This window comes from Ambystoma mexicanum, chromosome 2p (assembly GCF_040938575.1).
Source record: "Ambystoma mexicanum isolate Mex_15411 chromosome 2p, UKY_AmexF1_1, whole genome shotgun sequence".
Lineage (NCBI taxonomy): Eukaryota > Metazoa > Chordata > Amphibia > Caudata > Ambystomatidae > Ambystoma > Ambystoma mexicanum.
The window spans coordinates 1,290,723,279-1,291,011,636 of NC_090923.1; the positions used below are offsets into that span (position 1 = coordinate 1,290,723,279).

General features: G+C 46.6%; 1 protein-coding gene across 1 annotated transcript; it reads right to left on the bottom strand.

The window, feature by feature from the left end:
• Positions 1-18,913: 18,913 nt before the first annotated feature.
• CDR2 (cerebellar degeneration related protein 2) lies at positions 18,914-164,553 on the bottom strand. Its single transcript, XM_069645614.1, has 5 exons — positions 164,359-164,553; positions 87,820-87,932; positions 60,461-60,609; positions 49,727-49,891; positions 18,914-21,145 (listed from the first exon to the last, which is right to left on the bottom strand). The coding sequence occupies exons 1-5, from the start codon at positions 164,450-164,452 to the stop codon at positions 20,278-20,280; spliced, it is 1,389 nt and encodes a 462-aa protein (XP_069501715.1). The 5' UTR covers positions 164,453-164,553; the 3' UTR covers positions 18,914-20,277.
• Between the last annotated feature and the right edge of the window lie 123,805 nt (positions 164,554-288,358).

Here is a 288,358-nt window from a genome sequence, read left to right on the forward strand (position 1 = left end):
TCTCTTGTCTTGTAGCTCTGCTTCCTCTGTGATTGACTTTTTGATCTTAGTGGGTCATGCTGCTCCTGCAAAGATTGTTTTTTTACAAATAGAAAAATCAAATAAAATTTAATTTTAAACATAATAGAACTGTTTGACTTAGTGGGTCCCTGGTGGTACTGCAAAATGTAATTGGGCCATAATTCCCTTTTAGTGAAGTTATCTGTGTAATTTAGATCTATTCATCAAATAATTTTTCCTGTATTCCCATTGCATCAATGACATGCCCCTGTCAGAGTTATCGTTCATCCAAACAATATTGCATTTAGTGCTACTTGTAGCATTATGAAGATTTCAGCAGGAAAAAAGATGTCTACATCTGGCACTTTCCATTTGATGATCGAGTAGGTTTATGATGTTGGCGGTTATGGAACTAATTTGGAAAATGTAGGGTTACAAGGTTTTACCCAACCATAATGTACAAAATTCTCCTGCGTAATGGTTCACATGAAGATGTGTCATGGTTGTGCTTCAGAAAATTCACTGAACTTCTTCAAAAACGGATGTAATCATATTTACTTTGTAGTTTTATCAAAAAAAATCATTTGGTTTATTTCTTTTGTGAATTGTCATGAATAAAGTCATGTATATTCTGTGTATTGTAAAATAAATATATATTAAATCAAGTCTGAAGTAAATGTGTTCGCCCTGAAGTATGGCTTTTTTTGTTTCAGGCTTTATTAATTTATGGTTTATCTAAAAAATGTGTCTGATGCAAAATAAATTAAAATGTTTTTGCCCTCTGCATCAAAGTAATGTTTACTTCATGATATTGCGACATTTCAGCAACTCTCCTCCTTAAAAAGTAGCCTATTTTGGAGGAAACACTCTTTAAACGCTTAGACTTACTATTACATTAGTAATTGGGAACTCGTGCCAGAAGCTGTACCTTTCCAAGCGACTCACTTCTGTATGCTCACAGCCCATCCCCTTGGTTCCCTGCACCCCATAGTTGTATTGCTGCTTGTTGAAAACTAGAGGCCTTGCAGTCTTTGATTTATTTCCGGACATCAGACATTGAAATGAAGATCCTCCGCCTTTACATTTCTCATCTTCAGAAGTAGTGCGGGTGTTGGATGCAGACTAGTATCTGGCAATTCTTGGTTTCTAGGCTACTAGCCGAGAAGTCTAGGAAGGCAAGGAGATCTCATTTTTAAACAAGATACAAAGGGGGGCAGTGTTGTAAATGTGTTAATGGAGGAATTTAAAAGTACACAGCATTTTGAATTGACCCGTGTGGGAGAGAACAGGTTATGCTTATGACTTCACACAAAGTGAAGAATTCAAAAATGCCAGCCAACTGGTCTTATTATAGATAACGGTCATCGGTCTGCCAGAGCGCCTCTCTCTGTGCTACTCAAGAACGTGTCAAACGCTTTGCTGATAGACACCGTACCCAAGCTCTGCATATATTGCCTGAAGACAAGGTGTAGTTGGCATCACGATTTTTGCCAAGTCATTTGGTGCTGTCAAAACTGTCTCCAAAATACTTTGGGCCATTTTCTATACTGCAGTGTGTGGGGACTGCTGCCTTTCGTCTCAAACTCCCCCCTTCATGGTCACGGATACACCCTGTCTTTCACGTTTCCCAACTCAAGGAGGACATAGTGGACCGTTTTGGTAGACATTGGGGCAACCTTCCTCCTATCTCCACTCCTTCGGGACCAGAGTATGAAGTGGCCGGGATTTGTGACGCCCGCTTCCACAGAGGTCGCCTCCAATACCTACTGGACTGGCGCGGTTATTCATAAGCTGAGAGATCGCGGGAGCCCACATCAGCAGTTCACGCACCACTTCTGTTGCGCTGTTTCTATCGGTGCCATCCTAGGAAACCCGGTGCACCGGCCCTTAGGAGGGGGCATAATGTCATATCTCTCAGAAGGCACTGGTCCCTCTGGCATCGTTGGGCTCGGAGGAACGTTTCGTCTGCACTTTCTACCAAGATGGCAGATTGTTCTACGTGCAACGTTCTAGTCTGTCAGGCATCGGAGGAACGTGAGGTTACGCCCCCTTTGCAGAGCATTGCATTTCAGGCTCCATTCCAAACGTGCGGACGCGTTGCTACTCTGACTAGACAACGCTTTGTAAGTGCGATAGTAGGCTTACATTCTTTCTATAAACTTCCTTTAAATTTCTCCACTAACCTACCTTTTATCTCCTAACCCAGATCGTTGCTACAGTCCGATTACACATCAGGGAAACAGAGTTGCATCGGAACTATTCTTCCTCACGTCACAGGCACGCAGGGTTTTCCATGCTCCGTGTTACTTTTCCTCCCCGCATAAAATTCCCAACTCTGTGGTATGTAAGATAGGTTCCGCTTTCTGATTATCCCCCAATTCAATCTTATGACAAACCAATCTTACCCATTTTTTTTATTCAGCAAATGCTGAGACTTTTTGGCGTTCGACGGTCTTCGGAAACATTTTGTGACTCTCATTGCTGCCTCCATCCCAGCCAGGCGGTCCTGCTTTCTCTATCAGGTATATTCCAAACCTTTGTAACATTTTCTTGTTCCTTTCTTCTGTCTTTGTCTAATCTACGAATTCTTTAACAGTGATTGATTCGAACCTCCGCTTCCCGGCAATTTAGCACCTTAGCATCAACCGTCCTCTAAAAGGGTAACCTCTGTCTTGATAACATTCTTTAACTATACTGTATTCTGAGTTAATTTTCACCCTACCATATCTTCATTTCATTTGCTTTACTTTTCTGTCTAGACAGTGAGAGACCCAGCAAGACCGTACTCTAGCTCGTATTACATCCGAGGCAACCACCAATCAGAAGACGCAGGGTTTTATTCCCCAGAGGGTTTCCCTGGATTCCCAATCGCTGTCTGATTTATTTGACCACAAGGGGAGAGCGAAGGTTCTCAGGGGGATTTCTAATAGCACCTTCTTCGGATTGATCCCACATTAGAAACAACACGAGAAACACTACCCATTGGTGAGTCCTTTGTTGATATGGAATGGAATGTAATGTTATTACCTGTATAAAGTTCTAGTTTCATCAGATTATCACGGTGGAGGGGAGGAGGGAGGAAATGCTGGGATAGGAAGGCGGTACCCCATGGATACTACGGAGAGGATCCAGGGGTCCGTGAATTTCTGGCACCAGAATTGTGCATGGAGAGCAAGCCTGCCCCCTACCGGAGACACGTGGACCCGAAGGGGCGTGTCATGCCTTCTTTGGCTCGAAGGTTGAGGGGGACTGGAAAAGTCCCTTACTCCCCCCCCCCGTCTCCTCCTCTCTCCCCCTTCCCCCTCCCCTTGTTTGCGCTGGTTCTGAGATGGCGAGCGGTCCGGCTGCCTGGATCTGCGTTCCTGGAATCCGCAGAACCCTCCATATGTACGACCCTTCTCCGAGCGCTGCTGATATTGGGTGTACGATTTGGCTGTGGTCTTAGTAAGAATGGATAAAGACTTTGCCATTTGTGAGCTGTTGTTTTTTGTCCCGCTCTTCGTCCATAGAGGAGTGGAAAAGGTCTCATCGAACGGAAGATCTAGAATGCGCTCCTGGACATCCGGGTTCAACTTCGTTGCCCAGATCCAGGCTGTTCCCCTCATGTCTGTGGCAACGCAGATGGCACGGCCTGAGGTATCGGTATGAGCCACTGTGGATTCCATGAGGTCATGCGCCATGAGCTTGGCTTCCGATAGCCCCGCCTTAAAGCGCGATTGGCATTGGGTGGGGAGTTCAGGTGGAGGAAACAATTTCCCTCCATAACCGTTGGTTGGCGACAGCCAGCATGGAATCTGCGTTGGCTTGATGCAGGGAGGCGTTATGGAGGGAAATTGTCGAGTCCTAGTGAGGACTTCAGCCAGAACCCCTCTGCCGGCTGCTCGGGTTGGGGTAGGCCCAGGTACTCTGCCAGGCCAGTAGGGCATTCATGGAAGGCCCTGGCTGAGGATGTCGTGTCCGGATCATCATCCTCCTCCTCCTCCTCATCTGTATCCTGCGGATCTGTAGGATCTTGTGGAGGAGGCGGGGTAGATGGTGCCGGAGGCTGGGGTACAGGGACTGCAGCCGAAGGCTGAAGAGGCGGCAGAGGTTGCAGAGTTGACTGTGGAGCTGGAGGAGGCGGCTGCACCGGGGCCAGCGGACTTCCCTAACTGCATCTTTGATGATAACCCCCATCTGTGGAGACCGCATGAGGCCGAGAAACTTCTCGAATAGCACCTCCTCACTGGCTAGAGAAGTGGTAGGGGGTACCGACAAGGTAGCAGGGGGCTGCTGGAGCCGCTGCATACCCTGTACATATGGACGCAAAGGAAAGCTGCCCTGTGCAAATGAAGAGTAGACTGTAGGCCATGTACCTGGTTGACGCCAGTCCCACCTCGACACTTGTTCTTCGCCGAATTCATGGAATGGTGTCAGGCCGGTGCCCCTTTCTGGCGCAGCGGCCATTTTATTGAGCTGCCTTCCACATGTTTCTCGGCCTGCCGGTCCTTGCCTCGTCCAAGACTCTTGCGTGTGGATCACAAGGCCTACCTTGCTCCTCTGGCCTCGGCCTGGTAGGTGTGCCACCCTCGACCCGGGGGTCAGTAGAGCTGCGTTTAGACGCCCCATTGGCTGTACTGCTGGTAATAGGGCATAGCCCCTCAGACCTGTTGCCGGTAACAGGGTATAGACCCGGTACAAGAACCTTCCGGTCCCTCGACACTGCACCCGGGAGGATCCCTCGAGCCGAAGCCCAGTAGCTGTAGCAGCCTCGGGGCACGTGCCGGTAGAAGGATCTGGCCGATCCCTCCCACGCAGGAGAGTCCCTGGGAAGGAGTCTCCCTTGCGGGGTGCACTAAAAAATATTGGCTCTACCTTGGGCCTTGTTTCGATGCTTCACGAAGTTCTTAAGATCCTCTGGCGGTGACTTCTGCAAGTGCTCCCTCCACCTGGCTAGTCTGTTCTTCAGCACCTTCGAGGACAGCGAGTCACACGCCAAACATGATTGCCAACTGTGGTCTGAGCCAAGGGAACGTAGGCAGAGGGCATGAGTGTCTGAAGTTGGGAAGAGCCTGTTGAAGGATGGACACCTGCTGAACCCTGTAGAAGTCGACATGCGCCGGGGAGGAGCGTGACGCCTGAGGACCTAAATGATAGATAAGACAAAGAGAGGAAGTATCTACGCGTGGAATTACATAGCCGAAGCCAAACCCTGAAGCGCTGGTGAATTCGACCATCGATGCGGAAAAGGGGGACTGAGGTGTGGGGACTGAGGTGTGGTGCCAGAGGGCGGAGTCAGGGCAGCGCATGCTCCCTGGCCCACACACCTCTAAATTTAAAGGGGAAGAAGGTTTTTTTCTGGTGAAAAAGGTTCTGTCTCCCATCCCTTGGAAGGGACGCCCATACAGTATGGAGGAAAGAGGACAGGACATAAGAGTAATGGCCATATCAGGTGGCATGGGAGGGCACAGTAGGGGCAGAGGTCGAGAGGGAATGGTGGGAGGATCTATGGAGGAATATCCTGAAGTTAACCAGGTTGATGCAGTTAAGGGAAGCCTGGTACAAAATGATGCTACAATGGCATTACACACCCGATGGACCCCATAAAATGTATAAAACAACGTCCCAAGAATGTTGGAGGTGCTGTAAGGGGGTAGGGGACTGGAAACGCATATGGTGGTACTGCCCCCAAGATAAGGGAATTTTGGGAAGACGTGACCCCACAGATAAAGAACGCATTGCCAGAACTGCAAGAACTCTCCTCAAAAGGAAACCTATGCAGACTCCTAGACACAGAATCAAACAGTCTTGAAAGAGAGTTTTGATGTCCCAACTGATAACAGCATGGCTGGTAATAGCTAAGAACTGGAAACAGAAGGACCCACCGACAAAGTTAGAATGGACACGCAAAATATGGGACTTGGTAGTAATGGAGTGGATTACCTACCAGCTATAAGGGGATGCATAGACGTTTCTGACAGATTGGGGAGATTTGCTGGATTACCTCCAAAGCAACTACATGCTACAATGGTGTCCTGAAAACATGAGAACATTGGGCATACGTTGACTGCTGGGAAGTAGGGTGGCGGAACCAGGCTACGGAGCGAGAGAAGATGCAACACTTGTTTTTTCTTCAATGGAATCACTGCAAGTCTTAGGGAAGGGGGTGGTGGGGCGAAATAGGGAGATAATGTAAAAAATTTGAATACTTTTTTTTAAAATCACAGTATACATACACAAAAAACCTCAATGTGCAGGAAGGTGCTAATAGCCTCTCAACCTCTGACCTCTTCAATATATCTTTTTGCGATTCAACTGCCTGTTCAAAGGCCTCATGAGCAGAGAATGAAACTGTTGCATCATAAGCCATTTAGCCATGCCATAAAATGGCTGCAATGGTGTATGCAACAAACCTGTGTCTTGTGAGAATGGAACAGTACACCTTGGTTGTCAGTTTCACCACAAGAAGAGCTGCTGCAAAGGAAAACGCGATTCAGATATTCCATTTAAGGGATCAAGTACCTCCATGCTAATCATAAAATAAGGGCACATGAAGTACAAAAAAAAGAAAAAACATCTGCGTAGGCAAAGTATCGAATTAACCTAGAGAAAACTGATGAACAGTTGAAATTCACCATCCCACAAATCACCCATCTCCTTCTTTGAAGTTCTGAAAAGAGCCTCAAATTGTACATTAAAATAAAACAACAAAATAAAATCGGGTTCACACTCGGCATTCGGACAGTGATATTTCCAATTCAATCTGGTTAGGGTGGGATAGCCTGAGCCGTTCTGATTTTTTTCATTAAAATGATATGAGTAATTCTATTTTTGAAGAGGTCTACTATTCCGACCCCCGCCCCTTCATAATGCGCCATGCCAAAAATCATAGTGCACTCAGATGCCTTTGCTGAAACACTCTCCTGACAATGTGCAGGACTGCACGTTCAACTGTAAATATAAGCGCTGTTTGGTTATGTCATGGGGTCACAATTCTACAGCCTCAGCATTTCAATATCATCTTGTCTGATTGGTGAGCAGTGCTTTAGCCATGATGAGGATGATGCGTATCAGCTGTCTGGCCTGGATCTCTCCACAACAGCAATGTGGGCCAAGACCTTCCTCCCAGGTCACAGAAATCCTCTCGGGGAGGTTCCCTGGGAACTTGTGTGTCGAGGCATTTCTGACCTAATTCCACTCACACCAGGGTGCTGATCACTGAAGTCCTTTTGAAGTCAGCAGCCGTGGGAAGGGGGTGGAGTAGAGTAGCTAAGAGAAGAGGGTAGGCCAAGAGAGTGGTTCGACCATATTGGTTTCTGTTGGGGATCTCTACATTCCCTGCCCCCCTCTACATCCTGCAGACAAAGTACTCTGGGTATAATGCCAGAAGGCAAAGGACACTTGCTAAAGCAGCCTTGATTGGAGTCTTGCTTTGGACCAATCTGATGTATCAGTTTACCTTTATAAGGCCAGGAAATCCCTTCCTTGCTGGATTAATCATTGGACTAACAGAGAAGAACAAGTTACTTACCAACTGTAACGTTCTTTCGACTGGATGTTCCTCCCACGTATTCCTCATCTTGTGATTAAATCGTTATCTCCAGCTTCGTTGCTTCGAAAAAAAATGTTCTCGGCAGAGGGCGCTGTGCTCGTGGTCGTGGCGTCGATTGTCCCTCGACGTACTCCGTACTCTGTCGACGTCACCGATGGTATAAGTAGCTCGAGCCGCGCCCGTTGCTTCAGTTCTGTTTTTTCAATGAAATATAAATAGGAGGAACACCCAGGCGTGTCCCATGACCGATACCTTCTTCGTGAGAGGAAAGTGTAAGAAAACGTAAACTGTGCTGTGGGGTTGGATGAGAGGGTCGATGAGGAATACGTGGGAGGAACATCCAGTCGAAAGAACGTTACAGTTGGTAAGTAACTCGTTCTTCGAATGGATTGTGTCCTCCCACGTATTCCTCATCTTGTGATAGGCTCCCATAGCAGTATCAATTTTTGGAGGTGGGAGTACCATTTCAGTTTTCGTGGACAGAATGCAGAACTGCCTTTGCAAATAAACCCTCATTAGAGGAGGCAGTGTCCAAACAATAATTTTTAACAAAGGTATGTATTGTTTTCCAGGTTTCAGCTGCACAAATGTCTGCTGCCGGGACTCCCCTTTTAAGAGCCGCAGAAGTAGCCATTCCCCTTGTAGAATGGGCACGAAGCCCATCTGGTGGTTCTTTTCCCGCTAATCTGTAGCATTCAACTATGGCTAATATGATCCAGCGGGAAATGGTCTGTTTTGTTACAGATAAGCCTAATTTTTGACCAGTGTAACCCACAAACAGTTGGTCATCTTGTCTCAATTTAGCCATCCTAGAGATGTAAAAACTAAGAGCCCTCTTGGGATCTAATCTATGTAATCTCTCCTCTTCTTTGCCCAGGTGAGGAGGAGGATAAAACGTTGAAAGTACTATTTTTTGTGACAATGGAAGTCCGAGACTACTTTTGGCAAAAATGAAGGTTTAACCTTAAGGACTACCTTATCTTTGTAAAAAATAGTATATGGTGGTTTGCATGAGAGAGCCTGAAGTTCGCTAACCCTGCGGGCTGATAGGGCCACAAGGAGGACAGTTTTTAGAGTTAAAAGCCTCAATGGACATGAGTGCAGAGGCTCAAAAGTTATGCAAGTCAAGAATTTTAATACTAAATTTAAGTCCCAGGTTGGTACATGAAAAGGTACTGGAGGGTATACATTAGTGAGCCCCTTTAAGAATTGAATTATTAACGGTATATTTTGAAGTATGAAACCTCTTCCGAGGAGCGCTTGAAAATGGACAGCGCAGCAAGGTATCCTTTTATTGTTCCTATCTGGAGACCCAGATTAGCTAGATGTAGCAGAAATGAAAGCACCATTGGGGTGCCACACTGAAAAGGGTCCACATCCTTGTCTTTGCACCAGTTACTAAACCTATTCCAGCGACATCGGTACAAAGACTTTGTTGCTGGTCTTCTGGCCGAAAGCAAGATTTCCATTACGTCATCCGGAAGATCCCAATCCTTGTATCTCAACCTCTCAGAAACCATGCGTGAAGGTTGAGTGTCTTGACCTCTGGATGGAGAACCCGACCTTCCTCTTGCGAGAGAAGATCCTCTCTTTGCGGAAGACGTATTGGAGGGCAGATGGACATGTCTAGAAGGTCCGGGTACCACGTCCTCCTGGCCCAATCCGGGGCAATTAGGATCATGGTTTTCCTGAACTTTCTCAACCTTCTGATTACTTGAGGAATCACGGGGACTGGGGGAAACGCGTACAGCAGTGGAAACTGCCACTCCACTACGAATGCGTTTCCCAGAGCTCCTCTTTGAGGAAATTCCCTTGAGCAGTACTGATCGCACTTCCGGTTGATCGCGGTGGCGAACAGATCCACTAGAGGGGTTCCCCAAAGGGTGAGGATCTCCAGAAGGACTTCCTGAGCCAGCTCCCACTCGTGAGAGACCGTGCTCTGCCTGCTCAGAGCATCTGCCGCCGTGTTCTTCTCTCCGGCTAGGTGAATTGCCGACAGAGAGATTCCTTCTCGTATTGCCCAGAACCAGAGCTGCATTGCCTCTCTGCACAGTGGCAGTGACCCTACACCTCCTCTCTTGTTGAGATAGTACATGGCCACTGTGCTTTCCGTCATTATCAGAACATTCTTTCCCTGTACAGAGGGCAGAAAGGCCTTCAGAGATAGTCTGATTGCCCTCAGCTCTAATAGGTTGATGTGTAGTTTGGACTCCGATGGAGACCAACGACCGCTGATTGTCAGATCGTTGGTGTGTGCTCCCCACCCCGTGAGTGAGGCGCCCGTCACTACCATTATCTCCGGCCATGGTTGCCAAAAAGACTCTCCCTTGAGAATGGTGTTGTTGCAAGCCCACCATAGAAGATCCTGAGCAACTGCGCTTGGGACTTGCAGAAGATCCGACATATTCCCTGAGAACTGGGACCACTGAGTTCTGAGTGCCCATTGAAGGGATCTCATTCTCAACCTGGCCTCTGGTACTAGAAAAATGCAGGATGCCATGAGGCCGAGCAACCTGAGAAAATCGAAGGCTGGTAGACGTTGGGCATTCTGGAATTTTGTTACCATCTGCTGGATGTGGAGAGCTCTCACTTCGGGAGGTGAGGCTTTTCCCGACGAAGTGTCCAAGACTGCTCCGATAAACTGGAGTTTCTGGGCTGGTATCATGTGGGACTTCTTGAAATTGAGGGAGAAGCCCAGTTTGTGGAGGAAGTGGCAGGTGATCGAAAGATGTTCCTGAGCTTGTTCTGGAGAACTTGCTCTGATCAACCAGTCGTCCAGGTAGGGATATATGTGAATACCTCCTTTCCTGAGACTTGCTGCCACAACCGCCAACAGTTTGGTGAAAACCCTCGGGCGGAGGTCAACCCGAATGGCAGAACTCGAAACTGATAATGAGAATTGCCAATCGCGAACCTCAGGTACTTTCTGTGCTTTGGATGGATTGGCACATGAAAGTAAGCATCCTGCAGGTCCAATGATACCAACCAATCTTGGAGTTGGAGAGCCTGAAGGATCTGAGAAAGAGTCACCATCTTGAACTTGTCCTTCCTGAGGAACTTGTTCAAGTTTCTCAAGTCCAAGATGGGTCTCAGTCCTCCGTCCTTTTTTAGGATGAGAAAATATGGGGAGTACCAACCCCTGTTCCTCTTCGCTACAGGTACAAGTTCTATGGCACCTTTCTCTAGCAGGGTTAAAATTTCCTGCAACAGGAGCGGATCCGGAATTTTGACAGAGTTGGCTCCCGGTGGCTGATTCTGAGGCCTTTTTAGAAAGGGGAGACAGTAACCTTGGGCTACTGTTTCCAGTGTCCAAGCATCTGAGGTAATGCCCCGCCATTCCTTCAGATGTTGAGAGATCCTGCCTCCCACTGGTGTTTTGTGTAACAAGGTCTCAGAGGGATTTGGAGGTGGCTGCAGGAGTGGGTGAGGGTACAGATGCCGCTCCTGAGGCTGATTTTGCACCTCTCCCCCGTGTTCCACGAGGGAAGTTCCTTTTGCCCCTTTGAGAGGCCTGTCCTCTTCCTCTACCAAAAGAGGAGTAGTATCAAAAAGAACGACCCCTCCAGGAAGATGAGCCGGAATAGGGTTTTAGAGGCTGGCGCAAAGAGGCGCTAAGTGATTTAGCTGCCGCTTTCGAGGTCTGAAGTTTTTCAATGCTTTCATCAGCCTTTCTGCCAAAGAGCCTCGAGCCATCAAAGGGCATGTTGAGGAGTCTAGCTTGCACGTCCGGTGCAAATCCCGACTTCCTCAACCACGCAAATCTGCGTAGCACAACGCTTGCAGCCATGGATCTGCTGATACTATCAGCAGTATCCAGTCCAGACTGGAGGCATTCCCCCATTGCCTCCTTCCCGTCTTTGACTATATTCAGGAAGCCTTCCCTTTCCTCGCCTTCCGGAATATGATCAGCCGCCGCCGAAATACAGTCCCACAGGGTATGGGTAAACCTGGCTAGGGTACAGGTGACATTTGTCGACTTAAGTGCCATACTGCCTGACGTGAAAACTTTACGTGCCCAGGTGTCAATCTTTTTATCCTCTCTATCTGGAGGGATAGTTGGATAAGCAGTTTGTTTTGAAGTGGATGCTGTTTGAATGACTAAACTCTCTGGAATCGGATGTTTATTCAAATATTCAGGATCCAATCCAGCTGGTCTATATTTTCTTGGAAAAGTGCTGTCTGCAGCAGCAATGGTTTCTGGTTTCTCCCAGTTTTCCTCCAAAGTCCTTTGAAGGGCCCTGTGAAAAGGGAGAACAGGATCCTCCTGAGGTCCCTTGATGATAATATCCGTCATGTCATCTTGTTCAAAAATGGGTGAAGTATTACCCCAACCCATGTATTCAACTACCCTGGTCATAAGACCCCTGTACCCAGCATCTGCATGCTCTGCAGGATCAGGTTTGGCGAACTCTAATTCTGGGGATGTGTCAACTCCACTGGCAGAATGTAGAGTATCACTCAGGAGTAACTTCGTCTTCTTCTTCTGAAGCAGACTGTTCATAGATTTGAAAAAGTCTGATCTGGGCAAAGGACTGAATCTCCTTTCTTCCTCTTCCATCTGCTTCGAAGGAAATGGCAAATCCCTTGAAGTTTTCAAGGGTGTCTTCGAAGTCTTCGATAATGGCGTCGATGACGCATTTGGCTTTGGTGTCGAAATTATCGACGTCATCGACGAAGTTGTCTAAGTCTTCGATTTGTGTTTCTTGGCCGGCACTGGAGAGGTGCTCGACTCTCGAAGTTTCTTCGACGGTTTTATGTCGACTCAAGGTTTTTTGTATTCCTCAACGCTACTGGTCTTAGCCATAGTAGCCTTGGACTTCCCTTTGTCGTCCAATGGAGCGACCTTAGGGGTATGGCTTTTTCGAGGTTCTTTCAAGGGGGGTCGAGGCCGCATTCCCGAAAACCTCCATCTTTTTGCGGAATTCTTCCCACTTACTGGGAGAATCAGATTTAGTCAGACAACGAATTTCTTCGGTCGACTCTGAAGAAGAAGATGGAGATTTATGTCTCCTTCATTTTTTTTTTCAATGACGACGAAGAATGTCTCGATCTACTTCTAGATCGAGATCTCTTCGAGTGCCTATGGCGACCAGATCCCTTAGAATCAGTCGCTTTCTTATGTTTTTTTTTGACGAAACCTTTTTTTGAGGCCTCCCTCCCCACCGACAGTTTACCACTCCTCCCACAAAGAGCTTTTTCGGTCATCGGTTCGGTGACTGGAACCGAGACACCAGAGACAAATCCGGTGGGGATCGGTAATCGACATCTTAGACCCACAATCTGCACACTTTTTAAACCCAGTTCTGGGTGTTGAAGATGATGACATTTTCTTCACAGAAAATAGAAGCGCGCCGTTCTCGATAGCGAAGCGATCAGAAAAACGGAACTGAAGCAACGGGCGCGGCTCGAGCTACTTATACCATCGGTGACGTTGACGGAGTACGTCGAGGGACAATCGACCTCGAGCACAGCGCCCTTTGCCGAGAAATTTTTTTCCCGAAGCAGCGAAGCTGGAGATAACGATTTATCACAAGATGAGGAATACGTGGGAGGACACAATCCATTTGAAGAAGGATTGATTAGTGCTCTGTTGGGAATACAGTCTATTCCAAAGTCCTTTGCCATAGAGGTCAAGACAGAACTCCAATGCACAAAAAAGCTCTGCCCCTCACCCATCCCCAGGAAACATTGCTGTGATATACTTTTTGTATTGCGCTGGTACACAAATGTTTCAGAGCGCGACTAGGCAAGGGAGGGGAACAGGGGAAGAACACAGTACACCACCACTACAATCTTACTAGGCCCAGTGACATTGAGAACACACAAGTGCATGGGAAAGGGAAAAGTGAAAAAGTGCATGGAAGGGGGACGGGGGAAGAGTGGCAAGTGCAGAGCAGAGGAGCGCAGATAAATAATGATAAATAGAAAATGGAAGCAATAAACAGCGGTAGTGCACCCGGCAAGTGTTGTGTTTTAGGTAGCAGACTGGGTAAGTCTGATAAGTGCAGAAAAAGAAGAAAAATGGGGGGTAGGGGGCTGTATGGGTACAGATACAGTCCCCAGTGCAAGGGGTGGCCAGGAGGCGGGGCAGGGTGAGCAGGTACCTTGGCACAGGGGACAGAGGGTGGCCAGGTGCACAGTGCCAAGAGAGAGCAGATCAGCCGGGGAGAAGGCAGAAGCAAAGAGGAAGTTCTTGAGGTGCTTCTGGAACCCGAGACCGGTCTCCTCAAGTTTTAGAGTGGCAGACAGGCTGTTGCAGAGGGAGGCCCCCAGCTGAAGATGGAGATCTACCCCCAGCTCTTTCTTTGAAAAACGATTGACCCGGAGGGAGTTCGAGGTAGGGGAGCAAAGAGCTCAAGAAGGGAGGTATTTGCGGAGGGATAGCTGAAGGTATTTTGGAGCATGGATTCTCTGCTGCATGTGCACTGGGAACTAGCATCCAGCTCACTGGAGGTGAAGGGGACCCTTGTGGTGCCAGACAACTTCCTGGAATGAAAGAGCAGAACTAAGGACAATTTGCCCCTGGAGACACAGGAATGGGCCAAGCAACTGAAGGCAAGCGTCCCCAAACAGCATGATCCTCCCCGCAATGAGAGACAATGAAGGACTCTCCCAAAATGGGAATAAGGCCAAGACAGAGTGCGGGTGAGCGTAAATGGGAGTTTATCCATCAGAATAGGGCATGCAAAGAACTCTGCAAACTCCGAGAGCGCTCTGTCTGACAATAGCAAGGACAGGCGTATATATTTACAAAAAACGTCATAAGAACCTACACACTATAGGGGGCACAAGTTCAATGGGATTGGGTGGCGACGACTAACTATAGGTGCTGCTGCGATGTGGTTGGCTTTGGCTGGAAGACGTCACTGGTCAGCCTCGTGGGTTGGGCTGGGCCTGGCAGGTCGGCTGAGTTCATCCGGACGGTGTTGTTGGGCCATTGTGGCCAGTGTCAGAGATGAATGTCTTTTCCTGACTTGGTTGCCCTATGCCATGCACACCGCAGTCATTCAGTCATTTCAATATTATTCTCTTTAGTAAATCTTCCAATAGGTTATACTACAGGTTAATGCAACACAGGAGGAATGTACCTTGTGAGGGGTCGGGAGGTAATACGTCAGGACATGGTTACCAGTGTCCTGTTGACCGGGGCCATAGGTCGAGGGGCTAAGCTTCAGGGCCTGGGACTGGCGGTACAGGTCTTTCTGCCTTGTTAGAAGTTGTTATGGATGTTCCTCTGTGTGTTGTCAAAGTGTTGGGTGTCCTGATTGCACAGGGCCATAAGTCTGAGATGATCCGGTGGGTTGTGGGGTTTACGAGGGGGCGCGTGTGTTCAGGCAGAGGTTTACTGCTGAGCTGTAAATAATGCAGGTGGCGGGCCGCGGCCTTGGGTGCTACAGAGGGGATTACAAATCTTTGAAGCGGCTCCAGCCTGGTTGGGGGAGGTAAAGCAGTGCGGCGCGGTCTATGCTCTCATGCCTTGGCAGCCTTCGCAGGGTGGGAGGGGGAATGGCCTTGCACGTATTTCACAAAGGTATCTCCCTCGTGTGTTGCCGATTTTAGGTAAAGACATCACAAACATTCGAACACTCTATAATACTTATTCAAATCAATACAAAACATGCATTTAAACTTTGCTGGATGTGTCTCGATTATACCCAGTCTGAGCACCTTATTCATACATTATGTTTTAACAACTACAGTATTTAGTTATATGCATATATATTTGCAGTAAGTGAGGTAGAATTAGGATTGGTGGAGCACATAGAAAGTAACCCGCCACTGTTCGTGACGGTGGTGGCACATGTGGGGCCTAGACATGCACACATGACAAGCGCCTTCTCGTGCATCCTTCACATAAGCCCTCTGTATAGTTACATTCGTCTTCTCGTGTCCTCTAGCAGCATTAGTTCAGTTATGGCGCAAGCCCATAGAGTGTAAGTTTCCCAGTGATACACGTAACAAATAGATCCCTGGTGCGTTCCTTTATTATTAGCATCCAACTGCAATGGTGTGGGCTCGCCATCGCTTATATCATGGAAGCATGCTTTCTTACGTTTATACATTTTACAGGCTTTTGTAATGTAAGGGATTTTGTGGAAGAAAGCATACTTTGCGAGTGGTCTTGACATTAATATATAAAGACTGTCTGCCATCTGATGACCATTTTACTGTTCTTTTCCCAGGCCTGCTGGCCGGGTCGTGCTGGGAGCGATGATACACTGCGGGAGGTGAACTGATACAATTTTAGTGTATTACGCTAGCTCATGTCCGTCTTGTTAGTGGGAACGTGCTCGCAGCGGATCTGCCAGGGTGCTGCGGCGACAGGGATGACTGAGGCTCTCCAAGGGTAGGGGCCGTGCTACAGTGCGCTGAGCTCACACCATCTTTACCAGACAAAATGGTTTCTGGGCCTAGCTAAATTTTAATACGTGTGGGCAGTCAATACGTGTGGGCAGTCAATACGTGTGGGCAATGTCTCCAGCGGGTGAACCCTCCACCACCTGGGCCCGGGTGGCATGAGGGGACGCCCAATGAGCCATAGCCCTCACCTGGGGAGAAAAGCGCAGGCGAGGGGGGGTCTCCTGGACCAGTCCTCCCCTACACAACCCAGAAACAGCTTGAAACCCTGTTTACCGCCTCAAGACATCTTTGAGCCAGCTCAACTCGCTTAGAGCGTGTACAGGACCTGTGGTGCTGCTGCTTTTTTTCATAAGGGATTTTCAGCAGCTTACCCCCATCTTCGAGCTGTGTCGATGCAGATTAGATCCAGCAGAGTCCTTCGCTGCTGCAAATCAACTGCCAGCTTGCCGCAGTGGAAGCACTGGACATACTCTAAACCAAGCACTGACTCCACACACCCCAAAAAAAAACCTGGATCAGAGCGCCGACTTGAGCAGCTGCTACTCAGACTCGCACCATCTTGAGTGCCAACTCGATCGAAAGGAAGCTCTTTTTCAAAGCTAACTTTACACTGACCCGCCACTGGATCAACACGACTCCACTGTCTCAACACCACTTCATCTACAAGAAAGTGCCCAGAGCCACCGAAGACAGAGAGAAGGTAGTTGAAGAGGCTCTGGTCCACATTAAAAGGACCACAGTAACTTAAGATGCCTCCCTTCTTGTCTTTTAAAACCACATCCTTGAAAATTTCCGTTATTGCTGACATTTTGTGGCTAAGCACCCCCTGCCTATTAACGCAGAGTGCACTTTATTTTCAAAGTCTACATTCTTTGTGTTTTGTTAAATGGGCAAGTCTTTACTAAAAAACTATCAATGCACACAACCAATTAAAAATACAATAAGGTCAATTTTATAGACACTTATTTTGGTACCCCCATACTATTGTTTGTATTACGGCATTAGTTCACACCCTTAGGCTGCCTTCGCCCTGCATTACCAAAAGAGGTGAAGGAAGTATACCTGTTGAACAGTGCACATTTCACCTTTATGATTGAAATCAATGCTGGTTTGGTAATAGTGTAGGGCGGAGTATGCCACTACTCATCACCGTACTCCTGCAGAGCGGTAGTCATTTTGTGTCACTCTGTTCAAAGTGATATTGTTGATGGTGATTGTTACAGGACAATAAGAGGAGAAAGCATAAGAGGTCTAACCAGTAACTGTTTTGAATAGGGACTGTGTTCCTCCCTTTTTCTGTGGTCATAAGCACAAGAAAATGTATTTAATAAGAGTGACACCTTACATAGGCTCAGGCACTGAACCGTACACCAGACCTTAAGAAACCCTACCCTTACCTCTTGATGGGTTTTGACTGATGCACAGAGAAGAGCTTGGCAGACTGAGGGACTTGGGTAGATTGATACCAAAAAGACAGAGCCAGATTGGTATGGCAGTAATTTGTGGGTGCCAGAACTCTAGAAGGTGATGGACTCAAGTTCTGAATCAAGGGAGATAGGCGAGGTGCCCGTAGGGACCTGTTTTGTTGAGGTTCAGGTACCGCCAACACAGCTTGGTACCAACACCGGAGTACTCCTCTGCATACATTCAGAGACTTGCTCAAGGTAAACAGATTTTTCTGGTGCTACAGAATACAAAGACTTGCATCTGCGTGCTTCACGTCCAACGCCCTCATCAGACAAGAAACCATGGGGCGGGCCGGGCCTGGGGAGGGAGCCAGACTGCTTCTACATTGTGGGTATTGTAAGTCATTTTCTTTGCCATGTGTAACCTGCAAGCAGCCAGCCGAATCAATCCTGCCTGCATATGGTAATCCTTAAACAGGACCCCTGTAAAAAGTTTCCTACCGAGGGTCACTACATCCATGAATCCGAATTTGCCCCATCATTCGCAATTCCAGGTTCATGCAATTAGTAAAGGGAAGGGAAAACATTGTCACAAATGCCTCCTACCCTTAGCAACACCCCTGTCCACATTTGAACAACTTCCACTATACTCTATAACATGGTGTCCAACTCCAGGCGTCAAGGGCTGGAAACGTATTGAATTTTCAGAATAATATCTATAAATGTACATATATTGATTCTAAATCAGGATTCCGTCAGCTTTGCGGCCTTCAAAGTACTGGAGTTGGATACCCCTGCTCGAGAACAATGATTGTTAACGCTCAACATGGCCTTAAAAAATAAAAAATAAAGTATTCTACGGGAATGTGTGAGGCTTGGTTGGCGCACAATCATAGCAGAGCACTCCTACACAATCCTAATGTAAACAGAATTGTCAAATATGAGCATACCTAGGGGGTGTTCCCGCTTGTCCATAGACCTGCAGGAACGCCGCATGTGGACCCTCACCCCACCCTCATGTAAAAGGCCATGGGAACAATGAGAACACAAGAGGCATTGCATCGCTTTAAGCCACAATACAGTTCTTGTTAAAAGGCACTGGTGGGAACTGAAAGGACGGTGCAACCTTCCTACTGGTACATATTTTGACAACTTGGCGATCCCCATCCTAGCACAGAAGCCATTGCATCCAATGTGGCCTTCAATACCAGCCCCTTTGTTAGCATGATTTCATTGACCGTCTAAATTTGGGTGTAGTAATTTACTGTTTTAAAGGCCCGTCGCCAAGAACGGTCTACCACATCGCTGCACAACAACGCGTGGAAAAGGGAGGCAATGCTTGAGAATCGGAGGGGAAAAACCCCCACACATTTAGAAAGTTCTTTCAGTAAGCCCTTTCCCAAAGACCAAATCAGCAAGAAAAAAAAACAGAACTGGGAGGAGAATGTTAGTGAGGCACACTCGGTGGTGGTAACGCAGGATACTCGAGAGTCTTAAAATGATGCCATTATTTGGAAGGTTTTTCTGTTTCCATCTGCGGTGCAGGTGCTCCCAATCAGATGATACATTTTCTTATTTGTCGGTTCACTTTATACACAAAAACGAAACATTCCTGTGGGATTTAAGGCAGTCCTATACATTTATTTTGTGAAAGTAAGAAAACATTTAACACATATTGTGAGAAAGACAGCATGAACAAGTACATATATTTCACAATGCTAAAGCAGCACAATTGTTTTTACTAAACTACTCAGTTCAGAAACGTATTTTTCCATATATACACACATATATCTATATAGTTTATATAATGAATCTATTTTTAAATTGCTTTAAATGTATACACCGCATATTGTTGTGCTTGTACACGTGTCCATTGTAGAGCAGTATTGTTCCAGAGAAAGCGGAAATACGGCTATAAAACCTCCGGGTATCGCAGGTGCTGCATACAAAAGGGGGGGGGGGGGTCAGCCGAACAAGCTAAGCCAATCACCAAATGAGATGGGGCATAATCCATCACTCCTTACACCTGCTGTGCTGTAGAACTTGCTCACCGTGCTGATGATTTCCCTCATACCCATTCATCCACCATATGAAATGATGAACTTTTTAACAGTGCTTTCATAATTGTGCTCTCCATCTTTCCCTCACACGTGCTGTGCCTTAAAAACTTGTTTCGAGAAAGATCATGCTGCAACCACGTGTTCTTTCAGTATGTGTCTCCAAATGCTTTGTGTATGCCCAACCACCAGCCTGTACAGTGAAACCGCTTGTGTTCCTAAACCTAGAAACAGCAAGATAAAAACGTGGCTGGTTACCAATGTTTTCAGGGGAAAAATGACAGTAACCGAAAGGGAGTATGAATGCCACCCAAGTGAGGTAGTTTTATGGTTTCCAATACAGCAGGCATAAAACGAAAAATAACCAGACGGAAGTGTCTAACCCCTATACATTCCCTCCCCCTTAAAGGGGGGGGGGGTGATGGGGAGTTTGTGATGGTGGAAGAACGGTTTCCTTGGACTGCGTGGCAGCCCTAATTGAAGGCAATAAGACACTGTTTTTCAGTGGAGTAATGTCCATAGGAGCAAAATGTCAATTCATCCAACGACGATGCATCGGCATGTTTCGGTGCAACATAGCAAACTGCATGAAGGACGATAGTTACCACAACTGAATGTGCGACATTAGCAAGTTCATTTTCACGCCAGAGAAAACATTAACTGTACACTGAACCGGAAAACACATTCTTAAAGAATACAAAACAACATTTCATACCGGGACAGCGTTAAAGACTGGGCTCAATATTTTGGTTCTCTGCATTGCCAGTGATTTACTACTCAGGCCGCACAGATGCACATGATACCTTCCTGTGACTGCAAATCATGCCATGTACCCTCCCCTCCCCTCCCCTCCCCCAACTTGGATTGACAAAGAATACTGAACTTGAAAAGCGAAGTTCATTTGCGCGAATTTGAAATCATTTCAGGGACAGGAAGGGGGTGAAACATATTTGAATTTTGTTCTTTGTTCTCTGATCTCTTCCTTTGTTTTGTTGATGCAGTTAAAGATCTCTTGAAAAAGTGCTTTGTATTCTGGTTGAGAGTTCCAGGGTGAAGTAGCCAAGGAGGTCTTTGACACCCGACTGCTGTCTGAAACATCAGCGAGTTGGGAGGTGCCAGCGACATGGTCTTTCAAACACCATTTTGAAGTCTGGACAGCTTTGTGACTTAAGGAATCCTCATCGAGGTGACACCTATGAAGAAGTTCTTCATACTTAACTTTGAGTGCACTATACTGTGCGTCTACTTCGTTGAGCAGAGATATGCCCCTCTGCTTCACGGCCTCAGCCCTCCTAGCGCAGGTTTCTTCATGGACATTCAAAATTTCTTCTGCTGTGATGCTGCTGAGAAACTGTTCCCCTTTTTTGAACGCCTCCTTGTCCAGTTCAGGCACTGTTGCAATGAACTCCTCTGAAGAACTCATGCTCAGCTCTTTATACAAAGGCTCTCGAAAGGTGATGAAGGATTCGGGGGCTAGTTGTTCGATGGTACTCCTAAACCGGTTCTCAGATTGGCAAATTTGCCGCATTTCAGCCACTTCGGTTTCTAGCTCCTTTGCTCGAGCCCTGTAAATGTGAGAGTCGCACAGCCTTTGCTCGAGTTCAGAGTTCTCTCCTACGATTAGATTGTATTCTTCTTCCATGGTTTCTCGTCTCTTTTTTTCCAGGCCCAGTTGAGCTTTCAGCAGTGTCAACGTTTTCCTTAATCCTTCATTTTCATCCTCCAGAGGACTAGGCTGTATTGGAAGTGAAGTAATTTTCTCTGCAAACACAGGATCATAGACAAAGTACCTGCGAAAATAAGGAAATAATTGTTAATATTAGAACATAGTTTGAAGAAAAAAAATTATTGATTTCCCTTTAGAAGGGAATATCACGCAAACAACTTCATCAAAATATGGGTGTTAAGGATGTACATCTTTACTCAGGCAAAAAAAAAAAGTAGCCCATAGTGCACACCCTATTACGCTCAATCTTTATTTCCAATATACAATCTCCTAATTCAAAGATACCTTTAGAGTAGCTAGGTATTCAGTAGCTCATGACGGGGAACAGAAAGGGGAAATGTAACATAGCCAACAGCATGAACTAAAAAGTATTTTGGGGGTTTGCCCCAAGTGATTAAGGATAATCCAGATGTGGACTCCTTGCTCACTGTGCCTTACAGGGGCTCAGCTTAACTGATGAGGGCCAACAAAGCCAAAGCATGTCTTTGTGTTTGCTGATGGTATTCTTGTTCAAAGGAGAATTGGCTGGCCTCTCGGTACTGTACATATATACACAGTGGGTGGTCCTGTCCTCTAAAGTTTAGGGTACTGCACGTGTTTTAGGGCAGTAAATTCTTTAACCTTCCTGGGTTTCTTATGTCAGGCTCAGTGGATCCCTAACATAAGGTGAGAAAACAACCTTAAACAATTAATAGGTTTTTATAAAAGTAGCCTTTTTTATTTCTTAAGTGGCTTTTTTCGCAATTTTTTTAAATATCGAGAAAACAAGCATTCAATTCAACTCAGAGATTAAAGTGAATAAGCATGTCAAGGCATAGAAATGCACAATGAAGAACCAGGATTTAACATTTACATAATTCAGTCAAAATGCTGGTCTGGGACTGTTTTTTAGAACAAAAGAGGAAATATACAATTTTCTCAGTACTGTACTGCAATTCAATGTGGGACCAGACTGATCTGCAAATGCAAATTTATATTTTTCCTCTGTGAAGGTTTTAGGGTCCAGTGAGCTAAAACGGAATCCGCAGAAATGTTGGTTTAAAAAAAAAAAAGAATGGTAGATTTGTTCGAATTTCGTCTGTATGATTTTGGACAGCTGAACATTTTGAACAAACCTCCCATTCGGTGTCATAGTGAACAAGGGGAGCGGGGTTGTCCCCCGCTCCTGAGAGGATAATGTTTTAGAAAACAAAACAAAAAGGACCCCGCGGGGTACTGGTTCCCATGCACATAAGTGAAGGGAACCAGCATTGCAGAGGGAATTGAGAAGTCGGTGGCACACGACAACTCTAGCCAAGACCCCTGCATCACTCCAGTTCAGCCCCCTCCCTCCCCAAGCATTCAGTATTCTGCCAGTAAGATAGCTCAGCGGTTTGAGCGCTCACTGCTGTGATCTGTGTGTGATCTGAAGGTCGTAGGTTCGAATCCTGGCAAGGCCAACTCAGACTTTCATCCTTCCGAGATTAATAAAGGAGTACCAATTTCGGTTGGGTTGATATTGTATGTAAATATGTTCTATGTAAAGCGCTCTGGCAAAAGCGCTATATAGACAACAGATCATTTCTTCAGCTTGAGCTTAGACAGGGGATCTCCACACTGCACATTTTTTTTTACTTGAAGAATGGCTAAAGACTCATGATTCCATGATACATTGGAATCTTGACGGCTCACTACATTCACCCGCTCTTCTTGGAACTTTGACTATCACCGCATTGCAAGTGGATTTTCTTCCCCAAGAGGGTTTCCCTATCCCCTCCTCCTTGCTGTGGACTGCACTGGGGAAGGCGAGAGGATTTTCTGGCAGTTGGTATAAATGGCCTACCGAAACAGACCCCACTTGTTCAACCCGTTCTACTACAAGAGCTGCCGACCCTTGCAGGTGCTCCAGAGTATCAATAAGAGCTGGTATCTGCCGCAGAAATGGTTGAAAGTAAAATATTGAACTGAGAAATGACTATCTTTTTTACAAAATGTTGGGAATCTTTTTTTAAATATACGTGTGGGGTGGGGGAGAAGGGAGGGGGGCATGGGGTTCTCCCCCCCCCGCTTTATTAAAGAAAACTATGCAGTAATTTCTCAATTTGATATTTTCATGGACATCCGTACAAGAACGATCGACAGATCTTGACAGCGCCAGTTTGCAAAATAAGTAGATATTGAACCGATACATTCCTTAGTAGATTCAGTTCAAAGGCTGAACGCTGAAATGCAAGCTCAACACACTGGAAAAACATGCCTTACGTCAGGCAATGGCGGCCAGAGAAAATACACCCCTTGTTTATGGCAATACCGGGATGGGCTTGAGGTATGACGGTCACCCAAAAATTAAAGAGTTAATTGAATCCTGCTTTATTCAGTTTGCCTTCCGTCCCCACCAATTCTTCACGGATCGTGCTAAGGTGGTGTATTTATGGTAAAATAAAAGGGGGTGGCAACGCTCTGGCTTGGGTTAAACCTATGGTTACTACCAATAGTCCCTTTTTGAACAATCGTGATACTTTTTTATTTCAAGTGCAAAGAATGTTTTGACGGCCTGAGACTGCTTACATAGCGCAGGAAGAGTTGTTGGATCTTGCACAAGGCAACATGGACATCTTAGTTATGTGAGCAAATTTAAACAGCTTGCCGACGAAACAGGTTGGCCTGATGAAACCCAGTTTACATTTAGAAGAGGACTGACACAGGAATTAAAGGATGAATTAGTGCATGTGGTGCGACAGGCATCCTTTTCTTATCTGGTTACCCTTGTCCAACAGTTGGATTATCGCCTCCAGGAAAGAAGAGGTGGACGGAGCAGGGCTTTGTCCATTAGACCTTCCATGGAACTTCCTTTAACACTACAAAAAGAAACAGAAGCTCAATCTGAACCTATGCAAATCGGTACCGCTCGAGGGCCATTGACGGATGAGGAAAGATCCCGCTGCAGAATGCTAGGAATATTTATGTACCATGGAAGTGGCAACACTAGAGCACAAAAGAGACATGCGTTTTCAGTTAAAGTTTAAACTGCTCTGTTACTGAGGACTCCCAGCCTGACGGGGAATATTCATAGAATGTGAATTGATGAAAGATCCAATGCTGGAGAAACTCCATCTCCCAGTTTTAAGTGGAATCCTGACCGGGGAGAAGATAGAAGGTCCCATATATTCTGTTGCTCAACCTGATCCGGATGGTGATACCAGGTCAATAGTTTTGCATGCTACTATCCATCTCGACGAAAAGAACACTATAAGCTTTCCTACTCTGATTGTTCATGGATCAACAGTGGGCTAAACAATAAGGGATTCATATCTATGAAAAACCTGCATTGAAAAAGTAGATGGACAACTCCTGAGTTCGGGTTTAGTGCATCAAGAAACCACTCCTGTGTCGTTTTGGAATGGTTTGCACTTTGAGAACCTACAATTCGATTCGGGCTGTTCATTACCCAGTAATATTGGGCATCCCTTCGCTTAGAAAACAACTTATACATTGATTGGAGGTACATTTTTTTTTATTTTTTTTTTTATTTCATTTAGTTTATACAAAACTTTTTGAAAAGAGATATCCCATGCCCCTCCCACAGTGTGTCAGAGAAGTGCCATGAGGGTCCCAAGCCGCGAAGAGGAGCTAGTCTGTGGAGCTACTAGAAACCAGCTAGCAGCCACTTCTAGACTCTCAATTCTCGTTCATGCGGCAGTGTCTCAGTGTGCTGCTGTTTTATTTTCCCCTGTTTCGCTTTGCAGCTACTCCGACACACCATCATGGGCCTCACTAGTTTACATCTTTCGTATCCAACTTCAGTAGTTTCTAGATTTTGTAAAAAATTTGATAACCCAAAGATTTCTTTTTCCCTGGGGTTGTGGAGTTTGCGCCACAGGTCCTCTCCACATAAAGTGTCATACTGTAGTACCAGGCGGCCTAAATGGACAGATCTAAGATCTTTCAGGCTTTCACAGTACAATGTAAGATGTTTGAGAGTCTCATTTTGTTTCTCGCAAAAGCGGCATTTGAGCATAGCTGTTACTTTTCGTGCTCTTGTCGCTTGGCTTACTCTTGTATTGAATAGGTTTAAGCGAAATTTCATATAGATCATTCTATGTCGAGCATTAGGTGTCTTTATCAGGTATTGCAACATCTGGTTGCGGTCTTTAGCTTCAATGGGTGCGTCGTCAAAGAGCTTGTGGCGATTTCGAGCATCCACTGTTTGACACCAGTCTTGTTCCCATAGTTTTTTCTTTACGAGTGTTGGATTATTTTGCAGTGTAAGTTGGTCCGTGCCGAGTTGCTTTAGCTGATTATTGCAACCAGTTGCCCATCTACACAGCACGGTTTCAGGGTTGCCTTTAAGTGCTTCCTGTAAGATCTTAAACTGGGGAGTACAGTCTTCTGTGATTATTTTCCGGTAGATGGATAGCATGTTCCATAGCACTCGTGCCTGCAAGGAGATGAGATTTAGTTCATATCTGACGCACGCACTCGAGATTCCTTTCTGTATGTGCAGAACTCGTCTCCAGTATTGGTTTTCCAACTGTGGCCACAAGGTGGCAGAGGCGCCTAGGGCGCTTTCCGCACCGTATATGAGCGTGGGAGTGACTTTTTGGTTGTAATGAGCTAGCACTGGTAGCAAGGAGAATTTTCCGAATTTTTTATTTATGATGACCCCTTGGCATGCTAGTTGTCTGCATTTTTGTATGATGATCTCCGTCCAGGGGGCATCATTTATGTTGCTGTTGAACCAGACTCCTAGATACTTGGCCTTTTTCACACATCTCAGGTTGTCATTACACAGCCTCCAATTCGGAGCACTTTTTAAGTTCCGTTTTTTGTTTCTTGTGAGGTCTTGGAGGATGATTATTTCTGACTTTGCAGAGTTGATTTTCAATTTGTTTTCTTTTACGTAGCCCTCAAGTGCAACGAGCTTCCTGGATAGGCCAATTGGGGTTTGATCCAATATTACAATGTCGTCTGCGTATAACACCCAGTTTACAGTCATCCCATTGATTTTTGGGGGGAATGATGTGACAGCTTCAAGGTATTCTCCAATATCGGACAGAAATAGTCCGAATAATGTGGCTGCCAACGGGCAGCCTTGTTTCACACCTTGATTTGTTTTTATAGGTTTACTCAGTGTTCCACCAGAGTCCAACCTTACTTTGAGTTCTGTGTTAGAATGCAGATCTTTTATGGGTTGGAGCAGTTTCTCCGGGCAGTGCCATTTTTTCATCTTAGTCCATAGCAGCTCTCGATCGATGGTGTCGAAGGCGCTGGACAGATCAATAAATGCAACGTAGATCTTCCGGTTTTGACGAATGGCTTCCATCTTCAGGAAGTTTAAGATAGTCAGGTTCAGCCCGCAGCCGACTCCTTTTACAAATCCTGTTTGGCGGGGATCGTATCTTTTAGAGTCGTTAATCCATTTGAGTAGTTGGATTTGAAGTTGCGCCGCAAAGATTTTCCCAATTACGTCAAGCAGGGCTATCGGCCTGTAGTTCTTGGGGTCTGTTCGATCACCCTTTTTAAAGATCGGTACCACAATGGCACTCCTCCAGGACGAGGGAATCATTCGCGACTGTATTATTGATCTGAATAAGGAGTAACAAAATTCTGCCCATAAATCAGGGAATTGTTTCAAATGTTGGTTTGTTAGGCCATCTGGGCCTGGTGCTCCTGAGGTGCTCAATCGGGCGATATTCTTGTGTATATCTTCTTTCTTTATTACAATTGACCATTCTTGCTCTTGACTTGAGGCTGTTATGGTCTTTGTTGAATTGTTGTTAAAGGCCTCTGCATAGTGGCTTACCCATATGTCTTCTGGGATCATGGATTTTATGATGGCACCCTGAGGGGTTGAGATGTTATTCAGGTAGCTCCAGAAGTCGCTGGTGTTCCTATTTGCAAGTGCTTTCATCATGTGTTCGGCGTCTCTTTGCACCATTATATGTTTGTGACTGATAAGCCAGTTCTTGTAAGTCTGTTTCAACTGTTTAGCCTTATAGTGATTACTGGGGACTCCATTGTTTTTGAGCAGTCTTAAGGATTTTTGCAGGTTTTTTTTCTTTAGGTTCAGCTCTGCGTCCCAAACATGTGCCTGTTTGAAATTTGCTTTTGCCTTACCAGATCTTTTTTCTCTATAGGTCTCCAATAGAGTTGTGTATTCAGTTTGTTCTTTCACTGGTTTTTCTCCCAGTGCTTTGCACAATGAGCTCACATTGTTCGCATTGAGTCTCAGCCGATTACGACCTGGTCCAACTTCGAGAGGAAGTTTTGGCAAGACGTTTTCACGGCCACGGTTATGTGGCTTCAGATATAGTTTTAGAATACAATGGTCGCTGGACTCCATTTCGATGATGGTTAGGTGAGATATTTCACACCTCAACAAATCATCGGCAAACATATAGTCGATTGTCGATCTTGAGTGATTTCTTCGCCAAGTGTGTTGAGCGGGCATATCTCCTGTTGTTTGCCCGTTCAGCATGTGGAGATTCCACGCCTTCATTTCCGACAGCCAGCGCTTGGCGGCTAGTAGGGCATTTGTTTCATTCTTGTCGTGGGCAATGTGATTTTTGTTAATCATACAGTTTATGTTAAGATCTCCACATATAATAATATGCGTGTCTTTGTCATTTCTTTTGCTGTTACAGATGAGTTCTGAGATGGTTTCCAGGAATCGGTCAAGATCTATGGCTAGGTGTTGCCAATATATATTTTACTTTCTTCATTGGGCTCGCAGGCAGTTGAATTTTGCATACCTGTATGTACGCGGACACGTTGGTTGCAGATAGTATGCGAACTTTGCTTTCAATTTTTGCAAAGATTGCCATTCCGGACATGGGGCGTCCTTTGATTCCTTTTATGGCTGGGTTGAAGGCGATCTCAAAACCATCTGCGATCGGAGGTTGCATTAGCCATGTCTCCTGAAGACACAGTAGATCTATGTCTTTCAGGTCGTTTGGAAGTTCTTCAAACAAGTGCGTATGCCCGCGTGTATTCCATGACCCTATGCATAGATTGCCATTCGCATTTAACTTTTGGCGTTAGCTGTTTTTTGATTTGTTTATGGTTTTGGCAACCCAAATTTGGTTCGAATTACTGTTAAGAATTGTCTCAAGGACCGCTTCCTTGTTGGATAACTGAATCTGATACTAGTGAAATGCGCACTGTATACAATTTGCATACCTTACCAACAGAATATGCATTCTTTGGGGACGTTTTCACAGATGCCATCTAAACAGCCGTGCCGCCGCACAAACCAGAAGACTGTGCTATTGAATTATTTCCCAATGCTTCTATACCTTTTGGACGCATGCAAATATCTCGGACTGAGAAGGAAGTGTGACAAGTTCCTTGGGTCGTCACTTCTCCCTAGGAGAGGGACACTTCCCATGTGGCGAGGGAGGTGAGGCTGCTACCCAGTAGTCCCCCTAGCGGTGGTATTCAGCAGGAGCATTCCATGGGAGAGGTGAAGACTATCAAGGGACATGCAGTATGTTCACCACCATGCTGCCAGACATCGCTCACCCAACAACATGAATAGGGCCCAAGCACCCCAACCCTCTCCATCACCTCTTTCTTTTGCTAATAACCTCATACATAGCAGCCATGTATATCAGGTAGACAATACTGCGACAAGGAAGAGTGATTATGGATGAGTCCAAAAGTACAAACATGAAGAGCAGGGCGATGAAGAGCCCTCTGCGGATCCAATACAAGCACGGTAGCTATCCGAGGCTTGAGAGTCAATCTGCCATAAAAAATGATGAAGTACTCTCCTCTGCTCGCACGGTGCAGCGAAGCCACGCAGAGAGGGTGCACTGCAGGCCCAAACGCCTGGAACGGGAAGTTGAGGACCAAGAAGGTGGAGAAGATTCAAGACTTAACCGAAGGCAGGGGAACCCGACAGAGTGGTGAGAAAGCAGCCATCAGAGTGATCCAGGCGGGACCCGACGTGCGGAGAGAAAACAGCATGGAGGAGCTGCCGAGAGCAGAATGTGATAGCCATGGGGAAGCTTACCGGTGTTGCCATGGACCAATTCCCTTGTGGATGAAGTTGAAAGGTACACGAGGGGAACTGGGAAGCCCCCCCCCCCACCCCCCAGACTGTGGTTGGGAGGAAGTGCAGAATCATCTTCCTCATCCCAGTGGGACCAAGCAGAGATCAATTGAGGACATATTGGGTGAGAGAACACACCACAGAGACCCGAAGAGAGGCCTGGCAGGATACTGAACCGGGCCTAATTAAGAGAGACTACGAAGCTGAGAAATGGGTCTTGTACCCAAATATTGAGAAACAGAGTTGCACATGCAAGATAATGCCTGGCAGAATAGTGAATCGGGCTTAAGTAAGAGACTTCACAGAACTGAGAAAAGGGTTTGAGACCCAGATAATGAGAAGAGAAGACCGGGAGGGGGAGGGGAGTGTATCCCTTTCAGAATAAAACAAAGAAGAACAAACTAGCAGAGAAAGATGCTCTAACAAAAGTCAAGAGAAGACCTGGGGAAGAGAAAGAGATCCTTTGGCACACGTTATGAGAAGACGTGGGGAAGGAAGACCCATCCTTTGGCAGAAAGATAGACAAAATTAATGCAATTGAAAGAGCCTGAGAAAGGCAGACAATTTCCCAATCTTGTTTTGGAACTATAAACACATCGCCTAAAAAGGTCTGGGGAAGAGACGACGTCCCCACCTCTATGGAACGCTAGGGAAAAGCCAAATGACAGCTAGGGGAAGGATATTCTCCCATCATTCATGAACTATTTAAAAACATCTCGAAGAAGGGAGTCATCCTGTTGGAGTCAGGGTATAGCATACTTTATAGATTTCCTTTGAAGTGTAAGGGACAGAAATAGGTTAGGAACATATGACAGTGGGCTATTTGTTTTTGACGGACAATCTGATATCCTTACATTTGTGTGAGGCAGGGAAACCCCTCTTAGTTATAGGGACAGGTAGGATTCTTCCTTATTTTCTGTTAAAGGTTTGTGCCAACAAGCATGCCACCTTTGTGCCATGCGTCTACTTGTGCACCCGTACAGAAGCATTAAAGGATAAATATTCCTTACCCCTAATCTCAGACATCATTGAAGCCGTGCAAGGAGCCTATATCTTCACTAAGCTGGACTTGTTCAGGATAAAGAGAGGTGATGAGTGAAAGACCGCCTTCTGCACTCCCTTTGGACTTTTCAAATATAGGGTCATGCCCTTTGGTTCAATGCCCCTGTTGTGTTCTAACGTTTTGTGGACCAGTTGTTTTCAGACTTGCTTTTTGTTTCTATCATGTATTTGGATGATATTTTGATTTATTCCAAGAATACTACTCTATGTCTTGAGGTCTCAAGACATCTTCGCCTGAACAAGCTCCAAGCCAAGCTCAAAATATACATTTAAATCTTCCTATGTTGTTTATCTGGTGTACAACCTTTCTTCTTAGGGTGTTGCTATGGACCAGAGGAAGGTGGAAGCAATACTTCAATGGCCTGTGCCAGGTTTGATCAGTCAAACAGTGCTTAGGGCTTGCAAACTTTTATTGTACATCTATTCCCAATTTCTCTTAACAAATACAACCCATAACGCACTTATTTCAAAAAGGGGTTGCATTCAAATGGTCTGTGTCAGCGCATTCAGCCTTCCAGAATTTTAAAGCTGAATTTATCCGAGCTCCCATTCTTTGGAAACCAGAAACCTGTAAGCCTTTCGTGCTGGAAGCTTGTGCAACAGAAGGTGCAGTTGGAGCCATATTGCTACAAGTACCAGGTGGACCCCCTTACTTATTATTCTAAGACACTTTCTTCTAGCAAAAGGAATTATTTGGTTCTTTAAAAGGAACTTTTGGCTCTGGAAGCGGCCTGCCAGGAATGGCGACATCTGCTCGGGGCTCAGTTTCCTGTGGAGTTTCGGACTAATCATCAAAACCTACAGGCCCGCCAACAATATGACTGCAGGAATAGCAGACAGACCCGATGAACCTTCTTTTTTGCCCAATTTGATCTTTCTCACTTATTTGCCTGGCATGCAAAATATTTTGGCTGATGCTGGCTGACAAAGATAGGAACAGGTCGGGACCTGCATTTTTGCCAGAGCGTCTCTTCGATATGATATGGCATTTATAACGCGCCTATACACAAGTGTTTCAAGGTGCGACGAGGCAAGGGAGGGGGAAACAGGGAAGACAGACAACGATCTTACTAGGCCAGGGGACATTGAGATTGCGCAAGTGCAGGGGGCAAAGGGAGCAGGGCAGTACATAGGATAACAGTAAAATAAATATAAAACAATAAATAAAAGTGCAGCCAGCTGGTGGCAAGTGCCAGGGTAAGAGCAGACATCAGGTGTCAAGTGCTGGTATGGGGCTATAGGGATGCAGAGACAGCCCCAGAGTGCAAGGGTTGCCGAGGGGGGGGGGGGGATGGCGGTGGTTTGGGCCATGCAGGTGTGCAACTGGCAGGGGGGAGGTGGGACCTGGGCCCGAGCTCAGAGGATAGCCAGGTAACCAGTGCAGTTTCAGCCAGGAGATCAGCAGGGGAGAGAAAGCAGAAGCAAAGAGGAAGGTCTTGAGGTGTGTCTGGAACCGGAGCTGGCTCCCCTCAAGTTTCAGGGAGGCTGTTCCAGTGGGAGCCCCAGCCGAAGAAGGGGATCTACCACCAACTCATTGCTTGGAGAAGCGACTGACTCTGATGGAGTTGGAGGCGGATGAGCAAAGAGCTCAAGAAGGAAGATATTTAGGAAGAGTGAGAGTTGAAGGTATTGAGGCCCCAGAAAGCCTTGTGGACAATGCAGAGGGTTTTTAACTTTATCCTCACAGCCACTGGGAGCCAGTGCAGAGATTTCAGTCCTGGAGAGATATGATCCCTGGGCTTGAGGCCAAGGACAAGTCTCGCAGTCCTGTTCTGGATGAGTTGCAGAGGGCGGAGAGTAGAAGCAGGCAGATTTAGAAAGAGGATGTTGCAGTAGTCCAGCCTAGAGAGAACCAGAGCTCTGGAGACGGTGAGCTTCTGGGGAAAGGAGAGGAAAGGAGGAATACCTCTAGGAGGTGCAGCTGGTAGTGTGACTTCTTAGAGACGTCAGAGATGTGAGGAGAGAAGGAGTGTGTGGAGTTGAAGATAACCCCGAAAGATGAGGAGCATCTCAGTCTTACTGGCATTAAGGCAGAGAACATTGGTGGCACACCACTCCTGGATAGCAGACCGACAGATGAGAGAAGGAGAAGAGGTAAGGGAAGGGAAGGGAGCCTGAAAATGAGGAATGTCATCTGCTTAGCACTGAAAGTTAGGGCAGAGAGCAGCACTGCTGTGGGCAAGAAGCGCCAGGTATTGGTTGAACAGCCAGGGAGAGAGGTTAGACCCCTGTGGAACACCACAGGAAGACACAGAGGAAAGGAAGGACCCAAGTTGGACATGGGAGGGTCGATCAGAGAGGAAAGAAGTCAGCCAAGCCAGGGCCTGATCGGTGATATCCAGGTTATCACAGAGACGGTTGAGCAGGATGGCATGGTTGGCCGTGTCAAAGGCAGAAGAGAGATCAAGTAAGATGAGGACACATGGGGTGTTGGAATCAAGGTTGGAGAGCAGCTTCACAGATGTTCAGGAGAGCAGTTTCCGTGCTTCTGGCAGCTCTGAAGCCAGACTGATGGTCATGGAGACAACCAACAGATTCAGTGTGAAGATTAAGCTGGCAGATGGTCAGCTTTTCCAGGTGTTTACCCAGGAATGGAGTGATGCAAATTGGGTGATAGTTAGCCGGGCAGGATGGGTCAACAAGAAGTTTGTTTTCTTGGTTCAACCTTTTTTTACAGCAAATTTGACAGTCTACACCGGATATTGATACAATTCCTTCTTCAGGCCAAGAGGCTCTATCAGCTCATGGTGGCTTACTCTTCCAGGGTCATCGTTTATATGTTCCTGCAGACGCCATTCGAGAGCAGGTGCTTACCTTGTGCTATGATAGACCTTCTGCTGTACACAGGGTCCGCAGTGTTACCAATACCTTACTTTCCCTGACTTTTTCTTGGCCTGGTTGGAAGGCCAATGTTATAGAATTTCTGGCTACATGTCCAGTTTGTGCACAAAATAGGACCAGTAACCAAGTGTTGATTGGAAAATTCCAGCCTCTTCCCATTCCAGACCTTGAGGAGATTTCTGGTGAGCAATGCCTTCAAAAGGAGTGGCGCTCATTCCATGTTGCTGTCCTACAGGCCTCTGCAATGGGCACATGTCTCAAGAAAAAAAGAAAACAGGATGGGTTGGATAGGTTTGAATTAGAAGAATATCTTACTAGAACAGAACAGCATGGAGAACATAACACTTAAGAAGATGGCATAACCTGATGAGAAAAAGCGATCTGGATCACTAGGTAAACAGGTGAAACTTAACATGTATCATGAAGATTCAGACCTACAGAAAGAACTTGCTCTAAATAATTGTTTAAAAATCCTAGCCACATCCATATTGGTCCGAGCTGAAGTGCCTCTTCACAAACTATGATCCAGATTGAAAAACAGAAAGGTTGGCCCTCTTCAAAATGGACAAAACTGTATGGATGTAGAGCACTACCCTAAAAAGATGTAAAATGTGTACATTGCCCTTTCAACATGATGATGCTTAAAATCCACTTTCCGTCATGCGAGACCTAAATGTAATTAGGAGGCCATGTGTCAGGATAAAAGATCAGGGTCACAGAAAGAAACAGGATCAAAAATGTTTCCTCTGCTGACATTGTGGTCCTTCATTGGTCCAGTAGTGCATGAAACATATGGTTTGGGGTGCAGTGGAGTAGAGAAAATATTACTCACTGTAGTGACTACTGTTGTCAGTCTTTTCCTCCAGAGCAGCATATCGGTTTATAAAAAATAAAAAAAGATGGCCATCGCAGTCCATCCTCCTCTCACCCTCCACTGCGAGATCCTCACGTGCACATCACCCTCCACTGTGAGATCTTCACGTGCATATGTCCATGTTCCACTCGCTAGCCCTTTAATTAGCCCTAACAGAGCAGACACTTATTACACATAATGGGGAGGCAGGCCGCATGGGGGAGAGGGGGGATAGGACTAGTAGCCTGGTGCTCATTACAGTGACTAACTTGTAGATACTGCTATGTCCTCCATCCCCGTTCCGCCATACTTGTGGGAGATTAACAAGCCTCTTATTTCGAGGAAGACAAGATTGACAAAACAAGCACTAACATGAGCAGCATGGAACCTTAACCAAATATGCTACAAAGGAAAAGCCTTTCCCCAAAAAAGGCACCTGTTCTACAACTGGCGCCGAAAGAGTAAGCTCTACAGATATTGTGTGGCTTAACACTGGTGGCACCCTTAACAGATATCGTCCAGGGGAATGAGTCTCTGATATGGATCAAAGGCACCTTAGCTCCCACCAGCTAAGGTCCAGGCTTGAAATAGAATTCGGATACCACCTCAGGATGGTGTGAAGCTCTACTTCATCCTTGTGAAAGATAAAATGTGTGTTTGCAGCATAACACTGCAGTTTGCTGGCCCTGCTATCTGACACGTTTGCTAACAGGAAGGCAGTTTTCATGGAGATTGGTCTCCTTCCAAGGCTTTGTGGACTAAGGTGGGGAGAATCACACTAAAGTCCCAAGCAGAATGGTGAGGCCTCTGAATATCGTGGTTGGAATAGGATACATTACCGAGCCTGCAGTGCAATAGACACTCATAACAAAGAGGCAAGTCCTGCAAGAATCTAGCTTGATATTGACCTGATCAATCCAGGGAGCTGTCGAGAGGGTTAATCTTTTGTCCTGGCATCCGTGACAGAACCTTGTCCTCTTGCTGCCCCCCCGTCACCCCCCAGCTCAGGTCCTCGTGCAGTCATTAAGAATATCGATTGAGGGGCTGGGTGGAGGATCAGTACCCTTTTTCAGAGAAAGAAGGTCCTTCTGGGAATGTTCAGGAGCAAGATATTCAAGGTTCAACTGCCAGTACTAGTTGGGCTGCAATTCAGTCGCACAGTTCAGACAGTCTCCATTTTGGGAGGTATCTATGCAGTGAGAGGAAGGAACACAGGTTCTGATCCTCCCATTGGAGGGAGAAGGCCTCCTGAGGGAGCCCATCAGGTCTCCCCTTCAAAAAAATAATACTGGGCACAATTTGCTGTCCAGAGTCTTAGTGAAGTGTACTTTTGGCCGGTCCCACTGGAGAAAGATCTGATCCGAAAGGGAGCAGGAACATTTCCACTTGTTGGGGCTTGAATGAGCCTGCTCAGGTTATCTTCCGGATGTTCAGGACTCTAGCAGTGTCTGGCCACCGTCAACCCACTGTTCTCCAGTCTCTGCTCCAGAAAACCTGAGCAAGCCAGCATAGCTCTAAGAACCTTGTCCTAACCTGATTTTTGAGGAAGAGAATGACCTTCATATTATCCTTCACAATCAGGAATCAGCCCTAGAATTAAAATGCAGGGACACCTTGAGGGCCAGAATGATTGCCTTGCTCCTGGGGCCCCAGAGATTTCGATTTTGTATTAACCACCAAAAGACTCAGGGGCTCCTTACAAGTCAGTCATTCTGGTGATAAAGTGCTGGTAGAACCATATACCAACACTATTATCGGGCCGGCTTATCCCGAGTCATGTCGCCAGAAACACTAGCACCGGTAATACCCACACGCTGTGCTAATGGCGCCGGTAACGCAGGCAACAGTAGCAGCAGACACAGCCCCGACACTTGCCAGTAACACCAGCAGAACAGAAATACAGGCACATTGCGAGTGTGGACTTGCCAGTAATACAGGTAAATGGATGCCGGAAACATTGCCACCGCGGAGCAGCTGGTAAATGTGCCCAGGTGGGGGAATTAAGGCCACAGGTGCACACAATACACCCAGGAACAGTACTAAAGGGCCATACCTGCCACATGTACACTCCCCAGCACAACCATGCTGCCACTCGTTTCAATGAACATAGCGGTGTTGCACGCCAGAGTGCAGCTGACTGAGCCGGAGGAGATTGAGGAGGAGAGGGAGGAGAGGGAGGAGAGGGAGGAGACGAGAGAAGAGGGAAGAGGGAAGATTGGGATGCAAGTGGCGAGGCAGCGGCGTGCTGTGATTCCCCGCACAAGGGTTACACCATGGGCCCTGACAGACGGCCAGATACACACCTTGTACCACCTAAACAGGGAGACAATACTTGAACTCGTGAACCTTATCCAGGATAACATTGGGAGCAGGATCGGCATCAGAACAGCCATAACACTACAGTTGAAGCTGGTGTTGGTCCTGCACTTCCTTGCCACATGCACGTTCCAGCACTCTGTGAGCCAGCTGCATGGCATATAGCAGCGTGCTTTCTCCAGAACGCTGGTGCAGGTACTGTAGGCCCTCCTGCGCCAGGTGGGCCAGCACATCATCCTCCCAACCACAGGTAAATGTCACCAAGGCCCACTTCTATGTGATTGCGGGCATGCCCAATTTGTTGGCAGCACTGGACTGCATACATGTCGAGCTGCTTCCACCCCTCCAGCCCCCCACACACACCTCTCTGAGAAAGTCTACAGAAACCGGAAGCGGTACCACTAGCTCAATGTCCAGGTGACCTGTGAAACCGACCTGTACAACACGCACTGCTGTGCCTGCTTCCCAGGATCGACCCACAGCTCCATGGTCCTATGGAGCAGCACCCTGCTGGCATACATGGCGCGTCATGGAGGACAAAGGACCTGAAGGTTGGGTGATGTGAAGGCAACATGAAGCAAGAAACAGGCAACAGATTCAATATAAAACACATATTAACCCAAATATCAAGATGGGAAAAGGCCTAACCTGCCCTATGCTAAGGTGAAATTTCCCTACCTGAATAAAACTACGGAAGGAAGAGTTCAACTAAATGAATCTGTCTGTGTCCAAAAAGTATATTTGCCCTCACAACTAATCTATACAATGTTCAGGGATGTCGGCAACCAAAAGAAACAGTGTCCAACATAACATTCTGAGCCTGTTCCAGTTTACAGCTACTTTTCAGCTCCCTTCCCCAAGTATACATCAGTTCTAACGAAAAGTCTCAAAGTTACTTCTCTGGAGTGAAGAATAATACTGTTTTAACCAGTACTCTGGGTTCCCTTCCCCAAGATCCAAGTAACAGTTCCAAGCGCCCAGAAGAACCTTGGTCTCAAATCAATAAATGGTTCAAGTCTCAGGGTTCCCTTCTCAAAGACTTAATTTCAGCACCCAAATAACTGTTGTCTCTTTAAAGTTTGTTGTCACTCCTGTGCCTTCTTTGTATCTAGAAATTGTGACTGTGTTGAAGTAATCTCCATGCTTTGTTTCAATATTTAAAGTTCCTTTCACTTTAGGATACAACACAACTGTTTTCCCCTTGTATGTAAAGCATTGTTCATTTTTAGCATACAGCATCTAATGGTTTTACTTGACATTTTACCTCAGAACTTAGTATGTAACAGTTCTGCTCTTTTGTGAGGTTTTCACTAAGTTTGGTATTCAAGAAATAAAGATTGTACTCAGTTTGGTCTTCAATAGTCACTCTTGACAGGCTGCATGTGTGGATGTCCAATCAGCCCTGCCTGACCACAATCAACAGGACATGCCTGACCTTTACAGTTCCTAGCCAACATATTCCTCGTCCCAGTACCAGAGTGGTAAATAAGTGTGATCTTTATTGTTCCTAGTTGCCTCTTCTTCGTCCAAGTATTGTCAAGTGTGAAATGGGTAGAAATGAGGGGAATGGGCTTATAACAGCCCATGAAGATGGAAGGGTTGGGTTGATCACTAACAGGAATAGGGGATACCATGTCTCTCCCAAGGGCACCCCACTTCCATTTTCCAAGGACCCTCCACCAAGGTGATCCACCCTTGCTTCTTCAAACCCAGGATTGGGATCCAATAGCAATGGTCTTTCCTTGGCCACCTGCGTAGAGGATCTGAGGGATTTAGGAGTGAGAATACCCTCTGTTTCTCACAGTGAGTACATGTACAACCACAGATTGCTGCATGGGTCACAGGCTAAAAGTGTGGGGGGGGGGGTGATGGCACACATGCATGTCCCACAATCACCTTGCATATGGAGGACCAACCAGCAAACGCACAATTAACAGGCCACAACTTATTGGAGCATCACACGACTGGAGAAGTATCAGTCAATGACCCAGCCCTTACTAATTTATTAACACAATAGAAGACTCAGGTTGATCAATTCTATAAAAGTATTTTAATAAAAATTGTTTAATTTTTTGTTTTTAAAGTTCGCCCTCGAGTGAGGTACTTGGAATTTCTTAAAAAGCTGCTTCATAGATGAAAAAAGATGATTTTATTAGATTTCTCTATCCACAGGATGTTAAAAAAGGAGGACAATGCTAATAGATGTGTTTCTATTCTCTACTTCTATTCATTTAGTTTGAAAAAGTAGCGTCCAATTGTTTCTTCCGGTTTTGCTTCAAAAATATCCGGATTCCCATATTCTTCTTCTGTTCTGATCTTTTAACATTGTTATTTCAGAATTCAGTTTGAAAAGGTTTTTACGGAATTCCCATCTATTTGTTGGGAGATCACAAATCAGGAAGTCCAGCAGGTTGTATTACTAACCCATAAGGACAACATGAAATGCACTACAGGTACCAGAATGCAACACTGCCCTTCCACCAAATCAAGAGTATCAGTAGACTGTTCCACCTAGGGCCATGAGACGCATGTCCTGGTGAGACATGGTGCATGCATGCACAAACTGACTGTAGAATCTGCAGTCAAAGGCAACACCACTGCTGTGCACCATCACTCACACATGCCAATGTGAATGTCAATGGGTCTCATAGCACCCTGTTGCCACTTGCAGACACTGAGGCGGGTCTGGTATGTGAGTAGTGTAGGGGGCTGAAAGTCAGTGGGATTTGGGGGGAGAGAGAGAAAGATATATATATATATATATATATATATATGGGGGGGGGGTTGCAAGACGTCCATGCTGTGCCGTTGCCAGCTTCAGTGATGCCATACCGGTCATTGGTTGTCCGGGCCTTCTGTGCATGTAAGCCGGCATGTGGCGTTGATGCATGTCAAATAACGTTTAGTCCACATTGCAGGTGTCATGAAGTGTGTGTGTGGTAGAGGCACGGCAGCGTCCACACCAGACTATGAGGATACATATGCAGACTGGTGAGTACTCACTAGGCGCAGTAAGTGGCAAGTTTGTTTATTTATAGAGCGCTCCACACCCGCAGGTATCTGGACGCATTACAAGAATATGCAGTTTCTTGGTTACAAAAAAGGCCGTAAATATGTATTGCAACTGAGAAACTATTAGAACACAGTGTTAAGAATACATAATAAGAATATACAAAAAGGGAGAGGATGCAGGACATTCTGAGAAGAAAAAAAAAACAGCAACATCATGTCCCACCGCCAACAATCCATCCCAGGGCGCAGAACCCAGCACAGTATGGATGTGTCACAGAGTGGCTATTGCATGGTGCAGCAGGATGCATGAGGCATGGCAACATCATGCATCTGGTACTGTTGTATGGCCAACAGACAAAGACGGACTAAGTAAAGACAAAGTCCTACCACATGCATGACATGACTAACCTTGTGTTCCCCCTGCCCCTTGCAGGCGATTCTGGATATCTGCTGCTTCTGTGGCTGATCACCCTTCTGAGAGATCACCAGACGCAGGAGGGGAGTGGTATACAATCGTGCACATGTGAGCAACCAGGGCAACCATAGAGCGGACATTTCGGCTATTGAAAGCACATTTCAGATGCCTACACTGGTCTGGGGGTGCACTCATGTACAGCCCAGAGAAGGTGGGGCAGATAGTCCTGGCCTGTGCAATGTTGCATAACATCTGCGTCATACGCAACAAACCCCTGCCCCCAGATCTGGACATGCCACTGCCAGAGGGTGTAGATGAAGATGGCGAGGCAGCACCAGCCAGGCGCAGGCACGTGTGCCTGGATGTCAGGGATGGGCGCATTGTCCATCAAGAACTCATTGACAACTTCTTCTGAGTCCCCCCCGCCCCCCCCACCCCCAACATGCAGTACCCCTGCCCTTCACTGCATATGATAAACACATTCAATACATTCTGGCACAAAAATAAGGAATGTCCACTCATTGCTGCAAGTGTAAACCAAGTTGTATTGAATGAAATATTCCATCTACTACTAACACCCTGTGCCCGCCACCCTCTCCCCCACACACCCCGAAATACTACGTGCCACATATTCAGGGTATCCGAGTCATTTCCTCTCCTTTGTGATGGCAGTGCCCTTGCCATGGGCCGGTGAGCCCATGGTGTGAGCTTGCTGGGGTGGTTGCGCTGGGGGGTGGTGGGGCAGATTCCTGCCCCCCCCTGCACTCCAGGGTGGCCTGCAGAGGGTGTGTGTGTGACTCTGCAAAAGCAGACACCTTTTGTTGCCCTCACGGCCAGTAGCACTAGGGCAGTGGTGGTGTGGCCCAGGGCACGTGCACAGGGATGGACTGCTTGCCTGCGCACACACTCCTGCATCAGTTGCGATTCAGACAGTTGTTGCTGTACCATGTCCACCATCTCTGTATGCCTTACCTTGTTGCACAAATTTTGGCGTCTATATCCCTGATGTTGGGGCATAGGTGGTGGAGGGGCTGAAGGTAGGTGTCGGATAGGGGGTGTGCTCCTGTGACTTGTATATGTCATTCATTGCCTCTATCCGCCGCTTCATCCTCATCAGAAGTGGTGCCGGGATAGGCTGAACCCTAGGCGTGGTGTGGTGTGGTCTTGGTGCAAACACAGGATGCATTTGCAGGGCAGTTGACTATGCGGCAGGGATATGGGGGCGGGGGGGTGCTGCCGTCCTGCCTGCGCTTGTCTGGCCTGTGGAGGGTCCAGCACTGTCACTGTCAGAGGATGAGCCTGTTAGGGTGAGATGAACAAGCAGTTTGTCTGTGTTACTTTCACAGACTTGCATTACACAGATACAAAATTGTGTGCCCTGGACTGATTATGATGTCTGGTAGTCCAATTTGCTCTGATGCATGCATGCACAAGTGTGTGGTGTTAGTGCACATTGGTTGTTCTGCCATGGTGGCTTATAGTTGTGTATGTTGGGGATGTACTAATTGTCATGTTCTCCCTTTGAGCACATGTCCAGTACTCACGTGTCCATGTGTGGTGCAATGCATTTTGTGTACAATGCTTTTGCATGCCTTACTCTGACCAGGACCCCTGGCATCTGTGAGTGATTGGACCATTTTGCTGTGGTCTTCAAGTGTTGTACCCATCTCCTTGTACATACTTCCCTAATCTGGATGGGGATTTTTCATTTTCTCACCGTTGTCTCCTTGGATCCCTGCTCCGGCATCTGCTGATCAGACTTCCTCAATCCACTCCATATGCATTATGGAGCTGCAAGTTGTTAGGGGGAAATGTTCATTTCTGTGCTAATTCCCTTCAAACTTAGAGACCGCCAGCTCTTTTGCTGGACTTAAGACATTTTAATTTTAACCCTCGAATCAGTGTTTTTACCTGATTTGGATTTTATGTTTTCACTGTTTTTGGAGTTTGACAAACTCCATAGGCATCTGCTTTTTGTATGGTGACGCACAGCACCTTAATTGCAGTGTCACTGAGAAATCCTTTAGATTTCTCTTAAGGTTTAAAGACCTTTGCTTCGGTGAACTACAGTGCCCAAGAAGAGTAAACTGAAATTGACTTTACTTACCTTTTGTCTTTGTAGGTCCAGCACACACCATCTTATGTGGAGTGCTGGGGGGGGGGGGTTACTTAGTATCCTCTTATCCTACTTTCTCATGTAACATTTCCTCTTACCCTCACTACTTTAAATGGCTGGTGGCAGTGGTTGTGACCACAAAAGTAATGGGTGGAAGGTTTTGAATGAATCTGTACCACTGGCGTTGCTCTGGGCAACCTTCCACACCATCGTTTTTTAGCCCGTCTGCGCCATTGCAAAAGGGGTCCAGCCATATGCAAATCAGTCTGGTACTGCCATCAACAGTAGCAGCCCAGCTTGAACCGCTAGGCCAGGTCCCCTCTGCAGTGGTTTACCTTTCCGACCATTGTGCCTTTCTACCGCAGGCTGAACCCTCAGCTGCAGTACAGCACCCACGGTTGACCTAGTCAAAATGGCCCCCTGTCTTCTTTTTTTGCCATTTTCTGTTTGTGAGGTCTTTCTTGGGTTTGACTCTGTGCGTTGAGACAGGTTTGAGCCCTCTGTCTTGCCTTTGGCAGGCTCCCGCCCTCAAGCCCGCCCCTGGCTCCAGTGTGTCTGGAAGGACAGGATGTGAGGGAGGGTCCCGAAACTCCCCTGTCCTTTGTCTCTAGGAATGCCTGAATGCAACTAACCCCGATTGGCTGGCTGGCTGTCCTTGCAGGACAGCCACCCTGCTGTGTGATTGACAGCCTAGGCTGAGCATGAATGGGAGAAACTCTGCTTAAAAAGGCGAGTGTTTTGGGACTACAGGCAGAGTCAACGACTGGGAGAAACACCCAACGAAGAAACCGTGAACGAAGCTTGCTGCAACCTCCTGAACCTTTAAATTTCCCGGTGAAGCCCTGTTGCTGTGCTGACCACCTTTTTCACCTCGACAGAAGCTCCGGACAGAAAGACTGCTCCCCTTGGGTTAGTGGGACCAACTAACCCCAAGATGAACTCCACTGGACCACCATCCCCGACTTGCTGTGGCCTCTGTTGCTGCGGGAGCCCAATGCCAGGGGTCAAGTGTCTGTAGTGTAGTGCAATGTCTGCTGTGTAACGAATCCAGCTAGAAGCTCCAGGAGCCTCCTAAGGACCCTCCAGAAGCAGGACCTCCAGATCCAGAGTCCCCTCACCAGAGTGCAGGACTGAGGAAGCGAAGGAAATACAACCAGTGTCCAAGATCTGTATCAGTGCTGTTTGCCAAACACTGAAACCTTGAAGTGCTGCTGAACCAAAAAGAGCCCGTAGCTGCCGACGACCTCCCAAGTACTGTTGCAGGAGCCCTGCAGACGTCCTCCCTCTTGTCGCCACAACTGAGGCTCAGGAACCAGGGTCTGCACCGCGTAGCAAGACAGAATCCAGCTGGACCACTCTTCTAACCAGAGGTACTGTTTAGGCTTGGGAGACATAACTTATTGCCTTTAGCTGTGCTTTTCTCACTGGGAATTGCATTCTACCTTTTTCGAGTTGATTTCAACTCCCTTCTCACAAGTCTAATAGCTTGTGACCCTGCAAGTGATTTTTCTGAACTCTCTAACTTTGATCAAGTATTTTGTCGAGGAAGTGCATCAGATCTATATACTGTATCCAAATGACTTTGCCTGTCCTGGCTCCCTAAAGGCACTCTTCTAAATCCATTGATCCCTTTGTGCCTCACAGGTGGTATATTGTTGTATACTGGTACTGCTGGAAAAGGCTTATCTAGACTTCATTGGAGAATTCAGCTGTCCTCAAAATTGCTGAGAAATTGTTCTAACCTTTTTGCTTCCCTAACCCTTTCCTTAACTTAAGAGTCTACAAAAGTATATTAGTGCGATATATAAATGCAAATACTATCCTTGTGATTGAAGTAACCTCAGGGTGTAGGAGTAGTGTATGAAGCATACCCAAAGATTATCCACTGGCTTTATTTGACTCTGAAAAGTAATTTTAAAGTAGATTTGAATTGTTACAACAAATTGCCTTTTTAAAAGAATGCTTATTTAAAAAACGGACGTTAAATAAATAACTATTTATGAATGAAACCTTGAGTGTAAGTGTTACTTGGCTACTTGTATTTACGAATTTCAATTGTACAGCTCACATTTACCCCCTCTTGTGATAAACCTGGCTGCTAAGTCACACTACCAACTTGTGTAGTACAGACCTATACCAAAAGGTGGGTTAGCGAATACCAAGCAGATAAGTGTTGTGTAGTTTCACATAGTGTGAGTGCACCACTTCTTACCTAACACAGGCTTCTTCCCATGGCAGGAGTTTCTGGGGTGAAGCCGCCCCTCCTCCAGTGGCCTCGTTGATGTGCAGCAACATGTTGCGCACTCGCAAGCGCAGATCGTCCCACCTATTTGGCAGTCTCAGGGTGTGCGGGCGACCGAACTACTGCCGTCACCTTCTGTGCGAGCTCCTGCCATGTGGCAGACTTGCGCCTCTGGCAGGTGTGCCTATTAGCACTCTCCAAAGAGGACATCTGTATGTGCCACTATGGTGTCAGTAAGCAATTGAGTTCTGGCTCCATAAGGCGAGGCTTGCAGAGCCGGACCTCTAGCAGGCATGATTTGCTTGTTCCAGACACGTTGCCACTGTTTTTAGGAGCGGATGGCAACAGGAAGTGCCAGATTTGAAATGGATTAAGATTTCCAAAATGGCCACCAGCGAACTTCCAGTTCCGGCAATGATGCCGTTTCTGGTGCAGGTGCTACCATTGCTGGTGTTTCCAGGATCCGTAGCAACGGTGCTGGTATTTCCATCCATAGTTGTGCCGGTATTGCCGTTACCAGCACATATTTTAACAGAATTACCTGCATTTTTTACTTTTGCCAGAGTTCCCATGATATGTCATATATAACATGCCTGTACACTAGTGTTTCTATGCGCGACGATGGGGGGAGGGGGGGGTTTGGGGGGGGGGTGTGACAGAGAGGACAAGACAACGATCTTACTAGGCCTTGTGCCATTCAGATCGTGCAAGTGTGACAATGTGCAGGGTGAAGGGAAAGGGGGAAGGGTACAATCAGGTAAAAATTGCATTGTGTAAATGCAGCCAAGGCAGCGTGGCTCTGTGTAAGTGCAAAGAGGTAGGGGGCTGTAGCGGTTACAGTTACAACCCCTAAGTGCGCAGTAGACCCGGAGGCAGTGCATGGGAGCCTGATCATGGAGGAGCCTGGTACCCAGTGAGACTGTGGGTACCAAGCAAATCAGTCAACGGACCAGACAGCGGCCAGCAGGTGAGGGAGAGCGAGAAAGCAGAGAAGAATGAAGGTCTTGAGCTGCTTCTGGAATTTCAGGAGGTCTGGCTCAAGTTTGAGAGAGACAGAGAGGCCATTGCAGAGGGAGGCACATGCAAAGGAGAGGGGGACCTACACCCCCCCCACTCTGCCTGGAGAAGCATCTGACCCTCAAAATTGGAGGTAGCTGAGTGAAAGGCTCACGAAGGAAGGCATTTTAGAAGAGAGGTGATGTAGTGCAGGCCCTGGCCCCAGAAAGCCTTGTGGACAATGCAGAGGGTCTTGAACTTGATCCTTGCAGCCAACAGGAGCCAGTGAAGAGAGTTCAGAGCTGGAGAGAATTGATAAAGAGGCTGTTGCAGTAGTCCAGCCTAGAGTACACCAGGGATCTAGAGACAGTGAGCTTCTGGGGGAAGTGGGAAAATGAGGAATGCCTCAGAAGAGGCGCAGCTGGTAGCGGGCCTTCTTGGCAAGGTCTGTGATGCGAGGAGAGAAGGAGAGTGGAGATGACACCTAGGTTTTTGGCCTTGCAGGAAGGCGAAGGAAGAGGGCCCAAGCAGGGCGGTCAAAGCGAGACAGGGAAAGCAGGAGCAGGGGTCCCAATGAGAAGGATCTCTTTCTTACTGGCATTAAATCAGAGATTGTAGGAGGCGCACCAATCCTGAACCGACAGTCAGGAATGAGCGAGAGGAGGCTGAGGAGAGCCTGAAAGAGAGCCGAGTGTCATCCGCAGAACACAAAGTTAGAGAAGAAGGTAGAGGTCAGGTAGGCCAAAGGGGCCAAGTCGACACTGAAGAGCCAGGGTGAGCGGGTAGAGCCCTGGGGAACACCACATGTGAAGAGCGAGGTGGTGGAGAGAAAGGACCCAAGTTGGACCTGGGAGGGTCGGTCCAGGAGGAAGGTAGTCAACCACTCAGGGTGCCAGGTTCTCACAGAGTCGACTGATCAGGATGATGTGATTGACTGTCTCAAAAGCAGAGGAAAGGTCAAGGAGGATGAGAAGGAAGGCTAGAGTCAAGATTAGAGAGCAGTTCTTCACAGGTGTACAGGAAAGCAGTTTCCGTACCTCTGGCTGCTCTGAAGCCAGAATGGTAATGGAGACAACCAACAGATTCCGTGTTTAGTGTAAGCTGGGAGATGGCCAACTTTTCTAGGAGTTTGCCCAGTAAAGCAGTGATGGAGATCGGGCGATAGTTTGCCGGACAGGTAGGATCGGCAGAAGGCTTTTTAAGGAGGGGGCGCACAAGGGAGTTTTTTGAGGGGAAAGAGGAAAGATGCAGTGGCGAAGGAGTGATTGCAGAAATCGGCCAATCCTGGAGCGAGAATGTCAATGTGGTCCTTGATGGTTCTGGAGGAGCAGGGGAGCACATGTTTGGATGAGACTTTCATAGATAGGACTTGTCTAGAAACATCATCAGGTATCGGAGAGGGAGAGGTGGACAGAAGGGGACAGAGAGAGGTAGAAAGAGGAGAGCGAGGACAGGATTTCCTGAGTTTTAGTGGTGAAGTCAGAAGCCGGAGCCATACAGAGGGCCTGGGAGGGAACAGGAGAGGTGGAGACTGCAGAATTGGCCAGCTCCTTACAGATATTAAAGAGTTTGGCTCTGTTAGAGGCCACAGGCTTGGGTGAGGACTCTCTTCTTGGAGAGGACAGAGAGTCTGTATTGGCTTTGGAGCAGGCAGCAGGCCAGTTTATTAGAGGATGCGCCCGAAGCCCTCCAGTTCCTCTCAGCCACCCTGCACTTGCGTTTCAGCACGGCAAGGTTGGAGTCATCTAGAGTTGCACTTGGGAGGTAGGCTTCTCATGACAGGGGCAAGGATGTTCAGAGTGTTGGAGATAGAAAGGTGCAGGTTAGAGAGGGCTGTGTCAGAGTAGGAGGCAGCCGCCGGAGTAGGAGAAGGAACAGAAAGAGGCAAAGGCATCCACTGGCACACGCCAAGCATCAAAGCCAAAGGCTTCCACTTCTTCACTATCGAAATTCTGAACATTTAGGCTTTAGACAAAGCCATCGACGCCATCCTCTGACCCATCTTTGTGTTTTAAACCCATGTCGAAAAAAGACTAAGGCCCTCATTACAAGTTTCCCATCATGCCGGTAATAACGTTTGTAGCTAAGGGGGATGCGTGCACCCAAGGAGTTGGAATATGCCAGAGCCTCTGGCACTCTGGTAGTCAGAAACGGTACCCTTGGCATGATGGAATCACTGGCTTCTCTCTGGGAAACTCTTAACGAGGGCCTTAGTCTTTTTTCGCCAAGGGTTTAAACCCCAAAGATGGGTCCGAGGATGGATTTGATGTTGAAGGCCTCAACGTTGAGTCTTTCGATAGTGAAGAGGTGGAAGCCTTTGGCTTTGATGCTTCTTGTATCATCGACGCCATAGATGCCACGCAAGTCGGTATCTCAGGCTTTTGACACAGGATCTTAGGCACGTCAGTCAGGGCCTCTGAATACTCCCTTCCGGCCTTATGAAGGCCGGTGGTGTTGGTATCCTTTTTCGGCTCTTTCGAGGGCTGCTTTTAAAATAAAAAACATACATTTTAAGAAAGAACTCTCCCCAATATGCTGCTGCGGCACACTTGTATGGGAAACTTTACTTTTTTCTTTCAGGTGTGGAATCCGATGACAAAGGACGATGGCGTATCCTTGGATTTTAACTCTTGGAGCCTTTTTTAGACCTCTGACTTCACTTAAACTCTGTTCTTCATAAGAATTCTTCTTTGAAGGAGTAGAGGACAGGGATTCTGACACTGACCAACCTAAGGTGAGTTTTGACTTCCTCTGCTTTGAGGCCTTACTAGTCATGGACTGACAAGAGCCGCAGTCGTCGACCGTGTGCACTTTACCAAGACCCCATAGGCATATCCTATGCGGATCTGTGATAGACATCTGCTAGTCACAGTCCGCACACCTCTTGAAACCAGTCTTCAGAATAGACACTCAAAGAATTTAGAACTACGCAATAGAAAAGAATCGCTGAGGTGAGTCGAACCATTACGCAGCGTGCTGTGCATCTGGAAAAACTGAACCAATGGACACAGTGCATGCTATTTATACCGACGTCACGTCCGAGCTCGAGAATGGACGTCACTGAGGGACATCGACTCAATGACGCACAGCTCCTTCTGATGTCGAGATATTTCCCAAACTGCAAGCAGGATATCAGTATATCAAAGAAGAGGAATCCTTGGGAGGATACAATCCATTAGAAACTTACCTTGCATCCGCAAGCCAATTTTCAATCCTGGGTGAATCTATTTGAACCAGTTCCCAAATCCCCTCCCCCAGCCCCCATTTCACTTAGCATAATTTACTTGTTACCCAATTCTTTGCACAAAAGGCAATTTGGCCAAATGTGTAGAAATAAAATGTGACCATTCTATGTTGGGAATTTCCCACAGTCACTTCCACTGTTAGTGTAATCGAAGCATCACTGCTACCATCTCTGTGAAAGACTTTAAAGTACCTTCAAGATCCAAGGGAAATCTGTTAGCCAAGTTTTAGTCCCTTGCCTTCCTGCAGTTACAGAAGATGTCCTCCCCAATAAAAGAAAAGGTGGTCTCATTGCCTCGTCTGCTTACTGCAAACCTTACAGAGGGCTCTGGGGCAGATGCTGAAGAACACCTTTTTGCTCAGCCTCCAATAGTGAGTACCTCCTATCGTTACACCACCAAATGGAGTCTCTTTGAATGCCTGGGAATAATTCCCACAAATCAAATGTGATGAAATGGGGGACATATGACTTGCTCACTGAAGTTATTTTCAACATCTTTGGGGAGGAGCGTAGCTTCTTTCAAGCACCCCATCTGGCAAAATGATATACTGTAACAGTTTTTTTGAACTGCAGTTACAATTTAAATGGAGTGGATTGACCTTCATCTCTTTTATATGTGCCATTCACTCTACGCTCTAAGGTCAACAATTCATGGCCAGAGATAGCATTCTATAAGTCAGACATTGTTATCGCTACAGCTTTTGTTCACCAAATTAATGTTTGTCATCCAGACAGGAATGTTTTTGCAAGGTGTTTTACTGAAGGCATGAGTGCACTAGGAAGAGAAGCGACGACGGGGCAGATAGACGAGCTATACTCTAAGATTTGGAACTCTGAAAAGTACCACAATCCAAAAAACAGGTCTAGCCAGCACAGGTGTCTTATTTCCTTAAGATATACATGTTTTTATGCTATCTTCTAAAAATGAAAGGTGGAGATTTTAGCCTGTAATTACAATGAAAGACTCTGAAATGGGCAAGGCAAAAGAGGGAATGGTTCAACCCACATTGACAGCTTTTAGAGAATCAATGGCAATTAACATTCTAGTCAACAGTTAGTTAAATCGTTGCAAGCAAATGGTGAATTTCAAAACCCCTCCATAAAAACAACACTGCATGGTAGTAGCTAAAGGTTTAAAAAATAAATAAATTTGATGCAGTACAATTAAATAAACTATTTAATGTTACTTCAAAGACAAAAACATCATAATCTGCTAAGCAATGCAAGCAATTTCAGTTTCAGAAAAAGAGCTACAGAATACAGTACATTAACATAGCCGAGGAATAAAATGAACTAAGACACACATTCAGACCTCTCAAAGTTCCCTCATTCCATGCACGAGTTGACGATAGTCTTATTTTATTCCTTTTAATTGTGGAACGTTTAGCCCTGAATCTAAAGTAACAGCAAAGCTACAAGTTTGAGAATACAAAGATCATCATCATGAATGAAATGGGAAAACTTGAAAGCTCTGCACATTCTATAAATTCATAGAGAAATTAGGACCGTTGCTTACTGGCGAAGGTCGTACAACTCCTTTAAGCAAGAGATGCTGCGCATTGATCTTGACTGTTCAAATCTTTCACGGCTCCTGCATCTTCGCCCAGCTTTCTTCAGTTCTTCTACTTGTCTCTGAAGGTCATCTACCTGTGCTTGAAGGCTTTCTATGGTCTCCGTTAGACTAAAATTACAAAGGACACTGCATTGTCACTCTTTAATTACTGCTACACATATGTGTTCTTTAATAAGAGTTTCGACAAGGTGATTTTATGCCTGAAGCATACGTCGATTTTTCAATTGTGGTAATGTAGCTCCATTAAATAAACATTTCTACCAAAGTATTTCACTTGTATGGATCTCATTGCCCTTTTAAAACTCACGTGTGCAAGGGTGCAGAAGTAGACACTGGACATAAAAGGTGGCATGCTTGTTGGCATAAACATTTATTGAACTTAAAAGTAAGGACAAAAGACCCTACCCATCCCTACAACTATGAGAGGATTCCCTGCCTCAAACAAAACCAAGGAAGATGTCAGAATGTCCATCAAATTAAGTAGTCCAATGTTCTATGTCCCAAACCTGTTTCCGTCACTTACATTTAAACAAAAAACCTTTTCCCCCCTCTTTCTTTTGTCTCTTCCTTCAATTAATTTATTTGATGCATGGCTTTGATTAACTTTTATTGTCTATTATATTCTGTTTGTCAAATTGATAACCTGCACGGTTTTATTTTTAATGTAACGTACCACTTGACGAATGAAAATAAACTTAAAACAGAAAAAAAAAAAACCTACAACTAAAACTATATCCTGCTTTAAACAGGATGACTCCATTCTTTGGAATATTTCAGGCAGTGCATAAATGGATGGAAATATTCTTCCTCTCTAGGCTTTTATTGTGTTGTTCCCTGTGGTTGGGGGGGGGAGGAGGTCGGTCTCTCTCCAGACTTTCCCAGCAAAGTTCCAATGTTCAAGTTCCAAAACAACCTTGGGAAGGCGTCTCCCGTCCCCAAGCCTTTCTCAGCCTCTCCTTTCCAATAGTCTTTTCGGAACTTGTGCCAAAGGATCTCTTTTCCCATCGGGTTTCGCAAAATTCACGTCCCCCGACCTTTCTTTCAACTCTGTCACTTCACTCAACCCAGTTCACTATCCTGCCAGGCCTCTTAAGTCTCTTTGAGATGCTCCTTCGCCCCCTCCATACTCAACTAGTCTCCCTCTTCGGTCCCACTGGGACAAAAGATGCCTCTGCACTTCCTGCCCCCCCCACACAGCCACTTGTGTCTCCCTATGCCTTCCCGGCTCCCCTCTGCGTACCTTTGCTCTTGGTCTGCGAGGGTAACGGCCCTCGGCAACACCGGTAACCTCTCGCGGTTTTCATGTCTCGCCTTGACCACTCGGATGGCTTTGATTCTGCACTAGACAGCGTTTCTCTCAACAAACACGTACGTTGTGGCTCTTCTCCACCTTCTCGGACCCCGCCTGCTTGTGCCAGGCATTCAGGTCTGCAGCACACCCATCTGTGCTGCTCCACTCCCCAACATGAAGCTTCTCCGGGGCTGGAATGACCACATGGAAAATCCTTCATCAGTTTGTATGCATGATCGACTTTCTAGCTTCCAATAGCTAGCATGTTCATATCGGTTCTGCGTAGGGCTCTTTACCCTGCTCCTACTCATGACAGTACGTTTGGAGTCATCCATATTCACTCTTCCTCGTCAGAGTACTATTTGCCTGATGCACATGTATGAATAAATTAGACGAAAGAGGAGATAAGGAGGGTGGGCTTAGCTGATCCCTATTGGTATCTTTGGGTGATAGAAGTCTGGTTGCATGATGGTGTGGATACTACATTCTCCATGGCCTGTCCTCACTTCCCTCATAGAGGGGGTCCACATCCATGGGATCCACCTGCTTAGTACCATCCACATGGGGATTATCGTGTGGCAGCCTCATCTCCCTGGTCACATGGGAAGGGGCTCCCTCTAGGGAAGAAGGGACAACATCCAAAGATTCATCACACTTGTCAAAGGAAAATATCACATTGAAAGTCACTGCATTTATGTAAATGCCTCATGAACACGCAATGGGAAAGACCAAATACCATCTCCACCACCCTCACTCAGCTATGAAAAAACTTTTAGGCCCTGAATCATTTTTTTTTAATTTTCTATTATTAAGGTTCATGGAAAATGAAAAGAAAACTTTGTGTTCTGCTTTTCTTTATTATTCATCTTCACAATCCACGGAATAGTATAGAAGCCAAACAGCACCATTGTCCTCGGAGTTCAAGTGGGGTGACACCCATCATACATAATTAACATTTATAATCATGGAAGCTGTACAAAGGGCTGACAATAAAATTCCCCTGAGGGGTGTGGATGAGGCATCCCATCTCAGTATTTATTTTTACTCCTACGCTCAAGAAACAACGCAGACCCTTTGAATGTCATCACCTATTGTCAGGCTCAAGCATAGCATTTGTCTGTACCCTTCTGGAAACCCACCAAATCCAAACTTACTAAACCCTATGGCTCATTTAATTTGAGCCAATATGAATAGCAGCCTACAAGAAGGACATAAGCCACCCTTAGAACATCTGAAGATAATAAAATACAAAAGCATTGGTTAATAACCAAACTATCCTAATACTTATGGATCCATCATGTATGACACAGACCACAAAGCTCATTAGCTACCTACACATGATGGGAATTGAAGGATTTCTCTGAAAACATCAGAATGTTTCATCAAAAGGTTTAATTTGTGTTTCAAATGTTTTTCCAGCAAAGGAATGCTGATATGTTCTATCGAACTGCGGATGTTGCTCACTGCTACATTTGATAAACACATTTCTCTCCTTGTCAACAAAAGGTTGAGGACCCCTTCCCTAGTGCAATTATAACCAAGTAAAACTTGGCCATATGTCCACTGTGAGAAACCCAACGGTATTCTCCCACCTACTTCCCCTGGATCTTTCATTCAGGTGGCCATGGAAGGGCCATTGCTTTTGGATCCCGACACTAGGGGTGGACAAGCGAGGGAGGATCACCTGAGTGGAGGGGCGCAGGGGATTGAGAGGAGAATACCGAAGGGCGAGACATGGTACCTCGTCGCCTTCCTAATTGCCCACCAACCCGCAATCTTCATGGGGTATTTCCACTCTCACCCCCTCTCCCCTTTCCAATAAGTACTAGGACGGGGAAGAGGCAATCGGGAGCAATGAAGATTATCCATATACATAACATAGGGATACAAAGGGAGGCCTACCATCTAACACTATTGAATTGTCCCACTAATAGATTCGGGCAAGGTCAGGCAGATGTCCCCAATTGACTTTCACCTCCAATACAAAAAGGGTGGTTCTGCCAGAGTCCGAGCGAGCTGGGGATGCTGACAGGACCAGAGGGGCCAAGGAATAGAAGGCTGCAGGAAGGAGACCAGAAAGGACCAGTGGAGTGTGGGATGCCTAAACATTGGCCTGGTGTGTGAAAGGCACAGCAGAGTGGCAAGGGAGCCGTGTCTCCAGGAATTCGGAGCGGCACGGAAGACAATCGGTTAGCCTTGTACAAGCCAGTGCTCGCTCCCCTGGGACGTGTGCCGGTCCCAGGAGTGTCAGATGAGCAGGTGGCGAGACCCTGACCTCGACCCAAGAACCCCTTTACCCTGCACGCCAGCGCTGCGCTACAAATGGTGAGTTTCGTGAGACAGAAAGAAACTCAGTAGCGTGCGGCTGGCTTCAGCAGGAGCATTGAGAAAGCTGAACAGCCAGAGAGTGGAAGCAGGAAAAACTAAGCAAGAAAAGGAAAAAGGCAAAGCGAAGTAAGCAAAAGTAAAGTGAAGCAAGAGAAAGCTGAAAAGCAGGAAGAAAAGCAGAGTTACAGAAAAGGGCGCCAGAGGCAACAAAATAAAGATCTGATATTTTATTTGTATTGTGCTCGTACACAAGTGTTTCAGAGCGCAACGGGGCAAGGGAGAGGAAATAAGGGAGGACAAAACAATGATCTTACTAGGCCCAATGACATTGAAAACGCACAAGTGCAGGGGAAAGGGAAGTGGGAAATTGCAGGGGGGAGTGGAGAAGTGGAAAGTGCTAAGCGCGGGATAAAAAAAAAAACAATTGGTAGTGTAGCCAGCAGGGTGGCAAGTGCAGGGTTTAACACACAGACACGGGGTGTCTGATAAGTGCAGGTAAGGGGACTGTAGGGTTACAGATACAGATCCAAGTGCAGGGGTTGCCAGGAGGCAGTGCGCATGAGTGGATGGGTCAGCAGGGACCTGGGCTCAAAATCAGAGGGTGACCAGGTGAAGGGTACCCGAAGGAGACGGATTAGCAAGGGAGAGGAAGAGCGAATGGCAGAAGGAAAGAGGAAGGTCTTGAGGTGCTTCCAGAACCAGAGATGGTTCTCCTCAAGTTTTATACTGGCAGTGAGGCCCTTGCCGAGGAAAGAGATCAACTCCCAACTCATTGCTTGGAGAAGCAACTGACCCTAAGGGAGTTGGAGGAGCAAAGCGCCCGAGTGGGAAGGTATTTTGGACCCAGGCCCCAGAAAGCCTTGTGGACAATGCAAAGGGTCTTGAATTTAATCCTTGCAGCCACTGGGAGCCAATGAAGAGATTTCAGGGGTGGAGAGCTATGATCCCAGTACTTGAGGCCAAGGACAAGTCTTGCAGTCCTGTTCTGGCTGAGTTGCAAAGGGCGGAGAGTAGAAGTAGGCAGATTTAGAAAGAGGCTGTTACAATAGTCAGAGAACCAGAGCTCGAGAGACAGTAAGCTTCTGGGGGAAGGAGAGGAAAGGAAGAATACCTCTGAAGATGTGCAGTTGGTAGTTTGACTTCTTGGAAACATCAGAGCTTTGAGGGGAAAAGGAGTGTGGAGTTGAAGATGACCCTGAGTTTCTTAGACTGACAGGTGGGAGCAGGAAGAGGGCCAAGGGAGGCCAGCCAGTGAGTGACAGGAAAGGAGGGTGAAGGTGTGCCGATGAGGAGAATCTCAGTCTTGCTGGTGTTAAGGCAGAGTTCACTGGCGGCACACCATTCCCGGATAGCGGACAGGCATTCAGAGATGAGATAAGGAGAGGAGGTGGCAGAGGGAAGCCTGAAGACGAGCTGAGTGTCATCCGCATAGCACTGAAAGTTGGGGCAGAGCGCAGCAATTTGATGGACAAGGGGTGCCAGGTATTGGTTGAACAGCCAGGGAAAGAGGTTGTCCTAGGTATTTGAGATGAAATGAGAGGCAAGGACCATGCAAAGGGCCTGGGAGGCGACAGGAGAGGTAGAGAGTGCAGCAGGTTTGGCCAGCTCCTTGCAACTTTTAAAGAGTTTGGCCGAGTTGTTAGAGGCCGCAGAGATGCAGGCTTGGTTGTGGACTCTTCTTAGTTCGGACAAGGAGCCGGTAATGCCTTTGGAGCAGGCAGCAGGCCAGTTTGTCAGAGGATGTACAAGAAGCCCACCATTTCCGCTCAGCCACCCTATACACACGTTTAAGGGTTGCTAGGTCGCACCAAGACTTGCACTTGGCTTTGGGCTTCAAGCAGTTCGTCATGACGGGGCGAGAACATCCAGAGTATCAGAGATAGAAGAGTAAAGCATGGAAAGGGTTGCGTCAGGATGTGAGTCAGCCGGAAGAGGAAGAGAGAAAGAGGCGGCGAAAGCCTCAACTGACACGTTTCATGGGTCGGATGACCGAGAAGCTAGGTGGCAGTGTTGGAGTTGGCTTGGCCTGAGGGGTAGAGGGAGAGATGGGAGGAAAGGAGGGAATAGTCAGAGGGATGGAGCGGGGGGAGGTCGGAGGAGATCAGAACATCCAGCATGTGCCCTGCGGAGTGAGTCGGGCCAGAAGGGAGGGGGGAGGGGGGGGAAGAGAAAAGAGAGAAGAGAGAGAAGCATATTTCACAAAAAAGTACAGAGGAGGAACAGGGAGCATTCAGATGAATATTGAAGTCACCAAGAAGGAGGAGTTGAGTGGTTGAGGCCAGGAGGGAGGAGGAGAGGTCTGCCCACTCGGCAAGGAAGGAGGTGATCTGACCAGTTGGCCGATAGACAGTAGCCACAGTAAGAGAGTGGCCAGGGGAGAGAGCCTGCAGACAAAGCATTCGAAAGAGGAGTAGGTCTGCATGGCAGAGGCAGGAATCTACTCAGGGAAGATGAGGGCTACACCCCCTCCGGACCGGATGGATGTGGGTGTGGAGAGGATCTTTTAGCCGTCTGGGAGGAGTGTGTCAAAACCCGTGACAGAGCTGGTAGTGAACCATGTCTCATTAAGACTGAGGACACTGAGGTCAAGTTCTTCCAGCCAGATGTAAGAGGAGTGTTTGATGGCTGAGCGAGTGTTAAGATTGGCAATATGGAGAAGGTTGCCATCCTTGAAGAACTTCCGGGGAAGGGTACAGATCAGATGTACGCCCTGCAGAGGTGTGAAAGGAGTGTAGACAGAGCCTGAGGGGGCAGGAGAGGAAGAAGGGGAGCGCAAGTTAGCCAAGGAGGAGGCAGGAGGGGGGGGGGGGCAAGGACGCCAAAGAAGGGGGAAAAGGGCAGCAGGAGAAGAGAGGAAATTGATGAGGCGTGGGAAGAGTCTATCAAAGAGGAGAAGGTTGGCCTGAGGGCCTTGGACCAAGACGGTTCCATTCCAGTAGACATTAATGATTACCTTAGAGGAGTCAAAGGGGGCCAGGAGGGCCTTCCAGCAGGTGCCACCATTAATGGGAGAAGAGGAGAAAGGAGAGAGCACAGAGACCATATGAAGAGTCCATAGATCTGGCGAGGGAACGACAAAGAGGATGTTGTGAGGGTCTGTCTGGAGGAAGCATTAGTGTAACGGTCAGTGATAGGGAGACCAGGGTTAGAGACCAAGATACCCTTTTGAACCTCTTCTTGCCAGACTTAGTGAGAAGGGAAGGATAATCAATGGAGAAACAGTTGGAGTAGATAGGAGAAACAGAGTGCCATGGGTGATGTAGAGATAGAGGGGAGAGAGAGAGAAGCAGGGGGTGAGGGTCAGAATAGGACCAACGAGGCACAGTAGCAGAATGCAGTCACTGGGCCAACTAAGTACAAGAGAAAACATATGCAATACAACCACGAGGACACAACTAAATTCAAATTGGAACAGTAGGTGGGAACACAGTACAATCGCAGGCTGAAAGCGTGGAGACAGGAGAGATGGAGCGGCAGAGGGAGAAGTTAAAGGGGCTAGGAATATGTCCAGCTGGAGGGAACTAACCCATTGTTATTGAAGTGAAAAAGTTATGGTAGTCCAGGTTCCACTGACGAGTGTGGGAGCAGCATCCTGAGTATTCCAGGTTGGGGGTGCAAGCAGTCCCCAGACAGCGTACTGGCCGCAGACAGGGAGCAGATAGGGCCTTGTGTGGGGCCCGGCATTCGCCTGCCGGCAAAGGTGATTGGCCGGCTCAAGAAGGAGCAGCTGGCCAATCACTGCAGGCCAGGGAAGCAGAAGCCACTCCGGTGCTTGGAAAGAGCGGTGGCCATGATGGAAGGGCCGGCCATGCTCTGGCAGTCAGGCCAGCAATATGTAACTGGCACAAAGAAAAAGCACAAGGCAGCGCAGCCTCAAACAAAGAAAAATTAATTTTTTCTTTCTTTCAATTTGTCAGTTGTCCCCAGGATGCAGCATCAGGGAAGTGCTAACCAGCACATAATTCCGAAAATGCAAAAGGAGGCTTTTCAGATGACCCGCAAATAGAGACAGGGCAAATGCGCTGGTGGCGCAGAAGCCGCTAAGAGTTGGTGCAAGTGACCCGAAACCGAGAAAGACACAGAAATAGAGAGGAGGATGCTGGATAGACAAGAAAAGGTGCAAGCGACCTGGAAGTGACAAAGAGGGTGCAAGCGACCCAAGGTAAATGCAGAGAGTGCCAGAGGCACATAAGTAAGGTGCAAGAGAGCAGGGAGGATAGCAAAAGAGAAGTGTGCAAGTGTGCACAATGGAAAAAGAAGGTGTGCAGGATGTACAGTAAAGAGGAAAAAGGACCGAGCAGAAGAGGCACAGAAGAAGAAGCGGTGCCAGAAAATAAGGAGAGGGGTTAGAGGTCAGAGTGGTCGTGCCTGGGTGGAGCAAAGGAGGAACAAGTTATTTACCTGTAACTATTGTTCTCCAGCATGGGTCTGGCATGGATTCACATGCTTGAGGTAAGAATAACGGCTTCTGTTGAACCTTTCCGCCTCCAATGGTTGTGTAAGGTTGTACAGCTATGTATTCGTTACTCATGAGCATGTGAATCCATGCCAGACCATATGCTGGAGAAAAAACAAGTTACTTACCTGTAACTATTGTACTGCAACATGGGCCTGGCATGGAATCACATGCGAATCCTCCCTCCGACCCCTCTGCGGCTCTTGGTCATACTACCACTTTACGTGCTTACCAAATCTGAAGATGGCTGCCAGAGGAGGCGATTAGGGAGAGGACTGTCATTGGATGGGGGCAGTATGACCCAGAGGACAGTGATTAGTTTAAAGGAGAAAGACAGTTTCTAAGTGAAAGTGAAACTATTTTTTCTTTTACTGAGGATTCCCAGCCTGATGACGGTGAACATTCATGAGCATGTGAATCCATGCCAGACCCCATGCTGGGGAACCAGGCGTTCGCGAGCGTCTGATACTACCCCCATGAAAGAACTGTACAGTGAAAGGTACATCCTGACAAGAGCAACATTTTGTTTTTGTTAAACTGTATAAAGAGGAGCCTAGACTTGGGGAAGGGAACCCCGAGAGGCTTAACAGGAACCCTGTCTTTGCGTTTGAAACTGGAAGGATCAAAGATTGGGGAGGAGAACGCCAAGAGACCAAGAGACTTTGTGAACTTTATTGACTTGCTGCAAGAGGCCTGTGTGGAAGGTTCCAAGGGCAACCCTGTTGAATTCAACTACTTTGAGCTGGCAGAACTACACCGATTGATAAGACTACCCGAAACCAGTTGTAGTTCAGATTTCCTTTTGAATCACCATTTTTCCTTTAAGAAGATCCCGATCACATTTGATCTCAGAGTGAGGGCAAACATAGGTTTGGACACAGACATACTTTGGTTTTGGACCTACAGACATAGACAGCCCTTAGAAGCATAATTTGAGGGAACAATCCTCTTAGAATTAGGGCCAGGTGGGCATTACACCAACCCCACAGAGTTTGATAATAAAAGGCTTTCAAACTGTTACTTTTGAGTCTGTGTATCTCTTGATACCATGCCTGTATCACACCACACATGTGGAATACCACAAGGCCCTGCCCAGTCACCCTTGCTTTTTAATGCTTAGGTCACCACACAACAGATGTCATAATTAAGTTCACCCTTCTCCTTCGACTGCATACTGAGAACAAGCAATTCCTTTTTAACCTATCCAAAAACAACAAGGATATTAACATAAATAACAGGAAGAAAGTCTGGTATTAACACTGGATGAGCATCAACTCTTTGTCTAAATAAAAGAAAACAAATTCATGCAGGAGAACACTAATATCAGCCCATGTTTTTTCTTGGCTTGAATCACTAAATCCGCTCCCAAGCTCACTATCCAGGCCAAAAATCTGGTTTTCATTTTGGAGTCTGAATTAACTGCTAGGTAGAAGTACCCAGTATCACCCATAGATCTTGGAAAAGTCTCCCCTAGCTAAATAGCAACCACTGAACTGAAATCTTCAGGTTTCTAAAAAGCTGTGCTTCTCCCCTAACAAAAACAAATCTAAATATCAACTTCACCTACTCTTAAACAAAGAAACAAGACTCCTCCCAGGGTTCAATTATCGTGGGGCTATATCACACAGTCTTGAATTCCTTCTACTGGAGCCTGCAACTGCCTACCACCCAACCCTGTGCCACCTCATCTATCAGCACTTGTGCTGCTTTTCCCTCCACTTGTTCCTGGCAGGGCCCCTCCAGCACTCTCCTTTATCCTGAACAACCTCTTTTTCATCTCCTCCCTTTGAACTTTGTAACGCACCCCAAGACGCTCTTTGAAGGACCATCAGTGTATACACATTTAAATAATCCACAAATACTGGTTAAATGTGGAATCAAACCCCCATGTCTGACATAGCTGTGTGGAAAAAGGGCCTCAAACACCTAAACAGTTCGTCTGCCCATTATCACAGAACCAGGTGAGAATTCAAGCACCACAAGGAACTTTTTCATATCATCTCTGTGAAAGATGGTAAGATTGGCCCAAGATTTATGTCAGCTGAAGGACCTTGGCTCTGGATCATACTCAGTGGAGCTAAGAAATATGGAAGACATCACCAAATTCAAGAAATAACGTACGCTGAAACTATTGAACTAATTTCTCCCAGTAAAGAAACCACCATTGTAAGCAATCTGGTCTAGCACTAGTCTTGTAACAAGACGGCCCTTGTGAATTTAATTCCCATGTACACCTATCGTCTCCGATTGCACTTTAAGAGGCCACCCCACTTTATGTAAAGATGTCATTAGTTGTGAATGAAGAATCTGTATACCGGTTTGCCAGTTTTACAACCTTAATACCACCTCCCAACCGTCATGCCCCAGAACTTTATCCTGCTCCCCCTACTGTGCAAGAACTTTCAAAGGAGTCATTATTCATTTGCCACTTTAAAATACACCAATAAAATAAATTCAACAGATGTTTAAATACAAATGTCAAGAGTGTGTAAGCGGGTGAAGTCTCTTTGCAAATAAGTACAGTAGCCTGCACAGTAAACAAATTGTTCAACTAAAGAATTGTTTGTACAAAGGTTAAAAAAGGCTTCTCAGTTTGGATTACCCCAGAATTCTTTGCTGCCCTGTTCTGCTTTCCAAAACAAGCTTCTGGTTATTTTCTTCCAAGTCTCTTGCTGTGAGATCAAGCTGCTCATAGACCTTTGCATGCTGATCGTTAGTCTGACGTAGAAGTTCAAGCTGCTTTGTAAGGTACTGCCAGGTGAAACGAGACATAACAGGACATGTCAGGCAAACGCTTTCTCAGCAGAACCATTTGTAAGGCAAACAAAAAACATACTTCAGCATTCCAATACAAGTTACGTCACAATAGGACTGGGCGCAGCACATAGCCTGCAATTTTCAAATGAAATAAGGCACACCTAAACAATGAGTCATGGAGAAATTAACTTTGTTTTTAATTCTGCCAAGATGCTGGAAGACGTTTAATGTCTGCACCACAAGAGTATATGCAACATTAACATAGCAAATCAGCATTTGTCGATTCTGCACCAATTAGAAGTCTACAACAGGGCAGGTTGTAGGGTTTGAAATAAGAATCACAACATCTCTCCATTTTACAGCAACAAACTGGCGCCCAGAAACCAAAACAATATTGCCAAAGTCAACAGTTTTTGGCGCTTGTAAAAATGATTTTTAATTTGGCCCCACTTATAGTCAATCAATGCCAGGAACTGAATCCTGCCAATCCTAGGTACTCCCACCATGTCAGGCATTGGAAACACTTACACATGCTGTAATGTTAGGTGTAATTACTAGCAGACTAAACTGTACTCAATGTATTGACCACCAGATGTTGAAGGGCTGAGTCGTCCAAGCATGGATTGGACCGTGTGCTGCAGGTTTTGGATATCCAAAAATAGCACACTAGATACTATGACCTATACTCCATTTATTGGTATTGGAAGGATGAAGGGCTGAGTCAGGCCTTCCGAGGTAAGGACCCGAGACTGGATGTTGCACTTTAAACCTGCTGAGCTATTTCACTGATCGGCACTGCCCATCAAATGTTCAAATTCTCAGACATGTGCCATGTATTGTCATCAAAAGCCAAGGTACTCAAATCATATAGCATGTGGTCTTTGCAGAGGAATAACATGGAAGGCTGCACTTCATGTTTAAAGTGCATTAGCAGTGGTGGAAACAGCAAGCCCAATGATGGGGTATATACACATAGCCCACTCTACGGGTACAGCTTTTATCTCCTTAGTACTGGATGCTCGGGCTGGAACACACAAAATAGGGCTGACGTACTATTAAGACATTTTCGGCATAATGATTGTGCAATTTTTATATACTTCAGTGTGTGATCTTGGGTATGATTGAGCAGAACTGGTCATTATAACTCCCTGTATTCATTTTGAGCTTTGATGGAGAAAGTTGAGCGGTTGAGTTGGGAGATTCTGCCCAGAAAGGGCATGGAGCATGTGATCAATGCTGACTGACTTCTGTGCTGCAGCCCGTGATCAAGTACGGGGGCATGAGGCCAACATTCTTGAGAGACACTCAAGCAGATCATATGGTGCGTTTCCATCTGGAGGGCTGGCGATGCATGAAAAGATCAGAGTGGCAATTCTATGGTAACTCTGCTGCTGGTACCCCTCCTACCAGGTGGTTCACTGGTTGAGTCTCTGGAAGGAGTCCCGGTCCACAAAAGGTGTTCGCTGTCTCCAATTTCTGTTACTCCCCGGTCTGCCTTTAATCAGAAAGGTCAAACAAGCAGCATTCAGGCATTCATGGCAGCTTCCAAAAATGGTCAATTGTGATGGCTGGAAGACTGCAATACTCAGAAAGGCCAAAAAGGCAAGAGTAGGGTGGCATCCAGATCTTCTCATGTGATGCTGTATTCAACTAGTTGTCCTATTAAGGGGTAAATGCAGATGCTTTGTTTGATTAGATGGGTCATCATTGGTGCTAGACACTTTGTGGAGATCTTGACAGTGAATGGTGGCGGAAGGGGAGCAACATTTATTGTTAGTTTTGTTGATCAACTGAAATCGTGAAAGACCTATGGTTGGGATGGAGCATTTGAAAATATGCATCTTCTTGGTCAAGAGATGTAGAACCACAATGTGTACAGTCGAGGACAAACCTCTGGATCTTTGCCATTGAAAGGCTCTTTACAGAGCGTTTCCCTAGCCCTCGGTGTCAGCTTTTATATCCTTTAGTGTCTCGTCCACCTTTCTACCATCGAGGTAGTTACTGATGAATGTCATACCACAAAATCTCTCATAGTTCAGGTCTAAAATATGTATTCCGTAGAAATGACAATGCAGAAAAAAAAAAGTTTTGTTGATCAAATTTGGTAGGGATGTTTGTATATTTTAAATAGCTAATAGGTGGGGGTGGGGTAAGGGTATTAGTTAAGATAATGGGGTGATGGGGTGGGGGTTGTTTGAGGAATCTCCCCTCGTATTATTCCCCCCAAAAAGTTCAAAGTAATGTTTGGTTCCCGATCAAAACAATTCAGTCATTTCTCCTTTCGGTTTATTTTCGTTTATTTCATGGACAACCCTAAAATATACGTGCTTGACCCATGCTAGACATTGCAGCACAGCTCCATTGGCCTGCTTGAAGAAACAAGAATACGCTATGTTGACCGCTGCATCAGTGGTGTGGTGTTGACCCCGTCTTATACTTCCCTGATAGTTACAAGCTTCAGCCTACTTGTCTTGTGGCAAATATTGTATAGATGCAATCTTGTTCCTCATCTTATGATCATACCTTGCAGTTATTTCAGGGGGTGGTGGGAGCTGCGCAGACAGAGCAAAATGGTAAAAAAGGACTTTCTTGCTCAAAGCGTCCAGCCTTCGTAGTCAGGACAGTTACAGTGGCTGCAGGCTTGGGGAGCAGATGCTCTCCACAAACATGACTGACTTGAGACAGGTGTGTCCCTGCAAAGATAGAATGTTTGTATTCCCTCCTTGTACTGGTCTGTCCTTGCGATCAATAATGCAGAGAAAGGCATTTTATGGATGTGGATGTGGATGCCAGACCGTGATGTGATCCAGGATTTATATTTTCGCAATCATCTTCAGTTGCCATTAACCAGATCTATAAAAGAAGCATTGCTCCTCTTCTGCTTCAAAAGGTCAAGCAGAGCTGATGCTTTACACCTTGATTGGACAACAAGGTCATTGGGAGGGGTAGTCCCTGAGGTAGTGCGGCCATGCAAGGTTTATTTAAGACTAACTCTTCCCACTCATCCCCACATCAATAGGGGTTTCACCCTCAGGGTTGATAAATGCCCACGAGAGCACGATAGTCTTCAGGTTTGTCCCATGGGTAGTCTTCTTGAGTTGCAGCCTCCTCTTGCAGTACCCCTTTCTTTGACTCTTTATAGGATCTTTTTGGGTTTCTATTGATGGGCCTCAACTCTGGGTACAGATTGAAAGACAATACATTTTCCAGAATGCGAAAAACCGTAGTCTTGAAAAGGTGACCTAGTCTTTGTGGGTTGAGCCAGGACAAGCTCCTCAACATCAGGGACTTTTACCATGTGCTGCATAGTTGGCAATACCACCTGCTCCTTTCTAGGCTCATATGATACATCTCCTGGGACATTCGACATTCATACTCCTGTACTACTCTCTGGGATAAAAGCATTAGTACTGGTGGGAAAAGCTGGGTTACCTCTTCCTCATCCGAATTCAGCTGTGTAACCGGTTTTTCAACCTGAGCTTCAAGTTGTTTCTGCTAAGAGGAAGCTTTTTAATGGGTGACAAATAACAAGCAGACAGAAAAGGTTTCTTGGCTGCCTGCGTAGCCTGAAGCATAGTTGATACAGCGATCGATCGACAGGCAGATCATGGGCAAAGAGGAGAGAACTAGTGTCAAACAAGTGGACAGAGCATTGTTTTCCTCAGTTGACAGAGTGCCAACCTTATTGTCCAATGACCGAACATCATTGACTAGAGAAAAGCTTTGCAATGGATGGTGAAGCAGCTGCTTACGAGACAAACTCATCTGATGGGAGCTACCTTACAGTAGACCGGTTGTGAGTCTTGGCAGATGCTCATGTTAAGACCACAGCCTAAGGAGCCCTCATCAACCAGCAGGTTGATGGGATGGGTTTGGTACATCATGTTGCTCACTTCTGCACTGACCGTGTACTACACAATGAGGAAGAAAGCAAAGTTGATGCTTTGGAGGCCTCTGGTGTAGGCTTAATTGTGGAGATTGTAACAACTGAACAGCAGCTTGTGGAGGTGGCTTTAGTGGAAAGTGGGAAGGACTGTTGAGTTGCCAGTGTCAGATCTATGCTTTTTGCCCTTTTTCCACCTCAGCCCTGTCCCAAAAGCACTATACTCTTCAAAGAGGTGTTTAGCTTTGCACTTTCTCCTTCCAAGGCATCATGGGCTACATTGGCAGACTACTCTCCTAAGGAGGCTATAACCCCTTCTTTCAGATGTAAGGGTAGAGGTGGGTGCCATCATTAAGAATCCTATGCGAAGATGCCCAGCAATTACCACAGTACTCAGGATGATGGTATGGGTGCAGAACAAATGCAGTCATCACGAGTACAGCTGAGAAATCCATTTCTTCTGCAATCTTGAAAATTCCTTAAGTAAAGGCTGCTTAACTATGGGAAGGTCTCCGTTCCACCTTCAGCAATTATGGAAATGTGTGAGGGTTGGACTTCCACTATGAAATCTGCAGCTTGACTGCTAAGCAGGTAGAAACAGCACTGCGTGTCTGAAGTGAAGCTGTAGCATTTAAAGTTGTAGAAAACAATATTGTTGAAGGGTTGACTCTGAAATACTCAGGTGAGTAGGCAGGATTACCATGTACCAGACATGCAGTAAGAATATGAAGATGGCCTCCAACCGTGGTGTCTAATCCCCTCCTCAATGGCCAAGGAGGCAATGCATGAACAACTGGTAATTCCTGCAACCTGTAGTACACAGTAGGATAGTTAACACAAAAGTAGACCATACTCTGGGTAGTACCTATAAGCGAGTGATGGTTTTCATTCTAAACAACGCACTAAAGGGTCACCAAAAGTTAAGAGTGCTCCAGTGGTGGTATTCACAAAATCCACCCATTTCAGAGTTTACCACTAGCAAGGTGGTATTTCTGGAAAACCTATGTGGGTATTGCCTTTAATATCATCACCAGTGGTAACCATAAAAAGGTGTTTTTTCCCCTCAAACCTTTTCTACCCTTTCTTGCAAACATTGTGAATCGGGAAAGTGGTAATGAACATTAGTGGTTGAAACCACTATATTTTTTCACTACTGAACATTGCCAATATGGACCCTTTTATGCCATCTTCACCCGCTTACTATGGCCCACAGGAAAGGCCATTTGAAGGGAAGTACCTGCACTTCTCTTCTGTATAGTAAAGAGTCAGGACACTAACATTTCTACCTCCACCCCCAAGGAAAGGTATGACAGGACAGATTTACACTGCACCACGGGGTAACACAAACCGTCAGGGACCTACACAGACATGCCAACAGGAGAACAGTTTGAATGCTACACCGACAAGAAAACAGCCAGCCCAAAATCGTATGGACCTGTATGGGTGTTTTAACAGAGAAGGGAGCATTGACAATTCCAATTACAAACCTTTACCACAGGATTGCATATGCCAGATGGGACTCGCAGGAAGTCGTGATGGCAGAAGAACTGAACCAAAGAGACCAAGAGCTGCGGGAGCAAGGAGACTGCAGAGAGATACTGCCGAGCTGTATTTGAAACCATGGATTTACGGCCGATTCAAAGATGTCCTCTGAGAAAGGGACAAAGATCGGAGCAACCAACCAAAACATGGGCATTAAACAGACAGCACGTAGACTAACTCTGTGCAGCCAGGCCCCCGCCACCGCAAAGACTCAGCATCCCAGCACGAATCGGCAGGTTCCCCTGAGCGGATGGCTTACGAGGGATAGCAATAGCTACCATCTTTGAAACTGGCTGACACCATTAGAAAACTTACCTCCTCTCACGTAGAGATCAGCCCTCAAGGCATCTGGATCTCCATTACAGTGCTTGTGGACCTAGTTTAAGCCATAGCACATACATCATTTTATACAGCTTTTCGTCCTGATGAAGGCCGTACACAAGATGAGGCACATCAAGCCTACCTAAAAACGGCTGAAACACCCTGGTGTAGACGCACTACCCCTAATTTCAGTGCAGTAACTCTGCTTGCTTCAAACAGAACTCTTTGTCTTCAGTATCCCCATGTGATGTTACAATGTTGAATTGTTGAGATGTACACTACAATATGTGTTTTCTTTTGACATACCGCGATTGATTTCGAGCTTGTCTTACACACACAAATTGGCAAGTGTGCCAAGAAATGCTTTGGTTCCGTGTGTTGTAAATATATCATTTTTTGTCTGTATTCCTCGGTTTAAATACTGTATGATGTCATATCTCTTGAAATGTATTTTATGTTTATTTACACTACTTTGAATATAAAAAACAAGATTCATTAAAAAAAAAAAAGTGTATGAGAGAGTGTTTCCTCTTTTATATACATGCAGAAGGTGATCAGGTTTAGGAGTATAATCTGAGCATAAATTTGTCTTTGAACCTATGCAACTGTAATTATTGTTCCCTGCACAACCCACCTGGGTAGAATAGGTTCCCAACCAGAAGCCCAATCTTTGTTTCTACCCAGCACGTAGACCTGGCCAATAAAGGCAAAGGGTAGTGGTTTCATGGAAGCAGGTACCCGGAGCAGAGGATTCGGCCAGGACTAAACAAAACAGGTGTTTTGCCAATCCTCCAGAGTAACAGTGGGGAGGATATCTGGGACAACTATGCTGGTTGGCCTACCAGCAGGAGCTAAGGGCATTGAAAAGACGGTGGACCCTTTGAAACATTCCGGAAACTGCTATCAATGGAGTTTGGAGGTAAATCCCTGAGACAATCCTTAGAACACCGATCTTGATGGAGAAATGTATGATTAATAGATGGGAAACCTGAATGCACTATAGTTAATCTCCCTCTATCATGCCATGCTCAGATTGTTGCTGGCCGGGGTCGTCCATATCCTTTGCGATAAACCACTAGTACCCATAGGAATTTATTCCACCCCTCTTGTGTAAAGTATGCTGGGGACTAGAGCCCAGAGGCTACACTTTGGCCAGAGATGCAGAGGAACAGCTTTAGAACACAAATGCACTATAGTATGCACCCCCCCCACTTCACCTTTTTACAGAGACGATTTAAAGTCAGGAGCCCACGCTTAATTTTTCAATAAAGTTAAAACGCATTGGTGTTTATTTCATTCCGATCCTGGTGTTAAGGCCTACTGGGCCCTACGGCCTGAAGACAGTACTTTGAGGAGCGCAGTTAGCGGACTTGTCTGAGTTTGTGAAGACACAACTGGTCTAACTATTGAAGCCTTATCTTTAGAGACTGCATTACTGAGACTGTTACACCTTGATCAGCCAATCATCCAAATAGGGGAAGAACTAGATAAAGATTTTGTTATTACTTAGAAACTCTGCTACCAGTGGCCTGCACTTTTAGAACATTCAATGAGCAGTTATGATCCCCCAATGGTTGCACCTTGTATAAGAAGGACTCTCTTTGAAGCAACTGCGGATGTATGCAATCTGGAGATTGATGGCTCGCAGACAGTTTATTTTATAAGATATAGGCAATTGAGTGAAGAGCCAACATACTGAATTTCCTATTTTATCCACGAGCATGAGATCAAGAAGATTCTTTGGGTGCATTTTTTTAAGTAGTAAAAACCTCAAATGCACACTTTTTCCTTAGCTTTTGTGGTACTAGTCTATGGCATTTTTTTTAAAAAGGGATAATTGTCTCTTGCATAACCTTGACGAATGGGATGGAATTCCAGCCACGTTTGACGATGTTGAGAAACCATAGTAATGTTTGCTCCAACAGGGAGGCTCTATTCTTTTGGGGGGGGAAGCAGGGGGAGTGAGATGGGGCGAATAAGTCACTGGGAACATTAAGTGGGTGGAGCTTTTTCCTGCTGTGGCTGAGGTTTGGGTACTACCGATTCCTAAGCTTTGCATCCGATTGCATGGGAGGGCAGTCTTTAACCCTCTTTGTTTTGGGCACATAAGCCTCCACTAGAATGTCTGCGGAAGCATAGTTGTTTTGCACTTCCTCATCCACAAGTGCACCGAACAGGTAATAACCTGGAAAGAGAATATTTTTATCTCCTGGTGTGCATCTGGTCTTCAGGGTGTGAGCTAAACCATGTTAAAGCAGTCCACGTCGAAGCACCATACAACAATGAATGCTTAGATGCAGTCTTGCAACCTCAAAGTGCTGCAACTTAGTCTACATTGAAATAGTTCATGCCATTGAACCGAGGAACAGGTCACCTGCAAATTAAATCCCCTCTATGTTTGAGTAGAAAAGGCACTGCAGCAGCTCAAGGGTACGCAAGAGGACTATGTGGGTGTTTGGAGAAGGGAGCTGAGCCAGACTAGCCCGAGGGGGCCTCTTTACATCCAAAACTCTTCGAAAGGTACGTAGAGGCAAAAAAATGCAGACATGGGATTCTTCCCTTTGTCTCTGCCTCCTCTAAGGAATGGCCCAACTGACTTGGGCATTCGTTTTGGTGGTCTTCTGTTTAACAGCACACACCCATGTTGTGCTTGTCCTTTTCACTATGCTGGAGGTAGAAATGCAGATTAGAAAAAATAAAACTGGGTCTACAACAAAAGAATAAAGCTCAGTTTAATAAGGCTACCAAATAAACAAATCTATTCAGCAAGGTGGAAACCTCCTTGAGAGAAAGTAAAGCATATATATATATATATATATATATATATATATATATAAATAAACAGACCTGCGTGCTGTCACTGCAATGCATTATGGAACTCAGAGTTTTGCTCTTAAAGGAAGAAGTGATATGTACTGGTTTCCCCAAAACCTTTTCTGCACTTCATGTTTAAACATTTATTTTTTTTTAAACACTTTATTTGTAAAGTGTGAGACACCTGAAGGTGTCTCACTTGCTAGTCCCCAGGGATCCGTCATCCAGGTGGCCAGGACACGGCCATCTATATTGGATCCAATTCCTGGGGGTGAACCAGTGCAGGAGGATCACCTGGATGGGGAGGCAGGGGGGTGGAATCTTCGGGGACCCCCTTCTTATGACACATTTTCCCTCCATCCTACCCCGTAGTATACTAAAAACTCTACCCCCCCACCCTTTTCTACACACATACTTTCTCACACTGTGAAAGACAACATACTAACACCAGAGCAGTTTACCCGACATTTCCCAACACAAGGGTCAGGCAGAGTCCGGCAATTGCCAATAACTACACACACCCAACGGCCCCTTCCCTTCCCCGCAGGGATAAAAGGTGGAGCATGAGAGCACACTTTGATTAATGCCGAATGCACAACGAAGCAGCTATTCCGGGATGGCAATTCAAACAAAGGCGGTGGAAACCGATAGGTCGACAAAGTAGTAATTGCCCTTTTCAACCCAGAGCTGCAAAGCCTTCGATAAAAGAACATTAAGACCAGGAATTGGAGCTGGTGATTGGTGTAGCAGATGTCAAATGGTACACAGGGCCATCCCGCACCGATAGCCAGGGCGGGGAAAAGAGCTCGTCGCTGTGGTACTGTGCTTGACTCTAGCAGAAGAAAAGCCAACGATTTCAGCCCAGCTGGTGAGTCAGAGGAAATGTATAGAAACCCGGACTGTGTTAAGCACAAAGTTGCAGTGGCAACATTTGTGTAAACGAAAAGAAGATAATAGACAAAGGTCTTTAGTGAACAACCGAGGTATTTAGGTTAGAGTGGTCCGGCCCCGCATAACGAATACCACGCTGCTGAACAAGGAGGATATGCTGAATGGAGAAAACTACAAAAACCAGGAGGCCCTAGGGAAGGCGGGCATGAGACGTCAAAGTGGTCATACAAGGGTCAAACCCAACCCCTTGTACAGTCGAAAGTCTTTGTCACGTTGTGAAAATGAAATGAACTCCGTTATTGAAGGGAACGCCATGAAAATTGTGATAGCAGGAAAACTGCACTTGCCAAAGAATCACGGAGTGAGTCCTGGGGTAGGTAAACCAGAGGATTGCTTAAAAAGACATTAAGATTCCTGAATATTGCAAGATGATGATGTAAATTGAAAAGCTAAGTAAAATGCATTGTAATGACAAACATGAACCCGACTGAGGGATGTCCACAGTGAGTTGTTGGTCTGATCCCGATTGAGGGAGGCTGCCGCTGTAAAGGGGATCGGAGCCTGGCTGAGGGAGATCCTCGGGTGAAGAGTAATCGCCCAACGTGAAGATTAATAGAAGGAACATGTTTGTGATAACATCAGGCACTCTGAAGCAAGAGACTTTTGCATTAAAGAGACTTGGGCACAGAAGGCCCTTAGATTGTAAAAATGAACTGTAAGCTCGGGCCGTAGAAGCCCTGAAGTGTGCTGTGCTAGAGAGTCCTGCTTTGTCCCGTGGGGAAGGGAGACCGCGACCATAACATCCTGACTTATCATTTGACATCACTTCTTTCTTTCTTTGTGAATATTATCCCACACTATTTTGTAGCATAGCTGTAAGATTTGGCAATCGTTTTTATTTTAGTATAGGCTCTTTTGATTTAACTAGACTCCACTAGAACTGTATTATTTGATGGTCGTAGCTTGCTCCCATCGTAGATTTGGCGTTCATCTCACCCATGTTTTACAGTTGAATACACACTCTTGAACTGTGATCACCTGCGTCTGTCTTGCTTTGATACCATGCCTTCCTTACAAAAGATGCAGACAAGGGGGGTCCTGGAGGTCCCTCTGCCAGACATTAGTCCTGGTTCCGAGAGCCTTACCCAGTCTCTTTTCGGTGCTGGACTGCCCCAGGGCAGGACAAAGACTGATATGTTCTGTATATTATTCCTCTGTCAAAGATAGTGAGCTAAAGACTCTGGGCAAGGCTCTCATAACCAGGACCAATGTCTGGCAGAGAGACTCCCAGGACCCCCCCCCCCCTTGTCATTTGCTTACAAAATAGACAGATCGACATGATACAGGCTTCCCGAGTCACAATTTATCAGATGGCAATTCCAACATAACGTACAACCGTCCACAATTCTGACCCCTCCTATGTGCACTATATCCCATCCTGGAGCTTTCGCTTTGCTAGGGGCCTGGTGGTCCCTGGCCCCAAATGAAGATAAGGGATAGCTGCGCGGAAAGGTAATAAGAGTATATTTCTGGAACATCCAGACCCCCTGCAGTCCAGGGCTTCTCATCAACACCCTCCTACCCTTCCATAGGAACGCAAGCAGTGGAGACCATGCAGACTGTTGAGGGAAATCCAGACCGGGAGCGCCAAGAATTGGTACAACAGTTTGGGTATTATGTTCATTTTTATGGCCGCCACCCGGCCTAACCAAGAAATATCCTGGGTGTTCCACCTATTTAACAAGTCTGTTAGTTCTTTAAAAAGGGGATGAAGATTGCTTTCATAGAGGATGGAGATGGTCGACAGAATCTTGATGCCGAGATAATCGATCATGCCACTTTTCCAACTGATCAGGCATGCGGCCGATCCAGCAGCCATTTCCTTCTGGGAAATCGAGTCATCCAGGCCCTGTGATTTCATGTGGTTCACGGAAACCCTGGAATTACGCTCAAAATTATCCAACTCCTCCTTTAGTGCTATAAAAAAAAAAAATCGATAGAGCGACCTCAGTTTGATTAGAATAACATCATCAGCATATAGAGATACCTTAGATTACCTACCTTTGTGTTTGATTCCTTTGATGGTGCTATTATTTTTGGGCCATGGTGGTGAAAGGCTCCAAAGAAAGACAAATAATAGAGGGGACAGTGAGCAACCCTGTCTTAGTCCTTTGGTTATGGAGATAAAGGGTGTTGCCTTTCTATTAACACAGATTTTAGTCTTTGGGGTTCTATACTTGGCTAGTCGATATCTCTAAAAGATTGGGCCAAAGCCACAGGCCCAGAGGAGGGTCTTCAGGTATGCCAGTTCAACTGGTAAAAAGCTTTCTGGGCGTCTAGGGCAATCACCACTGCGTTTACCGCTATTTCAACCAGATTGAGGACCCTTCTGACATGGTTTCTCTGAACAATGAAGCCAGTCTGGTCCAGTTGGATCAAGGCCAGAAGCAGGCCCATCATTCGGTTAGCTAGAATATTAAAATACATTTTTGCATCATTATTCATGAGCGTTATAGGGCAAAGGGCGATAGGAATTCAGTAAACACTGATCCTTATAGTCGAGGTTTCCTGCATTAATGCGGATATGTTCCCGGTTTTGGAGAAGGAGTTAAACATCTTTGCTAGATGGGGGAATCAGCACCACTCAAAATGTTTTATAAAACTGACAAGTGAAAGAAACCATCTGGGCATGGGGTAGTGTCTTTCAGAGATTTGATAGCCGCTTCCACGTTCTCTCCTAATATTGGCTGAGCGAGTGATTCTAATACCTTGTAAGGGAGAGAAGGAAACACTGCCATTTGCAAATACCTGGTATGGGTTTCAGGGTATAGGGATTGATTGGACATTGACGCCAAGTAGTACTGATAAATGAGCTCCAACTTGCTAGTGTCGTATCGCAGCAAACCTGTCCCGTCCCTCAGTGCTGAAATATTATTACGAGTTATATACGAGATTTGAGTTTAGCTTTTATGTGACAGAATTGTATTTGCCTTATTTCCTGGTGTAATAATACAGTTTGTTTTTTTACAATTCCTTGGGAGGTTCTTTCGGCAAGGTGCGCTTCCAGTTGAGCCCTCATAATTCTTAGTTGACGTGTAGCTTTGAGAACCTGTGGTCTTATGCTTCCCCTTCCTTCTACATACCTCGGTCTCCAGGTCAATCTGAACCTTTACCTGTGCTTTAGTGTAGGCTAACTTTAGAAGTATTATTTCCCCTCTGACACCCGCCTTCATTGCATCCCATACCAGACCCAACGCCAGGTCATCCGTGAGGTTAGCTTAAAAGAAGGGGACCATGGTCTGTTTTAATTCCTGGCAAATCACTGTCCTTTAGTAATGGAGTATAGATTCTCCAAGGCTTATGAACTGGAGGGCCCAGGCCTGAGACCAGAGGGGAAGGTGGGACTGGGGCATGATCAGAGAGAGTCCTAATTTCTATGTTGGCCTCTGGGATCGCGGGAACAACTGACGAGGACACAAATACGTCAATTCTCAAGAATCCTCTATGGACATGAGATTAGTGCGTGTCATTTCTATAAGTGTCCTTCCTAAGCCTCCAAATATCTATGAGTGCCTCCTCCCCCCCCACCCCTCCCGAAGTGCTTTGGCAAGTGCTAGCGGGTTTCTGAAATCTGCACGGGTGGCCGGAAGTGTTTTATCCGCAGTGGGCCACATGCTAAATTACCCCCACCCCTCCACCCTATCACAATTGTTTCTTTTGAAACATTCTATGCTTGGGACAGGAACTCAGCCAAAAACTGGTCCGGTTTGTCACTGGGACCATATACCGAGATAAGTGCCAATTTGTGTCTCATAAAATGGCCCTTAACACATTTAGGAACTTCTTGTTTGGGTCAAGAAGGATCCCCGATTTCACAAATGAGACAGATCTTGTGAACAGTATTGCTACTTCCCTTTTCTTTACCCCACTTGACGCAAAGAATAGTTCCTGTGGGCTAATCTATTTTCATCCGGCCTCTCAAGGTAGATCTCCTGCAGGAAAACCACTCTCATGGCCATATCACATAGCTCTGTAAAGAGCAATTTCCTTTTAATCGTGGAACTTAAGTGCTGGACATTCCAGGTAAACATATGAAGGCTGGGATCCGATTGAAGAACGGTGGGATCTGTCATCCGAATTTTTTCCCCAGTTTTGCATTTTTTAAACTATAGCCACCACAAATGACCCTGTATAGAACTGCTGATTGTAGTCCATCTGTCTCCCTAATTTTCCCCACAAAAACATGCCCCACCTCCCCTAACATCACACTATTTCCCCCAAGCTGCATTGTAACAGATTCCATAGCATGGAAATAAAAGCCAAGCAATAGGGCACCTTCAGAGGAAAAAGCAGAGGGTCCCGATTGAAGCCCTCAATCTTCCCATCTGAAACCTATAACCCCCATCGGGATGTAACATTTAACCAGGCTTAAATCTAATTGTCATGATCTCTGCTTCCAAAAGATCAGGACTTGCCTGACTCCCTTGGAAGCAGACCCATAACCCCGGTTCCGAGTGCCAGCCAGTCCCAATTGGGACCTTTTGGACCCTGTCCTGGCGCCAGTGGCACCAGGCTCATAAAGATGCCCAGTCCCAGCGCTGGAAGCGCCGGGCTCATAATGCTTGGGTGGACTTACCTGCAGCAGACCATGCTGCTTACTTACCTGCCAGTTGAACCCCTGATCCTCTTCTGTTTGGGACTACTTTTCCTGTTGGGTGGGGCAGGAGCCACTCCCTAGGTTCAGAACACTGGAACTCTTCTGGAAAGCAGGAACTCTTTTCTTACCTAGGCGTGGCTGTGGAAGGAGACACCTAAGCACTACAGGAGGCTATTTAAACCACACCCGATGGATGAATCTTGCTTTGCGTTATTCTGCATTCTCTGCAGCAGAACGCTCATCGTGTCTTCTGCTTCTGATCCTGGGCCTAAGGGAACAAAGGCTTACCATCCTGGAATCCAGTCTTCAGCAGCACCTGTAAAGACAAAGAAAGAACAGGTTAGCACTATGGTCTTCAGTGGCAGCGCATCTCTTACCTGGTCCATCGGCTGTCACCAACGCCTCGCGCTGCATTCCGGCATCTGAAAGACAAAAGCTTACCAGCTCTTTGCACGCTCCGGAGGCCTTCGGCGCTGCATACCGCATCTGAAAGACAAAAGAAGGTGCGTTTAAAGACATTGGGCAACTTTATTACTCACGTGCCATTACTCCTTCCCACGCCGAATCCAGTGGGTATTCCAGCACCCTTCAGCTACTCTAAAGCTCCGAACTTGTACCTGCAAGATAAAAGGGACAGTTAGTGCGCATCGTGAAGCAGGCTACAAGCGCTTACTTACGTGCTTCCAGGCGCTTCTATTCCTCACGCGGGTTCGATCCTCAACTCTCATCAGCCCGCCATCGCCGGAACCCTGCAAAACAAGTGATATCATTACAAAAGACTTTTAAGACATTTGAAGTGCCCAGAACTTACCGTTCGTGCAGTTAACGACGGACAGCAGTCCTCTGAGGTCAAGAGGCCTGCACCCTTATCCAGTGAAGAAACTGGTTACGGCACCCTGCCCCGAGGCAGATGGAGAGCTCGGCGTTCACTTACCTAAGGTGAGGGCGTTAACCTTTGGGGTTCTACAGGAGAAGAGAAAGGGAAGAGGAGAGGCACCCAATAACCCCAGTTCATTAATCCCATATTTTCTATCTGCAGACATCTTACTCTTCGAGTCAGACATACAGTGCACAGAGGTCCAGCCCAAAGAGCCAACTGTGTGTTACACATCACCTTTGAAGATACGGCATTCACCCAGTCAAGACCGGCGCCTCTGCGGGAATCAGGTGAGCGTTACACTAATTCAGCCAACATCACCCCTAGCTTTGTTCGAGTCCTTAATACATCATTTTCATTTAGGTAGGGTCCTTCTTGCTTTGCGGTTTCTCACGACTTTCGTCCATGGACACTAGGGCAGTATCGAGCATGGCGGACGGGATTGTAGAGTCTGCCTGGGATGGAGGCTCGAAAATCTCTGGTGATATTTGCTCCACCTCCTTCATTGATTTTATCACCCAATTGCAGTCAGAAAAACCCAAATAACAGCGTTGGCATGCACCATCGGTAGCGGATCTCTCTCACTGAGCCATTCCGTCATGGGCTTCAGGGATTTACATGTGGCCAGTGTCATCGCAGCTAGATCTTGAAATAAGAGGATTGTCACCCCTCAAAAACAAATCTCATTGAGTAGTCTAGCCTTCGCTAGGATCCGTTCCATCAGAGTGTAGAAGTGGACCCTGTGAGCACATCCGGGACAAGACCCTGTTGCAGTAGTCCGAATGGGTGACCTGTTGGGTTCTATCCAGTTCCATCTCTTCATCATCTGAGATGGTGAGAATGCGATGAAAAAGGTCCTTTATATAATCCTCCAGATCAGAGTCCGCTATGTTTATGCGGACCCCCCCATCCTCATCCACATGTTATTCTGGCGCAAGCAGTTCTCTGCATCTCCCTGTCTGGATTAGTATCTGCTCTAGCTTCCAAGGCTTTGATTCGCTGAGCCCACTCACTAGTTTCATATGGCTGCTTGCATAATGTCGTCTCTGCCTCCTCCAGACACTGCTCGGACTCCTCAACCCGCTTGTCCAGGGAGGAGATTTTCTGCAATATTTCGTCAGACTTCCTTGGATTTCTATTTTAATTTGGGACAGCCAATGCTGAAGATCAGACTTTGTTTTCCATTGAGACACCTCAGCCAGGCTGCCTCCCCCATGGACCTGTGCTACTGTGATTAAGTCCTTCTTCCACTTGTCCTAAGAGTGAATCGATCTTCGTGGCTCTGGGTCCTTTCCCAGGCTTTGCCATTATACAATGCACTGGGGCAGACCGCCTCCAAGTGCTCTTGATATCTATAAGTCAACTGGTTTCATACACCTCCCAACCGTAGGCACGCTGAAATCAATAGTGGACTCTCTGATCAATCGCCGGGGAGCAGTATTTCCAACCTTGGGCTTTTTCCCCAGCTCCTTACGCCAAGAACAAGACCTGACCCAGCTCCTGTTGGGGTGGCTGCAACTATGGTAGCTGCAGGTACGGTGGCTGTAGTGGTTGCTGCTATTTTCCAGCTAGAAAATCACCAGTCGGCTTCCGGCAGGGCCAGCGCACAGCCTGGCTCCATTCACCAACCCTGCAACATGCCGGCATCAGTAGTGCGGCACAGCTCCTCTGGGATACTGGATCGCCTGTCGTGATGATTCTCTGCTCTGCTCCAGCGTGGAGTCCGATTGCGGAAGGAGACTGGTCATCAACAGCGGGTGTGGCAGCTCATGTTGCCCTCATAATTTCCTGCCGTGCTCAATTTACGACGCCATCACCATCCGACAACAGGCACCTCCCTTTTCAAGACACCGCCGGTAGTCTCTCCAGTGTGTCTGTCTGCAAGGGTTAGGTCAGAGCTGGTACACACCTGAGGGTCAAAACATTGCTTTAAATCAGCCCTCCACTCAGAGTCTCTGGAGGCACTCAGGCTACAATGTTGTTCGTTGACTCGCAGGCGACCCTCCCTCGCCCCAAACATCCTTTCTAAAGCAAACGGAAAGTTGTAACTTTCACATTTACTCTATTAATCTGACCTATGATTAAAACATTTTTTAAAAAGACAAGAAATATACTTGAAATTGACACACGATTGAGATTTAACATGTAATAAGCCAAGTGTGTTTTAGGATCCTGCTCATCTGCAGAGATTTTCTTTGTATATGGTTGATTCCGGTGTGGAGAGAAAGGAGACAATAAGATCAAGGATGGAGTCTTATGTATACAGAATCTTGTAAACATTCTGCCATCACCCCATTGACAAGAGTTAAGTCTAAGGACATATTTCTCCTGGTATGATTCTGATACATGGCTCCCTGTGAATTTTAGTATAAGTTTAAGATTGCCGATATGCAAGAGATGTCATTCTAGGCAATACAATGACCCTTCTTGGTTCCTCTGAAGGTATGAGAAAGAAACTAGGGTTTTACGTTATCATTCCCGTTTCTTTGATATGGTGGTTAGACATTGTTCTAAGGATCTAGAATTCCCAACAATGTTATCTTACTCTGAGATATACAGACAGCTGGTCCCTGAACAAGCAAACCCCTATTCTCCCCAATGAATTTCAACTATTGGTCAACTGTAACCTAACTGTGAAGCTATGTTATAATGGTCTTAATATTCTCTGTATAAATATATGTATTTTCATTTTATGTTCCTATGTTTCACACCATCATACCATTGGTAATAAAGAGCTACTATGTGTTATGAAGGCTTTTATACATAAACGAAGGTTTAGGACTACCAGAAGATGGCAATGTAAGCAAGGCATATTAACTTGTCTGAACCCCAAACCACACTTCACAATTAGATATTTGGTTGTTGTAGATCAGCTTTCAATTTCATAGTTCACCTCATGGGAATGTATACAGGAATTGGTCATTGTTTACTACCTCACAAAATCGCTTCTTTTATTTCTATTTATGGCTTTGTATCATGCAAAAGATGGATATCTAAAATCTGAACATTAAATGGAGTCTTTGTAGGCATTTCAGGCCAAAAAAAGAAAAAAAAAACAAAACAATTCTTGTTAAGTATTTGAAATCAACTGATCTACTGGCTACCCTACAGATATCACAGGCTTTCATTTCCACACAAGAGATACTTCATTTTAATAAGCCAGTAACATAGTATATTTCCTGTTGTAGCAAAAAACTGGAAATTAACCTCACTACGAATGTTCACCACTTCCTTGCCCAATCTGTGATCACAGCTAAATAATCACAATATCATTCTATTAGTTGTAAAGATATAGATCTCCCGAGAAATGTATGGTTGGGAAAACGATGTGTGGCTATTGTGATAAATCTAGGGTATTCATCTCTTCGCCACAAGGGGGAGCCCCCCTCCTTTGAGGCTAGGGAGTTGAGTTTGCTGCACAAGACCCTCCCTAGGCAATTGGGACCTCACGGGGAGTGATTCCCCCTTAGGGGACAAGGACTCCCGTTCTTGTGAGGAGATCCCGAGACCATCCACCATAGTAGCATATATGGGACTATCCGATGTGATGAACATTATAAGATCCACAGATTTGTTTGAAGACAAAACTGAAATGTACAAAGAAAAAGATTTGTCTCTTTAGAGAGGGATGTGCATATAACTGGGGGTGGAGGGAAGACAGAGAAAATGATTGGTTATTTATAACACGTTTAATACCCAGAGGTTTCTAAGCACGGATCAGGGGATCGAACCTGCGTTGCTCCGTGTCGTCTTGCTTCCAAGGCGAGCACGTTGCCCCCGAGCTATCCGAGAGAGAGAAAAAGGAAAAAAAAACCGGGAATCCCCCTGACAAAGTGGTGCCTGGAGGAGGCAGAGTCAAGGAGCACAGCGGAGCCTGCATCTCAGAAGTCCGAAACACCAGAAGGAAATGCTGGAGACCTTGCGTTTTCAGGCAGAAAGAAGCAGAGAAGTGAGTCCTAATCTGGGTGATGGCGTGACCATGATTACTTTGTTCGGGTGCACGCCTAACCCAATGCCAAAACCACCAAGCTGGGGAGTCAACGAGTCGCCCAGCTGACCGCACCAGTAGTCTGTCACAACGAGAAACCAGACCGAGGGCGAGCACCAACAACATTGAAAAGCACCAGGTCCAAAGTGGAGGAAGAGGACCTGGGTGAGCGCCAAACCTGATGGCATTCCCCTTCAGAAACAGAGATAACCATCAGAACGAGGCATACTGCCACGAGGCCGCTCAGAGAAGGCTACTCTGACACGATCCTCACGCCAAGAATCCGTAGAGCCCGTGCAGGCGGCTCCAGCTTTTCTACATTGGCCACCACTCACTGGAACTGTTCTGATCTTGATGGTCGTGCAGATTATTGTACCTCCGTCCCCAAGTACCGCACAGACAGAAAGGATACACTGTCTGTGCAATCTTTGAGGCCACAGGTGTGTTGAGCCGTCAATCAGGTAGCAGGAGCGCCGGAAGGACCCCTGACCGCTGCACGGCAATGGTTAAACGGGAGCAGTGCAATTGGTACGGGTAACGGGTAACAATCAGTATTAACAAGGCTTACCCAGGAGTGTTGTAAGTGGGGTCCTAAACGTGGTGAGAGCCACAGATTGCTGATGGTGGTGAAAGAGGCGTTCTGCACGGCTCGTAGGTGAGTCACACTTGGGTCTGATGTAGATGGACCAGTAAGGCAAGAAGTTCAAAACCAAGTTCCAAGATTCTAGGTTCAGAGAGGATAATCCAAAGTCAGTCCAAGAGAGAGTTCCAAGGTCAAGGAGCCGGGGAAACAAGGCGGAATCCAAGAGACAGAAATCCGAGGGGCAGGCAAGACAAATCCGAAGAACAGTCCGAGGTCGCAAAGTCTGTGATCATAAACAAGTAAACCAGAGCGCTAAACAATCCTCAAGAGATCAGCTGTGAAGCGCTGTACCCACGTTGCCAAGATGCTTTTAAACTGATTAAGTAGTCGCGTGATGTGTCCCATGTGAGACGTGACGTGGTCACGTGACGCCGGATTTTCGGAGTTGCCGTGGGAGTCTCCGTGGGCGTGACCAGCCGTGAGTGCGCCTCCATGGCAACTGCCAGCGAAACAAAGGATGGTAGACGCCAGGGCTACAGGTTGGTGTCCTCCTACGCGAGGCAAACTGCTGGTTCTTTCTATGTGCAGGGACTGCTCTTGTGGTTAGGTGTGGTATGGGGCGTGTGATCGAGTGATTCTTAATGGGGCGAGCAACGGGAGACGTGACAGAGCCCCCCCTCAAAGGCCCACGACCCCGTGGGCTGGACGGGTTATCCCGATGAAAGCGAGCAACCAGACGCGGGGCATGGACGTCTCGGGAGGGAACCCAGGAGCATTCTTCAGGGCCATACCCCAACCAGTCAGCCAGATACTGGAGGCGACCCCCTGCAGAGACGAGAACCCAGAATAGCACTGACCTCATACGTATCCGGGGAGGACACAGATACAGGCGCAGGAGATTGGACCATCCGGGTGGTAGAAAGACAAGGCTTGAGTAGGGAAGTGTGGAACACCGGGTGGATATGCCAGGTAGAGGGAATAGAGAGCCGTAGGGCTACCGGGTTCAGAACATGTGAAATCTTGTAGGGACCGACAAATCGGGGCAACAGTTTCCGGCAACCAGGGATCCGCAAATGGCGAGTCAACAGCCAAACACGGTCCCCAACCCGATAAACAGGAGCCGCCACCAGTTTCTTGCCGGCCTTGGTTTTCATAGAGGCCTGGGCTTCCCGCAAATGGACCAGTGTCTGGGCATGGATAGAGTGCAGATCACGAGCACAGAAATTGGCGGCGGGAGTGGAGGAGGAAGAAAAATCAGGGAGAGAACAAGGGTGCTGCCCATAGAGTGAATAGAAGGGGGGAGAACCCGGTGGAGGAATGGCAGGCATTGTTGTATGGAAATTCGGCCAAATGGAGCAGGTACAGCCATGTATCCTGATACTGAAGGGTCAGGCAGCGCAGGTACTGTTCGAGGGCCTGGTTCACCCTCTCGGTTTGGCCATCGCTCTCCGGGTGGTAGGCTGAGGAGAAGCGGGCATCAATGCCAAGGATCTTGGTAGGGGCCTGCCAAAAACGGGATGTGAACTGCGGACCGCGATCAGATACAATGACTTGTGGAAGACCAAAAGAAGATCGACTTGAAGAATAGTTGGGCCAGAGCAGGGGCTGAGGGAATTCCGTGACAAGGAATGAAACGGGCCATCTTTGTGTAGGAATCGACCACCACCCAGATGGAGTCGTACCCTTGTCTGCGAGGCAAATCTGTAATGAGGTCCATAGAGACCGTATGCCATGGTCTGGGAGGAATAGGTAGGGGCTGAAGGAGACCCACGGGACGACCCCTGCGTGTCTTGCACTGTGCACAGATGGAGCAAGTGTTTACATAATGTTGAACGTCGCGCCTCATAGATGGCCACCAACACCATCGCTTTAGTAACTCCAAGGTGCGGTGCTGTCCAGGGTGCCCATTGATGGCCGCGTCGTGGGACCAAGCAAGTGCCTGGTTACGTACATCGCTAGTGGGGAGGAATAGCTTATCTTGTATGAAGGGCAACCCTTCCTGGGGTACCAAATCCCATTCTGCTAGTACTTGTGGATGGTGTGAAACCCACTTCGGGATGAGAGTTAGCATGGAGGGAGGAGGAGTACACATGCATATGGCATGACCTTCGCTTAGAAGAGTATCTGGGTATAGGGGAAAAGAATCCCCTCCGGGCGAGCGGGATAAAGCATCGGCCTTACCATGTGAAAGCCCTGGTCTATGTTTTAGCACAAAGTCATAGGTGGCAAAAAACAGGTGCCTAAGCACTTGTCTGCTGTTCAAGCACTTAAGGGAGGCCAGGTCCTGCAGGTTTTTGTGATCTGTGTAAACCATGGTTTGATGTTTGGCCCCAATGAGATGGTGTCACCAGGTCAGTAGTGCATCCTTAATGGCCAGTAACTCCTTCTCGGTGACTGTGTAGTGGGAATCGGAAGGTGTGAATTTCCTTGAGTGGAATGCTACGGGGTGCAACTGACCCGTGGAGGGACAGGGTTGGGAGAGCACTGCGCCTAATGCAAAGGAAGAGGCATCGGCCTCTACAACAAACGGGAGTTCGGGGTCGGGATGCTGTAGTACAGGAGCTGTGGTGAATCTAGATTTGAGTGTCTCAAAAGAACGCTGATGTTCTGAGGTCCAACAAAACTGGACCCGAGGACTGGTCAAGGCAGTCCGTGGTGAAACAATGGATGAAAAACAGGCAATAAAACACTGATAAAAGTTGGCAAAGCCCAGAAAGGACTGGAGCTGTTTGAGACAGGTTGGAGCGGGCCAGTCGATGATGGCACGGACTTTGGACAAGTTCATGGATAGACCTCCAGGTGTAATAAGAAAGCCTAGGAACTCTACTTCCCTAGTATGAAACACTCATTTCTCGGGTTTGGCGTACAAGGAATGTCTTTTTAGCCGAGTTAGGACTTCTGTGACATGGCCTATGTGTTCCTCCAGTGAGGACGAAAATATCAATATATCGTCTAGGTAGGCCACAACAAAAACGTCTAAGACGTCAGAGAATACTTTGTTAACAAAGCGTTGGAACGTAGCAGGAGCATTGCAGAGACCGAAAGGCATTACAGTATACTCGAACAGCCCTTGTCGAGTACAAAATGCCGTCTTCCACTCGTCTCCGCTACGCATACGAACCAAGTTGTACGCCCCCCGAAGATCCAACTTAGTAAAGATGGATGCCTTGGTCAATCGATCTAGAAGCGTGGAGATGAGGGGTAAGGGATACCGATTCTTGATGGTAACGGCGTTCAAACGTCTGTAATCAACACAGGGATGTAAGTCACCCTCCTTCTTGGGCACGAAAAAGATCGGACTAGTAGCTGGAGAGCTAGAGGGTCGTATGTGACCTAAGCGTAGGGCTTGTTGGATGTATTCCTCGAGCACCAACTCTTCCGATGGAGATAAGGAGTATATCCTGCCCTTTGGTATAGTTGCCCCAGGAACCAAATCAATGGGGCAATCATAGGGTCGATGTGGTGGTAGGCCTTCTGCCGTGACTTTGTCAAACACCTCTCGGAATTCATGATAGACAGCAGGGATCCCAGCTGTAATGGCCCCCACAGTGTGTGGGGCGTTCGTAGATGGATCTGTCTCCTCAAGGCTGGCAGAGGCCATAGCCCCAAGGACAGTGGCCGGGGATGGAATCGTAGTGGACTCGATCGAACAGAAGTGTTGGCAAACTTCAGATTCAAATGTGACCTGCCCATTGCCCCAGTTAAATCAAGGGATTGTGCTGTTTGAGCCACGGAATGCCTAAAATGAATCCCGAACTGCGGAGTGGAAATGAGATCAAACGCTAGTGTCTCTTGGTGCGTGCCCTGAATCACCACTAACATGGGAGCGGTCTGGTACTAAATGGACCAGAGACAAGTGAGGTACCATCAACCGCTTGTACCGGCTCCGGGTACTTTTTCTTGATCAAGGGTAGATTAAGGTCGTGAGCCAGCGAGATATCAATGAAGCAGCCAGTGGCCCCGGAGTCGATCACTATCTGTACTGAGTGCCAAATCTCTGGCTGGTTTCAGCTGGGCCTGGACCGCAATCGGTCTGATGGGACCAAATACAGGTTCATTGGGGGTCAGAGAAGGACTCGCCCGTACCCCCATACTTAGGGGCGAGCCTTCTGAAAACCCGATGTTTTATTTTTAGGGCGGCGGGGACATTCTTTAACGTAGTGCCCTAAAGTACCACAGTAGAAACATTCGCTATCGGTTCTCCGACGCTCCCGTTCGGCCTGGGTGATGGGACTCTGGATCCCGCCGATTTGCATGGGTTCCAGAGCAGAGACGGACGGGGCTGGGAGTGTCTGATTGGAAAAAGCCGTCTCTGCTCTCCTCTCGGACCTGCGAGCGTCCACCTGTAGAGCCAGGTCCACTAACTCAGGGAAGACTGAGGGGAGAGCCGGCACTACAGAAAGAGCGTCTTTCATGTAGCTACAGAGACCACGGTAGAACACTATGGCTTTCTTTTCTTCCGGCCACGAGGTCTCTGCAGCCAGTTGATTGAAACGGGTGATGTAATCAATCAGAGTTTGTTTTCCCTGTGTAAGATCAAGCAATTCCAGGTCTCGGGATTGTGCCTTATACCTGGTGTCAAAAACCTTTGCCATCTGTGTCACCAGTAGGTCGAAATTGTATAGGGCAGGGTGTTCGCTCTCTAGTAATGGGTTCGCCCAAATGGCCGCTACACCTGACAGGCGAGAAAGAAGGAAAGCTGCCTTGGTAACAGAGTCAGGAAAAAGCTGGGGTCTACACAAGAAGTGAAGTTTGCACTGGTTGAGGAAGGTACGATATTTCCTGGGATCCCCCTGATAGCGTTCGGGGGCAGCAAGAGGAAAGGAGGTTGGAAGGACCACTGGAGTGGGGACTGTGGGTGTTGTGGGCGGAGCTGGGGGGGGGTGGGGTCGCCGAACTCGGCATCTTCGGGTAAAGGGGCACGTGTGCTTTGTAGGGCGTCGGGTCTATGGTGGATGGCCGTTGTGGCTGCGGCCATGTCGGTCCTAAGGGCCGCAACTGCTTGCATTAGAGCGGCCACAGGGTCCCCGGAGGAGTTATCCATAATCTGGACGACCAGGAAGGCTTCACAGTCTGTTCTGATCTTGATGGTCGTGCAGATTATTGTACCTCCGTCCCCAAGTACCGCACAGACAGAAAGGATACACTCTCTGTGCAATCTTTGAGGCCACGGGTGTGTTGAGCCGTCAATCAGGTAGCAGGAACGCCGGAAGGACCCCTGACCGCTGCAAGGCAATGGTTAATGGTTAAACAGGAGCAGTGCAATTGGTACAGGTAACAATCAGTATTAACAAGGCTTACCCAGGAGTGTTGTAAGTGGGGTCCTAACATGGCGAGAGCCACAGATGGCTGATGGTGGTGAAAGGCGTTCTGCACGGCTCGTAGGTGAGTCACACCTGGGTCTGATGTAGATGGACCAGTAAGGCAAGAAGTTCAAAACCAAGTTCCAAGATTCTAGGTTCAGAGAGGATAATCCAAAGTCAGTCCAAGAGAGAGTTCCAAGGTCAAGGAGCCGGGGAAACAAGGCGGAATCCAAGAGACAGAAATCCGAGGGGCAGGCAAGACAAATCCGAAGAACAGTCCGAGGTCGCAAAGTCTGTGATCATAAACAGGTAAACCAGAGCGCTAAACAATCCTCAATAGATCAGCTGTGAAGCGCTGTACCCACGTTGCCAAGATGCTTTTAAACTGATTAAGTAGTCATGTGATGTGTCCCATGGACGTGTGAGACGTGACATGATCACGTGGTCACGGGACGCCGGATGTTCAGGGTTGCCGTGGGAGTCTCCGTGGGCGTGACCAGCTGTGAGTGCGCCTCCATGGCAACTGCCAGCGAAACAAAGGACGGTAGACGCCGGGGCTACAGGTTGGTGTCCTCCTACGCCAGGCAAACTGCTGGTTCTTTCTATGTGCAGGGACTGCTCTTGTGGTTAGGTGTGGTGTGGGGCGTGTGATCGTGTGAGTCTTAATGGGGCGTGCAACAAGAGACGTGACAGGAACGCACTCCCTTCTCACCTAAGACAGATCGAATCCCACCAAGTTTTCCGTAAAGCCATCAAAACTAAGCTATTCAACTAAAAGCTAAAACCTAGTACCACTCCTCTGCGGTACCACCACCACACTGTTACTCTTTCTTTGATCACGTTGATCACTCTGTATTTCATGAAATGTGTTTCCTGTAATGTGTAATTAACTAAGAAGCCTTGTGCGCATGAACCTGTATGACAAACCCCTTTCATATTCTTGTAAAAGCGCCTTGATGCCTCCGGGCTGCAAGCTGCGCGATACAAATGCAAATAAATAAATAACGAGAGCAGAGGCATGACACTGCAGCAAATGTATGAAACGGGAGAAACCTCGTCCCAGTGAAATTAACAAAATACTGAATATAAAGCCATTTAAGTGGAATTGTGTTCATGTGAGAAAGAGAATAATGAATACGCCTGAAAGGGAAGTCTTGGAGAACTGGGCACAAATACCCTGGGAAGAGGGGAAAGTATCCCACGGTTTACAAAGTAAAGAGTGGAGCAAACCAGAGAGACAATTAGATGAATATGAATGTTAAGTGGAATCAAGTAAACCAGATAAGAGGAGAGCTAATCCAACTAAGCAACCCCAGGATAGGGTGAAGGTCGAGTCACAAGAAAATATATCCAACTCAAAAAGACCTGAGTTACATGAGTCAGAAAGGCATACAAGCCTAAACCAAAGTATAGGAAAGTGCTAAAACAGTGTGGAAAAACTGCCCCAAGAGAGGGGATAAAACCCAAATGTATTGTGAAAGAGTTACAGGAACTTATCAAGAAGGTGGCAAGAGACTATTCAAAGCTATCATAACCAAGAGAAGTTTGGACTAAAGAAGAGGCATTGCCATAAGAGACAACCAGGAGAGGGGATATATTCTCCTGCCTGGTCTCATTTAAGTTAGTTAAGACAGTGGTAGGGTCAATTAGAACTAATTTTGGACTGTGGACATATTCCTTTGGGACTTCTTGATGAGTGACAAGCACCTTTTGTTGTTATTTAGATAGGTAGGGATACCCCTTTAGCAATAGGGAAAGATAGGCCTTATCGTTATTTTAATAAACACCAGTAAAAATGTCCCCTGAAGGGTCTGCATCCTTCTTCCAACCCACCACACTATCAACTCAAATTTGAATCTAACTGTTCCACTTGACTTCCTACTATGTTCATCGATATCTACTCTACTTCCAGGAAGCACAGCAGCATACGTCAAACGCTGGAAAGCAATCTGGATATCAGGTATATTCTGAGGAAAGTCACTTTTTTTTTTTAAGGAATGCCCACCTCTACGTTCCATTTATAATCCCTCTTCTACTACACTGTCGGCAATGGCCAACACTAGAATTAGAAACCAAACCGAAAGTTACCCTCTAGTCTTCATCTTGCAGTTGGCCAGACTTCAAAATTGCAAAATAATCCAACAGATCCCCGTTTGTGAAGGGTATGTCTGTTAGCAAAAGGCAGATGAAGTTTTATGTACTTGTATCCCACGTTGACTGCACCATATATTACAACCAAATCACAGAACAGTTTGCTAAATATATGCAAGCAAACCAACAACTCCTGTATTCAGAAACAATATAGTGAAGGAAGCTCTTGGACAAGGGACCTTATTCCACAGTACCTCAATTTCTTGTAGCTGTTCCTGGTTTGTGTTGTACATCTGTTGAAGAGATTCCTCTAATTCAGCATTACGATCCAGCAACGTTTTCCCAAGCGTAGCAGCAAGTTGAAGATCTAAAGACAAAGTCACAGTATTGAGGACATGAAGCAAGATACTGTTGCCGCACAAATATATTTCCAACGCAAAGCCAGGAACAATTCTGCATCATACTGCAATGGGAAAAAAGGGATGGCAGCACTATCGGTTTGGTAAGGTTATTAATAATAGAATGGTTCCAATAAGTGTTAGGTTTGCGTTACCTTCAATTCGGACAAGTGTGGAAGTGGGGAGAGGGAAATAACCAGTCCTACATTCCAATGGCCTCAACCACTGGCAAACTATAGAGTAGATTGGAAAAAAATATTAGGAGACCCAGGGACTCTACTTCCCAGATTGTATGCCTTAATTCTGGAGAACCATCTACCTCTACTCTTTTCTCCTCCGACCCAAGGCCCTTTGGGCCAGGTGTAGCCATTTAACTAACATGCCCAACGCGGTGCTCTACCTATGGTACGGATAATCAGCAGTAAGTACAGAGAATACTCATTTAGGATCTTTTATTAGTAAGAAGGCGATCCTCTTGACCTAGTCTCTCAACTTGTCAAGGAGTACAGTTGCATGGGCTCACACTGTACAATGCACCCCCATGTAGTTTTTGCCCAAAAAGGACTGCACTATATTTTTTTTTTTTTTTTTTTTATTTTTGTTAGGTTGTATTACAACCCTTTAAAAACAGAGAGAAAACAAAAAACAAGCCAAAGTTTCTACATTCATCTCCAATCAATGCCAGGCGTCATCTCTACATCGGTTCCCTATGTCATGGCTTATGTTGCGGACATCGAAAGCGGCCCAACTGTTGAATCCGCCGAGGCATCGCGTAGATAGTCTTTTATAATGCGAAGGAAAGAAACCAGGGCATAGAGCACCCCTCTGTTAGACCCATCAAACAGGGCTCTCCACCAGTCTTCGCGGGTTAGGCACTGAAAATTCTTTGTTATTGGGCTGAAGATATTAGCTCTCTTAGACTCAAACTTTGGACACATTAAGATTAAATGTTTAAGAGTTTCCTTAGAGGTGGAACAGAAACGGCAAGTGAGGTCCAAGTCCGGGGATTGGGACCAGTAGCAAAGGCGTTCTTTGGTTGTCATGACATTCAACCTGAAGTGAAGATAAGAGGCCCGAACCCACTGGTCTGGAAAACAAGCCAAGTACGATGGTACACATCCATATGCTCTTGCCTCGGCTGGCACTTCACGCATAGACCTAGAATTGGCTCGTTTATCACAGGTCTGGATCCAGTCATTTCTCCATATCTTTAATTTCGCGGCATCTGGGTTTTCAAGCAGCAGTTGCATCGTGATATCATACGTGCTAAGCACGTCATGGCATAGCTTGTTCCATTGAAATGCAATTGAGGGGGCCTTGGCAGACTGTGAATTGTTTAAAATGTCCAACTGGGGCAGTGTGATGTTTGCGTTTAATTTCCTGAAAACGCTTAGGAGGTTCCAAGCGACTCTCGCTTGCATAGATATGTATCCAAGTTCATATCTAATACACACTGTGGCGGTGCCTTTTGGAAGATTAAGCACTCTAGACCAGAAGATGTTTTCCAAGGAATTCCACACCTCAAAGCCGCACCCAAAGGCGTTTTCGCCAGCGTATATCAAAGACGGTACCACCTTCTGCTGGAAAAACATTAGCGTGGGTCTTAAGCTAAATTTTCCAAATTTTTTGTTAATTAAAACTGCTTGGCATGCCAATTGACGGCATTTGTTCTTGGCTGAATCAACCCAGGGGGCGTCATTTCTGCTAGCACTTAGCTGCATTCCTAGGTATCTAGTGTTGAACACACGCCCAATGGGTTCTTTGTTCACATACCATTTAAGGTTCTGCCGAGTCGAGTTGAATCCTTGGAGTCTTTCAAGGACCATGACTTCGCATTTCCCTCTGTTGATAACCAACCCGTTATTTGATAGGTATTGTTCTACGGCATTCAGTTTGCGCTGTAAGCCTATAGGGGTTAAGTCTATTAGAATGATGTCGTCTGCATAGACTAAGTAGTCAACATGAGAGCCGTGTAGTTTTGGCGGGAAAGTGCGGAGGTCACGAAATACATCCTTGATGTCGGATATGAACAAATTGAATATGATTGCCGCAAGCGGGCACCCTTGCTTGACACCTCGAAAGGTGTCAATAGGTGAAGAAAGGTTGCCCTTTTGGTCTAGGCGAACTCTGATGGTCGTGTTCGTGTGCAGTTCATGAATGGCGGCCAGCAGGCTTGCTGGGCAGTTCCATTTGGTCAATTTAGACCAGAGTAGATCTCTATTAATACTGTCAAACGCCTGGGACAGGTCCACGAAGGCGAGATATATCTTGGCATTGGATCGTAATGCTTCCATTTTCAATAGGTTTAATGTTAAAAGGTTAATACCGCAGCCCAATCCTTTTACAAAACCAGTTTGTCTAGGGTCCATCTGATTGCAATTTGTTGACCATTCCATCAGTTTTTGTTGGAGGAGAGTAGAGTAGACCTTGCCCAATACATCAAGAAGAGCAATTGGTCTGTAATTCTTTGGATTGCGGCGGTCGCCTTTTTTGAAAATGGGTATAATCACTGCTGATTTCCAGGACACGGGAGTCTTGCAGTTCATGGCAATCCTTTTGAACAGTAACTCACAAAAGGTGGTCCATGTTTCAGGGTGAAGCTTGAGCGTGAAATTCGTTAGGCCATCAGGACCAGGGGCTCTTGAATTGTGCAAGTTCTTAATGACTCTCAATATATCCTCGTAGTCGAAGACCAGGTCCCAATGTGGTAGTACGGGAGGCCTCCAAGCAGCGACCTCGTTGTTATTGCAGAAAAGGTTTGCATAAAAGGATACCCACTCAGCCTCAGCAACCAAATTGGCCTGAAGAGCATGTTGAGGCGCAAGATTGTCATTTATCAGTCTCCAGTATTCAGCGGCGTTTGAGCTCTTCATTTTTGATAACATTAACTCCGCGTCATTCTGCAGCATGATACACTTATGAGACTTGAGCCAGTTCTTATGGTGTTGTTTAAATTTTCTCACAAGGCCATGGGCAATACTGGGTACTTGTTTACGGGCCGATCTTATCTGCCAACGTAGAAGACGTTTTCGTTGTTGCACCTCGAGGTCGAATTTGTGCTTCGGAGAGAACAGACTTTTGCCCATTGAGGTCCTGCATTCACGGTATTGAGTTAGCAAATAGTCGTAATCCGTAGAATCGGAGGTCTGGAGACCCCTCAAGATGTTACTTGTTTCAGAGGAGTCCAGATTTAAACGAATCCTACCAGTTCCTGTTCTGATATGAAAGGCCCAAAGATCTCGAGGGTTTTCAACCGTTTCCGTGAATGTCAAGACCACCATATCATGGTCACTGTGCTGCATTGATTGAACAAACAGACTAGTCGTTCTCATATGAATCCTACTGGATACAAAGATGTAGTCCAAGGTGGACTTGAGTTTGCCTCGACGCCAAGTGGGAGCAGCGGGAATATCACCCAGCGTTTGACCATTCAGCATCATAATGTCACGGACCTCCATTTCTAGGCACCATTGGGTTACCGGATGGAGTTCTAAGTTGTTTCCGGTCTTCTTGTAACCTGTTTCGTTCAAATGATTAAAGCAGTCGATGTTAAGATCTCCACAGACTATCAGCTCGTGAGGGGGGCCGGCTTCCATATACTCATCCAAGGACTTTGTAACTTCGTCTATGAAGTTTTTAGTTCCATGAACCTCATGATTCCAATAGAGGTTAAAAATACAGATGGAAGTCGAGGTTCCAGCGGGTGAGCTACCCACCCCGACCGTAGTCACCTGAATATATGGAGAAATGTCAATTGAATTCAAAATCCGGAGACCAGAGTTGATCCTAGCAGCTACAAGGAGGCCTGCCATCGGTCTCCCCCTGGTCTGTTTGAGAGCCGGTGTGAAGGCAATTTCAAACCCTTCCAAAATGGGTTTTTCACAGAGCCAAGTTTCTTGTAGGCAGATAAGATCCAGATCTTCGGCCCAGGCGGTGTTAAACAGATGACTGAAGCCTCTTGTATTCCAGGAGCCCAAAGTAAGGGCTTTTTTGTTGTTAGCGTGCCTGAGAGCCTGGCGTTAACGAGGCATGGTGTTATTTAAGGTTTCAGCAACCCACGCCCAGTCGTTCCCTTGCGCCAAGGATGAGGGGTCAGACACTGGCCGGTCTTCAGTTCGGTGCACTTGGCTGGCTCCTTGAATTGTAATCTTGATGTTGTTTTGACTAGGTGTCTCAATCATCGGCTTCCAAGTCTTCTGTACCAGGGGTAATGAGCTTAAGTGCGAGGCTGCAAGAGCCCGCTCACTTGAGCGCGTTGGTGGAATTTTATCGTCTCTGCCCGCTTCTATCGGGTTCGCAGCTTCACCCAATGTCTCTGCTGGGGCCCGTGTTGGGACTAGTGAGATGTCAAAACCTAGCGACATTAACACCGGACCGGCTTGGAGCAATGTATCAGCTATGATTTTTGATTGAACGTGTAGAATAACTGCATCGTTTTTGGTTTCCTCGAGGAATTCTACAATTTTCAAGTCACCAGATTCAATAGCCCGCAGACTTGGGACCAAATGACATAGCCACAGAACATTGTGGCGATTCATTATCAAGTCATCAGCAGAGTCAATACGTTCCAATAGTACCTGGTGGTAAGAGGACGCCTTCTTCGGATAGTTACTCGTAGGGGGTTCTTTTATTGATTGATTTTTCAATGTAGGATTTCCTTGTGGAACCCCCATGGCCCTGAATTGCGACGGGTTCATCTGAATAAGGTCTTGTACTTTAGTGCCTGAAGGAACAGACTTTAAGGCTTTGGATAGTTGCTGGCTAGTGTAAAGATTGAAAGAAGATTGAGGTTCTAGATCTTTCGATTTCGGAGGATCTTTGTTACACTGATTGCAGATCTTCCGGCGTTTCTCCTCGAGCGTCATGAATGGTTTAGAGCAGCTGTTCATGTCATCTGTTAAAGTTGAAGTTGGCCCAGTTACTTCACATAAAGATATAATTCTTGAAGCTTTCCGGGCCGGCTTTTTGGGCAGAATGGAATTGAGGCCAGGCAGATGTAAACCGATGTCAGGCTGATTGATTATTTGGGGACAAACTGCGTTCGAGGGATCTGTGGTGTTGTCAATCTGTTTAGATACCACGAGGGGGATAACCGACAACGGATTGTGCTCCGCAGTCTCGTTCGCTTTCGTGGCTACTTCATCCTCATATGTCGATATGTTTAACAACTCCTCCGAAATACCGCGTAAATCGATTATCGGTTCGATGGCCGGATCCAGATCGATGGTAGTAACATTTGACAGCGATTCACATGCGTCTTTTTTATTTTTTAGAGTTGTTTTGTTGACAGTTACATTCAAAGTTTTTAGGTTGCGCAAGAATTTCCTGGGATCATTACCTCGGTTCCTTTTTTTCATGGGCATGTTTTTTGATTTTTTAGGTTCGTTGTTTCTACAGTTTGCAGTTTTCGAGCCAGAGATAGACCGGCTTGTAGGGTGTTTAAATATGTCAAAAACTGCAGCAGCAGCGTCGGTTTCAGAGTTTAGTGCATCGACCGGTACCTCTATGTCATAAACAGAACCAAGATTTAGATTTGACGAGGCAGCCAATTGAGGATCATGAAGCGCCAAGTTCTCTACAGCTTGAGTTTCCAGGCAAATAGCCTGAAAATTGGTCGAGTCAGATGGAGCCAAGTCAGTGGTGGAGAGGTCAAGGTCGGCCGTTTGCGGGCCAGAAGCACGTGGAACAAGTAACAACAAAGAATGCTCTTGACCTTCTTCAGCTGTCGCCTTTTCAATATTAGCCAGCTTATCTGCGTTTCTCCTGCGATCAAGAGCAGTGGCTTCTGCAATCTGGGCACACGTGGCTACAGGTATCCGAGAAGATGAACAAACTACAGAATTATTTGAGGTTCGAGGGCTCTGTACATCTCGGTCTTCAAGAACTTCAATATAACCAGGATTGTCGGCTTTTTGTTGAAAAAGGTGTAGAGCCTGTTTAGCCACTTCAGCCAGTAGTTTTCTGTCTAAGAGTGCATTTTTGTTACTGTCTGTTAAAGCAACTAATGCCAGTTCCACTTGTTTGTTAGTGTGTAGGGATGAGTTCTTTAGAGTCGTTTGAGACGTTTCCAGTTCAGCAATCTTCGCATAAACACCACTGAGCGAAGCTGTTAGGTCTTTTATGTTGTCGTTTATATGTTCGTACATTTTTAGAAAAGGCGCCAAGGCAATTGTGGTTGATGACATGATGATACTTTGAAGCTCTTGCATACTTGGAGTATAGCGTGCGTTACCAGAGCAATCCATTGTACGGCCCTTGGATTGTCTTTTGCCCACTGGAAATCGTCTAATTTTGGGAAAAGGGCGCTCCATTAAGGATGAGTCCGATGAAGACAAATCTGACTTGTCTTCAGATTGCGAACTCACGCTTGAAGGTCCATGCATACATTGATGTGAGTTAGACGATGGGTCATTTTGCGATATCACCATAGCGGGCTTCTTCTGTGAGCATAGAATGCTCGGTGAACCACTCGAGCGTCTACTTCTCCTTCTTCTTTCGATCAAATTGGTCGTAAGGAGGCTCCGCGAGGGACTTTTAGCCAGCAACACTGATGGAGGCACCCCGTCCACAAGGTTATGGGACGCTCTCGTAGGGGTTGTAGCCCCTGGCAGGCAGTTTTTTATTGCCGAGTTATTCAACCTACTTTTGTTCAAGTGCTTAAGGTCCATTAAAAGTTTATTAACCACTTCTAGGGAGTTTCTGCGGTTAATTGGGTCTTTTTCTTGTGGAATCAGCACCCTCACTCCCTCAGCATTTGCAAGGGAGTCACAAGCAAAGGATTGTGAGTCCAATTTTTGAACCGGGTTGAACACTTCATTGGGTGTGAGCGCTATGTCAGGCGCACTACTTTCGTACAACGTGTTTAGTGGAAACACTGGCGAAGGTAGCAACTTCTCATGTGCACTGTAGAATCGTGTGCGTGGGGAACCATTGCTTGCTTCTATTTGTGTTCGAGCATCTACTGCATCACAATCACCGGTAATCACATGGAGCACCTGGGCTCCGGGCCTCGCACCAGTGAGTTGACAAGAAGGCGTTTGCGTGGTAGCAGGGTCGTAACGCGTTGAACTCATGTCATTTAATGCAGTACTGGCTGGAAAATCAAAAGGGCCGTGTGTTAGGGCCGATTCAAGCATAATCATCGGAATGGACTGTACTTCATGTGAACTAGCGCACTTGTCAAGGATCGCATCACTTTTACTTTGATGCGGGGAGCGGGATGTGAAAGCCTGGGGTGGGATCATTTTTGTAGAGCTGGGCTGGGCAATAACACTGTCAGTAGCCGACTGTAGAGCAGGTGCCACAGCCACTCTCTCAGCCCCCAATACCTCTGCCGCACCTCCCATTTGCCAGGACTGAGGAAGAAGATCTCGATCCACTCGTGAAGTAGTAACCACACAATCACTTACTATCTTTTCATCGTTGTCGTTGTCGTTGTCGCTAGGCGTAGATGTCGAGTTCGCGGCTGGCTGCGTCAGACGCTCATCTTGGTTCTTGGACTGTATGCAGTCAGAGACAACTGTGACAACAGAGACAACAGAGACAGGTGTGTGGAGCGCCTCCGAGGACTCCGCTGAAAGCCATGAATGTTCGGAGTCAGGGCATGCCGGTTCGCGCACACGCTTTCTTTGGGCTCGGGTCTTTACAGCGTTACTCACGATCTTTCCTTTCTCCAGAGCCATAAGAGCGCTTGTTCGCATTATGGCAGGGACTAAAGCGGAGATGAGTACGGGGATGGGTACTGTAAGCAAGAGGCCAGGGGAGTCTATAGCCGCACCCCGGTTTCCACGGACTTCCTCGGACTCCTCAGACTCTGCCAGACTCCGCGCCCGCTCCGCGGGGAGAGGCAGTTTTTAAGCTGGAGACACTCCCACAGCAGCAGTAGAAAGCGAAGAGTCACTGAACACTCCTGGTCACTCCTCAGACTCTGCCAGACTCCGCGCCCGCTCCGCGGGGAGAGGCAGTTTTTAAGCTGGAGACACTCCCACAGCAGCAGTAGAAAGCGAAGAGTCACTGAACACTCCTGGTCACTCCTCAGACTCTGCCAGACTCCGCGCCCGCTCCGCGGGGAGAGGCAGTTTTTAAGCTGGAGACACTCCCACAGCAGCAGTAGAAAGCGAAGAGTCACTGAACACTCCTGGTCACTCCTCAGACTCTGCCAGACTCCGCGCCCGCTCCGCGGGGAGAGGCAGTTTTTAAGCTGGAGACACTCCCACAGCAGCAGTAGAAAGCGAAGAGTCACTGAACACTCCTGGTCACTCCTCAGACTCTGCCAGACTCCGCACTATAAGGGGGCTGCACACACATGCTTCATCATTTGTTAGATACAATATTTACCATCCAAATGAGACATTTTCACATGCCATACAAATGTACTTAAAGTGAAGCAACTCCCCCAGGGATCACCCCAGACCTATCACTTGTTATCGTGAATCTCTCCGCAATTGAGTGGCCTGTTCTTTCAGGAAATCAGAGCACAGTTATTTAGCAAAGCACACCACTACACAATTACACTCCTTTGCAGAGTCCACATCTAGAATGCGCACCTAGACTTTCCTACTCTGTGCTGGAGCACTCCCATTGGCTTACTTCGGAGGACGAGATCTCCCTCTTACACTCCAGCTCCCAAGCCAGGGCAATTCCCACAGGAGGCGGTTTAGCCAAGCTTGGCACCTTTTCCACAGCTGGCACTGCGGCACGACCAATATCACGAATAGATGCTCCTTTAGCCACAGCTGACACCCCCTCTGGTTGACATTCCTTGCATGGATTGGTTTAGTCAGGCTGTCTAAACAAATCAATAAAACAGTCAAAGCTTCATCTTTTCACAGTTGTATGTGAATTTTCCGCATTTTAAAGAGCGAACCCAAGAAAAAGAAAAAGAAAAAAATTAAATAAATAGACTGCTTTCTTTAGGCCGGTTTTGTGTGCCCTTCAAAATTCCAAAAATGACTTTCTGAAGCTCCCCTACCCCTTTCCCCCTGGAAAGCAATTGCGCTACCACCCTCTCTCACGCTGTTGGGATTGCTGGAATTCTCCCCCTGAACCCACCTTAAATCATCAACCGCCTCCTTCCCAGCGCAACACAACCCCCTCCCACACACAGTCACGCAAACACACATTTACAAGCTGCCCCTTACACACACATACACACAAAAAGAAAACGCCTACCTCGCTCCCTCCACTTCCCTCTCCTAGCCCGCCTGTCAGCCCCTGCGCGCACTTGTGTGGCAGGAGCATGACAGTTTGATTTAGAAAGACCACTCAGAGTGGTCTTTCTGAATCAGTCTATTGTGTTACCCGTTTCGCATTCAAATGTTGAAACATGTATTGCCTCATCTCCCACACCCTTTCTATGTAACTTGATTCACTACTAACCGCAGGTTTCTCAGTGCTCATCCCACACAGCACAATCAGCATCATCCTACTAGTAACAGTTAAAACAAAAAGGTCTTCAGATCCCTTTGAAAAACTAAGATTCGCTCTCTTACGAAGGGCTATGTAGCGATTTAGGTTTCCATGTTGCCTTTGCAGAATGAGTAGAATGCTGAGTGAGTGACATGGAATCTTGCTGCTGAGAATGTTATTGTATGGTTGAGAGTTCGGAGTGAGAGAGTTGGTGAGATGTAGCCTACCTGGGAGGATGCCGGTGCATGTTTGCCTGGAGCTGTGAGGAACTTGACATATGAAACATAAAAGATGTACTGGAAATTCAAAGGAACAACTGGAACATCAAGAGATGTCAGAGTCATCATTGGGAACCCAGAGCTTTACAGGCTACTGAGAGAAAATGCGACAGTTTGGCAGTCATTAGAGCACTGGATGTGCCATAGGCTCCAACCGGTTTGGAAGGATGTATGAACAAAAGATTACAGTAAGAGCAACGTTGAGGGCTGGAAGAGGACAGCCACAAATTGTTTTTTGATGGCCAGTGGAGGATCCATAAAGAGATTTGTGAGCAAAGGTGAGCAATTTTAAAGAAATTCTACTTCCGACCTATAGCCAGTGTACACTCCGAAGAACAGGAGTGACATAAGCGGACCTGGCCGGGTAGGTAATAATTCTGGCCATAGAATTCTGCAGAACTTGAGGTTTATGAATAGAAGAGAGAGGACCCTGTGTATAAAGAATTGCAATAATCTAATCTGGATCCAACTAGAGCTCTAGCCAAAATAGAGCAATGATGCATAGAATGACCATGCGGCTGTGGTCAGCGCATTCATTAATTCACTGCTGATTACGCTAATGTAGGACTACATACATGCTAGATCACCTTAAATATATTAAACATGTGTCAGTGCAGATTAAAGCTTCCCTGGTTTTCTTCCATTTCTATAGTCAGACGTTCTTTACACTGGTTACAGATATGCCACTGAGTCACTTTTAAAATACTTGTTTGGTTTTTAAAGGATTACACGCCAAGTATCTCCTTATCTTTCTCATAAAATACAAATTCATCAGCCCGCATGAAGGCTTAATTTCTAAAACACCTTACATTTTGGACATCCCGGCCTCTCAATGAGTCACCAGAGGTGATCGAAATGTCTGTTTTGGGTCCATGTCTTTGGAATGATCTCCCTGCCCACATCGCCTTCGCAATGCTTTGAATGCCTACCTTTTTCCTGAAATGATGCTCTACAATGGGGTCATGATCATGTTACATAGTTCTATGGCCTCACAATGAATGTGCAGAAAACGCAGTCAATGGTGTTTAGTAGAAGCAGGGCAAAGGGAAAAACGCGCCTTGTACTCAGGTTGAGGGATGGCCCGATTGAGCAGGTCACTCAATATGATTATTTGGGGGCCAGAATGAATTGTGTGTGGAGTTATCAGGTTAACCAGGAGGCTCTTAAGCTCATTAGGTAATTTGGGGCAGTGTCTAGATTTACTCAGGACCATGGGGCAGGCCCGGGGAATGCCATCTTGCAGATTTACAAGCGTCAAGCCATTCAAGGGGCCTCTGTTAAGGGCAGAGCTTTGGGGCATGTGTAATAGCCAGGTTCCAAGTAGGGGAACAAACATTTTTTTAAACTCTTCTGGGCTTGCCTGTAACTCCTAATGTCCCGGTTTTCCAGGACATGGATCTACAGAGCATTGGCTTATCTGCGGCGCTCGGCCAGTGTTTCTCTGGGCTCGCCTCTGGTCCAATTGTAATCTGGAAAACTATAGAAAAGCGGTAAAATCTTCTATCCGAGCCAAGAGGCTCAAATCTACTTTGGTTGGTGGCTATTAGAGATGAGCGGACTATCATGGGGTGGGAAGCTATTGGTTTTATCCCGAATCAGAAGGAAATAGCTGATACACTTATACATAATTGCATGAAAAGCAGTAAGCAAGGCTCTCTATCTATGGCTGGGGGGGGGGGAAAGAGAGAGAGAGAATGAAGTAGTGACCCATTGCATGGGGGAAATATGTATATCAGGCCTGGAGGAAGAGATCCAAGCACGTTACCGGTTTGATGAAGCATGTGTTAGTATTGGACGGTAAATTGACTTTTATTCTCATATATTGTATCAGTGTATGTGGCATTGCTTTCATCTGTATCATCATTATTGTTATTTATCAATAGATCCTTTTAAGTGTTGAATTTTGTATGGGACTTTTATGATCTGCCGGATCGAAATAAAGTTATATGAAATTAAATGAAATAGTTTTAGGTTTCTTTTTTTGTTCAAACTGCACGTAAATGCCCCCGCCTACCCCCCGAGGACATTGCAAAGCCTACTCCTTGTAAACCAAAGCAATCTCACCCTTCATCCACTGGCTGATGCTGCTTGGGGAGGCTACATAAACCCTTTCTGTGGCTCCAATCTGGGCACTGCAAACTTCTATGGGTTATTCCACTCTAAGAAATGTTTTCTTAATGTCCAGAATGAGTGCCAACTCCTTTGTGTCATCGCAACAAATTGCTGCACCGTTGATCCTCCTTTAGCTGACCGGTTAACCTTTATATGCTCTGACATGTGAGCCAATACCTTGCCCACCGCCTCTTGATCCAGGTACTTAACCCACTGTTCCCTCTCCATGAGAAGAGGGAGAAGATTAACTTGAAGGGGACGATGAGGAAGGGCTACAGAAGCATGTTAGCCCTTTTGGATCTCTTCCTTTTCTCCTTCTCTCTGGAAAGGTCTACTTGATGACCTCAATTAATTTGTCTGTTCTGGAGTTCCTCTGCACTTTTCCTGTTGGGACTTCAGAAAGTCTGAAGAGGAACAGGAAGGCTCCCTGTCCGTTTCCTTCCTCATAATGCTCACATACTTAGCCAATCGCTTGAAAAGTGCAGGCTGCCTGCTAGGGCTTGCCACTGAAAATACAATCGTCCTAGAAAAGAACACTAAAAAGGGGTTAGTCACCCCTTCCCTGGAGTGGACTGGCCTACAGTACACTATGGAGATTTCCCGGTAGGCCTCTGCACCCTGGGCCTCTTTTGTGTTGGTATTTCCAAATGTTCTCATAAAAAGGGTTGTGCTTGCTCAAAATGTGTAATGTGGGGCCACTTTGAACATTATTTCCAGGGCCTCCTTTGGTTCCCAGTTCATCCCTGCGCCTTGTGCATCAGAATCAGATCACGCAGCCTCACCAGTTTCACCTTGAGCATGTGTCCTGCCGCCTTGAACCGGCAAGTGCTCACGCCGGTCTAGACAATTCAGATACTAGCAGCAGGGAACCCGGCGCTATGCCGTCTCTCCCCACAGCAATTCTGATGCCACTTCATCCGGCGGCACAGCGAGACCCAGCTACCAGGTGAAGTGCCCCCAATTTCAGAGCCCTGACCCACCCAAGAAAATCTGGCCATGCTCATACCATCCTACGCGACTGTACTTACCTGGGTTCCACTACCTTCCACATACCATTCAATATTTTAAAACCAAAATGAGGGTGATCGGGGCCGAAGGACCCAGTCGTAGTGGCCCATCGCAGTGTGTTCTGGGAGATTTCCTCTTGTAGATGTTTGAGGCATTATAAATGACAAATGGTGTGTAACTCACTGGGCCATTAACAAGGGCCAAAGACTTTAAGAAAGTTACTCACCGTAGTGACCATCTTACTCCCACAGTCCATAGTCCCCTTTCCTCCACACTTGTGGGACATTCCGTCCTTCGGGACGGAACCGGAGCACTTTTTAGACTGTTTGTCCTTCTTACGCGTGGCCACCACATGTGGCCGTAACCCCGCCCTCCTGAGCTCCGCCCTGCGCATCGCCCTTCAGTCCTTTTCTATCACCAGGTCTGAGACCATTTAAGAAATAATAGAGGATACTTATTAGGGGGGGGGCGGCAGGCGGGCATATGGAGGAAAGGGGACTATGGAATAGGAGTAGGATAGTCACTATGGTGTGTGAATTTGTTATACTCCTACGTCCTGTCCCCGTTCCTCCACACTTGTGGGAGATTCCCAAGCAAACACCATAGGTAGTACGGGTGGATGGAAAACCCCTTTACTGGAATAAATTCTGAAAAACAGCATGGCCAAATTGGGCATCAGCCCTGGAGCTCAGGTAAAGCCGATGTGGAGGCCCACGAAGCCGCCTTGGCGATGGACTCCCAAGGACATACTTTTGGAAGGCAACAGCAGTTGCTTTGCCACAGACCTTAGTGGTTGAAGGCCTTGAATGCTATAGGCTTTTGAAAACCTGAGGCAATCCAGCAGGGAATAATTGCTTTGGAAGCTGGTTTGCCCTCCAGGTCTACGAATGTGAGAGTTGTGAGGAGCTGCTGAGTTCCCTCGTTCCGGAGAGGAGAGGAGCTAACTCACCTCGCCGATGTTATTGCGATCAGAAAAGTAACCTTCCAAGAAAGGCACCTAAGATCAGTAGTGGCCATGGGTTCTAATGGCTTACGGCATGACGTCCCGGCAGGTGAACCTCGGAACATCTTCCGGTGTTGGCAGGTCCGTCGTAGGAACCCTCAGTGAAAACTCTGATATGCCTATTAGGACTGCGAGGCACCTCAGGAGAAATACTAGTGGTAGAGCTACTGGAGCCCCTCCCGGACCGAGAAGACACCGGCAAGGAGTCCCCCCCACCCTAAAAAGTAAGGAACTTACCAGACATCTTTTCTTCAATGAAAAGCTGACGATGAGGCAGAGGAATGCGCTGAAAGACGTCCTCCCACCGAAGAAGACAGCACAGGAGTGCCCGGACAGAGAGGGAATCGCAGTAGAAGCACGAATCCCAGTAGTGGTCCGTCCCGAGACACTCCAGCAGAGAGAATGGGAATCCGCCCTAGCAAAGCGATGTTCGCATGAAGAACAGGACACAAATCCCAGACTCTCCGGCAGAACCGGAGCAGGAGAGAAGGACAACGGGATCAAAATACTGCTGAAGATGCAAGGGCATACAGTTCTGACCGCGAGGAGAAAACGACTTAAGGGCGATGCATGGGCAGAGCTCAGGAGAGCGGGGTTCCGGCCGCGTGTGGTACCCCGTGTAAAAAGAGAAGGACCAAAAAAAAAAAAAAAAAATCCTTTTGATGCTTTTTATCAAAAGTGCTCCGGTCCCGTCCCGAAGGACGGAATGTCCCACAAGTATGGAGGAAATGGGACAGAACATAAGAGTATAACCCCCGTCCATATACCCACATCGAGAGGGGCCTCAAGCCAAGACTCAGCACAGTTAGCTGCAGATCCGAAGTCTCGGGGCGAACCCTGGCATCAAGAGCCAAAGAAGAACTGGGCTCACCCTTAGCCCCAAAAAGGGGAACCTTGGAAGAAGTTCCAGTTTTGGCAGACCCGCTGCGGGGCCCACGGAGGAGTCTCCGGTGCGCCTCACCGAGAAGAGACCAAAAGGGAATACTCGAACCAGAAAGTGTTGAACCGGAGATATTTCCCATGCGGTCTCCATATCAGAAACTGCATGTATGCATCCTGAAGGTCCACTATGCTGAGCCAGTCGCCCTTCCGAAGAGAGGACTTTATTTGGCAAGGCGTGATCATCTTTAATTTCTCTTGGGGAAGAGAAAGATTGAACTGGGAAAGATCGAGGATAGTGCGCAGGCCAGCCTGGTTGGTTTTGGGCACTGAACAGGCAGGAGTAGTAGCCCTCCGCTTGCTCCTCGAGGGGGAACAGGCTCCACCGCTCTGAGGGCCAGAAGTTTCTGTACCTCGGCTCTGAGGGAGGACGGCCCGATCTATAGGAAGGGAGGGTTGAAGGGTGGGGCAAGCAAAAGCCCGCCCAAGCGATGGACAAAACCCACCGGTCTTCGGTGATGGTCTGCCACGCGTCCAAATGAGACAAGATTCGTGCTCCCACCAGAATCTTGTGCGACCGACAAAAAGTATAATTTGGATGATTTGTCAGCAGGGAGACTACCTGTCCCTTGAGAAGAGGCTGATGGCAGAGAGAAAAACTGACCACCTTGCTGCTGTTGCTTTCAGCGAGTGCTGCCAACCGGAGCTTCAGTTCGGCGCGCACATCGATCCTGAAACCCCCCCCCCGAACTCAGAAGAACCGAGTCTGGGACCCTGGCCTCTCTGTATAAGGGGCCTTAGCTGGAGCTTTCTTCAGGACCAATAAAGATTTGGCAGTGTTGGTACTCGCTTTTGTATTGGAGTTCCTCGTCTGTAGAAGAAGGAAAACAATTCCTTGCCATCAAAAGGAAGGTCCAGTACTTTGTCTTGCACTTCCTTTGAGAACTTCGTCACATGGAGCCACGCCTGGCAGGAGGTGTCAACCTCGAGCCAATATATCTACATGGTGTGCCGCAGCTTCCAGTAGATCCTGTGCCAACACTCTGGCATCCGACAAACCGGCTTTAAAGTCATCTAGCCTACCCGCAGGAATACACTCCTGGAAGTCGGCTAACCCTTTCCACAGCCTCAGATTAGCTGCTGCCACGATGAGCTCTATGTTCGCTTGACGAAGTTGGACCGCTGAATCGGCAAAGACTTTCTTGCCCAAGGAGTCCAAAAGTTTATCCTCTTTGGATAGGATTTGGGCTGCTACTGTTGAAGATGCAGAGGCCGGCTTGAACTGGAGGGTGGCCGCTGCCACCACCGTTGAGGAAGGGAGCGGACAAGCCGATAAGGCTACCTCCTCAGAGGCATGAAGCTTATATAGAGCATCAATTCTCTTGTTGAGGTGTAGCCCGGGGTGGGGTTTATCGCAGACCTTACGGGCCTCAGCCAAGACGTCCTTCTGAAGGAACAGGCCAGTGCGCTCCTGAGGCGACAGGGTAAAGGCTCCGAAAAGCACCCCCTCCTGAGGAGTGGGGGCATCAGGTGCTGGAATATCAAGGAGGGCCAGCATATCCAGGACCAGGTCATGGAATGGTCTCACTGAGTGGGGCTGCTCATTGCTATCCTGATCCGCTTGAGGCTCACCCAACGAGGCAGGAACAGAAGACTGGTCCACCACGCATACCGCCTCAGGTTTTAAAGTGATGTCCCTGTCCGCCGGTGCCTTCTCTATAGGAGAAAACGGAGGCAGAGGAGGAAGAGATGGAGGGGGTCCAGAAGGAAGCGGTGGAGGGAGTGGCACCACCGAAACCTGCAATGTAGAAGGTGGGACAGGTGGCTCAGGATACATTTCCCTGAAAAGACGTTTGAAATACACCTTCATAGGGTCATAGTGCAAGAGCATCTGAAACTTCCCCCAAAAAAAAAAAAAAATAAAAAAAAAAAAAAAACAACTCATCCTCGCCGAAAGCTTTGGCGCTGGTGCGGAAGAGGCCGCTCGTGTGGGGCATACCCCCATGATTGCAAGGAGGATGGTTGCCAGGAGGGCCCATCACCGGCCGGATTCACATAAAACAGTGGAGCGGAAGCAGGAGGGAGCAAGACTGTATGAGGCAGCGGTATCCGAGCACGCCAGTCGAATGAAGGGCGGAACAGATTTCTGTTGTCCACATAGCGTGGAAAAGGCTGCTAAGCCCCAAAAGGAATGCTCCCAGCACCAGACGGCGTGGACGTCGGTGTAAGAGAGGTATCCATAATGGCCACCGTAGACCACAGGGGTTGGGCTGCCCTTATGTCGACACGAGGAGAACTGCGTCACATGTGGAGATGAGGCAATTGTCTCCTCAGGGGAGTCAGGGGACTTAAGTAACACCTTAGCCTTGATACAAGGATCCTCTGCAGAACCAGAACTGGATGGTCTTGTATGTTACTGGACATCTTGGAACTGGTCCCAAAAGTAGCCTCCAGTGGAGGGGCCTCGGCAGAGCAGGTAGTGAAGGGGTAATGGTCCGTGAACGCCCTCTTTGCCCCCTCAACAGAACCGGTACCACCCCGACCCCGAGCGTGGGACAGTTGAGGGATATACCTCACCGACAAGACCTTCAAAGAGGGTCTCTCGGATCTGTCAGTGCTGACTTTAGCCTCAACAAGAGGAACCTCGGGTTTTCACCCGGTACGTAAAGCTCCCCCAAGAGGAGCCTCGAGCCATGACTCGGTATGGAAAGCTCCAGAAACGGAGACCTCAGGACGTACCCATGTATGCAGAGCCACAGACAAACTGGGCTTACCCTTAGCACCCAAATGGTGAACCTCAGAACGATGTCCGGTACTGGCAGGTCCGCTGCAGGAACTCTCTGCAAACACTGTGGTACGCCTATTGGGCCACTGGGGCACCTCAGGAGAACCCCTGGTGACAGAGCTCACGAGCCCCTCTCTGACCTGCAAGACCCCGGGAAAGAGTCTCCTGGCTGGGGTGCCCTAAAAAGGTAAAGGACTTACCATGCGTTTCTCTTTTCGTCGATGAAAAGCTGGAAATGAGGTGGAGGAACGCGCTGAAACACTTCCTCCCACCGAAGAAGACAACGACGTTGGAGTGCCCGGACGGAGAGTGAGTCGCAGTAAAAGCACGAATCCCAACAATGTTCCGGGCCTTGGCACTCCAAGCAAAGAGTGGGGATCCACCCTAGCGAAGCGACGTTCGCATGAAGAACAAGGACACGAATCCCAGACGCTCTGGCATGGACGGAGGGCTAGATGATTGAGGAACTGGAGCAGGAAGGAAGAACAAAGGGAAAAAAAAAATCCCAGTGATGCTAGTGCGTCCAGCCCTGACCGTGCAGAAAAAAAAAGTACTGAAGGGCGATGCGTGGGGCAGAGCTCGGGGGGGGGGGGGTTGGGTTACAGCTACGTGCAGAGGCCCCACGTAAAAATAGATCAAAAATTCTATCTTTTTGATGCTTTTTGACATAAGTGCTCTGGTCCCATCCCAAGGACGGAATGTCCCACAAATATGGAGGAAAGGACGGGACAAAGGATTTTAAAACAACTTTACAGGGGAGGGGTTTGGGGGGGGGGTACCCCTTCCCCCACCCCCTCCGAAAGACATTTAGGGAAAATCTACTGATAAACGGTGCATTTGACCATATTTTTTTTTAAATTAAGTATATTAAATGTCATTGGTCAGAGACTTATAGGGTGGGTTTTTCTAGAAAGAAAACTTTAGAATGCACTGTTTGTGTTGCTTTAGAAAATGTAGTGTCAAACACCCCCACACACCCACCCCCCTGTACCCCATCCCCACTTTGTGCAATTCATTACTCTGGCCCTGCAGTGCAGAAAGCTGTGGTGTGAGAAAGTGCATGCAGTCCGTTGCACTGTTTTTATTCTGCAAATTAACGAACTGACTGACTGACCAGATCATCAACCATCTCGTGCGTAGTTGGCTTGTAACCTGCCGCCTCAGAGAAGCAGCTATTTAAGGCGAATCCCTCAGACAGGTCCCCCAGCCGAGTCCTGTTCACAGACTACTTAAGCACGTGGCAGATTTGTGCGCGGGCTTGAAGTCCTCAGTCACTGCCATTTGTCCGCATTGGCTTACCCAAGCAAGATGTTTTATTGCCCTAATGTGCACATGTGCAATACAAATAGTGCTGAAATGCGGGTGTAATCACAAAGTGCTGGTGCTACGGTTAATTTGAAAGTGACACCTGCCAAATGCAGGTGACTTGACAGGTCTGCTTCCACTGCCCAGTCAGCCAGCACGAAAGTCGTAAAGACTGCTCCCCCACCATCCCCCCCATTCAACCAGACTACTGCCCCTCCAGCTAGCATGAGAGGTAGAAGGAGATCGATTCTTCCCCCCCCCCCCCCCCTTCTGCAACCCAGCAAAGAGGGGAGGCAACTACAAAAAAGGATGTCAAGTCCAGCAGTACATCATCTGGAAGGCCGTTCCATAAGGACAAAAAGCTAGGCAGGTTAAGTAAGTGGTTTCCTTATATAGAGAGGCTGGGGAGGAGCTATAAGAATCAAGGTTATTTGGAATGGCTGGGAGGAAGGTTGATGGTCTTCATGTGTAAGTAAAGGGGCAAGGAACAGGGAAAGGGAGGTAATGCAGAGTCCTACTTCTATTCTTCGTTGCTAGCTTTTAGCTGCCCCAGAGTCCTAGCACCTCCTTCCAGCCATGGGTCAGATACTGATCAAGGGCAACCAAGTAAAGTAAGGCTACCTGGCCTAATTGATGGCAGACCAAATGTCAACACATCACAGGTGGGCGAGTGGGGGTTGCAGAGGGAGGCGCCTAGCCAGCTGTAAAGGCCAAGCTTAGATCGCTGACCCACATTGACACGGGTAGCATTCAGAAATAATGCCTCGTCAAATCTATCATTTTTGTTACGCTCTGCTTTGTGGGCCTCAATGTTCATGTGAAGGTTGCCGGTCGCACAGTAAACATAGCAATTCAGATTGAGGTTTTACTAAACCTGAATGCGTTTCGTACTGGCCAACGAGTTTTGCAACAAAAAAAAAATTCTAAAGGACCGTGATTTACAGTTATCCATTTACAAAAAATGCTAAGCAAAGCGTTCTTCCTTCAAGGACTTTAATAAATGTCCCCAGTTCCATTTGGAACGGTCCATGCTCTACAACAACATGTATTCGTTTTTGCCCACATAGCCCTTAGGCAACCCACATCTGCCACAGTTACCGTTATTTTCAACCTGACTGAGGTCTTAAATGTGAACAGTTAGAAAAACTACATAGAAATCGAAACGGTGGTACTTAAAGTCATCTTAATGGCCGGTTGACTTTTCACCTTAATCTCTCACAAATCTATAAAATGCACTCTATAGTGGTAAATAAGCAAAGGAAATTGTGTGTTCTTTAAGATATGTTAAATTAAAGGCTATTGAAGCCAGGAGGAAGTCACAAAGTCAAACCGAAAGACGAAACATACATCAACTCACAAATACTTAATGGATCGTGTAGTGATGTAAGAAACAGAACGTGCAGATTTAGAACATTATAGTGTTCCAGAAGTTGAGATTTGAAGGGAGAACGATTAAAGGGAGTGGAGAAATAAGAGGCCCACTACTACAGGTCCGTAAGGAGGAACTTAAAATAAACGTGCCTCTACCTCTGCCTCCATACTTCAAATTAGCGAAGAGGTACAAGACGCTGCAGGATCACGTGAGAGGCTGCTGCCTGCCAGCACAACAGACTGAGTTGAACCTTGTAGTGCGCACCAAAAAACAGAAGACATACAGGGTGTTCGAAAGTAAGTGCGTTTGCAGCAAGTTTTTTTTGTTTTTACATAAAAAAGGCGTATTGGGACTGGGGGTGAGACACGCTATCCCCCCCCCCACTTCCCTTTCATCAAGAGTCAAATGTTCCCCAGGCTTTTAGGGGATATTTCCAATCCCTTCACTATTGTGTTAGAAAACCATCTCCCAATGCATACCACTATGGTACTGAGACGAGGAAGAAACCACATAGAAACTCACATTCATCCTTTATTTACTCAGACATACACAAACACCACACTGGCACTGGGACGAGGCAGAGGGATGCTGAGTACCAAGACCATTGTGAAAACACTGGCAATGGCCTGCACCTGGAGCCAAAAGGGTGGCATGAATGGCCCGCTCAGGTGAGGATAAAGGGGAAGGGTGAGAGTGGGAGTTTGAGATTGGTGAGAACGAGGAGATTGGGACCGCCTGTGGCGTGCTTGCAGACAGAGGAGGCGGAGGTGACGGCAGGGAGACGTGTGTCCGAAGCGCAGAGGTGCAGCAGAGTCATTGCAGCGGAAGCTGCTCGCATCCAATTCCTGTGTTTCCTGTGTTTCTACCCGCGAACTTTTCTTGCCAGAACTACAGCATCCAGAAGGCACTGGTCTGTTTACGCTGGGCGGAGCTATATAACAGAAGTCGCGCGCGCACCGGCGAAGTCCCGGTCTAAGTCCCGCTTTGCCGCTGGAGAACGCTGCTAACGCTGCTCGCATCCAATTCCTGTGTTTCCTGTGTTTCTACCCGCGAACTTTTCTTGCCAGAACTACAGCATCCAGAAGGTGATTGCTGACAGAGACAGACTTACTTACAATCATCAGAGCGGATTTCAGAGCGGACATTGTTGGATATTAATATTATATTTATGTCTCTTGTGTAGGCACTGGTCTGTTTACGCTGGGCGGAGCTATATAACAGAAGTCGCGCGCACCGGCGAAGTCCCGGTCTAAGTCCCGCTTTGCCGCTGGAGAACGCTGCTAACGCTGCTCGCATCCAATTCCTGTGTTTCCTGTGTTTCTACCCGCGAACTTTTCTTGCCAGAACTACAGCATCCAGAAGGTGATTGCTGACAGAGACAGACTTACTTACAATCATCAGAGCGGATTTCAGAGCGGACATTGTTGGATATTAATATTATATTTATGTCTCTTGTGTAGGCACTGGTCTGTTTACGCTGGGCGGAGCTATATAACAGAAGTCGCGCGCACCGGCGAAGTCCCGGTCTAAGTCCCGCTTTGCCGCTTCGCCGCGGCGACCGCGGCTTGTGGCGAAAGCAATCTACACATCGATAGTGTTTGAATACATTTGGGTATATATTACTCATCCTGCTTGAATTTATTATATTTCTTTTTTTTTTTTTGTGTATTTTAATCATGAAACGACATACAAACACGCTAAAGTCTGGCATGCCGATAGTAACCATATTACATTGATCTAATGGCGCCAGTTATTCTAAGTCTCCTACCTCCGTCAATACAAAAAGGTCCCGACTTAGCTCCACTCCGCGAACAAGCTTCAGTTGTATGAAACAAGGCAAAACGGACATTCTCCAAAGAATGGATATTCGCCCGTTTTGTAAAGACTCAAGGCAAACTTGCCTTGAAAAATTGCCAACTGAAAAGCTAATAGGGGCAGTTTTGCAACAACCAGTTACAGAGTCTTTAAACCCGGAAAACTGCTCAAACAGTGATCCCACGAGCAGATATACTGGTGGAATAAATACAATTGACAAAGAAAAATTGGCGGTGCAGGTGGGGGAAAGTCGCATCGGTGAGTCTTACAAATCAATTATAATCACCGAACCTATTGTCAAGTTTGCTAAAGAAAATGTCTCACTCACTGATAGTGCTATACTTACGAATGTAATAACTGGGACGGTAGTTCCTTCTCCTGAAGTGTGTAATGTGTCTGGCATAACTGTAAGTGATACTTCAACTTCGATGCCACCTGTGGATTATGTGTCCCAAGATTTTCCTGTTATTGATTTGGAGATTAATTCCTCTGCTGCACTCTCTCATACAAGTTTGCAAAACTTATCCAAGTCTCCGGCGTTATTTACGAAAACGAGCCCCATTGACTCAGATGCAAATCCTTCTTTTATCGCTCCAACTCCCAGAAGGGCAACTGGAAAAGTCTCCTTGGACAGGCGCCTTAATGATTCTCGAACTGTAAATACGAGTATAGCTCTTACATCCATGAACAACGCTATCTTGGCGTTGGCCAAGCTTTTCGAAGTTCTGGTTGTGAAAGCGGACACTCACTCAAATCAGTTTGACCAGATATTTGAGAACCAGCTTGTAATATCTAATAGATTAGAAAATCTGATCAACACAAACGTACTAACAACATCTACACGATCTGTGTTCACACAGACGACACCAGCTGTCGAACCTATTGCTCAAGAGTTTCAACCTATACCGTTTATCCTGGAGCCTATAGTAGGCTCCATGGAAATGGAAATCGAGCCAAAAATTAAAACACAGAAAATCCCCACATATGCTTTATTTGACACTAAAAAGGTTGAGAATTTTAGTATCAAAAAACCACCCTTACAAGAACAGACAAAGAAAACAAAAAATATGAAAATGGGGAGTCGTCAACCCTCACAAGTCAAAGCTTTCATTAATAAAGTTTCAGCTACAAACACCCTAACTATAGCGGCATCTAAAGCTATTACAAAAAAATATGCGTTACGAAAACGTATAAAAAAAGTAAACACACAGCCAGAACCTGACTCGTCTAATGTGGCTCCAGCATACAGCCCTCTGAATAATTTGATTAATGCAGCAAGTCAGATCTCACATAGTAACCCTACTGAATTAAGTGGGAGTTTATTGACCAATGACGCACACGGTAGACGTGATATAATAGCTACTGAACCTACCGGCAAGCCGCTGGCGACTCAGATCGTAGAGGGCGATGACCAGCGTCGCAAAGAAATACGAAAGGCTGTGGACGATTATTTAGCCTCTAAATCAATCCCAAAAAAACTAACTTTCCCGCAGGTAGCCTCAGCCAATGTGCAGTCACTTGCGTTGGACACAGTTCCAATTTCAAAAGAACCAACTCCACTGGACATGGGGGAAGGGCTTTCTACTACTCCCCTCCATCCTACATGGAATGCGAAGTCTACAAAAAGTGTTAGGATAGAGGCTCCGGAGACTAACGTAGCGCTTACTGGTGACATGGAACGCCTTTTACAGACAACCATAACGAAATTCTTGGAGGCCTCTATGGCCTCTCAAACAGCCTCTATTCCAAATAGACATAACGGCGCACCTAAGAAATTGAATGAGCCAGTACCTTTAGCCAAACAAAAACCTACCGTTGCTCGCACTAAACGGCCGGCGATACATTCTCTGACCCTTAGCTGCTTGCCGACGCCAGCTACACAGTATAACTTAAATCGGGCATCAGTCCTGGCAATTTTTCATGATATTCCAGATCTTGAGGATATAGGAACTGTAGACATCGAACTTGTGGAATTCCCAGACGCTTCCAACCAATCCCTAGTAAATCTATGGATTAATTCTAGGGTGGTAGTAAACACAATTTGGGCTGCGAAATCTCAAATCACTGATCTTGGCTTTACACTATCTGCAACCCCAGAGGCAGTGGAGAAGACCTCTACATGCCGTCCGCTACTCCCAATCCAGCAAAAAAATCGATTCCAAGAGCGATCAGAACAGCCTTGCAGCTGTCAATGCCAGTCGAAGCAAGGATAGCATACGACTCTTGAACCACCTAATCTCCATTTTGCTAGTTGGAATTCCAGAGGGCATCGTCATTTAATCAATAACCCCACGCAGCATGAACTGAATTATGATGTCATCCTGCTCCAAGAATCCTGGTTAACCAGTACCCCTTCTTGGGACAATTATGATGTATGCTTAACTCCAGCACTAAAACAGCGTTTGGGACGCCCGACATCGGGTCTACTAACCGCTGTTAAACAGTCCTCTGGACTAAAAATAACATCATGGTTTTGTCCGAATCAGTTTATACAAATGACTAGAGTGTTGGGAGAAGGGTTCACATGTGCGATCATTAACATCTACTGGAATCCTGCGGGAATTTCTGACGATAGTTTATTTGAATCCCTGGCACAAGCTTTTGACTTAATCATGTTGGATGGGCTTGTGGACTTGATCTACATGGCAGGAGACTTAAACTTACATTGTCTAGGCCCATATAATAAGTCGGAACAGAAACGACTTGATATGTGGTCAATGTTTACTAAGGCTCGCAATCTTCACATGCTGAATGGAGCCTTTATACATGACATTCCTCCTAGACCTACATGGCAGCGGGCCAATAGCAGTGGGATCATCGACTTTACTTATGTTAATGGGAAGATGTTAGATTTGGTCTTAAATTTCTGTATAATTGAATCCAAAGCAAGCGATCACAACATTCTGCAGACAACCTGCAGGACTAACAAAATGCCCTGCAAGTCCCAACCACTCTATCTTAAAGGGACACATGAAGTGAACCCGGCTAGAAATCGAGCGAAGTGGTCGGAACATTCACTAAAAACTTTTAGATCAAGCTATTATGCTAATCTAACAAATAATACCATGAGTGAAATTGGGTCTGTTGATGTTTATTACGACCTAATGCAGCTTTTTTCATCATCTTCTATTAAACACAAACAAAAACAAACACCGCACTTACATATTTTTAATCATGAAGTCAAACTTAAAAAGGCCAGTGTTCGGGCTGAGAAAAGAAAGGCCAGAAAACTCCCTTTAGAATTACGTCAGGCTACTATTGTGCGAATACAAACAAATTACAGAAATTGGGCAAGAGACATGAAAGCTAAACTCTATCAGAAAGACGGGGAAGATATGCTAGCCTCCTTAGCATCAAAAAATCTGGCCCGCTCATGGCACATTATAAACCAAATAACATCAGGTCATCAAGTAGCAATCCAAACAAACGATGTCTCAGAGGACTTATGGGTAAGTCATTATTCTGACCAATTTACAAGTGTCCAAGCATTTTCATCTAGTTCAGTAGCAAAATTTGATGCTATATTTAATTTACGTTTCACTAAAGAAGACATAAAACAGCTAATAAATCAGGCCAGTAATTCCAGGGCTCCTGGTCCAGATGGCCTATCTAACAGACACTTAAAACAATTTCCGGATATTTGGGCGGACATTTTATGTCTTATGTTTGAAACAATCAATAAATCTCAAAGAATTCCCTCATCCTGGAGACAGTCGATTCTTATTCCAATATATAAAAAGGGAGATCGCGCATGCCCGGCAAGTTATAGACCTATATCATTATTGGATGTCTCAGGAAAGATTTTTTGTCGACTCATTTTACGAGATTTACAAGAGTGGACCAAGAATCACTGGAGACGAGATCCCCTTCAATCGGGCTTTGTCACTGGTTTAGGAACATGTCCTAATATTACTATTAATATGCTGAAAGCCCAATATTCAATTAAGAAACAGACTTTATTTTTTGCATTCATAGACTTCCGGGCTGCGTTCGATTCTATAGATCGAACTCTTCTTTTTAATAAATTGAAAGCATTCGGCTGCCCCAGTTCTATTTTGGCCCTAATTGTGCAACTACACACTAATACGACGACGCGCGTTCGACTCACACGCGAGGGCCTTTTATCGGCACCTATTCCGACATCTGTCGGACTCAAACAGGGATGTATTTTGGCATCCACATTGTTTAATCTGTTTATATTAGATCTAGGCTTGGCCTTTCTTGGTATTAACGCTGATGCTCCTGAGTTGGGTGGTCGACGCATCCCGTGGATGCTCTATGCAGACGACTTAGTTTTGATCTCACAGACACCAAAGGGTTTGCAGAATTTGCTAACTGCCCTGTCACACTATGCAGTTTCAAACTTTCTCAAAGTGAATATAGCCAAATCTCAGATTATGGTGTGCAAACCCCACGGTAAAGGTAAAACTTACAATGGGCCGTGGTTTTTACAACAACAAATCATGGAAATTAGTTCGAACTACAAATACCTGGGTGTGTTTATTCAAAATACTGCCAGCCATGTTACTGACTCACACATCTTAGACACTAAATTGCTGAGCCTTATATCGCAAGCAAAAATTTTGATATATAAATATGGGAAGTTTACGCTGAAACATATCCTGATGTTTTTTGAACAAAAAGTAGTTCCCATCTTGCTCTATGGTGCAGAGACAAAACTATATTCCGATGACAACTATTGGAATAGACTAGAGGCCACTTTTTGGAAAAAGGTGCTGCGGCTTCCAAATTGTGTACCTCTACCTATACTAAGATTCGAATTGGGTCTGAAATCGCTGCATAGTAGAGTGAAATGGAAAATGTGTGTCTTTTTTCGGAAATGCTTGCTTGGAATTACTGATAATAACATTTTGAGTACAGTTGCTTGCCATTTAGCAGGTTCCTTTGCCTTTTTTCCCTTGAGATGGCGAAACCTGGTTATTGACACACTAGCTAGAGCTAACATCTCCTTGCAATATCTTATGGACAATCCAACTAGCGCTAAGAAAAAATTCTTTTGTTGGGATTGGATTATAACGCATGAATTATGCGTAAAGTATAAAGACTTTGATCCAAATCTTTTCGGCCCTAAACGTTTAGGACAAGCGGCTGGATACTTGCTTAAATGCCCTTCGGCGAACATCCGTAATAAATTCTTACGTGTCAGATTGAATCTATACCTGACAAGAGAGATAATGGTCAGACGTAAAATTATTCACGTGGATCTTAACTTTTGTCGCTTTTGCAAAAAGCAAGGTGTAAAAGAGTCTCTTCAACATTTAATTGTGTCATGCCCACTGTTGCATGATATCCGCCAGAAATACTGCAAAAAGCTGTTTGAATTGTACATGGAGAAGGATGAGAAAGAGATTTGGAGTATGTTATTTAAGAGTACCAGATTCTCAGTTATGAAGGCTATGGTGCACTTTTTTGAAAATGTTCTATTTGATGAGATACAATTATAAGTATCTCGAATAGACCAACTAATAATGTGAATCCTATAAATGTAAAATCTAATAGCTACACTTGGACTACTGGTCTTTAAGATGATCTTTTAGTTAGGTCGACTGGTTATAATGATGATCTTAAATCTCCTACACAAACTGTCACGCAATCGTATTATTTGTAGACAGAAAGTTGTAACTCCTCACCTTTGCATCCTTCTGTTTTATCTGTTTTATCATGTTTTATCTTTTGTACGTTTAATATGCCTAAATGTGGAAACATTTTGAAAAGTTGATGTAATCAGCTATAACAAAATAAAAAAAAAAAAAAAATAAAAAAAAAAAAAAAAAAAAGATTGTGGCTGGCATCGTCGGAAGGTCTCCGGCAACAGGGTCAGCCTGCACCATCACCACTGCAGCCCAACATTTTCAGCTTTAAACTTAGTCTTTAGTCTTAGTCTTTTTCTTTTGTGCGTTTTCTCTCCCAATAGGGTATCATGAATTTGCCCCGATGAAGGTGGTAACACATAACCATCGAAACGCGAAAAAGGCTAAGGGGGATTGGCTTCCAGACTTTCCTTCTTTGGACATTTGCTCCCTTGTTTGGGACTTATTAGACAGCCTGGAAGCAGACCATTTTTGGCTAACTTTGTATTATTACTTAAGTCTTTTGTTCCCCCTACATGCCTAGGCAAACCCAGTGGGGGTTTCCCCATAAGAGTCCTGCAAAAAAGATTTTTAAAATAATTATAAAACTCTAGGACTCTTCCAAAAACAAATGCACATAAATATACAGTAGTGGATATCAAAGACCTGAGGGGTTTGATGACCTCCTTTTGAAATCTCTAGACCTTTCCACAATTTGAATATATGGAACTGTCACCATGAAATGGTTTTATTTATTTCTATTCTTCTTTTGATCTACCTAGAGGATATTTTCCTCTTCTTTTTCCCCTTTTTAAGCACTGGGTCTTGGCTTACTCACACTTTCACTTCTCATTACTCTCTCTATTTCTGTCCTTTCACTTGGTCATTTGAAACCATATGATTGAAAAATGATGTAATGTTTCACTTTTATTTCATACATGTTTACGATTTTGTTTATACTTTTTTCGTTTAAATTTGGTATTGAACATATTGCAACCTCTGTTCACATTTTTGTTATGCCATTGAGAGCACTCAAATATTACTATTTATATACTGAAAATGTTGTGGTATTATGTGGTTTTTCTTTACATGAACCATGCATTACTAAACTAGGGGATGGATTTGACACAAGAGAACCCCAGTTACTGCAAGGTACTCCACTAATTTAGCACATTAGGCAAGGTGTTGAGTGCATTCTCCTTTTTTTGCAGCAATGCTTCCTTATATCATTTGCCAACCACCTAGAGTTAAGAGGACTCCCTCTCCGGTAGCCCGAGGTGTCAGAGACCCAGGAAGAGGGGCTTGCCGAGCCGGGAAGAGCAGCAACAACAAAGAACCGACTGACGCGGAGAAGGGCACACGAAGACGGCGTACCCGATGAGTCAAGTGAGACTGAATGACTCTGGGATGCTGTGGTGGGAACAGCATGGTGAAGGAAGGTTGGACCGTTCGCGAGTGAGCGAGCGACAGCAGAGGCAATGCGATTGCTGGTCCAGAAATGTAAAACACAGATATTTGATGCCTATTAAATGTGAGGTTAAGGAACAGAGCGGTTTGAGAATACCGAATAGTAGTGCAATTGGAAAGGCAGCGGAAGAGACAGAAAAGCAGTACATCTTAAAGTGTTGAAAAGCCTGTGAGCCGGGTGCAAATTCCCAGCAGGAGAGTTAACTAGGAATTTGCAATTACGTTATTTTGGATATGAATGAACTGCAATTTTGAATATTGAACCTAAGGAAAGTAATAAGTGAATACCATTTGTGTGGAAAGCAGAGGAAAGCGTTCCCTGATACAAAGGAACTGTGAATCATGAAAATTAGAGAAAGCAAGCATTGGTAATGACTATAAAGACCTGTGGATTGTACAAATTAGGAAAATCAAGCACTGGCAAGAGCCATAAGGAAAATAGGAACTGTGGAAGTTAAAAGTTGATACTGTGGCAACATTATAAGAAAGTTCGATACTTCAACAAGTGAATGGTGGCAAAATGAGTGTTGAAAAGAATTTCAAGAATAACGCTGTTGAACAGAAGCAGTGGTGATGTAACTGTCCCAAAGAAGCCAATCAAGTTTGTCGGTTGTGTGACCTGTAATGGGTGGATTGTGTGGTCTGACAACTGCATCTAGACTGACTATACTCCACTAAAGAGAAGCCATTTGACTCATCGATACGTTTATGGTTGAATATACAGAGAAGCTTGTACATTGTAAAACTTAAAGAGTTGAACCTTAGGATATTGATGAAAGAGCCCAAAGGGCTGAAAGCTGGGAAGAATCCAGAGGAATTGTGTTGTTGTGAAAACAGTAAGACTAGAAATCTTGGTGCAACCTCTTGTGATTAAAAGGGAATTATTGGAAATCCTGGGGATGGGAGCACCCCTTTCCAACATAGAGCTCGAAGAAGCTCTGAACCTTTGTTTGAACACTTTAGTTGATGCAGACATCCCTACACAGTGTGAACAAATAAATCGGAGTATAGGTTTTAGAACACAGACAGAAATGTACTTCCTGACACAGACTATCATTAGCTTTAGTTAGGTATGGACACCCCACCTTAGCATATTAACCCATCCTCTTGGTGATTTTAAATAAAAGGTATGTAGCTCACACTTCCTGATGCCTTCACAATACACTGGCACATAAGTACACAGAAATTAGGAGGATAACTGAAATGAACCAAAGTACTGATATCATTGGCAACTCACCAGAGACTACCAGCACATAACTATTGGTACACGTGTTGAAGGGAAACTTGAATATTGTTTAAACAGGTGAGAGAAAGAGCAGAAATTAAAAATAGCACAGTCCACCCTCAGCAACCCCTTTTAGCACTACCTAGAGAACCGCCTATTCCTTGGGTAGAGTGCAAAGAATATTGGGGCAACTATGTTGGCACCATTGAAAATGAGAATTTGACCGCAGCGAAAAAGAAAACACTAAATTGCTACAATCACTGGGGCCTGAAGGGCATCGTATTTATAGAGAGATACCTCCCCTTAGAGATGGAATGGCAAAGGCAGTAAAGAGCGATACAACTCCTGGATCATTATTATTAACCCAAGACCAATGTCGCAATTTCGCAAAGAACAGATTTTTATTTTTACTCATGTAAAACAAGCAATTAGGAAGTCAGTGGATGAACACGTAAGTGTTTTGAAAAAGCTAGTCACAGCATGCAATTTCATTAGGGGATTAACATAGGATTAGTTGATAAGTGATTAAATATTTTTTTTTTTAATTATTTATTTTTAAATACACCAACTGCAATATAATCCAAGAAAGACTTTGGATGGGTGGGAAACCCAGACTGGAGGAGGCTATAGTCATAGCCCAAAAAGTGGAACACACTACGATATGTTTCAAAGCTAGTAAAGAAAAAGGAAAAATGGACATCCCAAATAAAAGCGGTAATACCGAAGGAGACTAAATACAATGTGGGCAAGGGTGAGGGATAAACAAAGGAGATGCTAGGAGAGTAAAGAAGCCTTCAATTTCCAAAGACAACAGAGACAACTGATTACCAGAAAGGGAGAGGTTACCATTACGACAAGAAAGGACATAATGCTAGCTCGAGGAACTGTCCAGCTTGGAACCAGAAGTGTTTAGGTTGTGGCATGAAGGGACATATTGCTTTAGTGTGTAGGAACAAGAAAGGAAGCGGGGACGCAGGCAGTATGAGGAGAGTGAAATGTGTGCAAGACACTGAGGGGAATCAGTCGGAGGAGTAAGTAAAAGTTGTGACAGTTTGCGGTAGAGGGAAGAAGACTTCGCCCAAATGCAAGATCAAGGTAGAAGAGATTGAAACAGAATTTATGGTAGACTCAGGTTCGCCTTATATCATCATCACTAAAGAAAAGTGGTTGAAAAGGGACTATAGCACACAGCTAAAGAAACCAGATATGAAGGGATCCAGGAGCATTTGGAGGCTCGCAAATAGAAATTATATGGTTTAGACGTTCCTTAGTGAAGTTTAAAGGAAGACTAGCAGAAGTGAAAACATATGTAGCGAAAAAAGGGTTGAATATGTTGGGTTAGGATGTCTAGAATAAATTAGAAATAAAGCTGAGTGCCGGAAGTGAAGAGCCACTGTCTGTAGTGGTGGATAGGAGATGGGAACGTTTGAAAAAAAAGGGATGAGATGAAATTATTTCCAAGTGTATTCAAAGAGGAAATAGGGAGTGTCAAGGGATACAATCATCAACTTGTGCTCAAACGTCAAGCAGAATTGGGTTTGCATTCAGTGAGACACATTCCCATTTCATTAAGGGAGGATGTCAAGGAGGAGTTACGGAAGTGCTAGAGGAAGTGATAGAGAAAATAGAAGTGTCTGAGTGGATTTTCCCCATAGTTGTGGCTTCGAGGTCCGATGGCAAGTTAAGAATCTGGGTCTAGCTCAGATAAATCCATAATAGTGAAAAAATACCCCCTTCCAGTGCTTTCTGAAATTCTGAATTTGATAGAACAGATTTTTTTTCCTCTATCGGTCTTTCTGCAGCATACCACCGTGTCCCGTCACACAAGAAGTCTGAAATACACAGCTTATATTACCCATTTTGGGATGTACAGATAATTGAGAATGCCTTTCGGTTTAGCGGCTGCGGTTTTCCAAATGAGTAAAGTCACATTTGTTCGATGGTATGGAAGATGTAAATGTGTTCCAAGACGATATTTTGGTGTATGGGCGAGGAGAGGAACAGCACAATGAGAGGTTATAACAAGTTGTGCAAGCTTTGGAGAAGAAGGCTTTAACTGTGGAACATACTAACTGTTCGTTTTACAAGGATGAAGTTGCTTATTTAGGACACAAATTGTCCAAAGTTTGGTACAGGCCAAGAGAGAAGGCCATGAAGGCCGTAGAGCAATTACTGTAACCAAGGAGTAAAAGAAGAGTTACACCACTCCTTAGGCACAGCGGAGTATTACAACAAATGCATAAAAGCTGTTGAGTGAGGTACTGTATTTGGGCGGTTTTGTACCAGGGAGGAAATCAATAGTTACCATAGATGCTAGTTGCCTGGGGGCTGTTGTGTCACAAATGAAAAAAAACAGAGAAAAAAAAAAACCTAACTTTTGCTTCAAGAGAGGTCCCTGATGTGAAACAAGATACTCAGTCATAGAGAGAATTGTTGGCATGTTGTTCGGGAGAAGAACACTTCTGTCAATGTGTCTGGGGGGGGGGGGAAGAGTTTGTGACAAGGACAGATCACAAACCCTTGAGAGGTATGATATGATAGGTTATTTATAACACGCTTAATACCCAGAGATTTCTAAGCGCGGACCGAACCTGTGTTGCTCCGTGGTTTCTTGCTTCCAAGGCGAGCATGTTGCCGCTGAGCTATCCTCCTGAGGCAATTGACAGTTCAGGAAACGTGAAGGGCCACTCCCAGGATTGCAAGGTTTAAGTTTAAGATTACTGGAGTAGAATTGTAAAGTAGTGCATTTACCGGGGAGAAAAAATTGTGCAGCTTATTTTCTTTTGAGAATGTCTTTGCCAATGCACAGAGAGAACAGCAATTTCAAAAAGGAGGATGAGCAAGAAGAGACAACAAGAGCAAGTGTGTTTTCTGGAAGCTTTGGATGATGAGATTGCAGACTGGGTCAAGAAAGGGTGGCCAGTTAAAGACACTGCAGAGGGGCAGCTATACATGGGTTATTATGCATTAGTACCCCGTGGGTGAAGAAGGAGTGGGATAAGTGGGGAGGTTGGCAGCCTCGGAACGGTGCATTACCAAAAGGTAATCCCATAGCCCTGAACTTCCTCAGGTCTAGAGGCCGCCATCTTCCCCGCAGGAGAAAAAGGTAAGTGCCTCCCTCCCCACTACCATCCCCACAGATTTTCCTCCCGCCCCACTTACCTTCTCCTTTTTGGGAGCGGACACTCTGGGATCATTGTCCACAGCGTGTCCGTTCCCAATCTGCGACACACCGCCATCTTATTTGTTTACTTTTTAAACGGCTGCCATGGAAAGGCAGAACAGACTTTGTTTTCCCTTCCATTTTCTTTTTTCAGTTGGGAAACACTGGAGCGTCGGGCATGTAACTATGTTCGCTCGGGCCTGTAACTATGGGCCCCTGGGCATTACCTGAGGCAGTAATGCCCTCCGCCATGGCTCGGGGGCTTATTGCTCAAGTCAAGCACGAATGGACTGTAGACAGAGTGGTTAATGAGGGTACATAAAGTCATACCTCCTGAGAGCTCAGAAGTTTAATTGCTCAGTTAGCAAATCGCATCCAGGGTAACAACAACAAAGGAAGGTGAGAGAGTAGTAGTGGTGTTTTGAGAATGGACACTGGTGGAGCAGATATTGAGAGATTGCAGGGCATGTGCAAATTGTGATTAGAACTATCTACTTACAGACTGCCTTTAACAGCACTTCTGTGCCGGCAGGCACCATGGAGAAGTTTAGGAATAGATGTTTTAGGGCCCTTCCAATGTCTAGGACAAACCAGCAATCAATTAGTTGTGCTGGCAGATCATTTTTCCAAACAGGTGGAAGTAGCGTCATGGACAGGGTCACATCAAGCAGTGTTATACAGTTTTTAGACAAGGTGTTCAAAAGAGACGAGATTCTATTTTGAGTGGCAATAGACCCCAATTTATGGCCAAGAGATTAAACAATATTGCAAACAAGCAACTGGAAGTTCACTTCAGTGTATCATCCAGAATCCAATGACATGGTCGAGAAGGTAGAGTTGTGATGGGAGTGTGCAACAGGCGGCAGCGAATGTACTTGACTGGAAGAAATAGTTGGGAAAACATGGTATGGAGTATGAGAATCACAATGCATAGTATGACAAGCAGACTTATGAGAGGTAGGGAACCAGACTAAGTTTTCGCCTTCATGGTGGAAAAAACAATTAGGAGAGAGAAAAATTGATGAAGGGGTTTGTGGCAAGCAGGATAAGAGCAGCCCGAGAGAAATACAAAAGATATAAGAGGTTTCCTCTAAGAAGAAGCACTATTATGCTGCCCGAGGGCAGCAACAATATTTTACTCAATGGGTGCTCAGCAACAACATTTTTACTGAAGGGAGGGGCTCGGCATTAAAAAAAAGTTTGAATACCACTGCTTTAGAACATGAGGTTTTGTGGAATGCTCTGTGCGTGGCAGTTACATTATCAGTTGCTGGGAATGGGAGTGCCTGTGGTAGGGTCCCCCGATGTCTCTTCCTGTATTGTAATGCTTACCTAGACCGTACGTTCTCTGAAAGAGACTAAAGCTATACTCTTCTAAACCTGTCTCCTGGGCTTCAATGGACATCCAACACTGGCTATAAGCACATTGAAGAGACCAAAGAAATGCTGTGTGAGGGGGAGGCCGGCAGGCCTCCAATCTTCCTCAAAAGGCAAATAGGGCACCTCTCCCTCTCCACAGAGTTGGCAGCCAGTCAAATGAATGCTCCTGCAGTGCACTGTCGATTCCCGCTCTCAACGCACCTCCCCGAGATTTATCAGCTGCCTGCGTCGTTGACAGAAGAGTCACTTGTCCTGTGGAAAGCAACAACAAAACAGTCCTTGTTTTCAGTAGAAGACACGGCTGTGTCCAGTTTAACCTAGAGAATGGACATGTCGACCTTTGAGCCGCCAGAGTACAGCACAGTGGCAGCGAAAAGCGTTAAGTCACCATTACCTACGCCACAGACTTTCCATTAGCGCCTATGAATAACGTTATCTAGGGGCAGGCTGTGTAACTGCAGACCAGATAAAACGCTTGCCGACAAAGTGACGCGATTGCAGTTTGCTGCTCATGCAGCAAATGGGGGCGACTGCGGGTCACGTATGGCACAAAGTAATTCTTCCGTTGAGTTCAAGAGATCCCACCCAATACGTTACTCAGCTTTATGTTCCTCATTTTGATATCAGTGTTATATAGTATTACGTTACAGATGGGGGTTTCCTAGGCTATTCTACGATACACCAAGTAAACGTGCACTTGACAAGTGCTGTGAATGTTTGGGATTAATGTATATGTTATGCGACAAACACACATGCTGGACTATACCTTAGTGAAAACGTAGTATTACATGGCACGTTCCTGTTGAGTTGTGAACAGGTTCACCTTTCAACTTCCAATTGTGTCACGTCGGGCGTCATATGTGGCTAGCCTCAGCTTCATGGCAACCCCAAACTTTGATTCCATTGCACTAGTCTGTGCTTGGTGTTCTCCACATGCAGGCTATTGTGGAAGCAGCATCGTTAATATACTTCGGTCTCATCCGCTGACTCGCATCTGGATTCCATAATCTGTTAATTATTCTGTGGCGTATGTGGCAAATTCGGAGTATCATGTTCATGACTTTGGAGGCTGGCGGAGATCCCTCGCCTCCCAGACCTTCCCTCCAACCCTACTTTCCGGACAGCATCATGGGTGTTCCTCTCCAATGTCAATCTTTGAGTCGACTAACGGTTTCGACAGAGCTTCTGTTTGAAGGTCATCCTTCTCACCGCGGTATCATGGATACATGGCACCGTCATAGATTCAGAAGGCCTAATCCGCCCGTGCCCTCCCAATGAGTACAGTGTTGATTTCTTGAAGTATTGGGTCTCCTCTACTGGTAACGACTTCTGTGTCTGTTAATTGTATCATATTAAAACACGAAGAGCGTTATTAGTTCGGTCTTCGATGTGCCATGTCAGTGCCTGGTTAAGCCCGATTATATTTAAGAGTTGTATTAAATATATAAAGGGGGCAGATGCGCCCCATGCGGTCTTTCCTCTCCTGGCCGAGAGCTGCTGTGTGAAGTGGTCTTGCCTGGACTGTGAGGTCATGTGGAATGTTGTGGGTATAGAAACAGAGTGAATGTTATAGTTTTGGCAGTTGCATATTGAGTAATGGAGGAGTGGGTATGCCTGTCGTCATCTCTTGTATGTCCCCATGTTAATACTTACCTGCAAAGTATGCCATCTAGAACAAAGATGCATTTGTCTGAACTTCCCACCTGCATCCCGAGCTACATTTGAGCATATTTTCGTCTGTTTAGACAATGAGGAAGTGCAATCTAACCTCTAACATCCATTAGCATCCGTGGCAGGGTGGGGGGGAGGGGGGGCAATCAGGAGGTTCAAAGCTACCTGGTAGCCGGTACCACCCCCGTCATGTTTCCCTGCACTGCCCAATCCCCACTTACCCGATTGCTACGGTGGGTGCCGGTGCCGCAGCCGCAGCTCCTATCCCCGCTCCGTTTGGCCACCTCGGAAATAGAAGAGGGGCTCTGTACGGAGCCCCGCCTTCCTATTCCATGGCAGCCATTTTTGTATAGTATTTTATTTCAGTGAACAGGCCGTCGCGCGTCGACCAGTTCAAGGAAAGAAAAAGCTTTCCATTTTTTTTAAAAAAAGCAGAAAACAAATCCACATTAGCACCCATGGGTCAAGACTTGACTACTGTAATGCCCTTCTCGTCGGGACCTCCAACAAAAACATCGCCAAACTTCAGCTAGCCCAGAACAATGCTCTAAGGGCAGCCACCGGCACCGCAAGGAGAGACCACATCTCCGAAATCAGAAGGCAAGTGCATTGGCTCCCTGTTAAAGAAAGAATTGTCTTTAAAACTCTTGCCATCACCCACAAATGCATTCACGAGCTTGCCCCCCCCCTACCTGACGAACAGAATCACCAGGCACTCCGCCATAAGACCGCTTAGATCTTTCTACGCCAACACCATTGTCAGGCCTACCTCTCGGAAAGTGCGTGCTGGTGGCTCCAGTTTCCCCACCCTTGCAGCCACGCACTGGAACGCCCTGCCACCTCACCTCAGACTCATCGAGTCCCACCTTGCCTTTCGTAAGGCTATCAAAACCAGACTCTTTGTGTGACTTTAACCTGTTTCTGCCTTTATGCCTGCTAACTTGTAACTAAGAGCCTCCGAATGTAATCTTAAATCTGTGTTTCCTCTGTAACAGCGCCTCTATGCCTCATGGGCTGCAAGGGCGCTTAACAAATGCAAATAAATAAATAAATAAATGTAGGTTTACTAGACAGGTGCAAATGGCGATATGTTCCTAGGTGGCACCGGCGGGCCGACCCTGTAGGTAACGGCACGCCACCCTCGTTAAGGACTCTAGCAGCCTCGCTGCGCTCTGGCCCTTAACTCGAGCAGCAGGCCGTTATCTACAGGGTCAGCCCGCCACCTCGGGACATATTACCTCAGTAGACGCTTGCATTCCATGTTTCTCCTTTGTTGTTATGACTGTATTCAGCTCCCGAGCCAATTTGCAAATGGTGGCAGTGTGTAAACGCTGCATTAAGCTCTCTTTGTGATGGCTACTGGGGAATTACCCATGGACCAGCACTGTCGCAACAGAAAGCCCAAGGTGAGGTTTCCTTTTTACTCCTATGCACAAGCTCAAAGCATCAGGCTTCATTGCTACCAGGTGATCTTCGCTCTAGTTCGAGGCCCTCGCCTTTGGCTCGGGACCATATCAGCTTGGGCAGCAGTCACCTACCCCACAATAGAACCATCTGGTGCAGGCGTGTAACGCTTCGGTTGACACGTGTCACTTCGTAACAGACTTCAAGGATTTTTACTTTTTAGCCCCAAGATGAGATCTCCAATAAAGAAGTACATATTTACAGCCATTAAAGGTTACTGGGCACACGATACATATTGGCCCCTTCCCATTGCCTGCAAAAACAAACAGCAGCACCAAAGGGTTTCTCGGAGGTCGAAATGCCTACCTACCAACATGCAACATTACATCCGATGCGGAAGAGGAAGCTTTATTTTAAAAGCACTAGATAACCTGTCATCTTCAGCACCCCCACCCCTTTCCCCCGGTTATAAGCGTTAAAGGCAATGAAAGATTGCAGGAACTGACAGGTCTTTTCTTAACTCTGTGTGGACAGTGAAATCAAAATAATAATTTTGTACCCTGTGTAGTATTGTCTAAAACGTTCCCCTCCATAGGGGATCAAGACTGCTTGACCCCATCTGGCCGTCAGGGAGCCAAGGAAAGTTCACCAAAATCCCATTTGGGGTGTCGGGAGATAGGTATCCTCGCACAGGAAGGTTACCTGAGGTGGCAGCCTGCCTGAGGCAGTCTCACGAAAGGGCCGCCCACCTGGAAAATCTCCTCCTCCTCCTCTTCCCCCCCCCCCCCACTGGACAGGAAGAAAGGATCTGTTCACACTAAGGGTTCCTCCTTGACCCCCCCCTTTAAGGGAGGGCAAGCCCCCTCTGAGGCTTGTCTGTTTCCAGCATGATGGGCCCTCCTGGCCTGGGGAGGGGTGCACCCAGAAGCCATATGTAACAAACAATAGGGGTGCCCCTATGTGCGAGCGTGAGTTGGGGCAGGATATACTGCTTAAACAAAACCGACAAAGGGATACTCACGCTATAGACAGTCCTAAATTCTGTCAAATATTTAAATCAAATCTCCATAACAATTCAAGGCTACTGCTTGCAAGAGCAGTCACTAAGGATAAACCAAAGAAGAAGTCGAGAATGCTAACAATACGTTATTGAAAGCACAATTTTTAAATTATTCAAAATTTTTCGAACAAGATTAAATAAAACAGTTGAAAAAGCAAAGACATAAAACATAACATTCATCATATATACATAAAAAAGAACAACATATTCATCAAGTCACAAAGTGGATTGTTGGAAAACCCTTAGTGAGATAAAACAATCCTTGCAGGATACCAATAGTTCCTGGCCTGCACCCAGAAGCCAGCAGGCCATGGCAAATAAAACTAAGGCTCAAAGTTGTCTGTAGACACGGTTAGTACGCATGTGTAAGTGGTGTATCAGAGTATCAGAGTATCAGATTAAGAGGCCTAATGCACAATCCAGGATGTTATCAAAAGGTGATATTTTAATATGGATAGTGCTTTTCTGAAAATGTGCATTTCTTCAACCTTTCCTGGTTGTTTCTGCTGGTGCATTTCATATTGTAGCCTGTTATTCGTGCACCGCCGCCAAGTAGTCCTCTGGGAGCCAGGTCTCTAATGCACAGTAGGTCTATTATGTTCTCTGAAAAGGGATCACAGATGTCAGATGAGTATGTGTTTTGCTTTTCTGTCATGTGTAATTACCCTAGAAACCACTTAGCAGATTACACGGACCAAGTTCTTGGACTCAGGGAGGCAATACTATACACGAATATAATTGGCACTTTAGAGGCAGTTTATTCACACTTCGCAGATATACAGCTAAACAGTTAAATAAAAGATAATAGGTTATACATGGACATATGCACACAAAGAAGAATGATTATATTAGTCTACATCACTGTTCGTGCAGTTGCAGGAGAAAACGTCATCTCAGCCACGACAACACTACCCAGTCCCAAGACAGGTAGGCAGCAAGATCACACGTGCTAACATCCTCTCTCTCAGCGAGACTTCATCACCCGGGGTTCCAATTCAATTCTACTACCCGGATACCTCTTCTCTTATGGGGAGCAAATACCTGCCCACCTCAGCTTGCCAACCGTCTTTTGCCGAAGGACAGACAGGAAGCATGGGGAGCATAGAGCGGAAAAATCCAGTTTGTCTCCCGCTCGCTCGTTCCCAGCACCCCTTATCCCTACACCTACACAACTGGCTCCCTTCTTGGCTAGTCCTCGATTAAACAATACGCCAACTATACTCCAAATTGAGCTCATCTGAATCCCCCAGCCCTTGCAGAATTCATGTCTGCCTCCTAACTGAGTTCACAGAAACCTAGACTTTCATTGCAATATTTGAAGTGAATGTCCAAAATGGCCGTGCACTGCACCATCTTTTAGCTAATTTTTGCACATGAATTGCAGTGTGTTGCCAAAGAACAGATGTCATGCAGGAGGCACCTGGTTCTGACAATTTCTTTGAGACTTCCCTGTGTTGCAAAAAATTGGCCCAGTTGGTTTTCTGCTGTTCAAACAATTTACAAAAAAGAGGCAACACAAACGAGTAGGAAAGTGGATAACCAACGTGAATGTAAAGTTACATTCAAGAATAAGGAAAGGAAATTAGTTCTTCTTGGAGTCTTGGGTTCAGTTAAGACTGGTGATAGGCTGATGCACCTTGGGAAGGGGGAATATGTTAATTCCTGGAGCAAGATGTTTGAATGCTTGGTGGTAGTCTGGTGGTCAAGAATCCATGTGTTGGTGGTTGGTGTTGCCTTTGGATCATCTTCAGGAAGTTGTCGGACCGGATATCATGAAATTAACGGCACAAGAGTACTTTTAGGACAAAGCTACAGTTCACCCAACAGGTCATGAATGAGACCTCTCCTGTCACCCACAGGTTCTTCTGACTTGCATTGTTCTAAAAATAAAGAAACCACCACAGCTAGTTAACCCAATAACTTCCAGCTATATAGAACATGTACTAATAATTGATAGACTCAAACCTGGTATTCTAACAGAACTAAATCTCAGCCCGACTTTTTACTTACAAATTGCACCACAGAAACATTGAATAGTCGACAATCTCCCGACATCTCACTCACAACCAGGCTCCAAATAAGCCTCACCCTGAAGAAAGTCCACTAATCCATTGTAAAAACTAAACAAATATATTGGGGGATAGATTAGCAGAATTCCAAAAGATTGGCTCATTTTATATTGTTGTGCCACTATTGCTAAAAAAAATTAAGAAATTGCATGAATGGAACAATGACTGACAATTGGTTAACATGTGGTTGTCATCATCTATCAAGAACAGTAGATTCCCTTTGCACCATTAGGTGAAGTATGTGGACATGGCTATGATCTGCACCACGAAGGGCACACAGTAGAAACTAAAACCTAGCGAGAACTACAAAAACGAAGGCATACTCAGATTTGAGAAGTCATATGATGTAAGAAGGCAAAGAAGAATTCAAAAGTGGTACAAACCATTTGTGACAGGAAAAGACAAGGCATTTCATAGACACAAATGGTCTATACTCCAAGCTGTGCCAAGCCATGCCTCGCCTTACTCTGGGGCTACTCCCAAAAGTTTTGTCGAGCCCACTACTGGAACGATTTGCCCTGGAATAGCTAAGAGCAACATCAACTAAACAAGCATGCCTAGATAATTAATGAGGATTGAGACAAGGGAGCAACCTCAGGTCACCCTGTTCGATCACCAACTCCATGACCTCCCTGCATTGTTAAGGGAATCCCAGGCTCCAGCTCTGAGACTGAACGGATCAGAAGTAAAATGCATGCTATAAGCAGATGACCTGGTTTTACAGACCCGTCAAAGAGGGACTCCAAAGCAATCTTAACCACCTCGAAAAATACTTTGAACATCTGGGGCCTGAAGTTGAACTTAAATTTATTTTTTTATTTGTTTTTAATATCCTGGCATTCCAGAGTAAAGCAACAACACATTCAAACTATTCCAGAATGGCCCAGAAGTTACGTAGGTCTCAGGTTATCATGCCTTATTCTTCCGGGAGAGGGGCGCCTGCTACCTTTGTTGAACTCATGAATGCCTCTGGAGGAAGTTTTCACCTACTATACTTAAATTCCTTAGTAAAAATAATGCCAAAACCAGGGTTAAAACTGTTAGGGAGAATTCTCTTTTTAGTCTGAATTTCCTAACCTAGTGAGTCCCCCAGCAGCTTTGCTGGATTTCTGAAGTTTGTTTTTTTCTCCTGCCAAGAGTGAGATTTTTTTTCTCCCACTCTTGGACATGATTTATGGTGTTCCTTTGACTGTTAATGTGTTTTATGGGCTATGGGGTCCTTTACTCAATAGGGTCTCATGTGTTTTTACGATGTGCGTTACACAGCACCCTCCGTGCAGTGACACAGGGGTGTCATAGTGACACCCCACCATAGACGCCATACCCTGGACTGACTACTGTCTCCCAGGGCATGTAAAGTCACCATTGGCTTTACTAGTCCCAAATTATTAACAGAAACCGGTACAAACCATCATATTGTGGACGTACTGGTCGGGGCAGTTCGATTGCCCCGGGGTCTGTTAGTCGAGGGGGCACATCTCCGTCCCCCCTGATCGAGTTTTGGCTGGTGGAAGTGGATACTGCTTTTTATATTCAACCGCGAATGTATCCCAATGGGATTTTCCCGTTGTTCGAGGCTACCAACTTTAATTACTTAATTCTCATAGCCTCGAACATACCGCCGGTTTATTTAATTAATATTAATTCGCCGGTTGGTATTTTTTGCCAGGACTCGATTCTAAAATGGCGTTTGTGTTCTCTTCTGTGACTCCAACCCAAGTCGAGCCCTTTGTTCCCCTTTTTGGCGGGCTTCTCCACAGAAGCCTCCAAAAGTGGTGCCACTCTGTCTGGGTACCACAGGGGGTGTGGGAGGGGGTTTAGGCACCCTGGACTGAGTTACCTTGGTAACTCAAGTCGCACTCTTGTGTGATTGGCCCAAGTGGTGAGCCGGCCGGCTCACCACTTAGCATGTTTGATTGACAGCTAGGCTGAGTGAATGGGGGTGTGCTGCATAAAAGCAGGGCTGTGGGGACTGGAACTTCAGAAGTCGCCACAGGACCTGAGAATCCAACGAGGGAGAAGCTGAGCCGACCTACCACGACGACACCACCGGTGGAGCCCTGCGGAACCGACTCACCACTTCCCAACGACAGAGAAGATCTCCCGGCTGGAGAGTCTTCTTCCCCCGACTGGTGGGCACAACCAGTTTACCTTCTTTTTCTCGCATCCCAGGACGTCTTGTGGTCGAATTGCCCGTGCCAAGCACCCCGGCAACCGGATAGCCACTTACCACTGGACCGTGAATAAAAGGACCGCTCCTTTTACCTGAGAACTCTGCGGCTGGTTTCTTCCCTGGCAGTGCAACAGACTCCTGTCTTCCTCCCCGACGAGATCCTCTCTTCCCCCGGACGAAGCACCGACTTGCATCCACTGCCAGGAACAACTGCCCCCGCTGGAGTATTCTCACCACTTTAAGGTACCGTGTCCGCCAGGCCTCCCTTTCTAAAGATTGCTACAAGGTAATAATAACCCCTTAACCTTCTGGACTGGGCTGGCCGCCTTGACCTTCTAACTGGTCCCTTTCTTTTGGTCCAACTCTTTTTGAACCTTTGCAAGACTCTTGTGCACTTCAACCGTGTGACCTTGGACACATTTCGTTCTGATCCTCTTAAAGTGGATCCGGCCTACTGAACTCTAATTTCACGGTTGTACTTGCCTTCCTCTCTTGTTTTGATCTTATGAAAGTGTTGGGATCTGTTTCATATTATACTCTGCTTTTCTCTCCCTTTTTAACAAATTATTAGAGTGCCATCTGCGTTAAGCGCTCACCGCTGTCTGAAAATAAGTGGGGCTTTACTTAACACTCGTCTAATATTCTTCTAAAGGGAGTGTATATCTTTTAGTGACCGTGTTTTTGAATTGCTTACTATTAGTGCCTGTGTGTTTTTCTAGATGTGGTTTTAAATAAATAATTATATCTCTTCTACACCAAGCTCTGGTTCGTATTGTGAATACTCTGTATACTGCCTAACTCTTCTTGAGGGAAGTCTGACTGCTCAGCCACAGCTACCAAGTGAATATGTGTGGTACAGACTGCTACCAAGTGGGTTTACTGCCAAACACCTGTAGTCTTAAATCTTTTGTAGTGGTCCCAGAGGGAACTGCACAGGTTTCTGCCTAACAAAAGCCAAGCTGCAAGCTCGCAGCCAGGCATAAAACAAATGTCACCCGACCCCTACGTCCTTCACATAAACACACCACACTATTTCTACTAGCCATTGGCTACTGGCACGAGCACAATTTGAGGCCTGGCAAAACTCGTCATTGGCTACTGATCATTTCTTACTTTCCAAGGCTCTGTTATTTGCTTTAGCTAAGTGAAGAATTGGGGGGGGGGGGGTTACTTATGTCTGGCTAGTACCTTGCAAATTGAAGTTTATCTCCGGTTAAAAAAAAAACAACAACAAAAAAAAAAAACACTCGACTGCGACAGCCCCCCTAGCCTACTTTAGGAGAGTTAGGTGTGGGATTCCAACATTAAACGGTATACAGAATGGGAGAAATCTCCCTTCCACACCCCCAGTTCTACAAACAGGTACGGCTGTGCATAGAAACTCCCCAGGTGCGGAGCAGAACTGGGGAAGATTGCCTCGGGTGCTCAACACCCAAAAGGCACATATACATTCTGGTGCCATATCGTGAACAAAAATCCAAACTCTCTCCAATACCAAGCACTAAACAAGCCCCTGAACAATACACTAGAGAATTGCATTCTTACTGCCGTAGTGCCACACAGTTTCCCAGCCTGAGAGACCCACGACAGGGGCAGAAATTGCCACACTTCGAGCAGGCCCTACGGGAGAAATGGTCAAAGGTGGAGATGGGCAGCACAACAAGAGTAAACGTTTCAGTTCCCTGTGGCAAAACTTTAAACGTGCTATAAAAAACAAACTGAGGGACCGCAAGGTGGAAATAGAGTGGCAGAAAACAAGAAGAGCAGGAAGGATAGGATCCGTCAACAATGTCACTTAGGAGACCGAGAGGCCCTTTTCACCTTTGGGATGCGGATTGCCCCACAATTTGCAAAAATAAGTTAGTCTTTGAAAGCAAAAACAGGGCAAGAACAACGCTGCATCATTCTCGGACAAACACCTGAACTGGCACAAGGCAAGCAAAACAGGCATATGCATGCCACCAGACAACAGTGCATACATCAAGATAGACTGCTGAAAAGCAAAATGATCGCTACGAGAGAACGTCATCTTTTTCGCATCTCAGCTATTTAGTTTGCCAATATTTGCCAAGCTTCGTCTCGTCAACAAAGTACATTGCATTGTATGTTCACAATAACCAATTCAACAATAAATCGACCCAGCCAAACACAGAACATATACCAAACTCCGGCCCGTCGCCGCCCCCAACTCTCGAACAATAAATGTTTTAAGTGTTGGCCTTCTCTGAATTTGTAACTGTATTCTAATCATAAAATGTAGTGGATGTCATGTGATGTAGAGAAACACTATGGTCTACTAGATAGCCCAGAGCTGCTGCAGTGATGGAGCTCCAGATAACATGCAGTGCATCGAGACAATACAAACTGCAGGGAATGCACTTTAGAATGATGATACGTAAAAGAACTACAAATGCCACGCACTCTGAGGTCATCGATAACAGAATGAATTGCCAGCAAAACGGAAAGTATAGATAAGATTTCACCAGCGAATGTTAGGGATCTTACAAGGCATCGATGTTGCAACCGTGTTCAAAAGGTAAAGTTCAGTGTCTATGTGTAACCACGGCCGGATAAACCCATCGATACGAGTACAATTAGTTAAGGGCAGAAACTCTTGCCAAGAGGAAAAATGGATCCCATCTGAACTACGGTACACGAAGTAGAGCGGCCAAGGTCGGAGGTAGCCTGGCCAGTAAAACCGGCAAGGCTACCTCCAAACTCGCAACCGGATCCGGCACCCACGAATGGGCAATTACCGGGGTATTCTGGCCCCACCAGACCCGGTAATTGCCCTTCCGCAGGTGCCGGAACATCCCCAGGGTTGGAGGGTTGACAGGCACCGGCGAGCACAGCTCGTAGTATGGCGTGACGCACTGCGTTACCTTACCGCCATACTTCCAATGAGGGCCTATAGTCTACCAAAAGAGAACAGTAGGGCCAAGATGAAATACTATCCTGCAAACATTGTTTTGCAGTCATAAAATAAAGTGTACAGCGATCTCTACCCTCCAATCCGAAAGAGGCCCTCAACAAACACTAAGATTAACAACACGTTCTTAATGAAATTTCAAACGTGATTGCATGCAACAATGTCTGTGACATAAAGAAGGATTTGAAGTCAGCCTCCTTAGATTTCACATTAATGGAAAAGTATACCAAGGGAAAGGAGCGAGCAACAGGGATAACGGAAAATGCAGAGAAGGGGGACGCCTGAAAGTAGGCGTCCGCTGCGTATCTGCCCACTTTGTAAGGAAAATAAGCTGACCGACAGATTCATGGTCTTCGGTCCCTTGTTGGGCAATAGGCATAGCAGTGACATGGACAGCGAAGCAACCTCCTGGTTGCCAAGCTTAGCTGAAAAATGTGTAGGAATCGGCAACAGAGGAACAAGATGCCCCGAAACATTCGAACCCGGGTCAGGGAAGAAAGCAGTGGCATGCTTGCTGAATTCCCGATACCTGCGGACACTTTCCTCCATAAGCTCATTCGTCTGAGTTTATGCAACCTCTTCGTGTGTGCCTTGAAGTACGGAATCACGCATAGGAGATGCTCTACAGGGGAATGAATAATCATATGCAGGACCAACAGTTGTAAACGTAACCAACCAAACTCATGTGAATTTATTTATTTTTTAATAGTGTATTTTTGTGCCGACCTTTCAAAGAAATGACGACGAAATTGGCATGAAGTGTAAGCTAAAACTTCGTTTTTAATGAAGATGAAATAGTAATTGAAGAGTTCGGGCGACGATGCAGTATTTTCGCGAAAAAGAAGGGCCTTCCGAGCACCAAAGATTAAGTTCGCAGTTGGAGGAGCTTCCCCCATGTTCTGCTTTATTGGCACGTTCTCGGAAGCAGAGCACCACACAACAGAAGCGGATGCTCGTATTTATGTGGCTTCCGGTTTTGTTTCGATGGATAAACCGCACACAGGCCAGCGAGAAAGCTTGCGCAAGAGAGGGAGGGGAGTTCACATTTAGTGCACATGTAGCGAACAGTGTCACTCAAGTCCCTTTAAAGGGGAAGAAAACATGATCTTTACGGATGTATGAAGTGCTGTCCTAATGGGAGATTTTCCATACAAACTTTAGGCAAGCTTTTTTTAAGAGCAATACATATGTTGTAAATGGAAACGTATTTCCTATTTATTGAACAAATTGGCACGGTCAGAGCTCTTTTCACACGGGAATGGTATTGTCCAATGAACTTTAAATAAAATAAAAACACACGTTTGTAATTATTAATTCTACAACCCCTTACTGTGTCCTTAACTTTCCCGGAGGCCTTTCAGTCGGTCGAAAGCGTTGTACTTGTTGCCAGTGAGGATTGACACTGAACCGCTGTCCTCTGAAAGCGACGTTCACAATATTTATTTATTTAAATGTATATAGCGCACATCGGCCCGGGGGCAGTGTGGCTCTGTTAGGCAAGGTGAAGAAGCGGGTTAAACAGAGTGGTTTTCAACAGATTACGGAACGTATTGTAGGATTTTTCGTTTCTTAGTGCAATAGTCTCACAACCTTTCATGAAGAGGCAAGACACTGGATGGTAACGTATAAAAACTCACATTTGTGCTCGAATTCACTAATCTAGGCTTTAAGTGGGCCAGGGATCGCCCTAACAGAGTCGACAAATTGCTTTCGTGCCTTATCAATTCTATCAATCTCACTGTCTACCTGTCTATTTCTGTAGTTCTACGTGTGTCTCACTTTCTACGTGGGTCTCGCTATCCATGTCTCACTATTTGTGTGAACCCCCCAACCCTGCAGTTGTGTCCATCAACACCCCCCCCCTCCCAACAATCGCTGGCCATGGCAACACGGCACTCAAACATCTCATTCGGGTACACGAACAAATGGGAAGACGAATGAGCAGCTTTCAAGCCAAACTACAAACCTAATGAGTTGCTCAGCAGATTTTCAATCGGAATCAAAGCAAAGTATTTTTACACTCTTAGCACTAAGACACTTACTTGTACTTTCAGGAAATCTGTCCGTTGCTAAAATAGCAACTTTTCATCACCAATAAGTCTTTGTCAATGGTGCCAGAAGAAAATACCGGGCCTCAGCACCCGAAAAGACTTTCACATTAGGTGAGATATAGGGGGAAGGACTTGGCCCCAAGTTTCTCCTATGTTAAGTCACAGCACTTGCTACATGATTTTCTGTCGAAGCAGAATAATTACTAATATTGCCTGTACACCAAATAAACGGCAAAAAGATACATAGAAAAGTTGCAATCTTCCTTAAGTGAAAACCTTTTTTCAAGTTTTCAAATCTTCGGTTAATTTTTGGAAATAGAAATGTCATTATCATTATACTAATGCTCTTTTGTTTTTTGTCTTTTGTTCCCCTTACTCTATCATTTGTTCTCCTTTGGGAAATCATTTGACCTCTTCGTTGTATATGTTCCCTCCCTTGACCTCCTCTGGAAATTAGGATTTATCTATTGAAGTTATGCGTTGGATTAATTGTTAGTATTTTAGACGCCCTGAAGACGACCTAGGAAGGTTGAAACACGTGTTGGCGCAATATGTTTTGGCGTAATATGTTCTAAGGCGTAATGTGTTCTAGAATACTAGGGTGCACTTAGATTGTCAGATTGACGTAATGTGTTCTAAGTGATTTGCTTCTTTACTGATATTAAAACTTGGAACCCTGCTTATCAACACTTAGATTGTCAGATTGACGTAATGTGTTCTAAGTGATTTGCTTCTTTATTGATATTAAAACTTGGAACCCTGCTTATCAACACTTACCAGGTGTGTCTCCAATTAATGAATATATTTCATAAATTGATCAAACCCACCTATTTAATGCCACAAGAGTGTGACAAATGCAAGATTAAGCGCAGTCTGTGAGGCTAGCAACTTTTTAAGTTATAAGTATTTTTACACGCCTAGCTCATATGCTCTCGTGCCAATTGGGACTTGCACTGGTGGGGCTGCAACTATTCCAAAAGCTAAAAACCAACATATTACATAGTGAAGTGGGTTGTCACATATGGCTCAAAAGCCACTCAGTCTCTCTACGACAGTTCAAGGGTTAGTGGCATTTTGTGGGCCCTAGGGCCATCCCTCTAACTCTGTTGGGTATCAGGTAATAATGAAATATATATATATATATATATATATATATTCGCCGTACATAATGTTGCCGGGAAAAGTTAGTGGTGACATTATATAGGTGACCAGCTAGAGACAGAGAGATATAGATATATATCAGGGTCAGCGGAGGTTCAGGGGGTGTCCCCTGCATGTTCAATGTAATGTCCCTGCAAAAAACAGCACTTTTTCGGGGATATTTTTGCATTATCACATGGAACCCTCTATCGTCTCCCGTGGGGTTTCCTGCTAAACCCCACAGGAGACCTGTAATCCCTGGTTAGTGCTACTGATCGGTAACCCCTACTGTCTACTTCCTGGCATCCTCCAATGGTGGCTCCCTAAATACAGGCTATCCAAACTCCATCAGGGACTTCCTAGCTTTCCCTACTCCAATCAAAGGTTAGTGTTCATAAAGTAGCTTGTATATTGCCTTGAGCTATGACAACTCACTTCTCCTCTGAACTTATAACCACTCCCCACTGGCTTGCTCCTACCACCAATCCTGTGTCCCATAATGTTTAACTCCGCCTACCCTCGCCACCACCGCTCAATATCAGCAGTCCTCCCACTCAACTCCTCCGGTCCCACAACCACTTTGCAACCTCTCCTCTAGACGCCTCCCACAAACACTCCACTCCTCCCACAACCACTCACCCCCCTTCTAACTCTCCTCCACAACACAAACACCCTCCTTTCGCCCAGTACCATTCACATCCACTCCTTACACCAACTTCCGCTCACTTGCCACACAAACACGTAGACTCACACTGTGTCCTATTTTAAGAACATGGGATTTGCAGAATTGCATTTCAAGTGTCATCCATCCTGGGTAGGCCGCCAAGTGGACTCCCGCTTGCTCAGTCCCATAGCAGGTGTTAATCTTAGCAGACTCGCCTCCCTAACACTAAAGGTTCCCTTGAAGAGTCGGGACAAATTCCCTGGATTCGTCACAGTATCCACTTGGGTTGACAGACAAAATATAATTTGCAGTGCTGTCTCCCAACAATGCTACAGTACCATTTGGCATCTGTGTTTCTGGACAAATACATAAATTGTACAAGAGGGTTTTGGTCACAGTTCAAACTTTCCATCAGTATACAGTTGACACCGCGATGCTCCAGTACAATGGGGAACATTCATCCTCAAGGTGAACATGGAATATCAAATAAGCAGGTTACCCTTTGGTTGCATTTTATGTATTGCGTCATTCTTCACGCGCTAAAGGTTCCTGTTCCCGTGGAATGGAAACGTTGGTTGCCCATGGTGTTGAGAGTTTCTTTGTCGTGTGTGACAGAGTTGCCCATACTAGGATGCCTTACAGATGGGGACACCTCCTTGGTCTTATTCAGTGTGGTGTGATCAGATGGGATTGCTTACTCGGACAGATTCAAACGCTGGGAAACAGGAGTTTCTATTAATGTGGCATTTAATGGTGGTGCCATGCCTTAATGGCTCATTTATATGGTGGTCAATCAAGCAATGATCCAGCTAGTTCCTTCATTCCCATGCAGCCGCGCGCCACTCCTCTGTAGCATCTGGCCCTTTTCGAAGGCCCCCTTGTTAGGACGACCATGCAGTTATTCATTTGGTTTAAAGCGCAAACCTAGCACAAGAGCAGCGGAGCACTGTACTGGGTGTGGTTAGACAGTGTTTGTGCTAACCTCTTTTTACAGTAGCGCAGTACTGTGAGTTGCGGTCTGTGCGTCCTTTGGGATTGGTCCTTCGCCATGCATTGCTGATAAAGCACGTTTTGAGAAATCGGTGAAACTGGAGCATTGTGGGGGCATTCTGAGCAGGTTACAGGATCGAGTTCCAGAGGGTGGGTGTGCTTGCGGGCGAACAGTGATTCGAGCCGGTTGTTAGATTTGCTGCACGAGGAGCGGGTGCCACCAGATTGGTGGAGTTTAGCGTCCAGATTCCAGGCGTGCTACTCGCGACTGCTTTGTAGAGGATAAAATGCAGTCTTGAACAGTATCCTGGCTTGGAGATGTAGTGCATTCATTGGGCATTTTACTGGTATCGTAGTGTAATCATGCCCGTTACTGCTCTCTCTGCAATGGCTACAGAATGCCCATTGGTCCAGCGACTTACGAGAAGCTGAAGGGTCTATAGGGCGCAAGTTACACCCCTCAGCAGATCCACCAATGCCCCCCCCCCCAATTCTCGGGGATCTCCTTTGCGGTTCTAAGTGCCCAGTTCTGAAATTCACTTCATTTGAATTCGGATTTCTTCAATTTTATAAAGCATTTACAAACATAGCTATTCCATTATATGGAACGTACTGCAATACTCCTCAAAGTCATGTTTTACAGTACCATCTGCTCCCCACTCTCCAACACTTAATACTCACGGGTCCTTGGTGCTTCAGAAACGTCAGTGTACATGCTGGGACGTGTGGCTCTGCCAGATATACGCTACTAACAGCAGTGCTTTTGAGCTCTCAACTCCATGCATTCTGGGATGTGTAGTCCCTTCCCCCACGCTCATCATTCTAATGCAGATTCATTTTTATAAAGCATGTAATGACCTTGCAATTCAGTTAGATGCACGTTTCTCGCTGTGCATACTGGAATACACCTCAATGGTATGTTTTTTTATCATTTGCTCACTCGCCAGTGCTCTACTACTCATGGGTCCTTAGCACTTTAACAAAGAAAATTACCATAACTGAGTTGTGTTATGAACAAAGAGTGGGTTTGGTTTTGTCCCTTTTCTAATAGTAATGGTCCTGACCAAAAGCCCACCCATGAGGGAAAACTGAATGACAGGATCACCCTAAGTTTTAGTTCAAGATGCGGACTACAAACTGCACCAAGAAGGCGCTGCCGTGCTTGAGTGGAATGGTCGAGCAATGAACACGTACATGGAATAGTGGCTCTGGGTCACGTGCCCAGCGGTGCTGTGAATCTAGAGTACTATACACGTGCCTGTACTGTGGTCTCGTTTCATGTTCTGCTGCTACCTCAAATAAAGAGCATGTAATGAAGAAACTAACGCTGGTCATTTATTTTCCAAATTGTATTGCATCAAATGTGTGTCCTAGATCAGTGGTACTGTACGTATTATACACAGGGACTTAAGTCAGATGGGAAATTAAGGCGCAGCCCCAACAAGTCATGAAACAGGATGTATTCGGGGTTGCGACCAAAGGCGAGTCGGACATGGCCTCAATTTGAGAAACACTTATTTTACTGTTTGCCAGGGAGAGGGCCACGTCTCACTAGACGTGCTGGCAATTTGCTCGTTGGGATGGGGGGGGGGGGGTGGGGGTTGGGGGTTAAGGTGCGAGGCTGTTACTGTGGGCCAATGGTGAAGGGACACATGTGGATGAGGGGCTGGATATCAAGGCAGGGAGGACGGGGGTGGTGCTAATAACAGTGTTAATGTCAAAGGGGACAAGCTATGGGTGATGTGGAGAGCAGGGGGCTGGGTGAGGGCTGCCGGATTTCTAGGGCAGCCAGGGCTGGAGCGTGGACTTTGGGCGGAGTAGGGGCTAGGGATTTTCCCCTTTCCATAAGCAAGAATTTGCTGGTTCGATTCTTACACAGCTCCTTAAGATAACTTTGAATCTTGTGTGTACAAAGGCGAGGCCAGTTCTCCTCAGGTGGCAGCCCAGACTTCTCATCAGTGCCATCAACATTAACTCACTTGTACCATTGCCAATACTGCTCAAATGTCAAACATTTGAACATAAATTATCCAGTGAGGGTTTGGGCAACATGCATTTTTCTTTGAGCTTGCCATTCTGAGCCTTGACTACCTCCCCCGTCCCTTTCTGGGGACTAACTTCCCACCTAGTGTTTTTTCTGAGCGGAAGGTTGCCAATCTTCCCTCCCGCCACACATTCTTTACATGGCAGAGACCCTGTTCTGCCTTCTCATTAGTAATGTGGCAGTCTCCTCCACCTTATATCCAAATGACTAGGAAAACAGGAATGCCAGCGATAGCCAACCCCTCGGTCTGCAAACCAAGTGGTCAATGGCTTGCAGTCTATTCGAGCATAAGCACACAGGGAGGAATGATAGCTCAAGGGTTTGTGTTGGAAACAAGACAACGCAGCGCAATACAGGTTCAAATCCCGATCCCCGCGCTTAGAAACCACTCGTTGGTATTAAGCACGTTTTTAATTAAATGAACAATTATAATTATGAATCCTGAAAAATGTTGACCCTTGTGCTTTTATATTAGAAGACATCAGCCTTCCACACTCCTGTGATAGTAGTGACATTTCACTGCAATTGAGTGTGTACCTTTCCATCCTCCCCTCCAACTCCTCTGACTCTTTAATACCCTCTCGCTGAACCTCCACCACTCGGCTCCTTCAAGTCCCCCCACACCTCTTGCTCCAGCACCTTCAGCCCACTCTTCCCTTCCTAGCCCTGTAGGCGTTTCCAGACCTTTCACACCTCCTCTTGTAACTTGACCTATTTTCCCCTGCCCCACCACCTCTCTGCACCTTGCTGCTCTGCTAGTCTGAACAGCCGCATTCACTTCCATCGTCCCAGGGTTTACATAGGGTCCTGAGCCATCCCTCAGGTTGCACGTATTTATGTGTACAGCGCACATCTGCCCGTGGGCATCACAGCGCTGTTACAGAAGTAGGTGGGTTCCTTAGTTACAGTGGTACATACAACGAACAAAGATATTACAGCGGTAGGTGAGTTGGTTACAGTGGTACAGGACATAACATATGAAGTGTACACAGTTCATTTGGTTACAGGGAACAGGACTATGCAAGAGTGAGGCAAAAAGCGGGGGTGCAGAGGTTAGGCAAACAGACAGGTTTTGAGGGCTATGGTGGGTGATTACTGTACACCGAGATTGGTGTAGGGCCCATGCATCAGGTATTCCTCCCTGTTCACCGCTCTCTGTCCCCTCTTCATAAACTGAGCCCTCATAGGCTGATCTGCCATCTTGGATGACATCTTCTGGGACACACGCTTTGCTCGTGGAGCGCGACAGGGAGCTCTGCGTCGCGGTCCCTCTCCAGGCTGGCGAATCGATCCCCTGCTTTGCCTCTAACCTAGTAACACCATCTTCTTCCTGCAAGATCAATTTGGAAGTGAACCGCGGAAGCCGTCACTGACCTATCGAAGGGGAACTTCTAAAAAGCCAACAGCAGGAGCACTGTGACATTACCCTGCCTGCCCGAGGGCCTCTCTGCTAGGGGGAGACAATGTTCCAGTGCCACCTCCCCATACAGTGCCCACATCAGGCCGCAGAATGTGAGGCCCAGCCCCCTGAGTCAATCCCCCCAAAGAGCCACAACTGCCTCCTTTTCGCACCCCATCCCATCCCGCCCCCAACAGATCACCTTTTCATTGCCCAGCTTCAACCCCCAAATGCCTCCTCCAGACCACTTAAATAAATCCTGCCAGATCTTCTCTTGTCCCACGCCACTGCCCCCTTTCAGCTACCCATCTGATCCCAGCCTTCCAAATCCATTCCCCGTTGCCTCACTCAAGAGCCCCGGCCAGCCCTTAAAGCATGTCACCATAGGCCCCCTCCACCAGTTTCACTCACCATAGACCTATCTATATTGGCCCCACTTTCATAGCTTGGATACAAATATATTTATACAGGACCAAGCTGATAAAAGCATCCTGCGATTCCCAAACCAGAGGCCATTTAGGCAACAGCACTGAGGGACACCTGTCGGAACCACAGCAGAGGGCTCTGGCACCTTCCACCTTCCCACTTGCAAACAGAGTGATGTGTGGGGTCCCATGATGCAGATGCGTTCAATCCCCCACCTGAGGAGATGGAGCGGGGATGCTCTTTGTCTCCACCCACCCACGTGTGCTATTGCTAGGATTACACGGTGTTTCTGCATTATTGATGAACAGCTGGACCAGTACACACACTGCCAAACGCAATCCCACCAAAACATACGCAGACATGTAAAAATACATTGAAGCATATAGAAGCGGATGTAAACTAGGCAACCAAGACCAAACATGCATAATTGGCAAGCAGAACACATTTCACCTTCCAGTGATAAACTGCAAACAGCAAAGCCTCAATCGAATTGGTGTGCTCTGTGCATGTGGTGGATGGACGGGGCAGGTGACGTTATGCCTGGCAACCTCACAGGTTTACCCCAGACTAAAATATTTCTATCTACTGGTGCACGCATTAAACAGAGGAAACACACTGGGCGGACCATTTGTCACAATCACCATTTCCACTGAGCAGCACTCCGAAATGCATGCACAAACGTTGTCACGTCATTGGAATTCATACCACGCACTGCTGCCATGCGCATGGTTTCGAGGTGCGGTGGAGGAGGGGGGGGGGCACGCACAATACGTTTACTGTTGTGTGATGCATGCAGGCCGGAAGTACCCTCAGCTCTGTGTGCTGCTCTGTGTCTACGTCTTGTGTGTCGAGAGCAGGGGGGGCACGTTGTGCCTGTGGCGTTAGGGCGCACCTGCCAGTACCTTGATAAAGGAGTCGATTGTGCAGATGCAATGTTCTGTGGTTTGACTTCTGCGGGGAGGGTCATTCAATGGGCATCTGCGGATTGGCTTAGTTAGTCTGTGCATAGTGCGTCTGAGCAGCTTGGGGCTGGGCCCAATGGGCAGCTTGGTGCGGCCATGGCGACATCTCACTAGTGGTGCCCTTCAGGTAAGGCACTTGCAAGGTGGTGTCCGACAGCACCCTGGTGTGGGCTGCTATCTCTGGCAGTGGACGATGTGCAGCAACTGGTCCTGGATGGGTGAAGAGACTCATGATACGTTTTTTGTTTAAACCCCCCCACCCCCACCGTCTGTTTTGCCGACTTTTGGTGTTCTGATCTTTCTCTCCAGTAAGACTTACTCTAAAGCCTTAATGGGGGCTGGGGCTTGCTGCTTTATTAGCCTAGAATAATTCCATGGCAGCAGTGCTACAAAAGTGCCCAGCCGCATCCCTGTGCAATATGCGAGTGACAGACTGGTGGCGAATGTGAAACCGCCCCACGACATAGCCATTTTACCATAATGGTAACCACTTAATCCCCAAATAAGAGCAACATTTCTACCTGGTGTTTAAGCCCCTGTGACACAGCGAATGGTGGCGTTGTTCGCGTTTCAAGGCAGAAAAACAATGTTGGTGGTTTACTTCAGTGAGCTGGGACTGAGATCTCTCAAAGGCCCATTTGAGCGAACGGAATTTAGTTGGAGCTGCCTTTGTGTGCCAGCAAAACAGAAGGGAGGCTGGCCTTCCTTCATTGGGAGGCCACTGTTAGGACCGAAAGTCCTTTTTGACTCTCCTTTTGCCAACTCAGTCGCCTTGAATTTTTGCTGGCCTTTTGGAATCCAGTTATTCTTGCTGACAAGGACAACTCTACTGAAAGCTGCAGCCAAGTAACCTACACAGTTACCAGGGCGGGAGTACACCAAGAGGCCCCTTTTGTTTCAGAGCGAGTTCCCTCGCCCTATACATGCGTTCAGGGTGACAAGCTAGCGGCATCTGTATACTTTATATAACCCTGCACAGTGTGTTGGCCTTTTTAACACGTTGGATGTGCAGACAACACACGGGTTCATATATTATTGGTTTGCTTATTACGAATGAGAAGAGGCATTGCTGCTCAAGATGGCAGCTTCAAATATAACCCCTAATAAGATAAAATGAAAAAGAAAGAATACAAAAAAACTCAATGCCATCTGTGGTTTTGTACTACAAGATTCTATTTTTAAGTTATTTATGCACATGGCAGAGACAAAAAATGTTTTAAAAAAAGGGGGGCGGGGGGAGAAGTACTAAAAGCTACCATGATTAATATGGGTGAATTTCGTTGCCCAGTTAGAAGAAATTATTCGCTAAATTCTACTACTTGAACTGAAAACATTCCATGTTGGAATGTTGCGCGGCACAATATTTGGAGGATTTGACAGCAGGAACCTCTGTCAAACAAACGTGATAGATATGAAATAGATATCACGAAATAGATGCAAGTCTCCAAGGAGGCCAAAGGCCACGTTACTTCATCAGGGCCCTGAACTCTTGGGGGGGACTGTAAGCCACGTTTCGCTATTCAAGGAGCGTGTCAGATTTGAAGGGGTATTTGATAAATGTTAACATGGTCTCAACTTCGAACCCTCTAGAATCCCATCAGTGCGCGCGCGCAGGACAAATGTGTAATCTACACCCATGCAAACACCACCGTGCAGCTTGTGATTTTTTAGGTTTTTTTTTTTAGCAAATACCTATTTTAAGCACTTTTATACAAACCTTTGTCAAAGCCGGGTTTGCAGTGCATCACACGTGGCAGCAGGCTGCTAGATTCCTGCTTCATCCCACTAAACAATGTCTCTTTATTAGCTAATGAACGAATTGTCCGAAAAATAAAGCTCGCAAGGAGACAAGTACCGATTGAGTTCAAAGCATGTGGTCCGGCTTTACTGAGCTGCGTTTGCCTGAGAGCACGCCCTCCGCCCCCCAAACCCTTATCCTTTTAGCACGTGCTTGGCGTTTCTCTATAAAAGAAAAGGGTCTTGTTGGTTAATGGGAATGAACATCGCCAAATTAGCCATCAGCAAGTAAGCCACCAAGCAATGCTTTCGAATGCTAGGTGTACACTTTAACTCTGTTTAGACATATGTACAGTTTTGGTCCGTTACCTTAAAATCTATTTATTAAAGCACTAAAGGATGGTCAGTGAAAAGCCGTTTAAGGGGTAGGTGGTTTTCTGTTCCATGAACATTTTGGCAGAAGACTTGAGAAGTCAGAACTCAACTGTGACAAACTGCAATACATGTGGATGTCTAAACTAGACTGTACCAGGGCTTCTGCATAGTTTTCAGAAAGTGATTAGCAGAGTTTGCGAATTAAGCTTTTATTGACTGGCAAACAAACTCATTTGATTAGCAATTTTGTACAATTGTTCTTAAGGTCAACAAAAATGACTGATACCCAAGACAAACAATGAGCAACAACGCAGCATGTTGTGCAGTTCTGAAATAAGACAGCATTAGTCGTGAGATGATTGGCGTTAAAATGCAGAGTTTACCCGCATGAAGGACCCGGCTAGGAGCAGTTGGTGTTACTTTTATGCTTGCCCCATCATGTGAAGAGAAGTTTACAAGTTTCATGAATCAAAAAGTTCAATGTTGGAGCTGGAGACGTATGGTATTGCATCAGGCTGAGTCATTTAAAAATTCATACGGACAAGATGTCCTGGCCTATTATTGATATTAACTTGATTCAATATAGCAATACATATCACTTTCCATAGTGGGCAAGGGTAACAGCCCACCCGCCCAAGCTAGGATGGCCCAAGTGCAGAGTTATCATCTTAGCCGCCCTTTAAAGCTGTATTTATCGCTATTAGCACCCCGGATACCAACCAAGCTACTAATACCATTTCCCCCCCATTTACAAGGGCACCAGGCTCAGATTCACGCGTGCCTACTTCCTTAAAAAATAAACTACAAAGATTTCCAAAGTTGAAAATAGCCATTTCCAGCACCTGGTGGGAGGAAGGCTGGGAAGTGCGCATGTGAGTGACGAGGGAGGCGGGATGGACTGGGGGGGGGGTGAATTGGGTGAGGTACTGGAGTGCGGATGATGGAGAAACAGGGCACTGGCACCAAGGTGGCAGCCAGGAGAGTGTCTTGAAACATGGCCAGTTACTTGCAGATTCCTCCTGCAGTGCCTCTCCCCTGGTGGAAATACATAATCTAATCATAACTGAAGCGCAGAGACAGCTGGAGACTGACTATAGTGTATGCTGTTGCAGCACGTCCTTAGCTGTACCGACTTAATACAATTATGGATTGTACTTTGCATAAACATCTTGTCTGGTGTGTGCATTCATTATGTAAGAGCAAAGACGATGCATGAGACTAAGCAATGGCATTGCAGTGGGTCGAGAACTGGGCAAACTAGGTTGGAAATGTCCCTTTCAGAGTAGATGGCTTAACGCCACAGATTGATGAGATAGAATGTCGAGCAGTTTGCAGTCAGCTCATGGGTAGAGCACCAGCTGCACAGGGACATTTTAAAATCAAAAGTTGTGCTACATAAGGGTACTTCCCCGCCTCCCCCTCTCACCTGATCACATGCTATAGCACTTCCGCGTTCCACTGGTTCAAGACCTTTTAAGAACGTTTTTGTTTTATACCTTCTTCCTCATCCCTATTCCCCCCTTGTCTTGATGCGCCTTGAAACACAATTTCTGCTGTATAGTGCGTATTGCAAATAACCAAGAAATAAAAATACATGCCCTTGCTACTGCCCTATAGGAAAGAAAAAGGTCGGTGTAGCAGACCCAAAGGAAAAGGGGTACATGTGTACGATGTCGAACTGGTTTTGAAGCGTAAACAAATGCGCAAACTGAACCGCTTGGCGAAAGTTACCAAAAACCAGGAACTAATGGATTCTGCTAAAGCGGCGACAATATCATATAAATTTTGGTTGAGAGAGCATAAATCAGCAATGTACCAGAACGACGCAGAGCAAATGTTGAAGACATTAGCAACGAAAAATCCAAGAGAATTCTGGACCCTGATCAAAGATAAAAATGACGAAACAAACAACCAACTCGTGAATGCCATATCAGAGCAGGCGTGGATAACCTTCTTTTCAGCCCAATTCGCCCCTGTTTCGCAAACTTCTAGAAACTCTCTATGTTGTATCCCATCTTCTTGGGAAGATCTGGCGGACCATGACGAAATCTTGGCGACAATCTTGAAATTAAAAACTTCTAGGGCACCTGGCCCCGACGGTCTAACTAACGTAGACCTTAAGCAACATCCAGAGGAATGGGCCTCCCTAATTACAAAAATTTTCAAGCAATGTACAATCACTAGGCAAATACCAAAATCATGGACTGCGGCGATAATAGTACCTATTTTTAAAAAGGGAAATAGAGAAAGTCCAGCAAATTACCGCCCCATCGCCCTCCTTGACATCATGGGAAAGATCTTTGCTACTCTCTTATTAACTAGATTCCACAATTGGGCGAGACTGGCGCCATGTTTAGACAAATTTCAAACGGGCTTTGTCAAGAACGCAAGCACCAGTATCAACATCCTTATTCTGAACATCATAAAGGAAAATGTAAACAACGGTGCTCCAACAGTTCACATTGCGTTTATTGACTTAACACAAGCATTTGACAAGATAAACCGTCAAAAGATGTGGGCGAAACTAACAACGTGGAATTGTCCGGCAAAGATCTTAGGCCCGGTGATTGCTTTACATACGGACACCAGACTTAGAGTACGCCTAAATCAGCAAGGGATGTTATCAGAACAATTTCCATCAGAGCGTGGCGTAAAACAGGGCTGTCCGCTCGCCCCGGCTCTATTTATCACCTATATAGGAGACTTTCAGCATACACAACCAGCGATCAGAGCTTTCCCACCCAAAGTGGGTAACACAGCAATATCCAGACTGTTATATGCTGACGATCTGATCCTTATGGACCAAACCCAAATTGGTCTCCAACGCCAGCTTACGAACCTGGCCAATTATATCAGTGAAAACGACTTGGAGATAAACATTCATAAATCAAAAATATTGACAATGGGGAAAAGCCGTCAAGCAACCACAGCTCAAGGCCATTGGTATTTTAACAACACAAAAGTCGAAACCGTGTCTACTATAAAATATTTGGGAATTATGATAGAGTCAAAAAGGTCAGAAAATGCGACCCACTCATTACTATGGTTAAAGATCAAAAGCCTGACAACCCAAATGAAATTAGTAGATCGAAAATATGGTAAATTTTCGCTTCTCCCAGCGATCCAATTCTACAAACAAAAGGTAGTGCCATCAATAATCTACAGAATGGACGCTGCGTTGAACATCGACCATACCATATGGACGAAGCTGGAAGGCTACTTGTGGAAAGCGGTGCTTGGTCTGCCGAAATCTTCTTCAATTGCAGCGGTTAGACGCGATTTGGGCTTACTGTCATTGCAAGCATCAGTTGATCAAAGTCGGATGCGACTTTATCGGAAAATTATTCTCCCAGATACCCTCCCAATTTGCAAAGTGGTACAGATCGAGCTCAGCCAAGGAGGTTGTAGAGCACCCAACCATTGGTCTCAAAAACTTACAAAAAATACTAGTAGATCTGGCTTGTTCAGTAGAAGATCTTATTGAGAACCCAAACAGAATCAAGGAAAAAAATAGCACAAGCAGATTGGATCAAAACTGGAGAATTAACAACAGGAAACAAACTCCTGGCTCATTTACCAGCTACAACAAATAAACTTAATCAACCAATGAGCTACTGCATAAAATTTCCCAATAAAAAAATGCAGAAAACCTTCATGAAAATAAGATTCAACCAACTACCAACGCAAGAAATTATAGCAATTCGTACGAAAACTAAAGTAAAAACCTGTAGATTGTGTTCAAACCCAGAAACAGTGGAAACTCTAAGACATTTACTCATGACCTGCCCCAGAACCGCGTTTCTGCGGGAAGCCTACTTGCTCCCTTTGTTCTACGACATATCACTACGAGAGGAAAACACATGGTGGTGCCGTCTGATTGCAGGAGACAGAACTAGGTGGTCGATAGCGACTGTAAAGATTTTAGAAGCGGCTCTGACTTTAAACCAGAATCTACAAACCATTCAAGCGTGACTCAATGAACATCGTTCTCTGATCCTTTGTTTTTGGTCAAGTGTTAGTTTTCTGGTTATTTACGCTTCTTTTTCTTTTTATCTTTTTTCAAAATTGCTGATTCTTTTCTACTTATATCTAATGTGTTTTTCTTACTGTTTATCAACGTCTTGTAAAAATCAAATGTTTTTGATTATACACAAGTAAATAAAAAAAAATAAAAAAAAAAAAATTAAGTGTCCAAATGATTAGGAAACCAACGGAATTAATTACATAGTAAATTGTGATGTGAGACTGCTTATTGTATGTCTTCTAAGCATTCTAGGATTCCACGCATTGCAATAGCCTTGGAGCTCTGATGCAGGACCTGAAGAAGCACCAAGGCTTTCAGTGTTATACTGGCGTGCATAGTCATAAAAGTACCAATCACTCACAAATAGCAGCACTCAGGTCCACTGCAAGTCACCCACCATCACGAATTATAAAAACACACAGCAGACAGTCAGAAAGGAACAATTGACTAGTCTGATACATTTTCCATCCAGAGTGTTTGAATTCCACTCTGTAAATTGGTAGATTGCACCATACTCGATCAACTGCCAGGGATTCTCGGTTTGGAGAAGCAATTCAAACAATTTCAGTCCGATAATCATCCGGGAAGCAGGCACCAGCCAACCAGGAGCGCAGGGATGCGGGTTGAATCTCACATTGTAAGCCTCCATTTCATCCTGAGGCCAGCATCTATCTCTCCGAGCCTACCCTATCCCCCCCCCCCCCCATCTGCCAATGCCCTGATACTTTCCAGCCCTGCTCCCCACTTGACAACTTGACAACTTGAAACACCACTCGCCTGCTCCACCAAAACACACTCTTGCCTGCACCACCCTTAGCACGCCCGCCTCTTCTCCGGGCACTGCTGTCTACGCAGCATTGGCGGTCATAGAATTGGAAGACAAGATTTCTGACAGCCAACATATTTTTGCAGGTTTTATTGTTAGCATCTCAGGGATTAACCCTGGGGTGCTTATAGCAACAACAACTGTAGCCGTGGGGTTGATCAGCTGGTAACAGCACCAGGGGGGCAAGCAGAGTGTGGGCCTTGGGCAGTTACCACCGATGTGGCCTGCAGTCATGGATATTATTGCTTAATTAGAACGGGTGTATTTTTTCTATGGACCATCAGAAAGTATGAAATCCAGGCTCGAACCACAGTATTTGTATTTATTGAAGAACAGATGTCAATTTCGATCAGAAATTACCTACATTCATCATAAAACCTTCATAGATCTGTATTAAATGTGCCAATTCAGCGCCAGATAGGGGGTACACCTACCACCTTCAAGAGTAAGAAAGGGGGACAGCGCACCTTATAGGGGGGGGGGGGAACCACAGGTACCCAAACAGACTGCTGTCACACCAGAAGGTCATGCGGGAAAATGCAGGTGTAGGGATGCCCAAGGAACCTTTGTATGATTAGAACAAGATAGAGAAAACATATCCCAGGTAAGCACATTCAGCTGGGATGCCCCAGGGTGGGCCCTGCCCGGGAATCCCCGCTCTGAACACACGATCAACACCCCGCGGGCCAGGGTGGCGGGAGAAGGAGATCAAGTTGCTGGTCACTGACAGACCGAAGAAGCTTAGACAACACTTAGTGATCTAATGACTGGGCGGCAAGCCAATCCTATGGGCACACGTGGGTCAAGGGGAAGTGGATATGAGCCAGTTGTTACGCATTCCTCGCACTCACACACATCTCAGAACACTGCTAGCATTTCCACAGCACCACCCCCCTATTCGCACAGTTATCCCAGGTTACGAGACTCACGTGGGCTGGTTGCCCCACAGGACAGATTACGGCGTGCCAGATGCAATATACAGACCCGATTGCATCCTTTTCTACACTGGCAGTTGCCTTGGAGATCACACGCCAGAAGGATCGGCAGACCGCTTCTGCATTGCTCAGCTGCTCGTCCCAGCTCACGTGACTCACTACGTCCATCACGTGCTGTCAGAGCGCCTCACATGACTCGGAAGCGCCCGATACAAAACACCTGATACGCGAAGCAGTCCTCACTTCACAGCTGTCTTCCAGACCCTGTTTGGCATTACGTTTGGTTTTTGCTTCGCTTACTTGGTTGACCTCGGACTGCTTACTTGGATTTATTTGGATTACGCTTCTTCTCCATTTACCTGGAACTGTTGACTTGCTGCCGAACACTGGACCGTCCTCCACTCTGCATTGGAATTCCCTCTTGGCATCCGTGATCGCGAATCCACTACGTTCTTGCATCTTGGTGACTACACTACGCACCCAAGCCTTCTGCACAGGTGGGCTGGCCTGCAGCCACGTGTGGCACTGGTCCCTGCAAGACTCGGGGCTGCCACTCACCCGAGTCTCGAACCTAACCCCAGCGCTTAGGTTTCCCGCGCCCCGACTTACTGAATAGGTAAAATCCTTCAGACTTATTGTGTACTGCATTACTGTCATTGCCTGGTACTTAATCTCATTTCCTCTACAGCGGCTTCAGGGTTATCGAGGTTCCGTGGATCCAGCCAGCGACATCTCCCAACTGTGGCCCCAAAGGTCGCACAGGGAGTGCTTTGGAGTTTCCCTGTGCGGCAGAGAAGGGCGGAGGTATCTACGATCTACACAACTCTCAAGTCAGAACACCAGTGAACCGTTCACATGGTCACAAGTTCCTATCGGCAGGTGGCTATGGGAAAGGGGCACTGACTGGAGTGGCGTTTCTGGGACGACCAATCAAATGGTAAGTCTCTGTGTTCCTGGGAGGTGGCCAGCCTTCAGACTATCCACCACAAGGTTTGCAAAGGCCGTTCTATATGGTGCTGACCAATGGCAGTATAATAAAGTTCTGGCAGTCAGCACAAATGTTATTTTACTACTTGTAAACTGTCCCTGGGAGGGGTGAGAAGCGATGTGGCGCCACTTGGGGAGGTGATAAGTTGGAATACTGTTGATCCGTTTGCTCCAATCATGTTTCACTAACATACGTTTAGAACTAAGGATATGACATAGCTTAACCAATGAGATTCTTGGGAAACATCGAAAATATGAACATGCTGAATTGCAATTGTTTCTAAGTGTCTTGACCATTGTATTTTATAGTATAAAACTAATGTTCGCTGTATGCCCAGATGTCAACTCTCATCAATCAGTTACAGTCCACTGTTCGGTTTGATTTGTGCTCGCCCAGCTGTAATAAACAGCGTTGCATCTAGCCCAGTGTGTGCTCCTTTTTTATTACAAGTTTTATATAGTGGGATTGGAGGACCCCTGATACAGATGTCCGAGGCCTTCCCGAGAGGCGCGTCTGTACAATAGCACAATGATGAGAAGTTATATGCCAGTTTATGAGAGTGGAAGAAAGTGGGACTTATACCAGGGGCAAAACAACCCAAACAATATATAAGAAAACAGGTGACTTACAAAAAGGGAGCACTGACCCCTTGGGGGAAAGTTCTTCAATGTAAAGAGAAGTACTATGAATTCAAAATTACATTAAGCGTCATTGGAGGGAGTGCTGGTGTCAGGTAGGGAGGATGAGGGGGGGTGTGACTCCCTCTTTAGCAAGTGAGAGGAATTTAAGTCGAGAAACCCACATTCTTTGCTTCTCCTTTGTACTTCTCACAGCTCCAAGCTGTGTAGCCAATCAGCAAGCTTGGAATAGAGGTGTATTGCAAACTTCGTTTTGTGAGGCTTATACACTGGGCATCGGTCAGGGAGACATGGACAAACTACATCACAGGAAGCCCCAGGAGAGACCCCTACCCTCCCCCACCGGTGCAAGCTCTTATAGGATTACAGCCCTTACCATCTAACTAGTGTCTTCTCTATGTCACCCTCGTTATAGGCTATCACCTATGGCTCCAGACCATAACTTGGGTGGCAGCAATTTAGCACACAATGCAGCCCTCTAGTGCAGGCTCTAATGGTTCATAAAACAAGCGCTTGATGTTCTTTCCAATATACTTATAGGACTCAAATTGCGCAACAGCTGTTTCAAAACGCTTGATTGAGGAAGGAGGCATTTGGAGGTCCCTGTAAATTCGAGACCTAGTGCTTCAAGGAAGAGGTGAAACTGACCAAACCTTCCTGCACTTACACTCTAGATGGAAAAGCCGATGCAACACATTCCAAAGAGCTGAGAATTGCAACTGTAATGATCTCCTGCCCGTACACCACCATCCCAAAGCGGTTTCATCTTGCAGGACTTTGGGGTGCCGATCTTGGCCAGGCGGGGCAAGAGTGATGCATCTAATTTACATGGTAGTCCGGTGCTGGGCCTTGTGGTGCGTTATGCACACTGGGAATTCAACCCCCTGCTTCACAGGCAACCAGTAGGGTAGCATCAGTTCAGGGTTAAAGGTCAATAAAAGAGGCATAGCCAGCATTGTCTAACAAGTGGGGCCTGACTCTAATGTAGATGGGCCTACCACAGTGACATTAACATCTGCAAATGCTCACACACAGCGCTGCATTTACAGATTTGGGTGGGCCTTGTCCACTCAGGCCCTACCCGGTCTACGCCTCGATCATTATATACACCACTTATGAAGTATACATGAGATAATGACTGCAAGGATGATGGCAATCTGTTGTGGCAGCATTAGCAGTAGGAGGTTTGAGCGTAGGCAGCAAAAATGAAGTCATGTTTTCACACGGATTGGAATTGCTAGGAGCCATTTAGCTCTGGCTTGTAGCCTAGATAAGCCTGGTTAGGTTGACACTAACAACTACTTTTATCTCCCCACAGCAACTGGTGCCATACAAACATACATGTGTGACAAACTGCTTGAGCACATGTGAAAGGGAGCATTGGGACACAGAGCATCATGGGGTCGTAAACATTGGAGAAAAAGTCATGTTGCATCTTTTCTGGAACATGCTATGTACTAGTTCCCCTGGGGTAGGTATTGGTTACTGGGAGAGACATACCTGTAGCAGAAGAACCCATCCAACCACCATCAAATCTATATGCCAATCCCTGTTCTAAATGAAGCAATCATCAGGAGAGTGGATCGAGAGCTCAGAATCAAAAATGACACCAAGAACGCTTACATAATATCGATAAAATAGATGGAGGGCCCAAGACTGGGAGACAAAAAGAACGATGGATGTGTTCACTGAAACAATCTCATTTTTTGCAGCCACCGACAGGGAAGCCGGTTCGCTCGCACCTTTTTGTGAACTTAAAGTGAGTTTGTCCATGATGTGTAGAGCACTACCAGTTTTTTGATGAGCTTCTGCAGGTCCTTGGCATACATAGTGAAGCCGACAATGTTCATCGATATAAAGAAAGCGATGAGTGGCACGTAGACATTGACTAAGAGTGAAGAGATTGAAGAACCTTCGGGCAGTTACTCTGCAGGTGACCCCTAGGAGAGAACGATTCTCCTTTTGTGACTGAAGAAGGTGACCACATGGTCGGTTCGGTCAAGCTTTCTCGCTGAAGTAATGTGGTTAGATAATTTATAGTTAGCTGCTTATATTGCTGTGATAGAAATGTGTCCACACTTTGTGAGGTGTTGAACAGTCTGAGCCAAGAACATGCTGGAAGAACTACAGTAGTATTAGTTGTCCCAGTGTGTATGAGACAATGGCATTTCTACTCTTGGTAGAACCAGACTAACACATGTTTGCAAGTGTAACGTGGGGTAGCATGCATCTCTACCCCAGAACCCACATTGGCTCAGACCTCTGCCAACCCTCTCCCGGTATCTGCCCATCTACTGCGGCATACTTCTCTCAAAGTGGGACTTTCGCCAGTGCACCTTTGCCTACCCAGACCGCAGAGCTGCTCCCCCGCTCCCGACTATCACTGCTAACTGCTCACCATCTCTCACTGCAGCAACTGGATATATGCTGACCCTCCCCTTCTTTAGTCCGCGCGTCACATCATCGTGAGTCATTGTCCGCACGCCTCCAGCAGTCCGCCACTTCATCTTCGTAGGACTTACCAGCTTGTGTTTGTGCTTAAGCCTTGCATTTTCCCTCTGCCCATTGACTTCCTCTTTTTTCCCCTTCGCATCCTCTTCTTCACAACACTCTCCGGTCCTCCTTTTGTCATGCGCATTGCCAGACTCCTCTCTCTTTGTCTGACTCACTCTTTGCTCACCTCTCCCCCTACTCACCTCCGCTTCCTCCCGTCCTTTCCCTCCCCCTTTTCCTCATGACCATCACCACGCTCAACCCCCTTCCATGCTCACCCCATCCCCCTCTAACCTCCCCCGCCCTAACCTCATCTACCCCCCAATTGTCGAACCCTCCAATTTCATCAATATTGCCCTCTGGAATGCTAGATCCCTCTGCAACAAGATCGCAGCTGTTTTGGACAAGATCTTCCGACTTAACCTTCATTTCCTCTGTATCACCAAAACATGGACCCCCCTTCACAACTCTACCGTACCCGCCTCTCTCACCACCACCTCCTCCCCCTCCTTCTCTCATGTCTCTCGACTCGACCTTCTGGTCATGGTGGTGGCACTGGTCTCCTCTTTCACCCTAAATGCCTTTCTTCCCCCTCTTCAATGCCTTTTCCTACTTTCCCTTCCTTTCGCGTACCTGTACAAATCCTTTACTTCCCCTCATGCCATTTCCTTTCTAATTATCTACAGACCTCCTGGCCCCCTTTCCTCCTTTTATGATGACCTTCACCATCGCCTCTCTCTCTCTCTCATCTCCCCTTCCCCCTCTCCCCTAGCTGTACTCAGTGACTTCAACCTTCACCTCCCACTCCCACTCCCCCTCAACCTTCCCCTCTTTCCATCCTTGACTCCTACCTTTTCTCTCTCCCCTCCCTATTTCTCCTACTCTCTCCTCTGGCTCCACTCTTGACCTGGTCTTCATTTCAACCTCCTCCCCAGTCTCTACCCTACCCAACTATCTTTCCGACCATGCCTTACTCTCCTTCTCCCTTACTCTTCCTCCCCCTTCATCCTCCCCCTTCACCCCCCCCCCCCACCATTTCCTTTTCTCGACGGGATCTCCGTAACTTTAGCCCTTCTCTTTTTCGATACTTGCTCTTCCTCCCTGATACCTGCTCTTCCTCCCTCCCCTCTCTCCGACTTCTCTTCTCTCTCGGCTAATGATGCTTTATCCTCTCTGTCCTCCTCTATCTCTTCCAGTCTTGATCAACTTTACCCCCTCTCCTCCTTCCACCCTACTCGCAAACCTTGTCAACCCTGGCTTTCCCCTCACCTGCTGTCCATTTGTCGTCTCCTCCGTCGCCTTGAGCGACGCTGGCTCAAATTCCACTCTCTGGCTAATTAAACCTCCTATTTCTCATACCACTCTCAATACAACTCCTGCCTCAGCTCTGCAAAACGTTCCTACTACTCTAACCTTCTCCACTCCCAAGCCTCTCACTCTTTCAGACCCTTTCTCGTCTTCTCTCCCCGCCAACTCCCGATCCCTCAGCTACTTCTTCCCTCTCTCCCTCCAACTTCGCCGGCTTTTTCTCTTCTAAAATACTCTCCCTATGCCATAATATTCTTCACTCACCTTCCTATTCCCCTCATCCCCAGTCTCTCCACTCCCCTTCAGCTTGTATGACTGACTTCTCTCCTGTTACTCCTTCTGATGTTTCCCTCCTCCTGTCCAAAACTCATCCTACTGCCGCCCCCTCCGATCCCCTCCCCACCCTCCTCATTCCCAAGATCTACCCTCTTCGCATTCCCTACATAAACTCCTTCAATATCTGTCTCTCCATTGCTACCTTCAAGCATGCTACTATGATCCCAATCCTGAAGAAACCGTCTGCTAATCCCCTTCTTGTACCCAACTTCCGTCCAATCACGCTTCTTCCATTCCTCTCTAAACTACTTGAACGCTTAGTCTTCTCTCAACTTTTGTCACCAACCTGTCTCTCCTTCCCCCTTCTCAATCTGGTCTCCGCCCTAAACACTCTACTGAAACTGCTGTCACGTGTTCTCAACTCCCCCCTCACCGCTCGCTACTCTAAGCAATCCTCAGTCCTCATCCTCCTTGACCTTTCTGCAGCCTTTGATAATGTTGCTCACCCCTTACTTCTCAATACTCCCTCTGCCTTTGGTTTCAAAAGCCCTGTTCTCAACTGGCTCTCCCCTTAACTCTACAACCGTTCTTTTGCTGTCTCCTGGGGCGGCCGTACCTCCTCCACTCTCCCCTTGGACTACGGTGTTCCCCAAGGCTCTGTACTTGGCCCTTTCCTTTTCTCCCTTTAGACCTCCCTTCTTGCCCCCATCATCTCTTCCTTTGGTATTTCTCACCATTTCTATGCTGATGACACCAGCTCTTCCTTTCCTTTTATTCCTTCACTCCTGACCTCCATCTTAATCTTTCTTCCTGTCTTGCGGCCATCAAAAAACTGGATGTCATCCCACTTTCTCTCCCTTAACACTGATAAAACTGAAGTCTTATTCTTTCCCTCCAACCCGCTCCTCCCCCCATTTCTCCCCCTCCTTTTATTCACTTTCCCCCCCTTCTAATCTCCCCATCTCTACCCATGCTCGCAACCTAGGCCTCCACTTTGACTCTTCCCTCTCCTTTACCCACCATATTTCTATTACCTCTTGCGCCTATCGCTACCAGCTCTTTAATATTCCGAAAATCCGCTCCTACCTCACCTTCCATGCCACTAAACTCTTAATCTCTTCTCTCATCTTCTCTCGTCTTTTGTATTGCTCTCCTCTCCTCTTTGGACTCCCTGTCTCCCATCTTGGTCTCCTCAAATCCCTCTACCATTCCGCCATCCGTACCCTCTGCCTTCTAGCTCCTCATGACTCCATTTCCTCTTCGCTTTCTTACCTTGGCCGACTTCCCTTTCACTCCCACGTAAATTTGACTTCCTCCGTCTTATTTTTAAATCTCTTCACGATCTTGCTCCCCCTATCTTTCCTCTCATTCTACACTCCCCCCGTGCCCTCCGATCTACTGATCTCTTCCTACTCACTGTTCCCCGTCCCCATGCACCTCTTCTCGTTTCCATTCCTTTCAGCTCCTTGCCCCCCTACATTGCAAATCTTTACCTCTCTCTATCCGCCCCATCCCCACCTATTCCTCCTTCCACGCCTCCTTGAAATCTCTTCTTTTCCATTCCCCGCCCTGACTTCCCTCATTACCTCCCTTTACTTTTCCCTTACTTTCCTCTCCCTACCCACTCCCTTTCCTCTTACACTTCCCCCCCCTCCCCGTGTAACTTAATTTTTCTTCCCCTGTCCCGACTCCCTCATCTCTCCTCCTTATTCCTCCCCCTTTCTTCTCGTTTACTGACCAAGGCAAATTGTTGTACATACTGTTTTATTAGTTTATTTCATGTTTGGAATTTGCTTCCCTCTTTTATTATATTCTATATATTCTTGTTGTTATAATGTACAGCACTTTGGTGTAAAGCGCTTTCTAAACATAATGAATACAAATAAATATAAATACAAATACAAAAAAGCCTAACAGTTGATTACAACATGGGCAGATTAGATAAACAAACGGTTTTCCTATGTTGGTAGGGCCCTAATTGGGTCCTCTCTGTTGGGTTGTTTCTCAAATAAATCCTCACAAGTATAGCAGAGTAACAAACCAAATTGTGTTTTTCCCTTTGGGTCCTCTTTAGTGAATTGGGGCGCGGGGGCAATGAGGAGGTAGATATGAAAGAAAGGTGCTCCACGCTGGTTCTCAATGCCCTAAAGGGGGTGGGGGCAGGTTTTCAGGATATCCAACAAGATTATACATGATGCATTTTCAGCCAATATATCCTCGCTCCCCTGGAAAGAACTGCGGCAATACATAACAAAGAGAGCACGACACAAAAAATACAGCAGATACTTACTGACTGGAAGGGCAGGCCAAAAAAACAGAGCGCGACATGCCCAAACGAAAATCTATAAACTAAACAACCCTACCGGACCTCTAGCTGCCAACAGTTAAAATATAAATACTGAAAACATCCGATATATGAAAAGAGCCTTCTGAAAAATCACAGCAAACAAAGGATTAAAACGTCTCCATGTCTGAAGAATTTTATACGGCAACATTTTAGACAAGGTTTTCATCCTGCATAGCACAGTGAACGAGTTTTTTTATTGTTAGAAAACATACAAAAGAGAATAGCCTGGTGATTTTGTCTTAAATGGTTTGTAACCATTATTAAAAGTATATCAATCATTCGAGTTTGTATAGTCAGTGGATGCTTGAGGGCAGAAACAAACGTTGGGTCTGACACCCAGGAGCTGGTTTCAGCTCCCGCTCATTGAATCTCAATTTCGAACCATATACTGGGTTTTTTCAGCAGAGGCAATATGATGGCATATATAAGGTCCAGCTATGCATGTATATGCTTGCAAAACACAGAGTCCTAACAAGGTCTAAGGACTTGATGTCCATTGGATTTGTCGCTTGTTTTCAATCACTTTGCTTTATAATCAGGTCCTCTCATACAATGCAGCAAGGGGTGGGGGTACAGCTGTAAGGGTATTGTTGAGATGCAAGGTTCAAAAGTAAGATGAGCTGCAGGTTACTCTTTTATTACCAAGTAATCAAGATGCGAGAGTAGACCTGCATGATAAGTGGCCGCAGCTGCCCGCCCCCTCCCGGCACACATACCAGAGGAACAGACCAAGCAGATTCCCACACATCTAACCAAAATGCAACAACCAGAACCAAGCATGACATCCAGGACTTGGACAGCTGTCGGGATCAGAACACCATGCAGCCTGGAGGGGGAAGGAAGAGGGGATGAACCAAGGCAAACCACAGCTAATCAAGAAGTAGCAAACCAACCCTGAAGAAACCAAAACGCTGGACCTGCCAGATATAGCAACCCGTCCACACACTCCCAAATCAGCCACATCTGGAACCCTACAAGCTTGCGTGGCCTGGTTTCCCACCTTGTGGGCATCCAATAACTGAGTAACCAGATGCAAAAGAGTGTGGAGCCCCTCTACTAAGAACAAACATGGGTCACATACCATGTTCTATGGAATTTCTTCCATTCAGTATGGTCTACAACCACGTTTTAGCTCACTGGACCCTTCACAGAGGTGAAATATCCATGTGCATATCGGTCTTTGTCCCGCCCACAAAGGCAGTCCAGTACCGAAATGCTAGGCAGTTCTCCTCTGAACATGAGTACCTTCAGCAACCCAAGACACGTGTTTTGTCCTGAGTAACTAGGCTTGCCACATCTGCACTTTGTGACCCTGACATAGGAACACCTGTACAACAAAACAAGAGCCGTATCACAGTCAGTCAACAGACCATCATCACTCCGGAGGAAAGTGACAACCGTAAAAAAAAATAATAATCACACAGACTGGGTCCGTCCCGTAATAAGCAGAAGAAAAGGCTGCACCGTAAACGTGAGAAGCTACCTACAATCTACAAAACTTGGAGGCACCTACTCCCAACTAACATGCACGACCCAGAGGAAAGGCCAAGGCCTCTGGAGAGCAACAGAGGAACATACAGTGTACTAAGAGCACTGCACTAGGAAGGGAGCAGGCAAAGCAAAGACCACATGCATGGGACACAATACGTGAACCAAAAGAATAGACCTAACCAAACACCACACATGCTCAATGATGGCACCCACAACGGACTGCAGAAGCACACTCCAAATATCCACCACTGGTATGCCTTCCACGCAGGCTCACCACTCACCAGTATCCTCTAACCACAGGAATACCAAAAGCAAAGTTTCATCAGTGCACCACTCTCCATTATCCCCTAAATACAGGAACTGAAACAGCCATAAGCATGGACAAATCAGCATACCATCACTCAACAGTACACAAACAGCAGTAGGCCTAGACGCATTTGCACACCACGCCCTTGCATTCCTTAACCACAGAAATACCAAGCACAGGAACACACCATCCCAAGAAGCACTCATGTCCTCATCCATGGTGCTCCAGCGGGCACGAAGGACAGACGTCACCTACCTGCTCGCTTCACTGCACCATGCTCCATCAACAACAAAGTTCTGGTTAGACCCCAGGGTATCGCAATGCTAAGATTATCATGCTTTAATAAGAAGGGAATTATGTATTCTGTCCCTACAAAGCATAGTATCAAGAAACGAACTGATGATATACAGAAAAGTGATTATTCCGGAGCGGTCTAACATCTTTGATATCATCCATAAAGAAGTTTTTACAACAAACTCTAATACCTTAAAGAGCTGGCGCCAGAAAATAACATCTCAACTAGAAGAAATCAGATCCTCAGAAGAAGAGCTAATAACCAATCCCATGAAAGCAATAACAAGACTAGAAACTTTAGATTGGATAAAGACCCAGGACACAGCGGGATCATATAAATCAGCGGCGCATGTGATACCGATCAATAGAAAGCTGAATGAGATCAGACCCTATCTGAAAATCTTTCCAAACAGACAACACCGGCAAACATTCTTGAGGGCTCGTCTCAACATTTTGCCAGCTAATGAGATAAGATTTATCAGAGGAATATCATCGTCCAACAACTGCCGTTTCTGCCAGGGTAAAGTGTTTAAAGAAACACTAAGACATCTACTCTTGAACTGCACGGGCTTGACCAAACTAAGAACCACACACATGTTGCATTTATTTGAAAGATTTTCCATCTACTAAGAAAAAGTATGGTGGAAACACTTAATGGAGGGGGAACGCACAAAGGAAATAATCGCAGTGTCGCAATTTTTACAACATATTGACTTTGGAAAGCCCTAAACCAGAAAGAAGATTAATTGAAAACGAACTTAAAACGAACTAAACAAGGATGAATGGAGGAGCAGGACTAAGGAAAGGATTCAAATAATTTGTAAAAGAAATAGTGTATACATTTTTTAAATCAAATAAAAAAATAAAAAAATTAGCATGGTTATGCAGTTTATTTGTGACGTACTGTACTTGATTGGGTTAAATGTATAAATACTGTAAGGTCACCACAACTGCACAGGCCACTGACCCACACCAAGATCCAGCATGGGTCCAAGGACCGCACATGTTGCTCCCAGGAGTAAGAGTACCCTCTCCATCTGCACCAGGAACTTCATGCCACTTAAGGGACAGCAGGGGGAGAAAAGCAGAGGACAAGCCACACCAGAAGACCTGAACTTGACGGCCCAACAGTTGATATGGGTAGTGCCCGCAGAAAGGAACATCTCCACAGTAACGCTGCCAGAGCATAGGCATGGTTCTTGGCTCTCCAGGGGGTAGGGGAGGGTCATCGCAACAGACTAAATTCTCAGGTAACCATTGAATATTAAGTGCTGTGTACGGCTTGGATTAGTATTTCTGGCAAGGCATCATGGAGGACAATGCTTGCTGCCGTTTACTGTCTGATAGATTTTTAAAGCCCCACAGAAAGGTCAAATTATGGACACGTTTGGGATGTCTAACACGCAAATAAATGCATGTGGGGCCTGTATTTGCTGAACGTTTCGGCAACTCAGAATACAGAGTTCCATATTACTCCGTTTATAATAATTACACATGAATTTAATACAAGTTGTTCAACTATTACACTAATGTAACTGATCCATTTCTGATATTTCATGTATAAAATAACTTTATATAAATGGGCTTGAATGCATATCGGCCACATCCAAGAACAGAACGAATGTAGCAACACAACATAATGAACTGTACAGGATTAAGGCGATTAGTCTACTCAAGAGCCATGACATCAGAGAACCTTCTGCTGGCGGCTACTTGCACTCAGGGCTCATTAACTGCTCAGTGATTCATTAAAGCACGAATATGGAAGTGGTTTCCGACGCCGACTCTTTGCTTGCAACTCCAAATTCAAATAACAAAAAGGAAGGTGTTGAACCGGTTGTTCAGCAACTTGTAATAAAACGACCTGAAGCGTCTTGTGTCTTGGCTGATTAGGTCGCCATACGCTACTGATCGCCGCGTTATAGAACCATAATAAATAGATATCAATTTATTTCAGTGTTAGGCACAGAGGAAAAACATGTCTTTTCAATGCCTGTAGATCAAATGTATGTTTCAACAAAAACATTTTTTAAAAGATAACGATACGTTGATTAATAGTCGTTTAATGACTTCCCTTACCCTACACAACTCAGCGGGCTGAGCGCTTACGTCTGAGCTGTGTAAGCTACAGGCCCAAATCTGAGGAGGGTCATCTCAGTTCTTTAACACTTTTGAGGTCACAAAATGGGTACCATGTATTAAATAAATAACAGGACCGGTTATTAAAAAAAAAAAAGGAGGCATGTAACGTAGAAACTGCAGTAGGCGGCACTGTATAGAAAAAATAAGGTATTTTTAACTGACATATACCAACAGTACAGTTTGCCATCAAGTCGTGACATTGTGAGTGGGTGCAAATGCATAGCTTATATACCTTTACTAAATCACAAGTTAAGAGAAGTCACTCCCAACTCACTGAACTATTCCGGCTATCGGAAAGAAGTCAATGAATCAGCTGTGCTTCACAGCCATGCCCATCCCAACACAGAAGGGTGCCAATCCCTCGTTGGTCATCATTACACAGTCTCTATAGTCTGCACACACAGTTTTCTTGTCCTGCACTAGTCCCGCCCCTACACTCACCTTGCTGCAGATCACGCTGGTCGTACCAGGGCTCGTCCTCCCTCATGTCAAATTCCAGCTCCATGATTGAGTCGGCGAGCATGCCTGAGCTCATACCCCTGAGGCAGCCTGCGGCTCACTGACAGCGCCCGTGCAGGGCAACACTCCCTGGCTCCGGCTAACTTCTAGCCCAGCCAATCCGAGCCCTCGTACCCGCCCGCATCAAGTGTCGCCGGCCGACCGCTTCCGAAGATGCACGAGCGCCGCTCCCAATACGACGTGGCAGTTACTACCACGAGCATTTAAACCACAACACGGCCTCTTCCTCACGCATGCGTAATGTAGACCTGCCAGTACGGCGACCTCCTACAATAGCGTCTCATATGGTATTCACCGTAGGATCTATGTCAAGGGTGTCAGTGGTCTTCACGCTACTAGGCTGCCGCCGTATACCTCTCAGTCTCAACTCGTACGCCTTTGGCGGGCCCGGAAAGCTTCTCACCCGCCAAGCTCCCTACCCTTACATGTAAATCAATGAGCTTTCACCCGCCAAAAGCAAAATCGGTTGTTTTCACCCGCCATGGGCGTAGGACATGGGGGGCAGGGGGGACAAATCCCCCCCACAAAGTGTGGGGATGTAATGTCATTTATCCCCCCCAGAATATGTGTTTGGTGTGGTGTGCAGGGATCTGTTTTTGAAGTGGGGGAGGGTCTGCTTACTATGTAAGCTGCCCTCTGCCTCCCAAAGCATGGGGGCAATACCCTGGGGGCAAATGGGTGATCATCTGCCCCCAGGGAAAGGGGGCAAACAAAAAAAATATATTTTTTAAACGTAATTTTGGGTGGGGTGGGACCACTAGCCACCAGGGATTTTTGCAAGGGGGGTGGCTTTCACGCCCCCACCCCAAGTGGATGGGGGGTACCTTATGTAGCCCTCCATGGGGGCAGATTTCTGCCCCTAGGAAGGGGTACATGAGATGCCCCCCATCCATTTGCAATGGGGGGGAGAGGCCACTGCAAATATTGGCAGAGCCTCCCAAGCCTGGGGCAGTATGCTTTGTCCCCCCCGGGGGAAGATGGTCACACACGTGCCCATCTGCCCCTAGGGAAGGGCAAAACAAATATATATATATATTATAACTTGTTTTGGGTGGGAGCAGGGCGGGCCCACTAGACCAGCAATATTTTTTGTGCTTGAAATGGGGGTGGCACTACCCCCCACCCCAAGTGGATGGGGGGCACCTTCTGTAGCCCTCCCTGGCGGCAGATTTCTGCCCCTAGGAAGGAATACATGAGATGCACCCATCCATTTGGGGTGAGGGGAGAGGCCACTGCAAATATTGGCAGAGCCACCCCGCCCCCTAAGCGTGGCGCAGTACGTTTTGCCACCCCCTGGGGCAGATGGTCACACACATGTGCCCATCTGCCCCTAGGGAAGGGCAAAACAAATATATATATATCATAACTTGTATTGGGTGTGGTTGGGGGGCCCACTAGACCACCAGGATTCTTTTGTGTTTGAAAGGAGGGGCGGCCCCCCCCCTAAGTGGATAGGGGCACCTTATGTAGCCTTCCCTGGGGGCAGATTTCGCCCCTAAGAAGGGGTACATGAGATGCCCCCATCCATTTGGGGTGGGGAGGAGGCCACTGCAGATATTGGCAGAGCCACCCCCCAAGCCTGGGGTGGTATGTTTTGCCCCTCCCCCAGGGGCATATGGCCACACACATGTGCCCATCTGCCCCTAGGAAAGGGGCAAAACAAAAATAAAACAAATTATAACTTGTTTTGGGTGGGTGTGGGGGCCACTGAACCACCATGGATGTTGTTAGTGGAAAGGGGGGTGGCCCTCTCCCCGCCACCCCAAATGGATGGGAGGCATCTCATGTAGCCCTCCCTGGGGGCAGATTGCTACCACAATCTGTCCCTAGGAAAGAGGCAAACCCCCCCCAAAAAAATGATTACTTGTTTTGGGTGGGGGTCACTAAACCACCATGAATGTTTTTAGTGGAAAGGGGGGTGCCCACGGGTGTCTTCTTTTTGGAAATGCATGGGGTTCTCTGTTTTCCTTGGTGGCTTCAACACCCTAGGCCCAAATCTGTAGGTTGTCCCCATGAGTAAAATCTGCTTTGCCGAAAGGCTTGGGGTTATCAGTGGGTTAGCCTTTTCCCTTTTCGCCGAGGTAGGTGCAACCACACATGTGAGGTACCGTTTTCGTCGGGACACCTGTGGGAACGCAGGATGGTAGAGCATGTGTTGTTGGCGGCGTGTTTCGGTGGGCGGGCAGAGGGAAATGTCTCTGAAATTTGGTGGAAAAAATCCCAATTTTCAGACATTTCACTCTGGTCACCCACTGAAACACGCCAAAAAGAAGACACCCGTGGGAATCCACAGAGGTCTGACTTGCGCGAATCGCCCCAGAATTTATTACCCACAATCCCAGACAAAAGTGAAAATTGTGTTTTTTCCACCAAAATTTCAGACTTTGTCATGGATTGTGGGTCATGAATTATGGGGCAATTTGCGCAAGTCAGACCTATGTGGATTTCCACGGGTATCTTCTTTTCGGAAATGCATGGGGTTCCCAGTTTTCCTTCGTGGCTTCGACACCCTAGGCCCAAATCTGTAGGTTGTCCACATGAGCAAAATTTCTGAAAATCTACTGTGCGAAAAGACTTGGGGTTACCAGTGTTTTAGGCTTTTCCCTTTGCACCCAGGTAGGTGCACCCACACATGTGAGGGATCGTTTTCGTCAGGAAACCTGTGGGAACGCGGGTGTCAGAATTCCTCTTCACTGGTTGACCCCATAGTGTAGAAGAAGAATTCTTCCCACCAAAGTACCCCTCTGAATGGTACAAACACACATACAGAGGGATCAATTAATTGAAAGATGTTTGGATTTCCCTCCGAGACCACGTAGCTGTAGAAAGAAAGAAGCACAATTAGTATCCAAATAGACCTTCTGGCTCCAAGCATCTACTAACACTCCTCCCACACTAACCTGATCAGTGAAAGAACTGATCCTAAGAAGATTTACCACGATCTGAGTATGGGCCGTATATAGTAGGAATATCCTGCAAAACAAACAACCCCTCTGGTTTTACAATCACTGATGTACAAGAAGCAAGACTGCCAACAAATACGTAACGGCACTGAAATTCTTACCAGAGGGATTCCAAAATGGTGGAGCACGAAGTATAGCTGGCAAATGTTATTGATGAAACGAGGAAACCAAACCTCCGTCTGATTTACAAGGAATACGTAAGCAAGAATATCCGCGGTATAACAACGGTTGTTACAACTCCCGCGATGCAGCAGAGGCGGTCCCACGGTGCAGCGGAGGCTGTCTCACGGTGCAGCGGAGGCTGTGTCGCGGGGCGGCGGGTGCTTTCCCACAGAGCAGCGGAGGCTGTCCCGCGGCGCAGCGGAGGCTGTTCCACGGTGCAGCTGAGGCTGTTAATCAGTACAAGAAAGTACGAACAGAGGAACAAGAGTTACGTGAAGTCAACGCTATCCAAAGAAATCCTTTAAGCAAGCCGGGTCGGAAATTACATGGTCAAGACAAGACTAAGGAGTATGCAAAACAGAATCCAGGGGCGGAAAGAGGAGGTCGAATACCAGAACAGCACAGAGTTACCTAAACCGACTAGGAAGATCCAAAATCAAAGTCGGGTCCAAATCAGAGGGTCAAAGTTACCAGGTAGTCAAGAACAAAGTCAAGAAACGAGTAGCGCCACAAAAATTCTTGATCAGAAGCACTGAGCAAGCAGGGAGGCGGGGTTAAGTATCCAGGATCTCATGATCACCGCTGTGATCCAGCACGAACGTTGCGTCTCCTTAGCAACGTATTGCCTAACTTCCATGGCAACCTCCAGCCGCCTCGGAAAGCTGGGTTTTGAAGTAATCTGCCCCGCCATCCACTGCCTGACGTTTGGTTGGTTCTCCTGTGTTTTTTGGTTACATGAAACGTACGTAGACCATTACGAAAAACTGTACGCATAACAGTACCCTCCCCTAAAGACGGGTCCCGCCCCCTCGAGGCCCAAAACTCAGATATTAATCGAGGAGCATGTATATGACTGACAGGTTCCCATGTTCTCTCTTCCGGACCATATCCTTTCCAATCCACATAATACATCCCGACACCCCTGGATACCTTGGTATCAGGAATCTTATGTACTTCATACTCATCTTCACCTTTCACAGACAGAGGAGGCGAACGTGAAGGGAGAGAGGTACCAGGATGAAAGGCTTTAACGAGGGATACATGGAAAACAGGGTGTACTCTCCACTTGGCAGGAAGAGACAACCGTACGACGACAGGATTTATTACTGCCGTGATAACAAACGGGCCGATGTAGCATGGGAGAAGCGCCCTTCTACCAGGAATACGCAAATTCTTCGTGGATAGCCAAACCTTTCCCCCCACTACATACATTGGGGCTGGAGAACGATGGGTGTCAGCGAAGCGTCTGGCACTGGACTGAGCATTTTCAAGGTGTAGTTTAACCTGCGTCTGTATCGAAACAAGTTGCTGAATGCAAGAAGAAGCCGCGGGGTGACGTGCAGGTAGAGCAGGAGAGAGAGGCATAGACCTAGGATTCCTACCATACAAGGCAAAAAATGGTGAAAAACGCGTAGATGAATGTAGGAAATTATTATAAGCAAATTCTGCCATAGAAAGCAATGAAAGCCAGGTGTCCTGATACTGATGAGTAAGACACCTAAGATATTTGTTCCATAGTTGAATTGAGACGTTCGGTCTGTCCGTCCGTTTGGGGATGGTACGAGCTGGAATACCTCTCATCAATTCCAAAAGAAGCGGTAAGGGATTTCCAGAAATGAGAAGTAAACTGTGAGCCCCTATCCGTAATGATAATACAAGGGAGACCAAAAAAACGAAAAAACATTTTTCAGAAACAAATCCGCCAATGTTGGGGCGGTAGGTAGACCTTGACAAGGTACGAACAACGCCAGTTTGGTAAAATAATCAATGATCACCCAAATGGTGTTGAAACCAGAAACCGGAGGCAAATCCACCACAAAGTCCATGGAAATCATGTACCACGGATAGTCAGGGACAGGCATAGACTGAAGCAAGCCTACAGGTTTGGAATGAGAGCTTTTACATTGTGCACATACGTAACAACAAGCAATGTGTTCGGCAACATCTTTAGCCATAGAAGGCCACCAGCACCACCGCTGTAGGAGATCTATGGTCTTCTTAGTACCGGGATGTGCTGCTAACATTGAATCATGGCACCACTTGATGGCCTTCTTTCGAGTATCATCATCTGGAAGGAATAGCAATCCCTTGATATGAGGCAAACCATGTATGACCTCAAGATTAAGTCTGGTCGCTTCTTCAGGATTTTCTCTCACCCATTCCTGTAATTCATCACGCAAGGTAGATTGTAAAGTACAGGCACAGATCACTTGATGTGGCAATAGAGCACGACCGTCAGCACTTGGAGGAGTCGACTCACCATGGATGCGTGAGAGGTCATCGCATCGGCCTTCGTGTGTAAAGAACCGGGCCGGTACGTAATGGTGAAATTAAACATCGAAAAGAACTCATGCCACCTAGCATGCCGGGCAGTAGAACACTTAACTGACTGTAGAGCTACTAGATTATTGTGGTCAGTGAAAACCTGAACCGGGAATGCTGCACCCAATAAATGATGTTGCCAGGTTAGGAAAGAGTCCCGTACTGCTAACAGCTCTCTTTCAGTGATAGTGTAGTTTCTTTCATAGAAAGTCAATTTCCTTGAATGAAATGCCACCGGATGCAACCCTTTGGTTTCTGGACATTCTTGAGACAAAATGGCACCCAGAGCAATGTCCGAAGCATCAGCTTCTACCACAAATGGTAGATTAGGATTAGGGTGTTGGAGCACAGGAGCGCTGGTGAATGCAGATTTGAGACTCTGGAAGGCTTGATCACAAACAATGTCCCAAAGAAAAACTGTTTTACTGCTTGTCAAAGCTGTCAATGGGGCGACCAAAGTAGAAAAATCTCTAATAAACCTCCTATAAAAGTTTGCAAATCCCAAAAAGGATTGCAGGGCTTTCAAAGAGGTGGGTGTGGGCCACTCCAAAACCACCTTAACCTTATACTGGCTCATTTGAATTCCTTTACAAGTAATCTCATACCCCAGGAATTCCACTTCCGAAGCATGGAAAATACATTTCTCTAATTTAGCAAACAAATTATTTTCACGCAGTCTTTGTAAGACACGAGAAACGTGTGTCACATGTAACTCATAGGATGTGGAATATATCAGTATGTCGTCCAAGTAAACTATTAGAAACTGGTCCATCATGTCGTGAAAAACATCATTGATGAAATATTGAAACGTAGCGGAGCATTACAGAGCCCAAACGGCATGACTCTGTATTCAAACAACCCATACCTGGTCTTAAAGGCCGTTTTCCACTCATCTCCGCTACGGATTCTTACTAAATTGTAAGCACCACGTAGGTCCAATTTGGTAAAGATAACAGATGATCCCAGTTGATCTAAGAGCACAGAGATGAGAGAAATGGGATATTGATTCCGGACAGTGATGGAATTGAGAGACCTATAGTCAATACACGGACGGAGATCCCCCACTTTTTTGGGCACAAAAAATAAGGGAGAAGCCGCAGGTGAACGTGAGGGGCGTATGAACCCTGATTTCAGAGACTGATCAATGTATTCCATCAGAATGAGATCTTCCTTGTGGGTTAAGGAATAGATCCTACCTGAATGTAATTTCCCCCCAGTGATCAAATCAATAGGACAGTCGTAAGGTCTGTGCGGGGGCAAAACCAAACCACCTCCTTCATCAAACACATCCTTAATTTCAGAATATTCTGTAGGCAAAACACTGGTTATAACTGCCCCAATAGTAGAAGCAATATCCAAAAGAGGCTGGCAAGGACTGTTCGCTGGGGCCTTGTTCTTCCAACACCGGTTCTCACAATATTCTGACATAAATTCGTTACTGCCTGTGTGCCAATCAATGGAAGGGTTATGTAACCGTAGCCACGGAATTCCTAATATGAGCCTGAACTGTGGTGCAGCTATAAGATCAAAGAAAATATTTTCTGAATGTCCCATTATAGTCTCCATTGCCAAATCCTCTGTCTGTTGGATCACCATTCCAGAAACCAGGGTAGATCCATCCACAGCGTTCACAATAACAGGATTCACTTTATCAATGATAGGAATGCCCAGATCCTTGGCGTACATGGTATCAATATAGTTTCCTGTAGCTCCAGAATCTATGATTGCTGTGGCTTGAACACTCCTGTCTTGTGATAACCTGAAATTTACCTCCATTTGAACAGGTTGGACTAATATGGAGTCCTTGGAAACATAAGTGCTCGGCAATTGGACTCCTCTTATTGCTTAGCTCTCGCGTTTCCCTGCTTTTTGGAGGGTTTCTTGGTGCACGCTTTCAATAGGTGTTCCGAAGACCCACAATAGAAACACAAATAGTTTTCCTTGCAAAGCTCTCTTTCTTCTTTTGATAGAGGACCCCGTGTATCTGCCCCAATCTGCATTGGTTCTGGTGCAACATTAGTTGGTACAGGGTTGATGTGGACGTCAGGGGCCACACCACGTTTCTCCCCTTTTCTAGCAGCTTTACGGGTGTCTATCTGAAGAACTAGTTCCAGTAATTCTGGAAAGGAAGCTGAAACTACTGGCACCATAGCAAGGGTATCCTTTAAAGCTTTGGATAGTCCTTTATAGAACAAGGAGGCTTTCTTATCATCAGGCCAACCCGTCTCAGCAGCTAACTGATTGAATTTCACTAAATAGGCCAAGAGTGTCATCTCCCCTTGCTACAAACTTAACAATTCCAACTCCATGACTTGGGCTTTGTAACGAGTATCGAACATCATGCCCATTGCTTCAATCAATGCGTCACAATCAAACAATAAAGGACTACCCTCTTCCAAAAGAGGGTTAGCCCAGGCAGCTGCAGTACCCCCAAGATGGGACAACAAGAAGGCTGCCTTGGTTGCAGAATAGGAAAAGAACCTGGTCGGCATGAAAAATGCAAGCGACATTGATTTAGAAATGTCCTGAATTGTTTTGGGTCCCCATGAAACCTCTCCGGTGGAGCCAAAGCAAATTGTGACGTAATATACAATGGCCCGGCCTCCGCCTGTGCGGGTTCAACGACCGGGGCATTCGGTAATGCAGGTGCTGCTGAGGCATTGGCTGTATGGCTGTTTGGAGTTCCAGAATTTGTTGTTGAGTGGTGGCATGAGCATTAGCCATATCTGTTCTCAAATCTGCCACTAATTGGAGGAGGTTAGCTAGGGTCTCGTTGGGGTCCATGTTTAGAAGGCTTCTGATTATGTCAGAATTCCTCTTCACTGGTTGACCCTGTAGTGTAGAAGAAGAATTCTTCCCACCAATGTACCCCTCTGAATGGTACAAACACACATACAGAGGGATCAATTAATTGAAAGATATTTGGATTTCCCTCCGAGACTACGTAGCTGTAGAAAGAAAGAAGCACAATTAGTATCCAAATAGACATTCTGGCTCCAAGCATCTACTAACACTCCTCCCACACTAACCTGATCAGTGAAAGAACTGATCCTAAGAAGATTTACCACGATCTGAGTACGGGCCGTATATAGTAGGAATATTCTGCAAAACAAACAACCCCTCTGGTTTTACAATCACTGATGTACAAGAAGCAAGGCTGATAACAAATACGTAATGGCACTGAAATTCTTACCAGAGGGATTCCAAAATGATGGAGCACGAAGTATAGCTGGCAAATGTTATTGATGAAACGAGGAAACCAAACCCCCGTCCGATTTACAAGGAATACGTAAGCAAGAATATCCGCGGTATAACAACGGTTGTTACAACTCCCGCGATGCAGCAGAGGCTGTCCCACGGTGCAGCAGAGGCTGTCTCGCGGCGCAGCTGATGCTATCCCACGTTGCAGCGGATGCTGTCCCACGGTGCAGCGGAGGCTGTGTCGCGGGGCGGCGGGTGCTTTCCCACGGAGCAGTGGAGGCCGTCCCGCGGCGCAGCAGAGGCTGTCCCACGGTGCAGCTGAGGCTGTTAATCAGTACAAGAAAGTACGAACAGAGGAACAAGAGTTACATGAAGTCAACGCTATCCAAAGAAATCCTTTAAGCAAGCCGGGTCGGAAATTACGTGGTCAAGACAAGACTAAGGAGTAGGCAAAACAGAATCCAGGGGCGAAAAGAGGACAACGAATACCAGAACAGCACAGAGTTACCTAAACAGACTAGGAAGATCCAAAATCAAGGTTGGGTCCAAATCAGAGGGTCAAAGTTACCAGGTAGTCAAGAACAAAGTCAAGAAACGAGTAGCACCACAAAAATGCTTGGTCAGAAGCACTGAGCAAGCAGGGAGGCGGGGTTAAGTATCCAGGATCACATGATCACCGCCGTGATCCAGCACGAACGTTGTGTCTCCTTAGCAACGTATTGCCTAACTTCCATGGCAACCTCCAGCCGCCTCGGAAAGCCGGGTTTTGAAGTAATCTGCCCCGCCATCCACTGCCTGACGTTTGGTTGGTTCTCCTGTGTTTTTTGGTTACATGAAATGTACGTAGACCGTTACGAAAACCTGTACGCATAACAGCGAGAAGGTAGGCCATGTGTTGTTGGCTGCGTGTTTCGGTGGGCAACTAGAGTGAAATGTGCGGAAATTGTGTTTTTTTTCCTGTCATTTTCCCGATTTCCACCCAAACTATGAAATCTTTCCCTACATAGTTGTTGCCTGACCTGCGCAAATCACCCCTTCCTAAACCTGGAATATAGTCTGCTTTTCAGAAATGTATGCCTTTCTGGCTTCCCATTCATCTTTCCTACCCTTTTCTTCCATTCCGTCCACGCATGTCCTATTGGCCAAAAAAGGCCAAAATCGCCTACCTCTCACAAAATGGCTGATTAGCATATCAAAATATGTTACTTTGGTTTCCACTCAATCTGTTCTTGAAAGCCTGGAAATGGTAAATCCAGCACAGCAAACCATTTGTTCCTAGCTCTTACAAGGACAACAGGCTTCTTTGTACAACATTTTATTGGCATTTTCTGAAAAACCCCAAATGTTCTCCTTTTTGGTCATTTTCTCTCACCCCCCCCTACAGCAAACTAGGATTCCTGGGTGGCGTTATGACCGCCTACATGTGGGAAAAAGGGGCCAACTTTGGCCGAGATATCTCATGTAACAAAGAAGTTACAAGGGATTGAATGGCGACATACCGAAATCACCGAAAAAGGCTTTGGCACTGGGGGGAAATACCCATGGCAGTTAAGGGGTTAAAACCAGTGGTCGAAGTGTACCAAAAGAAGTAGTGCAACTATGTTCCCTGCTGGCCTGCACCCACTCCCCGCAAACACCATCACCACGTCCCCTCCCACACATAATACACACCCCAAACACTTGCACCTGCTGTTTAAGGGAACATTCAGTGCAGTGCACTGAAAGTACAAGTTTTAACTTCTTCCTATACATTTATTTTAAAACGAAACCATTCCAGAACGGTTTCTTTTTAAAATATAAGTATAGGAGCTGTAAAAGGTAATTAAACAAAGTAGAGGAGCACCGCTCCCGACCGCTCCCGCTCACTTCGACCACTGGTTAAGACGGTAAAGCCCCAGAGGAGATATCATTTGTAAGGTAGCTCAGTTAGTTAATGCTCCAAATGCAGATTGTGCACAGGAATATGTAACACCTGTGTTCAGCACCTGGCTTAATCTTCCTCTGTGATAATAGGCAGAGTGAATGCATTCAGCTTCCGATGCAACACAGCATTTACCAGGTCAATTGGTTCAGAAAAAGTGGTGGAAAACACTACTACTGTCGCTTTTCTAATTGGCCAGATTTTCGTGCATTTTCTGGTCGGAGTTCGGGAGCCGAGTGGACACACCAGGACCCCCTGTATTGCCCGCTCCACCAGACAAATGCGGCCTTACTGCCAGCATGGATTCTCATGCTGGACAGAAGGAAAGGGATTCCTCTGGGATCTGCTTGGAAATGAAACCCGGTAAAAGCAGGCGGAGTCCAGAGGAAGCCATTGTCAATTCCGCCAGCAATCGCTAATTGCGCAATGTATTTACACTCTTCCAAAGTGGAAAAGCAATGTGATTTCACCTACCTTTTACGCTAAAATCTTCCATTTTGTGGCGGAAAAGTAAAAATGCGCGCCAATGGAAATGGTCCACTCCACGCAGTTTACTTTGCGCCTTGATGTTTGGGGGGTTTGCGTGATGCTACACATGTTATAAATAAATAAATACATTTAACATGACCCCAGATAAATGGCAATTTGTGATCAGAATGAGTGAGCATGGCATGTCACTGGTAAGAGGTGTCCTGTGCTTCCTGAGTGCATTGGCAAATGCCCTTAATTGCCATCTCGCGTTAAGCAGGGGCTTAAACCCATTAGTGTGGATTGCGCAATAATAAGTCGACAGAGGTATTTCAAATGGCCAATTTCGCTCTTTGGGTGACATTGTCAAAGTGGGAGAATGTTGCCCAGCATGTGCCACATTCTCTGCGAAGTGAATTGTGCCACCGCGAGGAAGAAGTGTGAAAAACCCACAAGGGCACTGTGCCCTGCTCTTTCTGTGTGTGTCTTCCCCACAGGTAGACAGATGCAGACTGAGACATGGGTATGTCTCAGGTGGCAAGCCTGTACCCTAGTTGATGTGGCAAAGGATTACAGACTTCTGAGGCTGATAACATTAGTAGCATTGAGTTACATGCCACCTGACAGATATGTGTGATAAAGTTGCAAAGCAGAGCTGTTAGTGGGCTAAAGCAGGAGGCAATGTCTGCCTACCCTCAAAAGGTACGTACAACCAATAGTAATAGGCCCCTCCCCCATCATGGCTGTAGGGGCCAGGCTCCAAACCAGGGCAAGAATGCCCTCCATTCATCCATGCCCACGAGTAGGGCAACCTCTGTGCTTTCCAGGTGACACTAACGTTATTTAAAGCTAGAAGTTTAAAAGGTAATCGCGTAATTGCAGCTGGAAATTAGCTCCTGAAGGATGGGCAGGTGGGGACAGGCTCTTTAAAAAGGGATTAAGATGACTGTTTTTAATATGAAATATAAGCAGAATTTCTACTTCTTATATTTTCTATTAAAAGCTCTGACTTTAATCCTTTTTTAAAGAGCCAAACAAAACCTTGCTTTGGACTTCATTTGGCCCCCCGGTTTGGGAGGCGGGGGTGGCAACCCCTAGATGAGGGGGGGCCAGAAACAATGTTTTTACTGCAGGTGGCATGAAAACATTTGTATACCACTGATGAAGATGCGGTAGATAACTACAGTTTTTTTTAGCAAACTGGGAGGCCACTAGCAGCGGAGCAAGAAATGGGCTCCAGCCCATTCGAAAATAGTCTATAGTGCACACTTTGTTCTCATAAGCACTGTGAAGTAACCTCGGTAGGTATGATGAATGTCCATGATTTAACCGATTCAGAAATGTGTGAGGTAAAAAAAACGAGGTAAAAAGTCATTTGTGTGACGGCAATGTTTGCTGTTGCATATGCTGTATAAAATAAAGTGGGCGGTCCACGCTCAGGAGTGCGCGCCGGGAGCCCAACGAAAGTCCTGTGTCCAGTGTCTCATTGCAGGTACGGTGGGCAAGCAGTGACGTAACACAAAAGGTGGGGGCCCCCCTGCGAGCCATGCTAAGGCCCCCCCCCAACTCGGCAACAAATCATGGGTCGCGCCAGACTCTGTGCCGGCCTAGATTGTCATGCCTGCGCAATATACACGAGCGTGCTGCTGAAGGGGTATGCCGCACACTGCACTAGGAGAAAGATATAAATATGTATTTTAATGCAATATACAGCACACTTTCTGAGAAAAAATGTCTGTAAAGCCACAGTGTTTGCCATTGTTTTATAGGGTAACACCAATCCAATACATGTAAGTCACCAGCAGTGCACAGGAACATCAATGATTTGCTATTAAAAAGGCCATGCCACAATGAAAATATGTCCAACTGGCTGCACAATGTAGGCCAGTGTAGACACGTAATAACATTACAGTAAAGCATGCCAGGCCACATTTAGACACACCTAGACTGGTTGCACCAAAATTCCAGTCAAAGTAATAACACTCATCAAGAAGAGAGCACACATTAAAGCCCGCGTCTCAGCGGCCTCTACCAACACGGGTGAACTCTTTAAAATCTGCAAGGAACTGGTCAATCCTGTAGTGGTCTCTACCTCTCCTGTTCCATCCAAGGCCCTCTGTACGGCTCTGGCCTCTCACTTCTCCGCTAAATCTCAGGACATCCTGTCCTCTATCTCCTCTTCCTCTCCCTCTCCCTCTTCCTCTCTCGGGCCCCTTTGGCCATCTCTACCTCTCCCCCTCCTTCTCTTTCTCTCTGACAACACCTGACAAGGTTTCTAGACAAGTCTGATCTATGAAAGCTCCGTCCAAACAGGTGCTCCCCTGCTCCTCCAGAACCATCAAACACCATATTGACACCCTTGCTCCAGCCTTGGCCGATTTTTGGCAATCACTCTTTAGCCACTGGAACGTTCCCCTCGCCCCTTAGGCAATCCCTTGTGCACCCACTCCTCAAGAAGCCATCTGCTGATCCTACCGGCCCAGCAAACTATTGCCCAATATCCACCACCCCTTTCTTGGGCAAACTCTTGGAAAAGCTTGCCATCTCCCTGCTTACTCTCCACACTGAATCTGTTGGTTGTCTCCATGACCATCAGTCTGGCTTCAGAGATGCCAGAGGCATGGAAACTGGTCTCCTGAACACCCATTTAGGTCTGCTCTCTAACCTTGATTCCAGCATTCCTTCTGTCCTCACCCTCCTTCTTTCCTCTGCTTTCGACACAGTCAACAACGCCATCCTGATCAATCGACTCTGTGAGAACCTGGGCATGACGATCAGGCCCTGAAGTGACTGACCTCCTTCCTCTTGGACCGCGCCCCCCCCCAGGCCCAACCTGCTCTGCCACCTCTCTCCACCTGTGGCGTTCCCCAGGACTCTATACTCTCACCCTGGTTTTTCAACCTCTACTTGGCCCCTTTGGCCCACCTGATCTCTACCTTCTCCTCTAACTTTCAGTGTTATGCGGATAAGTCAGCTTTCCTTCATGCTCCCCTCAGCCTCCTCTCCTCTCTCGCTCATTCCTGACTGTCTATCCGCGATGCAGGATTGGTGCGCCTCCAACGATCTCTGCCTTAATGCCAGTAAGACGGAGAGCCTTCTCATTGGGAACCTGGCACCAGCTTTCCCTCTCTCAGTCTGGCTGTCCGTCTTGGGCCCTCTTCCTTCACCTTCCTGCCACCCTCTCTTTCTCTCCTCACATCTCGGATGTTAACAAGAAGTTCCACTACCAGCGGCTCCTCCTCCAAGGGACTCTTTCCTTTCTCACTTTCCACCAGAAGCTCACTGTCTCCAGAGCCCTGGTTCTCTCTAAGCTGGACTACTGCAACAGCCTCTTTCTCATTCTGCCTTCCTCTACTCTCCGTCATCTGCAACTATTCCAAAACAGGACTGCAAGACTTATCCTTGGCTTCAAGCCCAGGCATCATATGTCCACAAGGCTTTCTGGGGCCGGGGCCCGCACTACATCCAACGCTCTCTTCCAAAATACCTTCCTTCTAGAGCCCTTCACACAGCTACCTCCAACTCTCTAAGGGTTAGACGCTTCTCCAGGGAGAGAGTGGGGGGTAGATCTCTCTCCTCTGCTGGTGCCTCCCTCTGGAATGGCCTCCCTGCGCTTTCAAACTTGAGCCGGACCATCTGAAGTTTCGGAAGCAGCTCAAAACGTTCCTTTTCTCCTCTGCTTTCTCTCTCTCCCTCCTCTGCTGACCTACTTGACTGCTGTACCGACCAGTTGCTTGGATACCCTCAGAGTCTCTCTGAGTCCAGGCTCTTTCTTGATCGGTCACCCTTGCACTGTCTCCGTGCCTACCATGTACTTAGGGGCTGTAACTGTAACCCTGCAGCCCCTTGTTCGCCTTGCACTACACATAGCCGTGCTGCCCTGGCTGCACTTACTCAGAGCATTGCAGCCCTGTTTTCCCCTCCCCTCTCCTTTGCACTTCCCCCCTCCCTTTCCTCTTGCACCTCTCGTTCTCACAATGACACAAGGCCTAGTGAGATCGTTTGTCTTGTCCTCCCTCTATCTTCCCTCCCTTGTCTTGTCGCGCATAGAAACACTTGTGTACCGGCGCGTTATAAATGACTTTTATCATATCATTTTATCACAGATGCTCAGAAAAATATACAATGCCGCAGTAAGAAATTGCTAGACTGGCAGCACCCAAATGCCAATCTAGCCAGTCAATTACACTTAGCAGGACTGCTTTATCAGAAATTCCCAGCTAAAAGAAAGTCATGCCAAACTGAGGAATGACTAGACTGGCTGCACTAAAATGCCTCTCTAGCCACTAATACCACATATCATGCCTGCTTAGCCTGGACATAGACAACCATCATGATTTATCACACAATCCCGCACCCCACACATCCCCTCTCCCTCCCACCCCCTACCCCAACCTCCAAAATCAGCTCCTTGGCCAAGAATTACCTCCACATCCCTCTTCCTTGTCCCAGACCTTACATATGAGGCTCCTTGCCTCATAGGTAAGTACCGGCATGAGGAAGAGTGGGACTAGGAGTAATGAAGATTACAGGTAGCTAAGTCAGGCATTACCTTCATGTACCTCTAACTCATCCCAGTACTTGTGTATGAGGCAGAGTACACAAGTACTGCCTCATTCAGAAGTACTGGGACGAGGAAGAATAGGGCTAGGAGTCATCAAGGCATTAAACACAAGTAGTGGAGCAACACCATTGAGTTGACTGGGCTTCAGCACTCCCCACCACTGACATTTTGGGCTATGTTGACTCGACCTGGGGGACCTTTAGAGCAGTTGCCGGACAGAACAGAAGACAGATGTTAAACGGCACCTGGTTTTGCTGTTAATAAAGGCCTAGCAATTACCAACGTAAAGCATTTCACTGCTAGTAGTTGTATTCAAATGCCACATTTTTTAGGCAATTGAAATCGCGATGTGAGACTAATACTTGCATGCCAAGGGAGTGATTGGAAGGGTAGAGAGGGAATAGGAGACTTACAGGAGAGAGTTAACTGCTTGTAACATTGAAGCTGCACTAGAATAGTCTCATTAAAATGCGTAAAGAAGTTAGATGCCCCCACACAAATAAGTTTGCCCCTCCCCACCACCTGTGAAGTTAGCGCCTCTCCCAACATTTGAGGGTTAGCCCCTCAAAATGTATGTTTTGTTCTGCCCCTGTACACAAGCACACACCATTCACCAAATACACACCCAGCCATCCATACATTTAAGTGTGTTCTGTATCACCATACAGGCACACCCAGGCAGCCATCCATACATTTAAGTGTGTACCCTTTCACCATACAGGCACACTTAGGCAGCCACCTGTACATTTAAGTGTGCACCCTTTCACCGAACACGCTCAGACGCACACCCAGCAACCCATACATTTGTGTGCACCCTTTCACCATACACTCACACAGGCAGCCACCTATACATTTAAGTGTGCACTCTTTCACCATACATTCACACACGCACACGTCATGGGGTTGAGGGGAGCCCTATTACTTCAAAAAGAAATTGGGGCTCATTACGTGTCCGGCGCTAACTGTGCCGGTACTACTGGCGCTTGACTTCCCGGTGCCACCGGGCTCTTCCAAGTACAGTGGCCGGGAAGTCAGGCGCCGGTAATTTCGGTAATCCCCATTCCCGAGGAGTCCGATAGAACTCCATGGGATTGGGGACACGGAAGCACCGGCATCATTGTTAACGGTGCCGGTGCTTCCGTGATGGGTTGCCTACCGTGGCCGCTGTGCCTGGCAGGGTCAGACCTGTCGGGCACAGCGGCCCCAGCAGGTAGACCTGTAATATGCCGGTCCGGAAACAATGGTGCCAGTAAGATTACCAGCACCGTTGTTTCCGGGCCAGCATGGTCAGAATGAGCCCCATTGTTTCTTTTTGAAGTCACTCTAACTTCATTAAGAAATTATTCAATTAAGGACCAAACCATAACGGAAATAATGTCTTTATGAAGGCAGAGTGACTTCAAAAATAAACGATTTATTTTTGAAGTCATAGGGCTCCTCCCCACCCCATGACATGAAGTCCTCCAGCCTAGGGACTTCCATGTCATGGGTTGGGGGGAGCTCTCAGCCTTCAAAAAGAAAGTTTCTTTTTGTAGTCACTCTGCCTTTATAAAGAAATGATTTCTGTTACAGAAATCATTTCTTTTTAATGCAGAGTGAATTCAAAACGAAACTTTTTTTTTGTTGAGAAAAAAAATCTTTTTTTTTCTTTCAAGTGGGGACCCCTCCCAGGACATGTGCTGGTGGGGCCCCCCGTACCGCAGGGGCTGCGGGGGCTCCTGTTACGCCAGTGTGGGCAAGGTCTTACCACGGGGGTCCCCGGGGGCTGATAAGAATATCACATTGGTGATAAGGGGATAACATTGCGACAATTTATTTTGCATCAGTAATGATTTCCGATGCCTGTCAGAAGCAGTAACCCTTGCAGGGACATATTCACCGCCATTTTGGAACCCTACAGTTGCGGCTCCACATGTGGAGTGCTTGTGCGCGTAAGGGTAATTTTTGGAGGCCACAAGGGCTGGACTTTCACAAAAGACCACAGGGGCCACAAGGGAGGCCAGAAGCACCCTCCCTTTAAAAACAATGTTTTTTTCTCTTCACAACATATGATCATGAAGGAAGACAACAACTTCTCCTCTGAAGCCACCATTTACCATTCTGAGGTGGGACACCGGTACAATACCACGATACCCAAGGGGCACAACGGATAGCACTCATACACAAATCAATTCACAAAACAACCAGATAACACAATTCCAATGTGCACTTATCAACGCACGTTCCCTGCACATGCCACAGAGACTTGCAACCTCATTACCAATCTCAACCTCGACATTATAGCCATCACCGAGACCTGGCTACATGAAGCTTCCGGTCCAGCCATTTGCCAAACCCAACCACCTGGCTACATCATCCTTCGCCAAGATAGAACCTCTAGGAAAGGGGGAGGGGTTGCCCTAATTCTCAGGGAAACTCTTAACGCCAGACAACTAAATACCACTGAGGCTGACAACTTTGACATGCTATCAGTAAAAATATCTCCCATACCAAATGACACCATAACTCTGCACAGTGTCTACCGGCATCCAGGCCCAACCATCGACTTCCAATCTAACCGCACCCACATCTTAGGGGACAACCTCAAAATGAACACAAGAGCCATTCTCCTATGCAACAGCAACTTAGGCTTCAAAGACCCCAAAGACAAGAAAGGCAAAGCCCTCGCTAAAGCAATCCAAGACTTAGGTTTCACCCAACTAGTCAACAACCGGACCCACACCAAAGGTCGTATATTAGACTGGATCGCGGATCACAACTGTGCGGCCGACATCAGCTCCAACCTACCACGGCCATGGACTGACCACCATCTACTGCACTTCTACATACCCTTAAAAACAGGAGAGAACCCAAACCCTCCTGCGCCAGCCACTCTGGCTAGATCAAAGAAGATACTCACCGTGGAAAGATTCCTTTCTCTTCTTGAAGCCTCAGCGGTTGCCCATCCAACATCTAACAATCCCACAGAACTTGTAGTGATCTACAACACCACCTTTAAAGAGGGTTTAGACACCATAGCCCCACTAGAAAAGAAAAAAGCCAAGCAGATGCTTCGTGAAAACTCATGGTTCACACAAGAACTCCTGGATGCCAGAACTGCTAAAAGAGTAGCTCTAATCTCATGGCAAACAAACCCTTCCACCACCACAAGAAACACCTACCTTACAGTCGCCAAACAATACAAGCAGGTCATCTCTAAAGCTAAAGCTGCCACATGCAACTCCAGAATTGAGAAAGCAAACTCCCAAGCCAAAGAGTTATTCGCCATTTACAATGAGCTGACAATTCCCCCAACTTCTACACAACCCACCGAGAACAACGAAACCTGGTGTAACAATATGCAACACGCCATGTTAAACAAAATCAAAACACTCCAGAACAAAATTAAGTCCCAATTTGACAAACTACCTAAAGCCACACCAGCCACATCAAAGCCCTCTTATACATCACCAGTCGCAGACGCTCCTAATGGCACTAACAAACCCATTTCATTTGCATTCAGGAAAGTTACAATCCCCGAAGTTCTACTGATCATGAAGCGTACCAAACCTTTGCTATTTAAAGGGCACATATGCCCAGCCAATCTAGTCAAAGACTTTGCAACAGCTCTTGCCCCATTTATCACTACCTTTATAAATGCCTCCTTCACCAACAGCACTGTCCCGCTTGCCCTCAAGGATGCTTGGGTACGGCCATTATTAAATAAACCTACCCTTGACCCTGACTCCCCAAACAACTACCGCGCAATCACCACTGTGCCATAAATGCTGATCTTTCTCGACAAAGCTGCCTATTTACAGATTCAGGCATACCTGGAAACTCACAACATCCTAGGTAAACGACAATCGGGCTTCCGCCTGTGTCACAGCACAGAATCAGCCCTATTGGACCTCAAGAACCAATTACTTGAAGCCATGGACAAAGGCAATCCTTCACTACTCCTACTCCTGGATCTCTCGGCGGCCTTTGACTTGGTTGACTACAAGATCCTGTGTAAACATCTCACCGAAACTGCTCACTTCTCCCGAGAAGCCACCGCTTGGATCACCTCCTTCTTGGAGGGCCGAGCCATGAGGGTCTTCTCCGACCAGGCCTTGGCCTCTCCGTCCCCCATTTAGTGCGGAGTACCACAAGGATCATGTACGTCCCCCACTCTCTACAATCTTTTCACCCTTGCCCTGTTCAGCGACCTAGAAGAATTCGGCTTAGCTTTTACCAACTATGCCGACGACACACAAATTCTTCTCCCCTAACAGGTAACTACGAACAAGACCTTAACTCCCTCCAGAAGACATATGCATGCATCCAGGCTTGGATGGCAGCCAAACGGCCTCTGTTTAAATGGGGATAAAACAGAAATTCTACTGGTAGGCCCAAAAGAATCCCTAAAAAAACTAAACAACAAATACAGCTCCTTCAGTATTGAGAACACTGTTATTACAGCCTCCACTGCAATGAAAACCCTTGTTGTATATCTGGACTCCACCTTATCTATGGACAGGCCAGTCAGCGCCATCTCATCTTCAGCTGCACTCACAACAAAAATCATAAACGCGATAAAACCCCACCTGTCGCCAAATAACTGTCTCAACATCGCTAGAGCCACAATTGGCACAAAACTGGACTACTGTAACATCCTACTCCTAGGCACATCTGCAAATAACATTAACACATTGCAAATTGCACAAAACGGTGCCCTAAGAGCCGCCTTAAGCATCCCGAGGAGAGAGCACATCTCTCAGGAGACGCCCACTGACTCCCAATCAAAGAATGCATAACTTTCAAGGCCCTCACGATCACATACAAATGCCTCGCCCATACCTTCCCCTTCCTATCTAGCAGAAAAAATACACCAGGCTCCTGCCTACAGACCAAAACGTGACCAATACTCTCACCTACTCTCAGTCCCAACATTCAACAGAGCTAAAGCTGGCGGCACCAGCTTTGAAGTACTAGCCCCAAAAGCCTGGAACGCACTTCCGCTCAACCTAAGAAACAAAGAATCCCTCACAGTATTCAGAAAGGTGCTAAAAACAAACTTATTTAACTAAACCATTTCCGAATGTACTCCAACACTGTTCCACTGTAACCCGGAACACTGTCTGCACTGCTTCTTGACTTGTGTTACTGCCTATGAAATATCTGTCATAACTTGTATTTCTGCTTCTGAAATACTTGTCCCAACGTGTATCAAGTGAATTACTCTTTAACAGCGCCACAATGCCTTCTGGCCGCTTGGGCGCTTTATAAATCCAAATAAATAAATAAACAGTGTATACCCCTGCCCTTGTGAGGGTGCCTTCGCTGTTGTGCCATCACGACAGTCTACCAGAAGATGCAGATTTGCGGCCTTTATGACCGTGAAAGGTGCCTGTGCGATCTGTCAGCATGAGCGAAGCCAAGAATGCCATCCAAGATGCGGCAGGGGCCCCACAAGGTAGAAAGACACCCCGCCAACAAGGAACATTGGCCCAGATGCTTGCATTCGACACCTCAGGTACCCCGTCGAAGTTGGGGCCAAATGGCTACTATGGGTCGAAAAACTCGACTTCTATTTCAAAGCAACCGGCGCGACGGATGCTGAAGCTAAATTGGCGACCCTCTACACAGCCGGGTCTGAAGTGCATTGCATTTTCAAACCCTCGTTCCCGCCAATGACTCGTACCAGGCTGCGAAGGACTGCCTTAAGGAACACTTTTTGCCTATGGCGAATCAGGACTTCGAGAGATTTGTCATGACCAGCGAAAAGCAGAGGGAAGAGGAGTCCCTCGATCAATTTCATGGCAGGCTCTGTCACTTAGTGAGCACGTGCAACTGGTAGAACAAGGAAGGCATGGTTCGCAACCAGCTGCTGCAGGGGTGTAGTTCAGGAAAACTACACAGGCAAGGCCTCTGTGAGCCAGGATTGACCCTGGCTCGCATCCTTGAGATGGGGAGGTCCTATGAACTAGCAGACAGCCGTGCCACTAAAATGGATGCCGCAGTTAAGTCACTGAAATTGGAAGATGCTTTTGCAATTGAGTGACCATCGAATGCCGGCCCATCAAGATCCAGATGGCCTCCGAAAAGCCAAAGCGCTGCAGCCCTGCCTCAAATGTGGCTACGACGTCCCACACGCAGGCGACTGTCTGGCAAAGGGGAGAGTGTGTGGCCACTGCGGGCCAGCAGGACACTTTGCAAGAATTTGCCAGGCTGCTGCTCCAGTTGCCATCTTCAGAGGGCCGAGCAGGATGACAAATGACATGCCGAGGTGGCAAAGACAGGTAGCCGTTGTCGAACAGGAGATGCAGAATCTAGAGATAGCGGAAGAAGCGGAAGAGGAGGAAAAGGTCTTCTTTATTTCGAGCATTGATACTTTAAAAAAGAAAAGAAGACAACCCATGTACACAGTGGCTGTATGTGGAACAATGACTCCAGTGCTTTTGGACATGGGCGCATCTGTGTTTGTACTAGCAAACCGCCACAATGAGGCACTTCCAGGGCTTCCAGCATTAATGAAGGTACGCGCCTAAATATTTTCATTTGGGAGGACTGAACTGCTGCCGCTCCGGGGTACGTTTGTGAAGACAAAGCCATCCGAGCAAAATTCTTCACTACAGATATCAGCACACACTCCCTCCTAAGCTGCGCAACATCAGAAGCCCTGGGCATTGTACATTTTGCACTCACAGTATACACAGATGACATCAACGACACTTTAGGAGATGTTCGCCGCAGTGTTCCAAGAAGTTGGAAAACTCAAGGGCAAGCCCATTAAACTACACATTGATGAAGCGGTGTGTCCAACGGCGCTGAAACATCGGTGCATACCGTTCCACCTGAGGGAACAAGTGGAGAAAGAACTACAGATTTAGTAGACCTGGACATAATTGAGAGAGTAGAAGGCCCCACCCCATGGGTATCCCCCATTGTGGTAGCTGCCAAACCGAAGCAACCCGCATCTGTCCGCATCTGCGACGATATGAGGCTGCCCAACCTCGCCGTCAAACACGAGAGACGCATCACGCACACACTGGATGATGTGGTGGGGGAATTGAAAGGGGCGAAGATATTCTCCAAACTTGATCTGCGGTCCGGGTATCATCAGTTAGAGCTACACCCAGACTCGCGCTACACAACGACTTTCACAACTCATCATGGGTTGTATCAAAATGAATGGCTGAGCTTCAGGGTCTCTTCGGCTGCCAAGGTCTTTCAAGATGTCATCAGGGGAAACCTGGCCAGCCTGGAAGGTGTGATAAATTTGAGCGACGATATCCTGGTCTATGCCACTGCTGAAACCGAACACATGACTCGCCTCAAGAAGACGCAGGAGAGAATTCAGAGTCTAGGGCTAACAGTGAACCGTGAAAAGTATGAATTCCTCAAGGACAGTATCACATTTTTCGGTTTTGTCTTCCATGCCAAAGGTATCTCCCAGGATCCACAAAAAGTCAGGGACATCCAGGAGGCGAAACCTCCAGGGAACGTCTCGGAGGTAAGGAGTTTCCTAGGCATGGTAACTTACTGCGGGAGATTCATTCCTAATTTGACAACCCTCTCAGAACCTCTCCAGACCCTGACGAGAAAAGACACCACCTGGACATGGTCAGAAGCTGAACAAAGAGCTTTCGATACCATCAAGAAAGCGCTCACAGGGGAAGAAACAATGGCCTTCTTTGATCCAGGAAAGGAATCAGAAATTATTGTGGATGCCAGTCTGGTCGGTCTAGGGGCAGTGCTCCTCCAGCCAGATGCCCACGTGCAAATGAAGCCTATCGCCTATGCCAGCAAGGCGCTTTCGGCCACAGAACAAATATACTCACAGATTGAGAGGGATGCGATGGCGGTTTTGTGGGGTTGCCGGCATTTACATTCTAGGAAAACCTGTCACAGTGATTACCGATCACAAGCCATTAATACTCATCATGGCGGGTTCCTCATCCAAACCACCCCCCAGGATAAAGCGGTGGATGCTGGCTCTCATGGAGTATGGGGTCACACTGCAGCACAGACCAGGAACCCACAATCCTGCGGACTACTTGTAGTGGCACCTCCGGTGCGGCAGTGAACATGAACCGGCAATTTAAAAAAAAAATAATGTATGACATTTTATGGTTTACAACGTTGAAAACCTTTCGTCAATGGAAAACAATTAAAACTTCTTTGTTCCAATTTTCTTCCTTTACACATAGAATAGAAATACATTTTCACTTGTTAGCATTTTCTTTTTTTTATTTTAAAGAGAACCTAGAAAACGATGAATCGAAAAAGGATAACAAAGTTTGTGGTGCATAGAACCACTGGTCATGTCGGAATACATATACCTAATCGTCTCCGACCATTTCCGGAAGGCTATGTAGCTTCTACGTTAACCAAGTCTAGTCTTGCTTGAATTCGTACAAGAAGTTTCGACACCGCCAAGATGATATGCGTTTTATCACCCTCTATCAGGACTAACCACCAGTCTTCAATAGATCTGTTGCAATACTGTTTCAAAATGTTACCCATTTCTGATTCTCTTTCCACTTTTAGCTTTGGACAGCTCAGGAGCAGATATTGCATTGATTCAATTATGTTGATGTCTGAACATAGTCTGCACGTAGCTGTGGCATTAAGGCCTTTTCTCTCACTTAACCTTAGATTTGATGGAAAAAGGTTCAAGCGTTGACGCAGGTATTGCATTCTAAGAAAATCTTCATGTATCCTGGAAGATCATTTAACTTTCGTGGTCGGGACCAGAATTCGTCATAGTATTTGTAGTTGTAGATTGATTCCTGCGTGTCAATCCAATCGTTAATATACAGCTTTTTTTTTATCCTATCCGGGTCGCTTATCATGGAATCCTCTGTTTCGTTTATGTTTCTCAAAGTCAACAAACATATTTCCTTCCATTCTGTCAGCTGCTTCTCTCTCGGTGTCATGAACTTCAGTTCACGCCCCTTTTGGACCTCTTGGTCCTTGTCTCAACGGGGCTTACATTCCGTACTACTTCCAACATGGCTGTCCAGAGCTGAAGCCCTTGCTCGCTCCATGCGCTGAACGCGGCGTGATCTATTTATAGACCACGCCTTCCACAGCTCCGCGCGTCTCAATGCTATTGCAGAGTAGCCCCAGACGTGTGTTCGTAGCTCGCGGTATTGTTTCCATTGTCCCAGTGCTATTACCCGCTCCTGACCCTTTCCCCCTTCCTGATTCTGAGCATTACTAGCCTTTCCCAGACTCCCGGATTCCTGGACTCCGTGCTCCCGGAACTAAACGCAACCTGGAACCAGACGAGACTCGAGCAGCGCTGTTCAAGACCAAAAACGTTCGCAAGAAGGCAGCGATCGAAGACACCGGCAAACATCGGACCCAGGTGAGAAGGGGGGAACTCCTTGACAGTTTGAGACGCCACCCAATCGAACCTAAAGGCGAGATGGAAGCCGCCGTGCAGGACTTAATGCGACGCATGCAAGAATTATCAACCGAGCTTCAAAATCTTAAGGCGGAAAACGCAGCGCTCAAACAATTGGTCTCATCCCGGGATTCTGCTACAAAGGAGAGGGTGTCCTGTTGGGCGGTATTGTTGACAAGTATGATGGTTCGGCAAAAACACTTTGCGGATTCCTGGATTCATGCCTGGTCCACTTTACCTTTAAGCCCTATTATTTCTCGACTCCTAGGGCTAAGGTGGGTTTCATCATTTCCCACCTTTCTGGCAACGCCTTAACTTGGGCAACACCCCTTGTTAACTCCGGCGTTGCCCTCCTAGATGACTATGATGGGTTCATACAGGCCCTTAAAGGCATGTTTGACCGTCCAGAGCAGGTCTATACCGCCCAAGAACGCTTGCTGGACTTTCAACAGGGCTCCCAAGATATGCTCACTTATGTGACCAGATTTAAACAATTGGCTAAGGAAGCAGACTGGTCCCCTGAGGCTAGTTTTACCCTGTTCAGGAGAGGCCTGAACGATGAGATCAAGGATGAACTGGCCAGGGTGGCCAGACCAAATTCATTCCCAGCACTAATTGACCTGGCCTTGCAAATAGACTTTCGCATCCAGGAAAGGAAGGCTGAAAGGAAGAAATCCAAGGGAAACCCACCCAAGACCTCCTTTGAGAGCACAGCCAGAACGGACGCAAACCCAAGTCCAGCCCCAGAACCTGAACCCATGCAAATCGGAGCCTTTCGTGGACCCCTACCACCTCAAGAAAGATTGAGAAGGATCCATACGGGTTTGTGTATGTATTGCGCTTCAGACAAACAGTTGGTCAGGGAATGTCCTCTGGCACCTCCTCGGCGTTCGGGAAACGCCAGCTCCCGATCTTAAATGGAGCAGAGATTCGGGAGAGAGATGTTTGCTCCACATCAATTCCATCCTTGAACTCTCCTGGACAAAACAGTTTGGTGATACTACAGGCCTTCCTGTCGCCCTCCAAAGACAAGACTTATCCCATTCTGGCCTTGGTGGACTGCGGAGCTATGGGAATTTTCATTGATCAAGACTGGGTTGTTAGTCATCATATTCCGTACGAGACACGAAACACCATGCAGCCGGTAGAAGCAATTGACGGAAGACCCCTCTCTTCAGGACCCATAAGCCTGCAGACTAAAGAGATCCAACTTTCCACAAACCATCATCAAGAGCGGATTACATTCGACATCATTAAGTCAGCCCATTACCCCATGGTTTTGGGAATGCCCTGGTTACAAAAGCACAATCCGTATATCAATTGGACAGCAGGATCATTATTCCTGGGCTCAGAGTTCTGTATGTCCCACTGTCTATCCCTGGACCCCTCCTCGATAACTTCTAAAGAACCACCGAGAGACCAAGAAACACCACTCATGGTTTCCAATATCATACAAGTTCCAGCGGCCTATCAGGGATATGCTGATGTATTTTCTACTGTCATAGTCCAAGCCTTACCCCCTCACAGGCCTGAAGACTGTGCTATAGATACGGATCCCTCAGCTGTAATTCCCTTCGGCAGAATGTTCGTTCTTTCCGAACCTGAGAAAAAGGCCCTTCGGGAATACCTAGACACTTTTCTTGAAAACGGCACCATAAAACCCTCGAAATCTCCAGCGGGTGCTTCTTTGTTTTTCGTTCCCAAGAAGGATACCAAGGAACTCAGACCTTGCCTCGACTATCGAGGCTTAAATCAATGCACCCTCAAAGATCGGTACCCACTGCCCCTGATCTCGGATATCCTGGAAGCTGTGAGAGGAGCCGTAATATTCGCCTAATTGGATCTCAGGGGTGCCTACCATTTGATCCGTATCCGGGAAGGAGACGAGTGGAAGACCGCCTTTAGAACACCCTTTGGCCACTACGAGTACCTGGTCATGCCCTTTGGACTAGCCAATGCCCCAGCAGTATTCCAACGTTTTATGGATAGGGTGTTCTCTGATAGGTTGTTTCTCTTCGTCATTGTCTATCTGGACGACATATTGATTTTTTCCAAGGACCCTCTGAAGCATGAAGGACATGTTAAGGCAGTTCTACAAAGACTCCGGGAACATCACCTCTTAGCCAAGCCTGAAAAATGTTTGTTTCACGTTACCTCTGTGCACTATCTGGGATTTATCCTTAGTCCAGAGGGGATTGGCATGGACCCTTCAAAAGTAAAGGCCATTCTCGCCTGGCCTACTCCCACGTCCATGAAACAAATCCAATCCTTCCTAGGACTAGCCAATTTCTACCGAAAGTTCATAGCCACCTTTTCCGAGATTGTACAGCCTATAGTGGCTCTGCTAAAGAAGGATACCCCATTTGTCTGGTCAACATTACAAGAAACTGCATTCCAGTGTTTGAAGACTGAGTTCACACAAGTTCCTATTTTGGCTGAACCTGATACAAGTCGACCCTTTTTAGTGGAAACGGATGCCTCTAATTACGCTATAGGAGCAGTGTTGAAGCAGAAAATGGAGAACGATTTGGAACACCCCGTTGCTTATCTTTCAAGAACCTTAACTCCGAGTGAAACACACTACTCCGTCCTGGAAAAGGAACTCTTAGCCATTTGCCAAGCCTTCACTGAATGGCGACACCTACTTCTGGGAACCAGACATCCTGTCCAAGTCTGTACCGATCATCGAAACCTTCAGATTCTACAGTCACTGGAGTGCAGGAACAGTCGTCAGGCACGTTGGGCCTACTTTTCTGCCCAGTATCAGTTCCACATTACTGATGTCCCTGGATCACAGAACCGGATCGCTGACGCCTTGTCTTGCCGTCCTGACTACGTGACCACTGAAGATAAGGCATTTCCTAAAATGTTTTCTCCCACGATCTTCGTAGCCCAAGCAGTTGATCTCCTGGAAGAAGTCCGATCGCAAACCCAATCCTCGGAAATATGGAAGGACATTTCAACAAGAAATCACTGAAAATTAAGAGCCAAGGAAGGCTACTTATTCAAGGACAATGCACTACTCATTCCTACACGGAAGTTACAGCAAAAAATAATAAACCTTTGTCATGACACACTCCATTCCGGGCACCGAGGTATCACCAACACCCTCCGTCTTATACAGAGACAGTTCTGGTGGCCTAAAATGAAGTCTGACGTACAGCAATACATCCAGGCTTGTATAACCTATGCCCAAAATAAACATGATAACAAAAGACCGGCAGGTCTTCTTCTGCAGCCCACTCTACCTTCTAAACCATGGGAAATCATTGCTACAGACTTCATAGTGGAGTTACCACCTTCCCGAGGATATACTACCATCATGGTCACCATAGATTTGTTTACCCATATGGCCCATTTTACGCCACTGATGAAACTACCCTCCTCTTCAGAGCTAGCTGGAATATTTCTGGAACACATATTCCGACTACATGGGCTTCCTTCCAAGATCATATCTGACCGGGGTCCCCAAAACATTTCACAATTCTGGAAACACCTCTGTCGGGTACTAGGAATCCAACGTGCCCTCTGTTCAGGATATCACCCCCAAACCAACGGAGCCACAGAACATGCAAATCAGACCCTGGAACAATATCTCCAATGTTTCGCCACCAAGGTCCAGGATGACTGGTCTCTCCTGATACCCGTTGTGGAATTTGCTTACAACAACTCCGAACAGTCGGCGCTACAGACCAGCCCTTTTTATTGTAGTCAGGGGTTCCATCCATCGGTTTTACCCTCGGTTCTTCCTTACCCTACACCAGTACCTACTGTTGACTCCTGGATCGGAACTCTTATCAACATTCACCGGGAGGCTAAAGAAAACTTAGAGAAAGCCAGATTACAGACCAAAAGGTATGCAGATTCCAAGAGAAGACCAGGTCCTTCCTATACGGTCGATGACCGAGTGTGGTTGTCATAAAAACTACTTCCACGACACTTGCGACCAAACAAGCTGGCTCCCCGCTACTATGGTCCATTTCCCATCAAGGAGATTATCAATCCTGTCTCATATCGAATCAAGCTACCTGAGTCCTGGAAAAGAATTCATCCCGTTTTTCACACATCCCTATTGAAGCCCTACATCCAATCCTCTTGAAAATCTAGCAGACCTCCTACTCTACTGGTTGACAACCAACTGGAATATGAGGTGTCCCGGATTTGTGACTCCAGGTATAAGCGGGGCCATCTTCAATACCTAGTGGAGTGGAAAGGATATCCTCCTAGCGAAAGGACCTGGGAACCTGTTTCAAATATCAAGGGTCCTCGGTTGCTCAGAAGATTTCACCTAATACACCCGGGCAAACCTGGAGGAAAAGGCCTTCGGAGGAGGCATGCTGTCATGAACTTCAGTTCACGCCCCTTTTGGACCTCCTGGTCCTTGTCTCAACGGGGCTTACATTCCGTACTACTTCCAACATGGCCGTCCAGAGCTGAAGCCCTTGCTCGCTCCATGCGCTGAACGCGGCGTGATCTATTTATAGACCACGCCTTCCGCGGCTCTGCGCGTCTCAATGCTATTGCAGAGTAGCCCCAGACGTGTGTTCGTAGCTCGCGTTATTGTTTCCATTGTCCCAGTGCTATTACCCGCTCCTGACCCTTTCCCCCTTCCTGATTCCGAGCATTACTAGCCTTTCCTAGACTCCCGGATTCCTGGACTCTGTGTTCCCGGAACTAAACGCAACCTGGAACCAGACGAGACTCAAGCAGCGCTGTTCAAGACCAGAAGCGTTCACAAGAAGGCAGCGATCGAAGACACCGTCAAACATCGGACCCAGGTGAGAAGGGGGGAACTCCTTGACACTCGGATCTAACATTACCTGTTTTAAGACTGCAAAGCCACCCTTCAGATTTTCCTCTACACATTTGCGGTACAGGGAAATTGATTTCCAAACAGTAATAACTTTGAGTGATGTTAAGGCTAGTTCTCTTCGTACGATGGCTATAGGTATGCTTTTAGGCAGCCCAAGTACAGTTTTCCAGAAGATCCCCTCCAGTTTTGGCCATATAGTTTGAGATAGCATAAATGATTTCTCTGCGCAATATGTTAGAATTGCCTGCACTTTTGACCGATAGAATTGCACCAGTGGAATTAAAGAATATAGACAATACTTCTGTAGTAAGATAGGCCTTGATTTTCCAGATTTTTTTACTTTTTCCGTAATTCGGTGATCTTCTGTGTTTCACACCTACTGGTGTTAATGTTTACGCCTAAGTAAGTAAATTCTTTTACTGTGAGGATACGTTGTCCCTACAGGGACCAGGGATAGCTTTCCTTTTTTGTTACTTTGTCACCTGCTTTAAAGATCATGATCCTCGATTCTGTCAAGATCTGAGGTCCACGTATATTATAGTACCTCCGTCCCCAAGTACCAGTCAGAGAGAGTATGAAGTACTCCCTGATCGATTATTGAGTCCACAGGTAGCAGGAACAGCAAACTCCGGATCCCAGATGACTGTAAAGGAAAACAAGCAGGTCAAAGATAAACATGAACAGAACACTAGGTTCTAAATTACAGATAGAATATAAAGAGGCACCTACCAGTAGGGAAACAGGAGATAGAAGGTAAGTTGGTTCCCCCCTGTGTGTTTCAATGATGTGTCGTGGTGATGAAATGGGACAACAAGGTTGTTGTCTAACCAAGACAGCAATGGGATGACATCGTAGAACAGGAGAGGTGGGGGTGGTATCCTGATGGGGAATAGGAAGGGTCACGGTAATCCAGAGGCAAGGCAGGTTGAGGGTGGACATCCAGAGCAACAAATCCAAGAGTCAAGAGAAGCCAGTCCAGAGTCCGTTGAGCAGGAGGCAAGGCAGTTCAAAAATATCAATCCAAAACAATGAGGCGCCAAATCCAAGGAAAAACCGGTAAACAATCCAGGAAATACAAAGCCAGGTCACAATCCACAAAGAGCAACAAGAAACAGGAACAAACGCCACACGCCGTCTAGTACAACAGCTGAGAAGCGTATTCCAGCATCCACTGAGTCCTTTTATACCTCCTGTTTAGCATCACATGATCGCCTGCCTGGGATCACGTGATTGTGCAACTGGCGTTTGGATGAAATCACATGGGAAGCTGCATGAGGGAAGGGAGTGTTTTGGTGAGTTTGAAGGGGACGGCTCGATCCCGATCACGTGACCGCACTCTCCGTGCAGCAGCCACATTGGGAGCCATCCCGCAATGCGCCCGCAGGCGCCAAGGAAGACACCACTGCCAGTGCGGTCACCGCCGCCAGCACAATCCCATGGGACCGCGATGTGCTGAGCGGTGAGGCGCGTTGAGTAATGTAGGTGATTGCGTGACAGATTTCCCCAGATTTATTGTTTGTCTGTTACTTTCTAGATAAAATTACAGGGAATCTAGCTGACAATGAAGGCCAATAGGAGTCTGATTTAATATGAATATATCGGCAGCATAAAGGAGTCTTTCAATCAGGTTATTTGCGATCTGTGGTGGAAAGGCACGTGTCTCTGAAAAAGCCTTGTCGATTTCTGATATGAATAGATTGAATAATTCGGGCACCAGTGACCATCCTTGTTTCAGTCCCAATTTATGGGGATTGGATTAGTGAAGTTTCCATTTTTATCCAACCTGATCACAATCGACATATCTCGATATAAGTCTATGATGTTATCGAGGATTGTTTTAGGGCATTGCCATTGCTTTAATTTGGCCCACAGTATATTTCTATTTACTGAGTCAAAAGCTTTTGATAGATCTATAAAAGCTAGATATAATTTACAGCCTTTGGTGTGTAAGGCTTTTGCTTTCAACAAATTTAGTAGAAACACATTTAAAGTTGGACCAATCCCCTTAACAAATCCTGCCTGCCAGGGGTCAAAGTGTTTTGTAAGTGTTCGCCATTTGACCAAAGCTTTTAATATTATTGAGCCAATGATTTTGCCTGCAACGTCTAAAGAGCAATCGGCCGATAGTTGTCCGGGTCCGATCTCAAGCCCTTCTTAAAAATCGGGACAACTACCGCCGTTTTCCAGGAAAGAGGTACTTTTGATACTTTCAAGATTCTTGCATACAGTTGGTAAAGGAATGCTGCCCATCTCTCAGGGTGTTTTTTCAGGTCTGCGTTTGACAGGCTGTCAGGTCCTGGAGCTTTAGAATTTTTCAGGCCTTTTATGATGTCTTCTATTGTTGATTTTTCGAAGTCCAGCTCAATTTCTTCATTTAAATTAACTTTGTTTTTTTTGGTCTCTAAGTCTTTGGCACGTTTTTTTCTTTGTCTGCCTTTTGCATTTTTGAATAATGATCTTGCCATTCACTCGCCAAAATTGGATTGGCTAGAGAGGTCTCTTTCTGAGCGTCAGTTTGATTAATTATGTCCCAAATTGCTGAGGTGTTTTTGGTCTGGACCTTTTCTAGCATAGCTTGGGCATCTTGTTTCATCATCGTTTTCTTATGGCGAAGCAGCCAATTATAATATTTTTTCTTTAGTTTATGTATCGCCGTCGATGCCGCCTCCACTTGCATCATGTTTCCATCGGCTGATGCTTTTCTTTAGTTCTTTTTTTTTGTCACAATCCTAGTGTCATATGTATGTCGATGGCAGTTTTCTTTCTTAGCAGTTATGTCTTGGGGTTTGCTAATGAAATCTTGGAACAGGGGTATATAGTTAATTCTTTCTTGGTCTTCCATGACCAATGTACTATTGATTTTCGCCTGTAGGTTTCGTGTTAAATCGGCCAATTTATTGACTTGCACCCTCAGTCTCTGTCTACCTGGGTTAGCACTGATCTTATATTTGTATTTCTTTAGACTCTCTAGATCTGGTGCGTGGCAAGTCAATTTGACTTGGTTATGATCGCTTTTACCAGAGTGGTCAATTTCCAATGACTTTAGTATCACTGACATGTTGGAAGAGACACAACAATAATCCAATATATGGTTGGTACATAGTCCTTTACAAGTAGGTTTAGCCGGCACATCTTCTTCCAGAAGTCCGTTAAGGATTATACAATCCGTAGTTTCCAACATTGTTCTCCATGCGACTCCTCTTTTCTCTTTACCAATAGCACTTTGAGGTTATGTTTATCTATGAATTGACAATTTAGGTCGCCCATTAAGATGATAGGTGGGTCATTCCGTTTTGTTCTTTCTTCGTCGATTATTGATTCCACTCTATCAAGTTGTTGTTTCTTTGGTCTGCCGGGTTCCAGTAGAGATTAATTATAACCAGTGTTTGTGCTTCATGTCGACTCAATTTACAGATTTTAATTACAGCCAATTGAATGAAAAGGGTGGGATTATGTGTAGATATCAACTCCCAACCTAACTAATTTTTTACTGCTATTAATAGGCCGCTTCTAACTCTTCCTAACTGATTTTTAATTTCAGGGTTCAATAGCACCCAGTAACCTTCAATCAGTGGCAGCTCTAGCATCCACACTTCTTGCAAGCAGATGATATCTGCATCTCTTACTTGGAAATCTGCCTCGATAAACAAATGAGAGGAACCTCTTGTGTTCAAGCTTAGAAAAGTCAATTCCGTTTTGTCGCTTGTACTGGTTGGCTACTTGTTCGGTGACTGGGCCGTGGCGGATGGTATCCGTCTCCCTCTCGTAGTACTCCAGGCAAGTCCAATGGCCTCGCATGTAAGGCTCTCCCGAGTCATGATCCAGCTTGATGTTTCTGAAGTGAGAGCTGGCAGAAGTTTCAGACTCAGATGTTGCATCTTCGGGAGTCTGTGATGCTACAGTGAAGCAGTTGGGAGAATTGTCTTGTGAAAAAGGCAGGTAATCTGGTGATCCCCCTGAAGCATACAAAGGGCAGGCTGGACCTTCATCGGTAATAAATGGTTGGGATTCAGGAGGAATCTCTGGAGCAGAAGAATATGCAGCAGGATCTGACAGTGTAGACAGGTACACCTCCGATATTGGCCGCGAGGCTGAGCAGGATACAGGTCTCTCATGAACTGAAGCCAAACTAGCAGTAGGCTCTGGGACCGAAGACATGCACTTAGAATGTACTACCGGAGGCTCCATGGCTGAAGGATAATCTGCTGGATGAGTCACTGTAGCCGAAGACAGGCATGCCAGAGGAAATTCTGAGGCTGAAGGCATGCAAGCTGGAGCCATCTCGTTAGCTGAAGACAAACTTGTCAAGGTCTTTGGCACCGACCACGTACATGGTGAAGGCTCTTGAGTGAATGGCAGACATGGCAGTTGTTCATTGATTGAAGACACGTGTGTCAAAGATGACTGCAGAGCTGTGGACTGGAAAATAGAAGAGTCAATGGTTGTAGGAGGACAGACTGAAGTCCCAGAAGTCGACAGACACATTTGTGGCTCAGGAATGGAAAACACCTTTAGGGCAGTTGACTCCTTGGCACCAGTAACCAAAGACTGAGCTGTACCCCTGCGGTCCCTCTCCTTAGTGGAAGGCACAGAGTCTCTTCCTTTGTAGAAGTCAATATCAACCAGAGGAATCACCATAGTAAAGTCTCTGTTAATCAGGATTTCGTCAATTGTCCATTCCTCTGTCTTAGCTTCTGAAAGTGGCAGATTAACAATCAACAGTTCAGGAATCGTCTGCCAGGTTTTTGGTTCAGTATACTGTGGAATGAGTCCATCAAGATCTGAAATCTGTACTGTCTCTGACTGTTCGTTGTGACCAAAAGTGGCAGAAGGAAGAGCGAACACAGAGGTAGCATTGTTTTCCACATCAACTTGAACGTCTACTTCAGTCTCAGCAGCAAGATCAAGGGCAGAACCTAAGCCTACAGTAGTGACTGATTCTGTGTATGTCACCATTGTGGATTGTGTTTGGAAATCAGAAGCATGGATGTGATCAAGCTCAGAATTATGACAAACTGCTACACAGGAAATTTTAGGTAAAGGAGTGGCTTGTAAATCTTCAGCTAACTGCAATCCCTGACAAACAGCAGAACAATTGTCAGAAACTGTGCCCAGATTAAGCGCTGTGCTAGAAGAAAGACTTTCACTCCCAATAGATCTAACATATTGACAAATATCATGGTTTACCAAAGTCTCTGCACTCAGAGGCTGAACAGTGTTCACTTCATCAACATCAACGGATAAAGTCTGAGGTGTATTCAGTAAAGAGTGCAAGGTCTTATTCTCCTCTTGTAAAGAAATTAATTATTGTCTTAACTCCTCAAGCTTAGCTCTTAGCATGCCCTGCATTAACCGTACATCACTATCAGTAGGCACAGGGGGAGGCATAGTGGCATCAGGGCTGGATCCTGCACTAGCAATCTGGATGTGCACCGATTGTACATTGTCATCTACTGCTTGCAGGTTCTGTGATTTATACTTTCTCTTACCAACTTGGTCTGTGTTTCCCTTAAGCAAACTATTGACATTAGACCTCTTGGCATTAGGGACTACAGTATGTCTTTGTGCAAAGGAGTATGCTTTAGACTGAGGATAGAAAACAGAAGTTATGCAAGGAACCCCTCCATTCTTTATGTGTGTACCATGAAACTGTTCAATCTGAGGTGAAGCACAACTGGAATCATGGGGTTCAACAACAGAGGTACTCTTGTATAATAAGTCTAACAGTGTGTTGTTTTCTGCTGCTAAGGCTTGTGCTGACATAGAATCAGGATCAGAATAAAAGACAGAACTAGGATCAGGCAATGTAAGATGTGCCTTCCTGTGGGAAAAATACTCTGCACGTAAATGCCCATTTGTGACAAGGAGTTCATTTAAGTCAGGACTAGTGATTTGATTGTCACAGGTAAATGTAGGGGAAGCTTTCTGTACAAACTTGTTAGAGGCTTTGCTGCCTTTTTTTCTTGAACTTGCCATATTCAATGGGAATTTAGGGCTGGTCATTCTGTCAGGATTAATCAGGTGAGTACAAAGGCAGCGAATATGGCAAGGGAAATGTGCGCAAAATCGCACAGTGAATAACCTTGAACCAAACAACGTGCACACAAGAACCACGACTCATATATACTAAAACCCAGGAGTGCAGATAGAGTGAAACAAAAATACCAATATATGAAAAGGGATGTGGGGTAAGCACTTAGAACCTCCTTATGACTGAAAGGAAAGTCGGCAAACTCCTTACCCACTATGCTATTACAGATACTGACAGCGCTAAGCCCACGTAGAGGGCAAGCAAGGACAGGATCTGTGTGCTGACACTCTGGATGATACTGAATAAGGAACTTAGAAACAGTACTCACGAGAACCGGAAAGACCACTTGAATGTCAGTAACCCACGAACCCGTTGATCAAACAGGGACCCAGAAGGCTATAACAGCAATGGGTGGAGGATAACTAAATACCTAAGACCTAAGCCAAGGAGCAAGTAGGAAATTGTGATTAAAGAAATAGTGAGGAAAACAAAAGGCATTCACACAGGGACTAGTTACAACAGCACCCCACACCTAAATAATCAAATGGGAAATAAATGCAGAAGTGAAATGGAAAACATGGAATGGATCCCAATAGAAAGTAAGGATCAGGAGCAGGGAAAATATCACAAAAGGAAACCTTTCCCACCCATCCAAGGAGAAAAGGCAGGAAGCTAAATCTAAAAAAAGGAAAGACTAATGCATCAAGTTTTTCAGTAGCAAAGGACAGCATCAAAGAAACAGAAAACACAGGCAAATTGTGCTGCATCAAAAGGTAAAACACAGAGAAAGGCTGCCTGCAGACAGAGGAAGACAGAAAGGGAAATCCAGAAAGCAGAAATCAATTAAGCACATGAATCCGAAATCCAGGGCAGAGGAACAAGAAACAGGAACTAGGAACTAGGCACAAAAGCTAGGAACAAGGAACAAGGGACTAGTCACAACAGGAACACTGCAACGATGACCAGCGCTGGACTGAAGCAAACTGAGGCTTTTAAAGCTGCTTAACGAGCACACCCCTCAGGTGTGCCGCCTGCTGCACCTGCAGCCACAGGTGTTGCCTATCCTCCACCCAACCTTGTCCTGCAAGGGAGGAGGTGAAGCAGTGAGCCAGGCATTCTGGGAAGCATAGTCATTTGATTAAAGTAGCATGCTGGCTGCCAAAAACCTGGAATGGATCCTGAAGGGAAGTAACTTGGAAAATAAGGTTTTAGCGCTCCCAATTCATCACAGCACTGTAGCATTAGGTTCAGAGGAAATGTCCAGTACGGAATAAACCCCAAAACATGCCCCCAATTGGCGGGAACGGAAGCGAAGGGAGTGAGTCGTGACACAGACGTTGTTTTGCGAGTCTTGAGAGTAGGTGTAGTATTACCTTATCTGTTCGGTGGTAGTCAGAGAATTCTATTATATCAAACTCTTGGGAAGTAACTGATGTAAATGAGGGAACATGATGTAGAAGTCTTATCATGTTGGTCCTGTTATGTACAAGACCATCATCGTTGTCACATATCCTTTCCAATGATAATTTCAGGCTGTCATTAGTCACTTTGTTTCCTTTTTGATTTTGTTTGGGTATATGTTTCTCTGGCAATATTAGATTCAGCTTTATCTTCGGTTGAATCTCTTCTAACGATTTTTCATCTGAGTCGGTTCCTTTTAGGTCTCCAATAATTTCTTCTAGAGGTTGGTAATCGTCCGAATTTATTAACAGGGTTACCTTCTTTTTTTGCGCTTCAGTTGAATTATTTGCACTTCTATCGGGCTTGCTGAAATGTGGTTTGCTCTTTCCATTTTCGTTTACCCGCTGGTTCGAAGGTGGAGAACCACTAGTTCTAGCATCAGTAACTTGAATTTTTGATTTTGGCTGAGTCGTGTTCTGTCGAAACGGTAATACGTTTGACGTCTTGATGCTTCTTGTTATTGGTCTTTCCTCTCTTGGTGGCATATCGTCGTCTTTTTCTGAGGTGTCCACATCTGAATCTTGAGCCTATGAGTCGTTTATTGTAACACTATCATCAAGGGCCGAGCTTTCAGCCTCCGTGATAGTGTATGTTGAGAGGTCCATAAGTTCAATTTCCTCAGAGGCTACAGTGAAGTAGTGTGTCTTCTGACTCGTTTGTCCCTTGTTGTTTTCTTTCACAGAAGCATTTGATTTTCCAGTTTTTAATAAGGTCTGTTGACCCGTTCTCACCACAGGGACTGAAATGTTTTTAATAAAGGTGCAGCTGCTGTTGGAGTTTCTTTTGTTTACAGAGGGGAGGTTCTTAGACTTCTTTACTAATTTCGTTTTAGTCTTTTCTGCTTTTGTTACTGAGCCGACTTTGTCTCCTCGTAGTCCTACTTCTTTAATTATCGTTGTTTTGTCCATTTGTGGTTTTGTGAAAATTTCACATATTTTTCTTGTGGAAGCTGTCTTGGCCACGTTACTGGACGTTTCTGTTTCATTTGGTTTCTTTGCCGGCGCTAGTGCAATGTCGTCTTCACCTGTCTCTAGGCAGCCAGACTCGTGGTTCCTTCTCTCCAAAATGTTTTGACTTTCCTCCTCTTGTGTGTAATGTTCCTTTTGAATTATCTTCTTGCCGAGTTTTTCTCCCGGTTGTAATTGGTTATCAATTTTTTGACTTTCCTCCTCTTGTGTCTGTTGTTCCATTTGAATTGACTTTTTGCTGATTTTTTCTCCCGGATGTAATTGATTATCCATTCTGGGTAGTGAATCAGTCGTTGGTATCACTTTACTTCCACGTGATTCCATAGGTGGAGTTAAAGTTTGTCGCTCTGTACTAATTTGTGGCAGATTCCTTTGAATAGTTAATTGACTCCTATCTCTGTAGTGTGGATTTTTATCCCACGCAGTAGGAGCCACTCCCAAGGATACTCAGGAGTTTCTTCGTTTTTCTTTTTTCTTTAATTAGTGGATCAAGCATTTGTTGTAAAATCTGTGCCACACCTGCTGCACTGCTTTGAAGATTTTTTTCTAGTTTTTTTTCAATGGCTGTTATGAAACCTTCTATGTAGATCATCTTACTATGGACCATGCCTAATACTGTTGTTTGGGCCTTCAAAGTTTCGTTGATGGTCTCATGAAATTTCATGAAGGGTGCCAGAATCGCAGTTAATGTCGCTATAGCAAAGACATTTTTGTCAATGTTTTCCGTGTTTTTGTTCTCATTAGTTGGTAGAGGATTAGATGGCCTTAGATCAGTTGCTTCTAGTATTGGGGTTTCTACTGTCTGTGAACCTTTATTCTCCCGACCTGACGCAAACTTCTCTTTCTCACTAGTTTGAGTCGTTTTAGTGCAAGTTGTAACTTGTCATTTCGGCCTTCTCCACAGATGTTTCCAAGTTTTGCGAGCGTCACCCAATCATGTTTTCTACATTTAGTGATGTTTCAAGTAGCATTTGGTCTGGAATTTCTGTGTTAAATGTTTCCCTTCTGGGCAACCATTTCTTGTTGTAGTTCATATTATTTAACGGCCCATTTGTGTTGAAATAGAATCGATGGTTCATGGCATTATCACTGAATGTCAGATTAGGTGGGTTCCAATTTCGTTTTTCGCCAACACATCCCATTTTAGTCCTGATAACTTGGTTTGTGGGAAACACAGAACCTGTCTGTATACTGACAGATGCTTCTTCCACTGTTTCCTTTGTACTTATTGTCTCATTTGTGGACCATCTGGGACGTTTCTGCATGTAATTGCCACGCGCATCAAAAAGCGCCAGGATTACCTGTTGGGTTGTTGGTGGTATCAAGTTATCACTAGTTGTGTCTTTATTGACCGCTATGCCCATCACGTTTTTCCTTTTCAAAGATGGTGTTAACTCTCGTTGCGCTGGCAGGGTTTTTGGTAATTCCGGTGTTTGTGTCGGATCTATCAATTTGTCTGTCGCAATGCTCATCACATCCGCTAGAGGGATTTGCGGAGAGGCATTCAATTCCACGTGACTACTCAATGGTAAAGGCTGATCCATTTCTGCTCTCAGTTCTAATTCTTGTGCGTTCTTGTTTGCTCGCGGGAGTATATGCACTTCCTCACAGGTCCCTTCTCGACAAGCACATCACTTTGTCGTGGCTTTTGCTTCCACCACTGCGTTTACTTCCCCTTCTGGGTGCTGATTGGCGTTCCCTGTATCAACTGTTTTTTGCCCAATTTCCACAATGATGTTAAATGGACAGACCAAGGGGGTTAGTTTGTCTTGTGAGGGCTTCAAGTTGTTATGTGATATTATTGGTTCACTCACTTCCTGACCTACTGTTTCCTGCCTAAATGTCTCTGTAGGTTCTTCACAAAGGTCCACAAGTGTCATCTGGTTGCTCTCAGGGTCAACTTCCTTCAAGGTATGGCGGGGCGATGTTTCCCTCCCCGGCAATGTCGCTGGCTTACCTTCATTCATGATCATAAGGTCAAGGGTCCTCCTTCCTCCAGCCACCAGACATTCTGTCTGCACTCTGCTATGCTCCGCTAAGATGGGAGGTTTTGAGGCTTGGCAGGTGTTGTTGGAGGCGCGGTCTAGAGGTAAAAGAGAGGCTCCAGAGTACTCTGAGGATTTGTAGTCCTTCTTTGCTCCTATTTTGTAGTCCTTTGAAAATTCAAGTAAAACAAGTAAAACGCTGCTCTGTCCACACAGACAGTCTCCGACAAGTTGCCACCTCCCTTGCCGAGCTTTGTTGCAGAGCAGTGTCAACCTCCACCACATCCACATCCGACAATGGTAGACAGTGAGGAGCATGTTCGGTTGGTGGTGGGCGCAGCAAAGCCCGTGGCCCTTACTCTAGAAGAGGTGGCGGAGGCCTTGAAAGAAGACGAGTGTTTTAGAATAATTCAGGATGCCATGGTCAGTGGCGTGTGGAGGTCAGTACTATCCAATGCCACTCTCAGAAGCCAGGAGACTCAAGGGGAACTTGAACAACTGTGGCGAGTACGACATAAACTATCCGTGACCGGAGAAGGAGTGCTGCTACGAGGCCGCCAGATAGTAGTTCCGGTGGCATTGGTGGAAAGAGTGTGGAAAGAGTGTTGGAACTGGAACACTGTGGCCACCAAGGCACAGCGAAAATGAAGGCGCCCCAAAGTTTGGTTCCCAGGTCTCGAGACAAAGGTAGATGAGCATTTCGGGCAGGGGTGTCTGGTGCCAGGCAACAGCCCCAGTCAACAGGGAGCCCAGTATTGAATCCATGACCAGAAGTGACACCCCCTGGGACATAGTACACGTGGACTTTGGGTCGACAGGAAGAGGAATGTACTTTCTCGTAATGATTGGCCAGTGGTCCAGGTACTCAGAGGTAGAGCTGGTAGAATCCACATCCTGCGAACAGATCATCGAAGTGATGGAAAAGGTGTTTGCCACACACGGATTCCCACAAATCATATGCTCCAATGGACCGCCATTTGATGGAGGAAACTTTGCAGAGTTCATGCAAGACTGTGGCATTACGCATAGAAAGTTAATGCCAGGATGGCCGAGGGCAAATGGGGAGTTTGAACGCTTCAAGCGAACGCTTAAAAAAGTGTTCCGCATAACTCAAGGTCAGGGAGGAGAATTGAAAAGGACCCTTTTCCAGCCCCTCAGGGAATACTGAGCCACCCCTCATCAATCCACAGGGGTGCCTCCAGCCGAAGCTCTTTTCAACAGATGCCCACGAAGGACTCCTTCTAGAGACAGAAGGACGACCGCCAGGCGTCATTGATGACCACAAGACAGCAGATGACCGACTAGCGCATAACAAGGGTGAAAACATCAGGCAACGCCTCAGGCCACCGGACATTGAGGTGGGGGACACCATCCTGGTAAGAAACCGCCATGCTGAAGGCAAACTGACCCTCAATTACGAATCCTCAACCATGGGAGTGACCCAAGTAAAGGGCTCCATGGTGACTGCTGCTGATCAGAAAGGGAATGTGACGAGGAACTCCAGTTTCAATGAGGGGAAGTCTCCCTTGCCTGGACCGCGGGCAGAGAACAACCTTCGGAAGAAGATTGCCAGAGATCCAGAATCTGCACCATGTGACCTGGAAGGAGAGAGGAGAGAGACAGCGGCAGGGGAATGCTACCCCCGCAAAGAAGGCCGTCAGTGTCACGTGCGGTTCAAAGACTATATTATGGGCCAAACCTGAAAAGACTGGGTTTCTCAGTATTGCCCACGTTGGGCCTACTATGTTTTCATGTGTTATTACTTGTTTGTCATGTTGACAGCAGTTCATGCCTCACAGCTGTTTTGCAATTTTGTTATGAAAAAGGAGGAGTGTGATGGTATCACGTGGTGCGATGGCAACGTTCGCAGTTGCGCATGCTGTATAAAATAAAGTGGGCAGTCCCAGGCTCAGGAGTACACGCCGGGAGCCCGACGGAGGAAGTCCTGTGTCCAGTGTCTCCTTGCAGGTACGGTGGGCAAGGCCTTACCACAGATGTTTCCGGGAGCTGATGTCATGCGTCCGACCTGGAATCTATGGCAATTTTGAATTTGGGGTTGGCTCCCCGGGGGTCCCGGGATTCAGGGTTTACCTCTTATCACGATGGCCTCCGAGGGAGCTCGCCCATATTTACATCAAAAGAAAGAAAGGAACCCTAAAGAACTCAAAAGATCCAGGAAAAAGAAGGACTCAGAGACCAAGTACGTCCCAGCAGAAGTTCCAGGTGAAGAGGAAGGTTGGGAGGGTTCTACAAAGTGTGACAGCTGATAAGAATATCACAATTTGAAAGAAAACGACTTTTGGTTTTCACTCCCCCGAACATTTCTAGTAACCAGGACCCTCTTACCCCCTTACTTACTTTTTGCTGTGTGCCGCTGTCTCCTCCATCACTCTGCGCCGCTGCTGGTTCCCTTCACTTGGCAACCGGCACCACAGGGTCTGTTTTTTGAGTTAGCAGGGGACACCAGGCAACCCCAGAAGTCATTGTAACGAACAAGGGTGCGGGAGACACCCCAGCTCTCCTTGTTCACTACGATGGTACGAGTGGTAGATGTGTTCAACTTTTTCTGCTGTATGCTATTTTCACACAGCTGAAATTCGAACCAATCTACCATTCTCTTTTTTTACAGTCAATTATACAGATTCCAGGTATGATATCATACCATTCTGGATCCAAGGTAAGTAGGTTTAGTTCCTGTTCCAATAAGGTAGCCTAGTTACATCAGGTAACTGCATAAGGACATACAACCACTGATCCATCCACACCCAGCCACCCAGCTAACTATCACTCTGTGGAACACTCACCCAGCACACCAGTAGCATTCCACCCTGACATTCTGTTCATGCATCCAGGCACTCCAGACACCAGCATTAACATTCAATGACACACAGACACAGGCACATTACTAAATTTCCTCTGCCGTACACACACAGAAAATAAACAGACTGCCTATCATGCCATAATCAAATGACCAGAATAAGATAACCATCAACCATACACTCAAATATGAAGATTACCCCTGATAATAGCGCAGGCAGTCTTGATTCTATTAAAGACAAGGAGGCGAGCATTATGCTTCAACTTCTATTTATTCCTCTCTTCAGCAGTTTCAACAAAAAAAAATTGAACTTTTCAAAAAATTTTCTCTTATCTTTATTCTTTTAAACTACATTTCCCACTCAACATATGTCCTTTCTGTAATCCAACTCATGTCCTGTCATGTGACCATAGTCCTTCCTGCCTCCTTCCTCCTCCTCTTCTTTGAATGTTCTGAACTGCACTCTAAACCTTGTAACTGGAGCTTCAAACCTTGGAGAACTACAGGGTCCTGCCAATCCATCTTCTACTCCTTCTCTGCTCGGATCTGTCTTCTCTTGACGATCCCTTTAAGCCTGCTACTTAGGTCGTCTCGTCTCATTTGTTCTTTTGGTCATCTCCTAACAAGATACAAAGGATGTGTTTAGGGTTGGGAATAGGCTTCCCTATTCCGCTTCAGGGAACAATGCCTCATTACATTCATAACATAAAACATTTGCAGTGCATATTTCGGTCGGGAAAGAAATGCTCACCTCCTTGTCTTTAATAGAATCAAGGCTCTCTGCGCTATTAGCATGGGTAATCTTCATTCTATGTCAAGACCGGAAGCGAACATTATGCTTCTTCAAAGCTTCCCATTACTGTTGCTGCCACTGATTGTATAGGCTTAAAGTAAAATGTCTTAAATGTGCTATCGCTGGCCCAGTCGGCTGCTTGTAAGATATCCTGTAGTGTCGCACCTGGTGCAAGTGCTTTCAAAGCCATTGCTCCTTTCACAGAATGCGTGACGATCTTAGACAGGTCTACTTCTGCTAGCTGCATAACCTTGTGCACCAACCTGGCTATGGTAGCTGTCGCAACCACTTTGTACGGTCTCCTACGCGTTATTAATAACTGCGTCGTCCCTTCTGGACACATTTCCGCCATCCTACTTTCTTCGTCCCTAATGCATGCTGCTACGCACCACTTTGGGGTACGATATAGAAGAGGAACCTGTCTTTGTTCTCCTGACAAGTGTAAAGGTAACGCCTTCTGGTCCAAATATTTTCCTATTTATGTCTAGGGCTTTAATGTCTGCTACACTCCTACATGATACTAGGCATAGGAGCATGGCCAGCTTGCCTGACAATTGCTTCAAAGACAGGTATCCGTTTGTTGGCAAACTAGCGAGCAGTCTCAATACTACTGTCACGTCCATAGGTGTGCGTATTTCGGTTCTGCAGGCTTCCTGAACCGTGCCCCTTTTATGAGTCTTATTACCGTTGCGTTCTCCCCCACGGGGATTCCATTGATGGGCAAGTGTCTCGCTGAGATGGCGAATCTGTATACTCCTATTGTCCTAAATGCTCTCCCATTTTGTAACAGGTATGCAAGCAAATTAAGGATCGCCACTCTAGGGGCAGAAACGGGATGGACATTTCTGCTTCTGCACCACTGCGAACACTGCGACCATTTACTCCAAGCTGCGTTGTAGCTCCACCGTGTGGATGGTGCCCATGATTCTGCTATGAGCCGTGAAGCGTGTTCCGAAATGCCTGGCAACGGGCAACGTTTCCGGCTATCATGCATGCCTTCAGCAGGAGAGTCCCTTTCACTCTCTGAGGATGAAATGACCCAACTGGGTCCGTGAGAAGGTGTTCTCCTTGGGGGAGAACCTTCAGCCAGTCTGTTAGTTGCTCTATGAGTGCTGGGAACCAAACCTGAGACTTCCATATCAGAGCCACAACAATCAGCTCCGCTTTCTCCCTGCACACTTTCGCTAGAGCTCTGCTTAGCATCATAAACAGGGGGAAGGCGTAGTGTAGCTCCCTGCTCCAGTCCTGCAGAAATGTGTCCACTCCTCTCACTGTCGGATCTAACTTCCAGCTGAAGTAGTTGCTTTTCTGAGTGTTTAGTCTGGATGCAAATAGGTCTGTGTGCACTGGTCCCCACAGATGCTCTAGCTGCTGGAATATTTCTTTTCTTTGTCCAGCTTCTAGTCGCTGGCATCCAATAAGTATCGGGAGTTCCAGTCTGCTACTACGTTGAGCACTCCCGGTAGGTATTCTGCCATCACTGAAGTCCCTGACTGCAAGCAGTAATGCCAGAAGTCCTTCGCTAGCTTTGCTAGGAGCTTGGACTTAGTCCCTCCTAAGTGATTGATACATTTGACTGCTGAGATGTTGTCCATCCTCAGCAGAATACATGAGTTCACTCTGTTTTTCGTGAATGCTTTGATCATGAAGGAGCCCACTAGGAGTTCTAGGCAATTTATGTGCATTCGAAGTTCCTCCGAGCTCCATATCCCTCCTGTATCTAATGTCCAGCATCAGGCTCCCCAGCCTACTCTGCTGGCATCCCATTCTATCACTAGGTCGGGTCGATCTCCAAAAATGGCTTTCCCATTCCATGCAGCCGTATTCTGCAGCCACCAGTCTAGCTCTACCCTAGACTTGCGGTCTAATGGTACTGCCTGATAGTACTTCAGGCTTTGCTGAAGGTGCTTTCTCTTCAGCCTCTGCAGGGCTTGATAGTACAAAGGCCCCAGAAATATGGCTTGAATAGACAATGCTATTCTTGGTAGCTTCTTTAGAGATATCATCTCCTTGTCGAGACATCCTCTGATCTCTCTTTTAATGTCCTTTATCGTCCTGGTCGGCAACTCTAGCGTCGCCCTTCTGGTGTCTACTATGAACTCCTTGTAGGGGTGGTGTCGGACTTTTCATGGTTCACTAAGAACCCCAATGATGAGAGTAGTTCTTTCACCCATTCCGTCTGGTATTGGAGGGTCTCTCTGTCGCCTGCTAGGAGCAGTATGTCGTCCAGATAGATGATCATACAGACCCCTTCTCTCTGATCACGGCTGCTATCGGCCTCATGAGTTTCATGAAGGCCCATGGGGCCGATGCTAGGCCAAACGCATCGTCGCAACCTGCCAGTCTCGCCCATCCCAGGAGAACACTAGAAAGGGGCGATATTGCTCTTGGACGGGCACTGTGAGATTTGCGTCCTTTCGGTCGATCCTTACTAGTCAGTTCACTTCTCTTAGATTGTCTCGCAGTTGGTGAATCCCTTCCATCTTAAAGTGGCGGTATGTCACCCAACTTTTTAGTTCTTTTAGGTTCATCACCGGCCTCACGTTTTCTTTCCTGCACACTAGGACATATTGCTTATAAACATTGGTGTCAAGGTACATGGCTCTATGGCTTTTTTGTTTGTTTGTTTTTTTATTTATTTGTATGGCGCACCAAACCCAAAGGTAACTGGGCACAAGCAGTACAAGGAGGCTTTAGGCTTAAGATACGTAAAGTTGCAGACATGGTAATACAGGTACAAATATGGAGATATTCACAGTATACAAATTATGGTTCACAAATTGCAGGTAAGCATTGAGGATATATACAGTTATATTACAGATGTATACAAATATATTTCCGAGCAGTATGGGTGGTTTCAGTTGTAAGGTTTTATGATCACAGATATTTGGCTTAATATGTTGTTTACCATTGGGCCCTAGGGGGGGCGTCATTGGTTCTGATCCATTTCTGTATGTTGCGTCTGAAGGTAGGGTAGGTTTGATCGACCCGGAGTGAGTAGGGGAGTGAGTTCCACGTTTGGGCTGCCATAACTGGGAAACTTCTGCCGCCAGATTTGGATAGTTTGAAACGTGGTACGCTGAGGCAGCATGAGTTGGAGGACCTAGTCAGGCGAGTCGTTGTTTTCTTGACTATTCGATTGGTGAGGTACCATGGGTAAGGGAGGTTGTTTTTATCAGGATTCTGTCCTTGATTGTCAGCCATTGGTTTTGTCTTCTAATCACGGATATGTGATCTTTATTTGGGATATTTAGTGCCGTTCTTAGGGCGTTATTTTGTAGTGCTTGGATCTTGTTTAAGATGTACTTGTTAGCCCCCAGGTACAGAGCATTGCAGTAGTCCAATCTTGAGAGTATGAGGGCATTTGATAAGATGATACAGCTGGATGAGGATAGATAAGGTCTGCAGGCCCTGATTAATTTGCATGTATATGCTGATGTGGACGCTAAAGTATTGACTTGTTCGCTTATGGTTAGAGTAGAGTCAAGATAGAATCCGAGTGTTTTTACTTCCTGATAGAGTTGCCATCAATGTTGAAGGAGGAGTAATCGTTATTGAGTTTTTTGAGGTTGGCCGAGGTTCCTAGTATTAGAAGTTCAGTCTTGTCGCATTCAGGCAGAGGCCATGTGTGGCCATTCATGCCTGAATGAGGAGGTAGAATTTGTTCACAAGAGCCGTGTCTGTGATGTAATTGCCTGAAAGGGGTATGAGGATCTAGGTGTCATCTGGTGTCATCTGCATAGTTAGTGTAGGTGGCACCCAGAGTGTCCAATTTGTCAAACAATGGCTTTTATGGCTTTGTGAAGATGTTGGACATGGTGGGTGAAACGCATGATCCTTGTGGCACGCCGCAGGTTATTGGGATAGGATTTGCTGAGTCTGAAGGGGAAAAGACACGCATAGTTCTATTGTTAAGGAATGATTGTATCCATGCTACTGTGTCCTTTGAGAAGTGAGCCACTGAGGCAAGGTGTTTACAAAGGACTTCATGGTCCACCAAGTCAAAGGCGGCTGACAGGTCAAGTAAGAGTAGCATGGCTGTTTTCCCATTCTCTATTAGTGCCTCAATTTGTGTTTTTAAGTCAATTAGTGCAGTTTCAGTGCTGTGTTGTGGCCTGAAGCCTGATTGGCGGGTGCAGAGGAGATGTTTTGTTTCCAGATATTGTTGTATCTGAAGGTACGCTACTCTGTCAAGTATCTTCAGAAAGAAAGGCACCGTAGTAATGGCCCTGTAGTTGGTCGGAATGGCTGGATCTAATGTTTGTTTTTTCAGTAATGGTAAGACCCAGGATTCTTTGAGATTGTTTGGGACATTATTAGTTGAAAATGATGCATTGATGAGTTTGGCGATAAATGGTGACAGGTCTCTGGCTGCATCTTTAATTAATTGTGCTGGGCAGTTGTCACCCTGGCATCTACTTGGTTTCAGGGAGGAGATGATTTTCTCCACTTCAAGGATAGAGACTTTTGAGAATTTAAATTCATCTGGTTTATTGGTTAGAGTTTTGGGGGTCAGAGTGTGAGCATCTTGTTTGGTAAGGGAGGATTTCTTGTTCGCAATCTTTCCTTGAAGGAGTACAATTTTATTGGCTAAAGCGGCTGGCGGGATGGGGGCCTCCATTTCTCGAAGTAGGGTAAAGAGCTCCTTTGTGTTGGAATTGGCCTTAGCAATCCTATCGTTATAAAGCTCTCTCTTTGTGTTTATTATTTCTTTTTTGTAGTGGTCTGCAAGTTTGTTCAGGTTCGTTTTGTTTTCTGCTGACGGGGTGTGGCGCCATAGGGCTTCCAATGTTCTTTTTTTTTGCCTAAATTCTTTTAAATGTGGGGTGAACCAAGCGTTTAGATGAGCTTGCGGTTTGCTTTTTCGTATTTTGAGGGGTGCAATAGTATCCAAGGCTTTGGACATGGTTGTATTGTAGGTGTCAACTAGTATATTGGGTTTAGTGGATGATGATAATAGGCTCAGTGAAGGCAGGATTAGTGGTAGAAGCCTGTCCACTGTGATATCTTTTTTGTTCCTGGTAGGTTGAGGAGGGGCTATGGTCATATTTGTGGCTGTTTGTCTATTACCATAGTGAAGGAAATCAGGTGGGGATCTGTCCATGGTAGTGGGGAAGTATAGTTAATGGAGAGGTTACAATTTAGTTCAGCCACCCAGTCGAGGGTTCTGCCTTTTGAATGCGTTGGTTGATTAACTTTCTGGGTAAATCCTTGTTCGAAGAGTTCGAAGAGCATATTGGCGATAGCTTTGGCGTTGCTGTCTGTGTGGTCATTGAAGCCAAGGTTGAAGTCCCCCAGTAGAAGTACCTGAGAGGTTTCTTTTGTATTGTTGGAGAGGATGCTTGAGATGTCATCCTCGAAGGATCCAATCGGTCCCAGTGGCCTGTACACTAGATAGATTGGTAGTGTCTTGGAATTAGATATTGGTATTTTCGCTGTGAGCATTTCACAGGAGGTAATTGGAGGTGATTGTATAAGTCTAATTGCTAGTTGTGTTTTGGCTATGATGGTGATACCTCCTCCTCTGGCGTTGGTTCTGTCCGCTCTGAGGATTTGGTAGTTTTCTGAGATGGCCAGAGCAGAGGCTGGGCCTGTAGCATGTGCTACCAAAGATCAAGCGTTTATTAAGGCCACATTGAAATTGGCAACGTTGATAAGGGTACAGGTGTTTGTGGATTTGGAGGTGCTAGGTTTAGTTTTGTCTGGTTTCTGCGTTGTAGTTAAGGTTAGTTTGTCAGGATAGGGGGGTAGTTTAGATTTGGATCCGTTATTGTTTAGATAGTGGTAGTGACTTGCTCGTGGATCATGGAGGCAGGGTAGCCTAGCTTGAAGTTTGTTGTTTCTTTCTATGACCGGACATGGTAAGGTTCTGATACTGGCCATGGTCATTGGTGGGTGGCTTACTGTGAGGCAGTCAGTGAAGCTGGTCTGGTGGATTATTACTATGATGGTAATTTCTAGAGAGGTTTGAAGAGAGTTTCTCATAATCATATTTGGAGTAGGCATAGACGGCTGGAGACAGGTTTAGGAAGCAGGTATACTAGGAAGGGTATGCTACACTAAGAGGTACGATAGGTTAAATTTGATTTTTAGCTGATGCACAGTAGACTAATGCGGCAAAGACACAGTGTGCTAGTTCATTTAGATACAATAGGCTGATTCAGTTACGCACAGTAGGCTAAAGCAGCAAGGTTAGGCACAGCGGACTAATGCAGTAAAGACACAGTATGCTTGTTCATTTAGATACAATGGGCTGGTTCAGTTGGGCACAGTAGGCTAAAGCAGCAAGGACAAGGTATGCTATTTCATTTAGGCACAGTATAGGCAGAGTAGATTGAAGAAAAATGGCCAACTGTGGTTAGGCAGTGTGGTTACCCAAAAGCATGTTAAGCAAGTGAGGTGGCACGTTTGAACAGGAGCAAGTAAAACATTGTTAGGGCATCAGTTGATTGGGAGAATAATTGAATAAATTATAGATTGGCTCATTAGTATAGGGTCGCTGGGATCTCTGTTGGTACACTCACAAGGTAGGTTTGTGCAATTGGTCACCTTTATGATGAGGCAGCTAGGCTATATGAAGGTGCAGTTGCACATGTAGCTAGACAGATTAGGCAAATTAAGCACATTAATATAAACATCTATGAAGGGTAATGATGCAAGCAGGCAGAGCTGACTGAGACAATAGTTAGGCACAACCGGGTGGAGACATCTTAATTATTGATGGTGTAGACAGTTGCAGACAACCACAGTGAGTGCTAAACTGACAGAGCAGCTATGGAGGGCAGTTAGGGATGTCACCAGGCAGGCTAAAAACACAAAGGTGGCCTGGCGTGTTGTGCAGTATAACGGACGAGCATAAGCTATGTAGTGAAGCAAAGTTTGTCTGCGCTAACTGCTTCAGCTCAATGTGTAAGCTTGCCCTCTCTGTCTGGGCCGTGTGTATTGGTGGAGGGGGGTGGCCTTGATGTGGTTCCTGTGTGAACTCTAGCTGCAGCCCCGTGGCTGTCTGCAGCACCCAGCCGTCACTGGAAAGTGTGTGCCAGTTTCGCCATAATTACTGTGTCCACCCTCCCACTGGCGGGTATGTAAAGTGTCTCACCTGTGGGGAAGCACTCTCCTCTTCCTGTTCCTCTTCCTCGATGCCCTCTTGGGAATCGACCTCTGGTGGGGAAGAAGGAGTCCTGCTGTTTGTTCTCCTAGTACTGGGCTCTGTCATTTTGAGGCCTCTGTGTGCCTTGATAGCAACCGGTCGCTCGATCTTGATGGGGACCAGTCCTGGCGAAAACCCTAGTAGGGAACATCTTCCTGATTGAAGCTTGTACCTTCTCCAGGGAGGTGTATGTCCCCACGAACCTCCCCATCTCTTTTCCGAATGTTTCTCCGGAGAGAAGGTCTTGGGCTGCTTTCCCTGCTTCATAAGAGGCTAGGTCTCCCAATTTGTAGTCTATTTTCAACAATAGCCCTCATCTTCTTTCTAAGGAGATCTCACAATTTCTGCTCTCTGGGCCCAGTTAGCTAACACTTCTGGGTCTACTTCCTTTCCTGTGTCTCTGGCTCTCTTCTCTAGGTCCATGATCTTGGCTAGTGGACCTGCGAGGTTCAATACTTTCTCCTGACAGCTCTTCCAGGATCTGTATATTCCCTTCCGCGGATCCCTAGATGTCTTCGACATGAATGTTAGCATCTTTGGGTTCATCTCGGGAGCTACCACTACCTTGCCCAGTAATTCTGGCTCCAGCATTCTGCTCTCATGCACTGTCTCACCTCTTTTTCTAGAGCTTTTCGCAGTCTCTGTGTCTTGGATTTGGCTACTCGTGGCGCTGGCTGCCTGTTTTAGGACTGTGGGTTTCTAATGTTCTCCGGGTCGAACATGTCTGAGATGTCTTCATCGTCTTTCAGATGCTTCTCCTTCCTTAATTTCTTACCCCTTGTTGGTTCTAGGTCCTCTTCCTCTGCTTGGGAAGAGTGAGGAGTGTCTGGTAGATCCTCTTCTGTGGAGTCCACTTGATCTGTACCCATATTGTTCTCCCCTGGGTCGGGGGTCGTGAGGCTTGGCACCACCGACTTGCTTAAAAAGGCATCTCTTAGCTTGTTGAAGGTGTCGGTGGCCTCTGGAGCCTCTTTATCTGCCCTGTAACAGTGACCCGGGGCGGGGGTCAGAAGCGGCCTTCCTCTTCTGGGTCTCATTACACCCCTGGGGATCTCCTTGCAGGGCCCTGGTGGACGTGATCTCTGTTCTTACAGTGCTTTCATGCTTCTGGCTCAAGAATATTTTTTTTGCAGGGGTCTTACCCCCTGGGCCACTGCTTCCACTAGCGAGCTCGTCAGGACTTATCTGAAGCTGTGAGCCAGGTCCTCCTCGCTCCACTAATATTCTAAAACGTATTTTTGTTGTTGTCTTTTTTCACTGCCTAGGTGGTCGTGCCTTCACCTGTGCACAGGTTGTGTGGCACGACCACCTGTACGCTGTGGAGCTAGACTGTGTGGCCAGCACCTGACTGCCTTCTGTGTGGCATTACCTTTTACCTTTCCCTATGGAGGTTTCTGTTCTGGCTCCTCTTATTGGGTTGGGTGCTTTCAGCGCGTTCGCGCGATGTGTGTAAACAGCCTCTGATTATATATAAGCGTATCCGACCTCTCCCTGTGTCGGGAAATCATGGCGTGCGTTGCGGTGTGCATCCGCTATGTATAACGGACGTTATTTATGGCCTCATTATCTTTATGGAGTTTGTCGCTTCATTGCTAGTCACTCCAATGACAAGCGTACTTGTGGCTCTGCGCTCCTCTGCCGTGTTTTCTGTGGCTCTGCCCCTCCAAGAGAGGGGGCATTTCACTCTCCCATTCGTGCAGTGGCAGGTCTGAGTCACTGAGTGTGCCGAGAATGCAACACAGGACCGCACCTCCTCTATTCGCTCTCCTTACTTCGCGTTAGTTAGTCTAGTCATTATTATTATTACTGATATCCCTTTGTTTGTCTAGCTCTTATTCACATTGTATGCTATTCTATTGCGCTCTACACTTTGTATTATAACATTTACAGTCACACACTTTCTCAGCTTATTGGAAAAGGCACTTAACTGCCGTAAGAGCAGGAAAAGAAGAGGGGGAGCAAGGAGGCAGGAAGGACTATGGTCATGTGACAGGAAATGAGTGGGACTACCAAAAGGACATATGTTGAGAGGGAAATTTAGTTTTTAAAAAAAAAAGATAAGGGAACAAATTTGAAAAGTTGGATTTTTTTGGTTGAAACTGCTGAAGAGAGGACTACATAGAAGTTGAAGCATAATGCTCGCCTCTGGCCTTGACATAGAATTATGGAGGAAATGCATCTGCTGCATAAAGCAAATAATTTCCCAAACCAGGTATCACACACCATGACCTTAGGAAAACTTGCCTGTCCAAAAACAAATTGCCCATAGGTACATAGTCATGAACAGGAACAAAAACGCTGGAACTGTGTACAGTCTGACATAACTGAAGCACACACATAAACTCCATTCTGGACATCGTGGTCCCTGATTCGTAGAGGACTGAATTCCGTGATCCTTCCAACAATGCCGTGTGGTGCGGAACGCAGCTTACCAGCCTTTACACGCTACATTCAACTTCCTACAAAACAGTCACGCCCTGCGGCTCTGCGTGTCTCAATGCTACCGCTCAGCGTACTCAGACGTGTGTGGCCAGAGTTCGCTCGGGGTTTCCTTCTGAGTCCTGTTTCCTGAATCCTTGAATCCTTGAATCCTTTTCCTTTTCTAATTCCCTTCCTTACCCTACCATGCCTTTTTCCTGGATCTTCTTCTGTGCTCGTGTCACGGCGTTCCATGTTCCTGAGTTCGGATACAATTGCTTCCTGGTTCTCGGTCCTGGAAATCTGAACGCTGCATGGCGTAGGATTGTATCTTCACGCTGGAATCCGAATCACCTGCACACGGGCCTGTACAAATCCCGGATCGTGTGAAAGAACGCATCCAAGAATGTCACAAGCAAGTAAAAACAGGTGAGAAGGGGAGAGACTTGTGACAGATTGAGACGCCTTAAAACCGACACAAATACAGAGATGGAAGCCGCGGTTCAAGACCTCATGCGAGGTATGCAGGAATTGACCACTGAAGTCCAGAACCTTAAGGCAGAAAACTCTACATTAAAGCAGCTAGTCTTGTCTCGTGACTCTGCAGCTAAAGAAAGTGTCTTGTTGGTAGGAGTAGTAGACAAATACGATGGCTCTTCAAAGCCCTTCCGTGCCTTCCTTGATTCATGTTTGGTGCATTTTACCTTCAAGCCATACTATTTTTCCACCCCAAGAGCAAAGGTGGGATTCATGATCTCACATCTCACTGGTAACGCCCTGATCTGGGCAACCCCCCTAGTCAATTCGGGCAACGCCCTCCTGGATGATTATGACGGGTTCGTGGAAGCCTTAAAAGCCATGTTTGATCGCCCAGAGCTTGTTTACAGCGCTCCAGAAAGACTACTTGAATTTCAACAAGGGTCCCAGGATATGCTTACTTATGTGACCCGCTTAAACAACTAGTAAAAGAGGCTGATTGGTCCAAAGAAACCAGTTTCATTCTCTTTCGAAGGGGCCTAAATGAAGAAACAAAGGACGAGTTAGCCAGGGTAGCTCGCCCAAGCTCCTTCCAAGCCCTCATGGACCTCTCCCTACAAATCAATTGTCGGATCCAGGAATGAAAGGCAGAGAATAGAAAGTCTAAGTCAACACCCCAAAAGGCTGCCACAGACCACCCATACAAACCAGAAACCGCTACATCTCCAACCTCAGACTCTGAACCCATGCAACTAGGGGCCTTCCATGGACCCATTTCCTCACAAGAAAGGATGCGTCGGCTTCATACTGGACTGTGCATGTACTGTGCCTCCAATAAACATCTTGTGAGAGAGTGCCCTATCGCTCCACCTCGGCGTTCGGGAAACGCCAGCTCCCGATCCTAAGTGGGGCACAGTTTCGGGAGAAAGATGTCTGCTCCTCATCAATTCCTTCGTTGAACTCTCCTGGACAAAACAATCTTGTGATTCTACAGGCATTCCTATCACCTTCTAAGAAAGAATCCTACCCCATCCTGGCATTAGTGGGCTGCGGAGCCATGGGCATATTCATAGATCATGATTGGGTCACTAGTCATAATATTCCCCATGAAACACAAGAGACTATGCAACCAGTGGAAGCCATTGATGGTAGACCCTTATCTTCAAGACCCATAACCCTTCAAACCAAAGAGATTCTTCTTTCAATAAACCACCACCAAGAAAGGATTTAATTTGATATCATAAGATCTGCCCATTACCCTATGGTTCTAGGCATGCCTGGTTACAGAAGCACAATCAACTGGGCAGCAGGCTCCTTGTTTCTTGGTTCAGAACATTGTATGTCTCATTGTTTGTCACTTACCACCTTACCAAGTTCCTTCGAAGACTCCCCAGAAACCCAACAATTACCAGTTATGGTCTCTAACTTTATCCGGATTCCCCAGGCCTACCAGACATACTCAGATGTGTTTTCAACTGCTATTGTTCAAGTTCTACCACCCCACAGACCTGAGGATTGTGCCATTGACACTGAGCCATCAGCAGGGATACCCTTTTGAAGAATGTTTATTCTATCCAAACCTGAAAAAAAGGCCATCCGGGAATACCTAGACACCAATTTGGAAAATGGAACTATTCAACCATCCAAGTCCCCAGCGGGAGCTTCCCTCTTCTTCGTTCCTAAGAAGGATTCCAAGGAACTTAGGCCATGTTTGGATTACCGTGGCCTCAATCAATGCACTCTCAAGGACTGTTATCCATTGCCTCTCATCTCGGACATCCTGGAAGCAGTGAGAGGTGCAGTCATCTTCACAAAACTAGATCTCAGGGGTGCCTACCATCTTATTCGTATAAAAGAAGGTAATGAATGGAAAACAGCCTTTAGAACACCCCTTGGCAATTTCGAATACTTGTCATGCCTTTCGGACTTGCAAATGCCCTAGCAATTTTCCAACGCTTTATGGATAGAGTCTTTTCTGACATGTTGATCCTCTTCGTCATTGTATATCTAGACGACATACTGATTTACTCCAAGGACCATCGAAAACATGAAGAGCACATCAAGGCAGTTTTACAACGCTTATGAGAACATAAGCTCCTGGCCAAACCTGAGAAATGTCTTTTCCATGTATCAACTGTTCATTATCTCGGGTTCGTCCTTAGCCCGAGGGGGATTGGAATGGATTCTTCCAAGGTTGACTCCATTTTATCTTGGCCTGTTCCAACCACTGTAAAACAAATTCAATCCTTCCTGGGGCTGGCTAACTTCTACAGGAAATTCATACCCGCATTCTCTGAGATTGTGCACCCCATTGTCACACTATTAAAGAAATATACCCCCTTTCACTGGACTTCAGCTCAAGACTCAGCGATTCCACGACTGAAATCGGAGTTTACACAAGCACCCATCCTAGCTCAACCCGACACTAACCGTCCCTTCCTTGTTGAGACTGATGCATCCAATTACGCCATTGGAGCAGTCCTAAAACAGGAACCTGACGACAAGTTAGAACACCCCATTGCCTATCTATCCTGCACCTTGACTCCCAGTGAAACTCACTATTCCGTCCTGGAGAAGGAATTGTTAGCCATTTGTCAAGCCTTCACTGATTGGCATCATCTCCTTCTGGGAGCCAAACACCCAGTACAAGTCCGTACGGACCATCAGAATCTTCAAGTCCTACAATCCCTGGGGTGCAGAAACAGCCGTCAAGCCCGTTGGGCCTTCTTTTTTGCCCAATACCAATTTCAAATCCATCACTTTCCTGGAACACATAACATCATAGCTGATGCCTTATCCAGGCGTCCTGATTATGAACCCCTTGAGGACCGAATCTTTCCTTAGATGTTTCCCAACACAATATTTGTTGCTCAAGCAGTTACTCTCCTGGAGGATATTAGCGGCCAAACTCAGTCCTTCGAACTCTGGAAGGAGTTCAAGAGAGACAATCGGTGGAAACTCAAAACAAAGGACCGATACATATTCAAAGATACTCGGCTGCTTATTCCCACTCCAGGGCTGCGACAAAGAATCACAAACTTATGCCATGATACTCTCCATTAAGGCACAGTGGCATCACCAATACCCTCCGTCTTGTACAAAGACAATTCTGGTAGCCAAGGATGAAGGATGACATAGAGACCTATGTCCAGACTTGTGCAGTCTGTAATCAAAACAAACATGACAATAAAAAACCAGCAGGTCTCCTACACCAACCAGTACTACCAACGAGACCCTGGGAAATCATTGCTACAGATTTTATCGTGGAACTACCTTCTTCCAGAGGCTACACAACTATAGTGGTTACCATTGATTTGTTCACACAGATGGCTCATTTTACACCTCTATACAAACTACCATCCTCATCTGAACTTGCTGGAATATTTTTAGAACACATATTCCGGCTTTATGGATTACCTTCCAAAATCATTTCTGACAGAGGACCCCAGTACATATCCCAGTTTTGGAAACAGCTATGTCGGATATTGGGGATTCAACGTGCCTTGTCTTCGGGCTATCATCCACAGACCAATGGAGCTACTGAACGAGTAAACCAAACCCTGGAACAATATCTTCGCTGCTTCACCACCAAGGTCCAGGATGATTGGTCACTCCTGATCCCTGTGGCCGAATTTTCTTACAACAATTCGGATCATTCTGCTATCAAGACCAGTCCCTTCTTTTGTAGCCATGGATTTCATCCTTCAGTCCTACCCTCCCTTCTCCCACATCCAGTTCCTACAGTTGATTCCTGGATTGAAACACTGATCACTGTACACAAAGAGGCAAGGGAATACCCTGAAAAGGCCCGAAGAAACGTTAAACAATATGCAGACTCCAAAAGAAGGCCTGGTCCTTCCTATTCAATAGGCGATAAGGTCTGGTTATCCTCAAAACTCCTTCCTCATCACCTACGACCCAATAAATTGGCTCCCAGGTATTTTGGTCCTTTTTCTATAAAGGAAATTGTCAATCGAGTGGCCTTTCGACTTCAACTACCAGAATCATGGAAAAAGATTCATCCAGTCTTCCACACTTCTTTGTAAAAACCATATGCGCAGCCCTCTTGAACTGCTCCAAGATCTACCCCAGTGATTGTCAATAACCAACTCGAATATGAGGTCTCTAGAATTTGTGACTCTAGGTACCGTTGTGGGCAACTGCAGTATTTGGTTGAGTGGAAAGGATATCCTGCTAGTGAGCGCACTTGGGAACCTGTCTCAAACATGGATGCCCCTCGGCTACTACGAAGATTTCATCTCATCCACCTAGGCAAACCCGGAGGTGCCGGGCTTCAGGGAAAGGCGTACTGTCATGAACCGCCGATTGCGCCCATTCTGGACATCGTGGTACCTGACTCGTAGAGGACTGAATTCCGTGATCCTTCCAACATGGCCGTGTGGTGCAAAATACAGTTTACCAGCCTTTACGCGCTACGTTCAACTTCCTTCAAAACAGTCACGCCCCTGCGGCTCTGTGCGTCTCAACGCTACCGCTCAGCGTACTCAGACGTGTGTTGCCGGAGTTCGCTCGGGGTTTCCTTCCGAGTCCTGTTTCCCAAATCCTTGAATCCTTTTCCTTTTCTAATTCCCTTCCTTGAACTTACCCTACCGTGCCTTTTTCCTGGATCTTCTTCTGTGCTCGGGTCACGGCGTTCCGTTTGCCCGAGTTCTGATACAATTGCTTCATGGTTCCCGGTCCTGGAAATCTGAACGCTGCTTGGTGGAGGATTGCATCCTCACGCTGGAATCCGAAGACCTGCACACGGGCCTTTACAAATCCTGGACCGTGCGAAAGAACGCATTCAAGAAAGTCGCAAGCAAGGAAAAACAGGTGAGATGGGGAGAGACCTGTGACACAAACACAATTGATCAGGGTGTATCTGGACAAGCAAACACGTAGAGAAATGAATCTGTTCACACAATTGTTTGATCACAATAAAATGCGTAATTTTTATATACATTTTACAAAAATAACCTTCACCATCTTGGTTTAGTGAGCCTCACACCATCCCATAGAAACATACACATTTGGCACAGTTTATACCATAAAAAGCATCTCTTGATTTATACAGACGGACCTTGTGCTGTCAGGGTTTATCAATGACACAATATACAATGCAGCAAATGTCTATTTTTTGCCAATTTTCGGCACACTGAAACAAAAAACAAGTCGACACTACAGTGTTTCGGCCTATGGTATCCTATTAGCTCCAATTGTGCTGGCATTCATCAGGACGGGAGAAGTGAAAGTGTTGCCTCACTGCCTTTGGTTTAGATCTATAATACATTGAAAGTTGAATGAAATGAATGTTTGTTTGTTGTCCAGAGAGTTGTTTAAGTGAGCTAATATATAGCCAAAAGCTGCAACCCAGGGGATGGAGGGAGCATCAATAAAGCTTAAAAAAGCTTACCATGTCGTGGAGCTAAAACACAATGAGTCTGGAACTTCCCCAGAGTATGCACGTTGTGCATGGAAACATAGTTCAAGGAAACTCTAGAATCTGTATCAGTGTTGACCAGCACAGAAAGTTTGCCTGCGACCAAAAAAAACAAATGAGTAATGCTTAGCATTTTTGTATATTTGCAATAACGGGATATATAATGGACTGCTTACCTTTTTGCTAGCTGAGTGATTTGCCTTCACTATACCCACCTCAGTCCAAATTAGAAAAACAAGGAGGAGAGAGAGGCTCGCTGTAATTCTACTATTGAATTCCAGACCCGTGATTTAACCATATAGGAGTCGATGGTTATCCAAATCTTACCTCAGTCTACCCGAACAATTACTACGGGTGGCGAGGTTCCCTGTAGTCAAGGGGACGTGGCCAGCGCATCTGCCCTTCTATTAATCTCACCTGGTGGATCTGAATGAGAATGTTGAGTAAAAAAATATATTTAGATATCTACATACATGTGGGTGTCATTGCTTCCTAGTTGTTGAACTATAATGTCTAAATGCTTACCGCTGTATGCTGCAGTGACACTTTATTTATTTATTTATTTACTTATTTCAATTTATATAGCGCGCTAGCAGCCCATGGGCATTGAAGCGCTGTTACTTGCAAGAGCTTAGTTACAGGAACAGTGGCATTCAGTGGTACATTATGAATTCTACACGGCATAAAACTGATATTTTGGTTAGTACAGTTAGTCATTACGATACAGTTTATGCAGTAGGAACATATGCATATGATATGGATACCACTGGTGCGGCGCAACGTATGTGAATAGGATGGTTTTCATGGTTTCGCGGAAGGCACTGAGGGAGGCCTCACCTCGCATTGTGGGAGGTAGGGCATTCCAGTGGGTGGGTGCGAGATATGGAAAGCTGGATCCGCCCGGTCAAGCTTTTTTTTACTAATGGCACAGACAGCATGTTTGTATATGGTGATCTGGTTGGCCTAGTAGAGGAGACGGAGTGGATCCATTGAGAGAGGTAGTCAGGGTCAGTAAGGTGATTGCACTTGTGGGTCAGTGTCAGAGTCTTGAAGATGATTCTTTGTTTTATTGGGAGTCAGTGGGCTAGTTTTCTGGCCTCTGATATGTGCTCTCTTTTGGCAATGCCTTGGGCTGCCTGGAGAGCACTGGTCTGTATGATTTGTAACCTCTCTAGGTTTTTGTTGGAGGTGCCTAGGAAGAGTACATTACAGTAGTCAAGCCTAGATCCAGTGATTGCTCTGGCTATGTTTGTGCAGTTTTCTTTGGAGAGAAAGGGCCTGACTGTGTTGATTAGTTTGGCATGATATGCAGCCGCAGAGGCATTAGCGTTGACTTGTCTATCCATGGATAGGTTGGAATCCAAGTAGACTCCAAGGGTTTTGACTGATTCTGAGACAGGTATTTTGATGGAATCTATGGTGAAATGGCTGAATTGGGAGTCTAGGTTTTTCAGCGTGTCGGGTGAGCCTACCAGGAGGAGTTCAGTCTTGTCGGAGTTGAGGCATAGTCCAATGTCTGCCATCCAGGCTTGGATGGTGTTGTAGAGGTTGTTGAGGGTCATGGAGTCAGTGTTATAGTCGCCAGTGAGGGTGAGGAGAATCTGTTTGTCGTTGGCGTAGTTAGTATATGAAATGCCCATGGCGTCGAGGATGAGGAAAAGGGGTTGTGTGAAAATGTTGTAGAGGGTGGGTGAGAGGCAGGAGCCTTGGGGCACACCGTAGAGTGTGATAGTTGGTGAGGCGGATGCTAGGTCAGAGAATACTTGCATGGTTCTGTCTTGTAGGAAGGAGGTGATCCATGCTGTGGCTTGAGGGGAGAATTTGGCAGTAGATGAGAGGTGGTGGCATAGGACGTCATGGTCAACAAGGTCGAAAGCCGCGGATAGGTCAAGAAGTAAGAGAAGTGCAGGTTTGCCCATGTCTCTGGCATCGTCCATCTGGATTTTCAGGTCAAGTAAGGCAGTTTCAGTCCCGTGTCTGGGGCGGAAGCCAGATTGGTGGAGTCCTAGGAGTTTGTTCTCTTCAATGAAGTGTTAAACCTGCAGATAGGCTGCTTTGTCCAGTATTTTGAGGAGGAACGGGACAGTGGTGATAGGTCTATAGTTGTTGGGGGATGTGGGGTCGAGAGTTGGTTTTTTTAAGAGAGGGCGGATGTCAATCTTTGTACTGCAGGGGGCTCAATGTCTGCTCGTTCTGATATGTATCTAGGGGGTTCAGAAATTGTGTTTAAAAATCTGCTCGATGCTACTTGTTATTCACAAATTAATGGATCACCAGGGACACTTACCTCTTCACTATGCGTGGAATCTAGTATACCTGCTAGTTTCGGTCATTACTGACAAGGATGAAACCTTTCGTGTTGGTTCCTACGGCATTATGTTACCTTGGTAACAAACCCGTCGGGAACCAACCCCAACCCAGCGGTTTAGAACACGGCAGCCGTCTTTTAGTGGTTCAATTATGATATATGTTCAGAACAACATATGTTGAGATATTAGGTTAAAGGAAAGTGTTGATTTGAAAAAAATGTTGATTTGAAAAAAATGTTGATTTGAAAAAAAATGAATGAAACAACCACCAAAATCATATTTGGGGACTTCAAGATGGCACCTGGCGTGAGAGGACACGCTTGAGCTCTCTCCCCGCCGGGCCAGAACCAAAGCACGCCAGCGAGCGATCCCGATTGCCATAACCAATCGTGGCAGCATTCCAGCACCTCCGGTGGAGTAAGCAATGGGCGGCGGCTCCCTGCTGACATCGGCGCCTCGAGAAGCAGTGTAGTGGAGGTGGGCCGAAGATTGGAGCCCTGCGGGCCACGCACTCAGGGGCTTGTGTCGGCAGCAGCCCAGGGCGGAGTCGGCGGGAGGCGGCGACCAAGCAGGCAGAGGCAGCGAGTGCGGCTGCAGGGAGGAGGGCCCCCCCTGCAGCTTGGAACCAGGGTCCTGTTGAGGGTTGTGGTATCCCCCCACCCCCTGCAATGGGGTCCTGAAGCACCATTAGGGTAACGCGCGTGCCCACAGCACAGCACACCACCGGTGGTGGCGCACAGGGACGGGGAGTGGCCATATTGGATGCGGGCCCTCCTCGGAGATGGAGCAAGTGCAGTTTCGCGGCGTCGGACCGGTGTGGAGAGCGGGACCGGATTCAGTCGCATAACAGAGTAAAAGTGACTTCCCTCCCCCGGTCACGGCGTTGCGGCACCAAACAGTAAGTCTACACTGACTGTATATCGCCCAACTCAGCATGCACTTGTACCTCCAGCCCCCCAAGGAAAGACTGAGCACGGACAATCCGGTGCCCATACAGTGAACCCGGGGCTTTGGTGAGATCCCGGGGCTCCCTTGGGGAGTCCAGTAGCTTCAGGAGCGGATCCCTTCCCCCATTTGGCGCACCAGCAGTGGTGGCATATCTAGGACACAGAGGGCCTTATAGGGTGGCAGCCCCCTCTTCCCACGCACCGGGCCGATATTCATTCAGCTGCTAGAGGGAGGTCGGAGCAGCGGTGGTGGCATATCTAGGACACAGAGGGCCTTATAGGGTGGCAGCCCCCTCTTCCCACTCACCGGGCCGATATTCATACAGCTGCTAGAGGGATGTCGGAGCAGCGAGAGGGGGCGAGCAAGGGACTAAATCAAGACCACTATAGTGCTCCCAGCACTGGAGGGACCCAACTTGGTCAGCGGGTTGTGGGTATGCAGGAACACCCACACGCGGTCCCGGGGGAATGGATACAGTGGCGTTGACCGCATCTAAATCAAACAGGACACGGCTTCAATGTCCAAAACAAGAACGAAGCCACTGCAACTGACCCAATCCCCCCACAACGGAGACAGCACAAAAGCCTAAAGCAGCTTTGGGGCTCAGGGAACACAAACTCACCAAGCAGAGAAGAAGAGGGTCCACTCGACCGAACAAGGCAAGAAATGGGGTAGGACGCGTTGACCAAGAAGGACATACAGTCTTGCTTCAAAGAACTGCATTATCAATTCCTGCTGTCTATACAAGAACAGTTCCACACCCTGAGAGAGGATATGAGACAGTCTCTGCAAGAGTTGAGAGCAGATCTGGCTAAGGTCGAGGAGAGAACTGATACGCTGGAAAGGACGGCCCAGCGAATGGAAGGCGAAACAAGGAAGTCGGATGAGGCCCTAGAACAGCTGGCGTGAGCGGCGCATAGCCTCGAGCTCCAGTGTGAAGATCTCGACAATAGGTCTCGGCGTTCAAATATACGGATAAAAAACCTGCCAGAATCTATCGCAGACGGTGACCTTCGGGCGAATGTCTCTCAACTCTTCACAGATATTTTAGGTGAAGACTCGGAATCCCAGAGAGGAATAGATAGAATCCACAGGGTGGGCCCCAAATGCTTGCCAGAATCGGGGGCAAGACCCAGAGACATCCTGGTAGCTCTGTCGAACTATACCCAAAAGGAGCAGATAATGAGAAGAGCAAGACTCTCCGCTCGAGTCACAGTCAACGGTCACGAGGTCCAACTCTATCAAGACCTGGCACAAGCAACTCTCCTGAAGAGAAGACATATGGGTCCGGTAGTCCAGCATCTCAACGCCAAACAAATTAACTATAAATGGACCTTCCTATTTGGTCTGCTCTTTACATGGGTGGGGACCCAACAAAGAATTGTGACGTGTGAGGAGGGGGAACAGTTGCTGGGCATATTGCAGGAACGAGGAGAGGACCCGCAACAAGCGAAGGAGAGGCTTCTGGGCCCATAAGAGCATAATAGCTAGAGGACAGTACAGAAGAAAAATAGGGGAAGGAAAAGGCAATAAGCATGGGGCTCGGTCACTCCATCTTAAGACTGCAACAAAGACCCCGTATAATGAAAAGAAGGGAGGTGCCGCAAGAAAGGAGGTAGAGAGAGAATATAGATGGCAACCAGATCACAACCGCGCAGACGAGGCCCGGACAGGGCGGAAATTGATCCATGGAGAGGTTAAAAGCAGGGTTTAGAAATCCCTGCACAATTTACCTGAGAGGTGACAGGGGCATGGAGCAAGGGGTACTACACTGCGATGCTACTAGCAACCAGGCCCCCACTCAGGCGGGAAGGGTGGGAGATGGGTACAAGGGGGAAAGACTCTGAGGGTGGCTTGTTATTGGAATGGCAGTTCAAGTTCCACAGGACACTAACCAAGATAAAAGACTCTACATGGATAGAACTAACGTAAGAGGGATCAAGATCCTGACCATAATGTGCGGGGGATGAATACACCAATCAAGCAGAAGAAACTTGAGAGACAAGCTTGGAGATAGGATGCAAAGGTTCTAATGTATCAAGAAACCCATGTAAGGAAAAAGGATAAAGCCAAAATTAGAATTAGAGGCGCTTCACAAGTGTACCAGGCGAATGCAAAAGAGAAAAGAGCCGGGATCCTCATAGCCATCTAGGACAATCTTGGGGCAAAAGTTCAGAATACCCTGGTGGATAAAGAAGGGAGGTTTCTCTTCCTGAATGTGCAAATAGAAGGAACAAGACTCACCCTAGCGTCAATTTATGCACCAAATTCAGACCAAGACAGTTTCTTAAGGAAACCCTTGCAACGATGGAAAATTTTGCGACAGGCGAGATTATATTGAGAGGGGACCTAAACTTGGCTTGGAACCCGGCAAAGGATAGGAGTCCAGGGGCGAGACTATACACGCACTCCCCATCCAAAGCTCTAGAAACAATGGTGACACATTGGCATTGCACAATGTCTGGCGCTGTAAGAGGGGGGATGCCCAAGGATTTACTCATTACTCCCATATCCAAAATTCGCAATCGAGGATAGACTATGTCTGGGCCTTCACAGATCTGTTAGGGAAAATAGAAAACATCAATGTGGGTCCAATTACGCTGTCTGATCACACCCCACTTGTTATATCGCTGAAAATTAGCGACAAGAAGGGGTAAATGTGGGTGTGGAAATTCCCGAGTGACATTCTGCAAGATCACACATTAGTGGAAACAATCAGAGAAAAAATTACTCTGTACTTCGCGGAGAATGACACAGGTGAGACTAACAAAGCCACGGTATGGGACGCCTTCAAGGCAGTATTAAGGGGGAACTCATAGCGCTGAAATCATTTAAGGATAAGCATCGAATGAAATGGGAAGAGGACATAGAAATGAAAATCAGAGACACTCAAAAATAGTTAACGACCCCCCCGACGAGGAAGCTAAAGACGTCCCTGAAACTTCTACAAAAGCAGCATGCACTGATACAGAATAGGAAAGCCGAAATGGTGCTTCTGAAAGTGAAGCAGAGATACTACATTAGTGCCAATAGAGCGGACAAATTGCTATCCAGACAGCTCAAGGTGTCCGATTTTGTCTCCCTCTCCTCCCCACTCTCCTCACCTGATCGGTAATCCTCCAATTCTTCCGTATTGAGATGCCGACATGAACAGAAATCTCTCTTCGTGGTTGAAGATACTTGTCTACCACGAGAGAAAGCCACAGTGAATGCTTGAAACAAGCAGTCCTGGGACTCCTCTCCCATAGTAGGCGACAAGGGAAAAAGCCTTGATGGCAGAAAAAACCCTTGAAAGGAACGAAGCCTATCCGGAGTCTTCCAAGGAGATTGATGGAACGTCGTCTCCAGTGGTTGCAGAAGAGTAGGTAGCCGGCTGCTGCGGATAGGAGGAGGTAGACGACAGCTGAATGATGGCAGAAACAAGGCAGAAAACGCCTCGCAAGAATGAGTAGCAAGAGAGACTCGAACTGGCGGCGAGAGAGAGCCGCGGAAGCTGAAAGAAAGTGAAGCAAATGAGAAAAGAGAGAGAGAGAGAGAGAGGAAGAAGCCTCGCTCGAAGCTAGGAGAGGCGAAGGGAAAGGCACGGACCAAGCCGCGATAAGGGAAATACTAGCGTTCTCACCCAAAGCAGGAAACAAAACACTACGGGGGTTGCAATGCAGCGATCGCTGGGAGTGAGAGACTGAAATACCTCCCAGCGACCGCCATGTTGCCGGAGAACTAGACCGCGGCTGCACGTAAGTAAAAGCAACGTGCTGGAACTACGGTCTGCACCGGAGCCTCCAATGCGGAAGTACCCGCCAATCGGCCCGGCTGCGTATGACAGTATGCCCCCTCACAAAGCGAACCCCCCCCAGGCTTTCCCGGAAAACACCGATGGAACCCAGTCAACAACCTGGGGGCATGAATGTGGGAGACCGGTTCCCAAGAGTCCTCCGTCTCCGGGTAACCCTTCCACGAGACCAAGTATTCCAATCGTCCCCTGTAGAATCTGGAGTCACGAATGGCCGAAACTTCGTATTCCTTCGTACTTCCAGAACCTTGGACTTGCAAACGGGGAAGAGATCTTAGGTGAGGATCCGGAACAAAAGGTTTGAGAAGGGAGGAGTGAAAAACAGGATGAATGCGACTGAGAGTGGGAGGCAATTTCAATCCAAAAGCGATAGGGTTAATCTTAGATAGAATAGAAAAAGGTCCCAAAAAGCGAGGAGAAAGTTTGGAAGGGTGAACCCATCGAGGTAGAAATTTAGTAGAGAGCCACACCTTGTCTCCCTCCTTCCAATCGGGACAGTCCTGCCGACGTTTATCCGCCTGTTCCTTGTTCCGGCTTCTGCTCTTTTTCAGACTGAATTCCGCAATCCTATGCGCCTCCGCAATGGACTGAAGCACTGCTTCCGCTGTGGGAGAGTTCGTAGGAGCTGAAATCACGGGAAAAATGGTTCAAGGATGTACTCCATACGTGCAAAAAAAAGGAGTAAGACCTATCGCGGAATGTGTAGAATTGTTGTACGTAAATTCCGCGGTGGGTAACAACGACACCCAGTTGTCTTGGTGTCGGTTGGTATAACATCTCAGATATTGCTCCAAGGTGGCATTCAGTCGTTCTGTCTGGCCATTCGACTGAGGGTGGAAACCAGATGATAGTGCTCTCTCCATGCCCACTCTAGTACACAAAGCCTTCCAGAAGTTTGAGATGAACTGGCTACCTTGATCGGAAATGATCTTGTCCGGTAAGCCATGTAGTCGAAAAACATCTCGTGTGAAGGTCTCCGCCATCTGAGTGGCGGTAGGTAAGCCAGGTAGCGGGGAAAAATGTGCCAATTTCGTGAAAGTATCTACCGTCACCATAATGCAAGTGCAGGATTCTGACCTTGGTAGATCCACAATGAAATCGGTAGAGATGAGACCCCAAGGGCGTGTAGGCATCTCGGGTTGGGTCAGCAAACCTAAGGGCTTGCCCGATGGATATTTAGCTCTGGCACATATTGGACAGGCCTTGATGTAATCCTTAACCTCTCCTTTCAATTCAGGCCAGAAGAACCTTCTTGCAATAAGTTCAGTAGTGTTCTGCACTCCTCTATGACCCGCGGTAAGTGGATCATGGCCCAAATGAATGATCTTCTTACGCCAAGGGCCTTCTGGAATGTACAGTCGGTTCTCGTAAAACACTAAACCTTCCTTCTCGGTATATTTTCCTCCTCGTAGCTTAGAAAGTTTCATCCTTTCAGAAGCCAACGCGGTCTTCACCTCTTGAAAGAAAACGTTGACAAGTCCCAGGATCTTGTTTCTTCTGAACATAGTTTCTCGAGAATGAGGGGTATAGTCTCCAGGAACCTCCTTCCTTGATAAGGCATGTGCGACTTTATTCGAGGAACCTGGTAGATAGGTAATATGAAAGTCGTATTGGGCGAAAAAATAAGCCCATCGGGCTTGCCTTGAATTAACACACTCCATATTTTGTAATGCCTTGAGATTCTTATGGTCTGTCCTAATGAGAAAAGGATGACGCGCACCCATCAGTAAATGTCGCCAATCCTCACAGGCCAGCTTCATGGCGAGTAGTTCCTTCTCTAAAACCGAATAGTTAAGTTGGCTGGGAGACAAAGTCTTCGAGAGATAAGCTACTGGATGTTCCACACCATCGTAGGTTTGTAAAAGAACTGCCCCTATAGCCAAGGCAGAGGCATCAGTCTCCACGATGAACTGTCGGTTTTGATCCGGATGTCGAAGAATCGGAGCGGAACAGAACAATCTTTTTAAGTCCCTAAAACCATGTTCAGCTTCGGGTGACCATAGGAAAGGCCCTGAATCTTTCCTTAAGAGTCTCGTAATGGGAAGTACTATCTCTGAGAAGTTTGGGATGAACCTCCTGTAGAAATTTGCGAGACCCAGAAATCTTTGTACCTCCTTTACACTGTCCGGGGAAGACCAATCGAGTAAAGCAGCGACCTTGCCTGAATCCATGGAAATTCCTTCTTCCGAGAGAATGTATCCGAGGTAGTGAACAGAGGGGACTGCAAAAACGCACTTCTCGGGTTTGACCAGAAGTTTATAACGTTGTAGACGTTCCAGCACTTGAGTCACATGAATGATTTGGGATTCCAAATCGGATGAGTAAATCAAAATATCATCCAAGTAGATGATGACAGTAACCAGTAACAGATCGGAAAATAATCGATCCATGAATCGCTGAAAAATGGCCGGGGCATTCACTAATCCGAACGGCATTACTTTGTATTCGTATAATCCGAACTGGGTGCGAAAGGCCGTCTTCCATTCATCTCCCTTGGCAATGCGAAGCAAATGGTATGCGTTCCGAAGGTCCAGTTTAGTAAAAATACGGGCCCCCTGTACGGCCTCTATGATCTCAGATATGAGCGGCATGGGATAGCGGTCTCTGATTGTAACCTTATTTAGTCCTCTGTAATCAATGCAAGGACGCAAATCGGTGGAGTCCCTCTTTCTTATGAAAAACAATGAAGCTCCTGCCGGAGACTTGGAAGGTTGAATAAGGCCGTTCTGCAAATTGGTATCCAGGTAGTTCCTTAATACCTGTCTCTCGGTTTGGGTTAAGGAAAACATCCTGCCGAAAGGAACTAAAGCATTAGGTTCCAGCTCTAAAGAGCAATCCTCAGGCCTGTGTGGGGGTAAATCCGGAGGTATAGTCTCCTTGAAGACCTCCTGATAGGGTAAACAATAATGTGGTAATACGTGAACTCCCACATGATCACTTGTTAACACCGTCGAAGTCAGGGACTCCCCATGGAATGGTCCTGAGAGGCAATGTTGTCTGCAGTACAGAGATGAAAAACTCAACTGGTTGCTAGTCCAGTTTATCTGAGGGTTGTGTTTGCGAAGCCAGGTAACTCCTAAAATTATAGGAAAGTGCGCTGCTCGAATGATATCGAATTTGAGCACTTCTCTATGTTGGAAGATGGTAACTCTTAGTTCTTCCGTGGTATGGGTTATCAAACCCGACGAGAGGGGAGATCCGTCCACACCCTCTACCTTTTGATCCTCTTTGCGGGCTACTCTGTGAAGGCCCACCATCTCTGCCCAAAGAGTGTCCACAAAGTTTCCGGCCGCCCCACAATCCAGGAGGGCTAGGGCATCCATAGACCTTCCCCGGGATTCAATTCGTACAGGAATAACCATCAACCTGGAATCTTCCAAAGTGTTGGGAGCTGAAATGGAGAGAGAAACATAGGGACTAAATGGGTTGCAAGTTGATCCTCGGAACCAAGTCCCTACTGGCGCCGAGGAAGTTTGTTTCCCTGTGACCTGGTTGGAACCACCTGACAATCTTTGAGCTGGTGCTGCTCAGACCCACAATAGGCACACAGTCCCTTTTCCTTTCTCCTTCTTCGCTCAGCAAATGAAAGCGGACCCCTGGTAGCTCCGATCTGCATTGGCTCTTCGAGAGAGTGGGAGGAGGCGTGAGAAGAGGACGCAGAAGTATTGGATGTATGAGGGCTTGTTGCTACACAATGTTTGCGGCGTTCTGCTCGGCGTTCTTGAAGACGATATTCAATCTGCAATGTGGAGGATAGCAAATCGGTGAAAGTCGGTCGGCGAGAGGATCTGGCAAGCTCGTCCTTAATCTCTTCTCTTAGGCCCCTTCTGAAGATGGTGTACTGGGCTTGTTCCGGCCAACCTGCTCCTGCCGCCAGAGTCTTGAATCGGGATATATAGGTTAGAACATCTGAGGAACCTTGCCGTACATCCAACAAATCCTCACATGCAGTGAAGGTTAGTTCTGGTCTCTCAAATGTCTGTTGCAGTAAGGCCTGAAACCCGGCAAAGTCATGTAATATGGGGTTAGCACTGATCACCAATGGCGTGGCCCAAGAAAGGGCGTTACCAGTCATGTTTGAGATCAAAAAGCCTACCTTGGATTGATCGGTGGCAAAGGAACGAGGCCGAAATGTAAAGTACACTATACAAGCCTCCATGAATTCTTTTATCTTCTTTGGTGAACCATCAAACTTCCCCGAAGGAAGCAACATTATCGGTAGTTCAGCAGGCGAAACCTCCCGAGTCGTGGCAAGTTGGCGTAGAACCACGTTTTCAGCTTTAACCGTCTGTAATTCTTGTGACAGGCCCTGAACCGCCTTCCAGAGTTACTGGATCTGTTCTTCGGCTGACATTGTGTTCTCCTGGCGTTGCAAACTGTCCGATTTTGTCTCCCTCTCCTCCCCACTCTCCTCACCTGATCGGTAATCCTCCAATTCTTCCGTATTGAGATGCCGACGTGAACAGAAATCTCTCTTCGTGGTTGAAGATACTTGTCTACCACGAGAGAAAGCCACAGTGAATGCTTGAAACAAGCAGTCCTGAGACTCCTCTCCCGTAGTAGCCGACAAGGGAAAAAGCCTTGATGGCAGAAAAAACCCTTGAAAGGAACGAAGCCTATCCGGAGTCTTCCAAGGAGATTGATGGAACGTCGTCTCCAGTGGTTGCAGAAGAGTAGGTAGCCGGCTGCTGCGGATTGGAGGAGGTAGACGACAGCTGAATGATGGCAGAAACAAGGCAGAAAACGCCTCGCAACAATGAGTAGCAAGAGAGACTCGAACTGGCGGCGAGAGAGAGCCGCGGAAGCTGAAAGAAAGTGAAGCAAATGAGAAAAGAGAGAGAGAGAGAGGAAGAAGCCTCGCTCGAAGCTAGGAGAGGCGAAGGGAAAGGCACGGACCAAGCCGCGATAAGGGAAATACTAGCGTTCTCACTCAAAGCAGGAAACAAAACACTACGGGGGTTGCAACGCAGCGATCGCTGGGAGTGAGAGACTGAAATACCTCCCAGCGACCGCCATGTTGCCGGAGAACTAGACCGCGGCTGCACGTAAGTAAAAGCAACGTGCTGGAACTACGGTCTGCGCCGGAGCCTCCAATGCGGAAGTACCCGCCAATTGGCCCGGCTGCGTATGACACAAGGACAAAACTCGTAGGATGGCCGTCGCTCAATTAACAGACGAAAATGGGCAAACCCATTCGACCAATGGGAAAATGGGAGAGATAATGGCAAGATACTATCAAGCCTTATAGAAATCAGAAAGACCACAAAAGCCAACGCAGGAGCGGTTCCTAGATGGCATCACCCTACCTCAAATTTCGGAGACGGACAGAGGCCTCCTGGACAGAGAAATCCAATTGGAAGAGGTCTGCCGAGCGATAAGAAAACTACCAAAAGGGAAAACGCCAGGTCCAGGCGGCTACACAGACTCCTTTTATAAGAAGTTCCAGGATCTCTTGGCCCCCGAATTAACTTAACTTCTCAATAGCTTCAGAGAGACAGGAGTGACAAGCAAGTCGATGAATGAAGCAAAAATAGTGGTATTTCCGAAACCAGGGAAGGATCCGGTTCAGCCAGGCTCCTACTGACCTATTGCATTAATGAACCTTGATGCTAAACTGTACGCCAAAATCTTGGCGGATGGACTGTCTGCACTGCTACCATCCCTGGTGGACACGGACCAGTCAGGTTTTGTCCCCGGGAGACAGATGGCCGACAACACCCGTAGGGTGTGCCATATCATAGAAAAAGTCGAGCATGCTGGGACCCCGACGATCCTGGTCTCAATCGATGCCGAAAAAGGCGTTCAACAGGTTCGAATGGTTGCAGCTTTTCGCTACAATGCAACAAATGGGATTCAGGCACCAGTATCTAAACATGGTTAAAGCCAATTATAAATGCCCCTCAATAAGAGTAGCATTGAACGGCATACTCTCATCACAGATCCCCTTGTCCAGATGGACCAAGCAGGGGTGCCCTCTGTCCCCGCTCTTATACACCTTGTTCTTGGAACCCTTGCTAATCAAAATAAGGGAATCCCAACGAATAAGGGGAGTGATGATGGGAGGAGTGGAACACAAGGTTATGGCATTTGCTGACGACATGCTTTTAGCCCTGACCGCGCCAGGAATGTCCCTCCCAGCCCTCCTCCAAGAACTAGATGAGTTCGGAGCGGCCTCCGGCCTAAAAATCAATAGGAACAAATCAGAGATATTGAACTTAACAGCTGATTCGACGCTAATGAACAATTTGACACAAACAACTCATCTGAAGATAGCTCACCTAGACATCACCTATCTGGGCGTTAAACTGACATCATCAATCAAGCAGATTTATGGGGCTAACTAGCCTCCATTACTCCACCGCTTAAAACAAGATCTGGCTAAATGGAACCCACTTAACATCTCATGGTGGGGTAGACAAACGGTGGTGAAGATGGCAGTCCTTCCAAAACGGCTTTACTACTTTCAGACGCTCCCAATACGAATCCCAAGAGCCTTCTTCAAAGTGCTGAACAAGATGATAATGGTGTATGTCTGGCAAAATCGGAAACCTTGAGTGGCAATGGAGAACCTGACAGCCCGCAGAGAAGATGGAGGGTTGGCGTTCCCGCATTTCAAACGGTATTATGAGGCTGTGCAATTAAGGGTCATCAAGCAGTGGGTAGATCGCTCCCCCCAAAACCCGTGGGTATGCCAGGACTTTGCAGTGGCGGGAGGTCCCTTGTCTATCCTGTTGTGGATTCATAGGAAGTATAGACACCCGAATGCGACCATTAGTGAGGTAACGGGAGCAGGTTTGGAAGCCTGGGATGGAGCATTAAAAAGGGGGCTCCTAACCTCAATGCCGTCTCCATTCACACCTATGTTTGACAACCCGGAATTTCCCCCTGGAATGCAAAGACAGGCTTTCACAAGCTGGACAGAAGCAGAATACGTCATAATGAAATATATGTACAGGGGCCAGAAAGTGAGGACGCTCCAAGAATGTAAGCAGGACCTGGGGTGCAAGCCTAAGGACTACTACAAATATATGCAGCTCCTACACTGGCTTCAACGCCCGGACATCAGGGAGGCGGCTACCAGACAACTCACGAGCTTTGAAAAATGTATGACAACCGATCCAGGAACATGGAAATTGATCACAAATCTCTATGCCCATCTGAGATCAGAAGGGGAGGAAGTGATATGGCATTACATGAAGAAATGGGAAGGGACACTTGGCGAAACAATATCCAGGCCCCAATGGCGAGACTTGTGGAACAAGCTCCCTAAACTAAACCGCTCCATTCAACTAAGCGAAATGTGACAGAAAGTAATATTTCAATGGCATTATATACCAACGAAACTTCATACCATGTTTCCCACCGTCAGTAGTTCATGTTGGCGCGGATGCCCTGCAGATGGTGAATGGCTCCATATGTGGTGGAGCTGCCCGAAGATCAAACCATTTTGACAAGATATAATAGAACTAGTCAACGCAATGGTTCCAGGGTCGGATAACCTAAACCCAAGGACATGGCTCCTGTGCATGTGGGATCTAAAGCAAAGGGTTTTTTCAAAAAACCAACAGAGGGGAGTCATGACCTTGGTTATAGCAGCTTGGTTAACAATAGCCCAGCACTGGAAGAAACCTCAGCCACTGAGCATTTATGACTGGCTCATGAAAGTATGGAGGTTTGTAGCGATGGAATGGGTGACATATAAATTGCAAGGTAACCATGAGGCTTTCCGATCAGACTGGGGCAGTGTTCTCGCTTACCTGCAGAGTGACTTTATGATTCAATGGTGTACTCACAACATTAGGATTCTTGACATGTTATAAGGGAAAATGGAGGGATGGAACCCCCAAATGTAAATAGTTGAAAGAAAGTGAATAACTGCATATAAACTGCCATAGGTCACCTGAAGGGTCTTGGGGGAAGGAGGGGAGGGAGTGTTGAGGGGGGAGGTTCTTTGAGGGAGTTAATGGTTGCTATTGAAAATCAATAAAGATATGGTTAAAAAATATATATATATATTTGGAAAGAGGGAGATGTTCATATGACTATTGCAGATCTCCATTTTGGATCCATGATGGATCCCATCACTCACTGTTCAACACCAAAAACAGTGCGTGAAGCAAAAAAAGCACAGTAGAAAGATGTGCCTCCCTGTGCATTTAGTTAAACAACCCGGTGTCAGGACCTGGAATTCTAACACACATTTATGTGTTTTATCTATACCGTATTGTAGATGGACCTCGGATTCATATCGGGGTTCAATGTATTTTTAAGATTTAGTGGTGGCACAGCTGAGTCCAATGCTAACATTGATTTTGTAAACCTCCGTTTCTAGTGGAGTAAATTCCATTACTTAATAATGAAAGGCATTCTTAGTGCTTGAGACAAAAAGGCACAGATGGCTATTGATATTTGTCACTGTTTCATAGGCGTGATATGTGTTACAAAGAATTTCACAAATACGATCTGACCCGAGACTGTGACATATATTTATGTATTGTTTCTATTAAGTATGGGTCATGGGCCACAGATTCATGTCCAACTGTATCTCATACCGCATACATGTTAAATGAACACCTTCATATGTATAGAGACGGTCAATTATTACCAGTAAGTATACATTCTGTTACACATTTATTTAACAATCAGTAATAGAGGCATTGCGAATTATACCACAGAATATAGCATCGCCCTGTTAAATGAACACCTTCATATGTATAGAGACAATCAATTATTACCAGTAAGTGTACATTCTGTTACACATTTGACAGTAGACACATTATGGATTATACCCCACAATATGGCATCGCACTACATTGTTCTGGTGACATCCAGGTTATTGATTTGCTGCCTGGCCTAAAGGTAGGCAATTTGGTCACATTGATCTGCTTATTGCGCTGCTCCACTGAATGGATATATTTAGACCATGACGCACACTGTCCAATTTATAAATCCACTTTTGTTCTAGACTTCTTAACTTTCTTTCCGGATCCCCGCCCCTCTGGTTAAGGTGAATACCTTGCAGTACAACTAAAACAGATGTCTGTCTGTATGTTCCATCTGTTTATAGTCGTCCACTAAGGGTTTGTCTGCCATTTGGTTACGAATACACGAACGATGTTCGGGTATTCTCTGTTTCTGTTACGCTCACCTGGTCTCTGCGGAGGCGTTGGGGCACGGTTGCAGCCCTTCCGGGGGTGAGGCCTCTCGGGTCCGACTTCGCCCTCTGCGCTTATGTGGTGACTGGTGTTAATAGGTGATGCTGCTCAGGACTGCTCCTGCACGGAGAATAGGGGGTGTGAGTATGCCAGCTTGTGCACCTGATCCCCTTCCAGACCCCTTCTCCCAAACCGTGGTACCCTTGCAATGCGCTATGTCTGGAAAGCTCACCTGTTCATTAGTTTTCGCAAACACTCTGTCCTGCTGCTTCTGGCAGGGGCGCTTGTATGATCTGGGCCGAGTTCCTTCACTGGTCCCTTGCACATGGTAGTCCAGTCCTGCTGTGACTAAGCCACTATACTTCAGGTAAGTGTTCCTGTTTGCCTTTGTCTTTCATTGTCTGTTTTTGTTGTATTGTAAAGTTTGTTGTCTTGTATTGCTGTCTGTTCCACTTTTGATGGAGCTCGAGGCGACAGCCGGAGGGAATGAGTAACGAAGCTGCAGTGGTACAGTAGCTGGTAAGTTGTTAACTAGGGGGCGCGCAGGACAGATGTTTTAACCTTGTCTTTCTTCTTCTTCACAGGGTCTGAGTTCGTGGATGCGGAGTGCGGTGCTGCATTGTTGGGATCAAGATCACTGGATGTCAGGCGATAAATCTGCAGATGACGCGATGAAGCACTGGTTTCCTGGAGGTGAGTATGCAGGAGAACGCCTGGTTTCAAAGGTAAGTAAACTGGTCCAAGCGGCGGTGAACGCCACGTTGCGCGCGAGTGCACAGTAACACAAAGCACTGGCCTTAAGGATGGATCAGCTTATATAGCTGAGCTTCTGAAGCCACGCCCACCAGGTTCAGCCTGCCTGCCACACCCTGCCGCACCCGATGAGTCAGCACATGAAGACCAGGCCTAGGGAGCCACACCCAATGAGTCAGCACATGAGGATGTTCTATGGAATAAAGGCTTTCAGCTCCTGGAAAGTTCTTGTAAAATAAAAGCACTCCTGCACTGAAATAAAGTGTTCCTGCTCACATCTCCATATGAGCCTGGTGCCAAAGGCGCCAGGACTGAGTCCAGCCAGTGCCCCTGTGTTTATATGTCTCGAAGGGACATAAGTGAGTCAAGTGACCCATTGACCCCATCACTAGATGGTGTGGTTTTTGTGTTCTGGGGCCTCTGGCCATCACAGCTTCACTGGTCTTATAATATTCCCCACATAAAGGAGATTGCAAGAACATTGGATAATGTTCAACCATCTTGCTGTTGCATTTGTGTGTTGATTTAGATGCCAGTTGATGGCTCCATGTTGAAAAAGAATTTTTTTATCTGTGAAATTGCACGCCACACATTTCCCACATTTATGGTGTCCCTTTAACAGTGGTAAATTCCCAGATCTCTTCAAAGAGGCTTGTGCTTTGTTGTCCCTGTAGGTATGTACTCAATTTATACAGCACTCCTCATATGGAGACGTACGCCAGAGAGGGAGCAGCGCTTCCTTTTCAACACTGGCCATCAGCATGAGAACAAGCAGATAACCCAGAGACCAGCAATATCTGCCACCAGGAGCTCTATACAGCATCAGCTCTCGTTAAACCTTATAGAGGACGCTACTTTACTCTGTCTACAACTAATACCTACGGCAGCTGCCACTTCAATCCCTAATAACGCAAGCTATTACCCCTGGGGGCACCAATATTAGAGGATGACAATTTACCATCCAGACTTAGAACCAGCATTCTTCTGTTTCTTAACAATATTTCTACAAGCAGAAGGGCAACTACTATCTCAGCTCTCACCCGAAGATCACCAACAGAGAAACAAACCCAGAGGCCCAGATGAAGGCTTTTCCAACAAGGAACCGAAACGCCTGTGATTCAAGCATAAAAATTTGGTAATACATTCCACCCGAACTCCATAGTGGGCTCCTCACCCTGGCGTAGACCAGCGGTTTGGTACTCTGTGGAAATATTTTTAACCCACTTTAGAGCTGGCCACTTCAATTAGCTTCAGCTCTACAGCCAACCTAGAACTACTAGACTAGTTTGCATTTCTTACTCATTTATTTTTCTTTTCCAAAAGACAAAGCCATTTATATGAACACATCCTCACCTTGGATTAATACAAGGGACTGTATGTATAACAATACTGTAAAAGCTGTGCAGAACACTGCCTCTATATGTGCAAATACTGTTACTCTGTCCTTTGGTCATTTCTTTGCAAAAATGTGAATATATTATAATATTTACTTCACAAAGCAGTACTAACACACCCTTGATTTATACGCTGTGCTGTTGTTTAGTTCTGTGTAAAATACCATAATATCCATATTCTGTTCATTTATTGTAATATGAATATGTTAGATATAAATCCAGTCCTAGGACTGGTCCTGCTGAATAAAAGCAACCTTTTTTGAGCACAAAAGTAATGGCTCAGGGTATGTGCATGAAACTTAAATCCAAAAAAAAATAACCCTACTATGTGGATACTCAGCTTACTTTTGAAGCACTAATTGAAAATGATACGCTGATACAGCACAGTAAAACACTCCAATTTAGGTTACAGTGAAAGCATTTCTATGTGGTTGGAGCCCCCCCTTTGTTCTCTACCTAAATTTATAAGGTGCCAGTGTTTATTGATCGATTTTTCAAAATGTTGCTAATGGGGCACGTTGTCACACAGACCAATCGTTCCAACTTCTCCTTTGGTTTTGGGGTCAGGCCCACTTCTGGTCCAAGGAGTGTTTGGCAAATGTTTGTTTTTCTGTACAGTTTTTGCGAATGCACAGGATTTGCCCATATGGTAACTTGTGTTTTAGCTCCATCGGATGATAGCTATCAAAATGCAATAAACTGTTGCGATCCGTGCGTTTTCCAAATAATTCAGTTTTCAATTGGTAGCCTGCTCTGTAAATGTGTAGATCTAAAAAGTCTATTGCAAGGTTATCCCAACTCATAGTGAACTTGATGTTGTTGTTGCATTGGTTTAACCATGTGAGGAACAGACAGAACTCATGACCAGTGCTACTATAAATGTAAGAACTTATATCCACTGCAGCACCGTACTGCACTGCCTGACCTGGAGCACACCACCAAAGATTCACAATAATACAGAACTCCAATGCAACAGCAACATTGTAAATGTATCTACCTAAAGCATCCAGAAACCTCTGTGCAGCACCAAACTGCAACCGTACCAGCCATAAAACCACTGTCAACAACATCCATATATTGCTTAACCCATAGAACCTATGGCAACAAGAACCAAACTTGGCTGAGCCCTGATAACATAACCATTCCAGGAACCTGGCCAGTATTCCAGTGGACAGCGGTACTTCAACTAATGGACCCCGCCACCCAAACCAACAAAATGGCCACACATTATTTTTTTTTAAATAAACCAACACAAAACATGAGAAATACACAAATCTAAAAAACGCCTGCCTCTATAGTCCAATAGAAATGCTTGCAGACCTCCACGCCTCCACATGTCCAGGTAGAATCAAATGCAGTCCTCCCAGTATCCAAGTGGTAACCAATGCTGACTTGCCCGCACCCACATGTCCAAATGATATCCATAAAGACCGCCCGCACCCACATGTCTAAAATAGTAAATGAATCCTAATCTGGGTTATGTGGGACACCTGACCCCTCTTACCTAAAATGTGTTCACAACATGAAAACAACAAATAAATTGAAAAGGGCGCCTAAACCTAACACCGTCCTCTCCATCCCTTAGAAGGAACTATACTTCTAACCAAGGCACAAGGTCACTATACAAACACAAACAACATATTAATGAACAGAGGCCTCAGGAACACAGGATTATTGTCAGGGTTGGATTGGCCCATTGGCCTTTCAGCCTGTGGCCGGGCCAAAATCCTCCCTGTGGAGTGGGGGCTGGTTTCTTGCGATGCCTGGGTCGGTTTGGTAAAAAAACAAATATTTAAAAAAAAAGATTTTGAAAATATATATATATTTTTGAAGAAAAAAGTACCTGCAACAGCATAATTCATAAAAGCAAGGTAACCTTGCTTTGATGATTTATTAGCATGCATGATGTGTGCATCTTAAATTATGATGCATGCATCATTCACATGCTGCTGCGGCATGCAAAGTTGAGGGGCCATGGGTGCCGCCGGGCCGGCAGCTGTCAACGTGCCGCCACTCCAGAGTGGCACGGTGCCCCCTCGAGTTGCTGTGCTGTTGTATTAGTAATAAATATGTATTAGTGATATTAGTGATAACGAACCAATTTTAGAGTAGAATACTCTCACGATCCGGACTCCATGGAGACTGTGGGAGCATTGGAGAAGGAGATGAGCTACTCGCGATCATCGCGATGTCGGTGTAACGTTCCAGTGTTGCGGCCGACTTCGCGATGTGCGTGATGACGTGTTTAAATATGCGTCAATTCTTTCACTCGGCGCGTTGCAACCCTGCTCTTCCGGTTGGGTCTAAGCGCTGTTCAAGTGTTTTCGCCTGTGCCTTCCTCCGCTGTGTTTTTCCTTTGCTGCCCCTCCGAAGCGTCACCTTCAGGGCTTGTTTTTTCCCCTTCTCCTTCTGTGACGCTTCATTCTGTTTTTCCGGCCGTTTTGTTGCCGCTTGTCCTGTTACCTGCATTTCTTCCATCCATTAATCTTGAGTTTCCGTCCCCCCGGTCCTTCTATATTACCTTGCTGTACCCTCCTGTGCATCACCCTGCTACTTCCAGTGCATTCTGGGACTTGGAGTTTCCTCATTCCGAATTACACCATCTTGGAACAGAAGACCAACATCAGGGTTTTTTCAGCTGTGCTTTTTCCCTGAAGTGGGGTGGTCTCCCTGGGAGCCCCTACTGCCGACTTCTTGTCATTAGGCAGTGTGGCTTCCAGAGGAGCTCATCCTAAACTCAACAAAGAAAAGCCTAACAACTCTTGGCGTGAAAGAAGACAAATCCCCTCGGAAGATTCATCCTACGACGAATCCACAGGTGAGGAGACGGAGGAGGAGGTGAAGTCAGTGGGTGAATCTTTGTTTACTGTCAAACCTGAGTGTTTGCAACACCCAAGAATGACCAGTCTTGAACAATATCAGGAGTTGGTAAATGCCATACAAGGGATTAATGTGGAAGTACAGACCCTAAAGACAGACAATGCGACTCTTAGAGCTGTCAATACTGCCTTAAGGCAACAGTTGCTCCAGAGGGAAGATACCCGAGGCGATCTCCCCTCGTTACCGCTATCTTGTGGCAAGTTCGATGGGAACCCGAAAAAGATTAAAGAATATTTGGATGCTTGTTTGGTATATTTTAGATTCCGACCTAAAGCTTTTGAGCAGGACCATGTTAAGGTCGGCTTTCTAATATCCAACATGGTGGGAAATGCCCTAGCATGGGCCACCCCAGTTGTGAAAAGCGCAGATCCTGTCCTAAATGGCTACGGTCAGTTCGTACAACTGTTCCATGGCCGGTTTGAGAGGCCTGAAGTACAATACTCTTCATATGAGCATCTATTGGATACCAGACAAGGGACATCGGATGTACAAACTTATATTTCCACTTTTCAAAGATTAGCGCAAGAAACCGGATGGCCGGATTCTGCCAAACAAACACTATTTAGAAGAGGGTTACATGATGAAATAAAGGACGAACTGGCTCGGATAGCCAGACCCTCCACCTTCCAGGACCTGATTACACTAGCCCTACAGATAGAATACCGTATCAACGAAAGGCGAATAGAGAAGAAAAGACCCAAGTCCTACCCTCCACTAGCTCCTCACCTGTCTATCCCTTCGGAGAAAACACCTTGTATGCCAAGTTCTGAAGAACCAATGCAGATTGGATCGACTAGAGGGCCTCTGACAGCCGCAGAAAGAAAGCGAAGAAAAGACTTAGGTCTTTGTTTATATTGTGGTTCAGAGAGACACCTGCTTCGAGATTGCCCGGAAGTCCCTCCAAGAAAGGCGGGAAACGACAAACCCCGACCCTGAACAGGGACAAGGAAGGGGTACAAACCGTTAATCCCTGTCTACATACCTCATCAGCCACCTTGGACACCTCACACCATTTAATGGTATTCAAGGTACAGCTTAAGTGGACAAACCACAGTGGTGTCGAATGTCTTGCAATGTTAGACTGCGGGGCTGCTGGTAACTTCATGGACGACCAATGGGCCCAGGCCCAATCCATACCAAGAAGAGCCAAGAAGCAGCCTATTCTGGTTGAGTGTGTGGACGGCACTCCCCTGACTTCAGGACCAATTCTCGAAGAAACCCAGGAGTTATCAGTCCAGATGCAGTCCCATCAAGAACAACTGAGTTTTGATCTAATAAGGGTGGCACATATTCCAGTGATACTGGGCATGCCTTGGCTTAGAAAGCATAATCCTTGTATAGACTGGAAGGCCAATACAGTAGAATTCCGATCTGACTATTGTTCGGGTGCTTGTCTTTCTTCCACGGAAAGATCAGTAACTCAGGAAGGACCAACACCCATATGCAATGTAAACCTTATTCCTCCACAATACAGAGACTACTCTGATGTTTTTTTGGATGTGCATCCCAGGCCTTTGCCTCCACACAGACCAGAAGACTGCAAAATAGAACTACAACCAGGGGCGGTGGTTCCATTTGGCCGTATGTTTCCCTTATCTCTCCCTGAAAAAGAAGCCTTGAGGGATTACTTAAAGACCAACCTTCAAAACGGATTGATTCAAGCCTCCACTTCTTCAGCAGGTGCATCCCTGTTCTTCATTCCAAAGAAAGGAACTACCGAACTCCGGCCTTGTATAGATTATAGAGGCCTCAACAGTTCTACAATTAGAGACAGATATCCCATGCCGCTCATTAAGGATATAATGGAGGCAGTACAGAAGGCTACCTGGTTCACCAAGTTGGATCTGAGGGGTGCTTATCACCTACTCAGAATAAAACAAGGTGACGAGTGGAAGACCGCATTCAGGACGCCTTTGGAACATTACGAATACCGAGTTATGCCCTTTGGTTTAGTCAACGCTCCTGCTCAATTCCAACGCTTTATGGACAAGATCTTTGCAGACCTCCTATTCACGTCAGTCATAGTGTACCTGGATGACATTCTGGTTTATTCAAGCACTCTGGAAGCCCATCACCAACAGGTCAGAGAGGTGTTACAAAGACTCTGTCATCACCACCTTCTGGCCAAACCCGAAATATGCATATTCAAAGGCAAGACGGTTCCATATTTAGGCTTTCTCTTAAGTGCAAATCTGATTGAGATGGACCCACAGAAGACTGCAGCAGTTACCCAATGGCCTGTACCTAAATCAGTCAAAGATATAAAGGGTTTTTTGGGCCTAGCAAACTTATATAGAAAGTTCGTCAATGGGTTCTCAGAAATGGTCCTACCCCTGACTGCACTGTTAAAGAAGGCTGTGAAGTTTACGTGGTGCGCAGAAGCAGATAAGGCTTTTAGACAACTTAAAGAAGCCTTTATCACGGCACCGGTACTTAGACAACCAGACCAGATGTTACCCTTCATTCAAGAAACCGACGCCTCCTACGGCGCAATAGGTGCCGCTCTTCTGCAGAAAAAGGAAGATCAAATGGAACACCCCATCGCCTACTATTCGAGGACACTAAACCCTAGTGAACGAAACTATTCAGTACTCGAAAAGGAACTCCTTGCAATTAAAAGAGCCTGTGAGGAATGGAGGCATTTACTACAAGGGGCCCAACACCCCTTTCTTGTACGCACAGATCACAGGAACTTAAGCGTGCTACAACAGCTGGAATGGCGAAATTCACGCCATGCCAGATGGGCCTATTTTTTTTCCCAATTTGACTTCACACTTACCTATGTACCTGGGAGGAACAATCAGCTCGCAGATGCTTTATCCAGAAGTAACGGAGAAGAATCGGGAAAATACACAGGTCAAGAACTTCTGTTGTCAGGAAAAAGATTTATTGGCACAGTGAACTTGTTTCTACAACAGGTATACGACTCACAAAGGAAGACATCTTTACCACCGGGGGAATCACTAAACAGAATAGGGAAATACTGGTTTAGGTAGAACCAACTGTATTTACCTACGCAAGAACTCTAGTCTATGGTCCTATCTTGGTGTCATGACACACCAACGGCAGGACACAAGGGTCAAGCTGCCACCTTGCAACTCATTAGAAGACATTTCTGGTGGCCTACAGTCGTCAAGGATACCAAGAGATATGTCTCTTCCTGTCCTATCTGTGCCCAGAGCAAATATAGCACGGCCAAACCATTGGGTCTTTTACAACAGGAAGAACCCCCAGCTGGACCCTGGCAACATGTTTCAATGGACTTCATTGTTGACTTACCCAATTCTGGAGGACATACAGCCATAATGGTTGTGGTGGATTCGTTCAGTAAACTGGCTCACTTTATCGCCTTGTCAGGCACACCCTCAGCTTCAATGGCGGATGAAAAGTTTCTACGTGAAGTGGTCCGACTACATGGTATACCATGTACCATAGTGTCGGATAGAGGAACCCAATTCACCTCAAAATTCTGGACTCTTCTTTGTAAACAATTACAAGTACAACGAGCCTTATCATCCGGATAACACCCAGAAAGCAATGGTGAAACTGAACGCCTCAATGCAACTCTTGAACAGTATCTTAGATGCTTTTGTAACCAGGTGCAAGACAACTGGTATCAACTCCTACCAGTTGCTGAATTTTCCTACAATAACACCTTTCATTCAGCAATAGGCATGAGCCCATTCCACTGCACCTATGGGTACAACCCCAGACATTTACCCTTTCCTGAAATACTATCCACAAAGGTCCCTTCACTTGATCAGTTAATGGGCGTTTTGAAAGAAACACATAAAAAGGCTCAAGAAATACTGGGACATAGTCGACAAGGTTACAAACGATGGGTCGACCCAAGAAGAAGACCCAACCCCACATGGCAGATCGGTACCAAGGTCTGGCTTTCAACCAAATTCCTACCCAGATGGGTTCATCCAGGAAAGTTTTCTCCCAGATACCTTGGTCCTTTCGCTATTACAGAATGCATCAATCCAGTGGCCTTCAAATTATCACTACCACAATTTTTACGGAGGATCCATCCAGTATTCCATTCATCTTTACTCAAGGAATATGTTCCAGATCCCTATAATAGGGGCTATAAGAAGAAGGTCCCTAGAACTTCGTTACCGCAAGAATACGAGGTATCCTGCATTCTGGACTCCAAGTACAAGCAGGGGACTGTCCAATACCTTATCCTATGGAAAGGATATCCATGGTCCGAAAGATCCTGGGAACCGGCTAGGAATCTGAAGGCTCCTCGACTCCTGCGCCTTTTTCATAAATTGCACCCAGGGAAACCAGGGGGTGTGCCGTTGAAAAGGGGTCATACTGTCACGATCCGGACTCCATGGAGACTGTGGGAGCATTGGAGCAGGAGATGAGCTACTCGCGATCATCGTGATGTCGGCGTAACGTTCCAGTGTTGCGGCCGACTTCGCGATGTGCGCGATGGCGTGTTTAAATATGCGTCAATTCTTTCACTCGGCGCGTTGCAACCCTGCTCTTCCGGTTGGGTCTAAGTGCTGTTCGAGTGTTTTCGCCTGTGCCTTCCTCCGCTGTGTTTTTCCTTTGCTGCCCCTCTGAAGCTTCACCTTCAGGGCTTGTTTTTTCCCCTTCTCCTTCTGTGACGCTTCATTCTGTTTTTCCGGCCGTTTTGTTGCCGCTTGTCCTGTTACCTGCATTTCTTCCATCCATTGTTCTTGAGTTTCCGTCCCTCCCGGTCCTTTTATATTACCTTGCTGTACCCTCCTGTGCATCACCCTGCTACTTCCAGTGCATTCTGGGACTTGGAGTTTCCTCATTCCGAATTACACCATCTTGGAACAGAAGACCAACATCGGGGTTTTTTCAGCTGTGCTTTTTCCCTGAAGTGCGGTGGTCTCCCTGGGAACCCCTACTGCCGACTTCTTGTCATTAGGCAGTGTGGCTTCCAGAGGAGCTCATCCTAAACCCAACAAAGAAAAGCCTAACGACTCTTGGCGTGAAAGAAGACAAATCCCCTCGGAAGATTCATCCTGCGACGAATCCACAGGTGAGGAGACGGAGGAGGAGGTGAAGTCAGTGGGTGAATCTTTGTTTACTGTCAAATCTGAGAAATACGCATCAATTTCGGACTATGTATTTTGCCTTTCGCAAGTTGCAGTAATAGCATGTTTTTTTTCTGCCGTTGTTTCTGTTACGATCATCACAAGACATTCCATCTTGGTGTCCTCGGTCACTTTACAAAATCCTTGTGCCTAAAAGCTTCTGTACAGTGTACAAATATTTGACCATAGCACATCAAGTGGCCATTGACTTCCTTGTGCCACAATTAATGCTTTGTTGTAATGTAGCTATCTTTCCCATCTCACTGGCATGCTGTTCAGGATGTTTGTTTGCATGTATGAGGTAACGTGTGCTCAGAGTATGGGATGTCCTGTGAGTGCGCTGATTTCCCTATTTTGCTAACCTCTGAAGCCTGGAAGTAGATGCATGCAGGCTTGACATGCGGCCAACTTTGCACCAGACCTGCAGATGAACTTAACTGGTCTGCTGTTAAATCTCAGTTACCTGTTTAATGGTATCCACTACAGAATAATTTCTCATTTTACTATAGCCGATATGATAGCTCAGTGGGTTGAGCGCCCGCTGCTGCAATGTGTGTGTGTGATCTGCAGGGTTGAATGCCAGCAAGGCCATCTCAGCCTTTCATCCTTCTTAGGTCGATAAATGAGTAACAACACAGGTTGGGTGATATTGTATGCATATTTGTTCTATAAAAAAGAGCTTAAGCGTAAGTGCTATACAATAACATATTATCATTTGGCCTTGGACGTCTGCTTGCATTCACAGTAATTTGACAATATGGATCTATATACACAGATATTAATAATACATATGGTGATCCATTCTTGTATGAAATGTATACCACATTAGTGAAATTATAACCATATTTTTCGCAGTGTACTTAGGAATAATGCTATTTGATGCCACTTCCTATTTTGCCAATGGGTGAAAGGTCGTGTTTCATCGCTTCCCGGGATGTCACTTTAGGGTGGGGTCAAATGACATCACTTCTGGTGATGTCATCAGAGGTCAAGGGTCGTGAGGTGACGGGTGGGACACTTTTTTGAGGCGAGGGGTGGGCCACCTTTTTTTGGGTGTCGAGTCCTATTTCTTGTCCCAGTCCGACCCTGATTATTGTTGTTCATCCTCATGGACTGCCAGCTACCTTCCTTCCTGCCACTGCTCCAATAATTGAGGGTCAAATTCTTTTTTTTCTCTTATTTTTAATGCGATATGGTTTATCAAAACCTTTTACAAAAGTTATGTACAAATGTCAATAAACAAGTAAGAAAGAAAAAAAGGAATACACAAACAATTACACATTGATGGGACAAAAATTAAAAACAAAGACTATTAAAATCTGTGAGTCAATTCCACATTAATCTCTAAAAATGATTAATCTTCCCCGCTAATATAATACATTATGCCACAATCTCATTGATAATAGCCATTAGAACTTCAACGTATTGTTTGACGGCTATTGTTAACGAGTCCCATATCATCCTGCTCCAGAGTTGCTGACAAGTAGATGTCCTAAAATCCTGAATAAATTCAGCAAGATACCCAGACCTAAGGTGAAGCATTTGATCACATTCCAGGATAAGATGTTTCATGGTCTCTATTGTTCCAGCCTATCCGCACAACCCGCATAAGTGCAGATTTCTGGGTATGTTAGCCCTAGCCCCTATTACCTCCAAAGTTGGACATAAATACAACCTAAGTTTCATGTATTTCTTGCGCAGGATGAGGCATGGGAATTTCTGAATATATTCCTCGGGAACATTGATAGATTTCTACTGGAGTGCATGATGTCTATAGAGAATAAAAGCATTGATGGACTTTACTGTTATTTGTTTATTGCATTTATAGAGCGCACAAAGACCTGAAGGCGTCATGGCGCTGTGGGCATAGAGGTATGGTTACATATGCATACAAGTCAGTTATGCGCATGGGGTTCCAAATCAGATCAGTTCAGTTAAACAGAAATGTTTTGAGTTTTTTTCTGAAGATAGTCAGGGAGTCCTCCATTCTGAGGTGGGGTGGGAGGGGGTTCCAAAGTGCAGTGGCTTGGGCGGGGAAGCTGGATCCTCCTGCTCTGGTTTTTCTGAACGTAGGTGTGTGCAGGAGGTTGACATAGGCAGTTCTGGCGGTCTGGAAGACGGGTTGGTGATACGCTCTGAGAAGTATTGGGGATCAGTGTTATTGATGCAGTGGTGGGACAGGGTAAGAATTCTGGAGGAGATACGGTCCTTCACTGGCATGCAGTGAGTGTCTCTCCTGGCTTGAGAGATGTGGTCAGATTCTTTTAGGCCCAGAGAAGCGCAGAGGGCATTTTTGTGAACAGTTTGTAGTTTATGGAGGTTACCTTTGGAGGTGCCAGCAAGGAGAGAGTTGCAGAAGTCCAACTTGGAGCAGATGAGGGCTCGGGCGAAGTTGATGCAATTGTCGATGAAGAGGTACGGGCGGTAGCCATTGATGAGTTTGGTGGTATGTGCTGTGAGAAAGGCATGGTGCTCAGAGTTAGACACAGACACAAGGATACACGTTTTGAAAACCTTTATTCAAAATAACGGGGTTTGAAAAATGCCTAACTTGCCCTATTCCTAAATGGGAGTAGCCTCAACCATAAAAGTAAAGAAGAAAGAATAGTCCAAAGGTCTGTCTGTCAACATTAAAGAAACTGTGTCACACCTCTGCTTGCCCTCACTCTCTAACTTAACAATGTGTAGGGTTTCAAATAAAGTATATACGTGTCTCAAAAGAATATCAGGATGACCAAGGACCCTCATCTTAACTCCCTTCATCAAGTTTAAGTCACTTGTGTGAGAAACCTGAAGGTGTTTCCCTAGCAAATGTATGGGAGGACAGGTCTATGGGACCCCCTCCCCGACATGCCCCACCTCCGTGAGGTTCGTGGCTCGTCAGGCGCCCCCCATGCACCTGCGCTCGGGTGGCGGGGTGGCTGTTGATCGACACATAGGGCCGATCGGCTTGTACTGTAATATACCATGGACACCATTTTGAAAGCTTCAAGACTCCGTTTTAGATAGAAACGACCAAGAACCCCAATGAAACAACCTGCCTGCGAAATCTGCAGCTGGCCCCCGCTCACTTCGCGCGAGGAGCCATGCACTCCCCCTGCGCCTCCATCCCATGGTTGATCCGCTGAAGGCCCGTTCTCACGAGCAACCAGACACGAACGAGTATCAGAACAAACACTGTATCATTTACCTTCTGCACTACATCACTGTCACCGAAGTGACCTGACTTGTGGTTCAAGTCTGTAAAATAACAGGAACCATCCCGATTGAACAGGCCTCGACCTGGCACCTAACCCCTAACATTTGAAAATATATGGTGTCAATAACATTCCTGAATGAACCCCTGCCCACATCCCCCAGAAGAGGTGTTGACTACATAACAAAACCCACCGATTCACAGAGTTGTTTATGGTACAGGTGTTGGGAAGGGATGAAGCTTATAATGTCGATAAAGCAAGAGTGACCTCAGTCCATTGCAAAATGCTATGTGCCTTGAAGACTTAATGAAAGTGCTGATAGAGCCCCACCTGATGCTAACTAATGATTGCTGCTAGTGTACAAAGGAAGGCGAAAAAGCATTACTAAGAATACTTGTGTGTAATATAGTGAAACGCGTTTAAGTTGGTATAACCGAAAATGCAAATGCACGATTGTATATGAACGTATTGCTTCAATGTTCCTGAATACACAATCCAACCTGATGCTACCTCACGTGTTATTTATCTGTTGCCTTATTTTTTTTTTATGTAACATTAGTTTGTTCAAAAGAAAGACAACTTTAAGTTACAGTTACTGTCTTCTAGTATCCACACATACTCAATCGCGGAAAACCAAGGGATGCTCAGCCCTCAGACCAGGCCCTCCAGATTGGATAAATCTAAGGAGTCCAGAAAGTTTATGGTGGCACAAATTAACTGGGTATTTATGCCACCAATCAAATAGTTCCACCATGCATCCATGTTTCCAGATAAAGGAGCAAAATGGATTAAATGCAGATTGCGCTGCTCAGCAATCGCCTCACAAGCAGTGATTAAGTGCCGTAATGATTCTGTTGCATGATTACAGAAACGACATTGAGCCTCCGCTGGAGATATCTCACGCCGCAGTATAAGGATCTCTTTGGTTTTATAGAGATTGAGGCGTAATCGAAGGAACATGTTCCTATGGTAGTTTGATGGAAATCTGTCCAGGAAGTTTGGCAAAACGTACAATTTGTTCAAGGCACTTCCAAAGTCTAAGGACGAAGCCATTTTGTTTCTAGCCTCCTCATTTACAATCCAATTTTGTTGGCGCAATTTTTGTTTTGCCACTTGCGGTCTCAGGATTACGGTCTCAAGAGAAATGTCGGCATTATGTAAAATGCTAACCAGCTTGTCCTTCCACTTGTTTATCAAACCAGCAGAAGGGTGCTCTGAGACTGTCTGCAAAATTTCGTATGGTATTGTGGCATGAACCAGCAGCATTTTTCTCAGAGTGGAGATGGATTTCCACAGGACTGTACCGTAGAGTGACTCAGTACATAATTCGTAACGTATCGCTGTTATTGACAAGTGTTTTGGCAGCCTTAGGACTTTCCGCCAAAAGTTTCCCTCTAGCTTATTCCACAAAACCTGAGGTATGTTCCAGCCTGATTCACTTCCAAAGGTTATCGCAGGCGTCACTTTTTGTAGGTAGAAAGTTATGATTGGCTTGAAGGAAAATTTGCCATATGCCGCGTGCAGTTTGGCCCCTTGCAGTGCAAACATTTGCATACGGGCCACCAGATCTTGTGTCCAATCCCACTCACGAATCGAATTGTTAAATTGCACGCCTAGATATCTTATGCTATTTGATATTTCCAGTTGTTTATCCATTATTTGCCAGCGAAATTTATGAAGGCGTGCTTTCGAACCACATCCAATCACTATTATCTTCGACTTGTTGGAGTTGATTAGTAGGTCATTTAGCAGGCAGTAATTTTGAAACGCAATCAGTAGTCTCTGGAGCCCAATTGGAGTGGAGTCCATAAGCACGATGTCATCAGCGTAAATGACCCAGCTTATTTGTTGGCCGTTTACTAATGGCGGAAAAATCCTTTGATCCTTAAATGCCAGAGATAAGTCTGAAATGAAAAGTTTGAAGAGTAGAGCAGCAAGCGGGCAACCTTGCTTCACACCTCTTTTTGTGACTATTTCGTCTGACAAGTCACCCTGCTGATTTAATCTTACTCTAAAGGACGTCTTTGAGTGGAGGGCAATCAAAGGCTCCAATAAATCTTTTGGACAATTCCAGTCGTTTAGTTTTTTCCAAAGGAGGTTACGATTTATGCTGTCAAATGCCTGACTCAAATCTATAAAGGCAAAATACAGCATTTTCTTTCTCTTCAGGGCATCAAGTTTTAAACAGTTTAGGAGGACCAGATTTAGTTCAACTCCTACTCCTTTGGTAAACCCTGTTTGCCTGGGATCGCGCACGGCAGCCTCAGTTGCCCAATTAGATAACCGCTTTTGCAGGAAGGCACCAAAGACCTTACCGATTGTGTCCAAAAGGGCAATCGGGCGATAGTTGTTAGGATCGTCCCGATTGCCCTTTTTGAATATTGGGACCACCACTGCTCTTAACCAAGACTCCAGCAGAACTTTTTCGTGCGAGATTCGTTCAAACAAGGAACTCATCATATTGGCCCATAGGGTTTTGTGAGATTTTAACATCACGTTTGAAATACCATCAGGGCCTGCAGCTCTGGATGCCTTTAACTTCGAGATTGCCCATTCAATGTCTTCTGCAGAATCAGCTACATTCCACCTTGTAGAAGATATTAATAGCGAGGGTATAGCGATGCACTTGCAATCATCGAAAACAGCGGAAAAGTGAGCGACCCAGCTGGCTCCATTCACTCCATTCGCCATTGAATAAGTTTTATTCAAGCAACCATTATTGATTATCTCCCAAATGTGTCTACTGTCCTTCATAATAATCAATTTTAACATCTGTTCAGCTTGAGACTACAATCGCATGGTATTGAAGGATTTAATCCAGTTGCGATATTTCTGGCGTCTAGATTTTATTTTGATGGTAGCATTTCTTGGATCGACTTTTTTCAGGAGCCTTATATCTGTTCTGATCTTGGTGGTCCGCCTTGATGGTCGTGCAGCTATAAACTACCTCCGTCCCCAAGTACCGCTCTAGCAGGTATAGTATACTGCCCTAGCAATCTTTGAGGCCACAGGTGTGGAGTGGCGCCGTCAGTCAGATACCGGGAACACCGGAAGGACCCCTGAGTGCTGTAAAGCAAAGGTTAGGATCAGGTATACTTTGAAAGGAATGGCAGTGCAAGCAAACAAGGTAAAATGACAAAGCTTACCCCGGGGATGGTAGAACTGGTGGGAAACCTGAATGGGCAACAAGGGAAGACAAACAGCAGGCTGGGATGTACTGCAGCTCCTCCAACCCACACCTGCAGCCAGAACGTGACCAGTCAGCAAGCCAACCCAAGGTCCAGGTAGTGAGCACAATAGTTAGTGAACCCCAAGTGGCTCAGGGGGCAAAGCGTGATAAACAGGAATTGTGTGGTTCGTAGTTCGCCAAAACAAAAGGGTAATCCAGAGCAGTACCAGGGCCAGAAAGGGAGGTCAAGAGTTCCAAGGGTCCAGAAGATACGTCGAATCCAGAGGAAAATCCAATACAAGTCCAAAGTAACGTTCCGTGGTCGAGTTCCAAACTGTAGCAAGAAGAAATGAGTAACGCCGAACAGGTCTCTGGTAGAAACAGCTGTGAAGCGCTGAGTGTTTCCTCTCGGCTCCTTTTGATGGAGATTTAGGTCACGTGACAGGGCACGTGACCGCACAGGAGCGTCACGTGAGGCCGGATGCCATCAGTGATTGGTGTTGCCCAGGACGCCGGCTGCAGACGAAGAACCCGTGACTAATCACGTGATCGCCTGAGCGAGACGCGATCGGGTTCTCCAGTGCGCGGGAGCCGGAGCCGACGGCCCCGGAGCCGTCGGGCATGGATGAGACGCCAGGGCAAGCGCCAACACGGAAATGGGCGGAAGGAGGTGGTTCTGCCCCCTCTGACATCCCGCCTGCAGTGTCTTCCCCGTTGGTGTGGGTGGTGGGTATGGGAACGGATGGTGTCGGGTAAGTGTCGGAAGGAGGGCAAGATTGAGGACGTGACAGAGCCCCCCCCAAAGGCCCACGACCGCGTGGGCTCGAAGGGTTGTCACGGTGAAAACGGGCCAACAAACGGGGGGCATGCACATCACGGGAAGCAACCCACGACCGGTCCTCAGGGCCATAACCCAACCAGTCCACCAAATACTGCAGGACACCCCTGTGGACACGAGAACCCAAAACAGCCCGGACCTCAAACACATCGGGAGAAGAGACAGAGACAGGGGCAGGAGGAGACACCAAGTGGGTAGGGCTAAGGCAAGGCTTAAGGAGAGAAACGTGGAAAACCGGGTGGATCCGCCAAGCGGAGGGCACCGCCAGACGCAACGCCACCGGGTTCAGAACCTTGACTACTCTGTAAGGGCCCACAAAACGAGGCAATAGCTTGCGGCAGCCAGGAATATGCAGGTGACGAGTGGACAACCAAACCTGATCCCCCACCCCGTAAACGGGTGGAGCAGCCCTTTTTTTGTCAGCAGCCGCTTTCATAGAAGCTTGTGCTTCACGTAAGTGGACCAAGGTATGGGCATGGACCGATATGATGTCTCGGGCACAAGCCGAGGCGGCGGGGGTGTCGGAAGAGGAAAAGTCTGGAATGGGGAGGGTACGAGGATGCTGACCGTAGAGTGCAAAGAAAGGTGAGTACCCGGTAGCCGAGTGCAGAGCATTGTTGTAGGCAAACTCCGCGAGTTGTAGCAGATTGAGCCATGTGTCCTGGTATTGCAGCGTCAGGCAGCGCAGATGCTGCTCCAACGTTTGGTTGACCCTTTCGGTCTGTCCGTCACTCTCCGGGTGATACGAAGAGGAAAATCGAGCATCTATGCCCAACAGAGCGGTTAGGGCCCGCCAAAAGCGGGAGGTGAATTCGGAACCACGATCAGAGACCAACACATGGGGCAATCCAAAGAGACAAAATACATGCTTGAAGAAATGCTTGGCCAAAGCAGGGGCTGAAGGTATTCCCTTGCACGGTATGAAACGTGCTAACTTGGTGTATGAGTCAACTATGACCCAAATAGTGTCAAACCCATGAGTGCGAGGGAGATCAGTGACTAAGTCCATGGAGATTGTATGCCAAGGTCGCGGAGGTATCGGGAGAGGATGGAGAAGACCCAAGGGCCGACCCCTGCGCGATTTGCCCTGGGCACACACCGCACAGGTATTAACATAGTCTTGTACGTCACGCTTCATCGTAGGCCACCAGCACCAACGCTTAAGGAGGTCTAAGGTGCGAAGTTGTCCGGGGTGACCGTTGATGGCAGCGTCGTGGGACCAGGTCAGCGCTTGATTCCGGGTTTCACTCGTGGGTAGAAGGAGTTTTCCCCCATGTACGAAAGGCAGCCCGTCTTGCATGACCGGGTCCCATTCCGCCAGTGACTGCGGGTACTGGGAGGCCCATTGTCGGATAGTGGATAACAAGGAGGGAGTCGGCGTGCATAAACAGACTACGTGATTTTTTCCCAACAAGGTGTCCGGAAAAGAGGGAAGGGTCTCACCCCCAGGTGAACGGGACAGGGTATCGGCTTTGCCGTGTCCAACACCGGGCCTGTGTTTGACCACGAAATCATACGCGGCAAAGAAAAGATGCCACCGAACCTGGCGACTGTTTGTGCATTTCAAGGAAGCAAGGTCCTGGAGATTTTTATGATCAGAGAACACTACGGTCTGGTATTTGGCACCTAGGAGGTGGTGTCACCAGACCTGTAGCGCATCCTTAATAGCCAGCAGTTCCTTTTCTGTAACCGTGTAGTGTAGTTCGGTAGTCGTGAACTTACGGGAGTGGAACGCTACTGGATGTAAACGGTTGGTGGTAGGACAGGACTGGGACAACACCGCACCTAATGCATAAGAAGAGGCATCTGCTTCGAGAAAATACGGAAGGTTGGGGTCAGGGTGCTGTAATACCGGAGCGGTGGTGAACAGGGTTTTCAGTGTATCGAAAGCGGATTGCTGAGCCGTGGACCAGACATAGGGGACAGAAGGGCTAGTGAGTGCAGTGAGTGGAGCCGCAACAGAAGAAAACCCTGATATGAATCTCCGATAAAAGTTCGCGAACCCTAGGAATGACTGCAGCTGCTTGAGGTTGGTCGGAATCGGCCATTCGTCGATCGCCCGAACCTTGGTTTGGTTCATAGATAGCCCCTTGGGCGTGATATGGAACCCCAGGAATTCGACTTGATCGGTATGGAACGAACATTTCTCGGGCTTGGCGTAAAGAGCGTTGTTTTGTAGTCGCGACAACACTTCCCTGACATGTGTGATGTGTTCATCAAGGGAGGCGGAAAAAACCAGTATGTCGTCTAAGTAAACTACTACATAAGTGTTCAAGATATCGTTGAAAATGTCGTCCATGAAGTGCTGAAAGGTAGCCGGGGCATTGCATAGACCAAAAGGCATGACGGTGTACTCGAATAGGCCTTGTCGTGAGCAGAAGGCCGTTTTCCATTCATCACCGTCACGCATGCGTATAAGATTGTATGCCCCGCTGAGGTCTAGTTTGGTGTATATCGTAGCATGGGTGAGTTTGTCCAGCAACGGAGTGATCAGAGGTATGGGGTAGCGGTTCTTCACTGTGACGGCATTCAAGCGCCTATAATTGACGCATGGGCGGAGGTCCCCTTCCTTCTTCGGAACGAAGAATATAGGGCTTGCAGCCGGAGAGGTCGATGGGCGAATATGACCTAGCCGTAAAGCCTGTTGGATATACTCCTGCAAGGTCCGTTCTTCCATCTGAGTCAGGGAGTAGATACGACCCTTCGGGACAGATGCGCCAGGAATCAGGTCGATGGACAGTCGTAAGGTCGATGCGGGGGTAGGCCCTCTGCAGACCTTTTGTCGAATACCGCCTGGAAATCGTGGTAAACCGAGGGTATCCCACCCGTGACAGCCCCTACCGTGTGCGTATCGTGGTGGTCAGTGCTGTCCTCTATAGCCAAGGATATGACGCTTCCCAGGATTCCCGCGGGGCTGGAAACCTGAGGCGTTGCCAGTAGGCAGTAGTGTTGACATGTTTCGGATTCAAATGAGACCTGACCCGTCCCCCAGTTGATGAGGGGATTGTGCAACCTTAGCCAAGGAATGCCTAGAATCACCCCAAACTGCGGGGTGGCAATGAGATCAAATGAGATCGTCTCCTTGTGGTTTTCCTGAATGATCAGCTCTAATGGAGCTGTCTGTTGCAGGATCGGACCAGAGGCAAGAGACGTACCATCCACCGCCTGGACCGGTTTGGGAAATTCCTTCGTGACCAAAGGCAGGTTCAGTGAACTGGCCAAGGCTATGTCGATGAAGCAACCTGTAGCACCTGAATCTATCACTATTGACACTGCGTGGGAACCCGTAGCGTGGTTCAGAAAGGCCTGAACTATTATGGGTCGCACAGGACCGAAAGTAGGTTCAGAGGTATTCCGTATAGTACTCGCTCCCACCTCTGATCTTAGGGGCGAGCCTTCGGAAAACCCGGGTTTCTGTTTTTTGGGCGGCGAGGACACTCTTTTACGAAATGCCAGTTGAGACCGCAGTAGAAACAGGCATTGTCCGTTCTCCTGCGCTCTCCTTCGACATGTGAGATGGGGCTGCGGACCCCGCCTATCTGCATGGGTTCAGGAGTAGCATTGATCGTGGATGGGGGTGGGAACGAGGATGATCCTTCCCCCCGTCGCTCCGATCATCTGGCATCGACTTGTAACGTTAAGTCCACCAAATCAGCATATACTGTGGGAAGCGTAGGCACTACAGATAAGGCATCTTTCATGACCCCAGATAAACCCCGGTAATACACCACAGCCTTTTTATTTTCTGGCCAGGAGGTCTCAGCAGACAACTGATTGAACCTGGTGATGTACTCTATGAGGGTTGAACGACCCTGCGTGAGATCCAGGAGTTCCATGTCCCTAGACTGTGCTTTGTGCCTGGTGTCAAATACTTTTGCCATCTCTTGGGTCAATATCTCAAAATCGTACAAAGCAGGGTGGTTGTTTTCTAGCAACGGATTGGCCCATGTGGCGGCTACCCCGGATAGATGGGAGAGAAGAAAGGCTGCTTTTGATACGGAATCGGGGAAAGCCTGAGGACGACACATGAAATGAAGCTTACAGTGATTGATGAAAGTGCGGTATTTCTTTGGGTCGCCCTGGTATCTTTCGGGAGCTGCCAAGGGAAAAGGGTTTTGGATCACCACAGGGGCAGCCAGGAAGGAAGGGGGTATGACAGGAGGAGGGTTTTGGGGAGGAATGATTTCATCAAACTCAGCTTCTGCGGGTAAGGGGTGGCGTGCACTTAGCACCGTGTCAAGGCGGTGGTGTAATGCAGTGGTGGAGCGGTCATGTCAGCGCGTAGGGTTGCAGTAGCGGTTGCCATGTCGGCCCTGAGTGCTGCCACTGCCTGCATTAAAGCCGTCACAGGGTCCCCGGCTGAGGTGTCCATAGCTGGACGACCACGAGGCTTCACAGTCTGTTCTGATCTTGGTGGTCCGCCTTGATGGTCGTGCAGCTATAAACTACCTCCGTCCCCAAGTACCGCTCGAGCTGGTATAGTATACTGCCCTAGCAATCTTTGAGGCCACAGGTGTGGAGTGGCGCCGTCAGTCAGATACCGGGAACACCGGAAGGACCCCTGAGTGCTGTAAAGCAAAGGTTAGGATCAGGTATACTTTGAAAGGAATGGCAGTGCAAGCAAACAAGGTAAAATGACAAAGCTTACCCCGGGGATGGTAGAACTGGTGGGAAACCTGAATGGGCAACAAGCGAAGACAAACAGCAGGCTGGGATGTACTGCAGCTCCTCCAACCCACACCTGCAGCCAGAACGTGACCAGTCAGCGAGCCAACCCAAGGTCCAGGTAGTGAGCACAATAGTTAGTGAACCCCAAGTGGCTCAGGGAGCAAAGCGTGATAAACAGGAATTGTGTGGTTCGTAGTTCGCCAAGACAAAAGGGTAATCCAGAGCAGTACCAGGGCCAGAAAGGGAGGTCAAGAGTTCCAAGGGTCCAGAAGATACGTCGAATCCAGAGGAAAATCCAATACAAGTCCAAAGTAACGTTCTGTGGTCGAGTTCCAAACTGTAGCAAGAAGAAATGAGTAACGCCGAACAGGTCTCTGGTAGAAACAGCTGTGAAGCGCTGAGTGTTTCCTCTCGGCTCCTTTTGATGGAGATTTAGGTCACGTGACAGGGCACGTGACCGCACAGGAGCGTCACGTGAGGCCGGACGCCATCAGTGATTGGTGTTGCCCAGGACGCCGGCGTCGGCTGCAGACAAAGAACCCGTGACTAATCACGTGATCGCCTGATCGAGACGCGATCGGGTTCTCCAGTGCGCGGGAGCCGGAGCCGACGGCCCCGGAGCCGTCGGGCATGGATGAGACGCCAGGGCAAGCGCCAACACGGAAATGGGCGGAAGGAGGTGGTTCTGCCCCCTCTGACATCCCGCCTGCAGTGTCTTCCCCGTTGGTGTGGGTGGTGGGTATGGGAACGGATGGTGTCGGGTAAGTGTCGGAAGGAGGGCAAGATTGAGGACGTGACAATATCGTCCCGTAGCTTTTTCTTTTCCTGGCTTATTGCTGCACTGAAAGGATGTTTTACTTCACTTGCAGAACCTTTATGGATTGTATTCCTCCCTTTAAAGTAGTGTATTAACAAGGGGTAATTTATCCTTGAGGTTATTGAAGGCGCTTTTTCCAGTTTGTTTGTCAACATTAGCAACTGAGGTGCACTCATTCGCAGCCTGCTTGCTCTGTTATTTGTTGTTATATTCTCAAGATACTTAGTTGGGACAGATCTTGTGGTTTTTTCCCAATTTAGCAGCATTGCACTATGGTCACTCTTATCAGTCTTTTTTATTTCGAATGACAAGATTGTTGCTAGAAGATTTTTAGACACCCAAATATAATCAAGCGTCTTTTTGCTCACGCCACTTATCCAAGTAAAGCCAGGTGGAATATCGCCACGGGTCGCTCCGTTCAGCATTATGCACTCTCTTAATGCCATTTCTTTTTTCCATATGACACCTCGATCCTGCAGATTACCGTTGAACATACTGCCATCTTCCTTGCATTTAGATGTTGGCCTATTTAACCAGGCATAGTTGAAGTCACCACATATTATGATTTCCGGACCATCATCTGCTAGAAGACACTTGTCAATTTCCACCAATACAGCCCCAATGAATTCTGCTTGCGATATCATTGCAGTATTCCAATATATATTGACAATCAATAGCACTTTATTCCTAAATGGATAAGATCGTTTAATCTGAATTTTTGTTGCTTGTACAAACATATTCAGGTTATCAGAAGATTTCATCATCCAATCATTATTGTTCTTGATCATTGTAACCAAGCCAGCGAAGGGACGGCCGAAAAGGTTTTTTCCAGCAGGATTCAGAAGGACAGTGTACCCATCACAACCAGGGCACTCTCGCAACCATGTTTCTTGTAAGCATATGATTGACAAATCCATTGGAAATGGCCACTTTCCGTCAAACAAATGTTTAAAGCCGCGAGTATTCCAGGATAGCAGCTGGTAATTTTCTTCGCTGCTATCCACTCTTAGCTAATAGTCTTGTTGTTTTGCTGTTTTTATGCAAGGTGAATATTTAATGCTCATGTGGTCCCACAGAACTTTCCTTCTTTTTTCATTTTCCGTTTGTTCCACTGATGATTGGTGTAGACTGACCTCGTCACCAGCATCAACATTTAGTATTTCGAAGCCGAAAAACAGGAAGTCATCCGCGGCATCCAGTATGGCCACCTTGAGGGCACTAGAGTGTAGGTGTAAATTTACCCAGTCCGAGAAATCCTCAGACATGTATTCGACAACTGCGATGTCTTCTGATCTTGTAGCACGCAGCGTTGGTATACACTGAAGCAGATTCAAGATGTTCCTTCTGTTTAGATTTACCTCCTTCTGTTCTGGCAAAGCATTTTTGATTTGGATTTTCCATAGGCTTTTTCGAATTCTGTCAGGTCGATTTTTGTTAGACCTGTCTGATCTTTTGTCAAGTTTTTCGAATTGTGCAATTGTCATTTTTGGATTTAATTTTCCCGTCAGGGGATTAGGGAGGGCATCCGCCCCTCTTTTAATTACATTCGACTCTGAGCTCTCATCGTTGGCAATTGGTATGAGAGGAGCTTTTGCGGGTATCTTAGGGACCTGCACAGCAAGGCTAGATGAGGTCATTAGTGACTCGCTTGGCCGCTTCCTGAGATCTTTTCAGTTCTTTCAGCAGTTGACTTTGGTACTACAGCAGTGTCAACACTCTCGTTGGTGTCATCATCGTCTATCGAGTAGGTTGAGTACTCACATAACTCCAAGGAAGCATCAGAACCTGAATCAATGTCATTACTGGAGGCGACTCTAGCTCTTTTGGCATTTGGCTGAGATGGTAACTTTTTCACCACAGCCGGTTTGGGTTTTGATTGCCCCTCCAATCCTTTCTCCGGCCGCTTAAATAGAGACAGAGCTGGCGGAGTTGATAAGTTTCGAATAAATTTGTTCCTACAAGATGTACGGGCACGTTTGGCTGCTTGTTTCTGCGATGTATGAGTACGAGAACCTTTTGTGCCGCAAGATTTTTTTTGCTGGGTTTGCTTTTCGCTCACCTTTGTCAATACTGTGGGTGGTTTGAAAATCCCAAAGGAGAGTTTTTCCGTTAAGTTCCTTTGGTCTTGTGCTTCAGTGCCTTTTTCTACCTGAGTCACCACATCAAGCATGGCAGGCGGGGCAGCACCATTGGCAAAAGTGTCTATATGAGCTTGCTGCGGCATATGCGTATTATCCCCATCAGGCAGTGCACCGTCGTTTTTGACGCACACCACCAAACTCTTTGCCTGCCCACAAGGGGTTCCTTTTATTTTACAGTGTGAACATCCCACATTGGTGCTGCATGCAGTACCACCCAAGGTCGACAGGTCCTTCTGTGAAGCCTGGCCGGCCTCCAAGGGTTGATCCTTCATCAAGTTGGTTTGACAGCGTGGAGCATGAGGATAATCACAGACTGAACTCCTGGCTGTGGAGGTATTGTGTCGCATCCACTTTGTGCCCTCAATTACTGCGTCCATTAATGCGAAATTCTCACTGTGTGACTGGCGCGCTAAGTCACTTAATCTTGTTTGCCATTTTAAGGAGTTTTCCGCTTCAATGTCCAATCTAGCGGCTATAACATTCGAGAAACTTTCTAAACTTTTCACTTTTACATTGATGTCCGCTATCAAGGTCATTTGATCGGTAATGGCATCATGTATAGATTCGTAAAGCTTCATGAATGGAAGTAAAGCGACTGATGTTGCAGCTAATACGTTGTTATGTATTTGGATTCCGGCCGCAGTAGATATGGAGCTTTTAGACGGTTGGTCAGTTTTGATCGTGTCAGGGACAGTTTCTATCGTCCTAGAAGATGTAGTAATCTTCTTATTCAAGTCGTCCACGGGTAGAATACACGTTACAGCTCTTTTTTCTACATCGTCTGTACCAGATACCTCAGGGTTTTCATGTAAAGATTGATGGAAGGAGTCGTTTGAACTGGACAGTAACGAAGTATCAGATCTTTCAGTGCAGTTGTGTGTTTCGCTCACAGAACAACTTTTTTTCTGAATTTGAGACTTGCTTTTCCTTATGGACTGATTTTTCAAGAAACTGGTGTTCAGACGTTCATATGTAGCTAGAGAGTCTGCTTTCAAACGAGCAGTCAGACGAGCTTCACGAGCCGAAAGATCAATAGAGTTTTGCTTTGTTACTGGCACAGATACTAGAAACGATTCTGAAGGAGCCCCCACGCCAGATTCCGTGTTCCAATCTGAGTCCTTACGATTGTCATTTGTGTGGCTATGGGCAACGCAGGTATTCTCGCCTTCAGTAGACGGCAAGAAAAGCGGGGGTGCGTCAGCCTTTCTAGACTTTTCGGCGGGAAAGAAATTTCCCAGTGACGATTTTGCCCGAACCGCTTCCTGCGGTAAAACATTTGGTAGATTGATTCCCATCAGGTCTGAGTCAGTTATTTCAAATGGAGATGTCTGCACAACATCGCACGCATCAACATACACTGACGGAGAAAAAGCCAGTGACGATTCCACAATGCTAAGATCGGAGCTTGGCTTTTGAGTACATGTGTTGCTAAGACAATCAGTCAGCTTTCTCAGAGGGGCCAACGATGTTTGTGCCAGTGTGGCTAATGATGGCACCGAGCCTTTGCCCAAGCAAGTAACCACCTCCAATCCGCTCTCAATGGCATACTCAATTAGATCTACATGGGATTTTAACTCCACCGGGTGAGCTGGGCTTACCTCCTTTGCGAGACTTGAAATCGCTTTTCTTCTGTAGATCAAGGATTTCTGGCGAGTCTGAGGGCCATCCTTCGCCGTCATCATCATGTCAATCACAATTTCTTACGCTCCCAGCACTTCAGGGAAGGTGTCCAAAAGCTAATGAACTGTGACCACGCTCCTCTACCACCGAACAGCCGCGCAACAGCCGATGGACTTTACTCCGAAGGGCTTCACGCCGCAAGGGTACACTCGCCCTGATTTTGATGGCAGGCAGTGTCACGTGAGCAGTCACGTGTGCGGCACGAAGCTCCTCCCCCTCCAGGAAATGAGAGTCGATGAAGAGTCGATGAAGCGCGAGTCAAGGAAACACCCAGCGCTATTCTCTCACAGCCAGCGCAGGTACCAATGTTTACTTCCTTTTTGGAACAGGTTCTCTGTAAGGAGAGAGTTTGCGCCGCTCTGCTGCACTCGCCCTGATTTTGATGGCAGGCAGTGTCACGTGAGCAGTCACGTGTGTGGCACGAAGCTCCTCCCCCTCCAGGAAATGAGAGTCGATGAAGAGTTGATGAAGCGCGAGTCAAGGAAACTCCCAGCGCTATTCTCTCACAGCCAGCGCAGGTACCAATGTTTACTTCCTTTTTGGAACAGGTTCTCTGTAAGGAGAGAGTTTGTCTGTTGCCTTATGAATTACCAATATGCGTTCAACTAATGTTCTGTAATGTATGTGCCACTGCCAAACCTTTATAGCTATGTGTGAAGAAGTGAACGAATGTATAAACAATAGAAATTTGTAATCATCTTAACGCTACTAACTTTATTAACTGTTCCCTCGTATGATATATTGTGCAGCCCAGGCACAGAGAACCGCGAAAAGCCACAAGGCCATCTCCCCCTCCTGACGCGAAGGCCCGCCAGGGCTTGCTGGTGCACGAGCAGGACAGCCTCACCTCCCCTCATTCTGCTGGACCCGCTTCAAGAATTCACCTCCCCCATACCCGATGCCGCAACGGTCGGCCAAATGAATTATTTACAACCTGGTCCTAAACCCCACCGCCTCAAGGGGCCAGATTGCTGATCCAGTAGTACTCCAGTTCACCCCAAATTAATGAGCCTTGGAGATAGGTATTCAACCCTGTACTGACATATCAAAAGTAACTCCTCACCACATCTAACAGAACAGAACGACAAGGCAGCTCACCTTGTGCCCTCAGACCAGACACCCAGGCTTATGACACCCGGTCAACAGGTCAAAAGTAACAGCGCACTGATGTATTGGTGAATCTTCACATTGCATGTTGTTTCTCCGGTCTCCTATTATTCCTTAGAGTAACATATTGTAGGATTTACAGGACAACTGGAATCATCTAAAGGATGACTGTTTGTGTGTGTGGCCACGAGGGCAAAGTGTAAGTGCAGCCATCAATCATCGACAAAGACCGCGCCTGGCCTGGCAGCTCCACCCCGACGAGCCCAGCTGACCCATCCACCCCACGTTGGCACCACGCAGATGTCCACCAATCCTGGAGCGGCTCATCACTGCATCACCTATAGCTTAGTCGACACCACCCAATCCCTGAGACTATGTGCCCCCTACAGGGTGTAGGATTTGTGACGTGGTTTTGTAATAAATATGACTGTCTTTGCCATTGTCAGACAGAGCACTCTCGGGGGTTGCAGAGTTCTTTGCATGCCCTATTTTGATTATATACCCCTTTTTTCATTACCCGTACTTGGTCTTGGTCTCATTCCCTCCTGGGGTGTGTCCTTATTGCCTCTCATTGTGGGGAGGGTATTGACCTTTGGGGATGCTTGCTTTCAGTGGTGACCCCGAAGGCGTGATTTGATTTTTTGCTGTCTCCTCTGGCACGGGAAATTCCGGGTGGCAGTGGAGACGCACAGTGCGCCCGCTCAAAAGAGCTGCCCGTCTACGGCAACTGGTACGCTTAGACGTGCACACGCAGTAGGCCAAAGGGTACGGGTCCCGTTCCAAAAAACTCCTAAGTACCGCTCGCCGGAGCCGGGGGGCGGCCATTGAGTGTGAGGCAGCGCCGCCTCTACGGACCCAGTCCGGAGAATCTGGAATCAAGACGGGCACATGAGTATTAAGTGCTAGTGATCATAAAAGGAGAAGGGGAGGGAGCCAGATTGTACGAGGTCAGTTAATGGGTACTTTCAACTATTAATGCTATTTACTTTCTCGGCATATGGCCATTAGGACAAAAAGGTGAAATAAGGGAAGATAAAGACGGGAACCTAGCTCTGCAAGGGGGTAGAAGGCGGCGCCGCATAGTGCTATATCAACTAGTACTGGGAATAAGTTGAACAGTGGAGAATAAAATAAAGATGTCTGAGAATAGAGAGACACGGTGTAGACATTAGAAACTGCTTTTTTCCTTCTTCTTCTTCATTCTGGGTACCTCGATACTGGAAAAAGTGTAAACTCTTAAGGGTTCAGGGACAAATATTGGACAAGGGTAAGAAGGCTTTGATGGGGAGAAAAGTATAGGGCAAGAAAAAGGGGGGAAGAATTGTTATGTGTTGTATGTTAAAAAGTCTGTTAAATGTTGGTTTCATGTTGCATATGCTAAGCGTGTAGTGTTTTAGAAAATTATATTGCACCAGAAGTGATGGTAAGTTAGTGATGTTAAACAGTTCTGTGATATGGTCATTGTAAGTGTGACCCGTTAAGTTGTTAAGGTAGTGTTATTGTGAACCGGTTTATAAAAAAAAAAAAAGAGGGATAAATTCAAATACCAAGAACTGTTGGAGATAAGATATACGTGTGCACGAGTCACATTGAGAGTTACAAGGAACACAGGAAGGTGAACATCGAACACACAGTATGGGGGCGGAAACACCCTTGGCCCACATTTGCAAAAATTTACTTGGTTATGCAGAACGCACAAATAAGTACCATGACCAGTGGGTCACGGAATTAAAAGGAGTGGGATTACCCCAGGTATGGCCACAACGGGGATCATTTGATAAAAGTGTCCTGTATACGGTAGCCACGTGTATATTCATAAAATATAAAGGAAAACAGTTTCATAATAGAAGAGAGATATTAGATCTGTGGAGGCTATTTGAAGATATACCTCCACTCAAAAAGAAAGAGATAGGACTTGATCAGCCCACCACCACTAACACTCCCCCAACAGCACATGAAAATGGAGACGAGAGTACAGGGAAAGAAGGATCAATAGAGGTAACACGATTGTACCCCCTCCTAAATAAAGCAGTGCCAGCAGAAGGGTATAGTGATCCCACATATGTGCCCACCACTACCCCTACAGCCACCCCGCGACCAATTGCACCACCACCATATGAGTGCCCCAGACAGCGTGAACAGGTAAGCACCCCAACAGTAGATATTGAAAAGTTAACAGAGGGCCTAAACTCCAGACTCTCGATGGCCAGAGATGAGTTATCTAGAATAAGAGATATATGTGAGCAGAGTGGGACAAGTGTCGCAACAACAGAACAAACACCTAGGGCACAGGCACTCGACAGGTCATCGGAAGAAGGGTGGAAGAAGGGGCAAATACTATTTAGAATTCAGGAAGGACCAACTCAAATAATAGAATTGGGACCACAAGAACTGGAAGACAACACAGGTGAGGTGGGAATGGCCACTGGGAGAATGGAAGAGCTGTGGTGTGATATTGAGGATGAAGAACAGGGAAGTGGAAGGTTGGGTGTGGCAGCAGGAGGGAGATCAGGAAGAGTAGATGAGACACCCCTGGGAAGAACTATGGAAGAGGAATGGACGGGGAGATTAAGGAATGGAATGGGAAGCATGGCCCCATTAGGAAGGAAAGGATTGGTGGTAAGTACAGGCAAAATGACAAAGAGTAAACTACAACTCCCGTTGATACATAGGGGAGGTGGGAGGCCAAATTACATACCCTGGGCCCAGATGGACAAAGCCAACTTGTTAAAGTCCTTGCCTCCACTATCAGGAGGGGCAAGTAAGTGGATATATGCATTTGAGAAACATACGGCGGGAGTGCCATTAGCGGTAGGCAATGTTAAAAGCTTACTGGTGTCGGCAGTAGGTGACCAGGCAGATATAGTGTGGGCAAAAGCTGGTTATCCGGGAATAACACTGGATTGTGATCGCCATGACGGGGCTTCTTTTAACACAGTGCGCGCGAGAGTATGGGATGCATTGAGAGAAACATTTCCAGACACACCAGATTTACAGTCAGTGATGCAGTGCACCATGAATGATGGGGAAGATGCTAAGGATTTTATTTTTCGGGTACAGGAGATGTGGAGAGCTGAGATGGGTACGCCCTGGGACCAGTCAACATCGCTATGTTACTTTATAATAAAGAGAGGGCTCCCAAAAGAAGTACAGAAAGCACTCGACAAAATAGCAGGGTTCGAAGCAAAGGCGTGGCCCGAAATTCAAAGCATAATAGTTCACCATCGTAAATTGGAGATGCAGGGGTTCTCTGGGGCTGTTGTTGAAGTTCCTTACACAGAAGATTTAGATGTGACCGTGCGGGGTAAGACAATGAGGACACCCCTACTGTACTATGAACAGTCCCCGATTAACTTACTAGGAATGGACCTCCTCAGTAAGCTTAATATGACTATCTCCTTCACGGAGAGAGAGATAGTTTGTTCAACTCCAGGGATTTGTTCCATGCGCATAATGCTGGTAGTGCATGCACGAGCAACAGCACCAGAAGTGCGCGACATACCGGTAGATCCTGATGTATTCATTGAAGGGCTAAAAACATTGGCACAGGTGGTCCCAGAGTTGAAAAATCTAGACTGGCGAGTACCCGCAGAGTTCATCTTCCAACCAATAGCCCGCCCTGAGATTGTGCCCGGGACAGTGATGTCCTTAGATTTGCATGCAGTTCAGATCTCAGCCAAAAGAGTAGCCGTCATTGCAATGGACATACATGGCTGTGAGTGGCGCACGGTATTGTGCATCAATGCCGACATTGCATTGCGAGATCTATCACATGAAGACCTTTTCTCAGACTCAGAAAGTGATGGTGAGATAATTATGGAGATAGCCATACCTTGTGATATCATGATACAGGAAAGACAGGTGCTGTACAACTAATGGCAGTGGTAGGAGCACCTCCTTCGTTTTTTGATGATGACATGAAATCAGTGGCCAGTAATTTGTGGACCACAGGCCCCCATGACGTGGGATTATCACACCAGTCAAAATAAAACTCAAACCTGGAGCTATTTTACCAAGGGTAAAACAGTACCCCCTGTCCCGAGAAGCAGAAGAAGAGATAAAAGAAACAATCAGTGCATTACTAGCCCAAGGAATAATAGTGCCCTCCAATTCGCCATGCAATACTTGCATTTACCCAATCAAAAAAGCAAAAGGTGGGGCGTGGAGGATGATCCAAGACCTATGCCCCCTCAATTACGTAATTCAAAAGGAATTCACTTTGGTCCCTAACCCGGCATCCATCCTGTGCAGCATCCCAAAGAATGTGTCACATTTCACAGTAGTGGATTTAAAAAATGCCTTCTTCTCCATCCCACTGGCAGAAGAGTGCAGATATCTTTTTTTTTTAAACAATTTTTATTGAATATTTAAACAAACAGTACAAACCAAACTTGCAGTGTGCACAATGACATTTCGGTTATACATTTTAAGTCTTGTCCACTGCCTCCCATTACCCACCCCCCGTTACGAGCCTGCTCTCGCTGGTGTTCTGTTGCTGCAACTTGTGATGGGGAATCCCCTTCCGTGAGGTCCACCGGGTCATGGATTGACCCAAATAGTTCTGCTATCAATAGATTCCAGGCCATCAGAGTCTCAGTTTCCTCCTCTCCCCCAGCACCGCTAGCTTCTAGCCATACCGTGGTTTCCGCCTCTGCCCATTTCTGCAGGTCTTTCCACCATACTTCCAGTTGTGGTTTATGGCACGTCTTCCAACCCATAGCAATTCTCCTCTTTTCAAGCGCATATGCCAGATCTTTCAGTTTGCTCCTATGTCTCAGTTTCCTTGGCCTAGGGAACCCCCCTAACAGGCAAGCCCACACAGTGTCCACCCCGATCTTAATACCTTTTTCCGCCAGTTTGCATGCAACCTCGCCCCAGAAGCGCTCGATAACCGGGCATGACCAAAACATATGTACCATGCCCGAGTTTTCCTCATCACACTTAGGGCATGCCTGTCACCCTGCATTCTTGAACCTGGCTATCCTCTGTGGTGTCAGAAACGCCCTATGTGTAATATATAATTGCATCTGCTTAAGTCTTGCGTTCCTTGACACCTTCTTGTGATATCCTTGGGCACGCTCCCACATCCCATCTTCCATCGGGGTCCCTACTTCCTCCTCCCATTCTAGTCTCAAGTGCCCCAACTCCTTCCCCACTTTGGCCATCATCATCTCCTATATTCTGGATATCTCGTGTCCCCCCTCTGCTATGTCGTATATTACATCAATGGTGGCACCTGGTTCTTCCTCAAGCACCAGTTCGGACCACGTACTCTTAATCTTCCGCACCAGTCTATGGTACGTGATATGCTGGCCAGTGTGTAGCCCAGTGTCTGCCTCCAACTCCCCAAAGTTCGCCATGGTCCCCTCCTGCCAAATATCCCCCATTGTCGCTATACCGGCCGGCTCCCAATGGTTCCTAATTATTATCCTCAGTTGCTCTTCTCCGCCCGCCAATGCAACCAGTGGTACCTGAGGGGAGCATGGCCATGGGTTCCCCATTAGTTGGCACGCCCTGCGCCACATCTTCCATCCCAACTCCATCATCTTGGGGCACCCACCCATTTACTGCCTGGGGCAACCACATAATCTCCTTCAGGTAGAAAGGGGCACAGTCCTGCCTGAACAGTCTGGTCTCGGAGGTCACCTCGTCCGAGAGCCATTTGGCCACATATTGCAGCTGACTTGCAACATAATAAACTTCATAATTTGGCAGCTTAATACCCCCCTTCTCATAAAAGTTCTGTAGCTTCCAGAGGGCCACTCTATTCCTTGTACCCTGCCACAGGAAGTCCCTGCACATGCTGGCCAATCTGCTAAAAAACTTCTTTGGTATCCAATACGGATATTCCCGAAGTAGTGCAGGAGCCTGGGCAAGACCACCATTTTTAACATTGCACTATGTCCCATCATTGCTAAGGGCAGCTTTACCCAAAATCGCATGCAATTCTCAATTTTCACAATGGCTACCTCTGTATTTTGTTTATGCTCATCTTCCACAGCGTGACATACATCTATTCCCAGGTAGCGAAATGTGCTGGCCGCCCATGGCACCTGCAGCACGGGCAGTTGCTTCAGAGGGATCCCTTTATATCTACCCAATGGGAACATACTAGACTTCTGAGGGTTCACCGCTATTCCGGACATCTCCCCAACACCTCCAAAACATATTGGAGGTTTTCCTCTGGATATCGCAAATACAATAGTATATCGTCTGCGTATAATGATATCAGGTGCCGTTCACCACCCACAGGGATGCCTATCGTGTCGTATTGTTGCCTTAAGTAGATAGCTAGGGGTTCCAAGGCCAATATATAGAGCATAGGTGACCATGGGCAACCTTGCCTGGTTCCCCTACGGAGCTGCCATCTTTCCAACACCACTGACCCTGTTTTAACCCTGGCCAGCGGTTCGCTGTATAACATTTTTGCCCACTGTAGATACCCTGGACCCATCCCCTAACCTGCAAGGGACGCCAACAACCATGGCCACTTGACCGATTCGAAAGCCTTTATTGCATCCAACGACACAATTGCCAGTTCGTCCTCGCTTTCATTTCCATATTCTATGACTCTGTGGAGCCTTCTAAGATTGTTGGATATATTCCTATTTGGGACATAGCCCGTCTGGTCCGGGTGTATCAGTTTGCCTATGACTTTCCTTAATCTGTTTGCCAGAACGGCGGTCAAAATTTTACTGTCTTGATTTAAAATCGACAGGGGTCTCTAGGAGCTACAGCTATGCCCCGGCTTGTTGGGTTTGGGGAGTGATATTATAATCGCCTCTCGTAGTGACTCTACCAATCTGCCTAGCTCATACGCCTCATTCAGCATGTCTAACAACGGGGGGAGCACTTCATCTTTAAATATTTTATAAAATTTGCTTGGTAGGCCATCAGCTCCCGGGGTCCTACTAGGTGGCAACTGCCTTACCACTTCCTCTAACTTCTCCAAAGTAATCGGAGCGTCCATCTCCTGTCTTTCCTCAGCACTAATCTGCAGCAATCCTACGTCCTCCAGTGTTTCCACTATCATTGCACGGTCATCTTCACTATCAACCCCATATAGCCGCCCATAATAGGTTGCAAACTCCTGATTAACTCCTTCTTGGGTGTCCGCCACTGTCCCATCATCTTCTCTTATTATCGATCTAATCGGGGGTCTAGAGGTTTCCCTCTTGTATAGCCATGCCAGAAGCCTTCCTGGTTTGTCTCCTCCCGCATGCTGCCTCTCTACGTCCTTTTTGAAGTTAAGGTTACACAATATTTCCCAGTGCCCTGCGTGCTTTTGCTGCAGCCGTGGTATTAGATCCACGTCTTGGTCGGTACTATTTTCTTCACTAAGTGCCCTTTCCAGCTCTTCCTCAGTGTCCTTCAGGTCCACCAGGATATGCCGTCCCTCTCACCACAACTTTGAAAGCTTCCCACAATGTGCCTGCTGAATCTACACTACCCGTATTTGTCTCAAATTAGCTAACTATCTCCTCCCTCATGTCCTCCCTGAAATGGGGGTCTCTGAGCGCATCTGTCCTGAGGCGCCATGTCGGAATCCTTGCTCTCGGGGGGCAACATTGCCAACCAAGGATCAGAGGCGAGTGGTCCGAGAGGACCCTTGCTTTATATTCAACTTGCGTGATCTCGGTCAGTATCTCTGGAGTAACGAAAATGTAGTCCAGCCTTGTGCAAAGTTGCTGCGGGGCGGAATAGTGCGAATATTGCCTATCATGAGGATGGCACACCCTCCATACATCTTCTAACCCAATGTCGTTCAGCAGCAGCTGTAGCGCTTTAGCCGATGGGGTCGGCCTATCCATTTTCCCATATGACGTGTCCACCCTAGGGTTCAATACGCAATTAAAGTCCCCCCCACCCAAATCACTGCAATCCCTACACACATACTAAGATTGTTACACAGCGTTTTAAAATATGCCACAGTGTTTTTGTTCGGGACACACGTGTTCACAATACTTACCTCCCTATTTTCTACCAATCCCCTCACTACAACCATCCTCCCGTCCGTCTCCACCAGCGTCTGTAACAGTTGAAACGGGACGTGTGGCGCCACCCAGATGAGCACTCCCCTAGCATAAGCCAAATAAAGCGAACCCACCACCGCACCCCTCCATTTCCTCCTGATCATCTCCATCTTCTCTCGGGTCAGGTGTGTCTCTTGCAATAAGGCAATATCTATCTTCTGTCTTCGTAAATATAGCATGACTTTGTTCCGCTTCAAGTAACTATTGAGTCCCCTGACGTTCCAGGTGACTATTCTAAGATCCCCCATGGCATATCAAAGTCACTCCCCCCCTCCCACCTATCATATCCCAGCTTGAACTCCCCTCAGCAGTGCAGTCCAAATCCAATTGTGTTCCCCCATTGCGTAGGCTCGTTTCCCAACTTAAACTCCCCTTAACTAACAACACATCAAACACCCCAACCGCCCTCCCTCCCACCTCCCTTCCCCGCCCCAACTCACACTGAAACACCCCCCCCCCCATCCCTGGATCTCAGGCTCCCCCACATCTAGCCCTTTTCTGGCACTGCCCGTACTTAGGACCCTGTGGGGAGATGTCGCCCTATCAGCGCACCTACTACTTCTACTAATGGGGATAAAGCGCGAGTATCCTGTGGCTCCGATATATCTATATAACGCAGCGCTATGCATCACAATCTTAAATAATGAACACTATATTCCAGTCCAATGTCCACTGGCGAGCATATATGGCAGGGGGCTTCTACTCTATTACCATTCAGTTTATGCTAACACCCCCGCCCCCTTACCCTTATGCAGTGTCGTTCCCCTTTCCTCTGCCCTTGTGTCACCGGCTCACTTATCCTTTCTGCTTCGGTCCTGGTCTCCTTCCGGCTCTGGACATCCCTGCGTGTCTAGCCAGCACACCGTTTCTTCCGGGGTCTCAAAGAAGTGGGCTTTACCTTTGTGCAGGACTTTAAGCTTAGCCGGGTAGAGTAACATGTATTTCATCCCTGCAGTGCGCAATCTTCTCTTGACTGCACCGTAGCTGTAACATTGCCTTTGCACCAAAATTGTATAGTCCGGGTAGACCGTGATCGTTGCCGACGCTCTGTTACAGTACCACCTTTTCGGAAAAATTCCAAGATCTTTTCACGGTCTCTATAATTCAAGATTTTCGCAATGATAGCCCTAGGCGGCGCCCCTGGTTGTGGTCTCCTCGTCTGGGCCCAATGCGCTCGCTCTACCGCAAATCCCTGGGAAAGTTTACCAGCTCCCACTGCCTGAAGCAGCATGTTCTCGACATAGTCCGTGGGGTCCGCACCTTCTTCCCCTTCCGGCAGGCCCACCACCCATATGTTGCTTCGCCTAGCTCGCCCTTCAGCTTCTTCCACCCGATTCTCCAAATTGGCCACTTGTTGCTTCAGCACGTGGACCTCTTTTGCATTCGTGGAACTAAGGTCCTCATTTTTCTTTACGGCACTTTCCAAGCTACTAGTTCGGTCCAACAGCACTCTCATATCTTGCCGCAGCAGGTTAACATCTATTCCCACTGTGTCTATCTTCTTTTCCAGCGCTTCTCTGAGCTCGGCCATCGCCACTCCCCATGAGGATTTCAGTTCTGTGATAGCCTCCAGTATCTGTTGGCGGTCTCCCACTGCACCCTCAGTTTCTTGCGCTTTCATCCCAGACTGCGCTGGGGGGGTGGTAGGTTGCTGCAAGTATGTCCAGGGTCGGCTGCTTCACTTTGCTCTTGAGTCCCTTTTGCACCATACTGCGGGTGCCTTCTGATGCTCCTGCAGTGCAACTTTCCAGGACCCTGCGCACTGCCGGGGTCCGTGTGTGGGTTCCTCCCGGCCGCAGTGTTTAGTGATACTCCTTGGGGCCAACCGCCATTTCGTGCCTCCTGGGTCGCCCTGCGGGTGAAGTCACAACACTGTGATGTCTGAGCAGTCTTTTATGGGCAGGCGCCGTCTTCCTCTGTGTGCCCACTGCCTCACTCGGGTCGTGGGATTCCAGCTTATCTCTGTCCCTGGCTTCCATTGCGCTGCACCCTCCTGCCTGCCAGTGGCCCTCTACCATCGGGTATGGGTCTCTGGCCACCTCTACTCCAGCCTGGCCGCTATCTTCCTTTTGTTGTGCCACACCTCGCGTGTCCCGTTCAGTATGCTCATGGGCCGGTGGCACTGCTTTGTTGTGCCTGATTGCTTCACCCAGACCTCAGGGCTATGCAGATATCAGCTGTGGCATGCTTGCAGTTTCCCATCTACCAGCTTGTCTGCATGTGTCCATTGTCAGCGGTTATATTGGGACACTTTCCCGCGGGGAGGGGGACCTATGAATCCGCTTCCTCCCATGTGGCTTGCTCCTAGTGCAAGTTCGTCTGCAGCCTGCTCGCACACATTCAAATACCACTGCAGCAGTCCCCAGTCGCACTCCTTACAGCCCTCCAGCGCTCGGAGCGGCCCGCTCCACGTTGTGCGGTCACTTCGATAATCTGCGCTGCACATACATTACTGACCACAGCAGGTCCCTCCGACAGTGATTCCTAGGGCTTAAAGCCCGTTTCATGTGGTGCACCGCGGGCTTGCTTCCAGCGCTGCCCTGTACTGTGGCGGCTAAGGGCTCCCGGCCGCTCACAGCATCAGCGCTACCCGCTCCTTGTAGATAAATGTAGCGGCTTGCATCCGAACCTCGATGCCTCCACCAGGCACGCCCGGATTCTTATCTTCTACTGCACTGAGAGCGCAACAAATGTATCTGCGGCTATGAGTGCCCGAGTTCATCAAGGCTTCTTTCCCAATCGTACGGTCCTTTCAAGGGCTGATATTCATCCCACACAGTTGTTGCTGGCGTTCACAGGGACTGGCTGTCCTTTGTCCTCAGGCCGCCATCTTTGAAATTCGTTTCTCGGCCGGGCACGGGATACAAAGTGTCCGGAATGCCACGTCCTCACCGCAAACAGGGCTCTGTCTCGCTCTCCTTCTTCCCAATGTGCTTACACGCAGTTCGTGTTTCCAGGCCGCAATGGGCTGTTTGATGCACGCTTTATAAAGGATCAGTATGCCGGATCACAGAGCTCCCAGGAAACACAGCCTATTCCATGGCTGCCTGGCCACGCCCCTAGAAGAGTGCAGATATCTAACAGCATTCACATTGGGGGGAAAAAGATACGAGCATTGCAGGTTACCTCAGGGGTACTGTGAAAGCCCCAGCATATTTAACCACATCTTACATGAAGATCTAGGGAACATAACAGCAGAAAGCACAATTATTCAATACGTAGCTGATCTACTCATCTGCGCAAAGAATGAGGAAGAATGCAGAAAAGACTCTATTGCCCTCTTGACATTGCTGGCCCATAAAGGCTACAAGGTCAACAGAGGAAAACTGCAGTACTGCCAGCGAGAAGTGTTGTATTTGGGACAACTAATCTCGCTAGATGGCAAGAAACTAATACCAGACAGAGTATCCACCATCACAGCTGTTAGAAGGCCAAACACAGTGAAGGAAATGCAAACATTTCTTGGCATGTGTAATTAATGCCGAGCATGGATACTAGATTATGCAGCATACACAAGACCATTATTACAAGCACTCAAGGAGGCCCAACGAGAAAACATACAAATACAATGGTCCGCAGAACTGGGTGACACATTCACGTCAATCAAAGAACTGATCTCGAGCGCACCCGTGCTCGCGAACCCAGATTACGGACGTGTGTTTTGCCTGTTCTCCCACTGTAAGGGGACCCTCATGACTGCAGTACTGACACAAAAAACGTCCTTGGGGCACAAGCCTCTAGCCTACTACAGCGGCACACTGGACGCAGTAATGCAAGGACACTTCGCGTGCGAGCAATCTCTCGCAGCCGCAGCGTTCGCCATTGAAAAGAGTGCAACCATAGTGATGGGATGCTCCGTAACTCTATTCGTGGAGCACTCACTGTTCGCTATTTTGGAAAAATCAAAGAGCACACTCACGACACAAAGAGCAACCGCATATGAGATAATATTATCCAGTGCAAACATCCACGTAGTTTGCTGTAAAACAGTAAATCCTGCAAGATTCATTACAGAACCATGCACATTAGAAGACATGCAGGCACACGATTGTGCAATTTACAAGGGGGAGGAAGGAGAAAGCACTGTTGTAAGTGAAAATGCACTAAACAAAGGAGAGGTTTTCTTCATAGACGGGTCAGCATCAATAAACCCAGACACAGGAGAAAAACATGTGGGGGTAGCTGTTGTAAGGATGGAGGAAGGTGAGTATGAAGTGATTGTACAGCATCGTCTGCCAGCTCATTACTCAGCTCAAGCAGCAGAACTCATAGCACTTATTGAAGCGTTGCATGCAGCAAAAGGGTGTGCAGTCACCATCTACACAGATTCAGCTTATATGACTACCAGAGTACACGGCGGATTAGCAAGGTGGGGACGGAGAGGGTTCCACAGAGCGGACAGGTCACCAGTTTAGCACGCAGAACTCCTAAAATAACTCATTGAGGCTTTGAAAGAGCCCACCATGGTAGCCATAGTGAAGTGCTAGGCCCATAATACTAACACAGATGTTATCTCTTTGGGAAATGCTGCAGCAGACGCTGCAGCCAAAGAAGCCTCTTATCTAGTGAAAGAACACACAGGTGAGTATTTAATGCACCAACGAGTAGAGGAAGAGCTCCCAGATGGTTACAATACTATGCCTGTATCACAAATACTAGAGTTACAAGAAGGAGCAAGTGAAGAAGAAAAGGGCTGTGGGAAAAGAGAGGATGTAGCCAGTCAGCAACAGATCTCTTGTGGTGTCAAAATAACAAAGGGAAAGTGGTAATGCCAATCAAACTCTTAGAAATAGCATTCCAGCAACTACACTTCCCAGCGCACAATGCAAAACAACATATTGCAGCAGAGATACAAGAGGACTGGTTTGTGCCAGGGCTACAGGAACATATATCAAAGCTGGCAATGGAATGTATGACATGTCAAATATACAACTCAGGAATGACCCTAAGGACACTGCGAGGAACAATTCCCAGACCCATAGAGCCCTTCAGATAACTGCATATTGATTATGCAGATATGGGAGAAAGGTGTAATGGCGCACGTGACATGATAGTGGTGGTGTGTCCATTTTCCAGATGGGTCGAAGCAGGGCCCTGTTCACGTCCAGATGCTAAATGCGCTGCAAAGTTCTTAGTGAGGGAGGTATTCCCACGCTGGGGAATTTGTGACGTGATTTGCTTGGATAATGGCACGTATTTTGTTAATGAACTTTTCAAAGAAGTTACAGCTCTGTTAGGAATTAAGCATAAATGATGCTCGATTTATCATCCGCAAAGCGATGGCGTGGTTGAGAAGATCAATGGCCTCCTGAAGGGGAGATTGTCAAAACTGTGTTTCTCCCTTAAAAAGGACTGGGTGCATTGTCTGCCTCTGGCCTTGTTTGAGCTGAGAAATCAGCCCAGCAAGGACCACCATCTGTCACTGCACGAGATCGTGACGGGAAGGCACATGCACACAGCACACTCTCCACTCCACAGACATTCAGATGCACACAAAAGCGCCACAATATTAGGTGAAGAATTTAATGACTATCTGACAAACCTCACCAGAGCAGCCCGCATGATATCAAGACAGCTTGCACCACCATTCACACGAGAAGAAGGGAATGAGGAAGTTAAATTTGTCGATGAAAACTCACAAGACCAGTTAATGCCAGGTGAGATGATATATGTAAGGCGCTTCGTACGTAGGTGGAATGCCCCAAGATTTCATGGCCCATATGAGGTGGTGTACTGCACACCGACAGCTGTGAAAGTGAAGGGCCTGAGATATTGGATACATTTGACAGACGTACGTAAAGCCTATGACAGTGTAAGAGAAGAGCAGGACGAAGAGGTACACAGCACAGCAGACGTGTGACATTAGTTCAAAAAAAATATATATAAAACACAAAGCAAAATTGTACATGGGTACAGTGTAATGAATGACAACAATGAAGTATATTGATGAGAAATTATGTCTATAACAAGCAGAAAATGTAAATAAGATTGAACTATAAATGAAAACTCTCTCTCTCTCTTTCTCTCTTTCACTCTTTCTATTTCTCTGACCTTCTATAACAAAAAGATGATTTTGACTGTTTGAGTATGCTTAATGTACTTTTATGTTTTAACATATAGGAGAAACCATGGCAACGAACGGGCAGCCCGCAACAAATAGTATTAGGGCAGTTAGGAATGTGAATAATATATTTGACTTGCGTAGATATTTGTATTGAATGTGGCCTTGTTTTATTTTTTGCCATGATATTTGGTCTTGTCACTTACTGGTTTTTATCATTCATCTCTATTGAGATGAATGAAGGGGGAATAAATGAAACTAGCATGGGGAATGGAACCAGAATGGTTAAGGAGGGGGCCTATTTAATATGGGATGGATTCCATCTTATATGGGGCTATGATACAGTCCCTACCCATGCACAGCCTCTAAATGATACCAACAACAGCCCGATTACAATCCCAGCTCCACCCTTAAATGTCTCAGAATATAATGTTTATGGTTTAAATGATCGTAACCCTTCTGTCATATCATGGTTTTATGACACTACTGCCACAATGCCCACACCAGAAGTTACCCCAACCGTAGAAACTAGACCACCTGCAGGTAGGAAGGAAGAGAATGAAGAGATGGCAGAGAGGTCTTTGGCTCTATATGATGAATGGGAAAAGGGGGGCGCGGGAAAGTGGGGATGATGACACAAGTGGCAAGAGAAGCAAAAGGCTACCTTAAAAGCAGTAGGAGGAGGAGGGAGGCGGGGAGGAAAAAATATGACAAATATTATGGTCTGGGCCTAGACACAATAGAAGACCCTAGACATCCACATCAGTCAAACAAATGGTACGCAGACATGTGCTCCACTGCAAAACAGACAACCAACGAGAGTTGTTATGTCTGTTCCCTGATCCCCCACGCCTCAGGTACACCAAAAGTCCTGCTGCCTGAAGAACTGCCTCTTGCAGATGCCCAGTGTCTCCTTCATCTCACACTATGCAGAATTAAGAACACCTTCCAGGCACACAAAGTATCTTTTGAAATGCTGCAGAATGAGAAAACCTGCTACTTAAGAACAAAAGGAGTGATATGTTTAAAAGAACCTTTTTTCGTGATTAAAGGGTCATTGTTTTTGGACAATAAATGGAAAGATGAAGTAATATCGTGCAAGGCTGAGGCATTACGAGGACTGACGACAGAAAAGCTATAGTGGATCAAGAAAACCTGCACACCAGTTTGGAAGGAGCACATCACGAAACTGACCTGGGTAACCGCCATAGAAAAACCGTTCAAATTGCAGAAAGAAATATCATACGATCTTTGTTTCCGTGGCAAAGGGAAAAACATCATGGGTGTAAACAAGAACTGCAACCGGATACTCACTATCCCAGACATGAAGAAAGGAACAGCAACACCTATGGACACTTACTGGGTCTGCGGTAAACAGGCGCACTTGCACCTCCCACAATCCTGGAGGGGCACATGCTCCTTGGCAACGTTGTATTCAGCATTGTTGGAAATCCCGGAGAACCACATTAATGGAGGAAAAGAAGTGCCAGTTGCCCATTGGGAACAAAAGACGCAGCCAACAGAACCACGATTGTATGCCCTGTCCCCAGGCAATGTGCAAGATGTGTTATCAAGGCGGCGGAGATCATCCAACTACATATCCAAAGCCTCCTCAGAGCTGTTGGCACAGATTCCAGACAAGTACCGGCTGTTCAATTCCGCAGAAACATTCTTTGCCTCCCTTATCCCGAGCATCCAGGCACAAGCAAATGCAAAAAGGCTCCAGATCACGCGCTGGGAGCTGATCCAGCTGGCCAACGACACTGAAGAAGGGTTTAACGTGATCAAGGTGGAGCTAAGGGCCCTGCGGTTAATGACCATGCAGAACAGGTATGTCCTCGACCTGTTAACGGCGATGGATGGAGGTGTTTGCCGAAAAATCGGGAGTGCCTGCTGCACATTCGTACATTGTGAAGACGCAGACAATGGGACATTATCTCATGTTATCGCGGCGGTGCACAACCTGGGGTAACGAATGAAAAACGAAGGAGGAGCAGACACCAGCACATGGTTCGACAATCTTTTTTCCTGGGTACCATCAAGGCTAGGATTGACGGTCAAAATGCTGATGCCTATCGTGGTATTCTTGCTCCTGATTTTTTGCGTGTGCCAACTGGGTCTTCAATGCTGCGCAAATGCAGTGCCAAATGGCGCAATGATGATGGTGACAATGGGCAACACTAGAGGAGTGGCGCAGATCATGCAAGAAGCACAAGTACAAACAGGTGAGGGCCCAGAGCCCAAGTATAGAATGGTGCCATTATACTACGATGGGGACATAGTAGATAGGTTATATCACACCACAAAAGGAGCCCCAAGAACATGAGTGGTATACAGAGGTATGGGTGGACTTGGAAGGAGATGGGGGATGTATATATATGACCTGCACATCAGATGAATATGCTAGGAGGGGGGAGAGCTTTCGGGGGGTGTGTAGAGACTGGATGCCAATAAAAGGCACACCAGCATGGGATGCGGCTGTTGCAAATGAGAAAGAATGCCAGAGGTTGGGCGAGTTACAGTATTCGTTGGGGGAAAATGTATGGGAGGACAGGTCTATGGGACCCCCTCCCCGACATGCCCCACCTCTGTGAGGTTCGTGGCTCGTCAGCGACCCCCCATGCACCTGTGCTCGGGTGGCGGGGTGGCTGCTGATCGACACATAGGGCCGATCGGCTTGTACTGTAATTTACCATGGACACCATTTTGAAAGCTTCAAGACTCCATTTTAGATAGAAACGACCAAGAACCCCAATGAAACAACCTGCCTGCGAAAGCTGCAACTGGCCCCCGCTCACTGCGCGCGAGGAGCCATGCACTCCCACTGCGCCTCCACCCCATGGTAGATACGCTGAAGGACCGTTCTCACGAGCAACCAGACACAAACGAGTATCAGAACAAACACTGTATCATTTACCTTCCGCAGTACATCACTGTCCCCGAAGTGACCTGATTCGTGGTTCAAGTCTGGAAAATAACAGGAACCATCCCGATTGAACAGGCATCGACCTGGCATCTACCCCCTAACATTTGAAAATATATGGTGTCAATAACCTTCCTGCATGAACCCCTGCCCACATCCCCCAGATGAGGTGTTGACTACATACCAAAACCCACCGATTCACAGAGTTGTTTATGATACGGGTGTTGGGAAGGGATGAAGCTTATAACGTCGATAAAGCAAGAGTGACCTCAGTCCATTGCAAAATGCCATGTGCCTTGAAGACTTAATGAAAGGGCTGATAGAGCCCCACCTGATGCTAACTAATGATTGCTGCTAGTGTACAAAGGAAGGCGAAAAAGCATTATTAAGAATACTTGTGTTTAATATAGTGAAAAGCGTCCAAGTTGGTATAGCCGAAAATGCGAATGCACGATTGTATATAAACGTATTGCGTCAATGTTCCTGAGTACACGATCCAACCTGATGCTAACTCACGTGTTATCTATCTGTTGCCTTATGAATTACCAATATGTGTTCAACTAATGTTATGTAATGTATGTGCCACTGCCAACCTTTTATAGCTACGTATGAAGAAGGGAACGAATGTATAAACAATAGAAATTTGTAATCATCTTAATGCTACTAACTTTATTAACCGTTCCCTCGTATGATATATTGTGCAGCCCAGGCACAGAGAACCGCGAAAAGCCACGAGGCCATCTCCCACTCCTCCCGCCAAGGCCCGCCAGGGCTTGCTGGTGAAAGAGCAGCACAGCCTCACCCCACCGCAATCTGCTGGACCCGCTTCAAGAATTCATCTCCCCATGTCCGAGGCCGCCATCGTCGGCCAAATGAATTATTTACAACCTGGTCCTAAAACCCACCACCCCGACGGGCCCAATTGACCCATCCACCCCACGTTGGCACCACGCAGATGTTCACCAATCCTGGAGCGGCTCATCACTGCATCACCTATAGCTTAGTCGACACCACCCAATCCCTGAGACTATGTGCCCCCATAGTGTGTAGGATTTGTGATGTGGTTTTGTAATAAATATGACTGTCTTTGCTATTGTTAGACAGAGCGCTTTCGGAGCTTGCAGAGTCCTTTGCATGCCCTATTTTGATTATATAAAAACCCCTTTTTTCATCACCCGCACTTGGTCTTGGTCTCATTCCCTCCGGGGTGTGTCCTTATTGTCTCTCATTGTGGGGAGGGTACTGCCTTTTGGGGATGCTTGCTTTCACTAGTCCCCGGGGACCTGTCATCCAGGTGGCCAGACATGGCCATCGCTATTGAATCCATTTGCTGGGGGTGGACCAATGAGGGATGATCACCTGACTGGTGGTCCTCGGGGAGTGGGAGTGGGGCACCGACGGGTGAGATGCAGTATACCCCTTCCTTTTACACCTTTTCCCATCCTCTCATGGAGGACATTCCAAACCACTTCCCGCCCTTTTCTAACTCTTAACATGTTTGCACAACACAAAGGACAACAGACTAACACCAGAGCTGTTTACCTGACATGTCCCAACACAAGGGTCAGGCAAAGTCAGGCAATTGATCAGAATCACACACACCTGTCGGCCCTTTCCCTTCCCCACAGGGATAAAAGGTGGAGCCAGAGAGCATAGTACGAGCAAGGCGAGCACGGCAGACAGCACGACAAAACAGCTACCACATGACAGTTCAAGAGAAGGAGAAAGGCGGCAGGAATCGAGAGGGTGGCGAGGAGAGAAGTGACCTTGCCCTCTTTGTCAAAAACCCGAAGAACCTTCGTGGAAGAGAGCCTAAGATGACGAACAATAGCGCAAGTGTCCTGCAGCAGATGTCAACGGTACACGGGACAAGCCTATGCTGAGGAGCAGGAGCGAGGGAAGCTCCCGCGCCCGTGGTACCAGCCTTGACTCTAGAGAAGCCAACATCCAAGCGGTTCATCACAGCCGGTGAGACGAGGAGAGAACCGATAAGAACCGAGCTGTGATGAGCGAGAATCGCAAAGTGGCAAGTTGTGAACCAAAGCTGATGAGTAAGAATCGCAAAGTGGCAAGTTGTGAACCAAAGCTGATGAACTTTGATTGAACTGTGAAAAGTATGACGGGGAGACCAGCTGCAGAGGGAAAGCGGAACCACGTGGGTGCTAACTCAAGCGACTCTGGTCGAGCCCATATGAGAGAAACTACACGTACCAGAAGGCCATAGGAGGGCCAGCAAAATAGGTCAAAGTGGTCATATAGAGGGTCAAGCAAAATCCCTGTACAACCGAAAGACTTTGATCTACCAACAGTGTGAGAGAAAGAGAACTGAATCCAACAGTGAGAGAAAACATTAAGAAACCAAGGGAAGAGAGAATCACCCAAACCACAAGAGGGGTCCGAGCCCAACCGAGGGAGATCCAGGGGTGAAACTGTCACCCAAAATTGATTCATAAAGGAACTGTGTTATATTTTGAAATACGATTGAGAAGGATCAGCACCCAGAAGAGGGGGGGGTGCAGGGGTGAACCGATCACCCAAGGAAAATTGGAACATACTTTCATTTAGTTAAATGAACTTTTGTTTTGTTGTTTGAACATTTCAGGCCCGAAGGCGAGGGACTTTCCAAGGAAACGAGACCTGGCCATCAACGGCCCTGATAACTGAAAGCTCGAGGGTTAAAAGCTGAACTATCATCTCCTGCTAGAAAAGCCTCAGAGTGTATCTTGAGAGCTGCCATTGGAACTGTAGTCTCATGCTGGAGAAGCCCAAGACTGTACTGTGCTTCAAGCTCCCACCTTATCCTGTGTCCAAAACGTGGGGAAGGAAGACCTAGGCTACTGAATCCTGACATATTATTTAAGAACACTTATTTCTTTTCTTGGGAACTATCCCACATCCCTTTATTTATTAGTTGTGAGGTTTGGCAATAGGTTTCTTAGTATAGGCCCTTTCTCTTTTGACATGACACTACTAGGACTGCCTTATTTCTATTTGATGGTTGACGCTTTCTCCCATCTTAGGTTTATGTTTAGATTAGGCATTTTTACAGCCTGCATACAGCATTTAATTGTCCAATAAACACCCTTGAACTGTGATAATTTGTGTCTGTCTTACTTGTTGTCCCCATGAGTTCCTCACATATGGTGTCAGAGTGGGATATGACTCAATTGAAACACATTAGGGAACCCTACAGTTTTAAAAGCTGTAGGGAAGAAGGTGCTGTTTGGGCCCCCTACATTCTTGGTGACGTATAGGTTATGCTCATTCAATTATTGGCAGTACACCCTTGGACGAACCTTGATGACGGGTGGGAGCCATTGAATGACACCTAACCAATGCGTTTCGTAGGACCCCGGACTCCATTTTGTATTAAACACTACTCCATCTTTGACTAGGCCACACATGAAACTCTCAGCGACAAGCCTGCATCTCTCCCCTGTCCAGCATTGCACACAGCCAGCCTGACAGCCCCCTCCTCCCCCCCTCTGCCTGTGCCGCGGCGGTTCTGTTCTCACAGAAGGTTGGCCACACTTTGTTGCAAGCTGACACTGTATCTCTCCCTTTCCTCTGAGCTCACTGTCCTCTGTGTGATCGGGCCGAAGCCTGTCCCTGGAAAACCATTCATCTCCACAAACCTGCCCCGG

Bases quoted from the DNA above. Each gene is read 5' to 3' on its own strand.
- CDR2 (XM_069645614.1), bottom strand. From the start codon at position 164,452: ATGAGCTCAGGCATGCTCGCCGACTCAATCATGGAGCTGGAATTTGAC. The intron at 87,933-164,358 runs GTGAGTGTAGGG...CTTTGTCTTTAG, and splicing joins CCAGCGTGATCTGCAGCAAG to ATCTTCAACTTGCTGCTACG. The intron at 60,610-87,819 runs GTACTGTGGAAT...TTCACCTGGCAG, and splicing joins AACAGCTACAAGAAATTGAG to TACCTTACAAAGCAGCTTGA.